This window comes from Phyllostomus discolor, chromosome 5 (genome assembly GCF_004126475.2).
Source record: "Phyllostomus discolor isolate MPI-MPIP mPhyDis1 chromosome 5, mPhyDis1.pri.v3, whole genome shotgun sequence".
Taxonomy (NCBI): domain Eukaryota; kingdom Metazoa; phylum Chordata; class Mammalia; order Chiroptera; family Phyllostomidae; genus Phyllostomus; species Phyllostomus discolor.
The window spans coordinates 102,623,464-102,911,821 of NC_040907.2; the positions used below are offsets into that span (position 1 = coordinate 102,623,464).

Genomic DNA, 288,358 nt, shown 5'->3' on the forward strand with positions numbered 1-288,358 from the left:
TTAAAAAATTATTTATTGTTGTTCAATTACACTTGTCTGCATTTACCTCCCCCCCACTCCCCCAAACCCCAGCCAAGCCCACCTCTCTCCCTTGTTTCCACCAACCTCTTGGTTTTGTCCATGTGCTTTTTCTAGTAGTTCCTGGAAACCCTTCCCCCCACTATCCCCCCAACTCCCCTCTGCTTACTGTAAGATTATTCTTAATTTCAATGTCTCTGGTTATATTTTGCTTGTTTGTTTGTTTTTGTGACTAGGTTCCAGTTAAAGGTGAGATCATATGTTATTTGTTCCTCGCTGCCTGGCTTATTTCACCTAGCATAATGCTCTCCAGTTCCATCCATGCTGTCACAAAGGGTAGGAGCTCCTTCTTTCTCTCTGGTGTGTAACATTCCATTGTGTAAATGTACCCTAGATTTTTGATAAATTCTTTTATTGATGGGCACTTAGGTTGCTTCCAGTACATGGCTATTGTAAATTGTGCTGCTATGAACACTGGGGTACATATGTTCTTTTGGATTGGTGTTTCAGGGTTCTTAGGATATAATCCTAGAAGTGAAATTGCCAAGTCAAAATGCAATTCCATTTTTGGATTTGTGAGAAAATTCTATACTGTGTTCCACAGTAGCTGCACCATTCTGCATTCCTATCAACAGTGCACTAAGGTTCCCTTTTGTCCACATCCTCTCCAATGCTTGTTGTTTCTTGATTTGTTTCTGATGGCCATTCTCACCAGTCTACAGTGGTATTTCACTGTGGTTTTAATTTGTATCTCTCTGATGGCTAGTGATGCTAAGCATCTTTTCATATATCTCTGGGTCCATGTATGTCCTTGGAGAAGTGTCTGTTCAAGACTTTTGCCCATATTTTAGTTGGGTTCTTTGTCTTCCCGGAGTGGAGTTGTGTGAGTTCTTCATATATTTTGGAGATCAAACCCTTGTCTGGAAAACATATTGGCAAATATGTTTTCCAATATAGTTGATTCCCTTTTCATTTTAATGCTGTTTTCTTTAGCCATGCAGAAGCTTTTAATTTAATGAGATCCCATTTGTTTATTCTTTCCAATACGTATCTTGCTTTAGGGGGCATATAGGTGAAGATGTTGCTACATGTAATGTCTGAGATTTTCTTGCTCATGTTTTACTCTATGATTTTTATGGTGTCACAACTTATATTTAAGTCTTTTATCTGCCTTAAATTTATTTTTGTGTGTGGTATAAGTTGGTGATCAGGTGTCAGTTTTTTTGTAAGCAGCCCACAACACCATTTGTTGAAGACACTATTTTTACTCCATTTTATGCTTCTTTCCCCTTTGTCAAATATTAATTGACTGTAGAGACTTGGGTTTATTCCTGGGCTCTCTGTTCTGTTCCATTGGCCTATGGTTCTGTTCTAATGCCAGTACCAGGCTGTTGTGATTACAGTTGCATTTTAATACAGTCTTATGTCAGGTATTGTGATCCTTCCTACTTTGTTCTTCTCTCTCAAAATTGCTGCAGCTATTTGGGGTTGTTTATGGTTCCATGTAAACTTCTTAAATGTTTGTTCTATATCTGTGAAATTTGTCATTAGTACTTTAACAGGAATTGCACTGAAGCTATAAATTGCTTTGGGTAGTATGGACATTTTCATGATGTTAATTCTTGCATTCCAAGAGCATGGTACATGCTTCCATTTGCTTGTGTCTTCCTTTATTTCTTTCTAGAGTGTTGTATAGTTTTCTGAGTACAGGTCTTTCACATCCTTTGTTGGGTATATATTCCTAGGTACTTTATTTTTCTTGTTGCTAATCAAATGGGACTTTTTTCCTGGTTTATGTTTCCAATATTTCATTGTTGGTGTACAAAAAGGCCTTTGATTTCTGAATATTGACTTTGTATCCCATTGTTTTGCTAAATTCATTAATTAGGTCAAGTAGTTTTTCGGTGGAGTCTATAGGATTTTCTATGTACACTGTCATGTCATCTGCAAACAGTGACAGTTTTGCTTCCTCCTTTCCAATTTGGATGCCTTTTATTTATTTTTCTTGTCTGATTGCTGTGGTGAAGACTTCCAATACTGTGTTGAATAGGGAAGGTAAGAGTGGACATCCATGTCTTCTTCCTGACCTTAGTGGGAAAGCTCTAAGTTTTTGCCAATTGAGTATGATGTTGGCTGTAGTTCTCATGTATGTGGTCTTTATTATGTTTAAGAACGTTCCCTCTATTCCCACTTTACTAAGTGTTTTTATCATAAATGAGTTGAACTTTATCAAATGCTTTTTCCACATCTATTGATATGATGATGTGGTTTTTGTCTTTCATTTTGTTTATCTCATGTATTACATTTATTGATTTGCAATTATTTTACCACCCTTCCATCCCTGGGATGAATCCTAGTTGATTATTGTTGGGAGCTGCCCCACCTGGTTTCAGGTACTGTACCATTTTGTCTCAGAGCTACAGCTGAATGAAAAGGCCTTGAAGACATGAGTCACTAAGGAGACAGGACATTACCTCCTGGCAGGAACACATCCCTTGACTAGCTCACTTCCCCCTACTTTGCCCAGACACATGACTAGCCAATATTGGGTAAGATCCCTCAAAGTAAGAGGGACAACATAAGACAGGTATTGTCATGATGGGCCATCAGGGAAGGACTTAAGGGTCTTCAGAGAAGGGGCAGAAGGACCCTCACTCCTCAGCTTTGTCATAGCCTGAGCCCTCAGTCTTTCTGCAAAAGTCTCCTAGTCTCTTTGCTGCTTTGCTCTCACTGCCTGACTCACCTGGGGAACTATGCCAAAGACCTTTTACTAAATCAGTTGGCTCCATGGGGTGAATCTCAACAGAGAAAGAATATACAATGTTTCCTTTGAAACCCTGTTGTGCCCTGGTGCTATAAAATATGCTTGAGCTAAAGCCCACACTGACCAGAGACAATGATTGTGTTTCTTCAACTATTATCTGTAAATGATGTCAGTAGCATTTTGAGCACTGGTTGATGAACTTTATGTGCATACTATGTATCTCTGAGCTGAACCCAATAAAAACACAGGGAAGAAAGTATTCAGGACCTTTCCCCTTTGAGGGACTGGTCACCCTTCCTCCCCAAGCAAATCATGCATTGAGCATTTTTATTTCTTATCTGCGACCACCAGGGAGTTTATGCTGGTGGAGCCTCCCCATCAGATCATGGTGTATGATCTTTTCAACATATTGCTGGGTGCAGTTTGCCAATATTTTGTTGAAGATTTTAGCATTTATGTTCATCAATGGTAATTACCAGACGTTTTCTTTCTTTGTTATGTCTTTATCTGCTTTTGGGATTGGGATGATGTTGGCTTCATACAAAGACTTAGGAAGTCTTCCATCTGGAATTTTTTGGAATAATCTATGAAGGGGTTATCTTATCCTTAAATGCTTTCTAAAATTCTCCTGTTAAAACGTCTGGTCCAGGGTTTTTGTGTATTGGAGTTTTTTTATTACTACTTCAATTTCATCAGCTGTTATTGGTCTGTTCAGGCTTTCTCTTTCTTCATTCACTTTTGGGAGATTATATTTTTCTAGAGATTTGTCCATTTCACCCAGGTTTTCACATTTCCTGACATGTAGTACTCCGTAGTAATTTCTTACAATCCTTTGTATTTCTGTGGCATCAGTTGCTATCCCTCTTCTCTCATTTCCGATTGTGTTTATTTTCATCCTCTCTTTTTCTTCATGAATCTGCTTTAAAGTCTTGTCAATTTTGTTTATATTTTCAAAGAACACTGCTCCTGTGTTTACTGATCCTCAGAATTGTGCTTTTAGACTCTATGTCATTTCATTCATCTCTGATCTTAGTTATGTCCTTCCTTCTACTTCCTCTAGGCTGTCTTTGTTGTCACTCGAGTTCTTGTAGGTATAGAGTTAGGTTGTTTGTTTATTTGAAATGTTTCTATTTTTTTAAGGTAGGCTTATATTGCTATGTACTTCACTTGCAGGACTGCCTTCACTTTGTCCCATAAATTTTGGATTGTTGTGGGTTCACTTTCATTTGTTTCCAGAAACTGATTTCTTCCTTGATCTCATTCTTGACCCATTCATTGTTTAATAGGATGCTATTTAATCTCTGCGAGTTTTAGTGTTTTTGAGTTTTTTCCTTGAGGTTGATTTCTAGTTTCAATTCCTTGTGACAAAATAAAAAATGCTTGATATGATTTCAATTTTCTTAAATTTGGTGGGGGTTGTTTTGTGTCCTATCATGTGGTCTCTCTTTGAAAATGTTGAATGTGCATTTGAAAAGAATGTGTTTTTTTTGCTTCTTTGGGGTGAATATGTATATATATATATATATATATATATATATATATATACACACCCATATGTATATATGTATATGTATGTGTGTGTGTGTATAATCATTTAACTCCATTTGAACTAGGGCATTTTTCTTTTTTTTTTTTCAGCCTAAAGAGAAACTTTCTCTCTTCTTGAAGTGTGTCTCATTTTGGTTGAATGAATGTCCTGACTTCTTTTTTTTTTCTTTTTTAATATATTTTATTGATTATGCTATTACATTTGTCCCATTTCCCCCCTTCTCCCCCTCCACCCTGTACCCCCCTCCCACCCACATTTCCCCCTTTAGTTCATGTCCATGTGTCATACTTATGAGTTCTTTAGTTTCTACATTTCCCGTACTTTTCTTGCCTTCCCCCTATCTATTTTCAACCTACATTCTATGCTACTTATTCTCTATACCTTTTCCCCCTCTCTTCTCCTCCCACCCCCCTGCTGCTAACCCTCCATGTGCCCTCCATTTCTGTGGTTCTGTTCCTGTTCTAATTGTTTATATGTTTCTTTTGGTTTTGCTTTAGGTGTAGTTGTTGATATTTGTGAGTTTGCTGTCCTTTTACTATACATGTCTTTTCTTAATCTTCTTTTCTTAGATAAGTCCCTTTAGCATTTCATAAAATAAGGGCTTGGTGATGATGAACTCCTTTAACTTGACCTTATCTGAGAAGCACTTTATCTGCCCTTCCATTCTAAATGAGAGCTTTGCTGGATAGAGCAATCTGGGATGTAGGTCCTTGTCTTTCATGACTTGGAATATTTCTTTCCAGCCCCTTCTTGCCTGTAAGGTCTCTTTGGAGAAATCAGCTGACAGTCTGATGGGAACTCCTTTGTAGGTGACTGTCCCCTTACCTCTTGCTGCTTCTAGGATGCTCTCCTTCGTTTTTACCTTGGCTAATGTAATGATGATGTGCCTTGGTGTGTTTCTTCTTGGGTCCAACTTCTTTGGGGCTCTCTGAGCTTCTTGGATTTCTTGGAAGACTGTTCCCTTTGCCAGATTGGGAAAGTTCTCCTTTATTATTTGTTCAAATACGTGCTCAATCTGTTGCGTTTCCTCTTCCGATTCTGGTACCCCTATAATTCGGATATTGGAACGTTTAAAGGTGTCTTGGATGCTCTTAATCTTTTCCTCAATTTTTTGAATCCTTATTTCATCATGCTTTCCTGCTTGGTTGATTCTATCTTCCTTCTGGTCCACTGTAGTGTTTTGAGACTCATATTCCTTCCTTTCACTATTGGCTCTCCTCCGCGTGTCTTCCTGCATCTGTTTTATGGTAATCTGCATTCTTTCATCTAAATTTCGTCCAAAATCAACCAGTTCCGTGAGCTTTCTGATCACCAGTGTTTTGAACTGCGCATCTGATAGATTGGCTAATTCTTGGTCGCTCAAAAGGATGAGTCCTGGGGGACTGATCTGCTCTGTTGAAAACATGGTTTTTTTTCCCCCTGTCTCTCCTTTTTTTTTTTTTTCCGGTCTGGTTGCTGATCTAGGGCATTTTTCAATACTGCAATATCTTTATTGATATTTTGTTTGGAAGATCTATCCATTTTTGGCAGTGGGGTGTTAAAATCCTCTACTATAATTATGTTGCTGACAATATCTTTCTTGAAGTCCTCTGAGATTTTCTTTATGTATTTGGGTGTTCCTATGTTGGGTGCGTATATGTTTACAATGTTTATTTCTTCTTGGTGGATTCTCCCCTTGAGTATTATGAAGTGACCTTCTGAGCCTCTTTTTATGGCCATTTTTGTTAAGTCTATTTCGTCTGATATGAGTATTGCTACCCTGGCTTTTTTTCCCCCTGTCCATTTGCTTGGGATATTTGTTTCCAGCTCTTCACTTTCAATAAGTGTAGGTCTACTGCTCTGAGGTGGTTCTCTTGTAGGCACCATATGTGTGGGTAATGATTTCTTATCCATTCTGTTATTCGATGCCTTGATTGGAACATTTAATTCATTTACGTTTAAGGTTATTATTGATAGGTACTTATTTATTGCCATTTTTTGTACCTGTGTTCATCTGTCACTATTTTTCTCCCTGTTCTTAAAGCAGACCCTTTAGCATCTCTTGCAGAGCTTGTTCAGAGGAGGTGTATTCTTTGAGGCTTCTTTCATCTGGGAAACTACTTATTTGACCTTCCATTTTAAATGGAGAACCTTGCTGGATACAGTAGTCTGGGTTGCAGCCATTTGTTTTTCATTAACTGGAATATTCCTTGCCAATCTCTTCTAGCTTAGAGCATTTCCATTGAGAAGTCAGCTTCTAGTCTCACCAGTGCTTTCTTGTATGTTCCTTCCTCTTTCCCCCTTACTGACTTCAAGATTCTCTCTTTGTCTTGCAATTTTGCCATTTTAATTATGATGTGTCTTGAAGTGGGCCTCTTTGGGGTCCTCTTGATTGGGACTGTCTGTGTTTCCTGGATTTGTGTGACTTTTGTCTTATCCTATTAGGGAAGTGTTCCATTGTTACTTTTTCAAATGGGTTTTCTATCCCTTGGTCCTCTTCTTCATTTTCTGGTATTCCTATTATATGGATATTACTCTGCTTCATGTTGTCCTGTGTTTCCCTTAACCCCTCTTCATATTTTTTTCGGTCTTTTTCCTTTTTCTTGATCTTTTTGGGAGTTTTTTTCTAGTTTGTCCTCCAGCTCACTGATTTGATCCTCTGTTTAATTGAATCTGCTTTTGATTCCTTCTTCTGTGTTCTTTTCTTCTTTTTAAGATTTTATTTATTTATTTTTAGAAAAGGAAGGGAGGGAGAAAGAGAGAGATAAACATCAATGTGCAGTTGCTGGGGGTCATGGCCTGCAACCCAGGCATGTACCCTAACTGGGGATCTAGCCTGCAACACTTTGGTTCACAGCCCGCGCTCAATCCATGAGCTACGCCAGTGGGGGTTTCTTCTGTGTTCTTTAATTCAGAAATTGTATTCTTCATTTCCTCTTGGCCTTTATTGATAGTTTCTATTTCCTGTTTCATGTTGATATAGTTTCCAGTGAGTTCACTGTATTTTCCCTATAGTTTTTGGTAATTCTCTGTGAGCTTGTTGATCTTCCTTATAACCATTTCTTTGAACTCAATAACTAATAGTTGACTTCCCTCTGTTTTATTTAGCATTTTTTCTGAGGCTTCCTTCTTTCCTTTCATTTGGAAATTGTTTCTTTGTCTTCCCATTGTTTGTGAAACTCCTCTTATTAGCCTCTTCTTCTTAAATTGTTCTGTTCTGACTCCCTGGGTTTATGGTGTGATCTTTTATGGTAGAAGACCTGTGAGATTCAGTAGTGCAGTCTCCTTGATTTCCTGAGCTCGCTGATCTTGTGCTGTTGTTTATGTTGGTTCTGTGTATGTCTTTGGGGTTTGATTGTTGTTGGGTCTTTCTTTGGTGGTACTTCCCCCAAGCTGGTTAATTGAGAGTCACTCCGCCCACCACATCTTGTATTCTATTGTGCAGGTGTGGGCAGATTGTGTTAAAGCTTGTTCTTCTGTCTGTATGAGGTTTTGAGATTTCTGTCTCACTATTGCTCAGTTGTTTGTTCTCAGTAATTTCTCCACCATTTAGTTATATATCACATAGGTCCTGGGTGGAGGTTAGTGTGCCTTCCACTCCCTCCTTCACCTTTTTCCATTATTATATGTTGGTGGTTCCTTTGCTGGTGTGTTTCCTTTTCCAGTAGGTATACTGGTGTTCACAGGTCCCACCTACTCTTATGTGATAAGTTGGAGAGGGAAGGCAAAATGGATTAAGACAGCAGGACTGTATTCTATGGCATTTAAAGTACTAACCTGTAGGGAACAGATAGTAGATCCTTTGGATATGTATAGTGTTAACTGTGATTTTTCACCCAACCAATGACTTTTTAGAAATTATTGAAATAAGATAAGACTATTGTTATGAAGGTGGGAGTGATGAGGAGAATCCAGAAGCAGAACTCCCCTGGTTATTGCAGATGTGAAATAAAAATACCGAATGTGTAATTTGCTTGGGGAGGAAAGGTGACCAGTCCCTCAAAGGAGAAAGGTCCTGAATACCTTCTTCCCTTCATTTTTATTGGGTTCAGCTCAGATATACATAGTATGCACATAAAATTAATCAACTAATGTCCCAAAAGCTACAGTCATGAAAAACTGACATCATTTACAGATAATAGTTGAAGAAACACAGTCATTGTCTCTGGTTAGTGTTGGCTTTAGCTCAAGTGTCTGTTTCATAGCAACAGGTCAGAGCAGGTCTCAAAAGAAGCAATGTATATTCTTTCTCTGGCCAGATTTACCCACGGGAGCCATCTGATCCAGTACAAAGTCTTTGGCATAGTTCCCAGGCTGAGTCAGGCAGTGAGAGCAAAGCAGCCAAGAGAGTAGGAGACTTTTGCAGAAAAACTAAGGACACAGGCTATGACAAAGCCAAGGGATGAGAGTCTTCCTGCCCCTTCACTGAAGACACCTAAATCCTTCCCTGATGGCCTATCATGACAGTGCCTGTCTTAGGTTGTCCTGCCTTCTTTGAGAGATCTTACCTGTCATTGGTTAACCACTCATCTGCCCTGGCCAAGCAGGGGAAAGTGAGGTAATGTCGTTCCTGCCAGGAGGTAATGTCCTGTCTCCTTAGTGACTCATGTCCCCAAGGCCTCTTCACTCAGCTCTGGCTCTTGGACAAAAGTCTACATTCCCAGAAACCAGGCGGGATGCCTCCCAACAGGAAAGGACTGTGAGTTAATTCTAGAAAGCAGTGAGCTTGTGGGAAGTCAGATTATGAGATAAAGTGAGAGTAAAGATAGAAAATAGGTATAGTGTGTGAAATAGAGTTAACCACAATAGTAGTAAAGTTCCAGAAACAGTGAAGTATGCCAAGATCTGGAAGGGTTGCTGTGTAATATTTACAATTGGATGGAACAGTAATTATTTATAATAGTAATGGAGCAACAGTCACATGACAGAATCTATGTGATCTAAATCACAAGAATAGGAAGTACAGGACCTAGAGTAGTGTACTATTAGAACACAACTGAAATGAAATATGGAATATCAAAAATACACTATGAAATAGAGAACCAGGAAAACTAGTTAAACAATGGAATTTAACAAACAAAGTGAAGAAGGCTAAACAGAAAGAAGAGAAATAAAAATACTAATAAAATAAAAGGTGTATGAATAATTTAAAATAATAAAAATACAAATATACAATAACTTGCAAGTTCTCTGGAATATCTAAGTGAAATTTGTCTCTGTCTCAGTTGTTGGGATGACCCCTCTTTGGGTCTAACCCCAGTCCTTTTACAGCTGCAGGTTTTATTGTCTCATTTGTGGTAATTAAAAAAAAAAAAAGCCTTGTGCTGGCTTTAAATTGGCCAATGGAGTGCTGCTGGTCTTCCAGGCTGCAGCAGGCTGCGGGGGGAGGGGAGGCAGTTGCATTTTGCTTTTCTTCCTTCCTGTGATTTTGTGCTGATAGGGGCCAGGTTTGAGCTGCACTATTCACAGTTGCCCAGACTGCAGCCCAGTTCCTCAGTTCCTTGCCGGGGGCCCCCCGTGCCCTTTTGGGCCAGGCCTATACCTTCAGTCCACCAGTTGTGCTACCCTTGAGGTACACCAGTTAGTGACAGCTCATATATCACCTTCTTACCCTTTGCTGTCCTAGATGCTAGGGACTCTCAGGGTCCCTTTAGGGTAGTTCAGCTCCCCCATTGAGTTAAGTCTTTCAGGGGATTGGTGACTCTCTGAGCACTGCAACTCTCCTCTGCAGGGGTGTCTCCACCTTCCTGTTAGTGAGCCAGTCAGCTGGCAGGGGAGGTGTGCCACTGTGACTGAGGCAGTGGATGTGGGTGCACACCTCCTCTGCTGCTCTGGCCAGTTCAGTGAATTCCAGCGTGCAGTGCCTCTAGGTGGCCAGGTCAGGCACACTTCGCCCCCAGGGCTGCGGGTATGAGTGCTCTGCCTCTGCTGCTGTGGCAGGATCAGCAGCTGCTGGGCCCCATTTTTCTTTACTGTAGACACCTCATATTAAATTTTGGCTTTAATATTCTTAAATATATTCTACCTTTAATAAACTTTATTCAACTCTCATTGCTATTGCCTTTGCCATGGGTTTTCTGCAATTTTGTTCCATTTGCCCATTTTGATCCAGTACCTTTTCAATTTTACTTCAAACCTCATAGTATACACTTCCCTCTTCTTACCCCATTGTTCCCATTGCCCTATCATGTTCTACTTACATTGTAAATTCTGTTCTTTCCCTCATTTATATCTTACCTCTTATCAATTTTATTCCCTCTCACAACACAACAACATTTTCTCCTCTTTTAGTTACCTCATATCCCCATGGTCATATTATATATCCAAAATCCTTCTTCACATTTACTGATCTTAGTTCTATTGTGGTTGAGACAACTGATGTGGTAGGGGAGTTCTTTTTGCTGATGTAGGTTTTGTGGTCCATTTTGATAACCAACAGCATACAAGACAAGGTGGGAGTTGTGAATACCAGTAAACCCACCTGAGGGGGTGACCCACCAACAAAGGAACTAAGGACAGGTAAAGACCAAGCACAACAAGAGAGCCCGCACAAACAGAAGAAAGGGCAATGCCTAGAGCATCCAGACAAGAAGATCAAAGAGGCTGCACCACTGAGTCATTCAGAACCCCTACCTCAGAAGTTCACCCTATGAAGACAGCTGGCAAAGCACAGGATCAGAAATCACAGAAACAAAAGAAAACAAAAAGAGTCACCTAAATTTGGGAAACAAAGAAAAAAAAACACAGTTGAAAGGAATGGAAGACTCCCCAGGAAGAGAGCTAAATGAAACTGAGTCAAGCAAGCAATCTGACATAGAATTCAAAAAAATGATCTAAAGAATGTTCAAGGCACTGACTGACAACCACAAGTAACTGAGTGGGAGCTACAACAGCATGAAAAAAGAAATAAAAACTATAAAGAAAAACCAGGGAGAAATGAAGAATACAATATCAGAAAAAAAATACACTAGAAGGAGTTACAAACAGGCTGGATAAAGCAGAGGACCGAATTAGTGCCCTAGAAGGTAGAAAGATATACACAGGTAGATCAGCTGCAAAAAAAGATTCAAAAAAATATGAAGACAGATTAATGGAACTGAAAGACAACTTGAAATACAACATTCTATTTATAGGAACAACATTAGGAAAAGAAAAGGAGCCAGTGATAAAAACACTCTTTGCAAAAATAACAGAAAATTTACCTTACCTGGAGAGGGGAGAAGCCAGGCAAGTTCAGGAAGCAAACAAAATCACAATCATGTTGAACCCAAAGAGGACTACTCCAAGGCACATGGTAATTAAAATAAATTTTAAATATTAAAGGCACCATGGGAGAAACAAGATGTAATATACAAGTGAGCCCTGATAAGGCTAGAAGATGACTTCTCAACAGAAACACTAAAAGCCAGAAAGGAAAGGCAAGAAATATTCCAAGTAATGAAAAGCAAAGGCCTGCAACCAAGACAACTCTACCAAACAAGGCTCTAATATAAAATGAAAGGTGAAATAAAGAGTTTTCCAGACAAAAGTAGGCTGAAAGAACACATTTTAACCAAACCAGCACAGCAAGATATGCTAAAGGGAATGCTTTAAGAAGAAAAAGAACAGGAGTGTTAGAGAGAGGAACACAGGTACATGCAGGGAAAAATGAATAAGAACCCATCAATAATATCCTTATATGTTAATGGATTAAGTGCTCCAATCAAAAGACATAAGGTAACTGAATGGATAAGAAAATATGACCTTCACATAAGCTACCTACAAGAGACTCAACTCAGAAAAATAGACCTACACAGACTGAAAGTGAAGAGTTGGAAAAAAATATTCCAAGCAAGTGAACACACACAGAAAAAGACATATACTAATATCAGATAAAGTAGACTTCAAAACAAAGGCCATAAAAAGAGACATTTCATAATATCAAGGGATGAATCCATCAAGAAAACATAAACATTATTGATGCAGACCCTGGCTTGTGGAGTCCGTGATATTGTGGATGAGATATGAGAAATTCACATGGAATACCAAGTCCTGTGGAGGAAAAGGGATGGCATGGCTTCTCTCTTAGGAGGAGAAAAAGCCTCAGAGAACCTTAGCCACTCTCTCAAGGGAAGAGTGCCCTGAACCTTGCCTTGACAAGATTTTATTGCTTTTTTGGACACATTGCATGATGGTCCTCGTTTACTATGCACAGGTTCACTTTAGGTGGTTACCTTTTACAGAAAACAAAGGAGAGGATGCCACAAATCACATCACAGAAGAAGGGTATTTGCAAATGCAAAGGGAAAAGTGGTTGAACTAGTTACACTCGTCCTTGGAAGGTTTAGCATAGATTTTAGGAAGTTACTTTAAAGATATGCAGTAAATGTTTGCTGCCTCAATTCAGGGTGAGGGAGTTTTAGCAAAAGCATGTCTCATGGTCTAGGTACAATGCAGGCATAATTGCCCATGGGAGAACCTATCCATGGGTGTGGGTCCTGTGCATCAGACCTTGCTTTCCACTGGAAGCTGAGCCCATGCCGCACAGAACAGTCTCCTATATTCCCCCCCTTGCTTTTAGTTAGGACCACTATAGATCCCACAAATCTTGCTGCTTGCTAGTCTCTCACACAACCCTGTAAAAATAATTTGTAAATGTGTCAAAGTACACAGATAATTATTATAATCAGTAAGTAACCAGCAATTCCAAAGACCCACATTCCCAGAATAAGCCCATAAATCATTGTCAGGCAGTAATGATCAAATACATAACATTCAAAGAACTATGAGGGCCCATTCTGAGTCAGGGTCAGATAGCTAAATGGCCATAAAACTTTGTTGAAACAAACTTATTTCAGGCTTGGAGCCTCATCATTTAAATTGAGGGTATTAGCAAAGTAGGTTTTGTAAGATTTTATGCATTCTTCCTTAGACCTGATTACCCTGGGGAACCTAGCCTTTCCAGTATAGGGCCGCATCCACCACTGGCATTGTTTCAGGCTTAAGTCAGGCAGGGAAAGTAAGGCAACCAAGAGATTTGGAGACTTCTTGTAGAAAGAATGAGGACTCAGGCTATGTCAAAGCTGAGGCGTGAGGGTCCATCACCCCTTTTTCTATAGCCCCCCAAGCCCTTCCCTGGGGACCCCTGTGATCATGCCTGTCTTAGATCATCCCTCCCTTGAGGAATCTTACTCGTCATTGGCTAACTGATCAAGAATTGGGGGCCAGGCAGGGTGAAGTAAAAGGAGCAGAGGCAGTGCCCTTGTCAGGGAGATAAGTTTTGTCTCCTTAGTGGCTTATGGTCCAAAGGTTGCTCATTCAGCCTTAGGAATGGGGGGGGTTACAGCTTCTAAAACCAGGCAGGGCAGTTCCCAACTTATTATAAACACATATACACCCAACATAAGAGTACCCAAATGCATAAGAAAAATTTTGGAGGATTTCAAGAAAGATATAGATAGCAACAAACTCATACTAGGGGATTTTGACACCCACTGTCAAAAATGGATAGATATTCTAAACAAAATATCAACAAGGACATTGTGACATAGAACAATGCCCTAGAGAAATGGACTTAGTTGAATATATATATATATATATATATATATATACCTTTCATCCCAAAGAAGCAAAATATACATTCTTCTCAAATGCACATGGAATATTGCCAAAGATAGGTCACATGATAGGACACAAAATCAGCCTCAAAATATTCAAGAGAAAATAAATCATATCAAGCATTTTCTCTGACCACAGGAGACTGAAACTAGAAACCAACCTCAAGGAAAAAAACACTCAAACTCATGAAAATTCAATAGCATGCTATTAAACAATGAATGGGTCCAGAATGAGATCAAGGAAGAAATCAAAAAGTTTCTGGAAACAAATGAAAATGAACACAACACAGTCAAAAACCTATGGGACACATCTAGGTGGTCCAGAGAGGGAAGCTCATAGAATGACAGACTTACTGAAGAAAGATAGAAACATTTCAAATAAACAACCTAACCTTAGGAAAAATAATAAACAAAGCCCAATGAGTAGAATGAAGGAAATGATAAAGATCAGAGCAGAATTAAATGACATAGACATTAAAAAACAACTCAAAGGATCAATAAACACAAGAGCTGGTTTTTAGAAAACAAACAAATTTGACAAGCCTTTAAGCAGACTCATCAAGAAGAGAAGAAAGAGGACCAAAATAAACAAAATCTGAAATGAAAGAGAAGAGATTATAACTGTTAACACAGAACAAAGGATAGTAAGAACTTACTACAAGCAATATATGCCAAGAAATTTGAAAACCTGGGTGAAATGGACAAATTTCTAGAAAAATGTTACCTTCCAAAAATGAGTGAGGAAGATGCAGAAAGCCTGAAGAAAACTATAACAGCTGGTGAAATTGAAGCACTAATAAAAAAAACTCCTGGCACACAAAAGCCCTGGACTGGACAGTTTCACAGGAGAATTTTACAAAACATTTAAGGAAGAGCTAACCACTATCCTTCATAGACTATTACAATAATTCTAGAAGAAGGAAGACAGCCAAGGTCTTTTTATGATGTTCAAATCATCCTAATCCTAAAACCAGTTAAAGACACAACAGAGAAAGAAAACTACAGGCCAATGTCACTGATGAACATAGGTGCTAAAATCCTCAAAAAAATATTGGCAAACCACTTCTAGCAATTCATTAAAAGGTCATACACCATAATCAAGTGGAATTCATCTCAGGGACACAAGAATGGTACAATATTTGCAAATTAATAAACGTAATATATAAACAAAAGGAAATACAAAAAATCACATAATCATATCAATAGATGAGGAAAAAGTATTTGATAAGGTACAGCACCCATTGATGATAAAAACACTCAGCAAAGGGAGCAGAAGTGGCATTCCTCAACATAATAAAGGCCATATAGGTGAAACCTACAGCCAACATTATATTCAACAGGCCAAAACTAAAAGCTCTCCCACTAAGATTAGGAACAAGACAAGGATGTCAGCTTTCACTACTTCTTTTCAATGTAGTATTGAAAGTCCTAGCCACAGTGATCAGACAAGAAAAATATAAAGGGCATCCAAACTGGAAAGGAGTAAACAAAAGTGTCATAGTGTTCAGATGACATAATAGTGTACATAGAAAACCCCATAGACTCTATCAACAACTACTTGACCTAATAAGTGAATTTGGCAAAACAGTGTAATACAAAGTCAATATTGAGAAATTGAAGGCATTTTTGTATACTAACAGCAAAATATCAGAAACAGAAATCAGGAAAAGAAATCACATTTGATATGACAACAAAAAAGATAAGTACCTAGGAATAAACCTAATCAAGGAGGTAATGGCCTTTCCACAGAAAACTTTAGAACACTGAGGAAAGAAATTAAGGAAGATACAAACAAATGGAGCATATACCATGTTCATGGATTGGAAGAATTAACATAATCAAATGTCCATACTACCCAAAGCAGTTTATAGATTCAACAAAATCCCTATTAAAATACCAATGACATATTTCACAGATATAGAAAAACATTTCAAAATTCATATGGAACCATAAATGACCCTGAATAGCTGCAGAAGTTTGGGGAAAGTAGAAAAAAATTGGAAGGCTCACAACACCTAATAAAAAACCATATTACCAGGCCATGATACTCAAAAGAGTCTGGTACTGGCATAAGAACAGACACATAGATGAGTTGAACAGAATAGAGAGCCCAGAAATAAATGCATCTGTATGATCAATTAATATTGGACAAAGGGAGCAGGAGCATAAAATGGAGTAAAAATAGCCTCTTCAACAAATGGCGCTGGGAGATCTGGACAGCTACATGCAAAAAGATGAAACTCGACCACCAACTTACACCATACACAAAGCAAGCTCAAGGTTGTTAAAAGACTTAAATATAAGTCACAACAACATGAAAGTCCTAGAGAAGAACATAGGCAGGAAAATCTCAGATATTCCATGCAGTAATATTTTCTCTAACATGTCCTCTAGAGCAAGGGACATAAAGGAAAGAATATACAAATGGACTTCATCAAAATAGAAAGCTTGTGCATGGCTAAAGAATACACCAATAAATGAAAAGGGAACCAACAGTATGAGAAAATATATTTGCCAGTGATACCTCAGACATGAGTTTGATCTCCAAAATATATAATGGATTCACACACTATACTCCATGAAGAGAAACAACCCAATTAAAAAATGGGCAAAGGATCTGAACACCTCTCCAAGGAGTACATACAGAGGACCCAGAGACATTCGAAAAGATGCTCAGCATCACTAGCCATCAGAGAGATACAAATTAAAACCACAATGAAATACAGCTTCAAACTAGTCAGAATGGCCATCATAAACAAATCACCAAACAACAAGTGATAGTGAGGTTGCGGAAAAAAGGGAACCCTATTGTTGGTGGGAATGCAGACTCATGTGGACACTGTGGAAAACAGCATGGAATTTCCTCACAAAACTAAAAATGGAACTGCCTTTTGATCTGGTGATTCCACTGCTAGGGTTATACCCTAAGAACCCTAAAACTACAATTTAAAAGAATCTATGCACCCCAATGTTCATAGCAGCACAATTTACAATAGTCATGTGTTGGAAGTACCCTAAATGTCTATCAGTAAATGAGTGGATCAAAAAACTGTGTTACATTTACACAATAGAATGCTACATAATTTATTAAAAGAATAAGGTCCTACCCTTTACCATAACATGGGTGGATCTTATGAGCATTATGTTTAGTGAAATAAGCCAGGTGGTAAAAGATAAATACTATATGATCTCACCTATAAATGGAACTAATCAACAAAACAAGCAAGCAAGGAAAATATAACCAGAGACTTTGAAATATAGAGCAGACTGATAGTAACCATAGGGGAGAGCAGAGGGGATCATAGGGTGGGTGACAAGGGGGATTGTTATCAAGGAACTCGTATAAAGGACACATGGATAAAACCAAATGGGGATAAGGTTGAGAGTAGGAGATGGGGATGTGTGGTGCAGTGGGGAGTAGTGGAGGGAAAGTGGAGACAACTGTACTTGAAAAACAATAAATGGATCTGAGGGAGATCTGGCTATGACATCTATCACCCCATTGATCACCAGGGTTGGAAAACAATAAAAAAGTGAAAATTTAAAAAATGAAATTAAGTTATATAGAATTTTCTGTGAAGGTAATTGTACGTATAAAACAATATGATTTTCCAGGTGAACAAAGGGAATAAGACATTTGCTTCTAGGTTTTCTTAGGGCATTTCCTTGAAAAAAATTGTAAAACTTTTATTTGTCCTTTCTTTTTAAATAATTGTTCAAGTACAGTTTTCTCCCTTTTACTCCCATTCCAGCCCACCCACCCAACCCTCCCCACTTCCCTCCCCTTACCACCTTCCCCCTAGTTTTTGTCCATGTGTCCTTTACATTTGTTCCTGTAAACCCTTCCCATTCTCCCCTGAAATTCCCTCTTCTCTCCCCTCTGGTCACTGTCAGCCTGTCCTCTATTTCAGTGTCTTTGGTTATATTTTGCTTGTTTCTTTGTTTTGTTGTTTAGGTTCCTGTTAAAGGTGAGATCATATGGTATTTGTCTTTCACTGCCTGGCTTATTTGTCCTTTTGATATGTATGTAAAACTTTTTAAAAAGTAGATAAGTCTCTCATTATTTTTATACACCAGGAAAGCTCCTTCATAAGGCCTTTAGCTATGCCTTTCAAATGTAACCAACACAGGTAGCCAGTCACCCTATTTACCTGGTGAATTTAGGATCAACTATGTTTAGCACATGGGTTAAATCCATTGAATGGGATATATACACCTGGCTACTTAAAAGTGTGATACTTCTGTCTTTGCAAACTGATCAGCAGATGTCCTAGGATGCTTACCACAGTCTAGTTTAATTCCTATCAAAAATAGTTTCTTTTTTTCCCCATCTGTGGAGAGGATTTTCTGGTTTGATAAGAAAAATTTTTATTTCCCCAGCACCTTTCGTCCATAAAACTAGTGTGTGTGCGTGTGTGCATGTGTGTACACATATATACAGGGTGAGGCAAAAGTAAGTTTATAGCTGTAAGTACCCAAAACACACAGTTCACACTTATATTATTAGTTATTAATCATTATATTATCTTCTATATGAACAAATGTAAATCGTTTTCCCCCACCCTGAACATATGTACACACATACTTAAATATGTGTACATATTTTCCCTCTATTTGAATTCTATGTTTTAAAATTAATTTTATTAAGAAGTACAAACAGGTAGTCACAGTACAGAGATGTAAAGTGCAGTATAGAAAATGGAGCAGTCAGAGAACTTATATGCATGACCCATGGGCATGAACAATGGTGGGATTGCCTGAGGCAGTAGGGGGTGCTGGGTGGAGGGGGCAAAGGGAGAAAAATCAGGACAACTCTAATAGTATAATCAATAAAATATAATTTAAAATTATTTTATTATGAAAAACAATATTTTCATAATTATTTTGAATGGAAACTCATGTCTACTGCTTGCATGAGTCTAAATTGATGTCAAAAAGTTACTGTCCAGGGAATCAGCACGTATTCAGTATCTCTTCCTTAGTGAAATGAAGTTGAAGAAGTTGAATATTTCTATACCATTAGGATAAAGCTAGAAAAAAAAATCTCAGAAGAATATGCACCTAACATTAAGTGTTTTCCCCCACCTTGGTAAATGGTATTGATGGGGGACTCAAGAATTGGAAAATTTTAGTTTAATGTTGTTGTGGAAAATCCACCCACACTTGGGGAGATAACGAAGCACGAAGCACAAACTTTATTATGCACGGGCTCAAGGGGGGTTAATTCCCAAATCCTGAGCACCAATCTTTACTCTCCCGGGGTTTAAATAGTCCCAGGCTTCCTGCCTACGTGGCGAAGCAAGGTTACAGAAGCTAAATGCAGAAGTTAGGTCTAGCTACCTTATATGGGAGACAAAAGAGAAAAACACAGGAGGAAATTTGCACAAGCTACAGAGCACAGGAGCTTATCATGGGAGTTAGTGTATGACCTTGAGATAACTGGCCGTTGCCTTGGTGATGACTGGTCAGCTTCTACAGTCCTGTGTGAAATTTTGCAAGTGTTATAGTTACAGAGGAACTTTTGGAGTTTTTCTTTTCCTGCCACATTCCCCCCTTTGATGCTATAAGATGTTTTATTCCTTTTAGCATCATTAATACCTGGCTATAAGCCTGAGGTCCTTGGGAGAGTTACAACTGCTGATACTGGTGTTGGTACCACTGGAGGGCTAGCACTGTGGTGGCTCTCCTACAAGTTACTGTAGCCCTAGGTGTTGGACCAAGGTCTGGAGGATGCAGGGTCCCATATGCCTGACACCTCCGGGTCTGGTACTTCATGGTCCTGGATGTTACTCCAGTCTGGTATACCTTCCCTCCCCAAGTGCAGAGGGATTGCTGTGACTGAACGCAACCCAATGGCATGTCAGTGGAGGAGCTGAAAGCTGACCCTGGGAGATAGTAAGAGACCACTCTACCGCCTAAGCATAATCCTATGCCCAGGGGTATTACATTTGCAGGCTGGAGCAAATACCCCTTTGCAGACAGGGGCCGCATTTGTTAAGCAAAGCATACAATAAATTCAAATAAGAGATTAAACAGAGACAAACTATTTCTAGGGTGACCCGCTTTTCGGGGATTCCATTTCTTAGGGGCCACAGTTACTAGTCCAATTGCCAATGCTCCTGCGAAGGTGCCAATTAAAGTCAGGTACCCTGCGGAACAATGGTCTATTTCTCGGTGGCTGGTGGCTATTTTTTACTGGCTGGTGTCCTCCAGTGTCTTAGCATGGGGTTTTTTTAGGCACAGGCCTAGTCCTCAGGTTTTTGGGATCTGCTGCTGTCTTGGCCCGGCTGTAGTAGATCCAAGGGGTGACTCCTACAGCAGTAAGTTTGTCCAGGGCAGTCCAGTTTTCTGGTCTGCATACTCGGCAACTTTCCTGCCCTCAACCATATAGCTGCTTCCATCCATGTAGTGGGTGACATCAACATCAGGTTGGGCCAGGGGCTGGTCCTGGAGGTCTGGCTGGCTGGTGTGGACCTCTTCAGTTACTCTAAGACAGTCATGGTCCAGCTCTCTAAGTTCTGCCGGTAAGTAGGTGGCTGGATTGACTTGTTTCATGGTCTTAACATGCACCCTTGGGTTTCCTTGGAGGATGCCCTGGTATTGAGTTAGTCTGGGGTTCAACAGCCACTTTTGCCCCTGCCCAGCAAGGAGGCTGTTCACTGCATGTGGTACGTGAAGACTGACTTCTTGGCCTAGAGTTCACTTGTCTGCCTTCTGCAAGAGGGTCACAGCAGCAGCGACTGCCCACAAGGTGGCCAGCCAGTGGCGACACGGTCCAACTGCTTAGACAGGTGAGCTACCAGGTGTTGCCATGGTCCAACAGGCTGGGTCAGGACCCAAGGGCTACCTTGTCTCTCTTGTGGGTGTACAGATTAAAAGGCCGCGCCAGCTTTGACAGTCCAAGGGCAGGAACATTACTGAGGCACCTCTTAATATTTTGGAAGGCTTTCTCTTACTGTCTGGACCCTTCAAAGCCTGGTAGTAGGGCCGAGTCCCACAGCCGCAGGGTGCAGGCTGGCTTTTCCTCAGGAGAACGAGCATTTTTCTCAGAAATTAGACAAGGTTCTGGAGGGCGTTGGCAACTCTGCCATTTTCTGTCCGCGCCCTTGTTCACACCGTGAGTACTTCCGGCAAGCCTGGTTGCTGAGCTCTGCACCTGGCGACATTGCCAGAGCCCCAAGGGAGCTTGCAGGCCACTGGGGCAGGCGAACCTGACGGAGCAACGTGAAGGGCCATGACAGAGGACTGCACAGACGGCTGTAGGGGGCACTTCAGCAGCGTGTGCGTTTCCTCCCGGCACCATTCCTGGGATGGGGCCACCGGGAGGAGGTCGTCCATGTACTGCAGAATCGTCAGGTCCGCCCCCCCTTAGCGAGGGGTCTCCTGCTAGGGCTTCCCCAAATAGGGTTGGGGAGTTCTTAAACCCCTGGGGCAGTTTAGTCCAGGTAAACTGAGTCTTGACCGCTGTGTGAGGATTTTTCCATTCAAAGGCAAAAATGGGTTGGCTGGAAGGTGCCACAGGAATGCAGAAGGCATCCTTCAGATCAAGGCAGGTAAACCACGTTGCTGTTGGGGGAAGCTATCTTGGGAGGGTGTACGGGTTCGGGACCATTGAGTGGCAGCTGTCGGTTGCTTCGTAGACAGCCCACAGATCCTGGACAGGCCAGTACCCGCTCCCATCTGGCTGCTATCATGGGTCTGAGCAGGTGTGGCCCCATGTTATGGAGCCAATCTTCTTCAAGCTCCCAACTCAGGTGCTGTAACTCGGGGTCCTGCCTCCCAGTCACATCTTGGGTGCGGGGGGGGGGGGGGGCTTTCTTTATCTCCCTGGCCCAGAGCATGGCCACAGCTATTCAACATACCTAAGTGACCAGCCGAAGGCTATAGGTATGTCAAATGACTATGCCATGGATTAGCTGTAAAGCTGTTGCTGTACAAAACAGCCCTGAATGTTCTTGCTCTGTGTGTCCCTCCCCCAACTCACACCCATGGGGGAAGGGGTGAAGACATCTTAAAATCTCCTGGGTGCCTTGAGTTCTGGACCCCATCCCAAATGCCCATTTGGGGTCCCCCCTCTTGGCTGCACCTTGTAACAATTTTTCATTTGAGATATATACCCACTTTAAATTCTTTTAAGGGACAATGGACAAAGGTCTTATCTTCTTTTAACTATTTCCGGCTGGAAATGGACATTGTCCTACCTACCCGTGGGTCTGGGGTGCCCTGAAAGGGGGTGCAGCATGAAGAGAGTCTTTCCTGTAAGGGGAAGGACCTTACAGAATCCTGGTCAGTTGGCTGTTACCAGAGAGTCGCAGGCTCAGTGTCCAAAGGCTGGCATTACTGGACCATTGGCATCCTGGTCATATTCTGGAGGTGACAGATTTGGAAAGAGTTGGAAGGCACAATTAAATCATAACCATTAAATGACAAAGAGAGGGGCTTAGGTATGGCTTATCTGGAGGAAGGTGTACAAGACATGCTACACCTATCCAAAACTTTTGTGGTCTATTATACTTTACTCAGGCTGAGGGAATATATTATGATTTCCCTCCTTTTAGATATCTAAACCTTTCCTGTTCAAGCCACTAAGACAGAAAAGGGAAAATCAGTTTTAAAGTGAAGCCCACAGATCGCCCAAACTGCTTACTAACCCAGTCACTTAGTTTAGCCAAACCATTGAGCTCCAGGGGGTGATGATGAAAAATGGGCTCCTTAAGTGAGGCCTATATTGCAACCAATCACTCAGGTAATGAAGTCATAGGCATACATCCTATGAAAACAGAAGAACACACAGGTTAATTTACACAATAGTCCCCAAACCAGTCTCCGTGCCTGTGAGACTGTCTTTTGGGAAGGCATTCAGTTGTGCCGTCTTTCCTGCAATGACATTCAGCAATGGCAATTTGACAGGTCCTTCATACCTGTAAATTGTACATTTTGATGATATTACAAAACCAGTTTTAACCTTCAAATGAAAACAAACCTTTAAGACAGTTAGCTGCGTTATTCTGATGTTTAATACTGGGCACAGTGATTTTCCTTGAGTCATAGTTTTTCTCCTTAAGATCACCCTCACCATTATTAAAGGGACTGCTTTGAGTTCTGTTTTTTATTTTGACTGTTCATTTGCATAAACTCACCAAGAGCAGCCTGGATTACTTATGATCTTTAATTTTGCTTTACTGGAACTCACACAGGGAACCTTCAGATTGACTTCTCAGTCCGCCCCTCAGGGCATAGAAGCAGAGCCACACATCCGCCATCTGGCTTCGCCTGTACCAGTTGTTTCACTCAGATCCTTGAGGTTTTCATTGTGCCCACAGGTTCCATTTTGGCCATCTTTCATGAAAGCAACCTTCGTTCCTTCCCTGGAAAGACTGCCATGAACTGCACAACCAACCAAAGCACCAGGCTTTTTCTCGTGGGCTTACGCTAGCTTCACAAGTCAATCCCAGTTCCTCAGGGCTTTCTGGTGATGACCAGAACCCATACATGCCTTCATCAGACGTGACATTCCAGTCAAAGTCTTAGTCAACAAAACCACCATTAACTACTGGTCTTATTGGTCTTATGCAAAGAAACCTTATGTTTTCACTTACTCCTTCAGAATGCCAAATTCTGGAGGGATCAGGTAGGGAGAAAAATACAAAGCCTGAAGGAAAAACTTTTCCCTTCTGATATCCACCGGGCTTTTTAAAACCTTTACTTCTACAGACTTTTGCAACATTTACAACCCTTTTATTTTTTCATACATTTTCTGATATCCACCAAGAGTGTATTTCCATGCCTTATACCTTTTATTATTAACTAACATCACATAATTCAAAACTTTTCTAAAACTTTTACTTTTCTATTTATCTTTACAGTTTCCCACAGACCTTCCTCATTTATATATATAAATATAAATTATTTATTTTTCTACAGAGTTTGAAGTTTTAACCTTCCCTGGAATCCTTAATTTCCTTTTCAGAGCAGATGCAGAGCAAAACCCAAAACACAGAGTTTCCAGAACAGTACACAGGTAGGGGCATTCTCTTGCACAGAGACATGCTCCTTCAGGCCGTCTTTTGACAGAGACATGCTGCTTTGCCTCTGACTGAAGCACTCATCAGCCCCAAATGACCCTTCCTGGGTCCCGAGTGGCAAAGGCATCCTCCCCAACCGGTTACAGGCAACCTTAAACAGATTTTAAGTACAGAGGGTTTTGATCAGAAGCAACACTGCTCTTTTCCCACAAAACCAGAAAACAAATAGTTGAGGTTTCCTTTACTCCAGGTTTAAAACTTTATATTCTTTATACATAATTTTATTTATTCAGATTTAACCATTATTCTTTTAAATTCTGATTCCTTCCCCACTTTGGGAAGGACAGCCAAAAGTCCCTGGCACTGCAGGCTGCAGTTTTCTGAAGCTCAGACCCTGCAAACACTCTACAGACCAGATGTTTTCTTTAAACTTCAGTACATGTCCTTCAGAGCCATTCTTATCAGAACCAGTTACACAGAGAACCAGGTTGATGCAGTCTGGAGAGAGCCCTTAGCCTGGCACCTTGCCCAGTTCCAAGATGGAGGGGCTCTCACGTGACCCATCATTCAAGATGACGACAACCATGCACCTCCACCCTGGGGGGGGCACTCATGTGGCTTGTACTCCACGTTACCCAAAATGGCGGCGCACCCACATACATGCTAGTACTGTGGCAAAACCCCCCCAAACCATGATGAATTCTCCCAACTGATGCAGACAAACAAAGGAAAAGGGGATTTTTCACATGCCTGCCACAGGTGGGGGCCCAATTAGACATTCACACACAGTCACACAGTTCTCCCCCGAGTAGGAGTCCAATGGTCTGGGTCTTGGCCCAGACTCCTGAATTTTCCAGTTGCGGGGTGATCAGCCCCACCCCAGTACTCAGGTTTGGTCTCCGGGGCACTCACTGATTCCTGATTGGCGCCTCCAACAGTTCGTGGTTCGTCTCTCCCCTCCACCCGGGTGTTAGAGCTGCCGGGGATGGTGCATGGGGAGTCTTTGCCCTGGGAAGCCTGGAATCACCAGGGCACGTGCTCCTCCCCTGCAGCAGGGCTCCCCTGCCAACTCCCCCAGTTGCCTGCACCGGAGGCAAAATGCCTGCTCGCGTGAGCAGTTTCCTGGCCAATGCACCAAAATGTTGTGGAGAATCCACCCATACTCTTCGAGATAACGAAGCACGAAGCACAAACTTTATTATGCACGGGCTCAAGGGGGGTTAATTCCCAAACCCTGAGCACCAATCTTTACTCTCCCAGGGTTTAAATAGTCCCAGGCTTCTTGCCTACATGGCGAAGCAAGGTTACAGAAGCTAAATGCGGAAGTTAGGTCTAGCTACCTTATATGGGAGACAAAAGAGGAAAACGCAGGAGGAAATTTGCAGAAGCTACAGGGCACAGGAGCTTATCATGGGAGTTAGTGTATGACCTTGAGATAACTGGCCGTTGCCTTGGTGATGACTGGTCAGCTTCTACAGTCCTGTGTGAAATTTTGCAAGTGTTACAGTTACAGAGGAACTTTTGGAGTTTTTCTTTCCCTGCCACAATGTAACAGTTAGTAAGCCTAGTAGTTAATGCACATAAAAAGCTATTATTTCAGGAACTGTAGGTATGGCCCTTTCTGACACCAGGCACTGCAGCGATCGACTTTGTGCTCTAGAAGAGACCATAAGAAATCAAAGTGGTATCCAAACCATTGTGTTCCAGGGAGAGACAGTCCACCCCCCAGGACATGGATAAAGAAGATGGCCCAGAACACAGGATACAGATAAAGAAAATGACCTGTCAGTGGATGAAAGGATGTTAGGGAAATTGCCAAATTGCAGCTTTTATCTGATAACATCTTTCCTGAATTTCAAATCCCTTACCTATACTTTTGCCCCCATATAAAAAAAGAAAGCTGGTTTGAAAGAAAATGTAAGATGGTCTGTTAGGTACAAACCCACCACCTTCTCAGATGGCTGGCCATCTGAATAAAACATCCATAAAGATTCAATCCCTGTCTCTGCTTTTTGAGTCTGGGAGATGACAGGCATCATGAACACCAGCTTTTCCACTTTCGTACTCTAGCAACTCTGCTGGGACAGCCTTTGGGACTCTCTGGTAAATCTGGGTATGTGGTAACAAGTTCAATGGCTGCCTGGACTGGGAGGCCCTTGGGTGTGGATTTAGAGACTCCCTAGCAGCTGCAAAGCAATTTCACTTGGAGACTCCTCCTCTGACTCTCAGCACTTCTTGTTGTCTTCACTTTTGATGGAATCATTGCACTTTCTGATTCAGGTTACAATCCTGGGTTACAACTTAGATCATCAGTAATTGAGGTGCCTTCTGGTTTACAGACCTCTATCTGGTGAAAAGGTGTCTTCTGGCTTAATTAAGGGGCCTTCTGGTTTTTGTGACATTACGGGGTTCTGTCTGGCAGAATTGGGGGGAAAGCTTTCATTCCGGGAAATAGCCCTTTGGGGCAAGTTTTAGCTAATTGGTGGACCTACACTTATAAACCTATGACTAAAAAGAAAGTGGTTTTTATTGTAATACTGTTTGACTTATGTATTGAATAATATAAACTTGGGGGAGTGCTGGTTGTTGAATGGGTCTTTAAATTACTGTATTATACTCTAAGTAGAGTTGTTTTATCAAAGATCAGGGAAGTGGGACAAAATGCCTTACCTAGAATCTTTCATGTGTTTACACAGTCATGAAGCAGGATTAAGAGGAAATGGATTACTGGTCCAGGGAAAAGGGAATTTGCCTGTGAAAGACAGCAGAAGCTCAGAGGAAAGGGCCCAGGAAAATCTAGATATTATGAGTTCTAGGAGCATGGTCAGCATTCCCATAGACTCTCCAGCCCTAGGGGATCTTCCTCCTTACTCAGCTGAGGAAAATGGGGAAAGTGAGCCCAAACTGGCATAAATTCAGTGGAGGAAAGGGCCTACCAGGGCAGGGCAGTACCCTGTGCTAAAACCCTGTGGGATAATACTCCTGTGGGATAAATAATATCCCTATGGGATATTATTGGGCACATACTTTGTTTTCAACATCAGATCTGTTAAACTGGGAAAACTCTGAAAGGAACAGAATATATCCTTTTGGAATGGATGAAGGAGTACATATATCCTTTCAGAATGGATGAAGGGCCACACCCAAGCTTTTGAGTCCCTGAAGGTACACCTGGCTTCTATACCAGTCTTGGGGCTTCCAACCCTAGTAAAGCACTCTCAGCTATACAGTCATGAAAGACAGGGCATTGCCCTAGGAGTCCTCACCCAAATGTTTAGTGACATTTCACAACCCATCACTTACTTGTCAAAGAAACTAGATTACACTGCCCAGGGGCAGCCAGCCTGCTTGAGAGCTGTGCCAGTCACCTGTGAGCTGTGAAATTCTTACAAGAATCTGAAAATTTTTCTTGGGATAGCCTATCATCATTTATGCACCTCACCAAGTGTTGAACTAGCTGGAGCAAAAGGAAAATTTGTGGCTCACTGCTGAAAGAATGGGCATGTACCAAGCCATTCCTCTTGACAAGTCAAACATCTCCCTCAAAATTATAAGTTAAACCCTTCCTCTCTTCTCCTGGAGCCGGACTTGGCTACACTAATACATGACTGTGCTGATGTAATTGATGAAGTTTATTTTAGCAGAATTGATTTACAGGACCATCCTCTAGAAGAGGCAGACTGGACTCCATAAGCAGGTGGAAGCAGTTATATGGACAAAGGAAACAGAAAGTGTGGGTATGCAGCTGTGATTCCTGAAGGAATAGTAGAGGTTAAGGCCTTACTGCTGGGAACTTCTGCTTAAAAAACTGAACTGGTTGCATTGATGAAGGCACTGGAATTGTGTGAAAAGAAAGTTAATGTGTATATCAACTCAAGGTAAGGTTTCCTAATTTTGCAACCACATCCACCTGGAAGGAAAAAGAACTCTTAACTTCCAATAAAAAGGAGAATAAGCATGCGGCAGAAATTTTAAAATTATTAGAGACTGTTCAGGTACCTTTATAGGTGGCAGTTATGCACTTCCCCAGAAATCAGAAAAAAGGACACTGAAGTGGTTCAAGGAAACAATCTGGCTGAAGGAACATTTATAATGCCTTTGGTACCTGTTCTAGATTTGTCACATTTTGACCCTGAATATTTTACTGCAGACTTGGAGAAAGGTGAGAGCTGGAGTTTTGATGAAAAGGCTGCTGATAGTGGATGGAGAAAGAATAAAAAAGAACTTATATTGCTTCCTGAACATGTAGTAGAGCCAATCATGAAATATTTGCTTGAGGCCACACACTATGGAAGGGACTCATTAACCACATATATTAAATGGTGGCTCACAGGTCCTGGAATGTCAAAAGTCATATAAAAATAGTTGTCAGAAATACCATATGATCTCACATTTAACTGGAACCTAATCAACAAAACAAGTAAGCAAGCAAAATATAACCAGAGACATTGAAATTAAGAACAAACAGACAGTAACCAGAGGGGAGATGGGAGGGGATGATGTGGGGAAAAGGGTGAAGAGTTTTCAGGAACAACTATAAAGGACACATGGACAAAAACAAGGAGGGGTGGAATCAGGGGAGGGAAGTAGGGGTGGATAGGGTGCGGGGGAGAGGTTGAGGGCAAAGGCAGAAAACTACTTGAACAACAATAAAGTTTAAAAGTGTTTTATTAAAAAAAGACAACAGTCAGCACAACAATAGCTAGCTGTCTGGTGTGAATGAATCAAAATTATACCAATTTTTTATAAGACTGGTAAAAAATATATTTTTTGGTGTGCCACAAAAAAATATAGTTGTCAGTTGTGTTTTGTGCCAGAAGAATAATCCCAAGACAGATCCACATCAAAAGAAAGAAAGTAAACAATACAAAGGACAGAGACCATTTGAGGACTGGCAAATAAACTTTACCCAGATGCCAAGGGTCTGAGGGTAGAAATATTCGTTAGTCTTTGTTGACACCTTTTCAGAATTGGTAGAAGCCCATTCTACTAGAACAGAGATATCATCAAAGTAGTGAAAGCCTTAGTGAAAGAAATAATCCCTTGCTTTGGCCTCCCTGGAAGCATCTAGAATGATAATGGACCTGATTTTTTTCCAGTAATCACACAGAAGGTTAGTAAATTTTTAGGAATCAAGTGGAGACTCCACATAGCATGGAGACCTCAGGCTTTTGGAAAGGTAGAGAAGATGAGTTACACCTTGAAGAAAAATATAGCCAAACTGTGTCACGAAATTTATCTCCATTGGGATCAAGCTTTACCTATTGCCCTGCTCAGGATAAGGGTGGCTCCTCAAAGTGGGATTCAGTTGAGTCCTTAGGAAACTGTTTATAGGCAGCAATTTCAGGTTATGATTGGGGCGGAAGATATGTATATAGATCAAGAAGTGAAGGTAAAGAACTATTTATAACATTTAAATCAGAACTTACCTATAACTTATGACCTTTCTTGTATTAGAGACCTCTCTCCCTCAGTATGGCTACATTCCTTTGAAACTGGAGATAAGGTGCACTCAAGACTTGGATGACAGGGTTTCCAGAAAGCCAACTAGAAGAAAAATAGACTAAACCTTGGGATATACTCCTCACCATCCCGCACCATGGTGAAGTTGGCAGAAATAAAACCTTGTATTCATCACACCAGAGTGAAGAAATCACGAGAGGAACAATGGACTGCCGAACCTTAAGAAGTCCTGAAAGCCATCTTTCAAAAACAAATGACTTACATTATTTTCATTATTTATTTTTTAACCCTATGTTATGGAGAACTTGTTCCTTCAAATGAGATAAAAATATTTGGGTATATTTGGCAAAATATTCTAAACACCTCTGAATTTTGTCTTGCAGGAGGAACTTATGTTGAACAAACTTGCACTACATGTCTTATGGTGTTTGTACTCCCCTAGAAAGCCTTTGAAATTATACAGTTTGAGCATATCAACGAGAAAATAACCTACTCATATTTATAATCGGGGACCTGTGGTAACTCCAAAGGACAGGGAAATGTTTTCCTTAAAAACCACCAATGTAGTCCCGAGCTGAAGAGAGTGCAACTTTTGTTGACTGTGCTAAAACTGTTTTGCTTCATCACAGCTTGTTGTTGCATACAAAGTGCCCCTTTATGTGGATCTGCAATTAAATGTATTCCTAAGCCTAAGGGCTAATGCTAAGATACACAGTCAACAACAAAATGAGTACTTTCATATGAAACAGATCCCATAGTTTAACAATGGAGGAATGACAGGGAACTCAAGAGTTGGAAAAGTTTAATTTAATGTAATAGTTAATAAGCCTAGTAGTCAATGCTATGTTTCAGGAATTACAAGTAGGGCCCGCACTGGCTCCAGGAGATCACAACCTATTAACCTTTGTGCTCCAGAAGAGACCATAAGAAATCAAGGTGGTACCCAAGCCATTGTGTTCCAGGGAGAGACAGTCCACTCCCAGGACATGGATAAAGAAAATGACCTGTCAGTGGATAAAAGGATGTTAGGAAAATTGCCAGACTGCAGCTTTTATCTGATTAACCTCTTTCCTGAATTTCTCAAGTCCCTTACCTATACTTCTGCCCCCATAAAAAAAAGACAGCTGGCTTGAAAGGAAATGTAAGATGCTCTGTGAGGGTACAAACCCACCATCTTCTCAGATGGCTGGCCATCTGAATAAAGTACCCATCAAAACTCAATTCCTGTCTCTGCTTATTGGGTCTGGTAGATGACAAGCAGCACCAACACTGGCTTTTCTGGTTTCAGTATGTGTGGCACTAGTATTGATTTTGTTTATACAAAATTTTCTCTATTACATGTTTTTCATATCATTTGAATAACTTCAAAAGCTAGCATTCCTAAGATAAAGTCAGCTGTTACAGGGTTTATTCTTTAAATGGTCTAATTTACTTAGTCTCAAGTACTTTCTTTAACTTATTAATATTCATTGCACCACCACAGGGTAGTTGATTGTGAGTTGCCAGTTCTCTTCAGCTATCAGTATGAGTAAGCAGTGGAAGGACTAGGCTGCCTACAAATGCCAGCAGCAGACACTCAGATCCCTGGAGAAAGCCAACGTCCTTACGTCACATGAAATGAGTTGGCAGCTAGGGGGATGGTAATCCCGGAGCGCGGCGTGGGAAGACTTCTGAGCTACATCAATTCCACCTCCTTTCAGGGGTCGCCATTTTCTCTGTGGCGCCGCAGTGGGGAGAGGACGCGAGGCTTCCAGTTCCGCGGGGGCTACACAGGACAGGGCCTGGACTCTGCGTGGCCGGCCGGTAGTGCAGGCCAAGCCCCCGGCACGTGTGTCAAAGGCCTGTCTGGGGCATCCAGCCCGGGAAGGGGGAGCTTTGTGTCCGCAGCTGCGCGCCGAGTCGGAGAAAGTGGAGCTGCCACCCGCTCTGAGCTTCAGCCTGGCCTCTGAGGGGTACTGAGGAGGGAGCCGGGCTGTGGCTAGCACAAGGCCGGTTAACCGCTTGCCCGTTTCTCCCCGGAAGCCACCTTTCTAGACCTGGAGAAAGGAGCAACCCAAGAGGTCTAGCTGCGGGGAATCGCAGGGACTACTCACTGGAGCGGCTGTCTGTGTCACGTCCCGGAGCCCGGCGTTGTGAAGCTCCAGGGATTTGGGCTCAGATCTGGCGCCTGCCATTAACCAGGCAACAATTAATCTTCGTAGGATTCAGTGACTCATCTGTAAATTGGTAATACTAACCTTTCGGGTTGTTTTCTGTATTAAATAGGGTAGAATACTTAAAGGCACGCTGTTTTATTGTTACAAGGTAGGTAGATGATCCATATTTTTGGCTCATTTAATCATTGTGATGATCATAACCATCCTTTCAATTGGTATTAACCACCTCCATTTAATAAATTTGAATACCAAAACTTGAGAGAGAGAAATTGTTTTACCCAGCATTAGCATATAGGCTTTAAATTCTCTCTTGTTTTATTCTGTAATTCATGCTGTTTCCCACACTAAAATCAAGTCTTGGATTGTATTTAGTACAGTAATTGCTCCAGAACCTAATTGTGAACTGTAGTGAATTAGGGCAAACTGATCTTACCATGTGTGTTTTATTTCCAAAAATTTTTGAAGCTTCCTCCAAATTCTTGTGGCAAAATGTTATACCTGCATTCTCCAATCTCTTTTTATTCTCACAAAATTGTTAAACATGTAAATCAAAACCATAACTTAAGCCCTGACTTTTAAGTTTTACTGGAGAAGCTGGGAATCCATCTTATCCAGGCAAGATGGGAAATGAGACAGACATTTTAAAAAATGAAAACTGCAATTTCAGCCATGCCCCATATTATGAAAGTGATATCATAACACCTATGATTGGCTGGGCTTACTAACTACGCATTTTGTAAGCACCAAGCCAACTAACTAGAAGTGGTTTGTGCTACATGTGGGAAGGATCTAATCATTATGGGCATCCTGGCATCTAGTTAATTTTTGCTACCTGCACAAAGTACATGATATGGGATTATGGCACCAAATTGTTATTTTAGAAGTTACGTTTGTGTTATTGTCAGCAGATTAGATGGCCATGTCAAAATTCATTAAGGCATAATTAAATTTTACCCTAGGCCTAGCCAAAGTTTGGAGGGGACAGTGAATTTCATGGTACTGTCTGGATTTGTGGCACTGGGTCGGGACTTAAAGAATCAGAATAGTGCATGAAGGGTTGTTCAAAATTATCTAATTCTTTCTCATGTTAAAGATAATATTGAAAATAAGACAATCACTACATTTGTTAATAGCAGAGCCTAACATGGAACAGTTCCACTATATTATATTTAAGTCAACACAAGGTTCTTGAAGTGATTTTTGAGAAACTGCAAATTAGAGAGATGAAATATCTTATTTTTGAGAGCTTTGGAGACTCTGAAACTTGTGGGGTTTGTAATAGTAATAAGAAAAAAATGTTATGACTTGTAATTTAAACATTTCTCTTCACTATCCTTTGTAATACCAACATGGTTTCCATACTTTGGATATAATGTGCCTTGCTTAGCTAATCTATTATTGGATGTTTACGTTTTCAATTCTTTTGAGTTATTTAATAAACAGACACATAATTTTCAAAGCAGCCAATAGGAAACAATATTTAGATTCACTCAAAAATATCCCAAAGTCATCAAGATTTTTTCAGAGTCACCAGAGAACAGGTGGCTACTCCTTTATCATGGTCCTTCCTGTTCCTTCTCAGGTCTCAGAAGAATGTTTTTCCAGAGGTTTACCTTTTACTAAACTGTTGTCTGGAAATTTCTCACAGGTGATTCCTGAGGCTGCAAGATAAGGTCTTATGACTTCTGTTTCCAACTTTCCCTGTGCTAGCTTCATAGCATATCCTTTCCCAAGACCAGTAGAAAATGAACAAATTCCAGGTGAGTCGTTTACTTAGTCCTTACTTTTTTCACTGTGTTTGCGTGTGTGTGTGCATGTGTGTGTGTATTTTCAATGAGTTTTATGAAAGAGAGCCCATATTTTAAATTTAAAAATTAAACAGTTAAAAATCACCTTCAGGGAAAATACTGTTTGACTAGCACAGCAGTTCTCAAAATGTGGTCCTCAGGCCCCTGGAAGTCCTAAGACCTTTTCAATGGGTATGTGTCAGAATGAATATTAAGATGCAAATTGCAGTTTATAGTGTTGACATTCACACTGATGGTGTAAAAATGGTGAATAGATTGCTGCCTGTTTGGCATAAATTAAGATAGTGACATCAAAGACATTGCATTCCTATGCAATGTGCTCACCTTAAGGATATCCTTGATAAAATAAAGCCCTGGCTGGCATAGCTCAGTTGATTGAGTGCGGGCTGCAAACCAAAGTGTCAGAGGTTTGATTCCCAGTGAGGGCACATGCCTGGGTTGCAGGCCACAGCAACCGCACACTGACTCTCTCTCTCTTTCCTCCTCCCTTCCCTCTCTAAAAGATAAATAAATAAAATCTTTTAAAAAAATAAAAAAAGGATATCCTTGATAAAATAGTAAAAATTAATTTTATTAAATCTTGACCCTTGGGTACTGATGTGTGGCCAGCAGTGACCATGGAACGCTGTGGATGGCTTGACGATAACACGCGAGAAAAAACATGCACAGAGACAAGACTAGTTTCTGTGGGGAAGTAGGGACGAAATGGCCACCCCTCCTAGTGGGGAGCGCCCCGATTTACCGTCCATACCTGCTTTTATTGGGCTCATTTTGCATAATAATTCAGGTAAAGTACAGTACTTATCAGGGGGAAGTAAGGAACTATAGAAAACAAGGAACTCTGCCGGTCTATTGAATCGGGGTCAAAGAGCTGTAAGACTTTGAGGAACAAACTAACTTCCTCCTTGGACCCCTCTCATTCATCTGAGAGCATTCTAAACAAAGAAGGTTTCACAGTAATTTACATATTCTTTCTTAGGCCTGATCACCCGGGGAACCCGCCCTTTTCAGCACAGAGCTGCACCACCCTGTCATTGTTTCAGGCTTAGGTGGAGCAAGAGAACTAAGGCAACCAAGAGATAAGGAGATTTTCTCCCAGATGATGAGAACTCAGGCTACCTCAAAGCCGAGGAGCAAGGGTCCATCACCCCCTTTTGCTGCAGCCCCCAAGTCCTTTTGGGGGGCCTCCCAAAGTGATCGTGCCTGACTTAGGTCATTTCCCCCTTGGGGAATCTTACCCGTCTTTGGCTAACTGACCAAGCTTTTGGGGGTTCAGTTATGAATAAAGCAGCAGAAGCAGCATTCCTGCCAGGGAGATAAGCTTTTGTCTCCTTGCTGGCTTACGGTTCCAAGGGCGTTCCCTTAGCCTTAGCCTAGGCGGGGGTTTCAGCTTCTGATACCAGTCAGGGCGGTTCCCAACAGGGTACATCTCTTTTTAATATTCAGTGTGACAAAATAGGAAGTTCACACAAAGTACTTTTGCTGCACCCTGAAGTATGATGGCTGGTTGTATTGAAGGAAAAAGGTACTTGTGTGATTGTTTGATTTGTGAGTTCATCTACCCATTCTTTTATGGAATACTATTTTTACTTGAAAGAGCAACTGGCAGACAAACTGGTAATTCAGACTTGGGTATTTAACAAACATTGTCTCAAAAGTCAGTGCAGTGAACCTGTCACTGAAAATAACTGTCATTATTTGTTGCCAATGTTAAAATGTAAGCTTTAAGTGAAAATTAGAATTTTGAGAAACTTGTATCCTTCACTATCAACTTGACAACTTCTCATACAGATTTTTCTGATAAGAGAGATGACAGTATAACAAATGTGACCTTTTGATATATTATATAATGTGTCAACATTTGAGTAATATCTCTTTTTTAAATTATTGTTGTTCAGGAGTAATATATCTGATATGTGTGCTGAGAGACAAACTCTAGCAGTTTATGATAACAGAGAGATACAGTGAAGTGAGGAACAGGGATAAGTTGGTTAGGGAATGCCCATTCTAAAAGGTAATATTTGAGGAAAATTCTGAATTAAATGAGACAGGGAACTAAGTAGAAATAGAGCAGAAGAGCCTTCTAGATAAGAGAAACACCAAGTACAAACATCCTGAGGCATATTCCAGAAACAGTATGTAGGGCATGGAAGCTAGAGAGAAGTGATTTAGGGGAAAGAAAGGTAAGAGGTAAAATCAAAGAGGTAAAAGGAGTTAGAATATGTAGGACCTTGTATGTTGTAGAAAACATTGAATTTTTATTTTATTTATTGGTGCATTAAAAAGGAATGTACATAACATTTATGTATAATTTAGGGAACACTGATTAAGTAAACAACAGTGTATCTCCTCTCTGGCTTAAATACAATTTGCTAGTACCTTTGAAGTCCCTGTGTGACCCTCCTTAATCTCTTACATTATTACTCATAGAAAACGAATTTTATTTCTGTGGCAATCATTTCCTACTTTTTAAATTTAATTTTTAAAACCAAAAGAGCTCATTTGGCAATTAAATGCCCAGCCCTTTGCAAGCACTTGACATAGTCTGTTTTACATAATAATCAAAGTCACCCTTTGAAGTGTTATTATTACCATATCATAAATTTTTGCTGTGGGCATTATCTGTCATTAATTAAAAGTCTTTTAGCATTTAAAAGACTATGGTAGAGAGAAAGAGACTTTAGAAGGAGGGAGAAATGAAGTAGGAGGAAGCTCAAAAAATTAACCTATTCTACAGTTGTATGTCAATCTTGAACATATTTATATCTCTTATATGAAATTCTTATCCAGAATTCATTCAGGGATGACACATGTTATTTTCCTGACCTTATGCTCTGCAATTAACTGCTGAATGGTCATCCTGGTGTTACAGAACACACAAGGGGGGCCTGGGACAATATACTATTATTGAAAGAAGGCCCCAGGTCCGTTATGTCCGCCGCCAGAGGAAAGACGTCTCTCAATACCAGAGATTTGTGAAAAGGAAAGGAAATGTTTATTTAATGCTATACAAACTTAAAGTAGTGACCTAATGTCTTTACCAAAATCCCAAAGTCCCTTAAAGCACCCACAAACAGACACAGTCCTTCCTTCCTTCCCCCTTTGCCCAGTCCAGAGTACCGTATCTCAGGAAAGGAAATAGAAGTCCATGGCTTAGGTAGTCTTCTGGTTCTTCCCAGTTAAAACTCCATCTCGACTGGGAGACCTCCCTGGATTCCTGGCACCCTCAGCTGAGCCACCAGGATCTCTGCTAAAACCAGGTGGTGGTTCCCCCTTCTAAAGCTGTGGGGGTCCCCACTCTGCCAGGCCGCGTGGTTCTCCCCTCAGGGCTGCGCAGGGTTCTCCTCCGGGCTGCACATGGTTCTTCTCTTAAAGTAGCATGGTTCTCTCCTCAGGGCTGCACAAGGTTCTCCTCCTCAAAGCAGCATGGTTCACCTTCCTAAAGCAGCATGGTTCTCCCCCTAAAGCAGCATGGTTCTCCTCCTCGCTCAGGGCTGCTCATGGTTCTCCTCTCAGGGCTGCAGGAGTCTCCCCTCCGTCAGGTCCACGTGGTTCTCCTCTCAATGGCCGCCAAGTCTGGGTTTTTAAATCCCCGCGGCCAATCTTCCTCTGCAGCCTCATTTCCGACTCCTCCCACACTCGGCTTCACATGCCAGAACTTGTATCCTTCTAGCTTTACTGGGCTGCCATCTTGAGTCTGGGCAGGCGTGGCCCCATGTCCTGGAGCCAATCCTCTCTGAGCTCCCACGCAGGCGCTGTAGCTCAGGGGACCCACCCCCCCCATTTACATCTGGGTGGGGAAGTTACTTCTAGGTGGGGAAGTTACTTCCATTCCCCTGGCTTAGAGCTGATCACAGCTACTTAACATATCTATGCAACCAGTCAAAGGTTATAGATATGCCAAACGACCATGCCAGAGCTTAGCTGCAAGGCTGTTGCTATGCTAAGCAGCTCTCAATGGCCCTGCTCCATTTGTCCCTTCCCCCAACCCACACCCTGGGTGGGGGGGGATGGAGACATCTTAAAATCTCCTGGACACCTTAAGTTCTGGACGCCATTTTAAAATGCCTATTTGGGGTCCCCCCTCTTGGCTGCACCCTGTAACACTGGGATGGCAGAAATGACTAGTGAGCCCATTTGTTTTTTAAAGTAATTTTGTGTGCAATCATCACTGCCAACTCTTATAGAAATTTATTTTATGCAGATTTTAGAATTTTTTGTATGTTCATAGTCATTTTGACCAGATTAGAAGATCTCTTATTTCTTTTTGCATTTCTCAAGTCCTATTGACATACATTTCTTGTGATTGAAAACAGCCTTGATAGGTTTTGTTTTTATTTTGTGTGCTTGTTTGTTTTAGTGAGGGTCTGCTGGTAGAAAATTCTCAGTTTTGTTTATCTGAAATATCCATGAACTTTTTCACAGTGTATAGATTTCTTGGTTGATAGTTCTTTTAAAGCATTGAAAAGCATTCACTATCTTCTATTACTAATGCTATTGAAAATTCACCTGCCTATTTTTCAGACAATTAAAGTAAATTTGTTGCCATGGCTGGTGTAGCTCAGTGGATTGAGTACGGGCTGCGAACCAAAGTGTCACAAGTTCGATTCGCAGTCAGGGTACATGCCTGGGTTGCAGGCCATGACCCCTAGCAACCGCACATTGATGTTTCTCTCTCTCTCTCTCTCTCTCTCTCTCTCTCTCTCTCTCTCTCCCTCCCTCCCTTCCCTCTCTAAAAATAAATAAATAAATAATCTTTTTAAAAAATAAATAAATTTGTCTGTTTTGCACTAGCAACTTTTAAAATACATTTTACTCTAAATAAGTGGAACCTAATCAACAAAACAAATAAGCAAACAAATATAACTAGAGACATTGAAATTAAGAACAAATTGACAGTAACCAGAGGGGAGGTGGGAGTAGAAAATGGGAGGGAAAGGGTGAAGGGTGTTTAGGAACAACTATAAAGGACCCATGGACAAAAACAAGGTGGGGTAGAATCAGGGGAGGAAGGTGGGAATGGCTGGGGCTGGGGCAGTGGTGGGGGTAAAAGATAGACCACTGTACTTGAACAACAATAAAAAAGTAGATTTTAGGTTTCCGGCCAAGATGGAGGCATAGGTAGACACACTGTGCCTCCTCGAAGAACCAAAATAAGGACAAGAAAAATTTAGAAACAAAAAAACAACCAGAATTGACAGAAAATTGAACTGTATGGAAGTCCAACAACCAAGGAGTTAAAATAGATACATTCATCCAGAATGCTAGGAGGGACGGAGTCAGGCAGCCGGGGGGAGAGGGATCGCGGCAAAAAAAAGCAATGGCTTGTGGACCCTGGGCTCGGGGTGGCAGCCGGCAGACCCAGCAAGGCTGAGACTGTGCAGCAGGGCACAGTGTGCAAGGTGGCTGGCTGACTCGGCAGTCTTGCATTCGCACACAGATAAACCAGGCAAAATTGGGGAATGAGACAGACTGCACAACCCAGGGTCCCAGCACAGGGAAATAAAGCCTCAAAACACCGACTGAAAATGCCTATGGAGGTTGAGGTGCTGGGACACTCTCCCAGCCTCACAGGAGAGTTTGTTGCAGAAACCCACAGGGTCCCAGAATGTACACAAGTCCACCCACATGGGAATTAGCACCAGAACAGCCCAGTTTGCTTGGCAGAAGCGGCGGAAGGGACTGAAATCTGACAGAGAGTGGAGCAAGAGCTATTGTTCCCTCTCTGATCCCTGCCCCACATACAGCATCACAACCCAGCAATTGGGTTGCCCCGCCCTGGTGAATACCTAACGCTCTGCCCCTCATACATAACAGGTGCGTCGAGACAAAAAACAAGAACAAAAACAAAATGGCCCATTGAAAGAACAGATCAAAGCCCCAGAACAAATACAACTAAGTGACAAAGATAGCCCACCTATCAGATGCACAGTTCAAAGCACTGGTGATCAGGATGCTCACAGAATTGGCTGAATTTCGTCACAGATTAGATGAAAAAATGAAGGCTATGCTAAGTGAAGTAACGGAAAATGTACAGGGAAATAGTAGTGATGGGAAGAAAACTGGGACTCAAATCAATGGAGTGGACCAGAAGGCAGAAAGAAACAACCAAACAGAAAAGAATGATGAAACAAGAATTCAAAAAAATGGGGAGAGGCTTAGGAGCCTCCAGGACATCGTTAAACATTTCAACATCCCAGTTATAGGGGTACCACAAGGAGAAGAGGAAGAGCAACAAGTGGAAAAGTTATTTGAACAAATAATAAAGGAGAACTTCCCAATCCAGCAAAGGAAATAGACTTCCAGGAAGTCCAGGAAGCTTAGAGAGTCCCAAAGAAGCTGGACCCAAGGAGAAACACACCAAGGCACATTATAATTACATTAGCCAAGATTTAAATGAAGGAGATAATCCTAGAAGCAATGATAGATAAGGGCATAGTTACCTACAAAGGAGTTCCCATCAGACTGTGAACTGATTTCTCAAAAGAGACCTACAGGCAAGAAGGGGCTGGAAAGAAGTATTCCAAGTCATGAAAGGCAAGGACCTACATCCAAGATTGTTCTATCCAGCAAAGCTTTCATTTAGAATGGAAGGGCAGATAAAGTACTTCTCAGATAAGGTCAAGTTGAAGGAGTTCATCACCAAGCCCTTATTATATGTAATGTTAAAGGGACTTATCTAAGAAAAAGAATATAAAAACGTGCAGAAAAATGACGGCAAACTCACAATTATTAACAACCACACCTGAAACAAAAACAAATTAAGCAAACAACCAGAACAGGAACAGAACCATAGAAATGGAGGTCACATGGAGGGTTAGCAACAGGGGAGTGAGAGGAGGAGAGAGGGGGAAAAGGTAAAGAGAATAAGTAGCATAGGTGGTAGGTAGAAAATAGACAGGGGAAGGGCAAGAATAGTATAGGAAATGTAGAAGCTAAAGAACTTATGACACATGGACATGAACTAAAGGGGGGCAATGTGGGTGGCAGAGGGTGTGCAGGGTGAATGGGAATGAAGGGAGAAAATGGGACAACTGTAATAGCATAATTAATGAAATATATTTAAAAAGATAGATTTTACTCTAATACATTTTTGTATGGATTCCTCTTTATCCTAATGAGATTTATTGTATTTCCATTGGGTTGAGTATTTGAATCTTTTGAGTATTGTATTGTATCTTCATAGTGACTTTTTGAAATATATTTTGATTATGCTATTACAGTTGTCCCATTCTTTTCTCTCCTTTATTGCCCTCCACCTTGCACCCTCCCCACCAGCATTCCCCCACCTTAGTTCATGTCCATGGTTCATACATATAAGTTCTTTGGCTTCTCCATTTCCCATACTATTCTTAGCCACCCCCTGCCTATTTTGTACGTACCATTTATGCTTTTTATTCTCCCTACCTTTCCCCCATTCTCCTCCCTCCCACTCCCAGTGATAACCCTCCATATGATCTCCATTCCTGTGATTCTCTTCCTGCTCTAGTCGTTTGCTTAGTTTGTTTTTGTTTTTAGGTTCATTTGTTGATACTTGTGAGTTTGTTATCATTCCACTGTTCATATGTTTGATCATCATTTTTTTTCTTAGATAAGTCCCTTTAATATTTTATATAATAAGGGCTTGGCAATGATGAACTCCTTTAATGTGACCTTATCTGGGAAGCATTGTATCTGCCCTCCCATTCTAATTAACAGCTTTGCTGGATAGAGTAATCTTCAATGTAGGTCCTTGCGTTTCACAACTTTGAATACTTCTTCCAGCCCCTTCTTGCCTGCAAGATTTGTTTTAAGAGATGAGCTGATAGTCTTATTGGAACTACTTTGTAGGTAACTAACTGTCTTTTTTATTTCTGCTTTTATGATTCTCCCCTTATCTTTAATCTTGCCTAATGTAATTATGTTGTGCCTTGGTGTGTTCCTCCTTGGGCCCACCTTCTTTGGGACTCTCTGAACTTCCTGTACTTCCTGGAAGTTTTATTTACTTTGCCAGATTGGGGAAGTTCTCCTTCATTATTTTTTCAAATAAGTTTTCAATATCTTGCTTTCCTCTTCTCTTTCTGGCACCCCTATGATTTGGATTTTGGAATGTTTAAAGTTGTCCCAGAGGTCCTTAAGCCTCTCCTCATCTTTTTGAATTCTTATTTCTTCATTCTGTTTTGTTTAAATGTTTATTTCTTCCTTCAGCTCCAAATCATTGATTTGAGTCCCAGTTTCTTTCTCTTCACTTTTGGTTTCCTGTACATTTTCCTTTATTTCGCTTTGTGTAGCCTTCACCTCTTCCTCTATTTTGAGACCATACTCAACCACTTCTGTGATCATACGGATTACCAGTGTTTTGAACTCTGCATCTGATAGGTTAGCTATGTCTTCATTGCTTAGTTCTTTTTCTGGAGTTCTGATCTGTTCTTTCATTTGGGACATATTTCTTTGTCTCAGTGTACCTGTTATGTAGTAAGGAGTGGAGTCTTAGGTATTTACCAGGGCAGGGCAACCCACATTGCTGCCTTGTGGCGCTGTATGTGGGGGAGAGGTCTGAGAGAGAACTATCAATTGCTAGGCTCTTAGCTGGCTTTTGGTCTCTTTTCCCACTACCCACAAGCAAATTGGGCCCTTTCTGTGCTGCCTCCTGGGTCAGTGAGTTTGTCTATGTTCTAGGACCCTGTAGGTAGCTCCATTGAACTCTTCTGTGAGGCTGGGAGTTTCTCCCACTGAAGTAAATCCCCACAGGTTTTTTACAGTCAGAGGTTTTGAGGCTTTATTTCCCCATGCTGGAAGTCTGAGTTGTGTGGTCTGTCTCTCTCCCCAGTTGTTCCTCCCAGTTTATCAGCACACAGACATGGGACCCCTGGTCCACTAGCCACCACCTGATCCACCATCCTTAGCCCCACCTGCCCCAGTCCTCCAGCCACTGCCTTACCGAGAGTCCTCTCTGCCCTGTCTGCCTGTCTCTGCCCCTCCTACAAGTCTGGATGAATTTTTCTTTCATTGTTGGGCTTCCTTCCATACAGTTTGATTTTCTGGCAGTTCTGGTTATGTTTTGTTTGTAAATATGTTGTTATCCTTCTTTTGGTTGTGCAAGGAGGTAAAGTGTATCTATCTATGCCTCTGTCTTGGCTGGAAGTCTTCTTTAATGACTTTTACAGTCTACTTTTTTGTGTTACTTTATTGCTTAGTCTAAAGATTACAATATACACCATTAATTTGTCATAGTATCTTCAAGTATTATACTTATTCATAAATTATGTCATAAACTTTTATCAGTATAATTTTGTTTTCACCATTACCATCCTTGTGGTTCTTGTCATATGTCTCGTTTCTACATATATTTTTAACCATAAATACTTGTAATTTTTGTTTTAAACAGTAATTAGTCTTTTAACAAGATTTAAGTATGTGTATATGTGTATGTGTAAATAAAGTAGTTTTTTGTGTTATTTCTGCTTTGGTGCTTCTTATTCCTTTTTACACACCTTGGATTTTCTCTCTATCTTCCCTTTAAGCTGAGCAACTTATTTTATAATTTCATTGTAGCTCAGGCTGATGGTGACAAATTCATTTGGCTTGTCTTTCAGAAAGTGTATTTATTTCAACATGATTTTTGCTGCATATTTTGCTGGATGGAAAATGCTATCCCAAGAGTTTTCTTTGTTTTGCATTAAGATTTTCATTTACTCTTTAGTATTCCACAGTTACTCTGTGATATACATTCATATATGTTTTGTTTTGCATCATCTTGAAAGATGATAAAAATTTGTGGGTTCTTGCCTTTCATCTTTTTGGAAAATTCTTAAACATTCTTCTCATATTTTCTTTGCCCCATTCCCTTTTTATCTTTGTAAAATTCAAATTACACAAGCTTTGGATTATGTACATATTGTCCCATATGTCTCAGGTACTCTGTTTAATTTGGCAGGGTTTTTATTGCCCTTTAGTTTTCTTTTTTCTGTTGGCCATTTTGTTTAACTTCATGGTTTCCTTCTTTTGCTCTCTCAATTGTCTTAACTCATAAGTTCATAAAATTTACTTCTGATATTGTAACGTTTAATTTTAAAAATTCCCAGTTTTTCTTGTTTTTCATTTGCTGAAATTACACCATCCTTTCATTTATATTGTCTATTTTTTTCACTAGATCATTTAAAATTATTATCATAGTTACTTTAAAGTTCTTAACTGCTAATTCCAATATCTAGGTTATCTGTGGGTCTGCTTCAAAAGGCTTTTTTCCTTTAATGAGTCAAAACTTTCTACTTTTTTGCATGTCCCTTAATTCTTTATCATGTGCTGGACATGATGTGTAAAAGTATAGTAGAGATTGAAATAAATATTCCTCCAGAAAAAGGCACATCCCTTCCTCTGTCTGGTTGCTAAGTCAGTCTAATATGTACATAGTTCAGCTGATTCTGGGCTTTAGTTAGATTCAGCTCACCACTAGTTTCAAATATTATACTTTGATGGCAAGACCCAGGCTTCCCCTTCTGCGGGACTGGGATCTGAGCACTACCAAGGTTCTGTTGATGTGGTTTATAACCTAGTCACCAACTTGTCTTTTGGGTGACTAAGGAGTTCTGGCCCTGCGGAGCTTCTACCAACAGAGACCTTTTCCTCACCTGGTATTCTGCTCCCAGCCCTTGGAAATTTGTTTTCATGTACTCAGGAAAGGCCTATGTGGGGGTAAAAACTGGTGAGTGTTTGTATTTCAGAGTATTTGTATCTGCAACGGAGCTTGCTATTTGGTTCCAGAAACTGCTTCTCCAACTTATGATAAACTGACCACTTTGAGACATTTTTGGGGGAAGTAAAAGACATCCTGCAAATTCTAGGCTTCTTTTTGGAGACCTCATTAATTGAGACCTCCACTAGTGACCAGATAGTATCAAAGGCAGTTGAGTGTTGACTTGATAGGTGATTGGGGCTCTTAGGGATTCTAATACATCACACTGGCCCACAAGAAAACATGCAAAGCTTGTTAAAAGTTGAACTGGTTCTCTCTTTCCCGTACTTGCCCCCAGGAATGAAAGTAATTTGTGGTTTTCCTTCCTCCTCTGAGGTAGTTATCTCTTCTGAACTTTTTTTCTTTATTAATCTTTCGATCGTAAAATCTCTGGTAGATTTTAGAAAACATACAGTTTTGTAAGTTAGTGCCTTATTCTCATTGTTAGGATGAATCAACTTCTCCTTCACCTCTCCACTTTCTATTTAGAACTAGTTTTTCAATCTTATTCTAGAGATATGAGCTCTAGGCTCATTTCTGCTCTGCCTTTTTGCCCTGAAAATCTAAGCAGAGATGTTGGACTCATTCTGTGAGTTTCCCTTTTTATTAAAGACCTTGATTTCTCAAATTTCAGTACCTGTGTTATAGTTGATACTTCTATACAACAATGTTCAGTGTGTTTTGGGGGTTCTGCTTTTTGCTTTTATTGTTTTTAATTGTGGTAAAATACATATAATGAAATTGATTATATTAACCATTTTAAGTGTATAGTACTGTGGCAGTAAGTACATTCACATTGTTATGCAGTTATCACCACCATCCACCTACAAAACTATTTTCATCATCCCAAGCTGAAACTCTGTACCTATAAACACGAATTCCCCATTTTCCCCTTCCTCCATCCCCTGGGAATCACCATTCTACTTTCTGTCTCTATGAATTTGACTACTGTAGGTGCTTTAAATAAGTGAAATCATGCAGTATTTGTTTTTATTTTAAACTGGCATGTTTCACTCTACGTAGTCTTCAACATTTATCTATGTTGTAGCATGTGACAGGATTTCCTTTCCTTCTTTAAAGCCTGATAATATTCCATTGTTTGTATATACCACTTTTTTTTTTTACTCATCTGTCGCTGGACGCTTGGTTGCTTACCCCTTGTGGCTATTGTGAATAATACTGCTGTGAACATTAGTGTACAGATATCTGTTTGAGTCCCTACTTTAAATTCTTTGGGATACATTAAGTAGGAGTGAAATTGCTGAATCATATGATTATTTTATGTTTAATCTTTTGAGGAACTGCCATTCTATTTTCCATAGTTGCTGCACCATTTTACATTCTGAGCAACAGTGCACAAGGGTACCATTTTCACTGCATCCTTGCCAATACTTGGTATTTTTTGTTTTGTTTTGTTTTGTTTTTGAGAATAGCCATTCTAATTAGTTTAAAGTGGTAATTGATTTATACCGTGTATTTTTATTTACTTAATGAACTTGTAGCAAAATATATTCTGGGTGTACATTTCAATGAGTTTTGACATGCATAAAGGCATGTAATCACCAAGATTTACAACAGTTTCATCACCTCAAAATTCCCTTTGTTCCCCCACCACTAATTTCTGTATTTGTTCTTCACCCCTATAATTTTGCTTGATCATGTTGCATGTATCAAGTTTGTTATTGCTAAATAGTATTCAGTTGTGTGTGTGTACACTATTTATTCACTCACCTGTTGAAAAACTTTGTTTGTTTGTTTGTTTGGTATTTTGGCAATTATGAAAATAGCTGTTAAAAATATTTGCATTCTGATTTGCATACACAGATTTTCTTTTTTCTTGGGACAATGACTTCACATGTACTTGCTGAGTCATACTGTAATACAGCTGGTGTTACTTAGCAAGAAACTGCCAAACTGTTTTCTAGAGTAGCTGAACTATTTTTGTACTCTCATAGCAGTTCCACTTGCTTCACATTTTTGTTCTTGGTATTTTCACTTTTTTATATCATGCTGATAGGTGAGTAGTGGTATCACAGTATGGTTTTAAGTTGAATGTTCCTGATATCGAATGATAATGAAAATCTTTTATGTGATTATGATCCATATATCTTCTTTTGTGAGTGTTCAAATCTTTTGTCCATTTTTCAGCTGGGTTGCTTTCTTATTGAATTTTGAGAGTTTTTTGTATGTTCTGGATAATAAAGTACTTGTATGATAAAGTACTTGTATAAGCAAGTTTACACAAATCAGAGAGTTTATTCTTGTATTATTATTTATTAATAATTGTATTATTTTATATATAAACAACTGTGCATTTACTTTTGCCCCACTCTGTATCTGCAATTTTCAAGTATTTTTCTATCTGTGGCTACTCTTTTGACTCAGCTTTCACAAAGCAAATATTGGTGAACCCCCAATTTTTTCTTTTTTACTTTCTTTTGGTGTCATGTCTAAAACCCATGCTTAACTCAAGGTCACATCTTCTATGTTTTAAAATATTTTGTAGTTTTTGAGTTTTATATTTAGGTCTATCTATTTTGAGTAAATTTCGTATAAAGGTATAAGTTATTGGCTGAGGTTTATTTTTTTTGTATAAGGATACTCTTTTTTTTCCAGTATCATTTATTAACAGTATTAGATTAACATATATACAGATAGAGGTATATATACATGAGTCAATACAATACATAGATTTTCTATCTCTGTCTGCTGGCAAGGTGTATAAACACTGACAGCATAGTAGCAATGAATATACTCAGCATACAGATCTAATTTTTAAATATTCTCCAATAAAATGAACGAGAATTCCACAGAGAACTGATTGATTCTAGGATTGAGGCAAGGAAAATACAAAATAAGTACAGGTCATGTTGTAGTATCAGAAAGTAAGGGTGTGCTCAAAAACAAAGTAATGAGGATGTGTTAAATGGCCACAGGAGCCAACTTGAAATGGCTCCTCATGGGAAAAGCTGGAACAATTTGGACAACAAAATAAAGCTATAAAGGTATTGGATTCTAACCCAAAGCATTAATATCTGAGGCCATATTGATGTAAATAAATGGTTGAATATATAAATAAATGAAGACAGGACTCCTCCTTTTTATGAAAAATTCCAAATAATATACATTGATACTGCCTCTTCTTGGAGGTGGGGCTTATTCCCTCCATCCTTTAAAAAAATTATTTACTAATGTAAGGGAGCAGGGGGAAGGGAGAGAGAGAGAAACAGAGACAAAGAGACAGACATCAATTTGTTGTTCCACTCAATTTATGCATTCATTGTTTGCTTCTTGTACGTTCCTTGACTGGAGATTGAACCCACAACCTTGGCATATGGGGACAATGCTCTAACCATCTGAGCTACCTGGCCAAGGCATATTCCCCCCATCCTTGAGTACATACTGTATTAGAAATTTGCTTTCAAAGAATAAAATCTGAAAAAGAAACATACAGTGAAGTGGCAAATACTATCTTAACAGAGTGATCCAGGTTAACATCACCAGTGACAATATATTTTGTACCCCTTACGTATTATGATGAGAAGGGCTTTCTGCTTTCCTCCCCTATAAAATAAAGATTATTTACAATTTAATGTCCACAGGAATCTCCAATTTGGGGTATATTGATGGAGGGGTGGGGTTAGACTTTATTCCATGCAAAAAGCTCAATTATGAAACAAGCTCAACTGTGGAACAGCTAGGATGAGGCTCCCCAGGTAAAGAGATTCCAGTATCATTACAGCTCCTGTGTCACAGTTCTGCTCTGGCAAAACAACTCTATTGTAGTGAGGCAGCTCAGCAAGATGCTCTGCTCCTCTCCAGGGCTACAGCTTCAGCTGGCATTACAGCCCTAGTTCCAGTGTTATAGTTCCCTCTGGGGAAACACAATCTTCAATGGAAACTGAAAATGTGCTATTCTGAGATAGGTGAAGCTGGCCTATATAGAGAATGGTTACTGTGTCCAGTCCCTGATTGGTTTGTTTTCGGGCAAATGAGGACTCTAAATCCCCACAGTCTGATTCATCCAAAAAGCACTGTCCTTATTGGTTGGAATGAACCCACCCTGACTGGTCAGTAAAGATGCACAGGAGGATATAGCTGCGCAGCTCCAATTGGATGGGGAAAGTCTCAGTCCTACTGGCTGAATTTCAAGCCTAGGAGCTCTCTTACAAGAGTTGATTTAGACAGCAGAAACACAGTGCAGGAGGCAGACCACTCAGCCTCTGGCCTTTCCCTGACACATAGCAGGCATGAGGGACCTCTGCAAACAATAGCTCCTGGTTATGAATTTAGACCCAATTAACCACAAAGAGTCCTTCTTAGCAGGTGTATTCTTAGCAGGGTTAACAACACCCCCGCCCCACACCTCCCTGCAAAATGCCTATAATCTCAGTCTAAACAAGAGGGAAAACATTAGACAAACCTAAATGAAAGGACATTTTAAAAAATGTCTGACTAATACTCCTCAATATTGTCAAGGTCATAAAAAAAAGGAACAAATGTCACAGACTAGAAGAGACTAAGTACATATGACAATTAAATGCAATATAATATCTTAAATTAGGTCATGGAATAGAAAAAAGGACATTAAAGGAAAGACTAGTGAAATTCAATTAAAGTCTTTTTAGTTAATAGCAATTTGTTTCATTACTAGTTTTTTAAGACTATCCTTTATCCACTGAATTTTCTTTAAACATCTGTCAGAATTATATGTGTGGTTCTATTACTGGACACTCTGTTTTGTCCCATAAATCTGTGCATTTATCCTTTTGCTAATAACTGTGTCTTAACTACTGTAGCTTTGAATAACTCTTGAAATCAGGTAATGGATTTGCTGATATATTGTTGAGAATTTTTGTATTTGGAACCATGGGAGGTATTGATTGGTAGTCAATATGCCAGTAAATGTTTAATGATCAGATTTTGGGAATTGGGAAAGAAGCCTGATTAGTACTATTTGCCAGTTTCAGTGATATAAATAAACCCTCCTACCATGGCTAATTTTAAGCTACCATTGATGTCAACCAATTCCTAAAAATCTGACAATCAGCACTCCTGATCTGTTACAAAATGGTGCCAGCCATCACCATAGTTTTCTGGTAATGGTTTTGTTAGCTTTGGATATCAGTGTAATGTTAGCCTCATAAAATGAGAATGGCTCTCTCCTCTTTGTTTTATGGAAGAGATTGCATATAATTGCTATTGTTTCTGCCTTAAATGTTTGGTAGAATTTATCAGTGAAAGCATTTAAGTACGCCTTAAGTTTTTTTATTAGAAGTTTTTATTTTTGTTTTTGTTTTAACATTTTATTTATTTTTTAGACATAGAGGAAGGAGAGGAGAAAGAGAGAAAGAGAAACATCAATGTGTGGTTGTCTCTTTGTGTTCCCTATGGAGACCTGGCCCATAGCCCAGGCATGTGGCCTAGAGTGGGATTCTAACCAGCAGCCCTTTGGTTCACAGGCCAGTGCTCAATCCACTGAGCCACACCACCCAGGGCTGTTTTTGTTTTTAATTGAAGTGAAATTCACATAGTATAATATTGGCTTTGTAAAGTGTACAATTGGGTAACATTTAGTACATTTACAATATAGTAGAACCTTTACAATATGTGTTCCAAAGGAAAAGCCCCATAACCCCTAAGCAGTCAGTCCCTATTCCCTTTCCCTCCAGGCCCTGGCAATTACCAATCTGTTTCCTCTCTCTATGAATTTACCTATTATGGATATTTCATATAAGTGAAATTGTATATGTGACCTTTTCTGTCTGACTTCTTTTACTTAGCATAATGTTTTCTAAGTTCATCCACCTTGTATCATGTATCAATTACTACCCTCATTTTTATGGTTAAATAATGTTTCATTGTATGTATATGAGGTCTGTCTTGAACAATTACAGCCATTGTTAACATAATGAGAACAATTTGTGCAGCATCAATGTAACCTGGCAGCCAAAAAGAGTGGACCATAAGCATATGCGTGAACAATGAAAACTTTGCTATACTAGTCAATGATGATGGTACTGAATAGAATAATGAATATACATCAAATTTTGCATTAAGCTTGAACATTCCTCTGTGGAAAATACTTGTATGATTTAGAAGGCCACAGCTATTGGCAAGCGGAAATTGTCAGCTTCATCACAACAACATGCCTGCTTATGCATCACATCTCATGCAATTTTTTGGTTAAACATCAAATCACCCATATGACTCAGCTGTCTTATAACCCAGAGTCAACACCCTGAGACTTCTGGCTTCTCATAAAACTAAAATCACCTTTGAAAGGAAAGAGATTTCAGACTGTCGGTGAGATTCAGGAAAATATGAGGGGAACAGCTGATGGCACTGTGTGAGGTCCCAAGGTGCATACTTCGAAGGGGACAGAGGTGTCACTGTCCTATGCACAGTGTTTCTTGTAACTATTTTTTACACTTTTTAAAATTTTATTGTTGTTCAAGTACAGTTGTCTGCCTTTCCCCCCCAACCCCTCCACCCCACCCTAACCATCCCCACCTCCCTCCTCTGCTTCAATGCCCCCTTGGCTTTGTCCGTGTGTCCTTTATACATGTTCCTGAAAACCCTTCCCCTCCATTACCTTCTGCCACCTCCCCACTGGTTACTGTCAGATTGTTCTTAATTTCAATATCTCTAGCTTTATTTTGCTTACTTATTTGTATTTGTATTATTTTTTTATTAGGTTCCACTTAAAAGTGAGATCATATGGTATTTGTCCCTCACCACCTGGCTTATTTCACTTAGCATAATGCTCTCCAGTCCATCCATGCTGTCACAAAGGGTAGGAGCTCCTTCTTTCTTTCTGCTGCGTAGTATTCCATTGTGTGAATGTACTGTAGTTTTTTCATCCATTCATGTACTGATGGACACTTAGGTTGCTTCCAGCACTTGGCTATTGTAAATTGTGCTGCTATGAACATTGGGATGCATAGGTTCTTTTGAATTGGTGTTTCAGGATTCTTAAGTTATAATCCCAGCAGTCGTATTGGTGGGTGAAAAGGCAGTTCCATTTTTAGTTCTGAGGAAATTCCATAGTGTTTTCCACAGTGGCTAGACCAGTCCACATTCCCACCAACAGTGCACCAGGGTTCCCTTTTCTCCACATCCTCTCCAACACCTGTTGTTTGTTGATTTGTTTATGATGGCCCTTCTGACCAGTCTGAAGTTGTATCTCATTGTGGTTATAATTTGCATCTCTCTGATGGCTAGTGATGCTAAGCATCTTTTCATATGTCTCTGGGCTTTCTGTGTGTCCTCCATTGGATAGTGTCTGTTCAAGTCTTATGCCCATTTTTTAATTGGGTTGTTTGTCTTCCTGGAGTGGAGTTGTATGAATTCCTTTTATATTTTGGAGATCAAACCCTTGTCCAAGCTATCATTGGCAAATATGTTTTACCATATACTTGGTTTTCTGTTCATTTTAATGCTGTTTTCTTTAGTCATGCAGAAGCTTTTTAATTTGATGAGGTCCCATTTGTTTATTCTTTCCTTTATATCCCTTGCTCTAGGGGGCATATTGGTGAAAATATTGCTGTGTGAAATGCCTGAGATTTTCCTGCCTATGTTTTACTCTAGGACATTTTTAAATGATGTCATGACTTATGTTTAAGTATTTTATCCACCTTGAATTTATTTTTGTGTATGGTGTAAGTTAGAGGTATAAGTGTATATGGTGTAAGTATGAAGTTTCATTATTTTGCATGTAGCTGTCCAGATCTCACAACACCATTTGTTGAAGAGGCTATTTTTACTCCATTTTATGCTGCTACCCCCTCGTCAAATACTTAGTTGACCATAGAAATTTGGGTTTATTTCTGGGCCCTCTATTCTGTTCCATTGGTCTATGTGTCTGTTCTTGTGCCAGTACCAGGCTGTTGTGATTACAGTGGCCTTGTAATACAGTTTGATATCAGGTATTGTGATCCCTCCTGCTTTGTTCTTCTTTCTAAAAATTGTTGCAGCTATTCAGGGTTGCTTATGGCTCCATATGAATTTTTGAAATATTTGTTCTAGATCTGTGAAATATGTCATTGGTACTTTAATAGGGGTTGCGTTGAATCTGTAAATTGCTTTGGGTAGTATGGACATTTTGATGATATTAATTCTTCCGATCCATGAGCATGGTACATGCTTCCATTTGTTTGTGTCTTCCTTAATTTCTTTCTTCAGTGTTATGTAGTTTTCTGAGTACAGGTCTTTTACCTAATTGGTTAGGATTATTCCTAGAGACTTCTTTTCTCTTGTCACTATATCAAATGGGTTTTTTTTTCCTGATTTCTGTTTCTGATAGTCTTTGTTGGTGTGCAAAAATGCTTTGATTTCTGAGTGTTGACTTTGTATCTCACTGTTTTACCAAATTTACTTATTAGGTCAAGTAGTTTTTTGGTGGAGTCGGTTGGATTTTCTTTGTACACTATCATGTCATCTGCAAACAATGACAGTTTTGCTTCCTCCTTTCCAATTTGGATGCCTTTTATTTCTTTTTCTTGTCTGATTGCTGTGGTGAAGACTTCTAATACTATGCTGAATGAGGGGGGGTGAGAGTGGACATCCTTGTCTTCTTCCTGATCTTAGTGGGAAAGCTTTTAGGTTTTGTCCATTGAGTATGATGTTGGCTGTAGGTCTCCTGTATATGACCTTTATTGTGTTGAGGAATGCTCCCTCCATTCCCTCTTTGCTGAGTGTTTTTATCATAAATGGGTGCTGTACCTTATCAAATGCTTTTTCTGCATCTATTGATAAGATCATGTAATTTTAGTCTTTGGTTTTGTTATGTGATGTATTACGCTTACTGATTTGTGAATATTATACTATCATTGCATCCCTGGGATGAATCCCACTTGGTCATGGTGAATGATCTTTTGAATGTATTGCTGGGTGTGGTTTGCCTAGATTTTGTTGAGGGTTTTAGTGTCTATGTTCATTAGCAATATTGGCCTGAAGTTTTATTTTCTGTTGTGTCTTTATCTGGTTTTGGAATTAGGCTGCTGCTGGATTCATAAAAAGGGTTTGAGAGTCTTCCATCTTCTTGGATGTTTTTTAATATTCTGTGAAGGATAGAGGTTAGTTCTTCCTTAAATGCTTTGTAAAATTCTCCTGTGAAACCATCCCGCCCGGGGCTTTTGTGTGATGGGAGTTTTTTTATTACAGCTTCAATTTCATCAGCAGTTATTGGTCTGTTCAGGTTTTCTCCTCTTTCTTCCTTCAGTTTTGGGAGATTATATTTTTCTAGAAATTTGTCCATTTCACCTAGGTTTTCACTGTTCTTGGCATATAGTTCTTCACAGTAATTTCTTACAATTCTTTGTATTTCCATGGTATCAGTTGTAATCTTTCCTCTTTCATTTCTGATTGTGTTTATTTGGTCTCTCTCTCTTTTTTTCTTGATGATCCTGCTTAAAGGCTTGTCGATTTTGTGTGTGTTCTTTGAAATGACCAGCTCCTGGACTTACTGATCCTTAGAATTGTGCTTTTAGTCTCTATGTCATTTAATTCTACTCTGATCTTGGTTTTTTCCCTTCCTTCTATTTGCTCTATTTGTCTTTGTTGTTGTTCCTCGAGTTCTTGTAGGAGTAGGATTAGGTTGTTTATTTGAAATGTTTCTATATTTTTTTCGGTAGACCTATATCACTTTAGGTAGACCTGTATTACTCTGAAGTTCCTTTTCAGGACTGCCTTCACTGTGTCCCATATTTGTTGGACTGTTGTGTGTTCATTTTCATTTGCTTCCAGAAACTTTTTGATTTCTTCCTTGATCTCATTCTTGACCCATTCATTGTTTAAAAGCATGCTATTCAATATCCATGAGCTTGAGTGTCTTTTTTGTGTTTTTTCTTTGAGGTTGGTTTCCAGTTTCAGTCTCTTGTGGTCAGAGAAAATGCTTGATATTTCAATTTTCTTGAATTTGTTGAGTCTTGTTTTGTGTCCTATCATGTGATCTATCTTTGAAAATGTTCCATGTGCATTTTTGAAGAATGTGTATTTTGCTTCTTTGGGGTGAAAGGTCATATATATATATATATATGTTCACATATATATATATAAGGTCACATATATATATATATATATATATATATATATGAAATATATATATATTTCAGTTAGTCCATTTGATATAGGACATTGTTCAATGTTGCAATATCTTTGTTGATGTTTTGTTTAGATCTGTCCATTTTTGACAATGGGGTGTTAAAATCCCGTACTTTAATAGTGTTGCTGCCTGTATCTTTCTTGAAGTCCTCCAAGATTTTCCTTATATATTTGGTTGCTCCTATGGTGGGTGCATATATGTTTACAATGTTTGTGTCTTCTTGATGGATTCTTCCCTTGAGTATTATGAAGTGCACTTCTGGGTCTCTTTTTATGGCCCTTCTTTTGAAGTCTATTTTGTCTGATATGAGTATTGCTACTCCAGCTTTTCTTTCCTGTCCATTTGCTTGAAATTTTTCCCAACCCTTCACTTTCATTCTGTATGTCTTTTGTTCTGAAATGCTTCTCGTGCAGGCAGCATATGTGTGGGTCATGTTTCCTTTCTATTCAACTACTCTATTTCTTTTATTGGAGCATTTAAGCCATTAACATTTAAAATTATTATTGATAGATATTTATCATATTTCTCCCTTTGTACCTGTGTTCCTCTGTCTTTCACTCTTTTCCTTTCTCTTCTTATAGTAGTCCTTTTAGTATATCTTGTAGGGCTGGTTTGATGGAAATGTATTCTTTCAGCCTTCTTTTGTCTGGGAATATCCTTATTTCACCTTCCATTTTAATTGATAGCCTCATTGGGTAGAGTAATCTTGGTTGCTGGCCTGTTTTTCATTACTTGGTGTATCTCTTCCCATTCTTTCCTAGATTGGAGTGTTTCTATTTAGAAATCAGCTGCTAGCCTCATCAGAGCCCCCTTGTATGTCACTTCTTGTTTCTCCCTTCTTGCTTTTAAGCTTTTCTCATTGTCTTTAATACTTGGCATTTTAGTTATGATATGTCTTAGAGTTGGCCCCTTTGGGTTCATCTTGATTGGGACTTGGTTCCTCCTGAACTTCCATGGTTTTTTCCATCTCCATGTTCAGAAAGTTTTATTATTTTTTTTAAAGAGGGTTTCTATCCCTTGTTCCTTTTGTTCTCCTGGTATTCCTATAATTTGAATGTTGTTGTATTTCATCTTATCTTGGAGTTCTCTTAAGCTATCTTCATATTTCTTTAGTCTTTTTTCATGCAGCTGCTCTACCTGGGTTTTTCTTCCCATCTTGTCTTCCAGCTTACTAATTCAGTCCTCTGCTTCTTGGGGCCTGTTTGTAATTCCTTCTAGTGTGCTTTTTATTTCCTAAATTTTATTGTTCATTTCTTCCTGGATTTTGTTTATAGTTTCTATTTCCTTTTTCATTATGTTGTTATTCTCACTCAGTTCCTTGTAGTTTCTGTCAGTTCCTTGAGCATCCTTATAACCATCATTTTGAATTCTATATCTGATAGTTTGCTTACCTACATTTCATTTAGCTCTTTTAGTGGGGAGTCTTCCATTACTTTTGATTGCAGGTTCTTTTTTTTTGTCTCCCCACTTTAGGTGACTCTTTTTGTTTGTTTCTGTGATTCCTGATGTTTTGCTTTGCTAGCTGTCCTTGTAGGATGAGCCTGTATGGTAGGAATTTTATGGGATTCAGTGGTGTGGTCTCTTTGATCTCCTTGTCTGGATGCTGTAGGTTTGCCCTTGCTTCAGTTCATGTGGGCTCTCTTGTTGTACTTGGGGTTTTACCTTTTGGTGTTTCTTTTGTTGGTGGTTTCTCTCCTGCAGTGGGTATACTGATGTTCATAGCTCCCACCTATTCTGGTATGTGATCAGTGGCAGCACGTAGGCAAAATGGATTAAGATAGCAGGAGAGTATTCTATAGAATCTAAAGTACCAACAAGTAGAGAAGATATAGGAGATATCTTCTCCTTTGTATAGGTATAGTGTTAACTGTGATATTTCACCCAACTTGCCACTTTTTATGAAAGGTGAAAGAGATATAAGAATCTTGTTAGAGAAGAGGAGGATTGTGAGTTGAATCCACAAAATGAAGCGCTTGTTTAAGGTTAGAGGATGAGATATAGTGAGAGTAAAGGATAGAAAGTAGGCATAGTGTGCAAGAGAATAAGGTTAACCACAACAATAATAAAGCTCAGAAATAAAGTGAAATGGGCTCAGATCAGGGAGGGGTGCTGTGTAGTATTTACAGTTGTATGGAACCACAATTATTTACAACAGTGGTGGAACAACAATAATATGACTAGAAATATATTATTTGGATAACAAGAAAAAAAAGTACCCGAGCAAGAGTAGTGTGTTATTGGAACACAAGTGAAGTGAAAAAAGGAAAATTAAAATACAATATGAAAGAGAGAATAAGGGAAACCAGTCAAACAATGCAATTAAACAGAGGAACAAAACAGAGAACAGTAAACAGAAAGAAGAGAAATTAAAAAAATACTAATAAAATAAGAGAAGTAAATATAATGAAAAATAATAATAATACAAATAAATAATACAATGCCAGTTCTATGGGATAGCAAAGTGAGATTTGTCTCTGTTTGTCAATTTTGGGGGTTAGCCTTGTGCTCCTCATTTGGATCTGTCTCTGGAGCTTTCACAATTCCAGGTCTTATTGTCTCACTTGGGGGAAGTAAAAAAAAAAAGAGACAGAGGAAAGAAAACAAATCACCTTCTTTCTGACTTTAAACCCATTGAGCAAGTTTTCTAGTCTTCCAGGATGCCACAGGAAGAGGGGACTGGGCTTGGGCTTCACTTTTCTCCCTTCCCATGGTTTTGGAAGGATGGGGGCCAGGTCTGGGCTGCAGTATTCATAGCTGCCTTACCTCCAGCATAGGTCCTCCAGTGCAGTCCTTTGTGAGCTGCCAGGACCCCACTGTACATCTGCCCAGGCCTGTGCCTTTAATCCACCAGTTGCAACAAGGTCTGTGCAGTGTGCTTCCTCCTGCTCTTTTTGAGCCTACTGTGGCCAGAGCCAGCTGCCAGGCAAGCAGTGCCAGTCAGCCACCAGGTGCATCATACTACTCAGCCTCTGAGCAAGCAGTGCAAGTCAAGCATGGGCAAGTGGCTCAAATCAGCCACACAGCCTCTGGGCAAGCAGCAATAGTCGAACTCAGGAGTGCACCTCATATCAGCCTGGGGGTATATGTGGTGTCACCAGCAGCCATAGTCAGCTGCAGGGGGAGCTCCTCCTGTCAGCCCCTAGGTAAGTGGAGTGACTCAGCTGCTAGGCTAGCCGCCAGAGTTAAGAGCAGGCAAGCTACTTGAATCAGCCTCAGGGCTAGCAGGACAAATCAGCTGCCTCGCAAGCTGTCAGAATCAAGTGGGGTTGGTTCAATGAATCCACTTGTCCAGCAAGAGGCCTCAGCTAAGCACTGGTGCACAGCTCAAATCATCCTCAGGGTGAGCCAGCCGCTGCAAAATTTCCTTACAAAGTGGCTGCAAGCCTTGTGTGTGTGTGTGTGTGTGTGTGTGTGTGTGTGTGTATAAAAACCTCTTGTTTAAGCCCAAAGGTCTTAACAAGCGCCCAGCTTTTCACACAGCCCAACTTTCTAACCAGACTGGAGACTATCCAGGTCAGGATCTGACATGGCCCAACTCTTCTTCCTTCTACAGGTGTCACCTGACTCCCCAATTTCTCTGGTAATGACCTAGCTGGCATTCACAGCCCCAGTGGGTGTATACCACCTCTGTTTGTCTCCCACTTCATCTCTACTCCTCCCAGCAACTTCAAGCACCCAGGTCCCTCCTGGTGCCAGGCTGCCCTCCCTGCTCTGGTAAGGCAGGCAGCTGCTGATCTAACTCTCCTTAAAGCATCCTGCGGCAGGTGCTGAGAGGGGGGTCACAGCAGCCCAGGGGGGATCCCTGCACAGATCCCAGGGACCATAGCATCCCAATGCAATCTCCTCACCATATATTTTTCAATATCCTCTAAAGTTCTGGGCCTTCAAACTTCATATAAGCTAGGACTCCACTGGCTGTTCACTTTGTCCCTCAAACAATCAGCTAGGTGTTCCAGCTGGGCACAGGGAGAACAGGGCTCCACTCCCACCTACCTCGCCGCCATCTTCAGTCTGCTTCTTATATCTTATATGTTCAATAAATGTCTCTATTTTCCATATTACATGGCAAGATACCTTCTGGACAGGCCCCATATATCACAATTTGTTTATGTATTCATTCACTGATGGAAATTTGGGTGGTTTTTACTTTTTGACTTTTGAATGGTGCTGTTATGAACTTTTGTGTACAAGTATTTGAGTACCTGTTTTCAATTCTTTTGAGTATATTTCTAGAGGTAGAAGTACTAGGTTGTATGGTAGTTCTATGTTTAACTTTTTTAGGAACTTCAAAACTTTTCCATAGCAGCTGTACCATTTTACACTTCCACCAGCAATATATGAAGTTTACAGTTTTTCCACATCCTCATCACCTGCTATTTTCCATTTTTTTAAAAACACTCATCATAGTAAATGTAAAGTGGTATCATCATGGTTTTGATTTGTATTTCCCTAAAGATTAATGATGTTGAGCATCTTTTCATGTGCTTTTTAGAAACTGGTATATATTCTTTGGAGAAATGTCTATTCAAGTACTTTGCTCACTTTCTAATTGGGTTGTCATTTTGTTATTAAATTGTAAGCGTATTTAATGTATTCTGAGTAGTATGTATAAATAGATAATTCATTAGATAGATGATTTCAAATATTTTATTCTATGGGTTGTCTTTTTCCTATTTTGGTAGTGTTATGTGATGCATAAAAGTTCTGAATTTTTATAAAATCCAATTTATTTGTCTTTGTTGCTTGTGCTTTTGGTGTCATATCTGTAACACATAGCCCTTCTGAGCTTCATAGTTATAGCATTTATATTTAGGTCACTGATCTATTTTGAGTTGATTTTTGTATATGGAGTAAGATAGAGGTCCAATTTTATTCTTATACATGGATCTCCAGTTACATCATTTATTGAAGAAATTATTCTTTCCCCATTGAATGGTCAGTCTTCGCTTCTTTGCTAAAATTCAGGTGGCCATAGATGTATATATGGGTTTATTTCTAACTCTCATTTCTGTCACATTGGACAAAATTTCTATCCTTATGCCAATACCATACTGTTTTGATTAGAGTAGCTTTGTAGTAGGATTTGAAATTGGGAAGTGTGAGGTCTCTAACTTGTTCTTCTTTTCCACTGTTGCTTTGACTAATAGGGACTCCTTGCAATTCCACATTAATGAGGATTGGCTTTTCTATTTGTGTGCAAAAGCCATTGGTATTTTGATAGAGATTGTATCCAATCTGTAGATTTCTGTGGGTAGTCTTGTCATGTCACCTGAACTATATTAAGTATTACATCCTGTGAACACAGAATGTAATTTCTTTTATTTGGGTGTTAATACTTTCAGCATTTATTTATTTATTTATTTTGCAGCTTTCAGTGAAGTGTCTTAAACCTCCTTGAGTGAATTTATCACTAGGTGTATTTTTCTTTTTGATGCTACCTTAAATGGAATTCTTTTTTTTTTTAATTTTCATTGCTAGTATATAGAAACACAAGTGATTTTTGTACTTTGAACTTTGACCTTATATTCTGCAACTTACTGAATTTATTAGCGCTGTTAGCTCTGAGTTGTTATGGATTCTTTGGGATATTCTTTTAGGTATATTCATGTAATCTGCAAATAGAGAATCTTATTTTTTCCTTTCCAATTTTGATGCTGTTTTATCTATTTCTTCTCTAATTGTTCTAACTAGAACTTTCAGTGCAATGTTGAAAAGTGGCAAAAGCAAGCATCCTTGTCTTGTTCCTGGTCACAGGGAGAAAATTTTCAGTCTTTCACTATTGAGTATACTATTAGCTTGGGAAGGAGTGGATTAAAACTGTTACTTATCATGTCAAGGAAGTTCCCTTCTATTCCTAGTTCCTTGGGTATTTTTATTATGAAACAATGTTTAAGTTAAATTTTTTCCTGTGTCAATTAAAATGATTATCTATTTTTCCTCACCTGTTTTATTAATATGACTGATTTTCTTTATTTCAGTTAATTTTTATAATATAAATTTACAAGTTTTTTCTTTTTTTTTTTTTTAATTTTAGACAAGGGAAGGGAGGGAGAGAAACATCAATGTGAGAAACATCAACTGGTTGCCTTCTGCAGGTGCCCCAACAGGTGATGGAGCCTGCAACCCAGACATGTGCTCTGACTGGGAATCGAAACAGTGACCTTTCAGCTTGCAGGACAATGTCCAACCAACTGAGTCACACTGGCTGTGCCAAATTTACAATGTTTTATTTCCAGATTTAAAATATCCCAAAGCACATACATAAATACATGGGTAATAAAATATCTTCTCACTGTTAAAACATAACAAAAGCATATGGTAACAATTTATTGAAACAAAAATACAGGATAGTCAGATATCATCTCATCACCATAAATTCCCATTGTTTGTATTAACATATATTTGTTTCTCTCTTAAGTTCTGTGAATATGCATGTTTTAGATGGCTAAGATTATGCAATAAATAGGATTTATGTTCTGATTTTTAAACTTTATTTTGACTTGTAAATGTAGACATGTGAGTTCTCACAAAGATATATAATATTGAATCACATTTCCCCACACATTAAACAAATTGCAGTTTTCAAAATGATAAAACTAGATGTAATCAGACCTATCCCTGAAAATCCAGAGCATTTGATCTCCATGGGTCTGGTGGACTCTGATGGCGGATGAAAGGAGCCTAAAGTCTGTTAATCGTTGGCAAATTGTGGAGTGGGGCTGGCAGCGAGAGAGGAAAAGATGGTCTAGGGTTGCCACCTAACGCTGGAGACTCTTGCCATTTTACCATCCAGCTCATACAGAGTAGGTTACCCCCTGCTCCTGGGCACTCGAAAGAGTTAAAATTGGAGTTGCAATAGGATAAATCCTAATAAGGAATCAAGGAACCAACTGAGAACTGAAAAGAATCTATCCTGATTTCAGGAACCTGTTCTACCTCTAAATAAGGGGCTGCATGGGGAAGAAGCATGAGACCACATACAGGAAAAGGTGATATTCAAAATACTTTGTAAATGGTGTGGTCTTTTACATCAATACAGACATCAGCATTTAAGTGAAAAATTCAAATACATTCCTTTTTTGTTATTTTATTTAACTTTATAATGTATTTTATTTATTTACTTATTTTCTTTTTTATTGAATTTATTGGGGTAACATTAGTGAATAAAATTATATAGGTTTCAGGTGTACAATTCTCTAATACATCATTTGTACATTGTATGTTCACCATCCTAAATCAATTCTCCTTCCATCACCTTTTATTCCTTCTACACCCTCTTCTACCTTACCTCACTCCTTTTCACCCTGGTAATCACGATACTGTTGTCTGTGTCTATGAGTTTTTTTTCTTAATCTCTTCACATTTTTCACACAGCCCCACACCCCCGCTCCCTGACAGCTATCAGTCTGTTACCTATCTATGAGTCAGTTTGTATTTTGTTAGTTTACTTTGTTTATTAGATTCCATGTATGAGTGAAATCATATGGTACTTATCTGTCTCTGACAGGCTTATTTCACTTAGCATAATGCTCTCCACATCCATATGATTGATTTACTTTTTGTATGTTGAACTACCCTGGTATTCCTGGCATATATCATGCAAGGTAATGATTTATAGTCTATTTTTTCTATTTTGCTGGATTTGATTTGCTAGTAATTTGTTAAGGATTTTCACCTCTATGTTCATAAAAGATATTACTCTGCAGTTGTTTTATCCTTTGATGTTTGTGTCAGGCTTTTAAATCAGTGTAATCTTGGCCTAATAAAATGACATACAAAATGTTCCCACCTATATTTTTCTTGTTGATAGATATTTGATTAATAACTCAATCTATTTACTTGTTATAGATCTATTCAGATTTTCCATTTCTTCTTTTGTCAGTTTTCATACCTTATGTCTTTCTAGGAACTTGTCCATTTCATCTAGGACATCTAATTCATTAGTATACAATTATAATACTTTTATTTCTGAAAGACTGATAACAATGTCCCTTCTTTTACTTCTGATTTTAATTATATGTGTATTTTTCTTAGTCATTATAGGTAAAGGTTTGTCAGTTTTCTAGATTATTCAAAGAACTAACTTTTGGTTCTGTTGATCTTTATTGTTTTTCTATTCTCTATGTCACTGATCTTTTCTGCACCTTTTTATTATTTTCTCCCTTTCACAGCTTTGGGTTTAGTTCATTCTTATTTTTCTTCTTCCTTAAAGTTAGGTTATTGATTTGAGATCCACCTTCTTTTTTAAGCAAGGCATTCACTACTAAAAATTTCTCTCTATGGCCTTTATTGTATTCCATTAGTTTGGTATACTTAAAAAAAAAAAAAGACTTTATTGAGTTCTGGCCAAGATGGAGGCATAGGGAGAAATGTTTCTCTTCCTTACACAACCCAAAGAGGGATAACAACCCATTTAAAAGCAAAGAACAACCAGAACTGCCAGAAAATCATTTGCATGGAAGCCCAACAACCTAGAAGTTAAAGAAACATTCATCCAGACTGGAAGGAGGGGCTGAGACAGGCAGTGGGGGCTGAGAGTACACACAGCAAGGCAGCAGCTGCAGATAAGCTGGGAGGAACAACAGAGGGGGAGCAAGACAGACTATAAAACCCAGAGTTTCAGCACAGGAACTAAAGACACAGAACCCCTGGATGTTAAAAATGCAATGGGGTTGTAGTTGTAGGGAGACATCCAGCCTCACGGAAGAGTTCACAATTCACTTGTGGGAAGTGAGAGAAATGACAGACAGCAGAACGAGAGTGGAGTGAGCAGTATTGTTCTCTCTCTGACTCCACCCCCACAGATAGCACCACAACATAGCAAAGATTATTGCTCCACTCTGGCAAATACGTAAGGCTCCACCCATTACCACATAAAATGTGAACCAACAAGGAAATATAGCCCAAATGAAAGAACAGATCATAACTCCAGAAAAAAAAAAAAAAACTAAGCAATGAGAACATAGATAACCTATCTGATGCAGAGTTCAAAACAGTGGTAATCAGGATGTTCACAGAATTGACTGAGCTCAGTCGCAAAATGAAGGAAGAAATGAAGGCTAAACAAAGTGAAATAAAGCAAATTACATAGGGAACCAACAGGGAAAGGAAGGAAACTGGGACTCAGATCAATGATTTGGAACAAATGTAAGAAATAAGCATCCAACCAGAACATAATGAAGAAATAAGAATGCAAAAAAATAAGGAGAGGCTCAAAACCTATGGTACAACTTTAAGCATTCCAATATCTGAATCATGGCGGTGCCATAAGGAGAAGAGGAAGAGCAAGACATTGAAAACTTATTTGAACAAATAATGAAAGAAAACATCCCCAATCTGGTGAAGGAAGCAGACTTCCAGGAAGTCCAGGAAGCCCAGAGAGTCCCAAAGAAATTGGATCCAAGAAGGGACACACCAAGACACATCATAATTGAGTTATCCAAGATTAAAGATAAGGAGATAATCTTAAAAGCAGGAGGAAAGGAGGAAAGGAGAGAGTTACCTACAAAGGAGTTCCCATAAGATTATTAGCTGATTTCTCAAAAGAAACCTTGCAGACAAGATGGGGCTGGAAAGAATTATTCGAAGTCAGAAAGGCAAGGGCCTATATCCTAGATTATTCTATCCAGCAAAGTGATCATTTAGATGGAAGGGCAAAGTGCTTCCCAGATAAGGTCAAGTTAAAGGAGTTCATCATCACCCAGCCCTTGTTATATGAAATGTTAAAGGGACTTATCTAAGAAAAAGAAGATGGTCAAAAATATGAACAGGAGGATGACAACAAACTCACAATATCAACAACTGAAGCTAAAAACAAAAACAAACTAAGCAAACAACTAGTACAGGAAGAGAATCACAGAAATGGAGATCACATAGAGGGATATCAGTGGGGCAGGGGAAGGGGAGAATGAGGGGGAAGGCACTGGGAATAATAGGTAGGCACAAAATAGATAGGGGGAGGCTAAGAATAGTATGGGAAATGGAGAAAAGCAAAGAACTTACATGTACAACCATGGATGTGAACTAAGTGGGGGAGGAAATGCTGGATGGTGGTGAGAGGCTGTGCAGGGAAGGGAAGAGGGTTAAAGGGGAGAAGAAATGGAACAACTGTAATAGTATAATCAATAAAATATACTTTAAAAAGATTTTATTTGATTTTTGTGTGTTTTTTATAATTTTAATCATTGTTCAAATACAGTTTTCTCCTTCTTACTCCCAATCCAGTCCCCATCCCACCCTCCCCACTTCCCTCAAATACCACCCTCCCCTTAGTTTATGACCATGTATCCTTTAAGTTTGTTCCTGTGAACCCTTCCCACTGCCCCCTTAAATTCCCTCTTCTCTCTCCTCTGGTCACCGTCAGCCTGTCCTCTATTTCAGTGTCTTTGGTTATATTTTGCTTGTTTCTTTGTTTTGTTATTTAGGTTCCTGTTAAAGGTGAGGTCATATGGTATTTGTCTTTCACTGCCTGGCTTGTTTCGCTTAGCGTAATGTTTTCCAGCTCCATCCACGCTGTTGCATAGGGTAGGAGCTCCTTCTTTCTTTCTGCTGCATAGAATTCCATTGTGTAAATGTACCATAGTTTTTTGATCCATTCATTTACTGATGGGCATCGTGGTTGCTTCCAGCATCTAGCTATTGTAAATTGTGCTGCTATGAACATTGGGATGCATAGGTTCTTTTGAATTGGTGTTTTAGTATTCTTAGGATAGAGTCCCAGCAGTGGAATCGCAGGGTCAAAAGGCAGATCCATTTTTAGTTTTCCGAGGAAGTTCCATACTGCTTTCCATAGTGGTTGTACCAGTCTGCAGTCCCACCAGCAGTGCACTAGGGTCCCCTTTTCTCCACAGCCTCTCCAACACTTGTTGTTTGTTGCTTTATTATGATGGCCATTCTGACTGGTGTGAAGTGGTATCTCACTGTGGTTTTAATTTGCATCTCTCTGATAGCTAGCGATATTAACATCGTTTAACGATTAACGATTAACATTGTTTCATGTGTCTTTGGATTTTCTGTATGTCCTCCTTGGAGAAGTGTCTGTTCAAGTCCTTTGCCCACTTTTTAATTGGATTCCTTGTCTTCTTAGAGTGCAGTCTTGTAAGTTCTTTATGTATTTTGGAGATTAAACCCTTGTCTGAGGTATCATTGGCAAATATGTTTTCCCATACAGTTGGTTCTCTTTTTATTTTGATACTGTTTTCTTTAGCTGTGTAGAAGCTTTTAATTTTGATGAGGTCCCATTTGTTTATTCTTTCCTTCATGTCCCTTGCTCTAGGGGACACGTGAGTAAAAAAGTTCCTTCGTGAAATATCTGAGATTTTCCTACCTACGTTCTCCTCTAGGACTTTAATGGTGTCATGTTTTATATTTAAGTCTTTTATCTGCCTTGAATTTACTTTTGTATATGGTGTAAGTTGGTGATCAAGTTTCATTTTTTTTGCACGTGGCTGTCCAGTTCTCCCAACACCATTTGTTGAAGAGGCTATTTTTACTCCATTATATGTTGCTGCCTCCTTTGTCAAATATTAATTGACCATAGAGACTTGGGCTTATTTCTGGGCTCTCTGTTCTATTCCATTGGTCTATGTGCCTGTTTTTATGCCAGTACCAGGCTGTTTTGATTACAGTGGACTTGTAGTATAGTTTAGTGTCGGGTGTTGGAATATTTCTTGCCATTCCCTCTGGGGAATGTGTTTCTGTTGAGAAATCACCTGCTAGCCTTATCAGAGCCTTTATATGTTACTTCTTGTTTTCCTCTTTGTACTTTTAAGATACTCTCTTAGTCTTTAAAATTTGGCATTTTAATTATGATATGTTTTGGAATAGGCCTCTTTGGGTTCAACTTGAATGGGACTCACTGTGCCTCCTGAACTTGCATGTTTTTTTCCCCTCTCCCAGTTCAGGAAATTTTCTGTCGTTATTTTTCTAACAGGGTTTCTATCTCTTGCTCCTTTTCTTCTCCTGGTATTACTATAATCCAAATGTTGTTATGTTTCAAGTTGTCGTGAAGTTCCCTTAAGCTATCCTCATGCTTTTTGAGTCTTTTTTAATGCTACTGCTCTAGCTAGGTATTTCTTTCTACCTTATCTTGCAGCTCACTCATTTGGTCTTCTGTTTCATCCTGCTTGCTTGTATATTTTTTTATTTCAGATATTTTATTCTTCATTTCTTCCTGGTTTTTGTTTATAGTTTCTTTTCTAAAAAATACTTTTAAATTTCATTGTTGTTCAAATGTTTATAGTTTCTATTTCCTTTCTCATGCTGTTTTGATTCCCGCTGTTCTTTGTAGTTGTCACTGAGTTCCTTGAACATCCTTATAACCTTTTTTTTAAATTTCTATGTCAGATTTATTGCTTCCCTCAGTTTCATTTACATCTTTTACTGGGGAATTTTTCATTTCTTTCAACTGGGGTGTGTTTCTTTGTCCTCATTTTCAGTCAGCCTTTTTGTCTTTTTCTGTTTTTCAGGGTTCTCTGCTTTGCCTGCCTGTCTTCAGTGGGCGTACTTTTGTGATAGGAGTTCTGTGGGACTCAGTGGTGCTGTCTCTTTGATCCCACCATCTGAATCCTCTAGGGTTTCCCATTCTTCTGTTTGTGTGTGCTCTCTTCTTGTACTTGAGTTTTACTTGTTGGTGGCTCCTTTGTTGATGGATTTTCCCTTCCAGCAGGCTTACTGGTAGTCAAAACTCCAACTTTGTCTTGTATGCTCTTGTACATGTGTTGTTCAATAAAGCAGTATTACCAGAGAACCACACCTACCCCAGCAAAAAGAACCTCCCTACCAAATCAGCAATCTGAATCTTAATTGAGTAAAGGTTAATAACAGGGAAGAGAGATTATGAATATTATAAGATATAACAAAGGGAATATGAGATGACTGAAAGAGGGATAATGTTTTTGAGTGGGAAGAGGTAGGAGAATTGATAAGAATAAGGATAGAACCAAGGTGAAGAAAAGGAGAGAAGGAAATTTAAATCATAAGTAAAACACAGAAGGGTAATGGGAACAATGTGGTAAAAAAAAAAAAAAAAAAGGGAAGAGTATACTATGAGGCCTGAAGTATAATTGACAAAGTATTGGACCAACAGGAGCAAAGTTACAGAAAAAACACAGCAGGGTCAATAGCAATGACAGATGATTGAAGTTTAATAAGTTGAAACTCAAGTAAGAATATTGTACAAAAAAGAAAAGTGAATATGAGATGTCTACAATAAAGAAAAATTATTTTGAGAGGTTGGGGGAGCAAGCTCATAAGAGTAAGGAGTAAAACCCAGATTGAGAGAGGGAAAAAAATGAAATACAATTCCTCACTCAACTGATCAGGGACAGGGGAAGGTGAAACGGAGTGAGAGTGGGGAAAGTAGTCTATGTGATTTAAAGCACAAACAAGTAGGAGTTCCTTTGAAGAAGTACACGATAACTGTGGTATTTTGCCCAACTAGCCACTGCTTATAAAATGTGGAAAGGAAATAATATTCTTGTAAGAGGATAAAAAGAATGTGAGCTAAAGAGCACTTATGCAAGGTTAAATGGAGGAGAGACAGTGAGAGTTAGGGATAGGAACAGGGCATAGTGTGAGAGAAAATAAAGTTTACAACAGTAATAAAGCTCAAGAAGATGGTGAAATGGATTAAGACCAAAGAAGGTTGCTGTGTGGGGTTTGGAGTAACAATCGTATGATGAGATATATATAATTTGAATAAAAAGAATGAAAAATAAAAGACCAAGAATAGTGAATTATTTGGAATATGAGTGAAGTGAAAGAAGAAAATTTAAAATGCAGTATGAAAGGGAGTAAAAACAAACAAAAAATAGACAGAAATAAACAAAAAATAAACAAAAAATGAAAAGAAGAAAGAGAAATGTAAAAAACACTCAAGTTCTTATAAAGAACAACGTGAAGTTTGTCTTAGTTGTTGATGTTCACCTTGGTACTTCTTTCTGGATCTATTCCTGGTTTTCTCTCAGCTCCAGGTTTTACTGTTTTACCCTTAAAAAAAAAAAAGTCTCTCGATGGTTGTTAAGCCTTTGCAGTTCTTCCAGGTTCCTGGAGGTTGTGGGGTGTTGGGTTCAGTTTTCCTTTTCCTTTGTTTCTGCTGAGGAAGGGGGCTCTGTTTGGGCTACAATAATCACATGTGCCCAGTTTCCAGCCCACTTCCCTCCCAGCACCCTGAGTCCCTCACTCTCTACTCTGTGCAGTTACATGGGGCTGGCACCAATAAATCACCTCACTTTGCACCCTTTTGATCAATCCATGAGGTGTGCTGTGGGGTCAAATTGCATCCACAATCTTCCCTCCTTGCTGGCTGGGCAGCTGCATGTACAAGGTTCCTGCCCAGCATGCCTCAGTTCCCCTTTTGAAAAAATCTCTGTGGGTGCCACTACCACTCAGAGCCACTGCCTGGCTTTCCAACACACTCCAACCCTCTAGCACACAGGTGGCAAACACAAGGCCCACTGGCTGAATCCGACCCTCCACCTTGTCCTATATGGCCCTGCACCTTGTTTCTGCCTGGCTGCAGCGCCAAACTCCTTGCCCCTAGTTAAGGAGTAATTACACTTTTACAGTCCTAAAGTTACATTTGGCCCTTTGAAGCAACTGCAAGGCTGATGTGGCCTCTGGTGAAAATGAGTATGACATCCTCACTCTAGCAATTCAAGAGTACATCTCAGTCACAGCCTGTGGCAGCCCACCTCTTATCTAAGCTACAGGCGCTACCAGGATCCCACTCACTCTCTGGCACTCTCCCAGTTGGCCACCACCTGTGTGCATGTGTGCTGCCTCTTTTTCTCTGTTAACTTTTTGCATTCCAGTCTCTCTTGGGGCAGGTCTGTGATTTCCCCAGCCTCGGAGGGCAGGGAGCCACTAGACTGCTATCACTGACCTGGCTGTCCTCAATGTTGTACCTGTGGCAGCCACGGTTTTTGGCATCAGGCCAAGGGACTTTCCCTGTCCTATAAAACCTCCTTACTGTCCATTTTGAACTGTCCTCCGTACATTTTGGCTTCCAAACTTCATATCAGCTAAGATTCTGTTGGCCGTTCACTTTGTTTTTCAGAAAATCAGCTAAGTGTCCCAGTTGAGTACACAAGCAAGTGGGCTCAGCTTCCACCTACTTGCTGACAACTTTTCTCTTGAATTAACACTTTCAATTAATATAAATACTTTTTCCCCAAACAAACACAAAGTAGTGGAAAACACTACTCACCAATATTAAGTAATTTCAAATAGGAAAAAAACCTTAAAAACCAGAGACTGAAGACTCACAGGACAAATAGGAAAACAAGTAAATATAAAATATAGGCATGTTAACTCAGGAAAAAAATAGCAGAACAGAAATTTGTCTCAGATAAAAAGATTAAATTATAGCCCTGGCTGGTGTGCCTCAGTGGATTGAATGCTGACCTGCAAACCAAAGGGTCATCAGTTGGATTCCCAGTCAGAGCACATGCCTGGGTTGCAGGCCAGGTCCCTGGTAGGTGGCACATGAGAGGCAACCACACATTGATGTTTCTCTTCTTCTGCTTCTCTCACCCTTTCCCTCTAAAAATAAATAAATAAAATCGTTTTAAAAGATTAAAAAGGGAGATGCAATATAGTGCATATTATAGTGCATATAGTGCATATAAGGGAGATGCAATATGGACGAAAGTACAATAAATGTCATACAAGACAGAAATGGATAGATAATATAGTGGGGGTGGTGACAAGAATTAACAAGGATGAGGAAGAAAATAATAGAAATGAAGACAGACAAAGTGGAATCTCTAAATAACAAAACTATTAAGTAGTGAAGAGAACTAATATTTAAAACTATGATTCAAGGAAACGTTTCATAAAGAAAACAAAAACTCAGTCTACATACAGAAAACGCTGTCTTTGTTGCAGAGAGAATTGACCCAGAATGGTAAACACCAAGAGAGATTTCAATAAACTAGATGTATTCAAAAGTAAAGGGAAAAAAGTCCTCTGGGTTTCAAGAGAAAAAAGTCTATGTCACTTGTCAAGGAAAGAAAATAAAATTGAGCCCTGGCTGGTGTGTTTCAGTGGATTGAGCACCAGCCTGCAAACCAAAGGGTCACCAGTTTGATTCCCAGTCAGGACACATACCTGGGTTGCAGGCCAAGTCCCGGTGGAGGGCATGCAAAAGGGAGCCACACATTGACGTTCCTCTCCCTCTCTTTCTCCCTTCCTGTCCCTCTGTCTAAAAATAAATAAATAAAATCTTTAAAAAAAATAAAAAAGTTGATGCCATGGTTGTTAGCAACATAAATAAATGAAACAATAGTAGAACTGTGTTTTCAAGAAAAAAAATTATGAAACTAGAATTTATATCCAGTCAATATATTCTTCAATTGAAAATACTACATTTCAGATTCTATGCAATATAAATAAAGCAATTATAAGAGGAAGTTTAATAGCCTTAAATAGTTCTATCAACCAAAATGTAAGAATGAAAATAATTAGCAATATGGCTTTTTAGCCATTACCAAACCATATAGAGACAGTGTGAGTTACCCTTCCCCTTTCTTCCAGTAGTTATTGATTTCCAATTAAAAAGTTGTATTATGTTTCTTTCCCCCATGGCTGCTACTCTGATGTAAATGTTTGTTTACATTTCTCTAAATCTAGCAATCCTCTGATGTTCCATTCTATTTTAGTTTTCTTCTAAACTACTAATCTCCTTTTATAACTCTAGTGCTTACATCTGTCTCTTCAGTGATGCCCTATTATCTGTATTTGCATCTACAAAGTGAAAGAGTGAACATCCCAAAGATGTATAAAATAGTCCACATAGTGTGAAATAGAATATTGACTCATATTTTTCTTTCATATAAATAAAAAACTTGTCAATTTATAATAAAAGACTTATAGGTGTAAATATGTGATATATTCTTGACATTGTGTATGCAAAATATATTTTAATATCCAAAATGACAAAATCAGAATTACTCCATGTTTTGTAACCTGACTTGATTATCACATAACTCATTTGGTTTTACAGCGTGTTCTCATATTAAACTGTCTTATTTGTAGTTTTGTAAAGGCATTTTTGATGCATTTGTGCCTTTGCCAATTGTTTTCTTAATTCCTGAAGTTTGCATAGTAAGTTTGACCACCTAATAAAATTTAACTTAATACAATGTACAAAACTTCTCCCCCATTTGTGAACATCTTATGTCTTATACATACTTCTGTCATAGCACCTGCTATGTGTACTACATTTAAGAATTTACATCCCTGTCAGAATGTAAGCTCCTTGATAATAGTTGTTTTCATTTATCTTTGTATCTCCAGCAGCAATCCAGGCACCGAGTGATATCTTAGTAAATATATACTGAATAAATATTTTATCTATATATAGAGCAGGGTGCAGAGTAGCACTGTATCTTAACTTTTCAGGATAAATTCAATAGTTAGCTCATTAAGACTTAGTTTACACATGTCTCTTCAATGGTACTTTATTCTGCTTACTTCAGTTTGAACTGAAATATGTTGTTACAGGGACCAGTAACATTCAAGGATGTTATTGTGGAATTCACCCAGGAGGAGTGGCAATTACTGGACACTGCTCAGAGGACTCTGTACAGGGAAGTGATGCAGGAGAACTATGGTCACCTAGTCTCAGTGGGTGAGAAAAACTCCCCTCTCTGTAATTCTCAGTAGTTTGCATTTCCTTCCCCAGTTGTGAAATATGTAAGTTTGAATATTTGTTTTGTCTCAGGTGTTAAAATTGATTAGTCCATTTTAGGTACCAGAAAAAAATGTGTCTTCACCCTCCCAACTGAAGAATCTAAATTTGCTAAGCCTACTGGGATCTTCATTGTTCTGCTCTGAAAACTGTACTTTTTGTCTTTCAGAGACCCTAAATTCCAAGCAATTTTTATTTTCCTTTTTTCCATTAATAGGTTATTGTGTGAATAAGCCAAATGCACTTTTCAAGTTGAAGCAAGGAAAGGAGCCATGGATATTAGAAGTAGAATTTCCACATCAGAATTACCCTGGTGAGTGAAAAAGTATAACCCTTATTATTAGATTTGAGGTAGTTCTTGCTATTTGCCTTTTGAAATATTTTTCAGGAGTCTTTTTTTAAATGCCTTATCTGTCTGGAAATGAATGAGGACATTTGATACACATGTGTAAGCAACATAAATTACACCTTCAATTTCCATTCTCTCCATTGGAATTCCACCCCCCCCCCCATGCTCAGTATTTTTATAGGTTTATCTCTCCTCTTATATACCAACCTTGACTTAAACGTTTATTTTGTATTTTTTCTAGAATTTCCAGTTAGTCTCTACCATCAAAGTATGCAACTATAATCCTAAGGTGTTTATAAGTCTGACTTATACATTTTTTCAAATGCCATTTTCCTTCTTTTATTAATAACGAAATGTTTTTATTACTTTCTGTACCAGTTTTAACTTCCTCTTCTCTCTTTAAACTCTGAAATTAGATTATAAGTCATTTATGTTACAGAATGGACCAGGGGAGGCAAAATACTATTACCAAATGGATCCCCCCTTCTTCCCAGGGTCCCCCTGTACTAGGCTCACCTTGCCTACTGCCAGGGAACTATAGCACTCAATGTCAGAGATTGGTGAAAAGGAAAGGAATTATTTATTCAAAAGTTATACAAACTTAAGAGTAATGATTTAATGTCTTCATTAAAATCCCAAAGTCCCTTAAAACACCCATAAACATACACAGTCCTTCCTTCCACTCTTTGCCCAATCTGGGGCACTATATCTCAGGAAAAGAAATGGAAGACCGTGGCTCAGGTAGTCCCCGGTTCTTCCTAGTAAGCTGTGCTCAGCTGGCAGGCCTTCCTTGGTTCCCAGCACCATCAGCTGTGTCACCTCCATGATCTCCAGTTTTTAATCCAAACCCGTGGTGGCACCTTCTCCTGTCGCACCAACAAGAGTCCTTTCAACCCCTTTCTTTCCCTCCAGGTCTCTTCTGCATTCTTCCAAACCACTAAGAGAGAGCTCTGCATCACTGCTACATCTTGCTTTCTGGCTACCTAAACTGTGTAACAAAGGGAGCACCCAAAGCCATGTGGTTCCCCTTCTATCACCAAAGCTGCGTGGGTACCCCCTCCCATGGCTGCCATGCATGGGTTTAAATCCCAGCACCATTTTTCTTCTGCATCCCCGTTTCCGACTCCTCCCACAATCAGCTACACCTGCCAGCATTCCCATATTTCTCCAGCTTTTTTGGGCTGCCATAGTAAGTCCAGGCAGGCATGGCCCTGTGGCATGGAGCCAATCATCTCCAAGCTCTCATGCAGGCACTGTAACCAGGGGGAGTTACCTCCCAGTTATGTCATGAGATGGAAGTCACTCCCATCTCCCTGGCTCAAAGCATGGCCACAGGCATTTATCATATCCATGGAACCAGTTAAAAGTTACGGATATGTTAAATGACTATGCCTGAGGTTAGTTGCAAAACTGTTGCTATGAGAACAACTCTCAAGGGCCCTGCTCCATGTGTCCCATCCCCCAGTTCAGACTTGTGGAGGTGAGGACATCTTATATTTTTAATATTTCCTGGACACCCTGAGTTCTGGACCTTATTACACGTCCCTCTGTGGGAGGCTTCCCTGGCTGCATCCTGTCACAATTATGCCATTCCTCAATTTTATTATTTCAGAGTTGACACTTTCTTCTGGATCCTGTTTGTCTTTTACACAAAGTTCTGGTTATCCTTCCTAAAATAACACTAAGGTAAAAATACAAAAATGAAAAAGTAATCTCACTTTGCTTCCTTAAACGCTTTTCAGATATTTTCTGACTTGTACACTCACATGCAGAAACCATGCCTGGTATATATTGATTGTTCATGAGATATTTGTTGAAAGAGTCAGTTTTCCGTTAACAAGAGACAGACACTTTATATCTTCTGCCCTTTATAGTAAGTTCTACAATGGTTTACATACCTTTTCTAGGCCAAAGTTTCATTTTCTAGGCTGAGAACTCCTAAGATTGACATCTCCAAGCATTTTTACTTTATTTGTATTCTGGTACCATATTTTACCATTTTACAGAATAGTTCTACTGATCTAAATTCCCTCTTTCTCAGGGTCAAAAACTAATTTTTAATTTAAATCCTAGTAGGAGTTGTGCAATGCTGAAAACGTATACTAACTCACTATTACAAAACACAGTTAATTTTCTGACGGGAACTAATCTGGTCCTTGCTTTCCTACTGCATCTCATTTCTTCTTGTGGCCCAAACACATGCTAATCATCACCTCATTGATCTCTTAAGTGTCTTTCATAAATAGAATCATTTCATGCATATTGAAGTTAACCTTGCACAAGTCCATATCAAATAAGTTTTTTGTTTCCCCTAAAAGTGCCATAAACATCCAACCCAAGCCTCTGATCATCATCTTTGACTTTCCTTTAAGCATTTAAACATGAATACATATGAAGGTCAGTAAAGGTTCTAGAATGATGTTGAATAATTAATCTTTAAAGACCATGTACTAAATCGAAGCAGAGATTTGGGAGCTAAGATATGAAAGTAGAATAAGACTATTGTTGAGTCATTGGTAACATTGCTTTGGAGATGCAGTATTTGGTGGTCAGGATTGAGATTCTCAGGTGCTGTAACTGGGAAATTTATCATATTATATGGATTACTTACACTATGCTTTTTAAAACTCTTTCTTTATGGATATATATGTTCCTGGGTCCTTTGTTCCAGTGAAAATTAAGCCAATTACATGTAGAGTGAAAGCCTAAACTACAGGACTATTCCTTTAAACATAAGGGAATTGATGATCTGAAAAAGCCATTTTAGTGTTGACAACTAGATTGTTGTGTATGGGTAAAGAGGAAATAAAGTAGAAGTTTATACTTTGCTAACTACTGGGAATCCTGACACAATAAATTAGGTGTGAGCAGACAAAGACCTATAATTTTAACATTTTAGCTTCTTAATCCAATTTACTCTTTGCCCTGATATTTCTAGTGAACATAGTTGTTTAATAATTTTCTTATCATTCTACTTGCTATTCATTTTCCTTAATAGGCTTGCAGCATTCTCTATGAATCTCACATTCCTGTTCAGCAGCACTTTAAATATTTTTTGTTCTCTGCTCCCAGTTCTTTTTTTTTTTTTTTGTCTTAACTTTCTCCTCCAAGTTTTTAAGGTCATGTTTAGAAAGTATCAGAGGCACTTGGGTTTAGAACCACATTCATTCCCCTTTCTGCTATAACAATTTTTAGTGTTTGGTTTTTTCTCTATACCAATGAAGTAAAGGAAATTTATATTTCAGAGTACCTTAATTTGTGGGCATTGACCTGAAGCCTAAGAATCAATGCAATCCTACAACCATGATAATGTATTAAGATTATATAGTATTAAATTTTGTATTCCTTTGTAGATCTATGGAATATTCATGATCGAGGAGGAAGATACCAAAAAAGCCAAGCTGAGAATTCAAGGCAAGTTCAGAATTCAATTTTAAGATTAGAAGCTGTGTAAGAAAGAGTCTTGATTGAGAGTACTAGAATTGGGAGAGCACTTGTTAATACTAAATATGAAAAATTAGCAATAATCAAATTCCAAACAAAATAGTGCAAATGGGAAAGCCCTTTATCATAATGGATCAGGAGATTCAAATATTGAAGCAGTCTTCTGAGTCTTCAGAGTTATGCAATAAGGGAGAATTCTTTATACAAAGTGTAATTTGGGCAGTTGGGTGAAAGACTGTGAATATAATGCAAGTGAAGGTTCTTTCTACCAAATGTTAAACCACAATATATATCAGAGAGCACTCACAGTGGAGAAACCCTGTGAATCTAATGAATATGGGAAAATCTATAGAAATCAGTTCTTATGTTGGCGGTAAGAATGGCACCAGGTGTTAGACTAGTGGAATCACATTGGACCTTTGTTCAGCAATCTCAGTTGTTGCGTTATGGCTAAGAAAGAATTTAGAGACACAACTCCAACTGAAGAGAATGTTTATTTAGAAAGTCACAGAGAGAGCCCTAAGAGGAAATGGGTCAGGAAACAAGTTACAGAGGCAAAAGAAGGGTACTTGGGGTTTAGGAGAGAAGAAGGTAAAGGTAATGCACTTGGAGAAAATAAGAGGAGTGGAGGGGGAAGGCACAGGCATGCTCCTTAGAGAGAGCCTTGCTAGGTACTCCATCTTGAGGGTATTTTTTGGGAGGATTCCACAGGGGAGGATTCCAATAGAATATTCATCAGCCTTCTAGGTGTGCCCCCTCAGGGTTGTGGGTCTCCACTGATTTGGTCAGCACCAGGGGAGGAAATCATTAGTAAATACATCTGGTCCTGATGTCAAGCCGTGGCATCACTTATCTGGTTTTGCTGCCTTTCTTGGCTTGAAACTGAAACGCTACTGAGGTCTAGGTGTTATTACTGGGGATTAATGCTTAAGGGAGTGATTATACAAGGACCCTATGTGATTTTCATGAGACCATTCTTTGGCTCATAGTTCCTCCTTCAAGGGGGTGCACCACATAACCAGCAATATGCCAGGGGAAGAAAAGCAAGGGGAGGGTTAGAGACACATGACCAGCGATATGAAAAGCCAAGAAGTCTAAACTTCATGACCAGTGATATGCTATGGGAGAAAAGGTAACCCTGGGAGCAAGGTCCTTGTTTCCCCAGCTTTGCCAGTCACTAGATACTCAGGGCTATCTGTCCTGGTGACCTTCTGTAACTGGCCCATCATCCTTGCTCTGCTCATGTCTGTCTAACTGCCCACTACACTTAGAGTTCTTTGGAAAATACAGCAGACAAAAAAAAAATCTTATTCATTAATAAATTTGGAAATTTTTCTGTAGGACTGGAGAACCCATGGATCAGAAAATTCATACCAGAGCAAAAATCTATACATGCAATGAATGTGGGAAGTTCTACTGCCAGAAGTCTGCTCTAATAGTACATCAGCATACCCATTCAAAGGATAAACCCAGTGAGTGTGGGAAATCTGTCTCTAGGAATAGAGATTTCGCAAGACATGAGAAAACTTACACCAGAGAGAAAACCTATGCATGTAAAGAATGTAAGAAAACTTTCTACTACCTGTCATCTCTCAGTAGACATTTGAGGACTCATGCAGGGGAGAAACCCTATGAATGTAATCAGTGTGAGAAGTCTTTCTACCAGAAACCACACCTCATAGAACATCAGAAAACACACACAGGAGAGAAACCGTATAAATGTACTGAATGTGGGAAGTTTTTCTATGTTAAGGCATACCTAATGGTGCATCAGAAAACACACACGGGGGAGAAACCCTATGAATGTAAGGAATGTGGGAAATCCTTTTCTCAGAAATCACACCTTACAGTACATAAAAGAACACATACAGGGGAAAAACCCTATAAATGCAAGGAATGTGGGAAATTCTTTTCTAGAAATTCACACCTCAAAACTCACCAGAGAACTCACACTGGAGAGAAACCCTATGAATGTAGTAAATGTGGGAAATGCTTCTATCAGAAGTCAGCCCTCACAGTACATCAGCGAACTCACACAGGAGAGAAACCTTTTGAATGTAATAAATGTGGAAAAAACTTTTACTATAAATCAGACCTTACTAAACATCAAAGAAAACACACAGGGGAGAAGCCCTATGAATGTCACGATTGTGGTAAATCTTTCTCTGTGAATTCAGTCCTCAGGTTACATCAAAGGACTCACACCGGAGAGAAACCTTATGAATGTAAGGAATGTGGGAAATTCTTTTCTCAGAAGTCACATTTTATTATACATCAGAGAAAACACACAGGGGAGAAACCCTATGAATGTCAAGAGTGTAAGAAAAGTTTTATCCAGAAATCAGAACTCACTGCACATCAGAAGACACACACACAGAGGGAAAGACCTTATAAATAGTATGAATTGGGGAATTTTGTCTGAATGCATCCTTCAGAATAATTAGATAATTCTTGAAAGACAAAAGCTTATGAATATCATCAATGTGGAAAAATTTAGCCACAATCTTTCATCACAGAGAGGATATACACAGAGAAATTCTATAAGGGTAAAATTTTTACCGTATGACAGTGTAGATGGCAGAAACACTACAAATGATAAAGTATGAGGAAAACTTTCAGAAGTCATACTTTATTGTACAATATAGAAATCACACAGGAGAAAAATCCTGTAAGTAAAATAAATGTCAGGAAATTTTCTGCCAGGGCAGCCATGATTAGACATGAAAAAGCTCACATGAATGAGAAACTCCTATTAGTATTCTGATCATTCAAAAGTCTTTCTGCACTAGTTGGACTCACATTAGAACACTCAAAGAGGGTAACTGCAAAGATTGGAACAGATACAGAAGCCTTTATCAGAAATGATGTTTCAGTGAATGTCAGATTATTGCTATTGGGATAGAACCTTTGTGTATGTGAAAGCTTTTTAAAAGAAAATTCAAAGAGAATCTGTACTGAGTCAAATAGTTATTCTAGAAGTCATGTTACAGAGATCTGATTGTGAGGTGTTTTTTTAGAAAACTGCAAATGTTTGGATATGTGGAACTTTTGAAAAGTACAAATAAATTGAATAATTAGTCAACATCGCTAATATGTGGAGACTCCGGTAGTATGTAGGACTTTTGCATGTATGTGACTGTGCTACAGAATACAGATTGTGGATTTTTCATGTGCATGTGGAATCCATCCACAATTATACATAGGGATTATATAACATTAGTTCAGTAACTTTTATGCATATTAAGATATTACATATTAAGCTTCAGCAGTGATTCCTATTGTTAATCTAATGTGTATTTATTGTTTACTTTTTAAAAGATTTTATTTATTTATTTTTAGAGGGGAAGGGAGGGAGGCAGAGGGAGAGAAACATCAATGTGTGGTTGACTCTTGTGCACCCTCCAAACTGGGGACCTGGCCTGCAACCCAGGCATGTACCCTGCCTGAGAATCAAATCAGCAACCCCTTGCTTCACAGGCCAGAACTCAATCCACTGAGCCATACCAGCCATGGCTATAATGTGTATTTAATGTAATATATTTTTAATTATAATGCATCTTTTTATCCTGTTTTCTGTCATTTTAAATGGATATGTATGTTGAACTAATCTTTCAGAAAGAAGTTAAAAATGTTTTTGTAAAGTTTTCAACTATCAGCTAAACTTTACATTAAGGACACATTTATTTATAGGAAAGGCCTGTGTTTATTTTTAAAACAGCTGAAAATAGTCTATAGAATAAAAACAATGCTATTTAAAAATATGTTATCTATCTTACTGCTGATGTTTCAGTAGGGTGCATAGCTGTTTGCATCTGTATTTTGCAAGGTAATCTGAAGTGTTCTCTGCTAACTTTTTTTTCTGGTAGAAGCAACATGATATATGCTCATTACAGGATATGACACAACCTTTCTATGCCTCAGTTTTCTTTTTTAGGAGAAGTGATAATGATATGTTGGGATTGCCTTGAGGTATAAATGAGTTAATTTTAACACACTTATAATGGTGTCTGATACATGAAGAGAGCTATATGTTAGATGTTATCATCATTATAATTTATAATTCTGGAATTGTTGTGCAAAACAAGAAAAAAGATTGGCTGCTGATATTTACCCCCTATGTTATTGCTGTGCTGTTGTTTGATTTGGTTGCACATTTTTCCTTGAATGGGCCCACTGCCCATGTTTGCCTGAAAAACTATTTCTAAATAATTGAAAAAATTAACAAATATTTTGTAATGTGAAAATTATGTTATTCAAATTTCAGTGTCACATTAATAAAGTTTTATTAGAACACTGATGCAAAAAAAAACATTCATTTGTTTTACCCGTAGCTTCTTTCATGCTATAAGAACAGGGTTTAGTACTTCTAGCAGAGACCTTATGACCCACAGAGTCTAAGATAGTTACTATCTGGCATTTTACCAAGTTACACTTTTCTGTTATGTAGGGCTAAAAACATCACAATGACTGTAGAGGTACACTTTTATACTGTTTTTTTTTTAAATTTTCATTGTATTTTTTCCATTACCATTTAGTACTTTTATACTCCCCCCTCCCACTGCAATCACTACTCTGCTGTCCATGTCCATGAGTCCTTTTTCCTTTTTTTGCTCCATATTTGGCATGTGTTTCAGAAATGATGCATACATCAATTTATGGTTGGGTAGTTTTGTGCTGTATATTTCTTTTGTTCAATTTATATGAGAAATGTTTAAGCATTGGAATTTTTTCAAATGAATGTATTTTACTTGATGACTTTTCATAACACTAAGAATTTTCCTTATGTAGTATAGCAATAAATATACAAAATAAACTGTCTAAGTTGAATCATTAATTGATCCCTCTCCACAGTATTAATATTCCAAATCAATGACCAGATTTCCCTGTATCATTTTAAAATTTTTTCATTATCTCATAGTAAAATAACATCTTTAGGTCACATTAACTAATGTAACCTAATAACACACAAAAAATTCAATGCCCAACTCCACCACTTACATTACTAGTAATCTACATTATTAGTATTATATCACTAATAAAACATTTGTTGACTGTACTTCATATAATTGTCAAATGATGCTCCAATCTAAATCCTGCCACCCTACTTCCTCTTGTTACTGAAGATGACTTTTAATGATGTTCAACTTTTTAAGCATGCTTTATTCTGATTTGTCTGATGTTTAACTTTAGTGATCACCTATTATGATGATATTTAGTGATTGCTTGTATCTTAAGAATAAAATATAGTTTATATTTATATAACTTCTGAATATTCTGTGGTTAAATATTGTTACCAATATTCTACTCAGCTCTGACATGAGCATTCCATCTTGATAGAGGTTTAAGAGGAACCTTAATGCCTTTAGTTGTTCTTTGTTTCAACCTGCTGTGAAAGCAAATACATGTATAACTTCCTCAGGCTTCTCAATCAAAAACTAAATAAAAATTAATTAGTACTTTCCATTTATCTATGATTCTGTTTCTATTTGGTGAGGGGAGAGGTTGGGGACTGGATGAAAGATGTGAACAGATTAACCAAAGAACATTTATGCATTACCCATGGACACAGATAACATATGGGAATTGATAGAGGCAAGAGAGAGGGCAGTGTTGGGTGAAGTGAAAAAGGGGAAGAAAATCAAGAAAAATTGTAATAGCATGAAACAGTAAAAAAATAAAATAAGAATATGTTGCTGAAAAAATTAGTACTTTCCAGGGACAGTCCAATAACATCCAATAACTAGAAGATATATTATTAAGCATAAACCCTATAATAAAATACTTTAAAAATAAATGATATGATAGTAATAAAATATTCCTAGTCTTCAAATTTAATAAAGCCTAGGACTGGTTGTTCTTGGACATAACCTCAAACCATGAATTAGTAAGCACTAGAATTGATGGATCAGGAACAACTGATCAGACATTGATAGCAGACAATATTTCATGAGTACGCATGTTTATGATGATCAACCAATTTATGACTTCCACAGTTCTGAAAGCCAATCAACACTGTTCGTTCTGACTATACTAGGCAAAGTCAGCAAGTCAGCTACAGCCTCACTCCAATAACTACACTTTTACAGCAGACAGTCCTCAATACCCCTGCTTTTGAAAGCCCTCCAAATGCTTGAACTCCTCATTTCCCAAAACTATCATTTCTTTCTTTGACTGATTTACAAGTATAGCACTCCTTTGGCTAGTGTGGTGGTCAAAGATAGTCTGAAGAAAAAAAGCTATGGACAAATTCAGTGACAGAAAATAACCTTACACGGTGATCTGATCATAAAATCATAATTGGTCAGGTCATGATGTGCAGTCATGCTCCAGGCATACAATTCCTTTACTAAAAGATTTGTCTTTGCAGTATGCAAGCCCTGTCCATTGTTTTTGGGCATCCAGGTTAACACACCTTTGAAATACCTCTTTTTTTAGATCCCTAGGGATTGTTAATTCCCTTCAAGAGAGCCCATAATCTTGTTAACTATCCTATAATCCAATAATAGAGATTTTTCTGCCTTGTTTTCTCCCAAGATTATGTGATCTTTCTTACATTCCCTCCTTAATTCCAAATGTATAAAAGAGGCTGCAGTGGAGAGGGACAAAATGGTGGCAGAGTAGGAGGATATATTGTGCACCTTCTCCCAGACCCAAATTGGAAATAAAATATGAAAGAGAGGGCTGGATACATGACATATACCAAAAATTACCTGAAAAAGAGACTTAACCAAGAACAGGGAAAAAGAACACCATGACTGGTAGAAAGGGTGAGGTTGTTAAAGGGGCCAGACTCAACCACAAGGGCAGTTGGCTGAGGTGGTGCCATGGCTGTGCAAGTGTCCCCTTGAAAGGAGAGAAGTTGGGACCACAAACCTGGCTTCCAAGCACAAAGCACCAGTTGGCGGGGGGGCGGGGGGGGGGTGCTCCTCCCACAGAGCTCCCCTGTGTCCTCCCAGATGAGAATAAATCTACCAAGACATGATCTGCTTGGGGAGGAAAGTGACCAGTCTCTCAAAGGAGAAAGGCCCCAAACATCTCCTTTCCTGCCTCTTTATTGAGTTCACCTCACACAGAGATACATAGTATGCACATAAAGCTGATCAACCAATGCTCAAAAAGCTACAGTCATGAGCAACTGACATCATTTACAGATAATAGTTGAAGAAACACAGGGATTGTCCCTGGACAGGGCTGGCTTTAGCTCAAGTGTCTGTTTCATAGCAACAGGGCAGAGCAAACCTCAAAGGAAACAATGTATTCTTTCTGGCCAGATTCACCCTGGGAGCAGTCTGTTCCAGTACAAGGTTGCAGCTGTCTCTGGCACTGTTCCCAGGCTGAGTCAGGCAAGGAGAGCAAAGCAGCCAAGAGACTAGGAGACTTTTACAGAAAGACTGAGGAAGCCAAGGGGTGAGGGTCTTTCTGCTCCTTCTCTAAAGACCCCTAAGTCCTTCCCTGATGGCCCATCATGACTGTAGCATCCAGCACACGCGAGAACCAATATCGGAGACTTTCAGGGGTTCAAAGATGTTATTTTATTGGCCAAGTTTAACCTGCGCAGGAGCGAACTCTCAAAGTGTCCAGCGACACTGTGCCCACAAGGAGCTGCAAACGAGAGCCACCGCGAGCGCGTACAACTACTTTCTTATATAGGGGCGGGCAAGCAAGCGTTATACAGAAGCAGACGTGGCAGTTAGCAATTCGCTTACAGAGACCGCGCGCGGATTTCAAACCAAGCATTTTTGCATAAGGCGGGAAGGCAGGCTGTTTGTTCATTAACCTAGTAATCTCCTGGCTCTAGCTAGCTAGTTTTCTATTTTCTCATTAAAAACTACAAAGCACTGCTTATCTAGCCTACTCAGGGGAGAGCGTCTGCTAGACACAGGATGTTTGCTTAACTGCCCTGTGTCTCCCTTATCATTTCCTTTTAGCTACAATGTGGTTCTTGTCTATTAGAGGAAGTTTAGCTCTTAAATTCCTTATTCCCAACACTCTACAGTTACATCCATGCTGCTGTGAAGGGTAGGAGCTCCATCATTTTTTCTCCTGAAAAGTATCCACTATATATATACTATAGTTTTTTGATACACTCATTTACCAATGGGCACTTAGGTTGCTTCCAACACTTGGCTATTGTAAATTGTGCTGCTATGAACATTGGGTTGCATAGGTTCTTCTGAATTGGTGTTTAAGGACACTTAGGGTATAATCCCACCAGTGGAAACATCAGGTCAAAAGGCAGTTCTATTTTTAGTTTTATGTGGAAATTCCATACTGTTTTCCACTGTGGTTGCACCAGTCTGCATTCCCACTAACAGTGTGCTAGGGAACCATTTTCTCCACAACCTCACCAGCAAAAATAAATTCAGAAATAAATTCTGGTTTGTTGATTTCTTTATGATGACCATTCTGACTGGTGTGAAGTGGTATCTCATTGTGGTTTTAATTTGCATCTCTCTGATGGCTAGTGCTGTTAAGCATCCATTCATATGTCTCTGGGCCCTCTGTATATCCTCCATGGAGAAGTGTCTGTTCAGGTCCGTTGCCCATTTTTAATTAGGTTGTTTGTCTTCCTGGAGTGTAGTCATGTGAGTGTTTTATATATTTTGGAGATAAACCTTGTCCCAAGTATCATTTAAAAATATATTTTCCCATATGATTAGTTCCCTATTCATTTTGCTGATATTTTCTTTAGCCAGACAGCAGCTTTTTATTTTGATGAAGTCCTATTTCTTTATACTTTCCTTTTTGCCCCTTACTCCAGGAGACATATCAATGGAAATATTGCTGTGTGGAATATCTGAGATTTTCCTACCTACGTTCTCCTCTAGGGCTTTTATGGTGTTGTGACTTATACTTAAGTTATTTATCCACCTTGGATTTAATTTTGTGTATGGTGCAAGTTGGAGGTGGAGTTTCACTTTTTTTTTTTTTTTTTTTTTTGCATGTAGCTTTCCAGATCTCCCAACATTTGTTAAGGAGACTACGTTTACTCCATTTTATGCTTCTTCCTCCTTTGTCAAATATTAATTGACTACAGATCCTTGGGTTTGTGTCTGGGCTCTCTATTTTGTTCCATTGATCTATGTGTCTGTTCTTATGTCAGTAGCAGCCTATTTGATTACAGTGGCCATGTAATATAGTTTGATATCAGGTATTGTGATCCCTCTTACTTGGTTCCTCTTTCCCAAAATTGCTGCAGCTATTCAGGTCATTTATGGTTCCATATAAATTTTTGAAATGTTTGTTCTATATCTTTGAAATATGTCATTGCTATTTTAACAAAGATTGCATAGAATCTGTAAATTGCTTTGGGCAGAATGGACATTTCGATTATGTTAATTCTTCCAGTTGATGAATACAGTATATGCTTCCATTTATCTGCATCTTCCTTGATTTCTTTCTTCAGTGTGGTATAGTTTTCTGAGTACAGGTCTCTTACCTCCTTGGTTAGGTTTATTCCTAGGTACTTTATTTTTCTTCTTGCTATAGCAAATGGGATTTTTTTTTCCTAGATTCTGTTTCTGATATTTCATTGTTGGTATACAAAAATGCCTTCAATTTCTGAATTGTATCCTGCTGCTATCCAGGCACTTTGTATCCTGCTGCTTTGCCAAATTCACTTATTAAGTTCAGTAGTTTATTGTGGAATCTATAGGATTTTCTATGTACACTGTCATGTCATTTGCAAACAGTGGCAATTTTACTTCCTTCTTTCCAGTTTGGATGCCTTTTATTTCTTTTTCTTATCTGATTGATATTGCTAGGACTTATAACACTGTGTTCAATACATGTGGTGAAAGGGGACCCTGTTGTCTTGCATCTGATCTTAGTAGGAAAGCTTTAAGTTTTGGCTGTTGAGTATGATGTTGGCTGTAGATTTCTTGTACATGGCTTTTTTATTACGTTGACAGATGTTCCCTTTTCTCCCACTTTACTGAGAGTTTTTATCATAAATGTACTTCCCTCTCATGACTGCCTCCACTGTGTCCCATAAGTTTTGGACTATTGTGTGTTCATTTTCATTTGTTTCCAACAGATTTTGATTTATTCCTTAATCTCATTATTAACCTATTGGGAACTGCCCTGTCTGTTTTCAGAAGCTGTAACTCCCCCATGGCTAAGGCTGAGTGAGCGACCTTGGGACCATAACCCACCAAGGAGACAAAGCTTATCTCCCTGGCAGGGGCACTGCCTCTGCTCCTTTTACTTCACCCTGCCTGGCCCCCAATACTTGATTGCTTAGCCAGTGATGGGTAAGACTCCTCAAGGGAGGGATGACCTAAGGCAGGCACAATCACGAGGAGGCCCTCGAGGAAGGACGTGGGAGGCTATAGAAAAAAGGGGGTGATGGACCCTTACCCCTCATCTTTGATATAGCCTGAGTCCTCATTCTGTCTGCAAGAAGTCTCCTAATCTCTTGGCCACTTCACTTCCCCTGCCTGACTTAAGCCTGAAACAATGACTTAAGCCTGAAACAATGCTGGAGGTGGGTGCTGCCCTGTGCTGGAAAGGGTGAGTTCCCTAGGGTGATCAGGCCTAAGAAAGAATGCATAAAATCCTAGGAAACCTACTTTGCTAATACCCTCAATTTAAATAATAAGGGACCAAGCAGGAAGTGAGTGTGTTCCCCAAAGTTTTATGGCCCTTTAACTATCTGACTCAGAATAAGCCCTCAGAGTTCTTTGAATGTTATCTATTGTTTAATCATTTCCTCCTGGCAATGACTGATGAGTTTAATTCCTGTGCAAATTGAACCCAATAAAAGCTTGTGGAGGCAAGGGTCCTGGCACTCTCCCCTTGAGAGAGTGACCGTGCTGTCCTTTTTCCTCCACCAGACTCTGTAGTCCGTGTGAATTTGTCTCATATCTCATCCACAAAGTCGTGGACCTTGGGAGCTGGGATCCAAATCATTAATCCATTCATTGTTTAATGCCATTCTATTCAATCTCCATGAGTTTGACTGTTTTGGGATTTTTTCCCTTGAAGATGGTTCTAGTTTCAGGCCCTTGTTGTCTGAGAAAATGCTTGATGTGATTTCTATTTCTTGAATTTGTTGAGGCTGGTTTTGTGTCCTGTCATGTGATCTATCTTTGAAAATGTTCCATGTACATTTGAAAAGAATGTGTATTTTGCTTCTTTGGGATGAAAGGTTCTAATATACATATCAGTTAAGTCCATTTGATCTAGTGTTTCATTCAGTTCCACAATATCCTTGTTGATATCCTCGTTTGGAAGATGAATCCATTCTTGACACTGAGGTGTTAAAATACCTTACTCTATGTTTGTTGCTATCTATATCTTTCTTGAATTCCTACCAGATTTTCCTTATATGTTTGGGTGTTCCTATGTTTAGTGCATATGTGATTACAATATTTATGTCTTCTTGATGGATTCTTCTGTTGTGTATCATTAGTACCCTTCTAAATCTCTTTTTATGGAGTTTGTTTTGTAGTAACTTTTGTCTAGTATAAGTATGCTACCCCACCTTCTTTTACTTGCCAATTTGCTTGGAATACTTTTTCTTTTCTTTTTGAAGTATATTTTATTGACTGTTCTATTAGAGTTGTCCCCATTTATTCTCCCCTTTAGTACCCTCTGCCCTCCACCACACCTCCCACCAACATTCTCCCACCCTTAGTTCATGTCCATAGGTTGTACATATGTCTATAGGTCGTCCATAGGTTGTCCACATAAGTTCCTTGGCTTCTCCGTTTCCTACAGTATTCTTAACCTCTACCTGCCTATTTGTACTTACCATTTATGCTTATTCTTGTACCTTTTCTCCCATTCTCCCTACTCCGACTCCCCACTGATAACCCTCCATGTGATCTCCCTTTCTGTGATTCTGTCCCTTTTCCAGTTGTTTGGTTAGTTTATTTTTTTTTAGGTTCAGTTGTTGATAGTTGTGAGTTCCTTCTCATTTTACTGTTCATATTTTTGATCTTCTTCTTTTTCTTAGGTAAGTCCCTTTAATATTTCATATAATAAGAGCTGGGTAATGATGAACTCCTTTAACTTGACCTTATCTGGGAAGCACTAAACCTTCCCTTCCATTCTAAATGATAGCTTTGCTGGATAGAATAATCTGGGATATAGGCTCCTGCCTTATATGAATTTGAATATTTTTATCCAGCCCCTTCTTTCAAATAAGGTTTCCTTTGAGAAATCAGCTGATAGTCTTATAGTAACTCCTTTGTAGGTAACTGTCCCCTTTTCTTTTGCTTTTAAGATTCTTTCCTGATCTTTAATCTTGGGTAATGCAATTATGTGCCTTGGTGTGTGTTTCCTTGGGTACAATTTCTCTGAGACTTTCTGAGCTTCCTGGACTTCCTGGAAGTCTATTTCCTTCATGATATTGGGGAAGTTTTCCTTCATTACTTTTTCAAATAAGTTTTCAATTTCTTGTTCTTCCTTTTCTGCTTCTGGCACCCCTTTGATTTGCATGTCAGAGTGTTCAAAGTTATCCCATAGGTTCCTAAGCCCCTCCTCATTTTTTTGAATTCTTGTTTCTTCATTCTGTTCTGGTTGAATGCTTATTTCTTCCTTCTGCTCCAAATCATTGATTTCAGTACTGGTTTCCTTCCCATTACTGTTGTTTCCCTGTACATTTTCCTTTATTTCACTTTGCCTATGCAAAGTCTTCACTATGTCCTAGTCTTCACTTTTTCCTCTATTTTGTGACCATGTGAGCATCCTGATTACCAGTATTTTGAATGCTGCATCTAATAAGTTGGCTACCTCTTCACTACTTAGTTCTGTTTTTGGATCTTTGATCTATTCCTTCATTTAGGCCATATTTCTTTGTCACAGTAAGCCTGTTTTGTTGTAAGGGACAGTGCCTTAGGTATTCAACAGGGCAGGCCAATCCTCTTTGCCCCTTGTGTGGCTGTATTTGGGCAAGTGGTCAGAGAGGTAACAATGCTGCTCGTTAGGCTCTTGGCCAGCTCTCCCTCACTTCCCCTGCTATCCATAAGGAAATCCAGCCCTTCTGGTGTTGATTCCCAGGTGGGCAGGCTTGTTTACCTTTAGGACCCTGTGCATCTCTCCAAGGAGATCTCCTGTGAGGCTAAGAGTTTGTCCCACCACTGCAACCTGAAAGATTTTTACAGCCAGAGGTTTTGAGGCTTTATTTCCCCATGCTGGAACCTTGAGTTGCACTGTCCATCTTACTCTCCAGTTTTTCCTTCTGGTTCATCCACACGCAAATGTCAGAATGCCCTGTCCTAGAGCCGCCACCTTGCCTTACTGGTATACCAGCCACTGCCCTGCCACCCATGGTCACGTCCCCTGCTGCCTATCTCCACCTCTCCTGCCCATCTGAATGAATGTTAGGTCTTTAACTCCTTGGTTGTTGGACTTCCATACAATTCGATTTTCTGGCATTTCTGGTTGTTATTTTTAAATTTGTTGCCCTCCTTTTGGTTGTATGAGGAGGTGAAGTGTATCTACCTATACCTCCATCTTGGCTGAAGTCCTGCTTAGAATATTTTTTTTCCAACCCTTCACTTTTAGTCTGTGTAGGTCTTTTGTTTTGAGGTGGGTCTCTTGTAGGCAGCCTATGTGTGGTCTTGTTGTCTTGTCCATTTAACTACCCTATCTCTTTTGATTGGAGTGTTTAATCCATTTACATTTAAGGCTATTGTTGATAGGTACTTATTCATTGCCATATTTCCCCTTTGTACCCATGTTCCTCTCTCTCTCACACTCTATACATTCATCTTCTATTTATTTATTTATTTATTTATTTATTTATTTTTAGAGAGGGGAGAGAAGGGGAGAGAAAGAGAGAGAGAAACATCAATGTGTGGTTGCTGGGGGCCATGGCCTGCAACCTAGGCATGTGCCCTGACTGGGAATCGAACCTGTGAAGCCTGGTTCGCAGCCCGTGCTCAATCCACTGAGCTACGCCAGTCAGGGAAACATTCATCTTCTTAAAGCAATTTTCTTAGCATATCTGGCAATGCTGCTTTGGTGGAGGTGTATTCTTTTAGTCTACTTTCTGTCTCAAAACTCCTTATGTCATCCCCCATTTTAAATGACAGCCTTGCTGGGCAGAGTAGTCATGGTTGCAGGCCCTTGCTTTTTATTACTTGGAATATTTCTTGCCATTCCCTTCTGGCTTGTAGTGTTTCTGTTGAGAAATAATTACCTAGACTTATGGGAACTCCCTTGTATGTTACTTCCTGTTTCTCCCTCGCTGCCTTTAAGGTTCTCTCTTTGTCTTTAAAATTTGCCATTTTAATAATGATGTTTGTTGGAGTAGGCCTCTTTGAGTTCATTGTAATTGAGACCTTCTGTCCTTTTCAAAATTGTGTGGCTTTTTCCCTCTCCAGGTTAGGGAAGTTTTCTGTTATTTTTTCAAACATTTTCTATCCCTTTCTCCTTTTCTTCTCCTTCTGGTATTCCTATGATTCAAATGTTGTTACATTTCATATTGTCTTGCAGTTCCCTTAAGCTATCTTCATATTAGTTTTAATCTTTTTTCTTGCAGTGGCTCTACCCGGGTATTTCTACCTTCTCTTCCAGCTCACTAATTTGGTCCTCTGCTTCATCCAGCCTGCTTGTAACTCTTCCTAGTGTATTTTTTATTTCAGATATTGTATTCTTCATTTCTTCCTGGTTCTTATTTATAGTTTCTATTTCCTTTTTCATACTAATGTAGTTCCTGCTCAATATCTTGTAGTTGTCAGTGAGTTCCTTGAGCATCCTTATAATCATTCTTTTGAATTTTATGTCTAATAGTTTGCTTGCCTCCATTTCACTTAGCTCTTTTGGTGGGGGTCTTCCATTCCTTTTGGTTGTAGGTTCTTTCTTTGTCTCCCAATTTTAGGTGTCTTTGTTTGTTTCTGCGATTGCAGATACTCTGGCCAGCTGTTTTGACATGGTGAACTTCTGTGGTAGGGTTCTGTGGGACTCAGTGGTGCAGACTCTTTCATCATCTTATCTGTAGGCTCTAAGGTTGACCTTTCTTCCATTTGTGTGGGTTCTCTTGTTGTACTTTGGTATATGTGATGGTGGCTCCTTTGTTGGTAGGTTTTCCTCTCCAGTGGGTTTATTGGTATTCACAGTTCCCACCTGGTCTTGTATTCTGTTGTACAAGTGTTGGTGAACAAAGCAGTATTGCCACAGAGCCAAACCTACTCCAGCAAAGGAACCCCCCTAACACATCAGCAGTCTCAACCACAATTGAACTAAGATTAATAAATATGAAGAGAGATTGTGGATATAATAAGATATGGCAAAGGGAATATGATAACTAAAAAGGGGGGAAATGTTGTGTTATAAGAGGAAGAAGAATTGATAAGATTTGGGATAGAACTGATATGAAGAAAGGGACAGAGCAGAATTTACAATGTAAGTAAAACCTGAAAAGGTGATGAGAACAATGGGGTAAGAATAGAGAAGAGTATACTATGAGGTTGGAAGTAGAATTGAAGAGGTACTGGATCAATGGGAGCAAAATTGCAGAAAAATCACAATGGGTCGATAGCAATGACAGCTGAATAAAATGTAATAAAGGTGGAATGGGAATAAGAATACTATGGAAAAGCAAAAAGTAAATATGAGATGTCTACAGTAAAGAAAAGTGATTTTGAGTGGCTGGGGGAGGCAACCTAATAAGAGTAATGAGTAAAGCTCAGGTTGAAAGTTGGGGAAAAAGAGAAAAAAAGGTAGAAAACATTGAAATAAAATTCCTCACTCAACTGATCGGGGCAGGGCCAAGGCAAAGTGGAGTAAGACAGCAGATCATTCTATGGAATTTAAAGTACAATCAAGTATTGAACAAGTAGGTATTCCTTTGGAGAAGTAGACCAATAACCATGATATTTTACCCACCTGGCCACTATTTATGAAAGATGACAAAGAGTTAAGATTCTCATTAGAAGGGAAAGAGAATGTGAGCTGACTTAAGGAATAAGAGTGCTTACTCAAGGTTATATGGAGGAGAAATTGTGAGAGTAAGGGATAGAAACTTGGTGTAGTGTGAGAGAAAATAAAGTTAACCACAACAGTAATAAAGCTCTGGAAGATGGTGGAATGGATTAAGAGCAGGGAAGGGTGATATGTGGCATTTGGAATAACAACAGTGTGATAAGAAATATATAGTCTAAATAAAAAGAATAAAAAGTAGAAAACCCAGTATAGTGTGTTATTTGGAATATGAGTGAAGTGAAAGAAATAACATGAAAATGCAATATGAATGGGAGAAAAAAACAAATTAAATAAAAAACAAACAAAATTAAATACATGGAAAACGGGAAATAAAAAATAAGCACATTCTGAAGGATAGCAAAGTGATATTTGTCTCAGCTGTTGGTGTTCACCTTCTGATTTCTTTCTGGATCTGTCTCTGGTTTCCCACAGCTCCAGGTCTTATTGTCTTAAACTTGAAAGAAAAAAAGAAGCCTCCTACTGATTTTACACCTTCTAAACTAGTTTTGCTGGTGTTCCTGAATCTTCAAGGCAGAGGGGTCTGGGTTCCTTTTTTTTCCTTTCCTGTGATTCTGTAAGCGGGGAGGGGGTGGTTGGTGGCAAGGCTCACCCTGGGCTACAATAATCACAGGTACCCAGTTTCCAGCCCACACCCTCAGGACACTGTCCACTCTGTGCATTTGGTGCCAGCCAGAGTCGATAATCCACCTTGTTTTACAGCCTTTTGATCAGTCCATGAGGTGCACTGAGTGAGAGTAAGTTGCACCCCCACCCTCCTCCTTCTTTGTTGTCCTGGCCCCTGGGTGAGTGCAAGATCCCTGCAGCGTGGCTCAGTTCCCCTATTGAAAATAATCTCTCTGGGTGCCACTGTTTCTCTGAGCCCCTGCTGCTCCCTTGATCAATCCATGAGCCACCCTGAGTGGGAGCAAATGGTGCCCACACTCCTTTGTCTTCACTGGCCTGGCTGCTGTGTGTGTGGTCCCTGCACAGGGGCTAAGTTCCATTTTGGAGAAAAGTCCCCTTGAGTACCTCCTGCTGCTCCCTACAGGCTCTTGGCTTTCCACACAGGCCAACTCTCTGAACCAGTCCAGAGTCTATCACCATGGCCAGTCACGACCCATCTCTTCTCCCAGCTCCAGGTGTCACCATCTCCCTAATTTCTCTAGTACTGTCCCATCAGGTGATCACCACCCCAGCTGGTGTACACTGCCGGCTGTGCATCACATACTGCCTTTTTATCCCTCCAGTCACTCTACAAGTCCAGGTCTCTCCTGGTGTGGGTTTGGGATGTCCCCACTCTGGGAGGGGAGGGAGCTGCTAGGTGGCTTTCACTGACCTGGCTCTCCTCCAATGCTCCTGCAGTAGTTGTGATCTCTGGTGCACAGCCAGGGGACCTTCCCCTTGGCCTACAAAATCTCCTTACTGCCCACCTTCAAGCATCCTCTGTATACTTTGGCTTCCAAATTTCATTATCAGCTTGGATTCTGTTGGCTGTTCACTCTGTTCTTCAGAAGATTGGTTAGGTGTCTCAGCTGGGTGCATGAGCAAGTGGACTCAACTCCCACCTACATCACTGCTATCTTTCTATCTCCTGGTTTGGATATTTCTTATATGGACACAGGAAAGATCCACCAATAAGTACTAAAATTAGTGGTCAGTCCCCTGACTGGTATGGCTCAGGTGGTTGAGCATCATTCTACAAAATGAAAGGTTGCCATTTGATTTCTGTTCTGGGCACATGCCCAGGTTAAGGTTAAATTTCAGGTTAAGGTCAAGCTTCAGGTTAAGCTTCAGGTTAAGCTCCCAGTCAAGGCATGTACTAGAGGCAACCAATCAATGTTTCCTTGCCTCACTTTCTCCTCCTTCCCCTCTCTCTAAAAATAATGAAATAAAATCTTAAAAAATAATAAAATTAGTGGCCAGAATTTTAAATAAAGAGTAAATTTTCATAGTCTCAAAGCTTCTATCCATAAATTTACTAATAAATGGTGGTTTTAAAATACAACCGCAAATTTAAGATGGAACTTATTTCCTCTTCCCCTGAGTGTGCTTTGTAATCCATTTTGAAGTGTATAGACTGGAAAAGGAAAAATCCTAATTACATAGTGGTGAAACTTTTCAGACACCACCTTAGCCAAGTAACCAAGGTTAATATGACAACTCATGTTGATATCATATGTCCCCATGATATCATGGGAGAGAGTTCGAGAGAGGGAAAGAAAACATTCTCCCTGTGGTATTCCTCCTAAAATTTGTAATCTCAGGTGAATTAGGAAAAAAATCAGACAATCTCAGATACCATTAATTTTGAAAATATCTGATCATTATTCTTCAAACACCTAAAGGTCATGAAAGTCAAGGAAAGAACAAAAAACAGTTACAGGTTGGAGGAAACTAAAACGGCATGGTGACTAAATGTACTGTGATATTTTGCATTGAACCCTGAATCAGTAAAAGGATATTAGTGAAAAAAATGGTGAAATCTCAGTAAACTCTGATGTTGAGTTATGTTAACAGGAAAGGGCACCATACCTCAGCTCAGCAGCCTTGGTAATTGAGTTCTGGCTAAGAAAGAATTCAGAACCAAAACTCATATACAAGCAATAGTTTATTCAGAAAGTCACAGAGGTAGAAGAAGTGATCCATGGAAGGAGTAAGCCAGCTGGGCTACATGGGCTCAGAAAACAAATTACAGAGGCAAGAGTCCTTAGAGCTTAGGAAAAAGAAAGGCAGAGAGAACACTCCTGGAGGAGGGAGAGGAAAGGTGCCGAAATGTTCCAGAGAGAGGAGTGCATGGAATCCTTTGTCTTGAGGGTTTGTATCTGCTCTTCAAAGGCAGGTACATAGGGGTAGTTCCAGGACAAGAGCACAACAGAATGTTCATCAGCATTCCAGGTATGTTCTTTCAGGGTTATAGTCTCCACTGATTGATTGGTGCCAGAGCAGGGGGCATTTGTCATTGCAACTGGTGCTGATGTCAGCCATGGCATCATCCCACTTGGCCTTTCCCCATCTGGCCATGCTTCTTTTCTGGGTCTGGAGCTAAACTCACAACTGAGGCCTGAATGTTATCTCTAGGGCTTAGTGTTTAAGGGAGTGGTCATGCAAAGCTCATATGGGAGTTATTTGAGGCTATTCTCCAGCCCTGTTCCTCCTTTAAGGAGAATCTATCACATGACTAGCACTGCCAAGGAATGAAAGGTGAGGCGAAGGTCCAAACTGCTTGACCCATAATATGCTAGGGGAGGAAAAGGTCACCGTAGGGGTGAGGTCCTTGTTTTCCCAGTTTTGCCTATTGCTATGCACCCAGGGCTTTCTGCCCTGGTGACTTCTGTACCTGGCCCATCCTCTTTTCTCTGTTCATGCCTAACTGCCTTCTACAGTTATAATAATTATTCCTGGATTACTTTCTTAGTTTTGATAAATGTGCCATGGTTATGTAAAATGTTAACATTAGGAGAAGCTAGGTAAAGAACATATGGGAATTAGCTTTGTAACTCTTCTGTAAATCTAGAATTATTAAAAAATAAAAAGTAAAAAAAAATGACATTGGCCAAAAACAGTTGACTATATTTTGTTTCATAGAAAGCTCATCATAAAATATGCCCCTTCTGAAAACAAACAGACAAAAAAACCCTCACAGACACAGACAATAGTATAGTGATTTCCAGAAGGAAAGGGGGGTGGGGAAGTAGAAAAGGGTAAAGGTGGGGAGAGTGATGGAAGGAGACTCAACTTACGGTGGTGAACACACAATACAATATACAGATAATATAGAATTGTACACCTGAAATCTATATAATTTTATTAATTAATATCATCTCAACAAATTCAACAAAAATTCACCCTGGCTGGTACGGCTTAGTGTACTTGTGCTGAGTGCTGGTCTGCGAACAAAAAGATCTAGGATAGATCCCCTGTCAGGACACATGCCTGGGTTGCGGCCATGCTCCAGCAGGGGGCACGCAAGAGGCAATCACATATTGATGTTTTTCTCCCTCTCTTTCTCTCTCCCTTCCCCTTCTCTAAAAATAAATAAGTAAAATAAATACTAAAAAATAATAATATGGTCACATGAACATACTGTGCTAAAAATGTCAGAAGGATGTGCACATAAAAGAATATATGTTTGGTGTCAGGTAAATTTCAGTTGGTCTCGGGAAATGGTGTGTGCCCTTCACTTTATACAGTTTCTTACATATGGGCAATTTTTAGTGTTAATACCAAGTTGCTAGCTTGCTTTTCCCTCATTTTATAGAGTAAGATGGTCACAAATATTAGTTTAGATAAATTTATTTTCCGCTAAGAATTTTATCTAAAGTACAGTGTCAGCTGTTCACATTCAGGCATGAAATTCATGCACACCTTTCCTTTCTCTTGAGAATCCTGGATCCAGACAGCATGTCTCTCGGATAGCCATCTCTCAACTCAGCAAACAAGACAGAAAACTAGCTAGTTTCTAAAGGACCAGGGGTGGTGTATATATTGGGAAAGGTAATCTGGAAAATGTATTTAACAATTTACGTAACACTCATCGTCCTAAGTATTTTCACAATGTAAACACTTTTAATATTCATAAAAACCTTGTTAGCTATGTACCACTATCACCATCCTTTTACAGCTTAGGAGGGAGAACCACTTTTCCTATCAAAGGCGCCATGCACCCACCGCCGCCGTTTCCTCCCTATGCGCATGTGCAACCCCGCCTCCTCCTCTCGGCTAGTCCTTCCGGGCCTCCAGCCCTCAGGGGGAAACAATCCCAGGCCTCCACGTCCACTTTGCCAGGGAGCTGAGGGTGGGAACTCAGGCCGCTGGGGCCCACACAGTTCAAGGGTGAGGTAGTGCCCGTTGATAGGGAGAAGTCCCAAGAACCTCAGCGGTACTACAGGAGTCTGAAGCACTTACAGCTGAAGGGACACCGGGCGGAGGCTTCCCAGTCCAAAACGGTGAGTGTCAGCGTGGGACACGGGCTCTCGGGCTTCAGGGATTCGTGGGCGTCCAGCCCCAGTGCAGAACGGACGGCGTCCTCATGTGGCCGCTGTTAGGGAGTGCGTGTGTGTGACGTGTGCACTGGGGGAGAAGTACGCCTGCGCGCGATAGGTTTTTTGTGAAATGCGGGTATCAGGAGTACTTGATGTATTTTGTTGTTCTGAGCACTTATATTTCGTTAGCTGCTTTATATTTCTTTATGTATATAATACGTGCGACTGGAGCTTGGACAGGTTTTCAGGGCCTCCATTTTTCAGTTAAATCACTGGGGAAATGGAACAGGGAAAGGGCTGGACTAGCTAGCCAAACAAGGCCCTTTCTTGGCTCTAGCATTCTCCAGATTCAGAATTATTATTTGTTATGTTTTCATTTGTTGTTATGTATAATCATGACACAGTATCCTGAAGCCATGGACAGCTGTGTGACGTGGAAAGTCTGGGACAAATTTCAGAAGAGAGAGGTGAGATGGCGCTGAGGGGTGGGTGCATAAGCTACATCATAAATGTCACCCCTTTGGAGAGTTTGTGACCTTATATTCAGGGATGAAACTAAGGAAATTCTGTCATAACTCTTCTCTCGATACCTCGTACTCCCCTCCTTCTTGATTTACTCTTAATTCTTTCCAGAGGTGAGCTGCCCCCAGTGTCCCATTGATTGTTGATGGCATCTAGAGAAGTACTGAGGTTCCCTGCCTCCTGGCTTCATACACACAGAGAGTGGTAGTGCTGTCAGTTCCTTTTTGGATTATCTGGTTTGAACTTATTTGAAAGATTTTTAAAAAATGAGTATGCTAGGATCATGTGATTTGTTAAGTAGTGAAACCAAGATTGAAAGCTAGGTCTGCAGATTCCTAGCTACTATCTGTTTTTCTCACTGTTAGGTCAAATTTAGTTTCTTACTAAAAGATCCTTTTGAAAATTGTAAGCAGGTTAGAACAAACATTAAAAAATTTACCTTGTCTTAAACATCCCCATCCCTTTTTTCAGAGGTTTCTTGGATAATTTGACCTCAAGGGATCAATGGTGTTAGCAGGTAAATAGATAAGCAATATGGCTTGAGGGTTTTTTTTTTCCTCTACATCAGTTTTAACAAATCCATAGTGCTTCCTACTTTAGATTATTATTCTATGTTAAACTTATCTTTTTATGTTTTTAATTTTTGTGTCACAGAACCTAAATTGATAATAAATCAGTAAGAAACAAATGTTTACATTCACTCAGTGAAAAATATGTCTAAGCTCAACATATATCGGAGCTACACATGGACATGTAAGTATCTTGTGTGTGGAGCTGTGTAGGCAGGTGAATGCAGGAACTGCAAGGCAGGACAAGTTCTTCTCACTTCCTTCTTCCTTTTCCCTCAGCACTGCTTTCTCCAAGAACAGAAAATGAACAAATCCCAGGTGAGTTTTTGTTGTTGTTGTTGTTTATTAATCCCCACTTTTTAAAAATGCGTTTTCTAAGATTTTTTAAAGATTAATATTTTTATAATGAAAAAGTAGAAACAGGCATAATTTTACATTAAGGGAAATGTAGAAAGAGTAGGAAATCCAAAGTGGAACAGTTGGTAAAATTAGGTGTAAGATATTTAATTTTACAGTTAACCAAGTTATTGTAGAATTTCTTTGATCTTTATAATAACAGTACTGACATAAATGCATTATATTGCCTATAATCACTGCTTGGTGGAAACAGCACAGTGCTAAGGTAGAACTTAGTACATATAATTTTCAGATTTGAGTTGACAGCCCTCTCACGGTCCTGCTTGATCCAGGAATAAAATGAAGATCTGGTTGAATGAAGAGACTTTATGTTTCCAAAATAATTCCCCATAAATGTTTATATCAGCCTGTTTGTATTTTTACCTTGAGGAATAGATATCTCTGCCTTTCAGTTCTGCATTTGCCATTCACATTTCAACCCAGTGAATGCAGTCTTGGTCCTTCACCACTGCTAACTTGAATCAGTTCTGGAAAAGGCCACCAAATTGTAGTAAAATCCAGTTTTTGTTTTTGTCTTTGTCTTTCTTGACCCCTCTGCAGTATTTGACACTTTGATTGATAGTCTGTTTTGAAAGTCTCCTCTGTTGTCTATGATACTGCCCTCATAGCTATCTTTCTATAACCCTGATAGAATTTCTTTCTAACAGCCCATGAAGTATCTTTTCCTTTTGCTCCAGACATTGCTTTATCTCTGGGTTATTGATTATCCATTGCTTATCTGTGCTTGGCCTATTGTTCTCCCCACCCTGTGTATTTTTCATGAACAGTATTATCTTTTTTAAAATAAAAGCTTTTGAATTGTTAATATATAAATGTGGTTTATTTTTTTAAGATTTTATTTATTTATTTTTAGAGAAAGAAACATCAATATGTGGTTGCCTCTTGAGCGCCCCCTACTGGGGACCTGGTCTGCAACCCAGGCATGTGCCCTGACTGGGAATCAAACCAGTAATTTGGTTCGCAGGCAGGCGCTCACTCCACTGAGCCACACCTAAACGTGGTTTAAAAAGTGATATAGAAGATCATAAGTAAAACCTTACATTTCCATTCTCTCTATACTTGATGCTCCCTCTAAGTACAGATATATTTGTCATATAAACTGAGATACTTTTCACTAAGAGTGGAAGAGGTTCTACAGACAATTATGCTGGGACAACTGGCATATATTGGAATCCCAGACAAACTGGAGTGTTATGACGGCCCTACTAATGATATCGATTATTAATGTTTTTTTTGTTTGTCTTCCAGGTATTTCTTTATTCAGTTAATAGAAAATATGTATGCATGGTCTTGTATGCCCTCTCTCTTTACTTAAACAGAAATGCATTATCCTTAAATGCTTCTCAAGTTTAGATGCAGCTGTACATCACTGGCATTTTGTTAACATGCTGATTTTGATGTAGTAGAGTTGGGTGGGGCCCTGGATTCTATATTTCTAATAAACTCCCAAATTAAGCTGATTCTGCTGTTAAAGGAACCATACTTTGAATAGCAAGTTCACACACTGTTTTCCTTTTTTGTTGGTGCTGTTTTTTTTTCCACTTCTTTTCTTTTATCCAGTCTCAGAGATCTCTTTGTAACAGAACATGGATTGTTGCTTCATTTTATCTTCATTTTATGTTACAACTGTATAGTAAACCAATTATGGATGTTCCATAGTTTATTTAACTAGGTGTTAACTACTAATCTTTTTCTACTACAAGCCATGTTTGAATGAATAACCTTATACATATAGATTTATTCTATCAGATAAATTACCAGAAGTAGGATCACCAGATCAAACAGTAAATACAGTTGATAATCTTGATTAGTTTGGTGTGATTATAATATCATTTTGTATTCCCTTTATACTACATGAGACTGCTTATTTCTCCATAGCTATTCTTTATAGATTATGTGGTTCAACTTTTGGCCACTGATAGGTAAAAAAGTGATATTTTATGTAGTTTGCATCTGCAATATCCTAACTATGAGTGAAGCTGAATATTTTTTCACGTATCTAAAAGTTGTATTAAAGTTTCAGTGAACTGTCTGTTCATACCTTTTGTCTATTTTGCTCATAGGTTTTTGGCTTTTATTTATTTTTTTCCAGTATCTAGTTAGCTCTTTATATATCTTATTAGGGATACTAATGGTTGTTTATTATATGACTAACAATTTTCTGGTATATTATTTGTCTTTTTGATAATTGCCCATGGGATTTCCCCTGCCATGCAGATATTCTGTTTCAGAAGACCACATTTCACTTATTCATTAGATTTCCTTAGGCTACAGATGGCTGTGACACTTTCTCAGACTCTCCTTGTTTTTGATTAACAACAGTTTTGAGGTGTACAGGTCAGGTGTTTTGTAGAATGTCCCTCAATTAGGAGTTGTCTGCTCTTTTTCTCATGTTAGTCTGGGATTATGAGTTTCTTGAAGGAACAGGTTGTGTCATTTGGTAATGTCTAATCAACAGGGAAAGTTCTATCAAGTTGATGTATCAATGCTGATCACCTGGCTGAGGTCTTGTGATCAAGTTTCTCCACTGTAAAGTTACTGTTATTTTCTTTATTTTCATACTGTATTCTTTGGTAGGAAGTGGGTAGTGTTAACTTAAAAAGGCTTTTTGTTATTACTGATTTTAGAGAAAGAGAAAGGATAAGAGAGCAAGAAATAAAATTGATTTGTTGTTCCACTTATTTATGCTTTCATTGGTTGATATTTATGTGTACCCTGATGTGGGATCAAACCCAGAACCTTGGGATATTGGGATGACACTCTTCTGATCTACCCAGCAAGGGCAAAAAGGCCTCACTTTAAAATAAAGTGAGAGGCAGAAAGTATTTATTGAGACCAATAAGAATAACTGCTTTGAGATCATTAATTCAGGCTAGAGTCCAAATACTATTCCAGTTAGGAAACAAAAGCAATGGATATTTATCTGTAAGACAGGGAAGGGAATAATCACATCAATAAAAGGAAGGTATTTCTGTTGGTGCTGATAGCATAATGATGCTAATTCTAAATAATGGTTTGTTTTAATGTCCTATATTTTAAAATTCTATTTATAATTATTATGCTCATTTTATTTATTTTTTAACTACGTTGTATTGATTATGCTATTGCAGTTATCCCATTTTTCCCCCTTTACTCCCCTTCACCCTGTACACCCCCTCCCACCCACATTTCCCCCCTTTAGTTCATATCCATGGGTCGTACATGTAAGTTCTTTGGCTTCTACATTTCCTATATTATTCTTAACCTCCCCCTGTCTATTTTCTACCTACCATTTTTGCTACTTATTCTTTGTACCTATTCCCCCTCTCTCCCCCTCCCACTCCCCTACTGATAACCCTCCATGTGATCTCCATTTCTCTGATTCTGTTCCTGTTCTAGTTGTTTGCTTAGTTTTTTAAAATTTTTGTTTGTAGGTTCAGTTGTCGATAGTTGTGAATTTGTTGTCATTTTACTGTTCGTATTTTTGATCTTCTTCATTTCTAGATTAAGTCCCTTGAACATTTCATGCAGTAAGAGCTTGGTGATGATGAACTCCTTTAACTTGACCTTGTCTGGGAAGCACTTTATCTGCCCTTCCATTCTAAATGATAGCTTCGCTGGATAGAACAATCTTGGATGTAGGTCCTTGCCTTTCCTGACTTGGAATACTTCTTTCCAGCCCCTTCTTGCCTGCAAGGTCTATTGAGAAATCAGCTGATAGTCTTATAGTAACTCCTTTGTAGGTAACTGTTTCCTTGTCTCTTGCTGCTTCTAAGATTCTCTCCTTCTCTTTAATCTTGGCTAATGTAATTATGATGTGCCTTGGTGTGTTCCTCCTTGGGTCCAACTTCTTTGGGACTCTCTGAGCTTCCTGGACTTCCTGGAAGTCTATTTCTTTTGCCAAATTGGGAAAGTTCTCCTTCATTATTTTTTCAAATAAGTTTTCAATGTCTTGCTCTTTCTCTTTCTCTTCTATGATTCAGATGTTGGAATGTTTAAAGATATCCTGGAGGCTCCTAAGCCTCTCCTCATTTCTTTGAATCCTTGTTTCTTCATTCTTTTCTAGTTGAATGTTGCTTTCTTCCTTCTGGTCCACACTGTTAATTTGAGTCCCAGTTTGAGTCCCTTCCCTTCACTGTTGGTTTCCTGCACATTTTCCTTTATTGCACTTAGCATAGCCTTCATTTTTTCATCTAATTTGCGAACATCTTCAACCAATTCTGTGAGCATCCTGATTACCAGTGTTTTGAACAGTGCATCTGATAGGTTAATTATCTCTTCATCACTTAGTTGTATTTTTTGTGGAGCTTTGATCTGTTCTTTCATTTGTGTCATTTTTGTTTGTTTGTTTGTTTTGTGTCTGGGCATGTCTATTATGTAGTAAGGGGCAGAGCCTTAGGTGTTCACCAGGGCGGGGCAACCCAAGTTGCTGCATTGTGACTCTGTATGTGGGGGAGGGGTCCGAGAGGGAACTATGGTGCTTGCTCCACTCTCTGATGGTTTTCAGTCACATCCCCTTCGATGCATAAGCAAACTGGGCCCTTGTGATGCTGATTCCCATGTGGGTGGGCTTGTATATGTTCTAGGACCCTGTGGGTCTCTCCAACAAACTCTCCTGTGAGGCTGGGAGTTTCTCCCCCTGCTGCCTCAACCCCCACCAGTGTTTTCAATCAGATGATTGAGGCTTTATTTCCCCATGCTGGACCCCTCGGTTTTGCAGTCTGTCTTACTCCCCAGTTGCTCCTTCCAGTTTATCTGCATGGGAATGTGGACCACCTGCTCCAACAGCTGCTGCCTCGCAGGGTCTGCCAGCTGCTGCCTTACCATAAGTCCTCTCCTCCCGGCTACCTGTCTCCACCCCTCCTACCAGTCTGGGTGAATGTTTCTTCTTTAACTCCTTGGTTTTCAGACTTCCATACAATTTGATTTTCTGGCAGTTCTGGTTGTTTTTTTGTTTTCAAAACTGTCCTTCTTTTGGTTGTGTGAGGAGGCACATTGTGTCTACCTATGCCTCCATCTTGGCTGTAAGTCAGCAGTTTGTATTTTAAAAAGTCCACTTAAAGAATTTTTTTTCTCTTAGTCTCTGTGGGCAATGTTTAGAATCACAACTTTAAGAGACAGGGACCTGGCTGGCATAGCTCAGTGGATTGAGCTCGGGCTACGAACCAAAGTGTCACAGGTTCGATTCCAGTCAGGGTACATGCCTGGGTTGCAAGCCACAGCCCCCAGCAACTGCACATTGATGTTTCTCTATCTCTGTCTCTATCTCTATCTCTATCTCTATCTCTCTCCTTCCCTTCCCTCTCTAAAAATAAACACAATCTTTAAAAAAAAAAAGAGCCAGGGAAATACTGTAAGTTTTGTTGGCATTATTATTTGGCAATATTTTCCATGTAATTTAATATACCAGGTAAGCCTAATTAGTTTAATTTCATATTTTTGTAAAGAGGGGAAAAAAACTTAGAGGTGTGTCAGGGTTACTTATGAAAAATTTCAAAGTTCTTTAAAATGTCAAAGCCAAAAAAGACTTTATTTTGAATCTTGGGAAATTTGTCAGCATATCTAAAGCTTTAAAACATTTGGTCATTGTGGAACACTTAAGGTATTTATTTAATCAGGGCAATAAAGACTTTGCAGGCAAATACAGATAATTAAATTGTCATAAGCAAAATTTTTGCTTTCCAATATTGAGAAGACTCAGTGTACTTACAAAATTAAAGATTTGATGATAAAAAGCACAGGAAATTATTTAAATAAAATCTTTGTTTTCCTTTTATAATCACTTATTAAAAGCTTACCAATAATACAGACAAATGTTCTTTTTATTAAGTTCTATCTTTACAAAAGTATATCATTGATAGTAAAACTTAATTTTTAAAAAGCCTATATAATAATATTTTAACTTTAGCCAGCTTAATATGTAAGGTAAAATTATTTTTTTCTCTTTCTTCTCTGAAATAACCAGAGAAAATTAATTTTGTTTTTCCTAAGGAAAGCATATCTCCATATTTTATACCATCTTTTATTGAAAATACATATCAAGTTTTTTCATATTTAGAATTTTTAACCATTAGAAACCTTATTTTTATAAGAAGCAAAAGTAAGCATTTAGAAGTTTTTAGATTGGCAAATTTTTGAACATTTCATATTCTCTATAATAATAATTTATAATTTCCAGAAACATGTGTTTTCATATTATAGCATAGACATTTTTATTGAGATGCAAATGTTCAGTTTCTCTTTATTAAGAAGCCAGGAGGCACTTCTGGCCAAGATGGAGGTGTAGGTAAATATTTTTCCCTCTTCACACAACCTCTTCACACAATTTGCTTGGGGTTAGCAAGGGAAGTGACTGAAAGCTGGTGAGAGCTAAATAAGCAGCACTGTTCCCTCTCTGACCACTCCCCACCCCACTCCCTGCATACAGCGCTACAGAGTAGCAAAGAGGGTTGCCTGGCCTTGGCAAATACCTAAGGCTCTGCCACTTACTATGTGACAGGTACATGGAAGCAAAGAAATATGGCCCAAATGAAAGAACAGATCAAAGCTTCAAAAATAGAACTAAGTGATGAAAAGATAGCCAGCTTATCATATGCAGCGTTCAAAACACTGGTAATCAGGCTGATCACAGAAATGGTTGAGCATGGTCATGAAATAGAGGAAAAAGTGAAGGGTGTGGAAAGAGAAATAAAGGAAAATGTACAGGGAACCAACAGTGACGGGAAGGAAACTGGGACTCAAATCAACGATTTGGAACAGAAGGAAGAAAAACATTGAAACAGAACAGAACGAAAAAACAAGAATTCAAAAAAGTGAGGAGAAGCTGAGGAACCTCCAGGACAACTTTACATGTCCCAACATCCAAATTGTAGGGGTACCAGAGGAGAAGAGGAAGAGCAAGTCACTGAAAACTTATTTGAAAAAATAATGAAGGAGAACTTTCCCAATTTGGCAAAAGAAATAGACTTCCAGGAAGTCCAGGAAGCTCAGAGAGTCCCAAAGAAGTTGGACCCAAGGAGGAACACACCAAGGCACATCATAATTACATTAGCCAAGATTAAAGAGAAGGAGAGAATCTTAGAAGCAGCAAGAGACAAGGAAACAGTTACCTACAAAGGAGTTACTATAAGACTATCAGCTGATTTCTCAATAGACCTTGCAGGCAAGAAGGGGCTGGAAAGAAGTATTCCAAGTCAGGAAAGGCAAGGACCTACATCCAAGATTGTTCTATCCAGCGAAGCTATCATTTAGAATGGAAGGGCAGATAAAGTGCTTCCCAGACAAGGTCAAGTTAAAGGAGTTCATCATCACCAAGCTCTTACTGCATGAAATGTTCAAGGGACTTAATCTAGAAATGAAGAAGATCAAAAATACGAACAGTAAAATGACAACAAATTCACAACTATCGACAACTGAACCTACAAACAAAAATTTAAAAAAACTAAGCAAACAACTAGAACAGGAACAGAATCAGAGAAATGGAGATCACATGGAGGGTTATCAGTAGGGGAGTGGGAGGGGGAGAGAGGGGGAATAGGTACAAAGAATAAGTAGCAAAAATGGTAGGTAGAAAATAGACAGGGGGAGGTTAAGAATAATATAGGAAACGTAGAAGCCAAAGAACTTACATGTACGACCCATGGACATGAACTAAAGAGGGGGAATGCAGGTTGGAGAGGGTGTACAGGGTGAAGGGAAATAAAGGGGGGAAATGGGACAATTGTAATAGCATAAACAATAAAATATATTTTAAAAAAAGAAAAATATATGAACAGTAGAAAAGATAAAAACTCACAGGTATCAACAACCTGAACATAAAAAAAAAAAAAGAAAAGGAAAAACAAACAACTAGAACAGGAACAGAATTAGAGAAATGGAGATCACATTGATGGTTATGAGCAGGGAGAGGGAGTGGGGAGAATGGGGGAAAAGGTATAAGGAATGGGAAGCATAAATGCTAGGTACAAAATGGATAGGGGGTTGGTAAGTATAGTATAGGAAATGGAGAAGCCAAAGAACTTATATGTACAACCAATGGACATGAACTAAGGGGTGGGAATGTTGGTGGGGCGAGTGCAGGATGGAGGGGAATAAAGGAGAGAAAAAATGGGGCAAGTGTAATAGCGTAATAAAGTATATTAATCAATTTGAAAAGAAGCCAACAGGTACACCATTCATTTATAAATTAATATTTTTAAAATTTCATTTTATTGCAGCAGATAACATGAACTTATGATTTGTAAACCCAATTAAAATAATTACATTAAATGTTAAAAAATTTAATGAAATGTCTGTTTTAATAAAACCTAAAAACTGAAACCACTATTAATATTAAATAATAATAATTTCTAACATCATGTGATACTGTAAAGCATTTCGGTTACTTTCTGTTGTATTTCTTTATATAAGTACTAAATTTGGGGGGGGCATATCAGATAACTTTTATTATTATTTTCCTTTTAAACAGTAAATGATGGATAAATATTTTCCTTTTTTTTTTCTTGTTTAAGTACAGTTGTCTCCATTTTCACCTCACCATGTCCCTACTCCCCATCCCCACCACCCACCCTCAAACCTGCCCCCTTTGGCTTTGTCCATGTGTCTTTTATACATGTTCCTTGAAGGCCCTTCCCCTATTATTCCCCATTATCCACCATTATCCCTTTACCTCCTCTTCTCTGATTAATGTCAGTTCTTTATTTTAATGTCTTTGGTTGTATTTCCCTTGCTTGTTTGTTTTGTTCATTAGGTTCCATTTATAGGTGAGATCATATGGTATTTGTCTTTAACTGCCTGTCTTACTTCACTTAGCATAATGCTCTCCAGTTCCATCCATGCTGTCGCAAAGAGTAAGAGCTGCTTCTTTCTTTCTGCTGCGTAGCATTCCATTGTGTAAATGTACCATAGTTTTTTCATCCACTTATTTACTGATGGGCTCTTAGGATGCTTCCAACACTTGACTATTGTAAATTATGCTGCTGTGAACATTGGGATGCATAGGTTCTTTTGAATTGGTGTTTCAGGATTCTTAAGTTATAATCCCAGCAGTCGTATTGCTGGGTGAAAAGGCAGTTCCATTTTTAGTTCTGAGGAAATTCCATAGTGTTTTCCACAGTGGATGTACCAGTCTGCATTCCCACCAACAGTGTTCTAGGGTTCCCTTTTCTCCACAACCTCTGCCACACTTGTTTCTTGTTGATTTGTTAATGGCCATTCTGCTGGATATGAGGTGGTGTCTCATTGTGGTTTTAATTTACATCTCTCTGACGGCTACTGTTGCTGAGCATCCTTTCATATGTCTCTGGCCCCTCTGTATGTCCTCCTTGGAAAAGTGTCTTTTAAGATCCTTTGCCCATTTTTTAATTGAGTTGTCTTCCTAGAGTGTAGTCATATGAGTTCTTTATATGTTTTGGAGATTAAACCCTTCTCTGAGGTATCATTTGCAAATATGTTTGCCATATGTTTGGTTCCCTTTTCATTTTGCTGATGTTTTCTTTAGCCATGCAAAAGCTTTTTATTTTGATCAGGTTCCATTTGTTCTTTCATTTATGTCCCTTGCTCTAGACGACATAGCGGTGAAAATGTCGCTGCATGCAATATCAGATTTTCCTGCCTATGTTCTCTTCTAGGACTTTCATGGTGTCATGACTTATATTTAAGTCTTTTATTCACCTTGAATTTATTCTTTTGCATGGTGTAAGTTGGTGATTGAGTTTTATTTTCTTGCATGTAGATGTCCACATCTCCCTATAGTATTTCTTGAAGATGCTGTTTTTCTCCATTTTATGCTTCTGCCTCCTTTGTTGAATGTTAATTGACCATGGAAAGTTGGGCTTATTTCTGGGATCTCTGTTCTGTTCCATTGGTCTATTTGTCTGTTCTTATGCCACCACCATACTGTTTTGATTACAGTTGCCTTGTGATATAGTTTTATATCAAGTATTGTGATCACTCATACTTTGTCCTTTCTCAAAGTTGCCATAGCTATTCAGGGTCAATTATGGTTATATATAAATTTTTGAAATGTTTGTTGTATATCTGTGAAATATATCATTGATATTTCAGTAGGGTTTGCATTCAATCTATAAATTGCTTTGGGTAATATGGGCATTTTCATGATGTTAATTTCTTCCAGTCTATGAACACTGTATATGCCTTCATTTTTTTTCTCTTCCTTAATTTCTTTCTTCAGTGTTGGGTAGTTTCCTGAGTACACCAGGTCTTTTACCTCCTTGATAAGGTTTATTTCTAGGTACTTTATTTTTCCTTTTGTTATAGCAAATAGGATTTTTTTCCTGATTTCTGATTCTGATCTTTTATTATTGGTGTATAAATGTGCTTTTGATTTCTGATATTGACCTTGAACCCTGCTGTTTTGCCAGATTCACTTATAAGGTTGAGTAGTTTTTTGGTGTAGTTTATAGGGTTTTCTATGTTACATGCAAACAATGACAGCTTTATGTCCTCCTTTCTGATTTGGATAACTTTTACTTCTCTTTCTTGTTTGATCGCTGTGGTTAGGACTTCCAATACCATATTGAATAAAAGTGGTGAAAGTGAGCATGCTTTTCTGGTTCCTGATCTTGGTGGGAAAGCTTTTGATTTTTGTCCATGAAGTATGATGTTGGCTGTAGATTTCTCATTTATGGAATTATCATGTTGAAGAATGCTTCCTCTATTCCCACTTTGCTGAGTATTTTTATCAAAATGGGCACTGTACCTTATCGAATAGTTTTTTCACATCTATTGATATAATTATGTGGTGTTTGTCTTTCCTTTTATTTGTGTGATGTAGTACAGTTATTGATTTACAGATACAGTAACATTCTTGCATCCCTGGGATGAATCCCACTTGATCATAGTTTATGATCTTACTATATTGCTGGATGCAGTTTGCCAGTATTTTGTTGAGGATTTTAGCATCTGTCTTCATCAGCAACATGGGCCTGTAGTTTTCTTTCTTTCTTGTGTCTCTGTCTGGTTTTAGGATTAGGATGATGCTGGCTTCATAAAAGAATTTGGAAGTCTTCCCTCTTCTTAGATGTTTTGGAATAGTCTGTGAAGGATAGGGGTTAACCCTTCCTTAAAAATGCTTTTTTAAATTCTCCCGTGAAACCATCTGGTCCAGGGCTTTTGTGTGCTGGGAGATTTTAAATTACTGCTTCAATTTCATCAGCTGTTTTTGGTCTGTTCAGCCTTTCTGCTGCTCCTTCATTCAGTTTTGGAAGATTATGTTTTTCTAGAAATTTGTTCATTTCACCCATGTTTTCAAATTTCTTTGCATATAGTTTGTAGTAATTTGTTACAATCCTTTGTATATTTGTGGTATCAGTTGTAATCTCCTCTTTCATTTCTGATTTTATTCATTTCGGTCTTTTCTCCTTTTTTCTCTGAATCTGCTTAAGGGCTTATCAATTTTGTTTATCTTTTCAAAAAAGCAACTCTTGGATTTATTGATTTTGGATTCTTCCTTTAGTCTCTATGTAGTTTAATTCTGCTGTGATCTTGTCATTTCCTTGTTTCTACTCACTCTGTGCTCTATTTGTTGTTCTTCCAATTCTTGTAGATGTAGGGTTAGGTGTTTTCTGTTTTTGTTTTTTTTTAAATGTTGCTATCTTTTTAGGTAGCCCTGTATTGCTATGAACTTCCCTCTCAGGACTTCTGGGCTGTGTCCTGTAAGTGTTGGACTGCTGTGTGTTCATTTTCATTTATTTCCAGAAACTTTTTGATTTCTTCTTGATGTCATTACTGACCCATTCATTGTTTTTTAGCGTGCTGTTCAGTCTCCATGAGTTTGAGTGTTTTTGAGTTTTTTCTTTGAGGTTGGTTTCTAGTTTCAGGCCCTTGTCATCTGAGAAAATGCTTGATATGATTTCAATTTTCTTGAATTTGTTGAGGCTTGTTTTGTGTCCTGTTATGTAGTCTGTCTTTGAACATGTTCCATGTGCTTTGAAAAGAATGTGTATTTTGCTTCTTTGGAGTGAAAGGTTCTATGTATATCAGTTAAGTCCAGTTGATGTAGGGCATTTTTTTCAATGCCTCAATATCCTTGTTGATATTTTCTTTGGAAGATCTATCCATTTTTGACAGTGGGGTGTTAAAATTCTCTAGTATAAGTGTGTCACTGTCTGTATCTTTCTTGAAGTCCTCCAAGCTTTTCCTTTTATATTTGGTTCTCCTATATTTGGTGCATATATGTTTACAATGTTTGTGTCTTCTTGATGGATTCTTCCCTTGATTATTATGAAGTGTCCTTTGGTTTCTCTGTTTATGACTTTTGTTTGAAGTCTGTTTTGGCTGATATAAGTATTGCTACCTCAGCTTTTTTTTTTTTTTTACTGTGTATTTGCTTGGAATATTTTTTTCCAATCCTTCACTTTCAGTCTGTGGAGGTATTTTTTTCCCTGAGGTGGGTTTCTTGTGGGAAGCATATGTGTGGGTCATGTTTTCTTATCCATTCAGCTACCCTATGTGTTTTGATTGGAGCATTTAAACCATTAACATTTAAGGTTATTATTGATGGATATTACTCATTTTCTCCCCTTTACACCTGTGTTTTTCTCTCTTGCACTCTTTCCCTCCATTTTGTTATAGTAGTCTCGTTAGCATATCGTGCAGTGCTGATTTGGAGGAGGAGTGTTTGTTGCGCGTGGGTCACTGGCCAGCAGTGACCACGGAACGCTGTGGATGGCTCGCCGAAAAAATACGCGAGAAACAAACACACATGCACAGAGACAAGACTAGTTTCTGTGGGGAAGTAGGGACGACATGGCCACCCCCCCAGTGGGGAGGGCCCTGATTTACCGTCCACACTTGCTTTTATTGGGCTCATTTTGCATAATAATTCAGGTAAAGCACAGTACTCATTAGGGGGAAGTAAGGAACTATAGAAAACAAGGAATTCTGCCGGTCTATTGAGTCGGGGTCAAAGAGCTGTAAGACTTTGAGGAACAAACTTCCTCCTAGGACCCCTCTCATTCAACTGAGAGCATTCTAAACAAAGCAGGTTTCACAGTAATTTACATGTTCTTTCTTAGGCCTGATCACCCAGGGAATCCGCCCCTTCTCAGCCCAGAGCTGCACCACCCTGTCATTGTTTCAGGCTTAGCTGGGGACTAAGGCAATAAGCAGATTTTCTCCCAGATGATGAGAACTCAGGCTATGTCGAAGCCGAGGAGTGAGGGTCCGTCACCCTCTTTTGCTACAGCCCCCAAAATCCTTCTTTTGGGGGGCCTCCCAAAGTGATCATGCCTGCCTTAGGTCGTTCCCCACATGGGGAATCTTACCCGTCTTTGGCTAACCGACCAAGCTTTTTGGGGTTCAGTAGCAGAAGCAGCATTCCTGCCAGGAAAACAAGCCCTTGTCTCCTTGCAGGCTTACGGTTCCAAGGGCGTTCCCTTAGCCTTAGCCTAGGCGGGGGTTTCAGCTTCTGATACCAGTCAGGACGGTTCCCAACAAGTGTTCTTTCAGCCTTCTTTGTCTGGAAAACTCCTTCTTTTGTATTCCATTTTAATTGAGAGCCTCGCTGGATAGAGTGGTCTTAGTTGCAGGCCTGTGCTTTTCATTACTTGGTATATTTTTTGCCATTCTCTCCTCACCTGTAGTTGTGTCTGTTGTGAAATCAGCTGCCAGCCTTATTGGATCTTCCTTGTATGTTACTTCTCGTTCCTCCCTTGCTGCTTTTAAGATTCTGTCTTTGTCTTTAAAACTTGGCATTTTAATTATCATGTGTCTTGGAGTAGACCTCTTTGGGTTCATCTTGATTGAAATCCTCTGTGCTTCCTGAACTTGGTGGGTTTTCCCCTCCCTGGATTCAGAAAGTTTTCTTTATTTTTTCTTACAAGGTTTCCATCTTTTACTCCTTTTCTTCTGGTACTCCTATGATTTTTTTTTTTTTTTTTTTTTTTTTTTTGCATTTCATGTTATCTTACAGTTCCCTTAAGCTGTCTTCATATTTTTGGAGTGTTTTTTTTTCATGCATTTGCTCTACCTGGGTATTTCTTTCTACCTTGTCTTCCATCTCACTAATTTGGTCCTCTGCTTTATCCAGTCTGCTTGTAATTCCTTCTAGTGTATTTTATTTCAGAAATTGTATTCCTTACTTCTTCTTGGTTCTTGTTTATAGTTTCTATTTCCTTTTTCATACTGGTGTGGTTCTCACTCAGGTCCTTGTAGTTGCCTGTGAATTCTTTGAGCATCCTTATAACCATTCTTTTGAATTCTATGTCTGATAGTTTGCTTGCCTCAATCATTTAGCTCTTTTAGTGGGAGTCTTCCATTTCTTCCAATTGTAGGGTCTTTCTTTGCTCCCCATTTTGGGTGACTTTGTTTCTGTGATTACCGATTCACTGCTTCACTAGCTGTCTTTGTAGAGTGAACTTCTGTGGTAGGAGTTCTATGGAATTCAGTGGTGTGGTCTCTTCAGTCTCCTTGCCTGGATGATCTAGTTTGCCCCTTCTTCCATTTGTGCGGGCTCTCTTGTTGTACTTGGGTTTTACCTATTTGTGGTTCCTTCATTGGTGGGTTCTCTCCTCCAGCGGGTTTACTGGTGTTCACAACTCCGACCTTATCTTGTGTGTGATCAGTGGCAGGGCAAAGGTGAAATGGAATAAGACAGCAGGAGGGTATTCCATGGGACTTAAAGTACCACCAAGTAGAGAACAGATAGGAGATTCTTTGTAGAAGTACAGGTTAATTGTGATATTTCACCCAACTAATTGCTTTTTATAAAAGGTGAAAAAGAGATACGTAAGACTCTTATTAAAAGGAGAAAGAATGTGAACTGAATCCAGAAAACAGCACTTGTGTGAGGTTAGATGGTGACATATAGTGAGAGTAAGGGATAGAAACTAGGCATAGTATGTGAGTGAATAAACATAGTCAAAACAATAATAAAGCTCAGGAAGACAGTGAATTGAGCCAAGACCAGGATGGGTGGTGTGTAGGGTTTACAATAATATGGAACGATTATTTACAATAATACAGGAACAACAATAATATGACAAGACATCTATGATCTGAATAAAAAGAATAGAAACTAAAAGACCAAGAGTGGTGTGTTACTGGAATACAAGTGAAGAGAAGAAAAATTAAATAATGTGAAAGGGAGAACAAAGAAAACCAGTCAAACAATACAATTAAACAAACTAACAAAATGAAGAAAACTAAACAGAAAGAAATTTAAAAAACAATAATAAAATAAAAATAATGAAGGAAATAATAAAAATAAAAAATAAAATGCAAGTTCTGTAGGAGCAAAATGAAATTTGTCTCATTTCTGAGTTGTTGGAGTTAGCTTCTCATCTATTTCTGGGTCAGTCTTTGGTCCTTTCACAGCTCCAGGTCTTATTGTCTCACACTTTCCTGGGGTGGAGGGGCGGGGGTAGGCAGCAAGGGGGAAGCCTCCTGCTGACTTTAAACCCTGCCAAGTAGTTCTGGTGGTCTTCCTGGAGGCTCCAGGAAAGGGGGGCCTGGGCTTCACTTTTTTCTTTTCTGTGGTTTTGTGAGGATGGGGACTAGGTGTGGGTTGCTATATTCACAGGTGCCCAGCCTCCAGCTTAACCCCCTCAGATCACTGTGCTGCCCCTACTGTCGTATCTTACCCATTTGGGCACCTTTAATCCACCATGTTGTTCTGCCCCCTGAGGTGCACTGATTAGGAGCACCTCGCAACCCTCCTGCTCCCTCTTTGCTTGCCTGGTTGCTGCGTACTTTCAAAATCCCTTCCAGACAGTTAAATTCCCCTATTAAATTAAGGCTCTCTGGGGACTGCTAACAATCTGAGCCCTTGCTGCCCTCCTTTTATCAGTCCATGCAGCACCCCTCTTCTTCTGCCTTCACTGGCCGGGCTACTTTGCAGGAGAGGTGCTTGCATAGTGTCTGTGGCTGCCTTTTTTTTTTTTTTTTTTAAGTAAATTTCCTTGGTTGCCAGCTGCTGTTCTTAACAAGCACCAGGCTTTTCACATAGCCCAACTCTGACCAGCCCTGAGACTCTCTGGATCACAGTCAATCACGGTCCTACTCTTCTCCCATCTCCCGGTGTCTTCCTGCCCCCAGATTTCTCTGTTACTATCTCAGCCATCAACCACAGCCCAAGGTAGGGAGCACCCCCTGCTGTGTGTCTCCCACTGTGTCTTTATTCCCCCAGTGACTTCAAGCATCCAGGTCTCTCCTAGGCTGGCCTGGCTTCCCTGCTCTGGAAAGGGAGGGAGCTGCAAAATTAGAGTCACTGACTGTTCTCTTACAGAGTTCCTAAGGCAACAGGAACTGGGACCAAGGTTGCCATGGTAAGTCCCAGGCACAGGGCCTAGCAACCTTCCCGTCTGCCTACAAAATTTACTTAACATCTGCTTTTTAATGTCCTCTGCAACCTTTGACTTCCACACTTCATATAATCTGGGATTCCATTTGCTCTTCACCCTGTTCTGAAGATTGGCTAGGTGTTTCAGTTGGGTGCACGAGCAAGTGGGTTAAGCTCCTACCTACCTTGCTGCCATCTTTAGGTACTAAACTTCTTTAAGCCAATACACCTTATTTGTATCTTTTACACCAAATTATATCTTTTTATAAACCAATTTTAATAATTTCTTCCAGTAGTAGACAAGCATATACATACACAGACAGATACAAGCAGAGATGTGAAAGGTTTATTTTAAAGTTTTAGCCATAAAACAGGTACACATACAACCCAAATATTAATTTGTAACAATTGGAATAAGTTAAGTTTATTTAGATGGCTGAGACTTTTATTATTTTTATTTGTCCTTGATAAACATTTTTATAAGGAGACCAAGGCCAAGGCCTACCTAAGCAAAGGAACCTTTTCAGCCTCTTGTGCCTTTTAACAAACATTTTTCCGTTTTTTTCCCCCTTTGGTTTAGTCTTAGGCTGTTGTGGGCAGTGTTTACATTTCTGCTATCTGTAGGAATCCTTGGAAGTTACTGAGAGTTATAAAACTGCTACTAACTTATAATTTTGCCTAATTACTGAAATAGAGTTATTAGATTATTTGAAATATCCTCTCAGGTTTTAGCTAGGACAAATGGTAAGAAATTTTAAAGCACATACCTATATAGCTAATGTATTTTTTAGGATTCACTTAGAAATTATTTGTCCTTTAGAAACTTCTGTTTATTAATTGTGCATTCTGTAGGAGTACTCATTAAATGAGTACTTATCCATTTGGAAACAGCCTTCCATGGCTCCTGTGGTGCCATGGAAGAGTAATCCCCAGTTTCTCCCTTCCCTTTGACAATAAGACAAAGACAATTCCAGAGCAAGTTTCTCCCATTCCTCTGCACAGTGGATTTGTGGGTGCATGCAGGGAAAAATCTTTCTTGATTTCAATTAATGCATTTGACCTCTACCAAACAAGGAGGGAGGTCCATGAACCTGTGAGAACTTTACAGTGAAGGAAACTGCAGCCCATGGAAGGTACCATACCTAGTTCCAGGGTATACTGAACAATGAAGGTGAGGCCACTTTAGTTCTCTTAGTAGTCTCTAATATTAACTCCCAAATAATATGGGCTTCCAAAGTGAGAAGCAGTCAAGCCTCTCACTTTGATAATAAGTTGAGATCAATAAGAATAACTCTTTAGGTATCATTAATTCAGGCAGAAGCCTAAATAATGTTCCAATTAGGAGACAAATGCAATGGGTATTTGTGAGAGAGGGAAGGGGGATAATTAACATCAATAGAAGAAAGAAATTTCTATTATGTATATAACATAGTGATGCTAATTCTAAACAATTTATTTAGATTTTTAGATTGGTAGTCATCAGTCTAGTAGTCATATCTGTTTTTGTTGTTACCGTTTTGGCAAACAGTTTTTTGGGGAACAAGGTTGCTTAGGCTCAGTCCAAAGATTATTTTATCTTGTTTTAAACATTCCAAAGATTTGCAGCATTGATGTGGAAGGCAGTTCATTTGGCATGGTGGGTTCAGCTTCATTTTAAAGTGATTTCATTTATAATACTGTTTACAGGAGTTATGGTACACCTCCTTCATGATGGAGTGTTCACATAAATTATTAGGAATTTTGTACATAAGAGTTGTGTCTTTTGTTTATTTTACTCAATTTCTTATGTTAATTTGAACTCATAACTAGGTATTTACTCTTTAGTTATAGAACACTACCTTGTTGATTTTGTTGCTCACATTGTTCCAGCTCAGTTATTGAGACCACTTTCAATTAGTTTCTCTGTCTTTTTGATATACCACATTTTAGTGTTTTTATATTGTACTTCCTTACTTCTCCATGGAGGGCATACAGAGGACCCAGAGACATATGAAAGGATCACTAGCCATCTGAGAGATGCAAATTACAACCACAATAAGATACTACTTCACACTGATCAGAATGGACATCATAACCAAATCAACAAACAACAAGTGTTGGTGAGGTTGTAGAGTCAAGGATACCCTAGAACGCTGTTGGTGGGAATGCAAACTGGTGCAGCCACTGTGGAAAACACTATGGAATTTCCTCAGAACACTAAAAATGGAACTGCCTTTTCACCCAGTAATTCCAGTGCTGGGACTATACTCTGAGAATCCAGAAACACTAATTCAAAAGAACCTATGCGCCCCAATGTTCATAGCAGCACAATGTACTATACCCAAGTGCTGGAAGCAACCTAAGAGCCCATCAGCAAATAAGCCAATCTAGTAAACAAACAAACAAACAAAAAACAGTGGTACATTTACACGGTGGAATACTATGCAGCAGAAAGAAGGAGCTGCTACCCTTTGCGACAGCATGGATGGATCTGGAGAGCATTATGCTAGGCGAAATAAATCAGGTGGTGAAAGACAAATACCATTATGATCTCACCTATAAGTGGAACCTAATCAACAATCCAAACAAGCAAGCAAAATATAACTAGACATATTGAAATAAAGAACAAACTGACAGTACCCAGGGAGGAGGTGGGAGAGAGTAATGAGGCAAAAGAGGGAAGGTACATGTATAAAGGAAACATGGACAAAGCCAAAGAGGGGTTAAGATCAAGTGTGGGAGGTGGGGATGGCTGGGGTGGGTGGCAGTGGTTGGGGGAAAAATGGAGACAACTGTACTTGAAAAAAATTTTTTTAATAAATTTAAAAAAATAAAAAGAAGATATCCCAGTATCATCTTATATATCCCCTGTTCTAGAATTAGCCTTTTCAAAGCTCTGGTTTGTTTTATTGGGACAAGGTATTAGAAACCAAGTTTGGGAGGCTAGGTGTGCTTATTGCTACTGGTGTGTCATTGCTTGTAGACTCTCAGCTGACTGAACAAGGAAGTAAATGTGTATACTAACTCATGTATATACACACACACATATATATGTGTATATATATATATATATATATATATGAATATTTTAGTATGAAATCATCTGTATCTTTATTAAGTATTAGTTCATACTGATGTCTCCTGGTATAATCATTGCTACATGGAGCATTCTATCTAGCTTTTTCCTCTTGCTTGTCTATAGTCTCCTACTTTAACAATGAGAATCTAGCTATCAACATCCAAATTTCATTTACTTAACGATTCCATTTTAGCATATGTGTATAAGTGATTTCAGAGTTGTTAACCCATGGGCTTTTGTTTCTTTCCAATTTTTGGCCATGGCGAATTAAGTTTCTAGAAATATACAGATGTGGGTTTGGGCATGGATATAAATTTTCAAACACCTAGGGTATGAAGTTGCTGGATCATATGTTAAAACTGTTTATCTTTGCAAGTGACTGTCAAACTGTTTTACAAAGGTGCTGTATCCCTTGGCACTCCTACCAACCATGAATCAGAATTCCTCTTGTTCTGCATTTGGAACTGAAATTGATACGGTTACTCTTTTGGATTTAACCATTCTAATGAATGTGTTATGGTGTCTCATTTTTGCATTTCGCTAATGACAGATGATGTTGAGCATCTGTTCATGTGTTTATTTGCTATCCACATATCTTTGGTGACATGATTGTTCAGATCTTTTGCCCATTTTTTAATTAGGTCAGTTGTTTTTCTTACTGAGTTTTATTGTATATTTGTTTTTCTTATTGAGTCTTTTGTGTATTTTGGATGGAACTCCTTTAGTAGATATATTTGTTGCAAATATTTTCTCCTAGGCTGTGAATTGTTTGTTTGTTTGTTTTTCATTTTCTTAGAGGTCAGTTTTTTTAAAAATTATTTTATTGTTGTTCAATCGCAGTTGTCTGCATTTACTCCCTACCCTCCCACTCCAGCCATTCCTACATTCCTCCCCTGCTTCTGCCCCGCAGATTTTGTTTTTAATATAACCCAACCCATGTATTTTTTCATGTAATGTGCTTTTTCTGTTATATATAAAATCTCAGCACCAAATCCAAGATCACATAGATATTTTTTCTGTTATGTTTTATGTTCTATATCTTCTAGAAGTTTTATAGGTTTGCGTGTTATATTCAGGTGTGTTATTCACTTTTACTTAATATTTGTGTAAGTTATAAGGTCTTTGTCTAGGTTCATTTTTTTATTTCCAGTTGATCAGATACCATTTGTTGAAAGACTTTTTTTTTCATTTAATTGTCTTTGTGCCTTTGTCAAAAACCAGTGCAATACATTTTGGTGTGTCTGTTCCTGGACCCACTATTCTGTTTCATTGATCTATGTGCTTTTTTCACTAGGAGCATGCTGTCTTGGTTTCTTGTAGCTTGGTAGTAAGTCTTGAAATCTGATAATGTGAATCCTTTTTTTCCTTCTTCCACATTGTGTTGGCTATTCTAGGTCTTTTACCTTTCTCTCTGAACTTTAGAATCATTTCATCAGTATCTACAAAATAGCTTTTCTAAAAATTTCAACTGTATTGAATTTACAGATTAAGCTGGAAGGACTTGACATCTTAACAGTATTGAGTCTTCTAATTCATGAATATGGAATATATCTCCATTTACTTAGATCTTTGATTTCTTCCATTTGCTTTGTGTTTTCTTTCAAATCCATGTAGATATTCTGTTGGATTTATACTTGAGTACTTTTCTATTTGTGTGATACTATAATTGTTTTTGTTTTTGTTTTTTTTTTCATTTGAAAACATGAAATTCCAGTTGCTTATTCTGATATACCAAGGCATGTCTGGAAAAAGCCTAACTATTGTTAATGTAACAAGAACAGTTTGTGAGAGATTTATGTTACCTGACAGCCAAGGAGATTGGACTAGAATGAGCATGCACATACAGTGATGACTTCACTGTACTAGTCACTGAGGGCAATAGACGCCATTGAGAAAGCATGTGTACTGTGTGGTCATCACATTCAAAATGACTGAGTAGAGCAGTGAATCTGCATCAGTTATTGTATTAAGCTTGAACATTCCTCTGCGAAAACTATTCGGTTGATTCAGAAGGCCACAGCTATGGTCAACTGGTAATTGGCAGCTTCATCACGACCACACACCACCAGCTCATGGGACACGTCTTGTGTAATATTTGGTGAAACATCAAATCACCCAGGTGACTCAGCCCTGTTCCTGCTCAAAGCCAGATTTGGTGCCTTGAGACTTCTAGCTTTTCCCAAGACTAAAATCGCCTTTGAAAGGGGAGAGATTTCAGACCATCAGTGAGGTTCAGGAATATACAACAGGGCAGCTGATAGCTATTGAGAGAACTGTGTGAGGTCCCAAGGTGCCTACACTGAAGGGGACTGAGGTGTCCTTTTCCCTTGTACATTGTTCATTGTACCTTATATCCTCTTCACCAAATGTCTCTATTTTTTATATTACATGGTTGGATACCTTCTGGACAGATCTTGGAAGTAAATAGTTGACTTTTTTATTATATAGTGACCTTTTACCCTATAAAATGTTGCTGTATATGCTTATAACTTGGAGCTGTTTTTTTCCTTTTTGTAGTCGATGGGAATTTTATATCGATAATCATGTTGACTTCAAATAAAGACAGTTTTATCTTTACATGTAAACATTTTATTTGTTTGTTTTTTATCTTACTGTAGTCAGGATTTCCAGTACAAAGTTGAATAGCAATATTGAGACAGGACATCCTTGCCCTGTTTTTTGCTTAGGCAAAAAGTGTCCAGTCCGTTAACATTAAATATGTTTTTGTAGATTGTGTTTATCAAGCTGAAAAGTTCCACTCTTTTCATAGTTTGCTGAGTTGCATAGTTTTTTTTTTTTTATCATGAGTGGATGTAGGATTTTGTCAAATGCTTTTTCTTCATCAGTTAACATGATCATATGATTTTTCTTTGGCCTTGTTGATGTGCTGAATTACATTGGTTGATTTTTTATTTATTTTTATTTTATTTTTTAATTTTATTCTAACTGTTGTTCAAGTACACTCTTCTGTCTTTTACTCCTATCCCAGCCCATCCCCCCAGCCCTCCCCCCTCCCATTTCCACCCCCACCCTAGTTTTTCTCTATATGTCCTTTATACTTGTTCCTATAAACCCTTCCCCTTTCCCCCTGAAATTCCCTCCCCTCTCCCCTCTCATCACTGTTAGCCTATTCTCTATTTCAGTGTCTTTGGTTATATTTTGCTTGTTTCTTTGTTTTCTTGTTTTGCTTCCTGTTAAAGGTGAGATCATATGGTATTTGTCTTTAACTGCCTGGCTTATTTCGCTTAGCATAATGCTCTCCAGTTCCATCCATGCTGTCATAAAGGGTAGGAGTTCCTTCTTTCTTTCTGCTGCATAGAATTCCATTGTGTAAATGTACCATAGTTTTCTGATCCATTGATTTACTGATGGGCACCTAGGTTGCTTCCAACACTTGGCTATTGTAAATTGTGCTGCTATGAACATTGGTGTGCATAGGTTCTTTTGGATTGGTGTTTCAGGGTTTTTAGGGTGTAACCCTAGCAGTAGAATTGCTGGGTCAAAAGGCAGATCCATTTTTAGTTTTCTGAGGAAATTTCATACTGTTTTCCATAGTGGCTGTACCACTCTACAGTCCCACCAATAGTGCACTAGGGTTCCATTTTCTTCACAACCTATCCAATGCTTGTGTTTGTTGCTTTGTTTATGATGGCCATTCTGACTGGTGTGAAGTGGTATCTCATTGTGGTTTTAATTTGCATCTCTCTGATAGCTAGCAATACTGAGCGTCTTTTCACGTGTTTCTTGATCTTCTGTACGTCCTTCTTGGAGAAGTGTCTGTTCAAGTCCTTTGACCATTTTTCAGTTGGGTTGCTTGTCTTCTTAGAGTGGAGTTGTGTAAGTTCTTTATATGTTTTGGAGATTAAACCCTTGTCTGGGGTATCATTGGAAAATATGTTTTCCCATATGGCTGGTTCTCTTTTTATTTTAATACTGTTTTCTTCAGCTGTGCAGAAGCTTTTTATTTTGATGAGATCCCATTTGTTTATTCTTATCTTTATGCCCCTTGCTCTAGGGGACATATCAGTAAAAATGTTGCTGCATGAAATACCTGAGATTTTCCTGCCTATGTTCTCCTCTAGGACTTTAATGGTGTCACGGCTTATATTTAAATCTTTTATCCACCTTGAATTTATTTTTCTGTATGGTGTAAGTTGGTGCTCGAGTTTCATTTTTTTGTTTGTAGCTGTCCAGTTCTCACCATTTGTTGAAGAGGCAATTTTTACTCCATTTTATGTTGCTGCCCCCTTTGTTGAGTATTAATTGACCATAGAGACTTGGGTTTATTTCAGGGCTCTCTGTTCTGTTCCTTTGGTCCATGTGTCTGTTTTTATGCCAGTACCAGGCTGTTTTGAATACAGTGGCCTTATGATACAGTTTGGTATCAGGTTTTGTGATCCCTCCTACTATGCTCTCTTTCTTAAAATTGAAGCAGCTATTTGGGATCATTTATGGTTCCGTATAAATTTTTGAAGTGTTCTATGTCTGAAATATGCCATTGGTACTTTAAAAGGTATTGCATTGAATCTGTAAATTGCTTTGGGTAGTGTGGACATTTTGATGATGTTAATTCTTCCGATCCATGAACATGGTATATGTTTCCATTTGTTTGTGTCTTCCATGATTTTTTCCTTCAGTGTTGTGTACTTTTCTGAGTACAGGTCTTTTACCTCCTTGGTTAGGTTTATTCCTATGTATTTTATTTTTCTTTTTGCTATATCAAATGGGATTTTTTTCTTGATTCCTGCTTCTACTATTTCTTTGTTGGTATACAAAAATGCCTTTGATTTCTGGATATTGACTTCGTATCCCACTGTTTTGCCAAGTTCATTTATTAGGTTGAGCAGTTTTTGCCAGAGTCTATAGGATTTTCTATGTACACTATCTTGTCATCCGCAAACAATGACAGTTTTGTTTCCTCCTTTCCAATTTGGATGCCTTTTATTTCCTTTTTTTTCTTTCTTTTAGCCACAGTCTGATCGCTGTGGCTAAAACTTCCAATACTATATTGAATAGAAGTGGTGAAAGTGGACAACCTTGTCTTATTCCTGACCTTAGTGGAAAAGATTTGAGTTTTTGCCCATTGAGTATGATGTTGGCTGTAGGTCTGTCATATATGACCTTTCTTATGTTGAAGAATGCTCCCTCTACTCCCACTTTGCTGAGTGTTTTTATCATAAATGTGTGCTGTACCTTATTAAATGCTCTTTCGGTATCTATTGATATGATCCTGTGATTTTTGTCTTTGCTTTTGTTTATGTGATATATTACATTTATTGATTGGCCAATATTGTACCATTAATTGCATCCTTGGGATGAATCACACTTGGTCATAACGTATGATCTTTTTAGCGTATTTTTGGATGCCATTTGCCAATATTTTGTTGAGTTTTAGCCATCTATGTTCATCAGCGATATTGGCCTGAAGTTTTCTTTCTTTGTTGTGTCTTTATCTGGTTTTGGGATTAGGATGACGCTGGCTTCATAAAAAGAGTTTGGGACTCTTCCATCATTTTGGATTTTTTGGAATAGTCTATGAAGGATATAGGGGTTAGCTCTTCCTTAAATGCTTTGTAGAATTCTCCTGTCAAACCATCTGGTCCAGAGTTTTTGTGTGTCAGGAGATTTTTGATTACTGCCTCAATTTCATCTGCTGTTATTGGTCTGTTAAGGCTTTCTGCTTCTTCTTCATTGAGTTTTGGAAGATTATATTTTTCTAGAAATTTTTCATTTCACCTAGGTTTTCAAATTTCTTGGCATACAGTTCTTCATAGTAATTTCTTGCAATCCTATGTATTTCTGTGGTATGAGTTGTAATCTGTCCTCTTTCATTTCTGATTGTGTTTTTGGGGTCCTCTCTCTTTTTTTCTTGATTACCCTACTTAAAAGCTTGTCCAGTTTGTTTATCTTTTCAAAGAACCAGCTGCTGAATTCATTGATCCTTAGAATTGTGCTTTTAGTCTCTATGTCATTTAATTCTGCTCTGATCTTGGTTATTTCCTTCCTTCTACTTGCTCTGGGCTGTCTTTGTTGTTGTTTCTGGAGTTGTTGTAGGTGTAAGGTTAGGTTGTTTATTTGAAATGTTTCTATCTTGTTTAGGCAGGCCTGTATCACTATGAACTTCCCTGTCAGGGCTGCCTTCACTGTGCCCCATAAGTTTTGGGTGGTTGTGAGTTCATTTTTGTTTCCAGAAACATTTTTATTCCCTAATTTCATTCTTGACCCATTCCTTGTTTAATAGCATGCTATTCAATCTCCATGATTTTGAGTGTTTGGGGTTTTTTCCCTTGAGGTTGGTGTCTAGTTTCAGTCCCTTGTGGTTGGAGAAAATGCTTGGTATGATTTCAATTTTCTTGAATTTGTTGAGGCTTGTTTTGTGTCCTATCCTGTGGTCTGTCTGTGAAAATGTTCCTTGTGTATTTGAAAAGAATGTGTATTTATCTTGTTTGGGATGAAGGTCTCTCTATATATATCAGTTAAATTCATTTCATCTAGGGCATTGTCAATGCCACAATATCTTTGTTGCTATTTTGTTTGGACGATCTGTCCGTTTTTGATAGTGGGGTGTTAAAATCCCCTACTATAATTGTGTTGTCAATATCTATCTTGAAGTCCTCTAAGGTTTCCTTTATGTATTTGGGTGCTCCTCTGTTGGGTGCATATATATTTACAATGTTTATGTCTTCCTGATGGATTCTTCCTTTGAGTATTATGAAGTGACCTTCTGGGTCTCTCTTTATGGCCCTTTTTCTTTGAAGTTTATTTTGTCTGATATGAGTATTGCTACCCGTCTTTTTTTTTTTTCCTGTCTGTTTGCTTGGAAAATTTGTTTCCAGCCCTTCCCTTTCAGTCTGTGTAGGTCTTTTTTTCTGAGTTGGGTCTCTTGTAGGCAGCCTATGTGTGGATCATGATTTCTTATCCATTCAGCTATTCTGTGTCTCTTGATTGGAACATTAATCCATTTATGTTTAAGGTTATTATTGATAGGTACTTACTCATTGCCATTTTCCTACCTGTGTTCCTCTCTCTCTCTCTCTCTCTCTCTCTCTCTCTCTTTTCCTTCCTTTCCTTAAAGCAATTCCTTTAGCATCTCTTGCAGGGCCGGTTTGGTGGAAGTACAGTCTTTTAGACTTCTTTTGTCTGGGAATCTCCTTATTTGGCATTGTATGTTGATTGAGAGCCTTGCTAGGTAAAGTAGCCTTGGTTGCAGGCCTCTGGTTAGCATTACTTGGAATATTTCTTGCCATTCTCTTCTGGCTTGGAGCGTTTGCATTGAGAAATCAGCTGCTAACCTTATATGTGCTCCCTTGTGTGTTACTTCCTGTTTCTCCCTTGTGCATTTAAGATTCTCGCCTTATCTTGGAATTTTGCCATTTTGATTATGATGTGTCTGGAAGTGGGCCTCTTTGGTTTCCTCATGATTGGGACTCTCTGTGTTTCCTGGATTTCTGTGACTTTTTCTCTGTACAAATTAGGGATGTTTTCCATCATTACTTTTTCAAACAGGTTTTCTATCCCATGCTCTTCTTGTTATCCTTCTGGTATCCCTATTATATGGATACTATTACCTTTCGTATTGTCTTGCATTTCCCTTAATCCCCCTTCTTTCTGAGCCTCTGTTCCTTTTTTTTTTTTGCTCTTTCTGAGGTTTTCTTCCTATTTTGTTCTCCAGCTCACTGATCTCATCTTCTGCTTCATGGGTCCTGCTTTTGAGTCCTTCTGCTGTGTTCTTCAGTTCAGAAATTGTATTCTTCATTTCCTCTTGGCCCTTGTTGGTAGTTTCTAATTTCTTTTTTATGTTGATACAGTTTGCAGTGAGTTCATTGTAGTTTCCTTGTAGTTTCTGGTAATTCACTGTAAACTCATTGAGCTTCCTGATAACCGTTGCTTTGAACTCAGTATCTGATAGTTGAGTTGCCTCTATTTCATTTATCATTCTTTTTGAGGCTTCCTCCTTTCCTTTCATTTGGGGATTGTTTCTTTGTCTTCCCATTGTTTGTGAGACTCTTCTCGTTAGCCTCAGCATCTTAAATTGACCTGTTTTGGTTCCCTGGGTTTATGGTGTGAACTTCTGTGGTAGAATACCTGTGAGATTCAGTGGTGCAGTCTTCTTGATCTCCTGAGCTCACTGGGCTTGGGCTGTCATTTAATTCGGCTCTGTGTTTTTCTTTGGGTTTTGATTGTTGTTGGGTCTTTGGTGGGTCTTTCCCACCAGCTGGTTAACTGAGGGTCACTCTGTCCACCACCTCTTGTATTTTGTTGTGCTGGTGAAGACAGATTGTGTTGAAGTTGGTTCTTCTGTTTGTATAAGGTTTCGATGATTCTCCCCTTCTCTTGTTCAGTTGTTTTTTCTGGGTAATTTCTCCACTATTTAGTTGTATTTCCAGATAGGTCCTGGATTGAGGTTAGTGTGCTTTCCACTACCTCCTTCACATTCTTCTGTTGTTATCTGTTGGTGGTTCCTTTGTTGTTGGGTTTCCTCTTCCAGCATATATGCTGGTGTTCACAGCTTCCACTTACCCTTTTTTGTGATACGTTGGAAGGGGAAGGCAAAATGGTTTACTACAGCAAGAGAGTATTTTATGATATTTACAGTAGCAGCTGGTAGAGAAGAGATAGGAGATCCTTTGTCTATGTATAGTGTTAACTGTGATCTTCCAGCCAACTAACCACTTTTTAGAAAGGATGGAAAGAAGATAAGTCTCTTGTTGGGAAGCAAAAGTTTGTGAGTTGGATCTAGAAGGCAGTGAGATTGTTGGAGGTCAGATTCTGAGGTAAGGTGAGAGTAAAGGATAGTAAATAGGTATAGTGTGTGAGAGAGTAGATTAACCACTGCAGTAATAGAGTTCAGGAAACCATGAAGTGGGCTAAGATCTGAGAGGGGTGTTGTGTGTTCCATACAATTGTATGGAACAGCTGTTATTTACAATAATATTAGAGCAACAATCATATGATAGAATCTATGTGATCTGGATAACAAGAATAGGGAGTATAGGACCTTGAATACTGTGCTAATGGAACACAAGTTAAGCGAAGGACAGTAAATTAGCAATACACTCTGAAAGAGAGAACAGGGGAAACCTGTCAAATGATATAATATAACCAGCCAAGCCAAGGAGACTAAACAGAAAGAAGAGAAATACAAAAATAGTATTAAAATAAAAGATGTACAAATAATGAAAAAATAATAATACAAATATGCAATAACTTGCAGGTTCTTTGTAATAGCAAAGTGAAATTTGTCTCATTCTCTCAGCTGTTGGGATGCCCCCTCTTTGGTTCCAACTGTGGTCTTTTCACAGTTCCAGGGTTTCTTTGTCTCATGTCTGGTTTTTAATGTCTGCTATAATTTTTGGTCTCCTGTTTTCATATATGCTGGGGTATGTTGGCTGTTTCTTTGCTCTGTTACTCTGTAGATCGTCCTGGTTTTTCTTCTGTGTATAGGGGTAAGTGGAATCTGCCCCCTCCTACCACGCTACCATCTTCCTCTATTGATTGATTTTTTTAAAAAAATGTTGACCCAGCTTTCCATAAATGGAATAAATTCTACTTGGTTGTGGTTTACAATTCTTTTTATATATTGTGAAGTTTCATATGCCAATCTGAAGATTTTTGCATCTATGTTAATAAGAGATATTGGTCTTTAGTTTTCTTATATTGTCTTTATCTGGTTTTCTTATCAGGGTAATGTTGGTCTCGTGTAATGAGTACTCAGGTGTTATTTACTGGAGGAGATTATGGGTACTTAGTAATATTTCTGCCTTACATATTTAGTAGAACTTAATAGTGATAACATCTGGGTTTGGAGCTTTCTACTTCAGAAGTATTTTAATTGCTGATTCAATTTTTAAAACAGATTATAGTTCTATTTAGGTTATCTAGTTTTCATTTGGTAGCTGTGTCTTTTAAGCAATATGTCCATTTCATCTAAGCTATCAATTTTTCAGAAATAGAATTGTTCATAACATTTTCATTAAGAGAATACTTTTAATGCCCTTTAGCATCAGGTAGTGTCGACCCGTCTTTCTGAGATTTGTAACTTGTAATTTTTCTCTTTTTCTTGGTGATATTGTCTGGAGGTTTATTAATTTTACTGATCTTTTTGAAGAGGCTGCTTTGGTTTCACTGATTTTTCTCTATTTTTTCATGTTTTTAATTTCATAGATCATCTGATTTTTATTATTTCCTTTGTTTAGCTTGCTTTAGAGTTAATTAGAATTTTTCTCTTGTTTACACTTAGGTTACCAATTTTTAAAATTTATTTTTTAATTATAATTGACAAATAATACATTAGTTTCAGGTGTACAACAGAATTCTTGCACATTTATATACCTTACAAAGTTATTACTACAATAACTCTGGTACCCATCTGGCACTATTCATAGTTATTACAGTATTATTGACTATATTCCCTATCATATACTTTACAACATGTGACTAATTTTATAACTGGTAGTTTGTACTTTTTATTTTATTATATTTTATATTTATTTTATTTTTAATTAATGAGGGTACATTGGTTAATAAGCTCATATGTTTCAAGTGTACATTTCTGTGATACATGATCTCTATATTGCATTGTGTGCCCACCGCCCAAAGTCAAATCACCATATATCAGCAATATTTGGCCCTCTTTACCCTTTACTACATCCCACCTGCATTCCTACTGACAACCACCATACTGTTGTGTATGTCTGTGACATTCAGTTTTATATCTCACACGAGTGAAATCATATTGTTCTTAACTTATCCTAACTGACTTACTTTACTTAGCATAACATTCTCAAGGTCCATCCATGTTGTCACAAATGGTAGTTTTTCATATTTTCTTATGGCTGAGTAATATTACATTGTATGTACGTACTGCATCTTTATACAATTCTGTATCAAAGGACACTCTAGTTGTTTCATGTTCAGGCCACTGTGCTGTGAATAATGATACAATGAACATAGGGGTACATATATCTTTCTAAAATTTGGGGGGTAGATACCCAGGAAAGGCATTGCTGAGTTATATTTTAACTTCATTGTTAATATTTTGAGGAACCTCCATACTATTTTCCATAGTGGCTTTTCCAGTGTACACGTCCTAACAAAAGTTAATGAGGGTTCTTTTTTCTCCACAATCTCTTCAACATTTGTTATTATCTGTCTTGTTGATAATAGCTATTCTAACAGGTGTGGGGGTGGTAACTAATTGTAGTTTTGACTTGCATTTCTTTAATAGCTAATGAAGTTGAGCATTTCTTCATGTATCTATTGGCCATTTATATGTCTTCTTGGGAGAAGTGTTCAAGTTCTCTGCTCATTTTTTAGTTGGATTGTTTGTTTGGTATTGGGTTATATATTCAATTCTTTATATATTCTGATTATTACCTCCTTTTCAGAGCTGCTGCTTGCAAATTCTTTCTCCCCATAGGTTAGTTGCCTTTTTGTGCTGGGCAAAAGGTTTTTGGTTTGATATAGTCCCATTTATTTTTTCCTTATTCTGCATTTTCAAGTCACCTTGATCTCCCCCTGAGGCAATGTGGGCAATGGGGCTCCATATCCTTGAAATCCCAGTGGTATTCCCCAACAACCAGACCCTGTGGCAGTTCATCCTCAGTGTGTAAGTGAACTAGGCTAGGGAACCTACCTGCCTCCTTTTTTGTTTTGCCCTCCTAGCAATGAAGACTAGTAGACCTTAGTGTCATCCTTCCTGTGCCTCCACCTGACCCTGGGATTAGTCATAGAGTGTGCTCTTTCTGTAGTCACAGTTTTCGAGTTTGCAGATAATGTGCTCTGCAGCCTGACATCAGAGACTGAGGAGAAGAGCTCTGGGAGGTTAAGAGTAGGCTGCCAGGGTCCTGGGCTTTGTCGGAATGCTGATTGCCAGACAAGTGTGGCCACACATTTGTACTTCATCTCTGCCCAGGTCACTGGGATCAGCCACAGCTCATGCTGCCCACTGATGAAGTGATGCTCACTAAATCTCTTGACTCCTTTCTGCTGAAGGGAGTGCCAGCCACAACCTGATTTCTCCCCTTTCCTGGCTGGTTCCCACAGTGACCCACAGGCTGCAGGGCTGTGTCCCTGGCTCCTTTGAGCTCTTCTCCTTCTTAACTCCCTGGTTCGTTCCCACTTGGTCTCTGTTAGATGTTTAAATGTGCAGATCTTTCAGATGTATTTGTGTGTTGAAAAGAGAATCCTTTGTTGAATTATAGCTGCTCAAGTTGTTGAAACTTCAAGGGGAGAAATCTAGGGGGATCTCTCACACTGCCATTCCTCTGACATTACAGGTTACTGATTTTAAAGCTTTTATTTCTAACATATTCATTTGATGCTGTGAATTTCCCTTTATACACTCTTTTCACTGCATTCCACACATTTTTGATAAGTGGTATTTTCATTTTAATTTTATTTAAAATATATTAAAATTTCTTTTGAGACTTCTTTGACCTGTAAGTTATTTATAAATCTGTTGCCTAATTTTCAAGTATTTGGGGAATTTTCCAGCTGTCACTTGCTCAGTAATTTATATTTAATTCCATTGTGGTTGGAGAATATATTTTGTATAATTAACTGTTGTTTTAAATTTATTAAGGTGTGTTTTGTGACCTAAACTGTGTTCCATCTTGGTGAATGTTTCATGGGAGCTAGAATAGAAGGATAGAATGTGTATTTTACTATTTTGGATGAAATCAGTTAAATCATATTGATTGACAGTGCTGCTCAGTTCATTTATATACTTACTGATTTTCTGTCTGGTTGATCTCTCAATACTAAGAGAGGAGTGTTGAAGTCTCTAACTATGATTATGACTTGTTCATTTTTCTTTCAGTTCTATCATTTTTGTGGTATTTATTTTCATGCTCTTTTGTTAGATACATACATGTTTCAGATTGTCTCTCCTTTCTATAGTATGATTTTGAACCCATCTAATAAGTTCTTAATTCCAGATACTATATTTTGTAGCTTTAGCATGCCCATTTAATGTATCTGTGAGTGTATATATCACATGTGTGTATGCATACACACATGTATCAAAGGAAATCCAAGAGCATTCTCAGGTTCAGTGATTCACTGGGATGACTCAGCATTTAGTTGTATTTATGGTTATGACTTATTAAAGTGAAAGGTTACAAAGCAAAACCAACAGAAGGGAAGAGGCATATGGGGTCTAAACCAAAGGAAACCAGGCACAAGCTTCTAAAAGTCTTCTCCCAGGACACATTTAGTACTCTAGCAATGAGCTGTGATAACAAACATGAAATGTCTGCTAGAGAAGTTCAGTAGACGGTGCTCAGAGTTTTTATAGAGGCCTGGTCACATAGGTACTCTCTGTTTAACACATAAAATCCCAGAGTCCAGGAGGAATGCACAATATAAGCCATATTGTTTACACAAACAGTTTAGGTTCAGTGAACCCTTCTTATCAGCGAATGATCCTGAAATCCAAGTTTCCAGATACCAGCCAAAGGGCCCCCTCGTGGCAGACCTTCCAAGGGCTGACAGTCTCAGGCCTGCTCTATTAATTCTTTTCTGCACAACACACATACCATGTATCTGTTGAACTCCCACTTTCTCATTTATTTTGTTCATATTTTCATTTGTTTTATTTAAAATATTCATAATTTATTTTGAAATTTTTGCTTATCAATGTAAATATCTGGGTCCCCTGTGAGCCTTCTATTTTTTTTCTTGGTCCTTTGTCTCTTCACAAACCATGAAATATTTTATTGGATGCCAAACATATTTAACAATAAAAAATGGTAGAGGCTCCAGAAAAATTATCTCTTTTAGTAGAGAGTTCATCTTTTTCTCAGGTGGGCAGGCAAAATGCAGGCTGGTCAATTTAATTAATTGTAGGTTGAACTTGGTCAGGGCCTGCACCATATTCATTTTAATCCCACTATTCATTTTAACAACTGACAGTTTCATTTTCTCAGTGAAAGTTAATGTAATATAAAAGATAATATAAAATAACTAACTTTTCTTTGGTAACCCCAATCTACTTTGTGCATACTGCTAGTTCCTACAATGTCTAATTTAATAAATGATAATATATATGTTTCTTTATCAGGTCATAAGCACTTTGAGAACAGAAACTGTATTTATTTTCATCAATAGTATTCGTAGCAGTTAGGACAGTTTCAGGCCCTCAGTGGCAACTGTACATATTTTATCCTATATAATATAACACAAAAGAAGGCATCCTATATAACAATTTTTAGTAAACTCTAAAGAGATTACTTCTGTCACATCTTTTCCTCATGATATAGTTCTGACAGCTTCATATAGAGAAAGAATATACCGTGCCCTGGCTGGTGTGGCTCAGTGGATTGAATGTCGGCCTGTGAATCAACGAGTTGCTGGTTTGATTCCCAGTCAGGACATGTGTCTGGATTGTGAGCCAGGTCTGCAGTAGGGGATGCATGAGAGGCAACCACACATTAATGTTCCTCTCCCTCTCTTTCTCCCTCCCCTCCCTCCTCTCTAAAAATAAATAAAAATCTTAAAAAAAAAAGAAAAAGAATATACCCTTACAGGAACCAGTGTCATTCAAAGATGTATATGTGGACTTCACCAAGGAAGAATGGTATCTTCTGGATCCTGCTCAGAAGATATTATACAGAGACATGATGCTGGAAAATTATAGCCACCTTGTCTCAGTAGGTAAGAATTTTTCCATGTAACAACATGTAGCATGCATTTCTTAGGTGATAAAACATGTGAACTTCCTATAGAATTTTCTGATTTGAAGCTTGAGATTTAATGTTCTGAGATGAACACTCCATTTTGGCCACCATAAAGAATGCTGTTGTCCTACCTCCTCAGGGGTTGGTTCATTTGGGCACCTTTTTGAATAGCTTCTTAAGGTGTAACTTTCTTTCCCATCATCTTTTCAGAGTCCCTAAAACCAGACTGTTTAGATAGTTGTACTTTTTTGTTGTTGTTGTTGTTATCAGGGTATTGCATTACTAAGCCAGAAGTGATCATCAAGATAGAGCAAGGAGAAGAGCCCTGGATACTAAAGCAAGGATTCCCAAGCCAGTGTCACCCAGGTGAGTTCATGAGTTCACAAGCAGATGGAAGCCACAGTAAATGAGATCTTAAGCCATTGGTTTACAGTGTATCACCTTTTAAATACCTTTCAGATGTTTCTTGTTATAGCCCCAGACCTTTGCAAGTGACTAAGGACGGTTGACCCATATCCCTCCATTACAGTATTCACATTTCTCCATGTCACTTTTACTCCTAAATGTTTTCCTCTGTTCATTGACTTTTTATAAGTTATTTACCTATACCCATAATTCAAAGTCAGTTGACTTCATCTTAGATAATTTTTCTTGGTTAGTGTAGCTTTTAGAATTGTTTACCTTCCCTCTGTTGTCTTTGGAAACCTTGTGTTAACTGGTGTGTTTTCATCTAGTACTTCTTTTTATCCATTTAACAAATATATGATGAGCACTTACTATGATCCAGTTATGTTTTTAGGTATTTAAATGAGTAATGTCCTTGCTATCATATGGTGTATATTACAGGGAAGGACATGAAGTATACATGTATATGCGCGCATTTATTTTTTATCCTCACCTGTGGATATGTTTGTTTATTTATTTTTTTAGAGAGAGAAAGGGGTTGGGGAGAGAGAGAAACATAGATGTGAGATAGAAACATCTATCTGTTGCCTATCATACATGCGCCAACCAGGGATCAAACCCACAACCTAGGTATGTGCCCTGACCTGGAATCAAACCCACAACCTTTTTGTTGTATAGGAGAGTGCTCCAACGAACTGAGCCACTTAGCCAAGGGCTTGTGTGTGTGTGTGTGTGTGTGTGTGTGTGTGTGTAGATATGTGTTGGGTGGTGATAGGTACTGTAAAGATTGTTAAAGCAGTGGAAAGGAGGATGGATAATGATGGCATGTATTATACTATTTGGGAAGAAAGTCAGAGAAAATCTTTTTTGATGAGGTCAATGAAGATGAGATTCTAATAAAGTGAAAGTGTGAGCTATGTGGATTCTGAGTATTCTAGGCAGAGGAAACATCAGGTGCTGAATTTCTCAGACAGTTGTATTCTTAGAGTCAAGAATGGAAAGGAGGCCAATATAGCTGGAGTCCAGTGGGCATGGGGAAGATTGATAGGAGATAATGTGATAAGAAGTATCATGGACAAAGTAGATACATTAAAGTTATTTTGAGTACTGTGGGAAATTTGGGGTTTTAGTAAATGGAGATAGATTGAGCCATCAAATCCAATTTTATAGTTTAAAAGAGTCTCTCTGACTTCTCTAAACAGTGAATAAACTTTGGTGAGTGGGGTGGCACTTAGGCATGAGTAAGAAAGGAATACCAGTTGGGAGGGTATTATGTACTCTTAGAGGGGAAAAGAGGGTGGCTAAAAGCTATGTTGGAAGTGCTCAGAAGTGGTAGATTTGTACAGATACATTGAAGGTGAAACTCAGAGGATTTGCGCTTAGATTGTGTAATAGTATGTGAGAGAAAGAGAAGACTCATTCTTGACTCCAATGATTTGTCTCAAGCAGCTGGATAAAGTAAGGTATCATTTACTGAGATAGAGAAAAGTATGGAGGAGAGATTATAGAAGAGTTATTACAAATTTAAATTTGGATTCAAGAAGCTCGAGATAACTGTTCACTTCTAGTCTGTGTGTTGAATAGGAGATTGGATGAAAACAAGTATGGAATATAAAACTAGAAGTATCCATTTGAAAGGCATCAATTTAGGTGACATTAAAAGGCTTGGGGCTACAGGAGATCTACTAAAACAGATGTCAGCAAACTTTTTAAATAAAAGACCAGATGGCAAATATTTTCTGTTCCTGATGCTGTTCCTCCTCCTCCCCCTTTCACCTTTCTTTCTTATTTTTTCTCCTCTTCTTTTTTTCCTCCTTTCTTCTTCATCCTTGCTCCTTCCTACTACCTCTTCTACTTTTTTCCTCTCAAAATGTAAAAACATTCTTAGCTCAAGGACCATTGCCTTGCAGTCATAGTTTGCTAACTCCTTTTCTAGAGAGTGGTTGTCTCAGAGAAGTAGTCTTGGGGACAGTACACTCTTACAAAGCTTGAAACCATTAAATCTCATCATTACAGGAGATTGAGAAGAAACAGTCAGAGTGAAATGAAAACCAGAGAGGCTGTTTCCCAGAGGTCAAATAAGGGACATTCTACCATCCTTTTATTATTTTAAGTGGTAATCATAAGTCACTCTACTAAACCTGCTATTTTCTGTTACTAGTCTATTCAGACTCCTGTTGTTTTCCTTTCAAAACCATATACTGCATCTCATTATTTTCTCACATAACACTGATACAACATAAAACCAGAAATGTCACTGTGTTTTTTTATTTCTGGGGTGAGCCAATTCCTAAATATCTTTTATTTTTTAACCTAAAGTGTCCATGTACTAGCCTGACAAAGTTGCTTCTTATTAATAAATGAAAATTAAGTCTTTTTTCATGACTATTACAATATGGTCCTATTCTACCTTTCTCAATTTCTTTCTTTCTGCTCTCCAGAATTTATATGAAAACCATACTATCTTATATTTTAAACTTCACTTATGAATGTTTTCTCTTATTTAACTTTAAATAATGTTTTGTGTTTCAATTCAATTACATTTGACATACAGTATTATATTAGTGTTTGGTATATTGTATATTATACAACCCAATGATTAGACATTATATAACTTACTAAGTGATCACCCTGGTGAATCTAGTACCCATCTGACATCATACATAGTTATTATAATGTAATTGACTATTCCTTACACTGTATTTTACATTCCCATAACTATGCTGTAACTACAAATCTGTACTTCTTAATCTTTCATCTTTTCTACTCATGTTTCCAATGGCCTCCCATCTGACAACCATCAAAATGTTCTATGTATCTCTGAGTCTGTTTCTGTTCTGCTTGTTTGTTTATTGTGTGTTTTAGATCTGCTTTGTCTAGAGTGAACATTGCTAACCCAGCTTTTGTTTGTTTCCATTTTCATGAAATATCTTTTTCAATCCCTTTACTTACAGTCTCTGTGTGTCTTTCCATCTGAAGTGAGTCTTTTGTAGACAGAACATATAGGAGTGTGTTTTTGTTATGAATTCAGCCTCCATATGACTTTTGATTGAAGCATTTTATACATTTGCATTTAAAGTAATTATTGACAGATAAGTATATTTATTGTAGTTTTATTATTCATATTTTTTATTGTTGCTCAAATACAGTTGTCTCCATTTACACCAACAACTTCCCCTCGCCCTATCATTCCCCAACTCCTACTCTCAATCCTGCATCCCTTTGGCTTTGTCCATGTGTCCTTTATATATGTTCCTTGATGACCATTCTCCTTCCTTCCCCGATAGTCCCATATCCCTTCCCCTCTGGTTACTGGCAGTTTGTTCTTTGTTTCAATGTCTCTGGTTAAATTTTCTTTGCTTGTTTGTTTTGTTGATTGGGTTCTACTTATAGGTGAGATCATATGGTATTTGTTTTTCACCGCCTGGCTTATTTCACTTAGCATAATGCTGTCCAGTTCCATCCATGCTGTCGCAAAGGGTTAGGAGCTCTTTCTTTCTTTTGGCTGCATAGTATTCCATCATGTAAAAGTACTATAGTTTTTTTATCCATTTATTGATGGGCACTTAGGTTGCTTCCAGTACTTGTCTATTGTAAATTGTGCTGCTGTGAACATTGGGATGCATAGGTTCTTTTGAACTGGTAGTTCAGGATTTTTAGTGTGTAATCCCATCAGGGGAATTGTCAGGTCAAAAGGCAATTCAATTTTTAGTTTTCTGAGGAAATTCCATACTGTTTTCCACAATGGCTGCACCAGTCTACATCCCACCAACAGTGTTCTAGGGTTCCCTTTTCTCCACAACTCACCAGGACTTGTTTGTTGATTTCTTTATGATGACCATCCTGACTGATGGCTAGTGGTTCTGAGCATCCTTTTATATGTCTTTAGGCCTCTGTATGTCCTCCTTGGAGAAGTGTCTATTTTAGGTCGTTTGCCCATTTTTTAGTTGGGTTGTTTGTCTTCCCGGAGTGGAATGGTATGAGTTCTTTATATATTTTGGAGAGAAACCCTTGCCCCAGGTATCATTTGCAAATACATTTTTCCATACAGTTGGTTCCCTGTTCAGCCAGGCAGAGGCTGAAGATACCTTTTTATTTTGATGAGATACCATTTGTTTATTCTTTCCTTTATGTCCCTTGCCCTAGGGGACATATTGATGAAAATATTGTTCATGGATTACCTGAGATTTTCCTGCCAATGTTCTCCTCTAAGTCTTTTATGGTGTTGTGATTTATATTTAAGTTTTTTATGCATTTTTAGTTTATTTCGTCTATGGTAAAAGTGGATGGTTGAGTTTCATTTTTTTACATTTAGCTGTCCAGCTCTCCCAGCACCATTTGTTGAAGAGGCTATTTTTACTCCACTTTATGCCTCTGCTGCCCCCTTTGTGCAATATTAATTGACCTTGGAGACATGTGTTTATTTCTGGGCTCTCTGTTCTGTTCCATTGATCTATGTGTCTGTTCTTACACCAGTACCAGACTGTTTTGATTACTGTAGCCTTGTAAAATAGTTCAGTGTCAGGTATTGTGATCCCTCCTACTTTGTTCTTCTTTCTCGATATTGCTGCATCTAGTCGGGGTCCTTTATGGTTTCATGTAAGTTTTTGAAAAGTTTGTTCTATATCTATGAAATATGTCATTGGTAATTTAATAGGGATTGTGTTGAATCTATAAATTGCTTTGGGCAGTATGGACATTTTGATAATGTTAATTCTTCCAGTCCATGAACACAATATATGCTTCTGTTTGTTTTTGTCTTCCTTACTTTCTTTCTTCAGTGTGTGTAGTTTCCTGAGTAAAGGTCTTTTACCTCCTTGGTTAGGTTTATTCCTAGGTACTTTACTTTTCTTGTTACCCTAGCAGATGGGATTTTTTTTCCTGATTTCTGTTTCTGATATCTCGTTGGTGTACAAAAATGCCTTTGATTTCTGAATCTTGACTGTGTCCTGCTGTGCTGTCAAAATCACCTATTAGGTTGAGTAGTTTTCTGGTGGATTATGTAGGGTTCTTTATATACACTATCATGTCATCTGCAAACAATGACAGTTTTGCTTCATCCTTTCCAATATGGATGACCTTTATTTTTTTTTCTTGTCTCACTGCTGTGGCTAGGGCTTCCAACACTATGTTCAATACAGGTGGTGAAAGTGGACACCCTTGTCTTCTGCCTGTGTTTTATTTGAAAGGTTTTAGTTTTTGCCCCTTCGGTCTGATGTTGGCTGTAGATCTCTCGTATATGGCCTTTATCATGTTGAGGTATACTCTCTCTACTCCCACTTTGCAGAGTGTTTTTATCATAAATGGGTGCTGTACCATATCAAATGGTTTTTCTGTTTCTATTGATATGATAATGTGATTTTGTCTTTCCTTTGTTTATGTGATGTATTACGTTTACTGATTTGTGAATGTTGTACCATCTTGCATTCCTGGGATGAATCCCACTTGATCATGGTGTATGATCTTTTTAATGTATTGATGGGTGCAGTTTGCAAATATTTTGTTGAGGATTTTAGCGTGTTTGTTCATCAGAGACATTGACTTGTAGTTTTCTTTATTTGTTGTATCTTTATCTGGTTTTGGGATTATGATGATGCTGGCCTCATGAAAGGAGTTTGGGAGTCTTCCTTCTTCTTAGATAATTAGGAATAGTCTGAGGAGGATAGGGGTTAACTCTTCCTTAAATATTTTGTAAAATTCTCCTTTGAGACCATCCTACCCAGGGCTTTTGTGTGACAAGAGGTTTTGGTTACCGTTTTGATTTCACCAGCTGTCATCAGTCTGTTCAGGTTTTCTGCTGCTTCTTCATTTAGTTTCAGAAGATTATGTTTCTAGAAATTTGTCCATTACACCAAGGTTTTCAAATTTCTTGGCATGTAGTTTATAGTAATTTCTTACAATCCTTTGTATTTCTATGGTATCAGTTGTAATCTCTCCTCTTTCATTTCTGATTGTGTTTTTTGGGGTCCTCTTTTTTTCTCGATGAGTCTGCTTAAAAGCTTGTTCATTTTGTTTATCTTTTCAAAGAAGCATCTCCTGGATTTATTGATCCTTCGAATTGTTCTTTTAGTCTCTGTGTCATGTAATTCTGCTCTGATCTTGGTTATTTCCTTCCTTCTACTCAATCTGGGCTTAGTTGTTACTTCTCCAGTTCTTGTAGGTATAGGGTTAAGTTCTGTATTTCAAGTTTTTCTATCTTTTTAGGTGGGTCTGTATGTCTATGAACTTCCCTCTCAGGACTGCCTTCGCTCTGTCCAGTACATTTTTGCTTTTTGTGTGTTCATTTAAATTTGTTTCCAATACTTTTTTATTTCTTCCTTGATCTGATTATTAACCCATTCATTGTTTACTAGCATGCTATTCAATCTCCATGAATTTGAGTGTTTTTGAATTTTTTCCTTGATGTTGTTTACTAGTTTCAAGCCCTTGTTGTCCAAGAAAATGCTGGATATAATTTCATTGATTTTGACTTTGTTGTGGCTTGTTTTGTGTCCTATCATGTAGTCTCTCTTTGAAAATGTTATATATGCATTTGAAAAGAATCTGTATTTTGCTTCTTTGGGATGAAAGTTTATATATATATAGGAGTTAAGTCCATTTGATGATGATCTAGGGCATTGTTCAGTGCTGCAATATCCTAGTTGATATTTTGTTTTTAAGATCTATACATTTTTGACAGTGGGGTGTTAAAAATCCTCTACTATAATTGTATTACTGTCAGTTTCTTTCTGGAAGTCCTCCATGATTTTCCTTATGTATTTGAAAAATATGTGTGTGTGTGTGTGTGTGTGTGTGTGTACACACACACACATATTTGAAGTATATGTATATACATATATATGTATATGCATATATGTACATGTATATATGCATATATGTACATGTGTGTATATATATGCATATATGCACCCAACACTGTGTATATATGTTTATAATGTTTTTTCTTCTTGATCGATTCTTCCCCTGAGTATTATGAATTGTCCTTCTGTGTCTCTTTTCATTGCCTTTGTTTTGAACATGCGTATTTTGTGTGATACAAGTATTGCTACCCCAGCATTTTTTTTCCCTGGCCATTTGCTTGGAATACTTTTTTCCAAACCTTCACTTTCTGTATGGGTATTTTGTTCTGAGGTGGTTGTCTTGTAGGCAGCATACATGTGTGCCATGTTTCTTAATTATTCACCCACCCCTTTGTCTTTTGTTTGGAGCATTTAATCCATTTATATTTAAGGTTATTATTGGTAGGTACTTATTCATTGCCATTTTCCTATGTTCCTTTCTTTTCCTTCATTGTTTCATAGCAGTACCTTTAGCATGTCTTGCAATTCTGGTTTGGTGGAGTTGTATGTATTCTTACAGCCTTCTTTTGTCTGGAAAACTCTTATTTTGCCTTCCATTTTAAATGAGAAGCTTGTCTGAAGAGTACTCTTGGTTGCAGGCGTTTGTTTTTCATTACTTGGAATATATCTTGCCATTCTCCTCTGGCTTGTAGTGTTTCTGTTGAGAAAGCTGTTAGCCTTATTGGAGCTCCCTTTTATGTTACTATCTGTTTTCTCCCTTGCTGCCTTTAAGGTTCTCTCTTTGTTTTTAAAATTTGGCATTAAATTATGATGTGTCTTGGAGTAAGCCTCTTTGGGTTCATCTTGATTGGGACCCTCTGTGCTTCCTGAGCTAGCATAGCTTTTCCCCTCTCCAGGTTAGGGGAGTTTTATGTCATTTTTTCAGTTATTCTATCTCTTGCTCCTTTTCTTCTCCTCCTGGTATTACTGTTATTCAAATGTTGTTACATTTCATGTTGTCTTGCAGTTCCCTTAAGCTTTCTTCATATTCTTGAGTCTTTTGTCATGCAGCTGCTTTACATGGGTATTTCTTTCTACCTTGTCTTCCAGTTCACTAATTTAGTCCTCTGCTTTATCCAGCGTGATTGTAATTCCTTCTAGTGTATTTTTTATTTCAGATATTATATTCTTCATTTCCTCCTGGTTCTTATTTATAGTTTCTATTTTCTTTTTCATACTGTTGTAGTTCCCACTCAGTTCCTTGTAGTTGCCTGTGAATTCTTTGAGCATCCTTATAACCATTCTTTTGAATTCTGTGTCTGATAGTTTGTTTGCCTCCATTTTATTTATCTCTTCTATGGGGGAATTCTTCCATACTTTTTGACTGTGAGTTCTTTCTTTGTCTCTCCTTTTAGGTAACTCTTTTTGTTTTTTTTCTGCAATCCCGGATGCCCTGCTTTGCCTGTTGTCTTTATGGTATAAATTTCTGTAGTAGGGGTTCTGTGGTGCTCAGTGGTGGGGTCTCTCTGTTCTTTTTGTTTGATTCTGTAGGGTTTCTCTTTCTTCCATTTGTGTGTGCTCTCTTGTTGTAAATGGGCATTACCTGTTGGTGGCTTCTTTGTTAGTTGGTTTTCCCCTTCTATGGGTTTGCTGATAGTCACAAGTTCCCCTTTGTCTCATATAATATTGTACGTGTATTGGTTAACAAAGCAGTATTACCAGACAATCAAACCTACGCCAGGAAAAAAAACCCGCCTACCACATCAGCAATCTCAACTGTAATTTAACTATGGTTAATAAACCTGGAGAGAGATCGTGGATATTATATGTCATAGGAAATATGAGATGACTAAAAGAGGGGAAAATGCTTTTGCATGGTAAGAGAGAGGAGAACTGGTAAGAGTTGGGATAGAACTGAGGCCACAACAGGAAGAGAACAAAATTTAAAATATAAGCAAAACACAAAAGGGTGATGAGAACAATGGGATAAGAACAGGAAGAGTATGCTGTGAGGTTTGTAGTAAAATTGAAATGTCATTGGACCAGTGGGAACAAAATAATGAAAAGTGAATATGAGATGTCTACAGTAAAGAAAACTAATTTTGAGCAGATGAGCGAAGCAACCTAATAATTGTAAGGAGTGAAGCCCAGGTTGAGAGAGGATAAAAAAGAAAAAGAAGGGAGAGTGTAAATAGTGAAATAAAATTCTTCACTCAACTTACCAGGGGCAGAGGGAAGGCGAAACAGAGTAAAACAGAGGTAGAGTATTCTGTGGGATTTAAAGTACAAATAATGAACAAATAGGAGTTCTTTTAGAAAAGTACAGCAATAACCATGGTATTTTACCCAACTAAGCCACTGTTCATAAAAAGTAGAAAAGAAATAAAACTCTATTAGAGGGGGAAAAGAATGTGAGCTGACTTAAGAATGAAGAGTGCTTAAGTTAGGTTAGATTGAGAGCAAATAGTAAGATTAAGGGAGAGAAACTTGACATAGTATCAGAGAAAATAAAGTTTACAACAATGGTAGTAAATAAAACTCAGGAAGATGGGGAAATGGTTTAAGACCAGTGAAGGGTGCTGTGTGGGATTTGGATAAAAAGTAAAAGACCAAGAGTAGTGGGTTATTTGGAATACAAATGAAGTAAAAGAAGAAAAATTCAAATGCCATATGAAAAGGAGAATAAAAAAAAAAACAAAACCAACAACAAAAACAAACAAAAAAACTAAACAGAAAGAAGAAATAAATTTTTAAAAAAGGTGCTCTTTCTGAATGAGGGCAAAGTGAAAATTGTCTCAGCAGCTGTTGGTGTTCCCCTTCTAACTTCTTTCTGAATCTGTGTCTGATTTTCTGTCAGTTCCAAGTCTTACTGTCTTACTCTGAAGAAGAAAAAAAAGCCTGTCCAGCCCAGTTTGCAGATCTTCTAGGTTTCTGCAAGCAGAGATGTTCTGGGCTCTGTTTTTTCCTTTCCTTTGGTCCCAGAAGGATGGGAGCTCAGCCTGGGCTACAATAATCACAGGTGCCCAGTTTCTAGCCCACACGCTCAGAGTACTGTGCGGTTCACACTCCCTACTTGGTGCTTTTGTGCCCAGTCATTTCCAATAAACCACCTCGTTTTGCACCCTTTTGATCAGTCCATGAGGTGCACTAAGTGGGAGTAAATCGTGCCCACACTCCTCCTTCATTGTTGGCCTGGCCGCTGCTCTTATTCTTTATTTCTGACTGGGTCTTTTTCATGTTTTCTAGGTCCATTTTTATTTTTGCTATCCCTTTGTTAAAAGTTCTCACTAACTTCATCTACTCTTCGGCTAAGTTCATTGAGCATCCTTAAATCCAATGTTTGAACTCTGCATCTAATAGAATATGCTTGTCTCCATTTTATTTAGTTTTTTTTTTTCCTGGAGTTTTGTTCTGTTACTTCATTTGGTACATATTTCTTTGTCTCGCTATTTTGACTGTATCCTTGTTTTTTGTTTTTTTTTTCTGTATATTAGGTAGAGCTGCTATGTCTCCTGAGCTTATGAAGTGGCCTTATGTAGGTATCCTGTAGGGTCCAGTGGTATAACCTTCTCAATTATCAGAACTGGACACTCCAGGTGTGTACCTCCTACCCTGTGTAGGCTGTGTATACCCTTCTATTATAGTTGAGCCATGATTGCCATTGGCACCATAGTGGGCTGGATTTACCCCCTGGCCAAATGGCTTCAAGGACTAGCTTGCACCACCATGGAGGATCAGCTCTGCAGGGGCCAACCCCATAGCACAGGACTTACTCAGTGAGCCTGCTGAGTCCACCTCTTGGGTGAGTCCCTTGTGGAAGAGGTTGGGTGGGACTTCAGTGTAGCCTGATGTGCACTGGGTGTGCTGGCTCCTGGAGACTTTCAGGTGGTACAGACCAAGGTCAGTTGATACCTGTGCCCTGCTTAGGGTTACCTAGCATGGCCTATAAAGTGATCTGCAGATGGCTGCTACTTGTACTGGGCTTGGAGTTGCCCGGGAAAGGCCATGCTCTGAAGCCAGATGCTGTTACTTTGAGAGATTTTAGGAAAGTCTGAAGTATGAGCCAAGGGAAGCCATTTGTATGGAAAAGCCATTGGAAACAGCCTGGGTTGGGCCTAAAAGACTGGTGGGGCAGGGTTTCAAGGAATCACCTGAGTGGAGCCAACAGAGTTAGCTGCACTGAAGGAGACTCAGATATGGTGCCTGCCTACAGGCTGTGGGGGAGGTACCAGGAAAGGAACAGTGTCCTCTGCTAGTCCTTCTGTTTGTGAGAAAGCTGCCCCTCCAGCTCTTGCCCAATGCCAGACAACTCTGTTTCCCCCCTTATGTCCCTGGTGCCCCACCACAGAAACTCAGAGTGAGTCCAAGTAAGTTTGTGCACAGGCCCTTTAAGAGGAGCGTCTGAGACTTCTGAAGCCGTCCATCTTACTCAACCACAATCCAAGCTGTGTTTTAGTCCCAGAAATTATGGGAACTTCTCTTCATTGCACTGGAATTGTGGGCAGGGGAGTGCAGTGTAGGGTTGGGTCCCCTTACTCCTCAGGGGAGACCTCTGTAGCTGAGATATCCCTCCTTATTTTTTCTTTTTTTCTTTTTAAAATTGTTTTTCAATTACAGTTGTCCCCATTTCTCTCCCCTGCCCTACCCACCTTCACCTCCTGCATTCAGCCCTCACCACCACCACCCCCGTTGTCTTTGTCCATGAGTCCTTTCTACATTTTCCTTAATGACTCTTCCCCTTCTTTGCCCCATTATCCTCCTCTCCCCCCTCTCTGATTACTTTTGGTTTGTTCTTTATTTCCATGTCTTTGGTTCTGTTTTGCCTGCCTGTTTGTTTTATTGATGAAGTTCCACTTATAGGTGAGATCATATGGTATTTGTCTTTTACCACTTGGCTTATTTCACTTAGCATAATGTTCTCCAGTTCTAGCCATATGGTCATGAAGAGTAGAAGCTCCTTCTTTCTTTCTGCTGTGTAGTATTCTATTGTGTAAATGTACCACAGTTTTTACCCATTGGTAAATGTACCACTCATTTACCCATGGACACTTAGGCTGTTTCCAACACTTGGCTATTGTAAATTGTGCTGCTATGAACATTGGGCTGCATAGGTCTTTTGAATTGGTATTTCAGGATTCTTAGGGCATAATCCCACCAGTGGGAATTGCCGGTTCTGATGGCAGCTCCATTTTCAGTTTTCTGAGGAAATTCCATATTGTTTTCCACAGTGGCTACACCAGTCTACATTCCCAGCAGTGGTGTAGTAGGGTTCACTTTTCTCCACAACCTTGCCAGCACTTGTTTGTTGATTTGTTTATGATGGCCATTCTGACTGGTATGAAGTGGTGTCTCATTGTGGTTTTAATTTCCATCTCTCCAATGGCTAGTGATGCTGAGCATCCTTTCATATGTCTCTGGGCCCTCTGTATGTCCTCCTTGGAGAAGTGTTCAGGTCCTTTGCCCATTTTTTAATTGGGTTGTTTCTCTTCCTGGAGTGTAGTCATGTCAGCTCTTTATATATTTTGGAGCTAAACCCTTGTCCAAAGTGTCATTGGCAAATATATTTTCCTATACGGTTGGTTCCCTTTTCATTTTGCTGATGTTTTCTTTAGCCGTGCAGAAGCTTTTTATTTTGATAAAGTCCCATTTGCTTGTTCTTTCCTTTATGTCCCTTGCTCTGTATACCTCCTGACTTTTTCAGCCACACATGGGTGAGACCTGTCTGTTTCACATCTCCACCCGTCTTACCAGTCTCAATGTAGGCTTCTATATCTCCTTAGTTATAGGACTTTTGTTCAGCTAGATTTCAGGTGGTTTTAAAAGATGGTTGTTCTGTAATTTAGTTGTAGTGTTGAAGTGATTGTGGGAAGATTTGAGTACCTCATTTACTTATGCCACCATCTGGACCAGAATCCTGCAAATGCTGACTCATTTATCTAACTTATATTCTTATTCTCTTGCATTTTCAGACACTTAATATTGTACATATAAAGTGTGTAGATATTGCATGGCACATAGTAATGGCTGTTGTATTTCATTTATTTTAAGTTAGAGCTTAATTTGCTATAACTAATAGTCCATACTTGATGACCCTAACCCACTAGTGGCTGTATCCCCCAAAACTCAAACCTGATCATATGTCTCTTGCTAAGCGGTTTTTTCTTATTTCATTAACTGAAGGCTCTTTCTTACTTTCCCTAATTCTATTATTTTAATAATTATTATGTTGATTAATCCTGAAGTCAAATTTAGAAGAGTTCCTTTTTTATCCATTCATAAAGCATTCAGTAATCCTTTTGTTAAATACACATTCCATATTTTATCCTTCTGTATTATAGTTCATCATGTACAGGTTGAAAAGAAATGCACATTTCTTTTTAATAATTATTAACGTACTGTCTCCTCAATGAAGTCAGAGGGATTTGGTAACACCTGCCACAATCCAGATTGTGGCCATTACAAAGGGCATAACATTGAACAAGAGATTTATTTTATATTAAAGTGAATTATACAGACAGTAACTTCTAAAGGCAGCAAATGGAGTGAAAATGGTAGGAATGTTATCGAGTTTGCTGATTTTGTTCTTTTTTTTATTTTGGTGGTTTGTTGTAGCATTAAAGAAAGTATCATTTTCTGAAGGATGTCCGGGTTCCAAAGAGAACCAGGATCCAGGAGAACCAGAACCTGGAATGCAGCTAGTTAAGTCAAAGGTGTATTGTTGGAAATGAGCAATTTATAAGAGACCCAGTTAGAGCCACAGATATATATTTTTTAAAGATTTTATTTTATTTATTTTTAGAAGGATAGGGAGGGAGAGAAACATCAGTGTATGGTTACCTTTTGCACTCTCCCTACTGGGGACCTAGCCCGCAGCCCAGGCATGTGCCCTAAGACTGGGAATCGAACTGGCGACCCTTTGGTTTGCAGGCCAGCACTCAGTCCACTGAGCCACACCAGCCAGGGTCACAGAGAGATATTTTTAATGGACTTGTGGAATGGTGGCTTGAGTACTAAATGTGAATTAGTACTCACATCTGTGGAAGTTAAGTTAGTTTTTGTTTTGATTTGTTTTTTTCCAGGGTAATAACTATCATTTGGTCCTGCGAGCTGGGCTCAGGACCTTTATAGGTTTTTTAAACATGTTTTTATCATTGTTACATTAGGTAACAACAGTGAAGTGTACCTCCAAATTTTTATGATAATGTCTACTTTAAGATCTCAGAACCATATAGAGAAATGTGATCGTTAAGGGTCTTACAGGTGAATAAAATCCACAGATGATACTAAGTATAAAGGCTATAAACCTAAACATAATAGATATACTCAGAAATAAAAGCAGATTTAAAGAAACAAAATTATTTGGGGAAGTAAGAAACATATGACTTGATGGTTAGAACAATTTTATTAACAGCTGTGAGGAAATAAAATGAACCTAGTCCATTTCCAGAGATGGTCTGTTATTCATCTATGTTGTATTTTCTGTTGAACTTTTGTGTTGTGGTGAATCACAGCTAGGTAGAGAGTTGGAATCTACAGTAAAACAGTGTTCTGTAAAACATAAGGAAATGGATGCTTTCAGAAATTGATTTTGATTTTGATATATCAAATGGTGAGAAAAAGTACATATTAATGAGGAACATACCCTAGTAATCAAGCTGTAAGAAGGTAAGGACATAAACCATGATCTGCCTCTGCCAAACCACATTCTTCTTCTAATATGTTTTTCAGTCTGTTTCCCTTAAAAATAAATAAACCCCACAAAAACAATAACTTCCCTTGTTGAGCTCATCCAGTTTTCTGAGTTTCTTCCTAAATAAACAATGTTCAGAAAACCTCTATGCTCATTCACCATGTCTTGAGTTTATTTCACCTTTACAAATTTGCCTCATAGCATTTTTTTAAGTAATTATTTTTTTGTGAACTAAATTAAGGGAAAATCTAGGTCCTAGATTATAGGACTATTTTTTTGAACCTGAGGAAGTTGTGTTTTCAGAACTTTAGTTTGGTACTGGTGTGTAGAGTAGAGGCATGTATTCTAAAAAACAAATCCTAACTTAGTAATCTGTGTATGAGGGAATTAGGACTAAGTTCTTCTCCCTTTACCAAATGTAGTTCATCCTTTGAAGACCCATGTCTACTAATCTTCACTGTCAGTTTATTCTGTGTTTAATGTCTCTTTTGGGCTCACTCCATTTTCTTGAGTTTATATGTTTCCGAATCAGCCACTCCCCAGTTCCCTGTGCTTTGAATTTTATTTCTATTTTTGTCCAGTTTTGAAGTTTTATCTAAGTGTTAAATATCATTGCTACTTTCCTTTCACTGTTTCCCCTGCAGCATGTAGTTTCCACTCAAAGCAGAAGGTACAGGAAATGTATACTTGGATTTAGTTCATACCAGGAAAATGGGCCTAAAACAAAAAATTGACTATATAATAAGACATTTATGTAAAAGTCCAGTTGCATTAGAAGCAACTGGTACTTTTATTCATATATGTGGTTATTTTTCTCATTTCTAGATATTCATATATGTGGTTATTTTTCTCATTTCTAGAAAACTGGAAAGTTGATTACCTGATAGAGAACAGCCAGGAAAATCAAGATGAACATTTTTGGGAATTTGCTGTCACCACCAACAAAACATTAAGTGGTGATAAAGTAAGGAGAACTTTCAGTCTGGGTACAGACTGTGTTCCTTCAAGAAATATTTCAGAGGAGATATGTGACTCTTGTGAAATGAATTTGAAGAACATCTCAGGCTTAATTATTAGTAGAAAGAACTATTCTGAAACAAAGCCTGATAAATTTAATTTATATGAAAAATTGCTTTTTGATATTAGGCATGAGAAAATTCCTACTGGAGGAAAATCTTATAACTATAATCAAAAAAGGAATATCCTTGGTCATTTCCAGAATCTTACTCAACCAATTATCGACCAGCCTTTTGAGTATACTGACAATGGACAAAGCTTCCAAGAGGAGGCAGCATTTTTCTCAAACAAGAAAGCTCAGATAGGAGGGACACTCTATAAATATAATGAATGTCAAAGAACCTTCATCCAAAGTTTCAAGCTCAATTTATCTCAGAGAACTCATTTGAAAAGAGAACTATATGCATGCAGTATTTGTGGGAATTCCTTCTGTATGGATTTAAGATTGGGACATCAAAAAGCTCTTACAGGAGAGAATCCTTATGAATATAATAAATATGAGCAAATTTTCTATGATAATTCAACTTTCATTATCCATCAGAGAACTTATGCAGGAAAGATTCCCCATGAATATAATGTAAGCCACAAAACAGGGGTAAAATCAGCTCTCTTTAAACATCAGATAGTACATATAGGGGGGAAACGTTATGAGCACAAAGAAAATGGAAATAATTTCAACAAGAAGTCACACCTCACCCAACCTCGGAGAGCTCACTCAGGACAAAGAAATTTTGAATGTGCTGAATGTGGGAAAACATTCTGGGAGAAGTCAAACCTCACTCAACATCAGAGAACACACACAGGAGAGAAACCCTATGAATGTGCTGAATGTGGGAAGTCCTTTTGTCAGAAACCACACCTTACCAACCATCAACGAACTCATACAGGAGAAAAACCTTATGAATGTAAGCAGTGTGGGAAAACATTCTGTGTGAAGTCGAACCTCACAGAACATCACAGAACACATACAGGAGAGAAACCCTATGAATGTAATGCATGTGGAAAGTCCTTCTGCCACAGGTCAGCACTAACTGTACATCAGAGAACACACACAGGAGAGAAACCCTTTATATGCAATGAATGTGGGAAATCCTTCTGTGTGAAGTCAAATCTCATTGTACATCAAAGAACTCACACTGGAGAGAAACCCTATAAATGTAATGAGTGTGGGAAAACCTTCTGTGAGAAATCAGCTCTTACTAAGCATCATAGAACTCACACAGGAGAGAAACCCTATGAGTGTAATGGATGTGGGAAGACCTTTAGTCAGAGGTCAGTGCTCACTAAACATCAGAGAATTCATGCAAGGGTGAAAGCTCTTTCAACATCCTGAATATTCAGAAACCTTCATCCACCCTTTCAAATTCATTATGTAGTTTTTAAAAATGAGATTAATGAAACCCAAAGAACATGGCAAATTACTCAAAAGTTATTGTAATTTAGATAATCAGTATTCAAATAAAACCATATTAATGTTTTAAATATGTAGAAGATTTTAAGAAAAACTAAATTTTTGTCAGAAAATTTTTACTAAGGGAAAATTTATTTAAGTAATATGGTAAAGATCTTCATACAGAATTTATGTTATCTAAGTGTTGTATTGCAAATGATACCAAAATTTTATTATAAGTGTAATGTGCGATATTCAGTTATATTGGTATTCACAGTGTCATTTGAGGCTTAAAAAATGTTGAATAACTAGCATTAAACATTTATGTAAAGAGTCCCTAATGTGTGCAGGCCTTATTTAAGTAGAAGTATTCTGATATAACAGAAATTTGATGTATGCTTAATTTGTACATTAGAGCCCAACATGCTTGTGAAGAGAAAGTATGAACATGAGTTAAACACCTATTGAGGTCTATATTGATATTTCCCACACAAAATAGCACCAGTATCTTTATAGGTTGACATAATTACACTGTGTACATATAAATATATTTAAACACACATACACAAATATAGTGGTGTGCTAGAATAAGATCATACTAGCATGGAAGTACTGCTGATTGTCAAATTTTCAGACATTTTGTGAGCCAATTGTTAAACATAGTCACTGAAAAATTAAATTATATAGAGTTACAATTAAATTATATTAAAAACATAATAAATATTCAACACTCACTACTTCCTAATTATTTTATAACATTTTACTGTTGGTTCTTTATGTTACTTATATTTTTAATCTACATAGAGAAAATACTGTGTAATGGTGTGCTACTGCACAATCTCTTTCTAACTCTACATTCAGTTCCATCATGTTGGTAGCTTGACTTTAGTGGAAGTATTTACACCATGGAATTTGGCAAACTCTACAATTTATGGTTATTTTCTCATAGAACCTATTGTCAAATATTTACCAGCACAATAGGACATAAGAATATATATATTTGGAAAATTTAGGGTACAAACCACATACCCTTTCTCTTCTTTCTTAATATAAATACATGGCCATGGCCGTTATTGCTAAACTGCCTCTTCAATAAATAAGGCAAAATGTGAGGTTTTTAACTACCTCTGCTTCATTTCTATTCTTAATAGTACCTTAGTCTTTTTAAAGTGTGGCCAGTATATGTTATTTTACAACCACATCACCTACCTTCTGAATTTTTTTTTTTTTGCATATATGAATGAGCACAGCCATTATTACTGAACTACTACTTCCATTAAAAAGCCAAACTTTTTTTCTGAGGTTTTTATGCTGCTTCTTGGTCAGTCAGTATTGTAATTGTTAATAATAATGATATTTCCATATATTTCACATAGATTAACAGCAGTTATATACAGTAATACTGTACTATATAAATAAATAGTAGTGGCATGTAATGAAATGCCTCTTTTATACTCTTGCTATTTCATTGCTGTATCTATTTAGGCATGGTATGTGTAACCTGAGTTGTATGTAATCCAGGAACTATGTATTTGTTTTTCATGTAATAGAATATCATATATTCTCTCTGTTGCCTTTGTCCTACTGTTCCCCATGTTTCAGTGCAGCATGTTGATAAGCAGTTCCAAGAGACTGTACTTCTTAATTGCTGGGCTCTATTATGTCTGTTTTGTTCTCCCAGATGATACAAGGGTAAATCCCGACAAGTCTGAGTTAATCATGGATATTCTAAAGATTTTGTTGAGTGGTCATGTGAGCAATGAGATGTTTGGAAAATATTCTGCAGTACTTCTGGGAAAAATCTCATCAATAAAATATTGTTAGGACAGACATGAAAAGACATGTCTCTATTCTACTGGACTTTTTCATGTCTATATGTTATATTATAGTTTGTGGCCCCAAAGGGCAACAGCCTGAAGATAACAGTACAGAAGATGGGAAAACCTTGACTTGGAGGTGACATCCACTGAGATGTGCAACTTCATCTGGATCTTCTCTCTGTGAGGACTTAATGTGATAATAATGGTTTTGTATTTATTCTTAGGGCTATTGCTTAGAGCTGAAGGCATTCCCCCCAACAGAGGTGAATTCTTTTCTAAGTGTTAATGTTCTATACAGTGATTTTTGGGGAAGAATTATTTCTTTTGACAGGTTAATATAGGGAAGGGCCTTCTGTCAGCCGTGGTTCTGGGGAAAAACACAATTCTAGAAGATTTTAATGGCAGACTTGATTTGGTGCGGACCAGAGACAAGGGCCGTTGATACACCTAGAGACTAGCATCATCAGGAAGCCATGGTTACCATTCTAAATCCTAAAGGAGCAAAGGAGGGAAACAAGTGTTACCAGAGCCCAACAAAACTTGGCCTCATGAAGGAGAGGCCACCGTATAGTAGATATTGTCACTACCAGAAATGTGACACCAAATTGCTGGTGCCTCCCTTTGGAGAACCCAAGCAGATGCCATCTGCAGGTAAGCCCAAGTAGGCACAGAGAAGATCTGGTTGGAGCCAGTGGAGAACAAGCAGCACAGTATTTTTTAATTCCTATAAATTCCTATGTAAAGTCTGGGTATTAGAAGTTTATTCTACTAGTTGAAAGTTGTGTTTCTGCTTTGTATTGCTTTGGAGTCCTAAGGAAATTCCTTTTGGAACTGAGCATTGTGGCAGGTGTGTCTTTCTAACATGCCTGAAGCAGATGTGTATATTTGCATTATTCATATATCTGTGGTGTTTTTTGTTACATGTAGTTTGAAGTAAGTGTTTCTATATTCCAAATAAATAGCCAGTTGTCCCTGCACTGTTGATTTATTCGCGCTTTGTCTTGTTGGCTTGATAGGGCATTTTTATCACATCCTTACATTTGGTGTTGTCCAAAACATTGAGATATTTGGTCTATACCTTTCACACCAAGACAAATATCAAAAGGTCTTTGATATTTGGTCTTGTCCAAAACATCCATGGTGACCTTTGGTCCACACCAAAATGTCTTTGGTATTTGGCCCTGTACAAAGCATCCAAGGAGGCATTTGGTCCTGTCTAAAATATCTGCTGAGACAGTTGGTCCATGATTCATTAAATAATACATTTAACTTTGTTAAAATGTTATTTGTTATTATAATTTCTGATGAATTTTGTTTTTCACATTCTTGTTTTTCTTTGTCATGAACTTTGTCGTACATTTACTCTTAAAAGTCAATGACCAATTTCTCTCAAGAATATATCAACCTGATTATTGACTTTATATTTATTATATCTGTTAACAATTTTAGTTATACAGATTTGATTTTGTTGATATCATCGTGAAGTTGGTGACTGTATTTGACTGTGACCACCAAGTACCTGTGTGATAACTTTATTGCTTTGCTGTTTATCTTTTGACACTTCAGTAGATCTCCAAATTGAAGGATAATACTCCACCATCAGTTTTGAAATTTGTTATGCCACCATTTCACTGTGTTGTTTGTCCCTTGATCAGTCTTCAATATTGCCCTGTATAAATTCCAAGTTTCTGGTAGAAGTCTTGAAAGATTCTGGTCTACTGTCTCTGCCACACCTTCCAAGAACATAAATTCCCCCAACATAATCTATTAGGTCATCTAAATTTTCTTGGGCATTCTCTATAATGTATTTAAGTTTTATTTACATCTTCCAAAGGTACAAATTGATGTCTAAACAACATGGATACACTTACATGAGTTACTTTTTATTGTCATTTACTTGCATGTTGATCCCCCCAAAATATTTGTTTACTATAGTGGTTGTGAAATGACTATCCTTTTACTTGCACATTTTCATTTAGTAGTAGTCAAATCATATTTATCATCTTGCAATATCAAAATCCATCATGCACAATAAGGGTTTAATGGATTTCTCCTGTGCAAGTAATATCTGTAAGTGGCCTCCTCATCTTTTATTGTTTGGGGCATTAATCAGTGGCTAGTATAACCCAATACTAAACTATGTATAGTAAATAACTGAACTGTTGTCGATGCTCTCTATTGAGGATGCATCACTGAATAATGTAGTACTGGCCTTAAATATTGAATATTGTCCAAAATTGTATAAATAAAAATTATTACATCATCTCAAGAACCAGAATGTGCATAAGAAGTGGTTCTTCACATCTGATCACTGTTATACTCCTCTAATTTCACTTCATGAAATAAAGTTGAGTTTGATGATTAGTGTCTGTTTTTAATCTTTACACACCTCTTTAATAAGTTTCCTTCCTGGTTGCATTAACAGGATCTCTTTATGATAAATATCTTGGAGAACTCTTTGAAGTACCTGTGATGGTATTACATTTGGCTCTTCTGCATGTTTTAACTCACCCAGGGTTTTCCTTACTCTCCTTTCAGTACCATTTTTCTCTAATGTTTTCCATTCCTGTCTTGAATGTTATTCATATCCTGAATAGTTGTACATCAGGCATTGTAGATTCTCCTGTCTTCACAGTACCGGTACCTTTTAGTACTGTCTTTATAAAAGGAATGGGAATAGCAAAAACTTATAATATGCATTGCCTTTTCTTTATGTGAGTATATTATTTCTGCCATATTATATGGAGATTTTTCAAATAAAGATGTCATTTTGCTAAGGAACAGAAGATTTTTTTCTCCTTTTCTAGCTGACCAATGATTGCTGATTTACTGGAGGAATAATTCTTATTAATGTCTTATGGATTTGACACCTGGTTTGGCCACCCTGGATCAGCCAGTAAGTAGGCCCCAGGCAAGAGTATAATGGTCCCTTGCCGTCATGGTAAGAGTTTACACCTACTAAATCTTCTACAAATAGCAGCAGACTCTTCCTTTCCGTGCAGTCTGTCTGCAGTGCATGCCTTTGTAGGACATTAATTCAAGAAGACAACTCAGACCATTAATCCGGTGGCAAATAGATATTTATTGGGGTTTCTGATGTCCAGTATGTCCCTCTATGACCAGCTGTTATACCTGACTGTTATGTGGTAAGAGAGCCACACCCATTCTTATTCCTGAAAATGCGTTTTTGAATAATTTTTTCCCTTTTATACTCTATGGTATTGCGAAAACAGCCATACCCAACCAAATGCCTAGTGGCATATTAACTGCACCCATGCATCCGAGATCCCATCTGTGGTTTTTAATCCTCTATGATTTCTCTGTGAATCTTCAGTGCACACAGCTTAATTCCAATCCCACTCTTTATTTACAATTCAAAGTCTGATTCCAGGTACCTAACCCCATGTGCCTTTTCCAGCTTCTATACTGAAGCAAGGATTATTGTGAATACAGTGACAACACAATTACCAGTGAAACATGAGAGCATTATTTTCTGGGTATCAGTCCTGTAAACAAAAGTGTAAATCAACATTATAGGCTATTTATTGAATCCACAGATGTTTTCTAAGTGTGAACTTTTTTTACAAGTCCAATATCCAGGACCATTTGGCATGGACCAAATACACCAGGAATGTTTTGATGTGACAGATTTCAAGACCTTTTGCTGTGGACTAAATGTCTCCATGGAGGTTAGGGACTGGACCAAATTCAAAAAACTTTGGGCATGGATCCAAAAGCCTCAATGGACATTTTTAAACAGACACTAAATATCCACTAATTTTATCATGTACAATATGTAGTGGCTATTGCCTTTTGGCTACTCAATGCAAACATTTTTATGTTCTATAGTAACGGTGCAGTCCTTGAGAGCAAATCTTGGCCCCACGTTGGTATTAATCTAGGAATGATTTTTTTTTTTTTTTATTGAGAAGGCACCGTAACTATGTAGTTTAATCCTTGTTGCTACCAGCAATTATATCAGGAAAAATACATCTGTAGGGGGAAAGTATTATCAAAGAAAAATAAAATTAGAAAAAGTCGGCCAAATAGTGTGGAGTGGGAAAGACCTCACTGAGAGCCTGCGTGGAGAGCGAGCTATTTTGGGTATCTGGAAGAACTATGGTGTGTGCAATGTTTATACAGTCAAACCTGAGTCCTTGAAAGTCTTGGTTCTCCAACAACTCTGTTCTCAACCAAGTTGTTCATGGAAAATTGCCTTGGTTGTTGAAAAAATTTGGTTCTTGATTCTTGACCCAACAACCTTCCATGTTTGATGCCTGTCGACTCAGTCATGCATAGCTCAGGTGACAAAGATTTCAGTTTTCAAACAAAAATGCTTCTTGAAGGAATAAGTTTGAGGACCAGTTTCCACTGTACATCTATAACCAACAGTTTTGTATATCTGTGTTTTTGTTTCATGAAACAACACCCAGATTTACACATGGAGAAATTGCATTGTGGGGCTGTTGGGCAAGGGCCATTTCTTTCCTATACCCTGAGCAGTACCACCTTTCTGGTATTGGACTGGCCCCCACTTCCCCAAGGCATCAGCCTGGGGAGTGGCACCAGCTCCTCCTTGGCAGTCCCCTGAGGCCCTTCCCTACCAGGATTGCTCCAGGTGGACAGGTCTTTTTTAGTCTTCCATCATGAGAGTTCACAGTACATCCTCTATTGAGAAGCTCTCAAAGTTTGACCAGGTTTTGTAGTGCCAGAGACACAGGCTGAGTTGTGTGGCTTTCAGAAGATAGACATTTCTTCCCTGTGTGCCTGAATGGCACAACTGTTCCTGTGTTGAGCCCACCCCAACTCCTCAACATATCAGCCTGGAAAGAGGCACTAGCCCCACCACAAACATCCCAGAATCCCCAGGCGGGTAGCAACTGGCCTGGGCATACTCTGAAACTTTTGCTGAGTGACCTCAGAGGCCAGCACAAGTGCTAGACTAGAATCTGTATACACCAAGTGGATATCATTTCCTCTACATGGTAAGTAACTGAGAAACCAGCTTCTCACAAATCACAAACTGCCTGAAACTCAGAGGCTAAGCCTAGTGGGCAGCCAGCAAATAGTGATGGATCTCAGGTTTCCTTGGTGCTCTCATTGACTTGCCCTGGACTAAGTATGGGTGACAGCAAGTCTTGGTGTATGGCTTGGTATGTTCCATAAGAACCCAGTCCTACAAGAACCCAGTCCCACCACAGGCAACTACCACCCACGGATTGCCAAGTACCTCCTAAATGGTAGCCCAAAGCTAGTCACAGGCAGTGTCTGACATTGACACCTACGAGAGTCCATTTCCAAAGGCACCAGAACCAACATACCCAGTAGCTGGCTTCAAACCACATCAGAACACATATTGATTAGCTGCCCCAGGGAAAACATTGGAGAGCTGGGTCAGTAATAGCAATCTAGCAGCCATTTCTGCTCCCAGGGAGGGCAAATCGCAGACCTGTGCAAGGAGAGACTTGAACGTGTGTCACGGGGGAGTGGGCAGAAGGCGGGGGTGGGGGGGGGGGGGAAGGCACGCAGCCAATATGGCAGGGGGACCCAAGCCAGGTGGCAGTTGCTGACCAGAGCAGTGCTAGAGAGCAGGGGTGATCCCAGCGGCACCTGGAGCTGGGAGAAGAGGTGGGTGTCAGTGGGCCATGTCTGAGAGAGACTCTGGACTTGCCCAAGAGTTGGAGTGTGTGGAAAGCTGGGCAGTGCCTCAGAGCAGCAGTGGTGCCCAAAGAGATTTTTCAAAAGCGGAACTAAGGCATACTAGGCAGGGACCTTGTGCACACAGCTGCCAAGCCATCAAGAAGGGAGGATTGTGAGCACAATTTGCCCACACTCAATGCACCTCATGGATTGATCAAAGGGGTATAAATTGAGATGCTTTATCAGTGTCAGTGTGACATAACTGTGCAGAGTGGAGAGTGTGGGCCAACAGTGCTCTGAGGGAATGGGCTGGAAAATGGGTACCTGTAAGTATTGTTATCCAGGCTGAGTCCACTTCCTTGCTGAACCACCAGAAAGGAAAAATGGAGCTCAAACCCTGACTGCCTGCAGGAGCCAGGAAGATGTGCAATACCAGCCGGGCAGGCTTAACAACCAAAAGCAGGGGCTTTTTTTTTTCTTCAAGAGTAAGACAGTAAGACCTGGAGCTGAGACAAACACAGAGACAGATCCAAAAAGTCAGAAGGCAAACACCAACCCCTGAGACAAATTTCATTTTGCTCTTCATCAGCATGTTTTTAAAAATGTATCTTCTTTTTCATTTAAGGAGGTTTTCTGTTTATTTGTTCATATTGTTTTTCTCCCTTTCATATTGCATTTAATTTTTCTTTTTTTTTACTTCACTTATATTCCAAATAACTTGCTACTCAGTCATTTACTTTTTATTCTTATTACCCACCCAGGTTATATATTTTTTATCATAGTTATTCCAAATCCCACATAACACCCTTCCCTTGTGTTAAACCATTTCCCCATCTTCCTGAGCTTTATTACTGTTGTGTTAAACTTTATTTTCTCTCACATTATTCCATGTTCCTATCCCTTACCAATACTATTTCTCCATCTAACCTCACATAAGTGCTCTTCTTCAGTCAGCACACATTCTTTTTCCCCTCTAATTTCTCATTTCTTTTCCTTTTTTTATAAAAAGTGGCTAGTTGGGTGAAATACCATGGTCATTGCTATACTCTAAAGGAACTCCTGTTTGTTCACTGTTTGTACTTTAAATCCCATAGAATATTCTCCCACTGTCTGATTCCATTTCACCTTCCCCCTACCACTGACAAGTTGATTGAGGAGTGTTTCTTTCTTTCTTTCTTTCTTTTCTTTCTTTCTTTCTTTCTTTCTTCTCTTTACTTCTTTCTTTCTTTCTTTCTTTCTTCTTTCTTTCTTTCTTTCTTTCTCTCCTCCTCTCTCCCTCCCTCTCTCTCTCTCTCTCTCTCTCTCTCTCTCTCTCTCTCTCTCTCTCCCTCTCTCTCTCTCTCTCTCTCTTTTTTAACCTTTCTCTAACTGGCCTTTACTCTTTAATCTTATTGGTTTGCTTGCCCCATGCTCTAAAATGATTTATCTTTATGGTAGACATCTCATATTCACGTTTTGCTTTTATACAATATTCTTATTCCACTTCCACCTTTACTAAACTTCATTCAGTTGGTGTTGCATTCTACCCTATGATGGATCTTCTACAATTTTGCTCCCATTCATCCATACCTTTTCAATTTTCCTTTATACCTCATAGTATACTCTTCCCTCTTCTTACTACTTTGCTTGCGTTGCCCTTCCTTGATTTATCTACATTTTAAATGTTGTTATCTCCCTTTCTTTACCTTAGTTCTATAACAACTCTTATTAATTCTCCCATCTCTTACCACTCAATAACATTTTTCCCTCTTTAAATTATCTCATATCCCCTTTGTCATAACATAATCTTGTAACCTTTCATGCCTTTTTGCTAATGTTGCTCAGTTGTGCTTGAGATGCCTGATTGTGGTAGGGCTGTTTTTTTTTGCTGGCATAGGTCTGGTTGTCTGTTAATACAGCTTTGTTAACCAATGCCTGCACAAAAGCATACAGGACAAGGTGGGAGTTCTGACTACCAGTAAGCCCACTGAAGGGGAGAACCCACCAACAAAGAAGCCACCAAGTACAGCCCAAGAACAACAAGAGAGCTAACACAAATGGAAGAAGGGGCAACCCTAAGGCATCCAGACAAGGAGATCAAGGAGACCACAATACTGAGTCCCACAGAATACCTACCACAAAACTTCACCCCATAAAGACATCTGGCAAAGCAGAGCATCTAGAATCACAGAAACAAAAAGAATGAACTAAAATGGGGAGACAGAAGGAGAACTCTCAAGCAAAAGGAATAGCAGAATCCCCAGTAAAAGAGCTTAAAAAATGGAGGCAAGCAAACTATCAGACATAGAATTCAAAAGAATGGTTATAAGGATGCTCAAGGAACTCACTGACAACTACAAGGAACTGAGTGGGAACTACAACAGCATGGAAAAGGAAATAGAAACTATAAACAAGAACCAGGAATAAATGAAAAATATAGTATCTGAAATTAAAAAAAAAAAACACACACACACACACACACTAGAAGGAACTGCAAGGAGGCTGGATGAAGCAGATGACCAAATTAGTGAGCTGGAAGACAAGGCAGAAATAATAGCCCAGGCAGACCACCAGCATGAAAAAGGACTCAAAGGTATGAGGATAGCTTAAAGGAATTTCAGGACAATATGAAATGTAACAACATTCAAGTCATAGGAAAACCAGAAGGAAAAAGAAAAGGGTCAAGGGATAGAAAACATGTTTCAAAAAATAATGACAGAAAACTCCCATAACCTACAGATGGAAAAATTCATGCAAGTTCAGGAAGCACAGAGGGTACCAATCAATTTGAACCCAAACAGGCCCACTCCAAAACACATCATAATTAAAATGCCAAATGTTAAATACAAGGAGAGAATCTTCAAAGAGGCAAGGGAGAAACATAGTAGCATACAATAGAGCTCCATAAGTCTAGGAGCTGACTTATCAACAGAAACACTACAAGCCAGAAGGGAATGGCAAAGAAATATTCCAGGTAATGAAAAGCAAAGGCCTACAACAAATGGAGGATAAAATAATGAGTTTCCCAGGGGGAAAAAATAGGCAAAAAGAATACACCTCCACCAAACCGACATTGCAAGAAATGCTAAAGAGATTGCTTTAAGAAGATGAAGTATAGAGTGAGAGAGCGAGAGAGCAACAGAGGCAGAAAGCAGGAAATGGCAATGAATAAGTACCTACCAATATAACCTTAAATGTAAATGGAATTAAACACTCTAATCAAAAGACATAGGGTAGCTGAATGGACAAGAAAACATCACCATGCATATGCTGCCTAAAAGAGACCCAGCTCAGAACAAAAAAACCCACACAGGCTGAGTAAAGGGTAGGAAAAAATATTCCAAGCAAATGGGCAGGAAAACACAATGGGAATCATACTTATACTAGACAAAATCAACTGCAAGAGTCCATTGTAATAGTCTCAATAAAAAGAGGTGCAGAAGGACACTACATAATACTCAGTGGAGGAATCCATCAAGAAGTCATAAACATTGTAAACATATATGCACCCATCATAGGAGCACCCAAATATATAAGGAAAATCTTGGTGGACCTCAAGAAAGATATAGACAGCAACACACTTTTAAAAGAGAATTTTAACACCCTACTGTCAGAAATGGGTATCTCTTCTAAACAAAATATCAACAAGGATATTGTGGAACTAAAAGGAAGCACTAGATCTAATGGACTTAACAGATTATGTATATATAATATATACAATATATATAAAGTACATAAAATATATATAATATTATATGTATATATATATATAATATATATATATATATATAAAACCTTTCATCCCAAAGAAGCAAAATACAGGGGGGAGGGAGGTGGGGAGGGCTGGGGGTGGGCTGGGATGGGGTTAAAAGGCAGAAAACTGTACTTGAACAACAATTAAAATAAAAAGAATAGATAAATAAATAAAAGAAATACCAATAAAAATAAAACAGATATAATAAGTCAAATAGACATAAAATGGAATACAAAAATAAAGTTGATTCAGCAAAGGACCAGAAAAGGAGAAAAATGAGCAAAGAACATACAAAACATTTAGAAAAAAAACCCAGAAAGATAAAAGAATTAACTATCAAGGTAGGAAATGATACTGTTTGTAGATTTTTCTAAATATCTCTATTAAAATAGATATTTTCAGACTGGATTTTAAGAATCAACTACATTCAATCTACAAGAAATAACAATATAAACAGAGTTTCAAACATCAAGGATAAAAAACATTATGCATATCATGACTTTAAAAAGTTGAAGCATCTATATTAGTATGAGACAAAATGTTCAAGATGAGATTTATTACTAGAGAAAAAGAGTGAATTTTATTATGACAAAGGGGTAAATTAATAAAGAAGACATAGTTCTAACAGGAGTAAGGTGACATGTCACTGTGGTTTTGATTTGCATTTCCCTGAGATTAGTGACATGAGCATCTTTTATGTACCTGTTGTCTTTGCATGTCCTCTTTGGAGAAAGGTCTATTTAGGTCCTTTACTCATTTTTATTATTTTTTGAAAAAACCAAAGGAGGGTAGAATAAAGGGAGGCAGTGGGAAATAGCTAGTGTTGGGGGAGAGTGGTGATGGGAAAATTGAGACAACTCTATTTGAACAATTAAAAATGTGGGGAAAAAACAAAAGAAGCAAAATGCACATTATCTTCAAATGCACATGAAGTGTTTTCAAAATAGACCACATGATAGGACACAAAACAAGCCTCAACAAATTCAAGAAAATTGCAATCATATCAGACATTTTCATAGACCACAATGGCCTGAACTAGAAACCAGCATCAAGAAGAAACTCAAAAACATTCAAATCATGGAAACTGAATAACATGCTATTAAACAATGAATGGGTAATAATGAGATCAAGGAAGAAATGCAAAAAGTTTCTGAAAACAAATGGAAATGACACACAACAGTCCAAAACCTATAGGGCACATCAAAGGTAGTCCTGAGAGGGAAGATCTTAGCAATATAGGCCTACTTAAAGGAAACATTTTGAAATAAAAAACCTAACCCCCACATCTATAAGAACTGGAGGAACAACAGCAATAGATCAGTTCCAGCCAAAATAGAGACATATGTAGAAAACACTTTACTTTCTCACACAACCAAAAGAGGGATAACACACCAATTAAAAAAAAAAACCTCAGAACTTCCAGAAAACCAAACTGCATGAAAGCCTGACAACCAAGGAGTTAAAGAAGAACTATTCATTCAGAATCATAGGAGGAGTGAGAAGCTGGGAAAACTGGGACAGATAGTACACCAAGCAAGGTGACAGCACATGGATGGAGTGTGTCACATTTGCACGTGGAATAAGCTGGAGGTACAACTGGGGAGCAAGATAAACTTTGAAACCCAAGGATCTGGTGCAGTGAAATAAAGCCTCAAAAACCTCTAGCGTAAAAACCTGTGAGGGTTGCGTTGATGGGAGAAACCATCAGTCTCACAGGAGAGTCCACTGGAGAGGCCCACAGATCCTAGAATGTACACAAGCCCATCCACCTGGGAATCAGCATGTGAAAGGGCACAATCCACTTGTGGGAAGCCAAGGGAAGTGACAGAAAGTGTAGCAAGAGCTGAACAAACACCATTGATCCCTCTCTGACCCCTCCGCCACATAAAGCACCACAATGCAGTGAAATTAGTTAGCCCACTGTATCGAATACCTAGGGCTCCACCCAATCTAATACAACAGTTAAGTGGAGGCAAAATAAAAAATACATGTCCAAGTGAAAGATCAAAACTCCAGAAAAAGAACTAAGTTATTAGGATATGGCCAACCTATCAGATACAGAGTCAAAACATGGTGTTCAGGATGCTCACAAAAATGATTGAGCTCAGTTGCAAAATGAAGGAAGAAACAAAAGCTATACACAGTGAAATAAAGGAAAATATACAGGTAACCAACAGTGAAGGGAAGGAAACTGGAACTCAAATCAACAATTTGGAACAAAGGGAAGAAATAAACATTCAACTGGAACAGAATGAAGAAACAAGAATTTTTTAAAAATGAGGAAAGTTTGAGGAACCTCGGGGACAACTTTGAACTTTTCAACATCTGAATTATAGGGGTGCAAGAAAAAAGAGGAAGAGCAAGAAACTGAAAACCTATTTGCAGAATAATGAAGGAGAACTTCCAAAAAAATGGCAAATGAACTAGACATGCAAATCCATGATGCTTAGAGAGTCTGAAGAATTTGGGATCCAAGAAGAAACCCACCAGGACACATCATAATTAAGTTACCCCAAGATTAAAGATAAGGACAGAATCTTAAAAACACCAAGAAAAAGGGAGACAGTTACCTACCAAGGAGTAGCCGTAAGACTATCAGCTGATTTCTCAAAGGGAACTTACAGGCAAGAAGGGGTTGGAAAGAAATATTTGAAGTGATGAAAAACAAAGACCTACATCCAAGATTACGCTTTCCAGCAAAGCTATTGTTTAGAATGGAAAGGCAGATAAAGTGCTTCCCATATAAGGTCAAGTTAAAGGAGTTCATCACCAAGCCCTTATTATATGAAATGTTATAGGGACTTATCTAAGAAAAAGATAAAAAAACTGAACAGTAAAATGAAACAAACTCACAGCTATCAACAACTGATCCTAAAAAATAAAAACAAAAATGAAGCAAACAATTAGAACAGGAAGAGAATCACAGAAATGAAGATCACGTGGAGGGTTATCAGTGGTGAGAGGGAGGGTGAAAATGAGGGGAAAAGTTACAGGGAATAAGAAGCGTAATTGGTAGACATAAAATAGACAGGGGACATTAAGAATAGTATAAGAAAAGGAGAAGCCAAAGAACTTATATGTACAGCCCATGAACATGAACTAAGTTTGGGGGAATGCTGCAGTGGTGTGGTGCATAAAGGGAAGAAAAAACTGAGACAATTGTAAGAGAATAATCAATAAAATATACTTTTAAAAATGCCATGCAAGTAGAAGGAAGGAAATAATCAGGATCAGAGCAGAGTTAATGGCATACACACTATAAGAACAATTCAAGGGATCAATAAATCCAGGAGCTAGTTCTTTGAAAGATAAGCTAAATCAGCAAGCATTTAACCAGACTCATCAAGAAAAGAAAGAGAGGGCCCAAGTAAATAAAATCACCAGAAAGACAAACAATCCAATTAAGAAATGGGTAAAGGACCTGAACAGACACTTCTTCAAGGAGGACATACAGAGGGCCCAGAGACATATGAAAAGATGCTCAGCATCACTTGCCATCAGACAGATGCTAATTAAAACCATTATTAGATACCACTTCACACCAGTCAGAATGGCCATCATAACCAAATCAACAAACAACAAGTACTGGCAAGATTGTGGAGAAAAGGGAACCCTAGTGCACTGTTGGTAGGATGCAGCCTGGTAGAGCCAATGTGGAAGCCAGTATGGAATTTCTTCAGAAAACTAAAAATGGAATTACCTTTTGACCCAGCAATTCCACTGTTGGGATTATACCCTAAGAACCCTGAAACACCAACTCAAAAGAACCTATGTAGCCCAATGTTCATAATAGCACAATTTACAATAGCCAAGTTTAGAAGTAACCTAAGTGCCCAACAGTAAATGCATGGACAAAAAACAAACAAACAAACAAACTATGGTACATTTACACAATGAATACTATGCAGTAGAAAGGAAGAAGTTCCTACCCTTTGCCACAGCATGGATGGATTTGCAGATCATTATGCTAAGTGAAATAAGCCAGTTGGTGAGAGACAAATACCATATGATCTCACCTGTAAGTGGAACCTAATCAACAAAACAAACAAAAAACCAAAACAGAACCAGAGACTTTGAAATAAAGAACAAACTGACAGTGACAGAAGGAAGGGAGGAGTGGGATAATGGGGAAAAATAGGGCAAGGATCAATCAAGAAACATGTATAAAGGACCCGTGAACAAAGCCAAAGAGGGTAGGATTGAGGGTGGGAGGCAGGGATGGGTGGGGCAGAGGGAGTGCGGGGGGGGGGGGGCGAAATTGGAGACAACTGTACTTGAACAACAATAAAAAATAAATTTTGAAAACATTAAAAATTTGATTACAATAATTTTGCATGTTGACCTTATTTATACCCTGGAATTTTGGTGAATTTATTACCTATAGTTGTTTTTGTGGATACTTTGGACTATTTGGGTAAAGAATCATATAATTTATGAATAGACATAGTTTTACTTCCTCTTTTTAATTTGGATGCCTTTTTAAATTGTTTTATTCTTTTTTTTTAAAGATTTTATTCATCCATTTTTAGGGAGGGAAGGGAGGGGGGAAGAGAGAGACAGACAGAGAGACAGACAGAGAGAGAGAGAGAGAGACATCAATGTGCGGTTGCTGGGGGCTATGGCCTGCAACCCAGGAATGTACCCTGGCTGGGAATCGAACCTGGGACACTTTAGTTCCCAGCCCGCGCTCAATCCACTGAGCTACGCCAGCCAGGGCGCAATTGTTTTATTCTTATTGCTCTGGTTAGAACTTTCAGTACACTATTGAATAGCGGTCATGAAAGCAGGCATTCTTGTTTTGTTTCTGATTTTAGGGAAGGATCCAGTAGTCTTGAACCAGTGATATAAGATTAGCCATGGGCTTTTCATAGAAGTCTTTAGGTTGAGTAAATTCCCATCTATTTCTCATTTAAATAGTTTTTTCATCATGAAAGGATTTTGGATTTTGTCAAATGCCTTTTCTCTTTCAGTTGAGATCATAACATTGGTTTTACCTTTTGTTCTATAAAAAATGATGCATTACATTATTTGATTTTCCTATATTAAACTGTTCCTGTAATCCAGCAATAATTCTCACTTGATAATGATGTTCCTGTTAATATGCAGCTAAATTTGGTTTGCTAATATTTTGTTGATGATTTTTAATCTATATTAGTAAAGGAACTTGTTTTTGTTAGATTTCTTTGATGATGATATTTGATTAAATTTATTGGGGCGACATTGGTAATAAAATTATATAGGTTTTAAGTGTACCATTCTATAATATATCCACTGAAATTGCCTAATGTGTTTATTACCTAAATTTAAATATTTCATCACTATATATTTGAACCTCTTTATCATTTACTACCTTTCTCTCTGCCATACTTTCCCTCTGGTGACAACCATACTGTTGTCTGTGTATATGCGTTTTTTCCCTTGTTTGTTCATTTGTTGCTTTCAGTTTTATATCCCACACTATGAGTGAAATCATATGGTTCTTGAATTTTTGGGTCTTACTCTCTTAGCCATGATATTCCTCAGGAATCCATCCATTGTTTTCATAAATAGCAGTATTTTATCTTTCTCATGGCTGGTAGTATTCCATTGCATTATATACACACTTCTTTATTCGATTATCTATCAAAAAATTTTTATTGTTCAGTACAGTTGTCTCCATTTTCACTCCACCATATCCCCCACCCCACCCATCCTCACCTCCCACCCTTGAACCTATCCCCTTTGGCTTTGTCCATGAGTCCTTTATACATTTTCCTAGATGGCCCTTCCCCTGTGATCCCCTATTATCCCTCTCCTGCCTCCCCTCTGGTTACCATCAGTTTGTACTGGAGAGCATTGTGCTAATTGAAATAAGCCAGGAGGTGAGAAAAAAATACCATATGATCTCAACTATAAATGGGCACCCAATCAACAAACAAGCAAGCAAAGTACAACCAGAGACATTGAAATAAAGAACAAAAAACCATTTTGTTGTATGGGTGTCTTTGCCACTGTGAGTAACACTGCAGTGATATACGGGATCATATATGAGTATATCTTTTTGCAAATAAATGTTCGTAAATTTTTCAGGTAGATACTCAGAAGACAGGTTGTTGGGTCTATGGTAATTCTATTGTCATTTTTTTGAGGAACCGCCATTCTGTTACCAGAGCGGCTGTACCAGTTTACATTCCCACCAGAAGTGAATGAGGTTTTGTTTTTTTTCTTCTCTACAATCACTCAATACTTATACTTGTCTTGTTAAGCATAGCCATTTTAACAGATGTGACAGGTATCCCTTTGTGGTTTTGATTTTCATTTCCCTAAAAGATAGTAAAATTGAGCTTCTTTTATATATTGTTGGCCATTTGTATGCCTTCTTGGGAGAAGTGTCTGTTCAGGTCTTTGGTCCATTTTTTAAATTAGTTTGTTTGCTGTTCATTTGTGCGTGTTCTTATATATTTTGGATATTCACCCCTGGCTGGAACTGTCATTTGCAAAATTGACTGCCTTTTGTTAATGGTTCTTTCACTGTGCAGAAGTTTTTAAGTTTGACATAGTTTATTTTGTTTAGTTTTTATTTTACTTTCCTTGGCTTTGGAGTAGCAATTCATAAATCCTGTTAAAGACCAAGGTCCATAAGTTTAGTACGTAGTTTTTCTTATGTAATGTTTGTTTCAGGTCTTATATTTACGTCTTCTGTATATGATGACATCACAGTCTGTTTTCATTCTTTAGCATGTTGCTTTCCTTTTTATTTTAAATCATTTTTATTGTTATTCTATTACAGTTTTTTCTTGCATGTGGCTTTTTGAGTTTTCTGAACACCATTTATTGAAGAGGCTTTATTACATTGTATGCTTTGAGTCTTTTGTCAAAAATGATTTGCCTATATACTTCTGGTTTATTTCTTGGCTCTAAAGTTATTTGCATCAATGTATGTGTCTTTTTATTCCAATAATTGTTTTTTAAATTATTGTTTGCACTGTATTATCATTGGAAGTAAGGGAGTGTGATACCCCTGAAATTGTCCTTTTTTCTAAAGATTGCTTTGGCTATTTCAGGTCTTTCATGGTTCTATACAAATTTTCAGATTTTTTTTGTTTTATATTTAATGCCATTGAGATTTTGATGGATACTCATTTTAACTACGCTATTTCTTCCAATTTATGAACACGAAACATCTTTCACTTATTTGTGCCTTCAATTTTATAAATAATGTGTATTTTAATATAGAGTTTATAACATTTTGTGTTAAGTTTATTCCTACCAATTTTATTTTTTTTGTTGTAATTACAAAGGGAATTTTTATTAGTTCTAAAGTTTTATTGTAAGTAATGTAAGAATGACATGGATTTTTCCTTTAAATCCTTCTCCAAGGACATGTTCACTGATCTTATGGAGAAAGAGAGAGAGAGAGAAGAGAGAGAGAGAGCGAGAGATGAGAGAGAGAGAGAGAGAGAGAGGAGAGAGAGATCACTGTTTGCCTCTCGTATGCATTTCAGTCAGGGATTCAGGGATCAAACCTGCAAACTATTGGTGCATGGGAAAACTGTTCTAACCAACTGAGCCACCAGGTCAGGGCATGACATGCATTTTTTGTACTGCAACTTTGTTTTTGTGTGCTGCAACTTTTCTTTTTTAATGTTTTTAATTGCTCTTGATGGAGTCTTTAGGATTTTCTATATTTAAAAAAATCATGTAAAAATAAAGTAAAAAATCATGTCACCTGCCAAAGAGTGACAATTTTACTTCTTTGTTCTCAATTTAGCTGCCTCTTGGAGTGGAAGATGGCAGCAAGGTAGGTGGGAGTAGAGCCCACTTTCCCCTGTGCACAGGTGGAACACCTAGCTGATATTATGAGGAACAGAGTTAAAAGCCAATGGAATCCCAGCATATGTAAAGGTTGGAGACCAAAACTGTATAGGACATTGAAAAACAGATGGTAAGGAGATTGCTTTGGGACAGTAAGTTCCCTGGAATCAGCTCGGGGACCAGGGCTGCTGCAGTTCCCAGCTCAGTGCCTGCTGGCTCTTGCTGCAGTATCTTTGGACAAGAGCCCAAATCAGCAGCTACCTCCCCTGCCAAACAGGGGGGACCACAGAGGCACCAGGATGAACCTGGATGCTTGAAATTGCTGGGGGGAATAAAGATGAAGTGGGAGATGCACAGAGGCAGTGTTCACCTGCTGGGACTGTGGACACTGTCTGGGTCATTGCCCAGAGAAATTGGAAAGCTGGGGTGACACCTGAAAAAGGGAGAAGAGTTGGGCCATGATGGACCCTGACCCAAATAATCTCTCACTCTGGTTGGAAAATTGGGCTGTGTGAGAGGCTGGGTGCTTATTAAGAGTGGCAGGCTTTAACGGGAGGATTTTTATTCAAAAAAAGGCTTTGGTCACTGCTTGGCAACTCTGCCTCAGCACTGCTGAGGCCATGCCACTACCCCCAATGCAGAAGCCATGGCAGTGCCCCTGCCCCTGCGCAGCTGGGCTGGCTCACTGAAAGGAAGTTAGAGGTGGCCCCCACAGAGGAAAGCAGCAGGGCTCAGGTAGTAGCAAGTCCCCAGAAAGACTTAACTCAGTGGGGGAGATAAACTACCCAAAGGGACTTTGAGAATGCCTAGCATGTAGGACAGGAAAGAGGGAGGAGGTGGTGTGTGATTATCCCTATTAGTGAACCTCAAGGACAGGACAACTGGTGGTTTAAAGCCATAGCCTGGTGCAGGTGGGCAGTGAGGGCCTGGCAAGCATGGAGCAACTGGACTGGAGGCTGGGCAACTGTGAAGATTGCAGCCCCAACCTGTCCCCTGTCCTCACAAAACCATAGGAAGGGAGCAAAGTGAAGCTCAATGCACCTCAGCCTGCTGCATCCAGGAAGACCAGCAGGAACTCACTTGATGGATTGAAAGTCAGCAGGAGGCCTTTTTTTCTCTTCTCTTCTTCTTTTTTTCTTTCCTTTTTTCCCCTAAGTGAGGACAATAAGACCTGGAGTTGTGAAAGGTCCAGAGATGGACCCAAAGAGGGAACACAAAGCTAATCCCAACTGAGTAACTAAGACAGATTTCACTTTGCTGTCCCATAGAACTTACAATTATTGTTTATTTATTTATTATATTTTTTCATTATTTTTACTTCTTTTATTTTATTAGTATTTTTATTTCTCTTCCTTCTGATTAGTTTTCTTCATTTTATTTTTTGTTTAATTGCATTGTTTAACTGGCTTTTCTTGTCCTCTCTTTCATAATGTATTTTAATTTTCCTTCTTTCACTTCACTTGTGTTCCAGTAGCACACTACTCTAGGTGGTGTATTTCCTATTCTTCTTATTCAGATACTAGAGTTCCCATCATATGCTGTTTTTTCCAGTATTATTGTAAATAGTAGTTCTTCCATACAATTATAAATACCACATAGCATCCCTCCTGGATTTTAGCCCATTTCACCATCTTTCAGAGCTGTTTTATTATTGTGGTTAACTCTATTCACTTGCGTAATAGACCTATTTTCTATCCTTACTCTCACTATATCTCAAATCTGACCCACCACAAATACTGTTTGCTGTATTCACCTCACAAGACTTCCCCCCTCTAACAAGAGTCTTATCTATTTTCCACCTGTTATAAAAAGTGGCTAGTTGTGTGAAGTATCAAGGCTAACATACAATATATCCAAAGGACCCTCCTATCTCTTTTCTATGGGTTGGTACTTTAAACACCATAAAATACACTTCCACTGTCTTAATCCATTTTGCCTTGCCCCTACAAACTGATGACATACAAGAGTAGGTGGGAGCTGGGAACACAAATATACCTGCTGGAAGAGAGAACCCATGAACAAAGGAACACCAAGAGAAAATAAAGGAAGGTGGTGCAGGAAAGAGTGGAAGCCACACTCACCTCCACCAGGACCAATCTAGAATTACAACTAAATGGTGGAGAAACTATCTAGAACAAACAACTGAACAATGTGAGAGAGGAAGCCTCATAACCTCAAACAGACAGAAGAACGAATGGTTCAACACAATCTGTCTGAACCTGCACAACTGCATACAAAACATGGTGGGCAGAGTGACCTTCAGTCAGCCAGCTGGAGGGAAGGACCCACCAAAGACCCAACAACAATCACAACACAAATACATCCCAACATCCAATGTAAATGACCAGCACAAAGAGCAGCAAGTTCAGGAGATCAAGGAGACTTCACCTCACAGGTCTCCAACCATAGAAGTTCACACCACAAACCCAGGGAGTCAGAACAGGTCAATTTAAGAAGCAGAAGCTAACAAGAAGAGTCTCACAAACAATGGGAAGACAAAGGAATAAACCCCAAAGAAAGGAAAGGAGGAAGCCTCAGAAAGAATGCTAAATTAAATAGAGGCAAGTCAACTATCAAATATTGAGTTCAAAGCAATGGTTATAAGGAAGCTAAATGAGCTCACTGAGAATTACCAAAAACTACAGGGAAAGTACAATGAACTCACTGCAAACTATATCAACACGAAAAAGGAAACAGAAACTATCAACAAGAGCCAATGAAGAAATGAAGGATACAATTTCTGAATTGAAGAACACAGTAGAAGTCATCAAAAGCAGGTTAGACAAAGCAGAATATCAAATCAGCAAGCTGGAGGACAAGGTAAAAAAAAAATCCCAGAAAGGGCAAGAAAAGGAAAAAGGACTCAGAAAGAAAAAAGAGGTGTTTAAGGCAACTTCAGGACAACATGAAATGTAATAATGTCCATCTAATAGGGATAAGAGAAGAAGAAGAAAGAAGAGGAGGAGGAGGAGAAGGAGGAGGAAGGAGGAGGAGGAGGAAGGGGGAGGAAGGAGGAGAAGAGCAAGGGATAGAAAACCTGTTTCAAAAATTAATGATGGAAACTTCCCTAATTTGTACAGAGGGAAAAAGTCACACAGAGAGTCTCAATCAAGAGGAACCCAAAGAGGCTGACACATCATAATCAAAATGGCAAAATTCCAAGACAAAGAGGGAATCTTAAAGGCAGCAAGGGAGGAAAAACAGGAAGTCACATACAAGGGAGCCCTGATAAGGCTAGCAGTCTGACTTTTCAATGGAAACCCTGAAAGCCAAAAGGAAATGTTAATGATATTCCAATAATGAGAAACAAGGCCTGAAGCCAAGACTGATCTATACTGAAAGGCTTCTCAATTAAATGGAAGGTGAAATAAGGACTTTCCCAGACAAAAGAGGGCTTAAAGAATACACCTCCACCAACCAGCACTGTAAGACATGCTAAAGAGACTACTTTAAGAAAAGGAAGAAAAAGAGTGAGAGAGACGGGGTGGGGGGATACAGATATCAAGGAAGTAACATGCAATGACTAAGTACCTATGAAGTACCTTAAACTTAAATGGATTAAATGCTTCAGTCAAAAGACATAGAATAGCTGAATGGATCAGAAGGCATGACCCACACATATGCTGCCTACAAGAGACCCACCTGAGAACAAAAGACCTGCAAAGACTGAAAATGAAGGGCTGGAAAAAATATTCCAAGCAAACAGACAGGAAAAAACCCAGGGGTATTAATACTCAAATGAGACAAAATAGACTTCAAAACAAGGACCACAAAAAGAGACCCAGAAAGTCACCTCATAATACTGAAAGGAAGAATCCATCAAGAAGACATAGACATTAAAAATATATATGCACCAAACATAGGAGCACCCAAATACATAAGGAAAATCTTGGAGGACTTCAACAAAGATATGACGGCATTATAGTAGATGATTTTAATACCCAAACTGTCAAAAATGGATAGATCTTCCAAACAAAATATTAACAAAGGTAATGCAGCATTGAACAATGTCCTAGATAAATGGACTCAACTGATATAGATAGAACGTTTCATCCCAATGAAGCAAATTATACATTCTTATCAAATGAGCATGGAACATTTTCAAAGATAGACCACATGGTAGGACACAAAACAAGCCTCAAAAAATTTTAGAATTTTGAAATATCAAGCAATATTTCTGACCACAAGGGGCTGAAACTAGAAGCCAACCCTAAGAAAAAACTCAAAAACACTCAAACTCATGGAAATGAAATAACATGCTACTAAACAATGAATGGGTTAAGAATGAGATCAAGGAAGAATTCAAAAAGTTTCTGGAAACAAATGAAAATGAACTCAAAACAACCCAAAACTTATGTGATACTGTGAAGGCAGTCCTGAGAGGGAAGTTCACAGAGATACAAGCCTACCTGAAAAAGATAGAAAACATTTCAAATAAACAACCTACCCCTACACCTACAAGAACTGGAGGAATAACATCAAAGCCAACCTACAACAAGAAGCAGGAAGGAAATAACCAAGATAAAAGAAGAGTTAAATGACATAGAGACTAAAAGAACATTTTTAAGGATCAATAAATCCAGATGGTTCTTTGAAAAGATAGACAAAATTGACAAGCTTTTAAGCATAATCAAGAAAAGACCCAAATAAGCACAATCAGAAAGGAGAGAGGAAAGATTACAACTGATACCGAAGACATACAAGAGGATTATAAGAAATTACTACGAAGAACTACATGCCAAGAAATTTGAAAACCTGGGTGGAATGGACAAATTTCTGGATAATCTTCCAAAACTGAATGAAGAAGAAGCAGAAAGCCAGAACAGATCAATAAGAGCTGATGAAATTGAAGCAGTAATAATAATAATAATAATAATAATAATAATAATAATAATAAACTCCTGGCACACAAATTCCCTGGACCAGACAGTTTAACAGGAGAATTTTACAAAGCATTTAAGGAAGGGCTACCTCTATCCTCTCAGACTATTCCAACATATCCAAGAATATGGAAGACTCACAAACTCTTTATGAAGCCAGCACCACCCTAATCCCCAAAACAGAGAAAGACACAATGAAGAAAGAAAACTTCAGGCCAATATCGCTGATGAACATAGATGCTAAAATCCTCATCAAAATATTGGCAAACTGCATCCAACAATACAGTAAAAAGGTCATACATCATGAAGTGGAATTCTTCCCAGGGATGCAAGGGTGGTACAATATTCACAAATCAATAAATGTAATATATCACATAAACAAAAGCAAAGACAGAATCCACATGATCCTATCTATAGATGCAGAAAAACTATTTGATAAGGTACGGCACCCATTTATGATAAAAACACTCAGCAAAGTGGGAATAGAGGGAGCATTCCTTAACATAATAAAGGCCGTATATGAGAAACCTACAGCCAACATCATACTCAATTAGCAAAAACTAAAAGCTTTCCCACCAAGACCAGGAACCAGACAAAGGTGTCCTCTTTCACTATTTTTATTCAACAAAGTATTGGAAGTCTGAGCCACAGCAGTTAGGCAAGAAAAAGAAATAAAAGGCATCCAAATTGGAAAGGATGAAGCAAAGCTGTCATTGTTTGTAGATGACATGATAGTGTCCATAGAAAGTCCTATACTCCACCAAAAAACTATTTGACCTAATAAGTGAATTTGGCAAAACAGTGGGATACAAAGTCAATATTCAGAAATCAAAGCATTTTTGACAACCAACAATGAAATATCAGAAACAGATATCAGGAAAAAAATCCCACTTCCTATAGCAACAAGAAAAATAAAGTACCTAGGAATAAACCTAACCAAGGATGTAAAACACCTTTACTAAAAAAAACTACACCACACTGAAGAAAGAAATTAAGGAAGACACAAGCAAATGGAAGCATATACTGTGTTCATGGATTGGACGAATTAATCAAAATGTCCATACTACACAAAGCAATTTATGGATTCAATGCAATCCCTATTAGAGTACCAATGGCATATTTCACAGATATAAAGCAAGCATTTCAAAAATTTATTTGGAACCATAAATGACCCTGAATAGCTTCAGCAGTTTTGAGTAAGGAGAACAAGGTAGGAAGGGTCACAATACCTGATACCAAACTGTATTACAAGGTCACTGTAAGCAAAACAGCCTGGTACTGGCATATAAAACAATGGAACAGAATAGAGAGTGTTGCGGACTCCAGCTCATGGGGCCTGCAACATTGTGGATGAGACACAAGACAAATTCACATGGACTCCCGAGTCCTATGGAGAAAAAGGGACAGCACGGCCACTCTCTCAAGAGGAGAGCACCTCGACCCTTGCTTTTGTAAGCTTTTATTGCTTTTCTGGGTACATTACATGATGGTCCTCATTTACTATGCACAGGTTTGCTTTAGGTGGTTACCTTTTATAGAAAACAAAGGAGAGGATGCCTCTAATCACATCACAGAAGGATATTTGCAAATGCAAAGGGAAACGTAGTTGAACTGGTTACAGTCATCCTTGGAAGATTTAGCATGGATTTTAGGAGGTTACTTCAAAGATATGCAGTAATATTGCTGCCTCAATTCAGGGTGAGGGAGTTTTAGCAAAAGCAAGTCTCATAGCAGTCTAGGTACAATGCAGGCCTGATTCCCTGGGAGAATCTATCTGTGGGTGTGGGTCCTGTCTGGGCCCATGCCACGCAGAACTGTCTCCTATAAGAGAGCCCAGAAATAACCCCAAGTCTCTATGGTCAATTAATATTTGACAAAGTGGGAAGAAGCATAAAATGGACGTAAAAGTAACCTCTTCCACAAATGGTGTTGGGAGATATACACAGCTATAAAAAAATATGAAACTTGATCACAAACTTACACCATACACAAAATAAAATCAAAGTGGAATAAAAGACTTAATATAAGTCATGACACCATAAAAATACTAGAGAAGAACATAGGCAGGAAAATCTCAGATATTCCACAGAGCAATATTTTCACCAATATGTCCCCAAGGGACATAAATGAAAGAATAAACAAATGGGATCTCATAAAATAAAAGCTTCTGCACGGCTAAAGAAAATAGCATTAAAATGAACAGAGAACCAACGTATGGGAAAAGATATTTGCCAATAATAGCTTGGACAAGGGTTGAACTCCAAAATATATGAAGAAGTCACATGACTCCACTCCAGAAAGACAAACAACCCAATAAAAAATGGGCAAAATACCTGAAGAGACACTTCTCCAAGGAGGACATACAGAGGGCCAGAGACATGAAAAAATGCTCAGCGTCACAAGCTATCAGAGAGATGCAAATAAAACCACAAAGAGATGCCACTTCACCAGTTAGTGAAATGGCCATTGTAAACAAATCAACAAACAAGTGTTGGAGAGGATGTGGAGAAAAGGGAACCTAGGCACTGTTGGTGCGATTGCACACTCTGCAGCCACTGTGGAAAACAGTATGGAATTTTCTCAGAAAACTTCTTAAATGGAACTTTGTCTTCTTGATCCGGCAATTCCACTGCTGGGATTATGTCTAAGATTTCTAAACAGCAATCCAAAAGAACCCTGATGCATCCTATTATTCAGAGCAGCACAATTTACAATAGCCAGTGCTGGAAGCAATCTAAGTGCCCATCAGTAAATGAATGGACCATTTACATGATGGAATACTATCCAGAAGAAAGAAGGAGGAGCTCCTACCCTTTGCAACAGTATGGATGAAACTGGAGAGCATTGTGCTAGGTGAAATAAGCCAGGGGCTAAAAGCAAAAACCATATGATGTCACCTTTAAGGGAACCTAATCAAGCAAAACAGACAAGCATGAAAAATATAACCAGAGGCATTTGAATAAGAACAAACTGACAGTAACTAGAGGGGCAGGTGGGAGGGGACATTGGAGGGAAAAGGGGGGGAGGGTTGTCAAGAACATGTATGTAGTACATGTGGACAAAACCAAGGGGAGATGGAATCCTTGGGCTGGTGGGGAAGTCAGGGAAAAGTCAGGAAACTGTACTTGAACAACAATAAAAAATTTAAAAATAAAAAAATAAATATAACAAAATAATAATAATAAAAATACAAATTCAAGTTCTACAGGATAGCCAAGTGATATTTGTCTTAGTTGCTGGTATAGCCTTCTGATCTCTATCTGGATCTATGTTTGTTCCTTTCACAGCTCCAGGTCTTACTGTCTCATACTTGAGGGAAAAAACAAAGTCCCCTGCTGGCTTTAAACCTGCCAAGCGGGTTCTGCTGGGCTCTCTTTTTTCCTTCACTGTGGCTTTGTGAGGACGGGGCTTGGTCGGGGCTACAATATTCACAGGTGCCCATTCTACAGCCCATGCAGTCAGACCAGTGCTTGGCCCACACTGTCCATATGTGCCAGGCTAGCACCTTTAGTCCACCTCATTGAGCTACCCTTGATTAGTTCCTGAGGTGTACAAGTGGGTGCAACTCTCATCCTTCCTCCCCTCTCTTTGCAGGCCCGGGCACTGTGCATGTGCAAAGTCACTTCAGGGCATTTTAGTTCCCCTATTAAGTTTTTTCTGGGTGCTGCCACTCTCTGAGTCCCTGATGCTTCTCTTCTGAAACTGGAAAGAAACTGGAAAAGCAACTGGCGTTCGGGCTGCCTGTCGCTACCAAACCCAATAAGCAATGACAGCAATTGAATCTTTATGGGAGCTTTGTTCAGATAGCAGGGATCCGAGAAGACAATGGGTTTGCACCCAAAAGAAACCACCTTGTCTTTTCTTTCCAGGGCCAAGGTTTTTATAGCAGGGAATAATAAAGTGCGGTGAGGGGTTTTGAAGTTCAGGGAGAATTAGGTGAAAGAAGCTGCAACATTCCTGTCCTGGGCAGTTAGCTGTGCCAGGAGTGGGTGGTCATCTGTCTCTCCCTGGAACACAAAGGCCCAGATGCCTCAACTTGTCCCCAGGTGTAATCTTTAATCTTTAGTAGTGCCCCAGGAGGTCAGCTGTTTTCTGAAGAGCCAGAATGGACCTTATCTATCTGTAGTTTCTGAAATAAAATCTTTAACATATACATTACTTGCTAGGCTTATTATTACCTTAAACTAAAATTTTCCAACCTTTGAGTCCCCTATCATTTTGAATCAGTCCATGGGGCACCCTGATTGGAGCAAATCTCGCCCTTCCTCCTCCCTCTTGGCTGGCCTGGCCACTGTTCAACAGGTCTTTGCCCAGTGGCTGCAAGTCTTTTATTGAGCAAATTCCCCTTGGTTGTGGGAGGCCTTCCCTAACAAGTGCCTGGCTTTTCACACAGCCCAGTGTTCCTACCAGTCTCCAGACTATGTGGATCACAGCCTATCATGGCTTTTCTCTTCTCCCACGCTCAGGTGTCACCCCACTCCCCCATTATGCTGCCACTGTCCCAGCCAGCTACCACAGTCCCAGCCAGTAAACACAGCCTTTTATGTCTCCCACTGCATCTTTTTTAAAAAAAACATTTTATTTATTTATTTTTAGACAGAAATGAAGGGAGGGAGAAAGAGAGGGAGAGAAACATTAATGTGTGGTTGCCTCTCATGCACCCCCTACTGGGCATCTGGCATGCAACCCAAGGCATGTGCCCTGACTGGGAATCAAACTGGCAACCTTTTAGTTCACAGGCAGGCACTCAATCCACTGAACCACACCAGCCAGGGCTCCCACTGATCTTTATTCCCCAGTGGACTTCAAGCATCCAGGTCTCTCCTGGTTAGGGACTACCTTCCCCGCTCTGGGAAAGGAGGGAGGTGCAAAGTTACAATCGCTTGACCCCAGCTCTCCTCCAAAGCTCCGAAGGCAGCTACAGTCCCTCATGCAGGGCCCAGGGACCACAGCAGCTTTGGCACAGGGCTGCTGGCACAGTCACAGGGCACAGGCACAGGGCACAGGGACCTTCCCATCAGCCTCTGAAATCTCCTACTGTCCATTTTTAAATGTCCCCTGCAATCTTTGACTTCCAAACTTCAACAAGCTGATATTCTGTTGGCTATTCACTCTGTTCTCCAGAAGATTGGCTATGTGTCCCAATGGATACACGAGCAAGTGGGTTCATCTCCCACCTACCTCGCTGCCATCTTCCATCCCCCTCTTTTTCTTATTTTTCTGATTGGTTGTTTTTATTTTTTCTTATGTTCCAAGTCCTTAACTTGATTCTCAGCTTCATTCACTCTACTGTTATTTCCCTATAGATAGTTCTCTATTTCAATCAGTCCTGATTGTTGCTGTGGTTTTTCTTTTTATGAGATCAACATTTACATAAGTAGATTATGAGTTAAGCAGATTACCCTCCATAATATATGTGGGCTTCATCCAATCAGTTGAAAGTTTTGAAAAGAAATGGCTGATGTCCCCCAAAGAAGGAGGAGTTCTGCCTCCAGAAACTTGAGCTGCATTATCTGGGTTTGCCCTAACGATTTCAGACCTGACAATCCGACCATCACATGAGCCAATGGCCTTAAAAATCTCTCTCTCTCTCTCTCTCTCTCTCTCTCTCAATATATATGCATATCCTCTTGGTTCCATGTCTCCGGAGACTTCTGATATAATATTTATATCCATTTTTGGCCTAACATTAAAAACATCTGTAAGTCCCTGACAAGTTTTAGATACAAATAATCATTTATGTTTATTTTTCTCTGACTTTGGCTTTCTATGAGTATTGTTTAAGAGTTTTGTGGGGTGGCTCCACTGACAGCCCCCCCTCCCACCAGCCACCATGGATGAGAATAAGTCTACCAAAACATGATCTGCTTGGGGAGGAAAGGTTGCCAATCTCAAAGGGGAAGGGCCAAGAGCCTTTTCCTCAATGGGCTTTTATTGGGTTCATTTGCACAGGAATACAGGTAAAGCTCATTAATCATTGTCAGGCAGAGAGGATCAAGCAATAGATAACATACAAAGAACTCTGAGGGCCTAGTTTGAGTCAGGGTCAAATAGCTAAAGAGCCATAAAACTTTGAGGAACAAACTCATTTCTTGCTTGGACCCTTATCACTTATTGAAAGCATTCTAAACAAAGCAGCCTTCATAGGATTTTACATATTCTTTCCTAGGCCTGATCACCTGGGGAACCCACCCTTTCCAGCACAGGGCTGCACCACCCTCTGTCAATGTTTCAGGCTTAAGTCAGGCAGGGGAAGTAAGGCAGCCAAGAGATTAGGAGACTTCCTGCAGACAGAATCAGGATTCAGGCTATGTCAAAGCCAAGGGGCGAGGGTCCATCACCTCCTTTTACTGTAGCCCCCCAAGTCCTTCCCTGGGGCCTCCCTGTGATCGTACCTGTCTTAGGTCGTTCTCCCCTTGGGGAATCTTATCTGTCATTGGCTAACCGATCAAGCACTGGGGACGAGGCAAGGTGAAGAAAAAGGAGCAGAAGCAGTGCCCCTGCAAGGGAGATAAGATTTGTCTCCTTAGTGGCTTATGATCCAAAGGTCACTCACACAGCCTTAGCCATGGTGGGGGGTGGGGTTACAACTTCTGAAACCAGACAGGGCAGTTCCAAACAGAGTTTCATGTTTTCTTTTCCTGTACTGTCTATGTATTGCTGTGTAACTAATTACCTCAATACTTAGTGGCTTATAGCAACACTTTTATCTCAGCATCTATGGGTCAGAATGTGAGCATAGCTTAGGTAGATGCCTCTGGCCCAGGGTCTCTCACAGACTGAAACCTCACCAGTAATAATCTCAAAGCATAACTGGGGAAAGATAATCTTCCAGGTTGTGTGCAGGCTGTCAACCTGAGGGTCTCAGTCTGATACTGAGAGGAACCCTCAGGGGCTATCCTCCATTGCTTGCCATCCTGACCTCCCCACAGGGCAACCTGTTTCATCAAAGTGTGTGAGCTGAGATGGAAATAGAGAGCATACCCACAAAATAGAAATCACAATCATTTAAAACCTAACTATGGAAGTGACATCCCACTACTGCCACTGGATTTCATTCATTAGAAGTGAGTAAAGTAGGAACAGCTCACAGTCAAGGATGAATTCAAAGTTGTGAATACCGTGATGTGGGTATCATTAGGGCCATATCAGAAACTGCCTATCATACTTTCATTTTCAAATCCATTCATTATTTAACAAATAGGTTGAACACTTACTATATGCCAGGCATTGTTCTAGTCACTTTTGACACTTCGGTGAATAAAAAAGACAAAATTTCTCCTGCTGTTAGCAAGGAGAGATAGTCAATTACATGCACATATGTTTCAAGTTAATGCTATACAATATGGCAAAGTAAGAGCACTGGGAGAGCTGGTGGTAAGGTGTGTGAGTCAAGGAAAGACTCATAGGCAACAGTGGAACAAAAGTTTAAAGGAGGTAAGAAAATTGTCTACATGAATATGTGGAGAAAGAGGAACCAATGCAAAGACTACAAAACCTGAGTATACCAATATCTTCAAGGAAGATCAAGGAGGCCAGTGACACTGAAGTGCAGTGAGCAATGGACAGGATAATAGGAGATGAAGGAACTGAGAAGGAAGAGCCAAAATGTGTACTTTGGGGAAGTTATTGTAAGGATATTTGCTATTTCCTGAAATGAAATGGATGTGATGGAAAGGTTTTGAGCAGAAGAATCAAATGATCTTATATGCTTTTGTTGTTTTATAAACCTTTTAAAAATTGAAATAAATATACCATCATAAATCACACAAAATACAAAAATAGCTTGTTAAATATTTATAAACGAGCCATAGCTGGTGTGGCTCAGTTAGTTGGGCATTGTCCTGCAAAGTGAAAGGTCCCAGATTCCATTCCTGGCTAGGACACATGGCTGGGTTGCTGGTTTGTTTGCCAGTCAGGGCATGTGCAAGAGGCAAACAAGCAACATTTCTCTCTCATGTTGATGTTTCTCTCTTTCTCTATTTCCCTCCCTTCCCCTCTCTCTGGAATCGATAGAACAAAAAAATTTAAAAAAAATATTTACAAAGTCAACAATCCATTGAGTTGCCCCAGATGAGGAAAGAGAACATCACTAACACTGCAGAAGCTGTTCACAGGGCTCCTCCCCCCAGGTTATGCATCTCCTTCTCTACAAAAGTACAATCATCTTGACTTCAATTGCCACATTATTTCTACTTCCAAACTTTTTATAAATGAAATCAAACAACACATTCTCCTTTGTGTATGGCTTTTTCTAAACATCATCTATGTTCTTGCTCATAGTTGTTTATTTCCATTGTTAAATATTATTGCACTGTATGAATATATTACAGTTTTACTTATGCTTTTGCTGATGGACTTTTGACATTTTCCCAGTTTGGACAATGCCATGGACTTCTTGTATTAATGCAGGTCTTTCAGTGTATATTTCTGTCAGGGGCTGGCTAATAGGGCAAGCATATACTCACTAATAATGAAAATGCTGCACCATTTTCCAAAGTGTTGATACTAATTTAAATTCCCAAAAGATCAGAAGATGGCAGTGAAGTAGGTGGGAGCCAAACCCACTTGTTCTTGCACCCAACTTGGACACTTAGTTGATCTTCCAAAAAGTAAAGTGAACAGTGAACAGAATCTTAGCTGATATGAAGTTTGGAAGCCAAAGAGTACAGAGGACATTTCAAAATGAACAGTAAAGATGTTTTATAGGTGAAAGGGGAAAGTCCCCAGGTGCGGTGCCAGCAAACAGCTATTGCAGCACCAGCATTTTGGAGAGTCCAGTCAGAGATAGCAACCTAGAGGCTCCCTCCCCTCCCAGTGCAAGGAACCCCCAGATCCACCCAGGAATGACTTGAATATGCAACGTCATGGGGATGAAACAGCCTATACATGCACACAGCTAGCAGCACACCCTAGCTGTAGCAGCAGATGCCAACTGGGATAGTGCCAGAGTGAGAGAGATATTGTCTATACCTGGAGCTGGTGAAAGAAAGAGTGCCACAATTGATCATGACTCAGATAGACTCTTGACCTATTAGAGAGGTGGAGTGTGTGTGTGACGCCGGGCAGTGGCTTGGTGCTGCAGTGGAAGCACCCAGAGAGACTTTTAAAAGGGGAGTGGAGGTGGGCAGGGGAGGGACACTATACACACAGCTGTTTAGCCAATAAGAAGGGAAGATTGTGCGTGCGATGTGCTACCACTCAGTGCTCTTGGGCCAATTATTCAAAGGGGTGAAAAGTGAGGTAGTTCTTTGGCTCTAGCCCAGTGCAGCAGCACAGAGTGGAGAGTGTAGGCCACAGGGGGCTGTGAGGGCAGTGGGTAGGGAACTGTGCACCTGAGATTATTGGAGGCCAGACTGGGCCCCCTTCCTTGGTGAACCTCTGGGAATGGAAGATTGAGACCAATCCCCACCTCCTGCAGGAGTGGGAAAGATGTGCAAAATCATCTGGGCAGGTTTAACAACCTGAAGGGGGCATTTCTGCAAGAGTAAGACAGCAAGACTAATGCCTAAAAGGGCCCATTTTGAACTCCCCATAGGCAGACAAAGTACACTGGGTCCTAGGATGCTATTTCACTGAGGCCATAAAAGCAGGAAGCTCAATAGTGTGCAGCAAGGGGGATTCAGGGTGCCACCCAGCCTTGGCTTACACACAGAACTGCAGTCTACACCAAGCAGGAAAGAGCTGACACTCTTACATAGGTTGCCCCTCTTCCCTATGAAATGGACAGCTATTTAATAAAAAACTACATATAATTGGAAATAAACTGGAACAGACAGGAGTTGGAGGAATGCACCCACAATTTCCCCAGAAGACTGAGCAGTGCCTCCCAGAGGAGACACAGAGGTCTCACCCTCTCAATCGCAATAGAAGTTCCCTCTAGAGGTAGGGGAAGGAGTTACAGGTGGTCTTGCCAGAAGTTGGTCCCCTGAGGCATCCTGGGTCCTTTAGCTGATAAAAAACCAGAGACAGATCCAGAAAGACGTCAGAAGGCAAACTCCAACAGCTGAGATGAATCTCACCTTGCTCTTCCTCAGAACTTACATGTTTTCTTTCTTTATTTCTTCTTTTTTCCCATTCATATAGCCTTTTAATATTTCTCCTTTCATTTTATGTGTATTCCAACTAACTCACTACTCAATCTTTTCTTTTTTATTCTTTTTATTCAGATTAGATATAAACATATACTTATATATTATTCAGATTAAAAATATTTTTATTCAGATTATATATGTATATTTAATATTATTGTTATCCAAAATGCCACCTAGCACCCTTCTACAGTCTTCCTCCATTTATCCATCTTCCTAGCCTGTCTTATTGTTGTTGTAAACTTTATTTTCTCTGACACTATGCCATGTTCCCATTCCTTACTTTTACTGTTTTTCCACCATCTATCCTCACAAAAGAATTGTTCCTTCCTTGAGGAAGCTCACATTCTTTTCCCCCTTATTATAATAGTCTTATTTCCTTTCCACTTTTATACATTGTGTTTAGTTTGGTGAGGATACAATGGTTATTGCTGTTCTTCTCCAATGGAATTGCTATTTGTTCAATATTTCTTTGCACTTTGAATCCCATAGGATACTCTCCCTCTGCCTTACTTCATTTTGCCTCCTGATTGCCCTTTATCAGTTGAGTTAGGAATTTTATTTTACTTTTTTCCCCTTTCTTAGCTTGGGATTTACTCTTACTACTTTTCTCCCCTCATCCTCTGAAAATCATTTTTATTTTCTGTAGACATCTTATATTCACTTTTCTCTTTTGTACAATATTCTTATTCTCTTTCCACCTTTATTAATCTTCACTGTGCTGTCACTGCTATTGACCCTGCTGTGTTTTTTTTTCTGCAGTTTTGTTCCTGTTGGTTCAATACCTTTTTAAACTTTACTTCAACTTCATAGTAGACTCTTCCCTTTTCTTGGTTCTGTTTTGTGATCATGCTTCCACGATTTACTTCTTTTAAATTGTGTTCTCTCCCTTTCTTTGCCTCATTTCCATTCCCTAAATTTTTATTTCTCCTCCCCGTTCCCACTCAAAATCATTTTCCCTCTTTATTTATCTCATATTTCCCTTTTCCTATCTTATAATATCCTTAATCTCTCTTTGCCTTTAATAATCTTTGCTCAATTGCAGTTGATATTGCTGATGTGGTGGAGGGGGGTTTCTGCTGGCATGGATTTGGTTTTTCTAGTACTATTGCTTTGTCAACCAACACCTCTACAGCAACATACAAGATGTGGTAGGAGTTGTGACTACCAGTAAGCCAGTAGGAAGGGAGAGTCCATCAATGATGAGCCAACAACAAGCATGACCCAAACAACAGAGAGCCTACACAAACTGAATAAAGGATAACCCTAGAGCATCCAGATAAAGGGATCAATGAGAATTCACCGAGTTCCACAGAACTCCTAACACAGAAGTCCACTGCACAAAAACAGGAAGGCAAAGCAGAACATCTTGACATGAAGAAACAAACAAAAATTGTCACCTAAAGTGGGGAGAAAAAGGAAGAACCCCAAATCAAAGGTAATGGAGGAAACCCCAGAAAAGGGGGTAATAAAATTCAGGCAAGAAATTTATCTGACACAGAAATTTTAAAAAAATGGTTACAAGGATGCTCAAGGAACTCAGTGAAAACTACAAGGATCTAAGTGGGAAACTACAACAGCATGAGAAAGGAAAATGAAAATATAAAAAAGAACTAGGAGGAAATGAAGAATACAATATCTGAAAAAAATACACTAGAAGGAATTAAATGCAGGATGGATGAGGCAGAGAACCAAATCAGCCAGCTGGAAGATAAGGTAAAAGAAACACACATGCAGAGCAACAAGATGAAAAAAGACTCACAAAGAATGAGGATGACGTAAGGGAACTTAAGGACAACATGAAACATAACAACATTCACATCACAGGAATACCAGAAGGAGAAGAAAAGAAGCAAGGATAAAAAACGTGCTTGAAAAACTAATGATGGAAAACTTCCCTAACTAGGTAAAAGGAAAAGTCATGCAAGTTCAGGAAGCAACCAATCCAGATGAACCCAAAGAGGACTACTCTAAGACATCATAATTAAAATGCCAAAAGTTAATGAACAAAGGGAGAATCTTAGAGGTAGTATGGGAGAAACAATAGCAATATACAAGGGAGCTACATAAGGCTAGCAGCTGATTTCTCAATAGAAACACTACAAGCCAGGAGGAAATGCCAAGAAATATTCTAAGCAACAAAAAGCAAAGACCTGCAGCTAAGACTACTCAACCAAGAAAGGCTATAATTTAAAATGGAAGATGAAATAAGTAATTTCCCAGAAAAATGAAGGCTGAAACAATACACCTCCATCAAACCAGCATTCAAGACATGCTAAAGGGACTGCTTTAAGAGATAGGGGAAAGGGTGACAGAGAGAGGAACTCAGCTATAAAGAGAAAAATGTCAATGAATAATTACCTATCAATAATAACCTTAAATTTAAATGGACTAAATTATCCAATCAAAAGGAATAGGGTAGCTGAATGAATAAGTAAATCTGACCCACACATATGCTTTCTACAAGAGACCTACCTTAGAACAAAAGAACTAAACAGACTGAAAGTGAAGCGTTGTAAGAAAATATTCCAAGAAAATGGGCAGGAAAAGAAAGCCAGGGTAGCAATACTTATATAAGACAAAAATAGACTTGAAAGGAAAGCTCATAAAAAGAGACACAGAAGTCACTTCATATACCTAATGGAGGAATCTATTTACAAGACATAAACAGACACTAAACTCCTCAACAAATATTGGCAAACTGCAGCCAGCAATACATTAAAAAGAACATACACCATGATCAAGAGGGATTCATCCCAGGGATGCAAGGATGGTACAATATTCACAAATCAATAAACCATAATACATCACATAAACAAAAAGAAAGACAAAAATTACATGATCATATCAATAAATGTGGAAAAAGTATTCTATAAAGTACATCTATTTATGATAAAAAACACTCAGCAAAGTGGAAACAGAGGGAGCATACCTCAACATAATAAGGCCATATATGAGAAACCTACAGCCAACATCATACTCAATGGGCAAAAACTAAAAGCTTTCCCCTACTAAGATCAGGAAAAAGACAAGGGGCTTTGCTCTCACTACTTTCTATTCAATATAGTATGGAAGTTCTAGCAACAGTGATTAGACAAGAAAAAGAAATAAAGGCATTCAAATTGGAAAGTAGGAAGCAAAACTGTCATTGTTTTGCAGAAGACATGATGGTGTACAGAGAAAACTGGATATACTCCTCAAAAAACTGCTCAATCTAATTAAGTGTCTTTGGCCAAACAGTGGGATAAAAAGTCAATATTCAGAAATCAAAGCCATTTTGTACACAAACAATGAAATATCAGAAACAGAAATCAGAAAAAAAATCCCATTTGATATAGCAACAAGAAAAATAAAGTGCCTAGGAAAAAATCTAAAAAGTGAGGTAAAAGATATGTATTCAGAAACCCACAAAACACTGTAGAAAGAAATTAAAAAAGACACAAATAAAGACACATATATGGGTGCATATACAGTGTTCATGGATTGGAGGAATTAACATCATCAAAATGTCCACACAACCGAAAGTAATTTATAGATTCAACACAGTCCCTATTAAAATACCAATGACATAATTCATAGAACAAACATTTCAAAAATTTATATGGAACCATAAACCACCCTGAATAGTCTCAGAATTTTGAGAAAGAATGAAACAGAAGGTATCACTATACCTGACATCAAACTATAATACAGGGCCATGGTAATGAAAACAGTGTGGTACCAGCAGAAGAACAAACATATAGAATAATGGAACAGAATGGAGAGCTCAGAAATAAACCTATGTCACTGTGGTCAATTAATATTTGACAAAGAAGGCAAGAACATAAAATGGAGTAAACATAGTCTCTTCAGTGAATGGTGTTGGACATACGGACAGCTACATGCAACAAATGAAATTCGACCACCAAATTACACCATACACAAAATAACTCAAGATGGATAACAGCGTTAAATATAAGTCTTGACAACATAAAAACCCTAGAAGAGAATATAGACAGGAAAATTTCAGATATTCCATGCAGCAATATTTTCAGCAATACTTCACTTCCCCTAGGGCAAGAGACATAAAGAAAGAATAAAGAAATGGAACTACATCAAATGAAAATGCCTCTTCATGGCTTGAGAAAAACATCAACCAAAGGAAAAGGGGACCAATTGTATGGGAAAACATATGCCAATGATATCTTAGACAAGGGTTGATCCAAAAATATATGAAGAACTCACATGACTCCACACCAGAAAGACAAACAATCCAATTAAATATTGGACAAAGGACCTGAACAGACGCTTCTCCAAGGAGAACATACAGATGGCCCAGTGACACATGAAAAAGTGCTCAGCATCACAAGCCATCGGAGAGATGCAAATTAAAACCACAATGAGACACCATTTCACACTGGTCAGAATGGCCATCATAACCAAATCCACAAACAAATGCTGGTGAGGTGGTGGAGAAAAGGGACCCCCGTACACTGTTGGTCAGAATGCAGACTGGTGCAGCCACTGTGGAAAACGGCAAGGAATTTCAGCAAAAAACTAAAGATGGAACTCCCTTTTGATCCAGTCATCCCATGGCTGGGATTATACCCTAAGAATCCTGAAACACCAATTCAAAAGAATGTATGTACCCCAATGCTCAAATCAGCATTATTTACAATAGCCAAGTACTGGAAACAGCCTAAGTGTCCATCAGTAAACGGGTGGATAAAAAAACTGTGGTACATTTATGCAATGGAATACTATGCAGCAGAAAGAAAGAAGGAACTCTTATCCTTTGTGACTGCATGGATGGAACTGTAGAGTATTATACTAAGTGAAGTAAGGCAAGCCATGAAAGGCAAACACCACATGATATCACCTCTGAGTGGAACCTAATGGACAAAACAAAGGGGCTGAATAGAACCAGAGATATGGAACTAAGTTACAAATCACAGTGACTGGAGGGAAGGTGAGGGCGGGACAACAGGGGAAGGAAGAGAAGGGGCAAGTAAGGAACATGTAAAAGGATCATGTAAAGGACACATATAAAGAATCCCTGAGCAGGGACCACAGGGTGCTGATTGACTGTGGGACTGAGGTTTTATGGAATGGTTAGTGTAGGGAGAGGATGTGGAAAAATTTGGGACCACTGTAATTGAACAACAATAAAAAAATAAAATAAATTCCCAATGGTGCCTTATATTTTATCAGGATTGCTCTAGCTACCACATTCTGGAGTGAATATACAAGAGGAAGGATAGAAGCAGGAAGACCAATCAAGATGTTCTGCAGTAATCCATGTGTGATAAGATAGTACTCAGCACAGAATGGTTAAATTGGAGATTGTACTTAGTTGTTGGATTCTCGGTATATTGTAAAGGTAAAGTCACCAGGAATTTCCTGACAGGTTGGATATAAAAAATAGAAAATGAGAGGAGATAAAGATATGCCTGAGGTGTTTGGTTGGCTTAATCAGCTTTAAGGATGGAATGGTCATATATTAAGATAAAAACAGGGCAGTTTGTTTTAAAGGGTGGATCTTGAGCTTCCTCATGGTCATGCTACATTTGAGATGTTTAGTAGGCATCCAAGTGGATATATCAGAGAGGCAGCTGGAGTTCAAGAGCAATGTCTGAGTCTTTGATGTAAATTTTGGAGTTGTTGGCCAATGATGTCATATTGGTCAAGGTACAGTCAGGAAATAGGAACCAGAGAGTAATTTGAACAGGAAAAGTTTATATTAACAATTATTAACTACAACAGAGAATTGGAGCAACAAGGCATGAGCTACAAAAAAAAAACTTCAAAGAATATGATAGAAGATCTAAGGAGTAGCCACTACCCTAGAGCATAGAAAGGGCCCAGGAAGAGTCTCCTCTTCCCTCTACCCAGCAGGGTTCCACACCCCATTGGAGGAGTATGGCCATGGCCTACTGGTGCTGGGAGTCCCTGTGGCACTGTACCACTGGAACTTATTGATAATCTCTCTCTAGGTGTTGGGAAAGGGGAGGTGTTTCAGAAGAGTCACTTCATGACAGGCCTGCTGGAACATGGTGGGGAGAATGAGTAAGGGTGTTGCTGGCCAGCAAGTATTGGAAGCATCAGTCCGGGAGAAGTCGCCCACCTGCAGAAAGCAGAGCAGAGCCAGAAAGAAAATCTGCTTATTCCTGAAAAGTCTCTCCATCTCCCTCTACTGACAAAACTTAACATCATGCTAGAATGAAAGGAAAAATATTTTAAGGGCCCAACTCCATTTTTGCCTAGTGGGCAATGAAGAATGAATTTGTAGCAGAGATATAAAAATTGATAACCAATACAGATGGCATATAAAAATACAAGACAGAATAACATCACCCAAGATAGGGAATAAATATAGACACAGAAGAAAAAAAGAATAAAGTCTTACTTAAATAGGTCAGGTAGGAGTGGAAGTACCAGTAAACGCCACTGAGAGGAAAATAAGTCGGGTTAGTAGGTGGTGTTCTGAGAGCAAAGTGAACCTAAAGCAGTATAGGAGAGGAACCAGAGAACACATCGACAATTCTTGTGAAATTTTGTTACAAGGTAATGTAGAGAAAAGGTGTAGCATCTGGTATAGGAAATAGGGTCAAGAGGAGTTTATTTGTTTTGAAGATGAAAGAAACAACTGCATGCTGTAGGATGATGAGAATAGTAAAAACTGATGATGTTGGGAAAAGAAGAGACTAGCTGGAGAGATGCCCTGGAGATAATAGGATCCAGCATTCAAGTGCAGGATTTGTTTAGGTGGATACAATAAGTTCATCTACTGTAATAAGCAGGGAGCAGAAGAGGGCATTAATAAATATGGTGGCAGAAGTTGGCAGTGGTGAGAGTTTCTACATCCATTTCCATAGTGAAGTTGGATGGGCGGGTAGTGAGGAAGACTAAAGGGAGAAGAGAGGTAAGAAATACTCATATGGAAGAATGGCTTAGACCAAGCAAAGGTTAGCATTATTAAAGTGAGGGCATTCAGCGTGAATCTGGGTTTTCCCCTAGCCATGTTTAGTTGCACTACTGTAGCATAGAGGTGGAGAATTGGGTTTCTCCAGCATTCTCATTTTACTAAGCAGATGTGGTAAGGTGACAGGGAGATGAGGGGGTTAAGAAAATATGCAGCAGACTCCTGATAATGATTGACCATAGAGTATAAGCTAGTTTACTAGGGAGGGAGGGGAAGTCATCAAGGGAGGAAGGTACTACGATGTGGGTTGGAGGTACAGGTAAGGGTACAGGACTTTTGGTTTCTGGGAGTAACCTGGAAAATTAGGAGGTGGTAGTCAGAGTGGGATGTTTCAGGGTTTGCAGACCTTAGACCTAACAAGTTCTGGGGTATGACTATAAGGGCTGTGAGATATGTGGAGCCAAGCAAGCAGATGTTAGAAGGATTATCTGTACACTGAAATCTCCAAGAAGTAAGATGGATAGCATTCAAGTTATAAAACTATAAGCACTTCACAGATGAGGAAAGTGTGCACCCTGGAAGGTAGCCTCTCTAGTATAGCAGAATGTATAGTGACACTCAGTGGGATGCCTGTGACATACAGAGGGAGAAAAAAGGCTTACTGTAAGGGCATGAAGTATGGGGGCGGGTTTTAATGACTAGACTGCACTCAAGTTTTGTGGGGCAGAAGAACTGTGCCCTGTGGGGCAGTGGTAGAATACTGAAAACCTCCAAGATAAGAGGTAGATAGAAACTCTGTAGGCACAAGAGCATCCAGCTCACCCGAGAAAGGGGTTAGATAACATCCAAGGCAGTCCTTCATGTGGGAATGGACAAATTTGTGCCAGAAGAAACCTGCAAGAGGCTGCATTCTTTCATGGAAAGCCCCTTTCCCAGGAACAGAGAAAGGCAGAGGCATTTCATGTTGAGTCAGCTTATTCTTGCCCTCAGAGTCGGTTTGTCCTGGCAAAGGAGGGAATTATAGCATGAATGGAGCCCAAGAAATGTCCATCTCTGTCCCCTTTAAGGTTGACCAAGCAGATAAGTCACAGAGACCCAATTGAGTGGCATTCCACTAGGCCAGTTTGGGGATGGGGACGGTGCCTCTCGGATGAACAGAACAAAATGTTACTCCAGGCTTTATCCTGCACCAAGGAAGAGGTGCCAGGCTGCACTGTCATCATGGCCTCCCTGGTCACTCTGGCGTCTGTAGCACAGTATGCTGGGAATCTCACATCGGACGTATAGTACCATATTTTGCCATGTAAAATGCACTCTCGTGTGTAACCCACACCCACATTTTTGGTCCAAACTTTCAGGAAAATATCTTTCATTTAACTTTTAATTTGATTATTTATTTATTTACTTATATTTGTAAAGATTTTATTTTTACAGAGAGGGGAAGGGAGGGAGAAAAAGGGAGACAAACATCAATGTGTGGTTGCCTCTCACAAGCTCCCTACTGGGGACCAGGCCCGCATCCCAGGCATGTGACCTAACTGGGAATCGAACCTGACACTCTGGGTCACAGGCTGGCACTCAATCCTAACAAATCCACTGAGCTCCATCAACCAGGGCTAATTATTTATATTTGGATACTTATTTTTATATTATAAAGAAATTTTAGCATTCTTTTGAACATATTGTGGTATAAGAAATCCAATGTAACAAAAATATATATAAACACAAAAACAGATACTAGGTATTTACTCATATACAATGCACATCCTTATTTCCCCCCAAAAAATTTTGGGAAAAAATTATTGGCCATTATACACAGCAGAATACGGTAATTGCTGTGGAGGGCGGCCCCAGTGCCCTTTCTTCCGTGGGCAGTCAGGGCGGCTGGGAAGAAACGCTTCGCCCATACGTCACTCGCGGCCAACCATTAGCCAATCATAAGTCTTCCTTGTGGTTCTCCCTGGAAAGTCCTCCCCCACGGGTCTCTTTCTTCTGCCCTCGCCTTGTTTCCTGTCCTCGGTTACAGTACTCGCTTAAGGCGTCCTTCCTTTTCCGGCTGTCCTCCATGCGGGCCTGAGGGAGAGTATCGGTTGTAAACTAGGTAAGTGCCTGTGGCCTGAGGAAGGAGGATGTAATGGGGTCCTCTGGAGTTGGGGCCGCTGGGAGGGTCGCGTGTGGAGCGCCTAAGGTCCTCGTTCAGTCTCTCGGGCGGTCTCCTCCCGACGAGTGACTCAGCGGCAGCTGCGGGGTAAGTGCTCCGAAGTCGTTGAATGAATTTGTATTGAGACCCTAGACTGGGAGAAAAGATGGGAGGGAGGTTGAGTGGTCATTCATGGCGGAATAATACTAGCCGGTGATTTAGACTTGAGCCACATCTCTTTAATTCCAACATGTGTTTTCTCCCCCCTCACCTCCGCCTCCCAAAAGAAGAAAGTCATCAAGTACGTACAAGTTTGAAACCCAAAGTGTAGAGAGAAAAGTAATGGCCTAGAGTCACATACCTATTTAGTTTCAAAGTGCTCCAGGAATCCAGCTCTCCTAACTCCCGAGTAGTATTTCTTGATGTTATGTGGTGTATATCGACTTGCTAAATATTTCCGCTGGCGTGTGTGGAAATCCCACTGACCTACTGTGTAACCTTCTCATGTGGGCCTTACTGCATGGCTCTGAAGACATTAGTTTGAATTTCTCCACTGGTCAGATCTTAGCTGTAGTCATCTCCCGGCACAGTGCTTAGCACATCATAGGCAGACACAGATTTTCTGAACTGAAGTTAATTCAGTAACTCAATTTGATGACGTGATCCCCCGTTCCTCCTTTTGTTAACCATACTGTCTCGCAGCCTGATTTCCTTAAAAAACTAAACCTAGTGGTCCCAATTTATGGGGCATGAATTATTAGGAAGTTCAGAAATCATGAGGGTCTTTAGGCATCATCCACAACCAACCATATCTCACAGAGGTAGTACTGTTTTTTAAATGTGTATGGGTGATTATAATTTAGAAGTTCTACAGAATCAAGAAAAATAATACTGCTATCATGTTGGAGGGTTGTTAAAATGCTTTAATTTTTTAAAATAAAATATCTTAAAAATAGTGTACATTTGGAGCTACTTCTTTAGTCCAATTGATGCTTAGGGCTGAGCCTGTCCAGTATGGTAACTGCTAGCCACATATGAATTGAATTAATTAAAATTTTCAGTTTCTCAGTTTCACTTGGTACAGCATGTGACTAGTGGCTACTGTGTTGAAAAGTATAGCTGTAGATGTTTCCATCATTGTAGAAATGGAACAATGTTGATGTAGAAACTTAAGATGAATAGGTGGTAACCTAAGCAGAGGTAACCGAATTTATAGCATAGCAGAGCATGAATTTGGACATAATATTAAGTAGTGCCTACTGATGTTGGGTGAACAAATACATAACTTTTTAAAGAAAAAAAATGAAATTTACTGTTTTTTCCTGGGTGTTGTCTGGATTATAAAATACTTCCCCCACCCCCATCTCATTCAATGTAGGTTAGAGTTACTTGTGAATTGGTAAAAAAGTCACCATGGAAGCTAAGGACCAGAAGAAACACAGAAAGAAAAACAGTGGGCCCAAACCTGATAAGAAAAAGAAACGACATTTGCAAGATCTCCAACTAGGTGATGAAGAAGACACCCAGAAGAGAAACCCCAAAGCTTTTGCAGTCCAATCTGCTGTACGGATGGCTCGATCCTTTCACAGGTACATTTAGCTGGATTCTAGTGGTTCTTTGATTTTTTTTTCTTTTTAAACAGTAAGAGTTTCTTCAGGTGATTTTTTGATTTATGAGTCTCTTCAGCTCTGATGGACATGGGGATGCATGCCATATTTCTTTTATAAAAATATAAGAAATATTTCCTGTGGAAGCTGCCTTGCCACCAGCATCTGTATACTGATTGGCTTTTTTTTTCCCCAAGAAAAAAAGCTTAGTAGTAGTTTTTCTTTATAGAATTTATATGCCTGTAAACTTTAAAGAATTTCTATGGTAATCAGTGTGCTTATTTTTTTTTCCCCTCTGGGTATGTTTTATATAGTTGTAATGTGTAATATTAAATAGCTTTATTTAATGAATCCTTACTATGTACCAAGAAGTATACTTTAAACATGATTGAATTATATTCTTCTAGTAGGAGAGCCAAATTTTAACTCCATAGTCTCTGTTCTTACTCATTATAATTCACTGTCTCCATGTATGTCCTTTTTCTTTTTAACTACTGTAATCAACTAATAAAACTATACAATATTCTACACTGTTGAAGTGGTTATTTGGGCTGGAGCCAGAAGTTAACAAGTTAATTGTATCTATATATTGTCCACTCTGCTCTCTTTAAAATCTTTACTTATAAGGATAATGCCTTTTATATTTTGAAAATGAATATACTTTTTTTTTACAAATAGGACTCAGGATTTGAAGACAAAAAAGCATCATGTTCCAGTAGTTGATCGAACTCCACTAGAGCCCCCTCCAATAGTGGTGGTGGTGATGGGACCTCCAAAAGTTGGAAAGAGCACTTTGATTCGGTGCCTCATTCGTAACTTCACCAGGCAGAAGCTGACGGAAATCAGAGGCCCTGTAACAATTGTGTCAGGTGGGAGGGTGCTACCCAAGACTAACATGGCAGGTGGTGTTGTCTGAGAAGCATGCTTGTCTTTGTTGAACCTTTTTTTTTTAATCCTCACTTGAGGATACATTTATTGATCTGAGAGAGAGAGAGAGAGATGGGCGGTGGGGATGTTGGGGGGAGAGATATCAATGTGAGAAACATCAGTTAGTTTCCTCCTGTATGCGTCCCAAGCAGGGATCAAACCTACAATGTATGTTCCCTGACTAGGGATGGAATCCTTAACCTTTTGGTGTGTGGGACAATGCTCCAACCAACTGACTCACACAGCCAGGGCTATTGAACAATTTTTTTTAACTGGTAAATACTAAAGTAATACTGTCACTTCATACTACCTCTCTTGTAGTTAGTTACTAAGTTGGCTGTAGCTTCAGAAAAAGATAGATTCCTAGAGATAATAATGATGTACATGTATACCTTATTCTGACTGCAGTGTGGATATGCTAGGTATGCTCCTCTGAAAGGCTTGGCAGTCTGGGCATGCTGGCTTGGTTGTGGGAGCACCTTCACTTAACAGATAGCAGGTACTTCCATTGTGGAAGTAAGGGAATTTTTCTCTTTTTTTTTTTTCCTGTAAGAGTTTATCTGCTTTGGAAGATGGTACCCTGTCTAAATTTGAAGGAAGATGAAACAGATTCTTAAAATGACAGTGGTAGACTCTGACCTTTTTTTTAAATTTATTTATTTTTAGAGAGAAGGGAAGGGAGGGAGAAAGAGAGGGAGAGAAACATCAGTGTGTGGTTGCCTTTTATGTGGCCCTCACTGGGGACCTGGCCTGCAACCCAGGCATGTGCCTTGATTGGGAATTGAACCGGCAACACTTTGGTTCCCAGCCTGTGCTCAATCCACTGAGCTACACCAGCCAGGGCAGAATCTGAAATTTTATTGTAGCTAATGTACAGTTGACCCTGGAACTGCACAGGTCTACTTATGTGTGGATTTGTTTTGATAAATGTACAATTAGCTCTCTGCATTCCTAGGTTTCACGTCTGTGATTCAACCAACCATGGATCAAAAGAGTATTTTTGATCTGCGGTTAGGAGTCTGAATGTGGATGCCAACTGTGTGCATTGTCATATGCCATTTTATGTAAGGCAATTGAGCACCTGTGGATTTTGATATCTATGGGCATTTTGGAACCAATTCCCCATAGATACCAAGGGATGACTGAAGTTTTGGGGGAGTCAAAAGTTATATGTAGATTTTCCACTGCTCAGAGATGTAGTTCTAACCTCCTCATTCAAGAGTCAGCTGTAGTAGGACTGAGGCTTTTCTTTGTTTTTAAGACATTCTATTATGATTTTTTAGCTATAATGGAAACAGGATATTTTGATAGAGATAGAAGTATTAGCCCACTGCAGGACAGCAGGATCAGGGTCATGAAACCTACCTGTTTGCCCATTTTAGTTGGAATTTTACCTGCTTGAGCACTTTATTCATGTGAGTAGGCTTCTGGTAATGTTTTAAAATTAGAGAACATAGCATGAAAACCAAGATTGAATATATTTTATCAGTTTTTGCCTATAAAAATGAACGTTTTGCCTACTCCTTCCTGTAAGTATATATGGTGTTTTACTGGATGCAGTTAAAAAATGTTAGAGTTAATGGGTATATTTTTTCAAGATTTCTTTAAAAGTAAAATTTTTATCTTTTCCACTTACAGGTAAAAAGCGTAGACTCACCATTATTGAATGTGGATGTGACATTAACATGATGATTGACCTGGCTAAAGTAGCAGATTTGGTAAGGTGGTGTAGGCAGTAGAATTTTTGATGGGGACTTAGACCAGTGTAGTCCCATGTTGATTATTTATCCCATGTTGAAGAGAAGAAAGGTTTATAATTACTAGAGAAATGTATTATCAGGGATGTAACAGGTGTTTGAATTGATGATGATGGTCATGATAATTATTTTTATAATAAAAATAGATGGTGCACAATGAATTTTAAAATCTAAAAGCAAATCACAGGACAGAGAAAACCTTTAACCATCATAGCCAATAAAAGCCCATTGAGATACACATACGTGCATACATACATACATAACAAGAGTAAGTACCATTACTTAGTTTCTTACTGGGCACTGTGTTTTCTACAACTTTAGCTTATCAAATCCCCTAGTCTGCCTTAGAGATAAATAGGAATTATCTCCAGTTTACATATAATGAAATCAAGGATCCCAGAAGTTAAATAATTTTTAGGGGGTGGGAGCTCTGCTCTTGGATGATTTCAGAACTTCCTCCATTCTCCTCCATTCTCCATTCTAAAAGACTGTGATAAAATAAATACATGGATTGCCCTTGAGGAGTTGTGAGAGTTTGTAATAAAAAAATGTATACAGTACTCAACATATGGAAATTGTGCAGCTTCAGTTGCATTGTTCATCAATTATTTTTTAAACTAGCAAAAATAAAGCCAAAATGAAAAATAAGTTAAGCCATATAAAGAGTGGGGAAACAAGACATTTTTTCTTATTGTTCAGTTACAGTGTTCCAAAGTTTTCCTTTTGCTTTTCCCTACCCTGCCCCGCCTCAGAGTTAATCCCCACCCTATTGTCCTTGCCTGTGAGTCCTCTGTTCATGTTTCTTGATTTGCCCCGACCCTTACTTTCCCCATTTTCCCCCTCCACCCTCCCTCTGGTTACTCACAGTTCTTTATTTCCATGTCTCTGATTCTATTTTTCTTGCTTGCTTGTTTTGTTGATTAGATTCCTGTTATAGGCGAGATAATATGGTGTTTGTATTTCACCACCTAGCTTTTTTCACTTAGCATAATACTCTCCAATTCCATCCATGCTGTCACTAAGGGTAGGAGTTCTTTCTTTCTGCTCCATAGTATTCCATTGTGTAAATGAACCACAGTATTTTGATCTGCTCATTTACTGATGGACACTTAGGCTGTTTCTAGCACTCAGCTATTGTAAATAATGCTACTGTGAATATTGGGGTACATAGGTTCTCTGGTACAGGTGATTCAGGATTCTTAGGGTATAATCACAGCAGTGGGATCACTGGATCAAAAGGCAGTTCCATCTTGAGTGTTTTGGTGAAATCCCATACTGTTTTCCACAGTGGCTGCACCATTCTGCATTCCGACCAACAGTGTACTAGGGTTCCCTTTTCTCTACCACCTCACCATCCTCAACAACCTCTACCATCACATGTTTGTTGATTTATTAATGATGGCCATTCTACCTGATGTGAAGTGGTATCTCATTGTGGTTTTAATTTGCATCTTTCCAATGGCTAGTGATGTTGGGTACTTTTTCATGTGTCACTGGGCCATCTGCATGTTCTCCTTGGAGAAGTGTCTGTGCAGGTTCTTTGCCCATTTTTTAAATGAATTGTTTGTATTCCTGGAGTGAAGTCATGTGAGTTCTTCATATATTTTAGAGATCAAACCATTGTCTGAGGTATCATTTCCAAATATGTTTTCCCATACAGTTGGTTCCCTTTTCATTGATATTCTTTTTATCATTGCAAAAGCTTTTTAATTTTGCTGTAGTCCCATTTGTTTATTCTTTCTTTTATATCCCTTGCCCTAGAGCAGGAGTATCAAACTCATTTTCACCAGGGGTCACTTCACCCTTGCAGTTTCCTTCAAAGGGCCGAAATAATTTTAGGACTGTATAAATGTAACTACACTTTTAACTGTTAAAGAGTTGAAATTGTATTCGGCCCTTTAGAGGCAACTGTGAAGCTGATGTGGCCCCCGTTAAAATGAGTTTGACACCACTGCCCTAGAGGATGTATCGGTGAAAATGTTGCTGCATGGGATATCTGATTTTTCTGCTTATGTTCTCCTCTGGGACTTTTATGATGTCACTTCCTTTTTAAATTTATATTTATTTATTTATCTTTTATTGTTGCTCAACTACAGTTTTCTGCCTTTTCCCTCCACCCCTCCCCACCACCCCAGCCCTTCCCAGATCCTTCTCCTGTTTCCACCCCCACTTGTTATTATCCATGTGTCCATTTACAGGATTATATAATCCTGTAAACCCTTCACCCTTTGCCCCTATTATTTCCTCCCCTTCCCCCTCTGGTCACTGTCAGCCTGTTCTCAATTGCAGTGTTTTTGGTTATATTTTGCTTGCTTGTTCATTTTGTTGATTAGGTTCCAGTTAAAGGTGAGATCATATGGTATTTGTCTTTCACTGTCTGGCTTATTTCACTTAGCATAATGCTCTCCAGTTCTATCCATGCTGTTGCAAAGGGATAGGAGCTCCTTTTTTTCTCCTGTGTAGAATTCCATTGTGTAAATGTACCATAGCTTTTTGATCCATTCGTTTACTGGTGGGCACCTAGGTTGCTTCCAGCACTTGGCTACTGTAAATTGTGCTCTTATGAACATTGGGGTGCATAGGTTCTTTTGGATTGGTGTGTTAGGGTTCTTAGGATATAATCCTAGCAGTGGAATTGCCGGGTCAAAAGGCAGGTCTATTTTGAGATTTCTAAGGAAATTCCACACTGTTTTCCATAGTGGTTGCACCAGCCTGCAATCCCACCGACAGTGTAGTAGGGTCCCCTTTTCTCACAACCTCTCCAACACTTGTTTGGTGCTTTGTTTATGATGGCCATTCTCACTGATGTGAAATGGTATCTCATTGTGGTTTTAATTTGCATCTCTGATGGCTAGCAATATTGAGCATTTTTTCATATGTCTCTGGATTCTCTGTATGTCTTCCTTGGAGACGTGTATGTTCAAGTCCTTTGCCCATTGTTTAATTGGGTTGCTTGTCTCCTTAAGAGTGGAGTCGCGTGAGTTCTTTGTATGTTTTGGATATCAATCCCATTTCTGATGTATCATTGGCAAATATGTTTTCCCATATAGTTGGTTCTCTTTTCATTTTAATGCTGTTTTCTTTAGCTGTGCAGAAGCTTTTTATCTTGATGGGATCCCATTTGTTTATTCTTTCCTTTATATCCCTTGCTCTAGGGGACATATCAGTGAAAATACTGCTGCGTGGAATATCTGAGATTTTCCTGCCTGTGTTCTCCTTTAGGGCTTTAATGGCATCACAACTTACATTTAGGTCTTTTATCCACCTTGAATTTATTTTTGTGGTGTAAGTTGGTGGTCAAGTTTCATTTTTTTGCGGATAGCTGTCCAGATCTCCCAGCACCATTTGTTGAAGAGGCTATTTTTACTCCATTTTATCTTGCTGCCCCCTTTGTCAAATATTAATTGACCATAGAGACTTGGGCTTATTTCTGGGCTCTCTGTTCTGTTCCATTGTTCCATGTGTCTGTTCTTATGCCAGTACCAGGCTGTTTTGATTACAGTGGCCTTATAATACAGTTTGATATCAGATATTGTGATCCCTCCTACTTTGCTCTCTTTCTCAAAATTGCTGCATCTATTCAGGGTTATTTATGGTTCCATATAAGTTCATGAAGTGTTTGTTCTATATCTGTGAAATATGCCATTGGTAATTTATATAGGTATTGCACTGAATCTATACATTTCTTTGTGTAGTATGGACATTTTGATGATGTTAATTCTTCCAGTACATGAACACGGTATACATTTCCATTTGTTTGTCTTCCTTAATTTCTTTCTTCAGTGTTGTGTAGTTTTCTGAGTATACGTTACTACCTCCTTTGATAGGTTTATTCCTAGGTATTTTATTTTTCTTGTTGCTATAGGAAGTGGGATTATTTTTCCTGATATCTGTTGCTGATATTTCATTGTTGGTGTACAAACATGCCTTTGATTTCGGAATATTGAGTTTGTATCCCTTTGTTTTGCCAAATTCATTTCTTAGGTCAAGCATTTTTTTGGTGGCGTCTAAGGGTTTTCTATGTACACTATCATGTCATCTACAATGACAGTTTTGCTTCCTCCTTTCTAATTAGGATGTCTTTTATTTCTTTTTCTTGTCTGATTGCTGTGACTAAGACTTCCAATACTATGTTGAATAGAGGTGGTGTTAGTGGACATCCTTGTCTTCTTCCTGATCTTAGTGGGAAATCTTTTAGTTTTTGCCCATTGAGTATGATGTTCGCTGTAGGTCTTTAATATATGGCCCTTATTATGTTGAGGAATGCTCCCTCTATTCCCACTTTGTTGAGTGTTTTACTCATAAATGGGTTTCTTACCTCATCAAATGCTTTTTCTGCACCTATTGATATGATCATGTGATTTTTGTGTTTCCTTTTGTTTATGTGATGTATTGCGTTTATTGATTTGTGAATATTTTATCATCCTTGCATCCCTGGGACAAATCCTACTTGCTCATGGTGTATGGTCTTTTTAATGTATTGCTGGACATGGTTGGTCAATGTTTTGTTGAGGATTTTAGCATTATGCTCATCAGTGATATTGGCCTGAAGTTTTCTTTGGTGTGTCTTTATCTGGTTTTGGGATTAGGATGATGTTGGCTTCATAAAAAGAGTTTGGGAGTCTTTCATCTTCTTGGATTTTTGGAATAGTCTGAGGATAGGTATTAGCTCTTCCCTAAGTGTTTTGAAAAATTCTCCTGTGAAACTATGTGGTCTAGTACTTTTGTGTGCTGAGAGTTTTTTGATTAGTTCTTTAATTTCATAAGCTGTTATTGGTCTGTTCAGGCTTTCTGCTTGTTCTTCATTCAGTTTTTTTTAAAAAAGATTATATTTTTCTGGAAATTTGTCCATTCACCTAGGTTTTCAAATTTCTTGGCATGTGGTTCACAGTAATTTCTTACAGTCCTTTGTATTTCTGTGGTATTAATTGTAATCTCTCCTCTTTTATTTCAGATTGTGTTTTCTTGGGTACTCTTTCTTTTTTTTTTTCTTGGTGAGTCCACTTACAGTCTTGTCAATTTTGTTTATCTTTTCAAAGAACTAGCTGCTGGATTTATTGGTCCTTAGAATTGTGCTTTTAGTTTCTATGTTGTTTAATTCTGCTCTGATCTTGGTTATTTCCTTCCTTGTACTTGCTCTGGGATGTCTTTGTTCCTCGGGTTCATGTAGGTGTAGGGGTAGGTTGTTTATTTGAAATGTTTCTATTTTTTTTTTAGTAGGCCACTATCTATGCCTGTGAACTTCCCTCTCACGACTGCCTTCACTGTGTCCCATAAATTTGGGGTTGTAGTGAGTTCATTTTCATTTGTTTCCAGAAACCTTTTTTTTTTTTAAGATTTTATTTATTTGTTTTTAGAGAGGGAAGGGAGGGAGATAGAGAGAGAGAAAGAGAGAGAGAGAGAGAGAGAGAGAGAAAGAAAGAAACATCAATGTGCGGTTGCTGGGGTTTATGGCCTGCAACACAGGCATGTACCCTGGCTGGGAATCGAACCTGCAACACTTTGGTTCACAGCCCGCGCCCAATCCACTGAGCTATGCCAGCCAGGGCTTTGTTTCCAGAAACTTTTTGATTTCTTCCTTGGTCTCATTCTTGACTCATTCATTGTTTAATAGCATGCTATTCAATCTCCATGATTTTGAGTGCTTTGGGTTTTTTTCCCTTGGCATTGGTTTCTAGTTTCAGTCCCTTATAGTCAAAGAAAATGCTTGATATGATTTCAGTTTTCTTGAATTTGTTGAGACTTGTTTTATGTCCTGTCATGTGGTCTGTCTTTGAAAATGTACCTTGTGCATTTGAAAAGAATGTGTATTTTGTTGCTTTTTCAGGAAAGGTTATATATATATATCCTTTAAGTCCATTTGATTTAGGACATTGTTCATTGCTGCAGTATCTTTGTTGATATTTTGTTTGGAAATCTGTCCATTTTTGACAGTGTGGTGTTGAAAACCCCTCCTATAATTGTGTTGTTGTCAATAACTTTCTTGAAGTTCTCTAGATTTTTCTTTATGTTTTGGGGGTGCTCCTATGTTGGGTGTGTATGATATATACAATGTTTATGTCTTCTTGGTGGATTCTTCCCTTGAGTATTATGAAGTGCCTTCTGCATGTCCTTTTTATGTCCCTTTTTAAAATTTTCCTTTGTTTCATGAGTATTTGCTACCATGGCTTTTATTTTTTTCTTGTCCGTTTGCTTGGAATATTTGTTTCCACCCCTTCACTTTCAGTCTGTATAGATCTTTTATTCTGAGGTGGGTCTCTTGTAGACAGCATATGCATGGATCTTGCTTTCTTATCCATTCAGCTATTCTATGTCTTTTGATTGGAGCATTTAATTCATTTACGTTTAAGGTTATTATTGATAGGTACTTAATCATTGCCGTTTTTTCGTACCTGTGCTCCTGTCTCCCTTACTCTTTTCGTTTCTTTTCTTAAAGCAGTCCCTTTAGCATCTCTTGCAGAGCTAGTTTGGTGGAGGTGTATTCTTTTAGACTTGTTTTGTCTGTGAAGCTCCTTATTTGGCCTTTCATTTTAATTGAGAGCCTTGCTGGATAAAATAGTCTTGGTTGCAGGCCTCTGGTTTTTGTTACTTGGAATAATTTGCCGTTCTTTTCTGGCTTGGAGGGTTTCCATTGAGAAGTCAGCTGCTAGCCTTATCTGAGCTCCCTTATATGCTGCTTCCTGTTTCTCCCTTGCTGCCTTTAAGATTCTCTCTTTGTCTTGGAATTTTGCCATTTTGATTATGATGTGTCTGGAAGTGGGCCTCTGGGTTCCTCTGATTGGGCCTCTGTGTTTCCTGTATTTGTGTCACTTTTTCTCTCATCAAATTAGGGAAGTTTTCCATCATTACTTTTTCAAACAGGTTTTCGATCCCTTGCTGTTCTTCTGGTGTCCCTATTATGTGTATATTGTTACATTTCATGTTGTCTTGCAGTTCCCTTACCACCTGCTCTGTCTTTCTGAGTTTCTTTTCCTTTTCTTGTTCTATCTGGGTGTTTTTTCCTACCTTATCCTTCAGCTTACAGATTCGATCCTCTGTTTCATCCAGCCTGCTTGTAATTCCTTCTAATGTGTTTTTTATTTCCGAGATTTTATTGCTCATTTCTTCCTTGTTTTGTTATAGTTTCTATTTCCTTTTTCATGCTGATGTAGTTCTCACTCAGTGTCCTTGCAGTTGTCTGTGAGTTCCTTGAACATCTTCATAACCATTCTTTTGAATTCTATATCTGATAGTTTGGTTACTTCCATGTCATTTAGCTCTTTTAGTGGGGAGTCTTCTATTCCTTTCAATTGCATGTTCTTTTTTTGTCTCCCCATTTTAGATGACTCTTTGTTTTTTTCCGCATTTGCTGATGTTTTGCTTTGCTAGCTGTCTTTGTAGGGTGAACTTGTATGGTGAGAATTTTGTGGGGTTCAGTGGTATGTTCTGTTTGATCTTCTTGTCCCGACCCTCTAAGTTTGCCCTTTCTTCTGTTTGTGTGGGCTCTCTTGTTGTCCTTGGGTTTTCACCTTTTGGTGGTTCCTTTGTTGGTGGTTTTTCTCCTCCAGTTGGTATACTGATGTTCGCAGCTTCCGCCTATTCTTGTATGTGGTCAGTGTCAGGGGGTAGGCAAAATGAATTAAGACAGTGGAAGAGTATTTTATGGGATTTAAAATAGCAGGCAAAGTAGAGAAGAATAGGAGATTCTTTGAATAAGTATAGAGTTAACCGTCATATTTCACCAAACTAGCCACTTTTTTTTAAAGGGTGAAAGAGAGGAAAGGCTCTTGTTTGAGGGGAGGATGATTGTGAGCTGAGTCCAGAAAACAGAGCTCTTGTGCAAGGTTAGATGGTGAGATATAGTGAGATTAAAGGATAGAAAGTAGGTGTAGTGTGAGAGAGAATAGAGTTAACCACAACAGTAGTAATGCTCAGGATTAAAGGAAAGTGGGCTAAGATTATAGAGGGCTGGTGTTAGTATATACAATTATATGGAACAACAATTGTTTACAATAGTACTGGAACAACAGTAATATGACAAGAAATACAAGAGTTGGATAACCAGAATAGAAAGTACCCGATCAACAGTTGTGTGTTATTGGAACTTGAGTGAAGTGAAAGGAGGAAAATTAAAATACAATGAAGAAAGAATAAGGAAATAATGCAATTAAACAGAGAAATAATATGAGCAAAACTAAACATAAGGAAGAGAAATTAAAAAATACTAACGAAAGTGCTAAAAATAGTGAAAAAAATAATATTAATACACAAACAATAAAATGCCAGGTCTGTGGGATAGCAAAATGACATTCGTCTCAGTTTCTCAAGTTTTGGGGTTGATCTTAACCCTCTTCCTTTTGATTTGTCTCTGGACCCTTCATAACTCCATATCTTAGTGTCTCACTTGGGGGGAAGCAAAAAAGAGAAAAAAAAAAGAGGAGGAACCAAAAAGAAAGAAATAATAAACCTCTTGCTGACTTTAAAACTGTTCAGCAAGTTCTGCTGCTCTTCCTAGATGCCACAGGAAGAGGGGGGCTGGGCTTTGCTTTTCTCGTTTCCTATGGTTTTGAGAGAATGGGGACCAGGTGTGGGCCACAAGATTCATGGTTTCCTGGCCTCTGGCCCGTGTCCTCCATGAGCTGCCAGGCTCAAATCAGCCACTTAGCTACGCACAGCATGAGACAAGCCAAGTGGCGGAGTTCCATACTAGGCCACTCAGTCTCTGGGTGTCGGCAACTGAAATCACCCTGGGGCAAGCCAGTCACTGCTGGAGAGTTCCTTCCAAAGCAGCTGCCCCATATTCTTAACAAGTGCAAGGCTTTCCACACATCCCAACTTTCCAACCAGTGTAGAGACTATCCGAGTCAGGGTCCCACACAGCCCAACTCCTCTCTTCTCCAGGTGTCTCCTGGCACCCCCGTTTCTCTGGTGCTGGTGTCCACAGTCCCAGCGGATGTGTAATGCCTCTGTGTGTCTCTCCCACTTCATCGCTATTTTCCCCAGCAACCTCCAGTGTCCAAGTCCCTCCTGGTGCCACGGTGTCATCCCTGCTCTGGTAGGAGAGGCAGCTGGTGATCTAACTCTCCTCCCCATACCCTGCAGCAGGTGCCAGGCCGGTGCCACAGCAGCTCTGGTCCCCTGTGCAGATCCCAGACACCTTACTGTTAGAACACAGCATCTTCACTGTTTTTCAATGTCCTCTGCAAGTTTGGCCTCCAAACTTCATATAAGCTGGGATTCCGTTGGCTGTTTACTCTGTTCCTCAGATAATCTGCTAGGTGTTACGGCTGGGCACAGGGAGAACTTGGCTCCACTCCCACCTACCTTGCCACCTTGGAGAAGCTATTTTCACTCCATTTTATGCTCCTGCCCCCTTTGTCGAATATTAACTGACTCTATTGACATGGGTTTATTTCTGGGCTCTCTGATCCATTGATTTACGTGTCTGTTCTTGTGCAAGTACCAGACTGTTTTGATTATAGTGGCATTATAATTTAGTTTGATATCAGGTGTTATGATCCCACCTACTTTTTTCTTAGAATTACTGATGATATTCAGGGTCATTTATGGTTCCATAGGCATTTTTAAAACATTTGTTCTATATTGGTGAAATATTGTCATTGGTATTTTGATAGGAAGTATATTGATTCTATAGATTTCTTTGGGTAGTATGGGCATTTTAATGTTGTTAAGTCTTCTAATCCATGAACACGGTATATGTTTCCATTATTTGTGTCTTCCTTAATTTCTTCAGTGTTGTATAGTTTTCTGAGTACAGATATTTTATCTCCTTGGTTAAGTTCATTCCTAAATATTTTATTCTTCTTGTTGTTATAGTAAATGGTTTGTTTTTTTCTGATTTCTGTTTCTGATATTTCATTGCTGGTGTAGAAAAATGCCTTCGATTTGTGAATTGTTTTTAAAGATTTATCTATTTTTTTAAAAATATTTTATTTATTTATCTTTAGAGAGGGAAGGGAGGAAGAGAAAGAGGAGAGAGAGAGAGAGAAAGAAACAAACATCAATGCGCAATTGCTGGGGGTTATGGCCTGCAACCCAGGCATGTACCCTGGCTGGGAATCGAACCTGCGGCACTTTGGTTCACAGCACGCGCTCAATCCACTGAGCTATGCCAGCCAGGCAGATTTATCTATTTTTTAGAGAGGGAAGGGAGGGAGAAAGAGAGAGAGAAACATCAATGTGCGGTTGCTGGGGGTCATGGCCTGCAACCCAGGCATGTACTCTGACTGGGAATCGAACCTACAACCCTTTGGTCAATTTGTGAATTTTGACTTTATATCCTGCAGTTTTGCAAAATTTATGTATGGGATTGAGTAGTTTTTTGGGGTAGTCTGTAGGTATTTCTGTGTACACTATCATGTTATCTGCAAACGATAGTTTTGCTTCCTCCTTTTCGATTTGGGTGCCATTTAGCTCTTTTTATTTTTTTAATATATCTTATTGGTTGTGCTAATTATAGTTATCTCATTTTTATCCCCTTTATTCATCTCTGCTCTGCACCTCGCCCTCCCACCTGCATCCCCCTCCTTAGTTCATGTCCATGGGTTGTACATATAATTTCTTTGGCTTCAACATCTCTTTTCTTTTTATTAAAAATAATTTATTTATTTTTAGAGAAAGAGGAAGGGAGGGAGAAAGAGAGGGAGAGAAACACTAGTGTGTGGTTGCCTTTCACACGCCCCCTACTAGGGATCTGGCCTGCAACCCAGGCATGTGCCCTGACTGGGAATCAAACCAGTGACCCTTTGGTTCCCTGGCCTGCTCTTAGTTCACTGAGCTACACCAGCCAGGTGGCTTGTACATTTCTTATACTATTTTTAACCTCCCCATCTATTTTATACCTACCACTTACGCTACTTATTCCGGTGCATTTCCCATCATTCCTCCCTGCCCCCTCCCCTCTGATAACCTTCCAGGTGATCTCCATTTTTGTGATTCTGTTCCTGTTCTAATTGTTTGCTTGCTTTTTTTTTCTTTAAGTTTGGTTGATGTTTATGAATCTGTTGTCATTTTAGTGTTCATATTTTTTTATCTTTTTCTTAGATAAGTCCCTTTAACATTTTATATAATTAAGGGCTTGGTGGTGATGAATTGCTTTAACTAGACCTTATCTGGGAAGCACTTTATCTGCCCTTTCATTCTAAATGATAGATTTGCTGGATAGAATAATCTAGGATGTAAGTCCCTGCCTTTCATGACTTTGAATACTTCTTTCCAGCCCCTTCTTGCCTGTAAGTTTCCTTTAAGAAATCAGCCAGTAGTCTTTTGGAAACTCCTTTGTAAATAGCTGTCTCCTTTCTCTTGCTGCTTTTAAGATTCTCTCCTTACCTTTAATTTTGGATAATGTAATTATGATGTTCCTTGGTTGTGTGCTACCATGGGTCCAACTTCTTTGGGACTCCCTGAGTTTCCTGGATCCTAGAAGTCTATTTCCTTCACCAGATTAGGGAAGTTCTCCTTCACTATTTTTCAAATTAAGTTTTCAATTTTCTTGCTCTTCCTCTTCTCCTTCTGACAACCCTCTGATTTGAATGTTGGAATGTTGAAAGTTGTCCTGGAAGTTCCTAAACCTTTCCTCATTTTTTTGAATTCTTGTTTCTTCATTCTGTTCTGGTTGGATGTTTCTTTCTTCCTTGTGCTCCAAATTCTTGTTTTGAGTCCCAGTTTCCTTCCCATAATTGTTAGTTCCCTGTATATTTTCTTTTATTTCACTTTGTATAGCCTTCATTTCTTCCTTCGTTTGCAACTGAGCTCAATCAATTCTGTGAGCATCATGATTACCAGTGTTTTGAACTCTGCATGTGATAGGTTACCTATCTCTTCATTGCTTAATTGTAGTTTTCCTGGATCTTTGAACTGTTCTTTCATTTTGGCCATATTTCTTTGTCTCAGTGCAGGTCTTACATAGTAAGGGACAGAGCCTTAGGTATTTGCTAGGGTGGGGCAACCCAAGTCACTGTGTTGTGGTGCTATATGTGTGGGTGGGGTCCCACATAGAACAGTGTGGACAGGTCAGCTCTCTGCTGGCTTCCAGTCCCCTCTGCTACTACCCACTAGCAAATTGGGCCCTTCTGGTTCTGATTCCCAGGTGGGTGGATTTGTGTACATTCTAGGACCCTGTGGTCTCTCCAATGAACTCTCCTGTTAGGCTGGGGAGTTTTCTCTTGCTGCCTCAACCCCATAGGTTTTTTCAGCAGAGGCTTTGAGGCTCTATTTCCCTACACTGGATCCCTGGGTTATGTGATTTGTCTCACTGCCCATTTGTTCCTCCCAGTTTATCTGAACACAAATGTGGGACTGTCAGGTCTGCCAACCTCTGCCTCGCCCACTCCAGTCCTCTAGCTGCCACCTTGCTGGAAGTCCTCTCTGCCCAGCTGCCCATCTGCCCATCTCTGTCCCTCCTACTGGTCTAGATGAATCTTTTGTTAACTCCTTGGTTGTCAGACTTACAACAGCTTTATTTTCTGTCAGTTTTGGTTGTTTTTTGCTTTTAAATTTTTGTTGTCCTTCTTTTGGTTGTGCAAGGAAGCATAGTGTATCCACCTACACCTCTATTTTGGCTGGAAGTCTGCTTGTACTTTCTTGTAGATTACCATTTATAGCTTTACTGTCTTCTGACTCAATTCTAAACCAGTTGCCTTCTTTTTTTTAGTTTCTGAGCAATATCGTGTTACAGGTTAATATCTAAGGTAGAGCTTTTCTGCTACACACTTCCTTGCAAAAAAAAAAATTTGTTTTCTGTATTAGATCGAAACAAAAATACTTGGTTTAAAAAATACATTTTTTATATTTTTCATTTATTACCATTATCTCCCATTTTGGGGTGTCAGAGATCTGTTTTTTTGTTTCCCTGTAGAGATGTTATTTAGCTTAGTAACACCTTGCCAAACACTTTCTTTCTTAAAGTAAGAACTTTTCAGGTATGGGCTAAATTAGACCCAGCCTTTTCTGAGTTATTTCTCATACACTGAAATGCTTGAAATAAAAGGGTGTTTTCTTTTTTTTCTATCATGATTATCCCTAACTAATCATTTGATTTAGGTTAGAGCAGGAGTTAGCACTTTTTTCTGTAAGGGGCCAGATAGTAAATATTTTAGGTTTTATGGATCATAATTTCTGTTGCAACAACTTAACTTTGTAGCTGTAGTGTAAAAGCAGATGTAGACAATACATAAATGAATTAACATGGCTGTGTCCCAGTAAAACTTCAGTTAGGAAACAGGTGAAGAGTCAGATTTGGCCGATAGGCCATAGTTTGCTGATGATCTGTTTTGGTAGTTTACTTGAGAAAATGTCTTCTGTTTTTAGGTTCTGATGCTTATAGATGCCAGCTTTGGGTTTGAAATGGAAACATTTGAGTTTCTAAACATCTGTCAAGTACATGGCTTTCCTAAAATTATGGGCGTTCTCACTCACCTAGATTCCTTCAAGTACAGTAAGCAACTAAAGAAGACGAAGAAGCGATTAAAGCACAGATTCTGGACAGAAGTCTATCCAGTATGAAGATAATTAATTATTGAATACTAACACTGTAATCCTTTAAAAATAGACTGGATGAGTATGAGAAATTAACAATATGTCTGTAGATTCACCTCCTGAGTTTCCTTTATATATCTGTTGATAGTCCCTGGCATATTTCCTCAATATAGTCTTTAGTACAGACCCTTTTTAGTGTGTCTTATTTGTCTCTCTTCCCAGTACCAGGCAGTATCTGGCTCTAAGTGTTTTAGATTTGTGAGTTAATAGAGTTTGCCCAGAGTTTCTCATATTGTAGTTATAGAACCAAGAACTATAGTGCACTCATAGTGCTACTCCTTCCCCTCCATACTGATATGGCCCATTGGTTACAGGATGTTTTCTGTGCCCAAGAACCCCACTGCAATACTCCAGACAGATGCCACTGCTTGACTAGAGAGCAGTTTTGAAACTAAGTGTATTTACAGTTTTGCCCTTAGGAAGCCCTGACAAGACGGTTCCCAAAAGAGGCCAGAGAGGTTCTGAAAGCATTGGCACAGTGGTTTCCTAGAAGTCTCCCTTTCTTAGGATTGCTTCTTATTTAGAGGACTTTTATTTAGTGTAGTTCTTGACAAGAATTTAGTTGAAATTTAATTTTTTTTGTTTTTAATGTTTAGGGTGCCAAGCTCTTCTATCTTTCTGGAATGGTACATGGAGAATATCAAAACCAAGAAATTCACAATCTGGGTCGTTTTATTACAGTGATGAAGTTTAGGCCTCTTACATGGCAAACCTCTCATCCTTATATCCTGGCAGACAGGTAAAAAGTTAATGTACATTTCTTTCTCCCTTGCCCAGATATTTCAAAGATAAGGAGGTTAGAAAAAGAATAATAATAATGGAGCTTATTTTTGAATAGTTGGGGGAGAAATGTAGTTTGATGGAAAATACCTACTTTTTTGTATTGCTATGTAAAGATGCTGTGACATTGGGAATAAAGTATGAAATATTTAGAAAAATGTGAGGATTTTGAAGCATTTAGGGCTACAGGATGTGGCTTCACCCATGGTACTCTAGTCACTCAGATGTATATTTTGTTTTCGTTCCTTTATGCTTTTTTTCATATTATTTTCTCAGCCTATAATACTTTTTTCCACCTGCCAGAACCCAAGCCACACTAAAACAAGATAAAACAAAAAAAGAAAAAACCCAGAACAAAGCTTAATCCTCTATCATAAAAGTTTTTTCTGGGTAGGTTCTGTACTCTTTTCTGACCGCAGGGAATACATGTCCCATTTCTTCAGTCGTACTTATAGAACATATATTACGTAGAGCCTTAGAAAGGTTCAGTCATGTGTTTCCTTCTTTTCCTCTGGTTGATGGTGAACTGTGCTTGCTTATTTCTGTATTTTCTTTAATTTCTAACATGTTTTGTGAACTAGTAAATGTGATGAATTATTGACACAAAGGGAGGTACAAGAACTCTGACATTCATGTCTGCCATGTGATTGGGTTTTATTTTTCTAGGATGGAAGATTTGACAAAGCCAGAAGATATCCGAATGAATATCAAATGTGACCGAAAGTTGTCTCTCTATGGTTATTTAAGAGGAGCACACTTGAAAAATAAAAGCCACATTCACGTGCCAGGTATTATTTCACTAGTAACTGTAGAACTTTTGAGATGACTTCATATCTCGGACATACTGAAAAATGACCTCACAAGATAAAGCTCCCTTGCTGGAGATTTTGAGAGTAACTCAGCTCCGTATTGGCCAGCAGACACTGAGTTGACCAGATCTCTCTGCTCTGATGGTGGTGTTTAGCTAGAGAGGCACAATGCCAGTATCAAATGGTGCTGTTGTCCTGGTTGAAGCTTTCTGACTACGGACCATTTTTGCTGACAGTTGATAGATTTGTCAGCTGAAGCCACTTCCTGTCTTTCTTCCAGGTGTAGGGGATTTTGCTGTGAGTGACATCAGTTTCCTACCAGACCCCTGTGCCCTTCCTGAACAACAAAAGAAGCGCTGTTTAAATGAAAAGGAGAAGTTGGTTTATGCACCGCTCTCTGGAGTTGGTGGTGTGCTATATGACAAAGATGCTGTCTATGTCGACCTTGGTGGCAGCCATGGCTTTCAGGAATCGGTGAGAGGAAAGTCACAGGAAGTAGGAAGGAAAGTAGGAAGTCATAGAGGAAATAAAATACCTTTTATTTACTTAAACTTTTAAGTCTGCATTTATATTTATTATAATGCCGTTGTAAATCTGCAGAATATTTAACTCTACCAAGCAGAAAGGAGAAGTCTGTCCTTTGTACCTTCCTTCCGCAAGATCTATAGGAGATCTCACATCTCCCAACATGAGAATTGCAAGCAGTTTGGTGCCTTGTACTTCCACCTCTCTTTATATGAAATGAATGTCTTCTAGCTCTCTTTGGTCTTTCTTTTTTTTCTCTTTAAACATATACACATTTGTTTAGATTATTACATGCTATATGTAAATACTATCATGTGGTATAATACTGTATAGTGTGTGTGTGTGTGTGTGTGAAAAAGAGATAAGTCATATTTGATGAGATCCAGTTTTAAATGCTTGTACAGGTTTTGGGAGCACATAATATGTGATTCTGTTGTTCCCTATTAGTATTTGTAGAGCTGCTTCTATCTCTATACAGTTTTGTACTATTTCGTTGTAGGAATAAACCTAATTTACCATAGCAATCTTTGGAGTGCTAATGGGCTCACCCCATACCCCCTGGTTTGAACAGTGATGTAGTGAGACCTTGCACATGTAGCTTTGCTCACTAGGAGGGATCTTTCTATGCAGCAAATCCCTTGAAGTGAAATATTTGAATTAAAAAGTAGCAATTTTTTTTTAATGGACTCCAGATTTTTATCTCTTTTACTGTTCCTAAATGATGTTTTATTGGGCTAAAATGAGTGCATTCTGCAGCATCAGCACTGAAGGTTTTTCTAGCTAAGTAGGTTATCAGGTTGTATACTTGGTGAACTTTGGAAAAGTTTAATAAAGAAAGAAATCAGATTTAGACTTTGGTGTAAGAATTTTCTTTTGGGGGACAGTAAGAAGGATGTTTTAGATTGTGTTTTGGGTAATTTTGAAAAAGTAATTGAAACAAATGTCTCTTCAGAATCCTTGTGCATTCCTGACTTTCATTTCTTGGTGACCTTGACAGGATGAGACTAGACCCACCCATGAACTGGTTCATAGTCTCATTTCCACCCATTCCACTATTGATGCCAAGATAGCTTCAAGTAGAGTGACACTTTTTTCTGACTCCAAACCGCTGGGGTCAGAGGATATAGATAATCAATGGTAAGTTTTTGTTTTTTTTTTCTTAAAAAAAATTATGCTACAGAAGATTGTGTCCCTCATAACTGCCACCACAACACATTTTGGCGGGATTAATTTGGAATGTTTTATTTTGCTTTGTATGTACATTTGTTTCTGAGGGCTCTTCACTTAGGTGACATTACATGGTGACATTACATGACACCTTTTTTTTACATGACATTTTTTGTATGAATATGGAGAATTCCATTTTTAACAAACCCTGAATATTTCTCTACTGTCACAAAGCCTTCTCTATAGATTGCTCTTTAGGAGATCTGAGGCTGCATGGCTTTCTTTTAGTGATCAAAATAGTGGAACAAGCAGAATCAGGGAGCTGGTTCATGAGGCTGACTAGAAGTCACATATCTTGTCTCTAGAAGTTTTACTTAAATTGTATTGTATCTCCTGTGGGTCAGTTTCCATTAACTGTGTGGCCTAATGTGAGTTACTTTTAGTCTGGGTTGGGGATTTGTATACTTTATACTTAGTAGGTAATTTGTTTTATTGTAGTGATTTATGACGACCAGTAAAAATCAGTCTGAAAATGATTGAGGTTTTCTAGTTTATAACATATTATAAATACGTACAAATGAGGAAATAATCATCTTGTGCCATTTAACTAGCAGACAGTGTAGCATGGTAGTTGAGTGCAATAGGCCTGCTCTTTTGGGAAATTGTCTCTCTGAGCATCTATTTTATATCTTATAGGAGTTGTGATGATTAAATGCAGTAATGTATACATAAACTATTTAGCATGATGCAGATAACAAGTACTCCTTGTCTACGTAGATAATCTTTTTAACAAAGTTACAGTCATAATTTATGTAAAAGTTCTATGCTTATATTGTGAGCATTTCTTCTTTTCTATACAGTTTTCTTATATAGTTATCATTTTGTTATTATTGGTTATGGTAGCCTGTCCATTCTCTTTTAGTACAATTTTTAGTATTTTCCTGATTGGTTTAGGCTACATTAAATAGCTTCATAATTTTTTATTTCATCCTGTGGTTTTAGTATTTTGATGATGATTCTTTATCAAGTATTATATTGGTGATTTCAAATGGCAGTATTCTTAATGTCTGTTTTATTGAACACTATGAAAATGAACATAATGGAAAAGATATTTTATTAAACATTCGTTTCCATTTTAGCAGTTTTTCTCTAAAATTAATCTATTGTTTTAAAGATTTTATTTATTTTTTTAGAGAGAGGGAAAGGGAGGGAGAAAGAGAAGGAGAGAAACATCAGTGTGTGGTTGTCTCTTGTGTACCCCGTACTGGAGACCTGGCCCACAATCCAGGCATGTGCCCTGACTGGGAATTGAACTGGTGACCCTTTGGTTCACAGGCTGGCACTCAATCCACTGAGCCACACCAGTCAGGACTAGTTTATTCTTTTAAGGTTATCTTTTTATTCTCTATAAGTTTATTGGAAAAGTTTTATTAAGGAATTATGCATGAGTTTGCTTATTAACTATTCTGGTATTTATCAGATAATTCCTTTCTGTGCTATATTATTTAAAACCATTCCTTGATATTATTTTCTACTTTGCATAGTTATTGACTTGACATTTCTAGAATAGCAGATTGTTATACAAATTGAATTATTTCGCTTTACTTGGTAATCTAGGCTGCGGATACCAAAAGAGGAAAAGCAGATGGATTTGAAAACTGGTCGATTACGTCGGAAAGCCATTTTTGGAAGTGATGAAGATGTGTCTGGAGTTGGTGATATTGAAGATGATGAAGAAATATCTGAAGGTGACAGGTTGAAAAATAGCTCTAGTGATGAAACAGAAGAGGAAGAAGATGCTGAAATGACTGGTAAAGTGTATATGGTTGATAAGGTTGTCAAATGGCCGAGACTTGAGGAGATGGAAGAAAACATTGAGAGAGATGTACTGGCATTTGCTGACAGTGATGATGACCTTGAGAGGAGCTCAGAAGATGAAGGAGAAGTAGAGGAAGCTGACGAAAGCAGTGAAGAAGAGGGTTCTTCTGCAGAAGGAGAAAAGGCTATTTTAGAACCTAAGTCTATAGAAAAAGGCAGTAAACCAGGTCTTCTACAAAGTAATGGTTTGATTGACAGTTTGAACCTGGAGAAGACAATGAAAAAAGTAACCCTTGCTGTTTCAGATTCAGGTCATTACAGAACTGAAGAGGCATTTGCATCTGAAGAAAGCTCCTCTCTCAGTACAGAGAAAAAGGATACAGAAAATGAAGAGGTTATTAGAAAAAAGTTTCCAAAGCTTTCTCAGGTGGTCAGTGGTCAGAAACTGTGGTCAGAGAATTCAATTGATGAGACCAGTGATATAGATTTACTCAAAGAGGAAGAAGATTACAAGGAGGAAAATATATATTCCATAGAAACATCAGGTATGTAAATTTAATTTAACTGTGTTCATAAATGGCACTAAAATGTTCTGCAACTAGAATGTCTACACTGGGGGGTCTGCTGTTTTGGATATTTTGTTATCTGTTCAAATACTGTACCTCATAAAAGGATTCAGGATGAATGAACAGTGAGCTTGAAGCACAGATGACAGAAAAATAGACTTAATTGATGTTGGTGTTGGTCCATTCAGGTGCCCTCAAGTGGAAGGAGGACCTTTCCAGGAAGGCAGCTGAGGCCTTTCTGAGACAGCAACAAGCAACTCCCAATCTTCAAAAGCTTATTTATGGGACAGGTAAAAGACCTCCAGTTCAGATCTACACACATAGACTCTTAGACTATTTTCTGAAAATGCAGTGAGGAAATTGGTTGGAGGTTTGAGTGGTGCTTGTGACAGCCATAAAATATTTTTGGCTGTCATAGTTGTTTTGGCAGATGTTTTTAATCAGCATTTTATGAGAACCACAAATTGGTCATATGAAATAGATTTATGGGTTTGTCATAAAACTTTGGATGAGAATACTCTCCATTATGTCAATTTGTATCCTCTATACAAAGTCCTGTGTGATAATTTTTTTGTAGAATTTAGTGACATGAAAATATAAAGCAGGGACTTACATTGCAGTCCCCAATTATTACATGATTAGAAAAAGGCTAAAGGATTATGTGTGAGCTAGGAGAATTGAATTAGGAGGTTGGTCTGTACTCATTTCCATTCAGCTTTTGCTTAAGTGCTCTTAGTGACTAGGGACTCAACATTCCTCCAGAGAACCCTTTTATGATAATTGGAAGTTCTGCCTGTAAATTTCCCTTTCCTCCTCCAACTCCTATTTTCTCCCTCCTCAACGGTCTCTTTGCTGCTACATTACAGGAAGGCAGAAGTCTCCCAGACATGGTAAGCAGTAGTTCCTTGACTTTTCTCTGACTGATACGCTCAGGGGCACACCCAAGAGGGATCCTCAGTCCCAAGTCCTCTCTTCCATCGTGTGGTCTCTTTAGTGACAGAGGACGATGAAGAAGAAGAAGAAGGTGATACCAGGGAAGAGCTTGGAGGCTTGTTTCGTGTCACCCAGCCTACCAGAGAGTGTAAGCATAAGGCTGAGGCTTTGGACTGCTCCAAATTTCAATTGGAGGTGCCCCATGATTGGGATTTAGAGGAGGTAAGGCTGAATATAAATGGTATGTTTGATTTTTGAGAGAATTAGAGAATTCTAAAAGAAGATCATGTGATTTTAATACTGCCTACCTATTACTTTATAACAGGATATTTTCCCGGTTGTTGGAGTGGATCTTTTGTGCATCTTAAGCAATAACATGTTCTGAGTTTAGTCAAACCCTGTGCATGTGTTATGGAGAAAAGTAAAATATTCAACTTTTAGCATGGGTAGTACTTGAAGCATTGCACATAAATTTTATACATTTAAAATATTTTGTTTTATAATTAGAATAAATCCAGTGTCCCTGAGTTAATATTTATAATTTATGCTATTTGTAAATACATATATGACACTGGTGGTAAATTTTCCTTGCTCACCACTGTTAGTCACACTGGAATTCAGTCAGTGTTCAAATTTACCAGGCTTAATCCCATCTTATACCTCTTGCCTCTATTTCTTCTAGAATGTTCTGATCTTCCCAAGCTGGCTTCTTTTGATCAATTCAGTTTAGCTTAAATGTCACTCTTCAAAGAGGCGCAGTCTTTATCATATTAGGTATTTTAATTTACTAAACAGCACATAGGTACTTTATGAGATTCTCTGCAACTCTTATGGTAAAATTTAATATAGATTTTAGAAGACCACATAAAACAGTTGTTTAAATTAATGGATTACTAGGTGAGCACCCTCGTAAGCACTGTTTCCATCCTAGTCACAGTCATTTCTGTCCCTACAGAAGGAACCATGACTCTCTGGTAATAATTTTTTTCTTTATAGAGTAATTTCATCCTCCAAGTTTGCATCATTAAACAGCATATCAGTAAACAGCATAGTTTACTTTTACTGGTTTTTTGGGGGTTTGTTTTTCACTGTGCCTTTTAATCTTCAAATAAACAATTTTTTTCTCTGCCCATCTTTCCCCTACCATCTTTACACTTAATATGTTTAAAAAACTAAGTATATGTTGTGTAGTTTCTCATGTTCTGGACTTCATGGATTCCACTGCAGTCCTATGTACAGTTCTTCAGGCATCTCTGTCCTCTGTATTTCCTATAAATTGATACAGAGAAATAGCACTAGAACTCTGTGATGATGGAACTAATCTGTATATGAACTGTCCAATGTGCTTATTTGTGGCTGTTGAGCGCTTTTAATGTCTAATGAGACAGAAGAAATAAATTTTTAATTTTAAGTTTTATTTCATCTTAATTAGAATTTAAATAACCACATGGTTGTAGCTACCTTAAAGACAGCACCACATCTGGAAGTTTGGATTTAGGTTTGATTTTTATTTTCAGCAAGGCTACTTCTTAGGTGGTGGTGTTCTTTCATTAGGAGGCACATAAAGTTATCTATTTTAAAAGCTGTTGACCCTCAGTGCCTCAATCCATTAATTTATAAGGATATAAAATGGTGATATTCTGTTTAAATTTCTCTCTAGTGTTTATTAGCTAGAATACTTCTATAAAGAGAAACTTCCCTTCATCTACTGTTTGGTTGCCCAGTTCCATATAAGCAGGATAAATGCTTGATTCCTCTTAACGGTTTTCAGGATGATTCTCCAAAGGTGACTTTTCTTTTTTTTTTTTTAAGTATCATTTTGAACTCACAAATTTAAATATAGATGAGTGTTTCCTTCCACTGTACTTGTTATCCTTACTGATGCTCAGGTTTATTTCATCTGTGGCCAGCAAGAGTCTTCATGTTGGTCCCTGTGTTCTTTTGACATGATCCTTCTGGTCCTTGAGTGCTTTGTTGCTCTCTGAAATGATAAGGTATTCGTTATCCGTCACATTGTCTTGTTGCTGATGCCACACATGAAGCAGTCAAGAAATGAGCTGATTTATTTCAGTGCAAAATGGTATTTCAGCATCACAATCTAGACATGGGAATATTCATTGCTACAGGTTGGTCATTGTTTCTAGACCATTTCAGTGACCAAATTTAGGAGGATTTATACAGATATTTCCAATTCAGATTCAGAGAACTACAGGGTTTTTATTTAACCTCTTCCATCTGATATTTGTAATTCTGTTTTTCCACTGAAGAAACTATTCCCTGTTTGGTGAAATTAGAAAACTGTATAATTATTCATTTGCTTTATTTGGCACATTATACATACTAGTGTCAGCATATTACACATTACTATTAATATGATTATTAAAACAGTTAAAGTTTTTTTCTCATATGTTCTCCCATTTCTCTTTTTAAAAGTGGCTTCTGATTTTTTCCATGTCCTAGAACTGTTATTATCTGTATTATTATTATTATTATTACCTGATGGGTGTGAGTGGTATCTTAGGGTGGTTTTGATTTGCCTTTCCTTGATGGCTGATAATATCAGGCAACTTCTCATCTGTGCTTGTTGGCCATTTCTATATATTATTTGAAGAAATGTCTATATCATTTGCCTATTTAAAAAATTGGATTATTTATCTTTTTATCACTGAGTTGTAAAAGTAGTTTATATATTCAGGATAGAAGTTCCTTATCAAATATATGATTTACAAATATCTTCTCCCAGTCTGTAGCTTCTCTTGTCTGTGCCCTTTGAAGCATGAAGGTTTAAATTTTAATGAAGTCCCAGTCTATCTGTATTTTTGATGTTGTGTGTTTGGTATCATATTTAAGAAACCATTGCCAAATCCAAGATTATGGAGATTTACTCCTAAGAGTTTTATAATTTAGCTCTTATATTAAGATCTTCAGTTTATTTTGAGTTAATTTTTGTATTTGGTGTGAGATGAACCCAGCTTTATTCTTTTCATGTGGAGCTCCAGTTGTTCTAGCACCGTTTATTGAAAAGACTGTTCCTTCCCCGCTGCCTTGTCTTAGTACCCTGGGCAAAAAATCATTTGAGCATAGAAATATGGGTTTATCTGTGGTCTCTTTAAGTATATTTCATCGATCTATGTGTCTTTATGGCAGCATAATCCTGTTTTGGTTTCCATTGTTTCATAGTAAGTTTTGAAATCACAAATTGTGAATCTTCCAACTTTGTTGTTCTTTTTCAAGATTTTTTTCTTCTATTTTGGATCTCTTGGGTTTTCCATGTTTTAGGACCAGCTTGACCATTTCTGCAAAACAGCCAGCGGGGATTCTGATAGGGATTGTATTAAATCTATAGGTCACTTTGTGTAGTATTGCTGTCTTAACAATACGGTATTGAATGTACCGACCCATTAACATAGGATGCTTTTCTATTTATTTGGATCTGAAATGTCTTTGAAGAATGTTTTATAGTTATCAGAGTAGAAGCTTTGTACTTTTGTTGATTTGCACCTTACTCTTTTGATGCTATTGTAAAAGGGACTATTTTCTCATTTTCATTTTTAGATTGTTCATTGACAATGTATAGAAATGTTTTATTATTCTATATTAATTTAGTATTTTACAACCTTGCTGAATTCATTTATTCTGATAGTTTTTCAGTGGATTTCTTAGGATTTTCTGTTTACCAGATTATATTATCTGTGAATAGAAACGTATTCCTTTTTAAACTGGATGTCTTTAATTTCATTTTCTTGTCTAATTGCCCTGCCTAGAATATCCAGGTGAATGTTAAAAGAGAAGTGAGAGAAGGCATCCTTGTCGTGTTCCTGATCTTAGAGAGAAAGGTCTCAGTCTTTCACCATTAAATGTGATGCTAGCTGTGAGCTTTTAAATGAATGTCCTTTTTTACTTTAAGTTTTCCTCTATTCCTGGCTTATTGAGAGCTTTTAATAGAGGTTCTTTCTTTCTTTATTTTTTTAATTTGTTTGTTCCAATTTGGTTTCCCTAAGTCAATTACTAATCTTAATGAAATAAAGATTACCTGGGAAGAGTTTACCTACAGAACTTCTGGGCATAAAATAGATATGTGCAGTGAATGCTTAGTTAGTGATTGTAGGCATAAAGGAATGAGTACATGAACAAGTTTCCTTTTGCATTCATTGTAATCATGCTAGCCTCGAGGGTACTCTTTGAAAGTGACATTGTGTATGAAAAACATGGTTCATAACCAAAATATAATTCAGGTAAAAATTCAGACCTATGTAATATTTACATAAGTGTGGTTTTGAGGCCTTGTCAGTGAATGTTGTGGACTGTTTTATGTCAGGTTCCCCAGGAAACAGACTCTGAAATGGAGAGTTTATACAAGACTTTATTCTGTATTTGAGAGGTGCACCTGTGTATACTAGATGATCTGGCGTATCTGAGACTTGGAACTTCTTCAGTACGCTTCACAGTTATGCTCATATAAGACATTCTGTTTTTGTCAGAATATTATCATTGGTCAAAGGAATTAAGTTTTCAAACAGCAACAGTATGTCTGGAGTAGCAAATAGTAACATCAAATTTCTAAAAATTCTGTTTAACTGCATTGCTTTAAGAACACTAAAAGACTTTGAAAATCAGTGGAATTAGTAAATAACTGTTTACTTACGAGGTCATTGGCCTGATAGGACGTCCCCCATCCACTTTAATTAAGTGCTGATGTTTCTACATAAGGTTATGAACAGTATCAGAGATTGTTTCGTGACTGGGAAGTGGGAAGAGGATAAAGATGCAGCCAAGATCTTAGCAGAAGATGGTAAGTAAAGGGATATATTCTTCAGAGAAGACTACCTTCTCTTTATTTTCTTCTACATGTTTTTTTTTCCATGTTCATTTTTTCTGATACCCTTTTTACTTTTTTCTTTTTTTAAATATATTTTATTGATTATGCTATTGCAGTTGTCCCGTTTTCCCCCCTTTACTCCCTTCCACCCTGTATACCCTCACCCACCCATATCCCCCCCTTAGTCATGTCCATGTGTCATACTTATAAGTTCTTTAGCTTCTACATTTCCCATACTATTCTTACCCTCCCCCTATCTATTTTCAACCTACAATCTATGCCACTTATTCTCTGTACCTTTTCCCCCCTCTCCTCCTCCCACTCCCCTGTTGCTAACCCTCCATGTGCTCTCCATTTCTGTGGTTCTGTTCCTCTTCTAGTTGTTTGCTTAGTTTCTTTTGGTTTTGCTTTAGGTGTGGTTCTTAATAATTGTGAGTTTGCTGTCCTTTTACTATACATGTTTTTTCTTTATCTTCTTTTCTTAGATAAGTCCCTTTAACATTTCATAAAATAAGAGCTTGGTGATGATGAACACCTTTAACTTGACCTTATCTCAGAAGCGCTTTCTCTGCCCTTCCATTCTAAATGAAAGCTTTGCTGGATAGAGTAATCTGGGATATAGGTCCTTGTCTTTCATGACTTGGAATACTTCTTTCCAGCCCCTTCTTGCCTGGAAGGTCTCTTTTGAGAAATCAGCTGACATTCTGATGGGAACTCCTTTGTAGGTTACTGTCCCCTTATCTCTTGGTGCTTCTAGGATTCTCTCCTTCATTTTTACCTTGAGTAATGTAATTATGATGTGCCTTGGTGTGTTTCTTCTTGGGTCCAACTTCTTTGGGGTTCTCTGAGCTTCCTGGATTTCCTGGAAGTCTATTTCCTTTGCCAGATTGGGGAAGTTCTCCTTTATTATTTGTTCAAATATGTGTTCAATCTGTTGCTTTTCCCCTTCCCCTTTTGGTACCCCTATAATTCGGATGTTGGAACATTTAAAGATGTCCTGGAGGTTCCTAACCTTCTCCTCATTTTTTTGAATTCTTATTTCTTCATTCTTTCCTGTTTGGTTGTTTTTTTCTTCCTTCTGGTCCACTCTATTGTTTTGAGTCCCAGTTTCCTTCCCATCACTATTGTTTCTCCGTGCATCTTCCTTCATCTCTTTTATGGTAACCTGCATTTTTTCATCTAATTTGTGCCCAAAATCAACCAATTCTGTGAGCTTCCTGATCACCAGTGTTTTGAACTATGCATCTGATAGGTTAGCTATCTCTTGGTCACTCAAAAGGATGAGTCCTGGGGCCTTGATCTGTTCTTCTGTTTGAGACATGTCTCTCTCTCTCTCTCTCTCTCTCTCTCTCTTTTTTTTATTTTTTGGTCTGGTTGCCCCATGTTACGGTGAGGGGCGGAGCCTTAGGTGTTCTCTAGGGCTGGGCACCCCAGTCGCTAGATTGTGACGTTGTATGTGGGGGCGGGAGGGAACAGTGGTGGTAGCCCCGTTCTCCTGGAACCTCAGTCCCTTCTCTGGGATCCTGGGTTGTGCACTCTTCCCGGCTCCACAATCGCCGCCTCACTGGGTCCGCCAGCTGCCGCTTGTGTACTCAGGGTCCACCTGCTGCAATCTTGTGCACCCCAGATGCCTTATGCTCTCCCAGTTGCCTTATGCACCCAGTTCTCCCTGTTCTCCACGCAGCACGACCCTCGCCCAGCTGCTCCTCTCCGCCTCTCCTACTGGTCTGGATGAATGGGTCTACTCTTCAACTTATTGGCTGTCCGACTTCCATTCAGATAAATTCTCTGGCAGTTCTGGGTGTTATTCTGCCTCTAAATTGTTGTTGTTCTAATCTTGGTTGTGCATGCAAGTACGGTGTGTCCACCTATGCCTCCATCTTGCCGGAAGTCCTCTTCTACATGTTTAATGGATGAAGAAAATAATTGTAAAATGTTTGGGAGACACTGACAAGTGTTATGGATAATATTTTGGTTCTTTCTTGCATGGTGACCTTATTTTTTCCCCCAGGTTAAATGACTTATTAGATATGGACAGTGAAGAAAACTGGGAAATGTTTCATAAATTGTGTATTTGTTAAAAATAGATTTGTGTGTGTGTGAAAAATGTACTCAAATAATATGTACGTTTTTTCTTTTTAATGATAAGGTAGTATATATTATGAAACACTAGAATAAAAACATAATATCATACCATAATTTGTATCATCTATTAAAAAAACCTTTAATTAACCTTTCGAATCATTTACAAGTGTTATAGAGATATATGTGTGTGTAGATAAATAAATTTTTCTACTTATCATATGTCATACAGTCAAATATTTTTTTGAAGATTGTATTTATGATTGAAGCATTATAATTTAATTCATAGTTTTATTGTTTGTCGTATAAACAATTTACTTTGCCCGTATTCTAAATAATGCTACACAGGACCACCTTGATACAACTCTTGAATCACATTTTTTATTTTCATAAGACAGATTTATTAAAGTGAGAATTGTGACATAGACATTCTTTTTTGTCACATTATTTGGAGCAACCTCTTTTTAATGGCTATATGTTCTGTTGATGGGCCATCACTTAACAGTTAACTGTCATTCAACATTCAGTTTTTTATTTACACATAAAGTCACAGTGAACATTCTTAATAATTTGTGGCAATATCCTGTAGAGCAGATATTTAGAAATGGATTTACTCTCCCAGTCAAGATGGCAGCATAGGTAAACATGACTAACCTCCTTGCACAATCCTCAGAATTACAACTAACATACAGAACAACCATTACCCAGATCCATTAGAAATTGAGTTGAATGGAAGACTGAAAACTATGGAATTAAAGAAACTATATCCACCCAGACTAGTAGGATGGGTGGACACGTGAAATGGGCTGGTCATATATCTATGTGTGATGGATAAAACTTTAGGAGGGATATCCCAGGAGCTAGGAGTCCCAGCCCCACACTAGGACCCGCAGCCCAGGGTTCCAGTGCCATAGGTAAATCCCCCTAAGTCCTGGCTGCAAACACCAGCAAGGATTGAGTCAGTGGAAGAAACCTCTGGAGTTCCAAGCAGTTCCTCTTAAAGAATCCACACATGGACTTACACAGGCTCATTCCCTCTGAGCTCCAGCACTGGGGAGTAGCTTGAAAGGCACCAGAAGCATACAGGGAGGAACTGAAGTGTCTGGCATCAAGGCGAGAGCTGGGGCATGGCTTTCTCCCAGACTGGAAGGCAGACAGAGGCCATTGTCCCCTTTCTGTACCCACCCCCCCCGCCTACAGAGCCACAGAGCCAGCAGGCTGGTACCATATCTGAGACTCCATCACCTCGCTAACACTGTTTGCCCCACCCTGAAGATCTCCAGAGACTCCCTCCTACCCAAATTACCTGCACACGTGAACTGTTAAAGTGACTTTCCATATGAATCCCTGGTCTTGGCTCATGCTTCAGAACACCACAGATCCTCTCAAACAAGCAACAGCCAGCCTCAGTGAGCCCCCAGCCCCTTGTACCTCTCACTAAGTGGCCCCAGGCCTGGCACTACAGCAGGCAGCCTGGATTCACAGCTTAGCCTCACCTGGGAATTTCCCAGCCCAGTATAAGTAGCAACCTTCTGAGACTGCTTCACAGCTCATGCAGGGTGGGCACAGGCAGAAACAGGTGGGGGCTGACCTTGGCTTGCACCGCCCAGGAAACTCCAGAGCCTGCACAACCAGTGGACAGCTACAGACCACGGTGTTGCACCACCTTGCTGGCCCTGCACAGCTGATCCTCCATGGAGAGTGGAGGTTGGAGGGGTCACAGTCAGTTCTTGCAGCTGACTGGCCTGGGTAAGCCCCTCCCATTGACCTGCCAACAACAGCAAAGGCTAGAAGGGCTTGGCAAGAAACATACAAAATCACGAAAAGCAGGGACAAAAAACAATGTATTTTTTGTTTCTGACTAACTCTTTTTTGTTTTTTCCTATTTCCCATAATTTTATTTTTATGGCATTTTTTTGTTGTTATTTAAATACAGTTGTCTCCTTTTCCCCCTCACCACTCCCCCCTTGCCACCTCCATCCCTACTTCACACCCTTAGTCTTACCACTCTTTGGCTTTGTCCATGTGTCCTTTATACATGTTCCTTTATACATGTATCCTTTATATACTATCATGTCATCTGCAAACAATGACAGTTTTGCTTCCTCTTTTGCAATTTGGATGCATTTTATTTCTTGTCTGATTGCTGTGGGTAGGCCTTCTAATACTATGTTGAACAGGAGTGGTGAGAGTGGGCGTCCTGTCTTGTTCCTCATCTTAGTGGGAAAGCTTTTAGTTTTTGTCATTGAGTATGATGTTGGCTGTAGATCTCTCCTATATAGCCTTTGTTATGTTGAGGAGTGCTCCATCTATTCCCACTTTGCTGAGTGTTTTTATCACAAATGGGTGCTATACCTTATCAAAAGTTTTTTCTGCATCTATTGCTATGATCATGCAATTTTTGTCTTTCCTTTTGTTTATGTGATGTATTAACATTTATTGATTTGTGAATATTGTACCATCCTTGCATCCCTGTGATGCATCCCATTTGGTCATGGTGTATGATCTTTTTAATGTATTGCTGGATGTGGTTTGCCAATATTTTGTGGAGGATTTTAGTATCTATGTTCATCAGTAGTATTGGCCTCACGTTTTCTTTCTTTGTTGTGTCTTTAACTGGTTTTGGGATTAGGATGATGCTGGCTTCATAAAAAGAGTTTGGGAGTCTTTTATCTTCTTGGATTTGTAGTCTGTGAAGGATAGGGGTTAGCTCTTCCTTAAATGTTTTGTAAAATTCTCGTGTGAAACCGTCCAGTCCGTGGCTTTTGTGTGCCTGGAGGTTTTTGATTACTGCTTCAATTTTGTCAACTGTTATACAGTTGACATACAGTTTTGGAAGATTATATTTTTCTAGAAATTTGTCCATTTCACCTAGGTTTTCAAATTTCTTGGCATATAGTTCTTCATAATAATATCTTGCAATCCTTTGTATTTCTGTGATATCAGTTGTAATCTGGAGAAGATTTTCAGTGTTTTTGAGTTTTTATCTTGAGGTTGGTTTCTACTTTCAGGTCCTTGTGGTCTGAGAAAAATGCTGGATATGATTTCAGTTTTCTGGAATATGTTGAGGCTTGTTTTGTGTCCCATCGTGTAGTCTATCTCTGAAAATGTTCCATGTGCATTTGAAAGGAATGTGTATTTTGCCTCTTTGGGATGAATGTTTCTATATATCAGTTAAGTCCATTTGATCGGGCATTGTTCAATGATGCAATATCATGTTGATTTTTTTTTTGGAAGATCTATCCATTTTTGATAGTGGGGTGTTAAATTCCCCTTTTAATGGCTCTTTTGTATGCTGTTGAGGTCCTCACTAAGTTCCTTGAGCATCCTTATAACCAGTGTTTTGAACTCTGCATCTGATAGCTTATCTCCCTTTTGTTTAGTTCTTTTTATGAAAATTTTTTAAAATATTTTTTTAATAGTTTTTTTAAAGATTTTATTTATTTTATTTTTAGAGAGGGAAGGGAGGGGGGGAGAGAGAGAGAGAGAGAGAGAGAGGGAGAGAGAGAGAGGGAGGGAGGGAGGGAGGGAGGGAGAGAGAGAGAGAAAAACAGAAACATCAATGTGCGGTTGCTGGGGGTTATGGCCTGCAACCCAGGAATGTACCCTGGCTGGGAATCGAACCTGGGACACTTTGGTTCCCAGCCCGCGCTCAATCCACTGAGCTACGCCAGCCAGGGCTCTTTTTCTGAAATTTTTATCTATTTCATTTGGGTCATGTTTCTTTGTGTCCTCATTTTGGCAGCCTCCCTGTTTTTGTTTCTATGTATTAGGTGGAGATGCCATGACTCCCTTGTCGTGGTAGTTTTGGCTTAATGTAGTAGGTATCTTGTAGGGTCCAGTGGTACAACCTCCCCTATCAGCGAAGTTGCATACTCAGGCTGTGCCTTTTGTGTGGTCTGAGTACACCCTCCTTTTGTAGTTGAGCCTTCATTGTTCTCGACAATTCAATAGAAGGGACTTTCCCAGGCCAGTCAGCTGCAAGAACTGACTGTGACCCCTCCAACCTCCACTCTCCATGGAGGATCAGCTGTGCAGGGCCAGCAAGGTGGTGCAACACCGTGGTCTGTAGCTGTCCACTGGTTGTGCAGGCTCTGGAGTTTCCTGGGCGGTGCAAGCCAAGGTCAGCCCCCACCTGTTTCTGCCTGTGCCCACCCTGCATGAGCTGTGAAGCAGTCTCAGAAGGTTGCTACTTATACTGGGCTGGGAAATTCCCAGGTGAGGCTAAGCTGTGAATCCAGGCTGCCTGCTGTAGTGCCAGGCCTGGGGCCACTTAGTGAGAGGTACAAGGGGCTGGGGGCTCACTGAGGCTGGCTGTTGCTTGTTTGAGAGGATCTGTGGTGTTCTGAAGCATGAGCCAAGACCAGGGATTCATATGGAAAGTCACTTTAACAGTTCACGTGTGCAGGTAATTTGGGTAGGAGGGAGTCTCTGGAGATCTTCAGGGTGGGGCAAACAGTGTTAGCGAGGTGATGGAGTCTCAGATATGGTACCAGCCTGCTGGCTCTGTGGCTCTGTAGGCGGGGGGGTGGGTACAGAAAGGGGACAATGGCCTCTGTCTGCCTTCCAGTCTGGGAGAAAGCCATGCCCCAGCTCTCGCCTTGATGCCAGACACTTCAGTTCCTCCCTGTATGCTTCTGGTGCCTTTCAAGCTACTCCCCAGTGCTGGAGCTCAGAGGGAATGAGCCTGTGTAAGTCCATGTGTGGATTCTTTAAGAGGAACTGCTTGGAACTCCAGAGGTTTCTTCCGCTGACTCAATTCCCACTGGTTTCTGCTTCCACGAACTAGAACCCTGGTCTTGGAGTCCTGATGTGGGGCTGTAACTCCTCACTCCTGAGATAGCCCTCCCAAATTTTTATGTAGCATGTGTGGATGTGAGACCAGCCTATTACATGTTTCTTCCCCTCATAATAGTCTGGATAGATGTATTTTTTTTTTAATTCTGTAGTTATCTGAGTTTCATTCAACTTGATTTCTGATGGTTCTGAGTGATGGTTCTATATTTTAGTTGTGATTTTGAAATGATTATGCAAGGAGCTAATCTATATCTACCTATACTGCCATCTTGACCTGGAGTTCCTAACACCATACTCACAATTTCAAGCTATTTGAGTTTGTTCTGATTTGCTTTATTACCCACATATGTCCTGTCTTTGTAGATGTAAAGTAGATGTATTCTGCTGCTGTTGGGTATAGTGTTCTACATGTATCAGTTTGATTCTGATGGGTTGACTGTTCAGATCTTGCATGTCTTTGCTGCTTTTCTGTCTAGTTTTATCAGTTGCTGAGAGGAGGATGTTGAAGTTGCCAGATGAAATTGTAGATTTACTTCCTTTTCTTTCAGCTCTATCATTTTTTGCTTCAATTATTTGAGGTTTTGTTTGGTGCATACACATTTAGGATTGTTACATCTTACTGGTAGATTTATCCTTTTGCCATTATATATTGTGGTCCCTTTGTATTCAGTCAATTTATGAGGGAGGGATTCCAGCCCTAGTGTAATGGGAATGCCTGAACAGCCAATAGCTGACACTAGACAGATGAAGACAGTTGTGGTTTATTAGTTACGCACACTCACAGCCAGAGGGAAAAAGACACCATTACACTGTGCAGGGATTGCATTTGGGAGGCAGGTTTTGTACTTAAAAGAGCACAGGATAACCATTGTTTTTTCCTTGGGAAGATGGATTAGCTTTTTTCAATAAATTCATGGTCTTTTAGCTTGGGGACTAGATGAGGTGCCACTGGTTCAGCTGATAAAGGAACTAGTAGAGTAGGGATATTTTTTCATACGTAAGGAGCATATCTGTCAGGGACCCTATGAGGCTCAAAGATATCAGGGTAGCACATGGAATTTTAACTCTCTTTGGTAATTTTCTTTGCTCTGAAGTTACTTTATAAGATATAAATAGAGCACTTGAGCTTTTTAAAAAGTTGAATTTGTGTGGTATATCTTTCTTTGTCCTTTAACTTTTAGCCTACTTACATATTCAGTTTGAAGTGAGTCTCTTGTAAACTGTGTGTAGCAGAGTTGTGTTTTTTGTGGCACATTTATGCCATTTACATTTAAGGTATTTATGGGTATGTATCTTAAGCCTGATATTTTCTTATTTTTTATTTATTTTTTCTAATGCTAATTCTTGTTTTATTTTTCCTTTTTCTTCTATTTTGATTTGTTTACAGTGTTTTTAGTGTGTAATATTTTGAAAACTCATGAAGATAGTTTAATGTATCCATATTTTTATGTTTTTTGTTTTATCTTTTTTCCTGATAGTCCTAGGTTTTCCTTTTATGATTTCCCTCCTGCCTAAGAACATTTTTATCCATTTTAAAGGGTAGCTATAGCTGTGCTAATGACAAATTCCTGCAGTTTTCCTTTGTCTAAGAATATCTTTATTTCCCAAAAGTATATGGCCTCACCAGATACAGAACTTGTCGTAGATGACAGTTCTTTTTGTTCAGTACCTCCATAATTTCAGAGAAGATATGCTATTAATGGAATTGGTGTGCCCCTACAAGTAATCTGTCATTTCTTCCTGGCTGCTTTGAAGAATTTGTTTTGTCTTTAGTCTTCAGAAGTTTGATTGATGTGGAGTTTATTGGATTTACTGTTTGAGATTTGCTCAGTGAGTTTATGTCTTTTATTAAATTCAAACATTTTGAGTCATTATGTCTTTCAGCCTCAATCTCCTTGTAAGACTTTAATGATATATTTGTTTCTGTTCCACAGGGCCATGAGGCTCTGATCTTTTTTTTTTTTCCCCCTTCAGTGTTGTTTAGACTGTAACTTCTATTGATTGGGCCTCAAGGTTACTGATTCTATCCTCTGTCACTTCTGTTTATTACAGAGTCATCTGGCTAGTTTTTTTTTCTTCTGTTAATTGTATTTTTAGTTCTGTAATTTCCATTTGGTTCTTCAGTTTTTTTCCTGAGGGTTTCCGTTGGTTTTGCTCTTTTAGTATTCCTGGAGTTGATGGTTATATACATACCTGGGAGAAACAAAGGAAACATGTGTACACCATCTTTTCCAGACCAGAATTTTGGTGGTTATTTTTATTGTAACTGTTAAAGGGAGAATTGGCATCTTAATGATAATTGAGTCTTCATTTCCAAATACATGGCAATCTTTATTTGTTCAGAGGGTAATATTAATAATACCTCCTTCACTGGGTCATGTTGAAAAGTGTAGTTAAGACATGTAAAGTACTTTGAGCAGACCCAGGTATGTAAAGCATATAAAAGTGTTAGCTAGTGTTATTTTGTGTGTCCTTTGGTAGCTTATTAAAGCTTTTATAATACTGAGTTAAAGATTAGCACATTTCTTATTTATTTCTAAATATCTTAATTTTATTTCAATGGAATCGTCCCATCTTTTACATTTCCGTTGGCTCTTTGGTTTTTTCACTCTTTCTTATAGGAAAATGTTTTAATACCCTCCTAAAGTTGCCTCCCAGAGGATTTTTACTTGTCTTATTTCTTTTAAGGGTAAGAATCATAACTGAACTTTGAGCTTCAAAAGTGACTGTATGAATGAATGAGCTCTCCATGCGGGCTCAACACTGGTATGGTGTACTAATTCTTTCTAGGTACTATTTTAGGTACTATTCTTTTGTAATCTAAGATTTTCCCCTAGGTATGTCACACAGTTTTGTCATGTTGAGCTTACTGGTGAGACTCATTTTCACATGTGCTGTTATCTAAGCCATGGCTTTTCAAGCCGCTCTTTGAACTTTAGGTTTTGGGGGTCTCACCTACAGGGCCGTGCATAGTACTTACTGTGCACCTCCGATATGGTGTCTGTTACCTATATTGGAAAAATAGCTCTTGGCTATGTGGGATGTTGAAGTAAAGTATGGAAATATAGGTTGGGTTGTAATAAGAAAAAGAAGCCTATGTGAGGGCAGGATTTTTCTGAGTCATGTAGCAGTAGGAATAGTAAAAATGAAGTTTGGGGTGTAGAACATACTCTCCATCTGGTTCTGAGTGGTACTAGAGTGTCACATGCAGAGCCTATTCACAGAGGAGTTATTCGGTTGTTCTTTTCCCAGAGGAGCTGTATGGTGACTTTGAAGACTTGGAAACAGGGGATGTGCACAAGGGAAAATCAGGCCAGGATACTCAGGTATGAATTTGCCATGGTCAGTGTCAGCTACTGGCCCTTGATCTGTGGTCAGTATATTCCAAGAGAGACCTGTTTTAAGAAATCCTAATCTTATTATCTGTGTAGATTAGAGACTGGATGGATTCCTTTCTGAAAACATGGAGGTTGGGGTCAGATCAAAGGTTACTGGTTTATTTGTTATTGATATTTGGACTAATACCTATTACCCCTTCTTATCATTACCCCTTCTTATGATTCTTCAGTCATTGAAAGTTTTAGCTCTTGGGTCACCTTGTTTGTCTCCATCATTCCTTTTGCCATCATTCTGTTCTTAAATCATATGCAGAATCTAATGAAGAAAATTATCTAACTAACAAAATAGAAATAGACTCATAGAGAACAGACTGACAGCTGTTAAGGGTCAGGGGGTTGTAGGCCTGGGTGAAAAAGACAAAGGGATTAAGAAAAGAAAACCTTCATGGACACAGATAATAAATAGTATGGTGATACAGGAAGGAAAGTGTGTTGGGGGCAGGCAGAAGAGGGAAATAAATGGTGATGAAAGGAGACTTGGGATAGTAAAACATACAACACATATAAAGAGATGATGCATTATAGAATTTTACACTTGAAACGTATATAATTTCCATAACCAGTGTCACCCCCAATAAATTCAATTTTAAGAAATGGAAGAAACTACTTGTATCTAAGCAAAAAAAAAAATTTAGTGCCATTTAGAAAAACTAATTCCCTCTTCTCCCTAAGATTTCTTTAGAACAGTATCTGGGCACATCTGAGATTGGGACATTTGCTATTATTTTTTTCATATTTGGCATTTCCAGACAGATTAAGGAATGGCAGTACATGTTATTTATAGCCGAAGGCTGTGTTTTGTTTTGTTTTCATGATGATCATAACTAGATTTTTGTAGCTCAATAGAAGTTTTTTAATGTTTTTTAAGTCTAAAAAGAAAAAAGATCTTCACAAGCTTTTACAATATTTTCTTTTCTGGAAATTTAAGGTTGACGATGTAGAGAAAGAACTTAAAGAAGAAATTGAACCCAGTGCAGAGGAAAGTGTCAAGAAAAAGCATTTGGATAAGAAGAGAAAATTGAAGGAGTTGTTTGATGCGGAATATGATGAAGGAGAAAACACATACTTTGATGATCTTAAAGGGGAAATGCAGAAACAAACACAGGTAAGAAAGCTAAGATCCTATCAGCCTCATTTCAAGGCTATAATACAGTGTAGTGAATACTTAACTGTCTCTAGCTCTCTGCTCCCTGACCTATTTCTGTGCTTCTCAGTAGGACTCCAAGATCAACGTGCAGATGAGTGTGTTTATTCATTCAGTCATCTGTTTCTCTTAGAAATTCACCAGAAAGATATCAGTACCTATTTTTCACCAAGCGTTAAGTACTGAGGAAACAGAAATGGTGAAACATTACTACTACTTTTGAGGGTCTCACAGTATAGTTATTTGAGGCAGTGAGTTTATTTAAATGGCAGTATTGCCTTAGCATTCATATTACTATTTTCTGCAACCATGATCAAATCATCTGAATAAGGAGGTGATTTGTGGCCTATGTGGCTTATGCACACACCGGTGTTCTTAAGGAAAACTTGGTCGGAGTTCAGGGGATATTTTGAGTTAAGGTCAGATGTGGAGATAAAGAGGGCATGTAAAATGCTGAAAGGGAGATAGTTTAGCCCTGTTACCTGGGGATGTTGAACTCACTCTGAAAGACACACAAAGATGTGTATGGAGTCAGTGTGAGTACTTTGATAAATGGGGTTACCAATAATCTCTGTAAGCTGGAGCGTACCTTAATACACCTTCTGCAAGTTAAATGTATAATTTGTGAAAATGTGATCAACATGTTTTATTCAACCTAGGCCTTCATCTAGTCAAAGAAATACCCGTACTGACTGTTCGTTAACATGATGGTTTCAGGTCTATACTGACTTGACAGAAGTGAATGAGAAATGTAAGGCTAGTTCTGAAGTCTTTGCTTTAGGCATTTACAATTTAAAATCACTTAGAACTTTGTGAGCCATTGTAAAGGACTAACCTTTTTGCTCTAAGTGAAATAGGGGCCCTTCGATCAGAGGAGAAATACTTATGGTATAATTACCTTTGAAAGGATTGCTCTGGCAAGAGTTCAGTAAGATGAAAGAAAGATAACTCACACTGGGGGATGGGGAGGTGTGTGGCAGTGGAAGTGAAAGAAAGTATCAAATCCTGGGTTTATATTTTGTTTTAAAAGTACATCACTAGGATTTCCTGGTGGATTGAATGTGGGGTGTGTGAGAGAAAATAAGGATGATTTACTGGAAGAATTGGGTTTTTCTAAGTAAGACAGAAAAATTTCTAGTTGGTATAGGTTTGGGAAGATGAAGTTTAGATCTGTGAGGTTTGGGTTATCTTTCAGACAGTAGAGTGGCAAGTAGTGAGTGAGGAGTTCTGGAGAGAAGTTGGAGCCAGGGACTTAGATCTAGATGCTGCTTAAAGCCATGAGATGGATAGGATGACATGGAAAGTAAATATAGAGACAGGAGAGGAGAGGACCAGTACTGACACTGGGTAGGTACTCCATTATGAGGTTCTGGGAAGAGAGGAAGCATCATCAATGGGTATTGAGCAGTGTTCAGGAGACATCAGAAATCTAAGAGAATATATGGTATGCTGGAAGCCATTGTAGAAGGAAGTGATAAATTACTTCAAATCTCCTTGATATGTTAACTATAATTAAGACAAAATGACCACTGGATTAGAAATGTTGAGCCCTTTAACTGACTTGGTCAGGCACTTTTATGGAGTGTGGATTAAAGTCCATTTCTAAGGAATTTAAGAGAATGGTTGCAGAAGAAATGGAGACTGAAACTACAGAAAACTTTTGTGACACTTTTCTTCAGAAAGAAGCAGAAAAATGGGAACTACTGAAGGAAGTGGAGTCAAAAGAAGGTTTTAAGATGAGAGAACTAACAGGCAAGATTTGTTGGAATAAAGTCCAAGAGTAAATGATATCTAGTGTGCAAATAAAGTTTGATGTTAAATGGATTGATAAGTAATGTGTAACAGCGCCCCAGTAGAACTTCCTGTGATGAGGGAAGTATGTGTTTGAGCTGCACTGGGTTGCAGCCACTAGCCACAGATTGATACCAATCACTTGAAATGTGACCAAGTAACTGAATTTTTAAGTTTCTATTTAATTTTAATTAATTTCAATTTAAAAAGCCATGTGTGGCTACCATATTGAACAGTGTAGAGCTATAATAAAAGGCTAGATTTGGGTGTAAACACCAGTAGAAGGGTTGGCTGTTGAAGATCTTTAGATTGCTTAGCTTTTGAGTAAATTAGGAAAAGCAGCTAAGAATGAGCATGGCCCTGGCCGGTGCGGCTCAGTGGATTGAGCACCGGGCTGCAAACCAAAAGGTGATGGGTTTGATTCCCAGTCAGTGCACGTCTGGTTTTCAGGCCAAGTCCCCAGTAGGGGCCGTGTGAGAGGCAACCACACATTGATGTTTCTCTCCCTCTCTTTCTCCCTCCCTCCCCCTCTCTCTAAAAATAAATAAATGTTTAAATAAAAATGGGGACGAAGAGATTGATTTTGGGTATTTGAAGAAAGGTGAACAAGTTTGAAATAAACTGGGGAAGTTGAGAGTGTTTGCTGACCAGCATTAAGGGGTCCTTTCTGAGTTGCTCACATTTGCTACACCTTGAAGCAACAGAGAAGAAACTTGCTGGGACATACCCTGAACAAACTATGCAGATATAATTCATATTATTTTTTAAGGATAAGGCCTAAATAGTCCTGTTCGTGGTTCCTTTATTTTCAAATTGTTCATTTTTATGTATTAATCTTACATTTATTAAGATAACAGCATTGTGAAGTTTTTTTTAATTTTTTAAAAATTTTTCCTCCCATGCATAGCTTAACCGGGCAGAATTTGAAGATCAAGATGATGAAGCCAGAGTTCAATATGAGGGTTTTCGACCTGGGATGTATGTTCGAATTGAGATAGAGAACGTCCCCTGTGAATTTGTGCTTAACTTTGACCCCCATTACCCAATTATTTTGGGTGGTTTGGGCAATAGTGAGGGCAGTCTTGGATATGTACAGGTAGGTACCGTTTGCTGTGTGATTGAGAATTGAGGTTTTTTTGGACATACTTTCACTGAATAATCTTATTGAAATCTCTTCTCCTCTCAGATGCGTCTGAAGAAACATCGTTGGTATAAGAAAATCCTCAAGTCTCGAGACCCAGTCATTTTTTCTGTAGGGTGGAGGAGATTTCAGACCATCCCACTGTATTATATTGAAGACCATAATGGAAGACAAAGGCTTTTAAAGTACACCCCACAGCACATGCATTGTGGAGCAACCTTTTGGGGTAAAACGTGATGAAGAATAATTTGCTTATAGGTTAATTTAAACCTTTTAGGCTTTATCATTATAGGTTTGCTTTTTTCCTTTTTTGAGATCTCAATTCATAATATTTTTCTCTTTATTTTTGGATTGAAGTATGTATTTAAAACAGATCCCAAATTTTGTGGTTCACTATATATTTTTTCTGTTTTATTTAAGGTCCTATTACTCCACAAGGAACTGGAGTGTTGGCAATACAGTTTGTCAGTGGTATAACGGTAAATATCTTGGATGTTTTATTTTACATATTGTGTTTGAATTATATCTTGAACATGGAATATGTACATGAAACTAAGTTGAAAATTACTTATTTTTAGTGTGTAGAGTAAATTTCTCTTTGTTTTTAATTTTTCTACTTTTTAAATACGTTGCAGAGTGGAGAAGAGGGAATAGAAGAATTATAATGGTACTGATGACATTTTATATTTTTACGCACTTTTGGGACTTATTTTTTTAAAAATACTGAAGCAGTGGTTACCATGTGCTAAATACTATACGAGGTTCAGGGAATATATCAGATACTAGCTAGATATAAGACCACTTCCCTGTAATTTTTCTTTTAAGATTTTATTTGTTTATTTTTAGAGGGGGAATGAGGGAGAAAGAGAGGGAGAGAAACATCAATGTGTGTTTCCCTCTCTTGTGTCCCCCCCACTGGGGACCCAGCCCACAACCCAGGCATGTGCCCCAACTGGGAATCAACCAGCAACCCCTGCTTTGTAAGCCAGCACTCAGTCCACTGAGCCACGCCAGCCAGGGCAAGACCACCTTCCTGTAATGTTGGTTTAGCAAAGTATGTTCACACAGTCTTCATTTGATCAATCAGAGCAGGTTTTATTGGCACCATTTAACAGAAAAGAAAACAGAATAATGAACAGATGGAACCCAACCTGAAGGTCCAAAGTTTACTTTCTTAAACATTGTAACCAAATTTTCATATTTCTTTACTTTTCAAGTATAACGTTGTTGTGAAATTATGTTACTATGAAATCATACTCAGAAAAATACTGAAGACATCATCATTAATTTATGTGTGTTTTATAGTTTCAGATAGCTTTTGTTAAAATATTGTTTTGCATGTTCAGGTATTCTTATTTTTCCTTAGCTGGTTGTTAATGAAATACACTTTGTTAATTTATTATATTACAAAGAATTGTCATTTTTCTTTTGCTGATACTATTCCTGAATTCAAATTTTGGGGGTTTCCTTTTAGCCTGATTTCCGGATTGCTGCCACAGGAATTGTTCTTGATCTGGATAAATCCATAAAAATTGTGAAAAAATTAAAGCTAACGGGTTTTCCATATAAAATTTTCAAAAATACTTCATTCATTAAGGTCTGTATATCTGTATATTTACATACATATAAATGTAGATACAGGGTGGACAAAAGTAGGTTTATAGTTGTGAATATGCAAAACAGTTTATTCTTTTATTGTAATTTATTAACTACTGAATTTATTTGTATTGTGACTGTATTATTTGTATGAGAAACCTATTTTACCCACCCCTGTATTGTTAAAGGAGGAATGAAATGCTTCTGAAATATAGGTCTGATGTTTCAGGACAGGATTTTAAATCTTTTATAAACTTGATCTGTGATGTTTTTAGTTTACTTGTTTCTGTTGGTCTCTGTGTTACTTAAATATTCTCAGAAATCTTAGGGTGAAGTAAAATAGAGGCATTTAGTAAATGAGACTATTAACTTATTACTACTTCCATGTGATACTGTCATAGAGTATTGAAATGTGTAATCATTCACTGGGCTTTGTTTCCTACCTTTTTGATTTGCCTTGAAAGAAGAGAAAAATCATAAGTTTGTCGAACAGATCAGTAGAAAGTTAGACAAAGCAGTTTTCAAAAGACTTCTTGGCAAGTGTAGACAGAAATGGACACTTACACAATATAATATAGGAGGGTAGTTTGAGTGACCTTTATTGAAAATTTCAGTAGAAGGGGTGTTCCCATTAACACAGAGTTAAGGTGGTATTAAAATGTTCTTTTATGTAGCATTTATCTAGCTTTTTATTATTTTCTGATTGTGCGCACCTTAAGTAATGCTAAATGAGCTACAGTCCAGCCCTGTGAGATTATAGCAAAGGCTGTCTAGTCCAGTTCAGTCCAATAAATACCTTAGGATCTTGTGTTCAACATTATTAGTGATGAGCATGTTAATGAGCCCACAATAAAGTCTTAATTAATATTATTTAGGGGAAGATAAAATAGAGTTGTATTCTTGACCCATTAATTCCTGACTTTTATAGGGAAAATACATTTTATTATTATTTTTATCACCCTTCAGTGTGTTGTTTTATGTTTTATACCCGAGGATGTATTTATGAACTAAAAAGTATCTGATTTTGTGTGTATTTTTTTATATATATATCTATATATATATATATACTGTAGGGAATGTTTAATTCTGCCTTAGAAGTGGCCAAATTTGAAGGTGCTGTGGTTCGAACGGTCAGTGGAATAAGGGGACAGATCAAGAAAGCACTCCGAGCTCCAGAAGGAGCTTTCCGGGCCAGCTTTGAAGATAAGTTGCTGATGAGTGGTAAATATCTTTTGTGGTATATTCATGATAGCATGTTATTATGTGCTGTTGATTTCTAGCTAGTTTGGATTAGAGGTCGTAGTTTAGGTTTTTAGAAAGCTGGAATGATCTTGAGGTCTCCCCAGTTTGGAGCATCTGGCGCAGTGTGCCAAGTCACACTGTATCTGGAGCCATGCAGTCCACATTCAATAAAAGTTTTATGATATTCAAGGGTAGTTCACATGGTAAAATCTGTCTTCAAATACTAGCTGGAGAAGTTTGGGGTGAACATTTTGTTCTTTTGTTTGACAGATTAATATAAATCTTCTGAAAATGTTAAATTTCTCTTTCCAGATATTGTCTTCATGAGAAGTTGGTATCCTGTCTCCATTCCGGCCTTCTATAACCCAGTAACATCTTTGCTGAAACCAGTTGGTGAAAAAGATACCTGGTCAGGAATGCGGACAACTGGTCAACTCCGGCTCACCCATCATGTCAGACTAAAGCCCAACAAGGACTCTCTGTATAAGGTACCATCACTCATGTGCTCTGTAGATGGCTCATCCAGATACTTTGTGTGTAATATTTTCTGTGATTTGATTTTTTAAGTAGAAAGTCTGTCATTAAATTTGAATGAACATATTATATATTCATAGACTATTATAGAAGAACATAGGAAAGGAGTAATGGTAGTTTTCTGTGGTTTGGAAAAGAGACTTCATTGTCTATTCTCTTGGTCTGTTTTTTTCATCATATACATTTATTTTAAAAACAATGTGCTAATTCTTATTCAAGCAGTGTAGGCTTTGGGGAAAGTTTTAATAAACATTTTTATTAAAGTGTAACATACATACAGAAAAGTACACAAATCAGAAGCGTACAAGTCATTGAACTTTAACACGACCATATTGCCACCACCTGGATGACGCAGTAGAATTACTAGCACAACAGAAGCCCCCAATGTGACCTCTCCCAGTCACTAACCTTCTTCTCAACTCCTGATATATAAATTAATTTAGCCTTTTTTTTTGAGTTATATAAAATACAGCACATATTTTGCCTGGCTTCTTTTGATAGTATTATGAAATTCATTCATGTTCTTGTATATAGCAGATACTCAGTTGTTATTGTTGAGTAGAATTCTGTTATATGAAGAAGTTAATTTATCGATGGACTTCAATTCCAATACTTGTCCATTATAAATGCTGCCCTGAACATATATGTAACTTATTGGGTGTGCGTGGGCACATATTTCTGTTGCATAGATCCCCAAGAGTGGAAGTGCCGGGTTACAGAGTAGGCATTTGTTAAACTTCAGTGTATGATGCCTGTAGTATTTTAGAGTCACACCAGGTTAGTTAGACTCCCACTAACCGCTTATCGGAGTTCTGGTTTTTCCATATTCTTGCCAGTAGTTGACCTCATCAGTATTTTTTTCTTTTAAGTTCTCAAGTGCCTTTCTAGCTTCTATTTTCATTTAGATTTTGGTGTCAGAACTTTCATTATTTCTTCACAGGTTAACAATATATTTGAAAATAGTTGTTTGTTTTAATGCAGGACATTTAATTGTTTTGTAATAAGATGGTAGTTCAGGATAGTAGCCTGCCATTCTGCTTGAGACAAAAGTTTCCCTTGCATTACTTTTTCTATAAAATAGTTAATTTTGAATCATGTTACATGAGTGTCACTTAAAATACACTACACTTCAGGACATGGTACCTCTTGTCCAGTCTGAAGTGCTTAATTACTATTCTTGAGAAGGTGATTTCTATGATTTCTTTCATTCTAAGGCATTTTAGTTTTCTAAAACAGAATATTGAATATTATTGTAGATGATGTTTTCAATAATTAATTTAGGGGCATAGCAGAAATATTCTTAGTTGATGTTGACCTTGGTAAAGGCCTGGGGCAAAAGTCTCTACTTGTTAATGAGTTCTGAGGCATCCCAATTTAAGCATAGAATTTAGATTACTTTAAAAATTGAATGTAGAGAGCGCCTTGCCTTCATTTGTTGTTAAATAAATCTCAATATTCTCAGCTGGTTTTCTATTAGAAACAGAATAAAGTTAAACTTCTCAATGAGAATCAAGGATGGAGACACTGGTTCTGATTAGGGGAAGAACTATGTCCTTAAATCAAGAGAGGTTGACAGTCAAGATGAACAGCCAGATTATTCTTGTTAGGTTAGAAAAAAAAATACCTCAGTGCCCTAAAGATAAGGACAGAATTTTCCATTACAAGACATTTTGGATGTATTCAGCTGTTTCATTGAGATTCCCATAGTTCATCCTGTAGAAATGAGGACAGTTGAATTCTTGAATGAATTGTAAATATGTTTTATATATTTCTCTGTTTTGCCTAGAGCTGTGCTTGTCTGTTGAGGCAATCCATATTTGATAGATTATTAAATCCTTGCTTCTGATGGTCAGCATATTCTGGTGTTACTGATCTGGTGGAAAGTTAATCCATTGAGAAGATTTTATGAAAGTTTTAAATGCACACAGATCATAATTTAAATATGTTACAGTCTTTTTTTTTTTTTTTTTTTCAGCTGATTGTGAGACAGAAGAAACATTTTAATTCACTGTACATCCCAAAAGCCTTGCAGAAGGCCCTGCCCTTTAAGACCAAGCCTAAGACCCAGGCAAAAGCAGGCAAGACGCCTAGGGACAGGCTGAGACCCGCGGTCGTTCGGGAGCCTCATGAAAGGAAGGTAATGTCAATAATGGCTTCCTGCGTGCTGCATTTAGATGTGAAAATAATGCTGTCAGTAGCACATTTGGCATTTCTACTGTCTTCTCATTTTTCATCAGGAAAGGATAAGGGCCAGACTTATTCAAGGCATTTAAAATTGGCAGTTAGAGGAAAGGCTAGAGTCTTTTCTCTTTTGTTTAGCCATACCCTGCCTTATGCATTTTAATGGGAAATAACAGGCACACAGCTTATAAATCACTCTGTCTTAATTGGTTGTAAATAGTATCCAAAGGTAGTTTTGTGGTGAAGACCATTATTAAAGTATTTTGCTAAGTAAATAGACTCCAACTTATACCTTTGTTCACATTATAACTTCCTAGTTCAGGATAAATTTTCACTTGGTTAACATTCATTTGCATCATGAGTTAATTCTAGTTTTGATAGCCGAAGTGTATAGGTCCCATTAAACTTCGAAGGAAGGCATGCTGTCACTGCTGAAGCAGTCTGATGTTCACTGAGTTTTGTCCTTGTCAGATCCTGGCTCTGCTGGATGCACTAAGTACAGTGCACGGCCACAAGTTGAAGAAGGCCAAGGAGCAACAGCATCTGCACAACAAAGAACACTTCATACTGAAGCAGAAGGAGCAAGAAGAGAAGCTGAAGCGACAGAAGGATCTCAGGAAGAAGCTCTTTCGAATTCAGGGTCAAAAAGAAAGAAGAAATCAGAAGTCTAGTCTGAAGGGGCCTGAGGAGCAAATGAAGTGAGCTCCAGACAGATAGGCTATCATTTGGGTCAGCACTGGAGCCCCAGAAAGATCTCTTTGTTGAATTTATCACCCAGACTGTGCCTTGGAGAAGAGAAATGGAAATCTACTGATAGGATACCTGTTTATTCTCAACATCTAGGTTATGTCAAGATTTAAGGCAATGTAATTTATGGTTTTGTAGATTCTCTTACATTTATCTGTCTCGGTTTATTTTTGTGTATGTGTGTGAGCACTATAAAAGAATGATTAAAATATTTTCCCCTTAATTTTGGCTTAGTAGTTTTCATTAGGGCTGAATGCTTGATGATTGTGGATAAATACTTATTCTACCCTTCATGGTGAGTCTTCCAGAAAGGGGAGAGATGTTAACTTGAAACCTCAGCTTGAAAGAAAAATTTTAGAGAAGGATGTATGTACAGTGCACAGCCAAGTTTCCTATAGGATACATATTGTACAATAATGCAGCAACTTAACTGCAGATGGGAGAAGCCAGCTTCTTCCATAAGCCAGACTTAAAAAGACTTGCAAAAATGTAAAACAGCGCTACTTTCCTACAGATTGTTTTTGCCTTGGAAAATATTTTTCACAAGAACATGGTATTTATGTTACCATAAAGTAGCCCTTTTTTGGTTCTTTTAAAACTAATTATTAATTGTTTTTTAGCTCTGATTTCTTATATAGTAAAAGTTGATTGCTATGATCCACATGGAGAAAAACTTTTAGGACCTCAGTCATTTGCAAGAGTTTGAAAATCTTAAGGTCCGAATGTTTGGGAACCATTACCCTGAACTACACCCTGCTTACCACCATGCACCTTGAACCTAACTATTGGTGTCAGGTACCTCATATGTGTGCAATAAACGGGTGAGTTAATTAAATACCTGCTATATCACTGACTGTGCTTCAATCTTTCCTTACCTGTGAAGATTCTGTGGTTTGGCACCAAGTGCATAGGAAAACAGGAGCTGTTACTACTACCAAGCTTTCCAACTCCTCCCTGTGACATTCTGAGTGTACCTCATCAGCCCTACATCCCAGGTTGGCTTGCCAGTCCCTGGGTTGAAGGAAAGACATCAGTGTGATAATATGTTTTAAAAACTATAAGTTTTGGCAAACTTAATAACATAAAACCTAAGTAGAAAAGTTGCTATCTAAGTAGAGCTATTTCATCATATTCTTAAATTTCATTTCTCTCGAGGAATCCTGACTGAAGAGAGGGAAGAGAAAACTGGCTCCAGTATACATAGCTGGCTTGACTCAAGGAGATAGCCACCTTACCACACTGCCTTCTGCTGAGGGGACAGCCAGAAAGAACCTCTGCCGCACGGCCTGTGCGATTAGGTTTTCTATCCACCTAACAGAGGTAGAGTGCTAGCACATTAACAAAAGGGAAAAAAAACAGGTGAAATGAATTTTAATATTTTTATTTTTTAAACATATCTAAATATTGCAACACATAATATAAAAACCATTAGTGAGGTATTTGACATTCCTGTTTTTTGTCAACTCTTTGAATTTGGTGTGTATTTTACAGTGCCTCTCAATTTAGATGCTACATTCTGTGGAGGATAATTGATTTATATTTAGATTTTATTTGCAATTGAAAAGTAAAATTTACATTAACCCTAGCTATTTCAAATATAACTGAAACCAGTACCAGTTTTTGAATTGAAATAGAAACTAATTAAAATTAAACAAAATTAAATCTTCAGTTCCTTAGCAGCAGTTGCACATTGCAATTGCTTGATGGCCTGTGTGGCCAGTTGTTATGTTGAGGACAGAGTGGCTGTAGACATAGTATAGGTCAGAGAAGGCTTCCTTAAAGGAAGTAAGTGACCTTTGACCCGTGATCTGAAGAAGCAGTTTAACTTGGCAAAAGGTGGGATTTGGGGAGGGGAAGATAATGTAGTATGTCAGGCAGCAGGAATGTCTGTGCTAAGGTCCTGTGGATAGAGCCAGGATAGGGACACAGCATTGCAGGCAGCTGGAGAAGGAAATGAAAAGGCAGGTAGAAAGACGGGCTATGAAGCTAAATTAAGGTGCTATTGTTATCCCAAGATACTGGGAATCCCTTAGCAGACACTTAGCTGGGACAACATGGTGAGCTTTGCATTTTTGAAAAATTCCCTTTCTCTACTGCTGGGTAGAGAGCAGTTTGGAGGGAGTCTAGGCATAAGTCCTAGAAGGAGGCTGACATAGGAGTGCTGGAAGGTGGTGCAGAGAGGCAGAAGTGGAGAATGCTAGGGTTTTAGCCAGTAACTTTGAAAGTATGAGTATATTGGATATAGGGGTTGTAAGAAGCCAGGGATTTTCAGGGAGGACCCCAGGACTTCCAGGTGTTTAACCTGAACTGGGGGTCTAAGCTAGCTGAGATGTAGGGTAGAATGATAAGCTCATTTTTTAGAGCATGTACCTATTGTGATGGCCATATAGAGACATCAGTGGAGCTAGAAATACCATTTAAAGCTCAGGTTCATGTACTATCTGGGATTACAATACACTTTCTGACAGACATCAGTCCCTACCTGGAAGTGGGTGAAATCATCTAAGGGGTCAAGTTCGAATACAGTGGTTCTCAGTCCAGCATTCTTTCCATTAGCTTGATATCTTCACATAAAAAATTCAAGCCCTGTGTGTAGACTAGTGCCCAAGAAGCCCATGTGATCCTCCTGAGGTTCATCTAAATAGCACTGCACAGAAGCCAGACATGTAAGTGATACCAACAGAGATGAAAGCCTGTCTTTCCAATGTCTTAGACTACTTAATAACCACACAGTTGACTATCCCAGTGTTGAGGTGCATTGAGGGTCTGGTTAGGGGACTCTAGGCTGTGCCACTCTAGGATGTGACTATGGCCAAGTTCCTGAGTAGCTCTGAGTTTCAAGTTTCAGGTCCGTAAGATGGAAATAATAAACCAGTCTTACAGGTTGTAAGGATTTAATGAGACTACATGCAAAGTTATAGTACAGAACAGATTTAAAAATTTTTTAATTCTTGTATCATTTTAAAGAGGTATATAGGTCTATGAATTTTAACATGTATATAGATTCAAGTAACCACCACCACAATTGAGATATTAAATAATCCCATCTCTAAAGCACTCCCTCATTCTACATAGCCAAACCATCTGCCACCTCCAATCCCTGCTAATCACTGATGTGTTTTTTTATCATAACAGCTTTGTCATTTTGAAATGTCGCATAAGTGGAAATATAGAGCATGTAGTCCTTTTTTTAAAGTATATTTTATTGATTACAGTTGACCCAATTTTTTTCTCCCTTTTATTCCCCTCTGCTCTGCACCCCTGCACCCTCCAGCATCCCCACCCACTTTAGTCCATGTCTGTGAGTCGTCCATGCAAATTCTTTGGCTTCTCCATTTCCTATACTATTCTTAACCTCCCCCCATTTTATGCCTACCATTATGCTTCTTATTACCTGTACCCTTCCCCACCCATTTTCCCCCTCACCTTCCCCACTGATAACCTTCCATGTTATCTCCATTTCTGAGATTCTGTTCCTATTCTAGTTGTTTGCTTAGTTTTTTTTTTTTTTTAGGTTCAGTTGTTCATAGTTATGTTTGTTGTCTTTTTACTGTTCAGCCTGTTTATAGTTTTTGATTTTCTTCTATTTCTTAGATAAATCTCTTTAACATTTCATATGATAAGGGTTTGGTATTGAGGAACTCCTTTAACTTGACCTTATCTGAGAAGGACTTTATCTGCCCTTCCATTCTAAATGAAAGCATTGCTGGATAGAGTAACCTTGGGTGTAGGTCCTTGTGTTTCATGACTTGGAATACTTCTTTCCATCCTCTTCTTGCCTGTAAACTTTCCTTTGAGAAATCAGCTGATAGCCTTATGGGCACTCTTTTGTAGGAAACTGTCTCCTTTTCTCTTACTGCTTTTAAGATTCTTCCCTTCTCTTTAATCTTGGGTAATGTAAATATGATGTGCCTTGGTGTGTTCTTCCATGGGTTCTTCCACAGGTCCAATCTTTGCCAGGTTAGGGATGTTCTTCATTATTTTTTCTAATAAGTTTTCAATTTCTTGCTCTTCCTCTTCTGTTTCTGGCACCCCTGTGATTTGGATGTTGGAATGTTTAAAGTTGTCCAAGAAGTTCCTAAGCCTCTCTTCATTTTTTAAAAATTTTTGTTTCTTCATTCTGTTCTGGTTAAATGTTTCTTTCTTCCTTCTGCTCCAAACTGTTGATTTAGTCCTGGTTTCTTCCCTTCACTGTTGGTTTCCTGTATATTTTTTTTTATTTCACTTTGCATAGCCTTCACTTTTTTCTTGATTTTGTGACTATACTCAACCACTTCTGCAAGCATCCTGATTACCAGTGTTTTGAACTCTGCATCTGATAGGTTGTCTGTCTCATCATCACTTAGTTGTTTTTCGGGAGTTTTGATCTGTTCTTTCATTTCAGCTGTGTTTCTTTGTCTTGGCATGCCTGTTACGTTGTAAGGGGTGGAGCCTTAGGTATTTGCCAGGGTGGGGCAGTCTGCATTGCTGCATTGTGGTGCTGTATGTGGGGTAAGGGTCAAAGAGGGAACATTGCCTCTTGCTTGGCTCCCAGCTGGCTTTCAGTCACTTCCCCCACTACCCACAAGCAAATTGGGCCCTCCTGGCACTGATTCCCAGGTGGGTGGGTGGGTTTGTGTACATTCTGGGACCCAGTGGGTCCCTCCAACGAACTCTTCTGTGAGGCTGGGAGTTTCTCCTGCCCCCACAACCCCCACAGATTTTTTACTGTGAGAAGTTTTGATGCTTTCTTTTCCCACGCTGCAACCCTGCGTGGTCTTTCTTGCTACCCATTCGTTCCTTCCAGAGTATCCACACGCAAATGTGGCACTACTAGCCGCAAATGTGGCACTACTAGCCGCTGTCTCACCCTCCTGGTCCTCCAATTGTTACCTTGTTGCAAGTCCTCTGTGCCCTGGCTTCCTGTCTCTGCCCCTCTTACCAGTCTGAATAAATGTTTCTTCTTTAACTCCTTGGTTGTCGGACTTCTGTACAGTTTGATTTTCTGTCAGTTCTGGTTTTTTGTTTTTAAATTTGTTGTTGTCCTTCTTTTTGTTTTGCAAGGAGACAAAGTGTATCTACCTATGCCTCCATCTGTCTAGAAGTCCATTAGAACGTTTTAAATTTCAGACTATCTTATGTGGTTACTTTAGGACTCTACATTTGTAAGGCCATCATGCAGACCTCCCCTGAGTTTATCAGGTTTAATATGTGGCCCCTTTTCATCCACAATCTTAAGTGTATTGTGATAGATTGTTAAATGGTGTTTATTTTGTCTAAGTTGTCAAACTTCGGGGCATAGAATTAGTTTTAGGATTCCCTTACATGCTTTTATTATTTTTGAGACCTGTAGTATCACCTCTTTCATTCTTCATATTGGTAATTTGTATTTTTTCTGCATTTGTTCTTAGTCTTACATGCTTATCAATTTTTAAATTTTTTTTCAAAGAATGAGCTTGATTTTATTGATTTTTCCCAGTGTTTTGGTTTTATTGTTTTCTTCTTTTTATTCTTTTTGTGTTTGTGTCATAATTTTATTCTTTTTCTAATGGATTAAGATTGAAGCTTAGATTAGTAATTTGAGTTTTTCTTTTCTTTTTTCCCCCCTTTTTTTAAGGTTTATTATATTCTCACTATAGAGAAAGAGAAAAGGGTTAAGAGAGAGACAGACAGACATTAATGTGCAAAACATCGATCACTTGCCTCTTTCATGTACCCAGACTGGGGATCTAACCTGCAACCTAGGCATGTGCCCTGCCAGAAGTTGAACCAGCAACCTTTCAGTGTATGATACAACACTCTAGGGTGAGATTTTTCTTTTTTCTAATATAAACGTTTAATGCTGTACATATCCCTGTAATTACTATTTAGCTACAAGTTACAACCAGTCTTCTATTGGTTTTGGTCACAATGTCATTTTCATTTATAAAGCCTTGAAAGTGTTATTTGGATTAGACCCATATATGTGCTGCCTTGTGGTCTGTGTGGGACCTGATCTGTCTCTTAGGTCCATGTTCAAAGATATGTTTTTTTAAATTATGTATTATTGATTATGCTATTACAGTTGTCCTGATTTTTCCCTTTTGTTCACCTCCACCTGGCACCCCCCCACTCCCTCAGGAAAGCCCCCAACTTGTGTTCATGTCCACTGGCCATACATGTAAGTTCTTTGTCTACTCCCTTTCCTATACTGTACTTTACATCACCAGGGCTGTTCTATAACTATTTGTACTTCTTAATCCCCTCACTTCTCACCTGTTCTCCCACATTCCCTATCCCATCTCTTTATCTTTAACCTTTGGTATTTTGATTATGATGTGTCCTGGGGTAGGCCTTTACCATCCATCTTGTTTGGGACTGTGCTTCCTAGACTTGAATGTCTGTTTCCTTTACCATGTCTTTTCATTATTTTTTCAAATAGATTTCCAATTTCTTATTCTTTCTTTTCATCTTCTGGAACCCTATAATGTGAATGTTGGATTGCTTAAAGTTGTTCCACAGGCTGCTTACATTATCCTTGTTTTCTTGGATTCTCCTGTTGTTTTGATGGGTTGTTTTTTGCTTTGTTATATTCCAAATTATTGATTTGATTGTTGGTTTCATCCATTCTACTGTTGTTTCTTTGTAAATTGTTCTTTGTTTCAATTATTGTATCCTTCAGTTCTGACTAGATCTTTTTTATGCTGTTAAGGTCCACACTAAGTTCCTTGAGCATCTTTATAACTGGTGATTTGAATTCTATCTGATAGAATGCTTATCTCCATTTTGTTTAGCTCTTTTTTCTGGAGCTTTGACCTGTTCTTTCATTTGGGCCATGTTTCTTTATCTCCTCATTTTTGCAGCCTCCCTGTGTTTGTTTCTGTGTATTAGGTAGAGCTGCTTTGACTCCGTGTCTTGGTAGTACGGTCTCATGCAGTAGGTGTCCTGTAGGGTCCAGTGGCACAGCCTCCCCTATCACCTAAGCTCAGTACTCCAGGTGTACCCATCTTGTGGACTGAGTACATCTTCCTCTTGTAGTTGAGGTTCTTTGCTGTTGGGAGGTCATTGGGAGGGCCTTATCCAGGCCAGTCGGCTGCAAGGATTGGCTGCAACTACTTACCACCAACCTCCACCCTCTGTGGAGGATCAGCTGTGTACAAACTGGGTAGTGGTACGCCAGTGTGGTCTATAGCTGTCCAGGGGGTGTGCTGGCCCTGGGGTTTCCCTTGTGGTTCAGGTCAGGATCAGCCCCCACCTGTGTTTTGCCCTGGGCCACCCTGCCCAAGGTATAAAGCAATCTGAGATGGCTTAAAAGATTTCCAGGTTAAGCCAAGCTGTGAATCTAGGCTGCTAGTTAGGAGCCTGGGATTCACTGAGGCCCACTGAGGCCAGCTGTTGCTTGTTTGAGAGGATTTAGAAAGTTGTAACACTTGAGCCAAGGTTATTCATTCATATGGAAAAGCAGCTGTGGTGGGCTGCTAGGTTGGGTGGGATGGAGTCTCAGGGGATCGCCAAGGCAAGTCAAACAGTGTTAGCCAGGTTGATGGAATCTTAGATATGGCACTAGTCTGCCAGATCTGTAGGGGGAGGGCCCAGAAAAGGGACAATGGCCTCTGCTCACCTTGATGCCAGGCATGTCAGCCTCCCCCTGCATGCCACTGGTGTTCCTCAAGCTGCTACCCTGGCACTGGGGCCCAGAGGGGGTGAGTCTTTGTAGGTGAGTCTGTATGTGGGTTCTTTAAGAGGAGCTGCTTGGGGCTCCAGAAGTTTCTTCCATTGACTCAATCCCCATTGGTTTTTGCAGCCAGAAGTTGTGGGGACTTACCTTCCTGGCCCTGGAACCCTGGGTTGGGGTCCAGGTGTGGGCCTGGGACTCCTTGCTCCTGAGCTATCCCTCCTGAATTTTTTATCCACCTCATGTAAATGTGGGACCAGCCTGTTTTGCCAACTGTGCCCCTTATACCAATCTGGATGGATGTGGTTTCATTATTTCCATAGTTGTTAAGACTTCCATTCAGCTCCATTCTTGTCAATTCTGAGCGATGATGGTTCTATGTATTTTAGTTGTAATTTTTTTTGTGGTTGTGTGAAGAGGTGAGCCATGTCTGGGTAGGCCACCATCTTGACTGGAAGTCCTCAGGCAATAGCCTACATCATCTGGTATTCCCAGGCAGTGTCCCATTCAAGTACTAACCAGGCCTTACCCTGCTTAGCTTCTGAGAGCAGATGAAATCAGATATGTTCAGGGCGGTGTGGCTGTAGACAAAGATACGCTCTTTAGGGTTGGATTTGTACATGCATTTAGGTCAAGGGGCTGCCCAGAGACTCGTAACATTTGGGGTCAATGTCCTGAAATCCTCCCCCCCCGCTGGCTCTTTTATTTTTCTGATACTTTCCAGTTCCCTGGTGCTCTCCTTTTTAGCCCTCTAGCCAAGAAACAATATCCTTACCAAGACTATGCCAATCCACACCCAGGGCCAAGGCAGTGAAAGAACAGAGAGAGTAAGAAAACAGTGGCCTAAAAAAAAAACAACACCCTACTTGGATCATAGTTCTATCAGAAAAGAGGTACCTGTGGGCTGCAGGGACCTAAGGCATGGAAAAATGGAGTGAAGGAAAAGGTCAAAGCATGAAGGGTGGGAGCTGGGAGAACAATTTCTTACAATCTGTTTCAGAGTTTGGAGACTTTTCTGCTTCCCAGCCTGAATTGAAAGGCTTTCCCGGGCTCTCTGTTTTCACTGATGTCCATCTCCATGGACATCAGGTTAAGGTTGCCTGAGGGTAGTCTGAGATAATGGGGAAGTGAAATGGTAAAACTCCCACTAGCTCCATTTTATTTCAGAATATCTTCTCCTTTCCCAATTCTGCTGTTGTTTGATTTTAAAACACCTCAAGTAGCTTCTCCGTGTGTTCTTTCTAGGTTTTATAGTTGCATTTTGTGGGAGACAGAGTTAAATGTGCTTATTCATTTTCCCCTAAATTGAAATCCCCCCCAGCCTTTTCTTTCTTAAATTTCTATAAGTGAGATCCTGAGGCCATTTTTTAAAGGGCTTTTTATTTTGAAATAATTTAGATTCGCAGGAAGTTTTACCAAAAGAAGGTACAGGGCAAGCTTTCCTCAATGCTAACATCTGGCATAGCTATAATAATATACCAAAATCAGGAAATCACCTTGGGACAATCTACAGAATTTAAATTTCCTGAGGATTCATGTACTCACTTGTGTGTATGTGTATATTGCTCTGTGCAGTATTGTCATTGCATAGTTTTCTATACCTACCACCACAGTCAGGATACAAAGCTACCATAACCACAAAGCTTTCTTATACTACCACTTTATAGCCACACATTCCTCACCACAGCCCTAACCTCTAGCAACTATTAAGTCTGTTTTCCATCTTTGTAAATTGTGTTACTTCACAACTTTATAGAGGAAGAATCATGTAGTTTGTATCCTTTTGAAATTGGCTTATTTCACTCACAGTCATTTCCTTGAGTTTATCCAAGTTGTTGCATGTATCAATAGTGTCTTCTTTTTAAATACTGGACAGTGTTCCATAATATGAATGTACCACAGCTTGTTTAACTGTTCACCACGGGAGGACATTTGAGTAATTTCCCATTTTGGGGCATTATAAATAAAGCTGCTGTGAATATTCATGTGAAGTATTCTGTGTAAAAATAAGTTTTCACTTTTCCAGTATAGAAACCTAAGATTGCATGTTCTGGGTCATATGATAAGTACATTTTTAGTTTTAAGAGAAACTGCCTAACCATTTTTCAGAGAGACTGTACCATTTTATTGTCACCAGCAATGTATGAGTGCTCTGGTTCTCTTCATCCTCACCAGCATTTGGCATTTCACTGTTTTGTTGTTTGTTTGGTTGGTTTTGTTTTTAGCAATTTTAATAGATGTGTAGTCATATCTCATTGTGATTTTAATTTGCACTTCCCTAATAGCTAATGATGTTGAGTACCCTTTCATGTGCTTTTTTTCCAACTGTATATCCTCTTTGCCCGTATATCTCTTCATATCTTTTGCATATTTTCAACTTCACTTATTTAATGTTGAGTTCTGATAGTTCTTTATATATTTTAGACACAAGTTCTTCATTAGATATGTGATTTGTAAATATTTTATCCCAGTCTATAATTTGTCTTTTCATCATAACAGAATCTTTTGCAGAGCAAAATAATTTTAATTTTAATGTGGCCCAATTTATCAATATTTTTATATCACTCTATTTGTGATGTCAAATCTAAGAACCTTTTGTCTAGTCCTTCCCTTTTTATCTCCCCTTCCCCACCCACACTTCTGCCAGTGCTTGATCTTGGACTTCCCAGCCTCCAGAACAGTAAGAAATAAATTTGTTGTTCAAGTTACCCAGTTTATGGTATTTTGTTACAGCAGATGAAATAGACTAAGACCATAGGAGAAGAAAACCTAGGAATTCAGTGCAGTGACACTCATGTCCTGTACTTCCTGGACAGTCTGCCTTCCTCTTTTCACCTTACAGAATCCTGTTAGGATTATCTATTAGATTATTTCCAGTGCATGTAGTCATATTTAGAGGAAAGGAGTAGGGACAGGTGAGTCCACACCATCTTGTCATGAAATTCCCAGGCAATTTTCAAGCATTTGGGATGTGTTACATGATATCTGTCCCCTGAGGAGGGCATAATGATCTGTAGTTCTACTAGTAATATCTGCATGTGTCCATTTTCTTCACCCATGAAAATGTCTAATATATGATTTTTGTTTTTAAATTTTGCTTATGGTTCCTAATAAGGTAGAAATCCAGAAACTATGATGAAAACCCATGAGAAATCCTGGGGAGATACAGAGCAGTGTGGTCCGGATAAGAGATGAGGCATGTTGTAGAGTGGAAGTGGCTCAGCCCACCCAGAGTCAGGCTGGAGGAACTCCTCTCCTACCTGTACCACCCTGGGGTCACTGCCTGCCCAGCACTACTCTTACCAGGAGCTCCTATATCAGACACAGGTGTCTGGGCAATGCCAGAACAGACAGTATAGAATCTACCTGGAGTGAGTACCACACCTAGATAGGTTAGCTGGCTGCCTCATGACACCTTCCTCTACCACAGGACAGTTAACTCTAATGCAGGTTGTTAGCCCAGTGAGGATGAGCACAAAAGGAAGGTTAAACCATATTATCACACCCTGTGCTCTGACCTCAGGAGCATTCTGTCCACCTTCCCTATACTTACATGGATGGTATTGCCTGGGTATAAGGCTTTCTGTCCTTCCTCCCAACTATATTTGACTAACCAAGGTGGCCATAGGGGAAAGATGGGACACATGAGAAGAGTAAACTCCAAGAATGACCACAAACAATACTAGAGGGAGAAGATAAATAGACAAGACAAAGAAAGCATTTGCATGTGCATAATAAATATTCTCAGGAGGATATTGGAAATATGAAGCAATACAATGCAGTTATGAAAAAGACCCAGCTGGGGATATTAAGTATGAACAATATAAGTCCTGAAATAATGAACTTGTTGGAAAGGTTAAAGAACAGAAGAACAAATGAATGGGGATGAGGTTGAGGGTTCTTAGGGAAGAGATGAGGAAGGGGCCAATGAGATGGAGGGTTAAAGAGGGACAGAAATGGAGAAGGAGAAGCTTTCACGTTTACCTGAGTGATCGAAGGATAGAACACAATTAATAGATAAGAGGAAATATTGGGGAAAAAAACCCAGAATTTTCCCAGTTTTTGCCAGTGGTAAATGTGCTCCATGCTTTTAATTTCTTCTGGTCTAATAGACAAGAAATATTTCATTATTGTTTAAATTTGCACTTACATTAGATAACTAAAGGGCTTTAGAATATTTGCAAGTGCTTATTAGCCATTTTTATATCTTCTATGATTTGTACATATCCTTTGTTCACTTTTCTGTTGGGTTGTATACCATATTGATTTTGTAAAAGATTCTTATATTCAGGGTATAAATCTTGTGGCAGGTTGTAAGTCTCATAAATATTTTTCCCTAGTATGACATTTGTCCTTTGACAAGTCCACAATGCCTTTCTTTGTATAGAGCTTAAATGTTCATTCAATGAGAATGTTATTTTCCTTTATGGCTTTGAGGTTTTTATAACCTGTTTGGGTAATCATTTGTACCTCTTTAATTACAAAAATGACTTTCTGTTTTAAATATTCTATTAGAAAAGCTTTTCCACATGTTCTCCAAATCTTTCATTTTTATTCTTTAGCTTAAAATATGTAATTAACAATTATGAAAGTGTTACTTTTCAAATTAATATTGTTATTAATTATTGGTTACATTTATTTACCTTTATTGATTGATTTACATTTTATTTAATAACTTCAAAGTAAACTTTAGTTTGTAAACATTCCACCAAGATAGGGATAGTATAAAAAGGGTATGTTTTCTCTTTAACTTTCCCTCAAACTTCTCATCATACTCTTGTCTCCATTGCTGATTGCTGACCTTTCTAATGTGTGTCTTTCAGATAGAGCTCTTTGTGGGAGACAATCATACATTGTGATTTTTCCTCCGTGCAGTTTCTTTCCAAACCAAACACAAATAGAATTGTTTTATTTGGAAATTGTTTTTAACTATTACAAGTATCTTGGAAGATCTTTCTATATATCACTACAGTGTGTACATATGTGTATATGTGTGATATCCCTGTTAAGCTTGTTAATCTTACAGAAAGAACTGAGGAGCTTCGCATTTTCTCCTGTGACTTGCTAACATCCATTGCAGAAATCCCCTCTTTCTGAAGGCAGAAGGACCCACTGTAACACTTTTTTTACTTGTTTAGTTTGTTCTGTGTTTACTGTTCTTTTCAGTTTTTCTGCCTCCCATTAAGCCATTTTAATTATATATATTCCAAGAAAATCTTTTATTTCATTCAAATAAAACAAAATCAGCCAGAATGAAGCTATACCTACTATTATCTTGTGGTTTAAAACATCTTCATAGCTGTTGTTGTGTCACTTTTTTTTAAGCTAACTTTTCAGATTTATCCCATTTTTTTTCTATTGCTTGACTTCTCAGGGTTTTGCTTATTTTAATGATATTTTGAAAGAATCAGCTTTGGGTTTTGTTTGTCAAGCCTACTTTTATTATGGTTGTTTTAGAATTAAAATAGTTTATGTCTTATTCCTTTTTAAAAAAGATTTAGTTATATCTTACATTTAAGTATATGCATATATACTCAGAGCCGTAAAACTTCCCTTGCATACTTACTTGGACATATCCCACAGGTTTTAATAGGTCATGGTCTTACTGTATTCTGTTTCTGAAGAGTTTTAACTTTAGTTTTTATTTTCTCTTTAACCCAAGTTACCACTAGCTTTCTCCTTTGCCCCTTTTATCCTGTATATTACAAGTCCATTTGATGATACTAATTTTCTTCTAAATACCAATTTTGTTGAACTCTATCATTTTTATATAAATATCTGTTGTCATTGAGTTTCAAACATTTTATAATTTTCATGTAGAAATTAATTTTGCTTCCAAAATGTACTTTTAATATTAATTTATTATTTCTAATTTACTGCAACCTGGTTAAGAGTGAAAGGTATTGAGATATCCTTGCTATTTCAGCACAGTGCCAGTGTTTTCAAATGTTCTGAATGAGCTTGATTAGAACATATATCTTGTTGACGATTTCCTTTTCTGTGAAAAAACTTTTTAGTTTGTAGTCTCATTTACTTTTTTCTTTTGTTTCCCTTGCCTGGGGAGATTTATCTGATAAAAAAATTGCTGTGAGCAATGTCTGAGATTTTTCAGCTTGTGTTTTCTTCTAGGATTTTATGATTTCAAGTCTAACATTTGAGTCTTTGATCGATTTTGAATTTATTGTATATGTTGTAAGAAAGTGGCCTAGTTTCATTTTTCTGCATGTATATGTCCAATTTTCCCAACACAATTTATTGAATAAACTATCTTTAGCCTATTTTGTGTACTTGCTTCCTCTGTCAAATATTGACTGTAAAGGTGTGGGTTTATTTCTGGTCTCTTTTGTTCCATTGATTTATGTGTCTGTTTTTATTACTAAGGACTTACTGTACCATTTGATACTAGATAGCTTGATTCCTCCAACTTTGTTATTCTTGCTCAGGATCACTGTTGCTATGCTGGGTCTTTTGTGGTTCCATATAAATTTTAGAAATACTTGTTCTAGTTCTGTGAAATATGTCATTGGAATCTTGATAGGAATTGCATTAGTTTATAGATTACTTTGGGTAGTATGGACATTTTAATGATGTTATTTCTTCCTGTCTGTAAACACGGTATGTGCTTCCACTTATTTATATCTTCTTTAATTTCTTTCTTCAGTGTCTTGTAATTTTCTGAGTACAGGTCTTTTATATCCTTGGTTAGGTTTATTCCTAGGTATTTTATTCTTTTTGTAGCAGTTATGAATGGGATTATTTTCTTTATGTTCCTTTCTGTTAGTTTGTTATTGGCATATAAAATGCAACTCATTTCTAGATATTAAATTTGTATCCTACTTTGCTGAATTCATTCATCAGTTCTAGTAGTTTCTTGGTGGAATCTTTGGTATTCTTTGTCTACAGACTCATGTCTTCTGTGACTAAAAACTTCCTTCCCAATTTGAAAGCTTTTTATTTCTTCTTCTTGTTCGATTGCTGTGACTGGGACTTCCAGTACTGTGTTGAATAAGAGTGGTGAAAGCAGACACCTCTGTCTTATTCCCAATCTTAAGGGGAATGTTTGTAGTTTTTGTCTATTGAGTATGATGCTGGTAGTGGGTTTGTCATATGTGGACTTTATTGTTTAGATATGTTCCCTCTATTCCCACTTTGCTGAGAGTTTTGATTACAAATGGGTGCTGGATTTTATCAAATGTTTTTTCTGCATCTATTGATATGATCATGTAGTTTATATCCTTCATTTTTTTATATGGTGCACCACATTTATTGATTTGTGAACGTTGTACCAACCTTGCATTCCTGGAATAAATTCCACTTGATCATGGTGCATGATCTTTTTGATACATTGCTGTATTCAACTTGCTACTATTTTGTTGAGGATTTTAGCATCTATGTTCATCACTGATATTGGCCTATAATTTTCTTTCTTTGTAGTGTCTTTATCTGGTTTTGGAATTAAAATAATGCTTGCCTTGTAAAATGAGGCCATCTCTTGAATTTTATGAAATAGTTTGAGAAAGAGAGGTGTTAGTTCTTCTCGGGATGTTTGATTAAATTCACCTATGAAACTATCTAGTCCAGAGCTTTTGTTTATTGGGAATTTTTTTTATTACTGCTTCAGTTTCACTAGGTATAATCTGTCTATTCAGATTCTCTGATTCTTCCTGATTTAATTTTGGAAGGTTGTATGTTTCTAGGAATTTATACATTTCATCCAGGTTGTTAAGTTAGTTGGCATATAGTTGTTCATAATATTTTCTTACAATCCTTTGTAGTTCACAGCCCACAGAATGGGAGAACATATTTGCTGATACATCTGATAAGGGGTTAATATCCAAAATTTACAAAGTACTTACAAAACTCAACATCAAAAAATCAAACAACACAATTTAAAAATGGGCAAAGGACCTGAATACACACTTCTCCAAAGAGGACATATGGATAGATGGCCAATAGACATATGAGAAGATGCTCAACATCACTAATCATCAGAGAAATGCAAATTAAAACCACAACGGTATTATCATCTCACACCTGTCAGAGTAGCTATCACAACAAATCAACAAACAAGTGCTGGCTAAGATGTGGAGAAAGGGGAACCCATTTGCACTGTTGATGGGAATGCAGATTGGTGCAGCCACTTTGAAAAGCAGTATGGAGATACCTCAAAAAATTAAAAATGGATCTGCCTTTTGACTCAGCAATCCCACTTCTATCCAAAGGAACCCAAAACACTAATTTGAAAGAACATAAGCACCCCTGTGTTCTTTGCAGCATTATTTACAATTGCCAAGATGTGAAAGCAGCCCGTGTCCATCAATGGATGAGTGGATAAAACAACTATGGGACACTTACACAATGGAATGCTACTCAGCCATAAAAAAGAAGGAAATTTTACCCTTTGGGTATACCTGGAGAACATTATGCTAAGTGAAATAAGCCAGTCAGTGAAAGACAAATACTGAATGATTTCACTCACATGTGTAATCTAATGAATAAACTGAACTAACAAGGAAAATGCAGACAGACTCAGATGGAAAGCAGAATGATACTATTGTGGGGAAATTGAACAAGAAAGGACTCATGGGCATGGAAAATAGTGTGGTGATAGCTGGGTGGAGTGGGGGTATAAGAGGACTGAAAGATAATGTAAGAAAATACAATAAAGATTAAAAATAAATCTTTAAAAAAATCAGAAATAAAGAGAATGTAAATCCTCTGTTGAGTATGAGTTTAAATCTTTCTATAAAAATGAGTTAGAGATATTACAATCTATTCTGCTTTTTAAAGCTTTATTTGTTTAGTTTGCTCAGATCTTTGTAGCCAGTGAATTTTTTAACATGTCCAGGATGTTTTTGTTTCTTTGTTTATTTAGGCTGAAGGGGTGAGGGAATGAGAAGAAAACAGTTATCTGTTGTCCAAAATTGGTACATATTCATTTGCTCTAGTTGTACTTTGCCCTCCTTGTCTCAGAGGGCCCAGTTAGCACAGTTGGTGGTTGTTGCATGGTGAAGTGGAGTCTACCTCTTATTTTTTCAGCTGAAACAATACCCTCCTCTCTGCTTCCTGATCTCGTTGGTCAGCTTGCTCTCACCTGGTATGGCCTCCTGGCTAGCCCAGTGTGAGGAGATGGGACTAACAGGAATGGAGAAGACTAACAGCCTCCTGCAAGATCACCAACACTCACCTAGCCTCACCCATTACACTCCCACATTACCCCACCCCCGCAGAAGGCCTTACCTGTTCTCCAGCAAGCTTTCCTTCCGGTGGCTCTCAGGACCCCCTCAGCCTGCTGCCCTGTCTCTCTTGCACTACATCTTGCCCAGTTCCTTCACCTCATTTTCTGCTCTCCCATACGGAGGTTTATGGAAGCTGGTTCTGCATGGTGCTATGTTGATATTTGAAAGCAGGGACGCAAACAGATACTTGCACACTCATGTTCACAGCAGCGTTATTCACAATAGCAAAAAAATAGAAGCAACCTAAGTGTCTATCAGTGCATGAGTGGATAAACAACTGATATATCCATCAAATAGAATGTTACTGAGCCTTAAAAAGGGGAGGAAAATCTCACATGCTATGACATGGATTAACCTTAAAGATTTTATGCTAAGTAAAATAAACCAGACACAAAAAGACAAATACTTGTATAACTCCACTTACATAAAGCACCTAGACTAGGCAAATTTATAGAGGCAGAACAGCAGTTGTCAGGTAGTAGGTGGGGAGATGGAGAATGGGGAGTTTTTTAATGGGGTCAAGAGTTTCTGTTTGGGAAGATGAAAAAATTTTGAAGATCAATGATGATGGTTGCACAGCAGTGTGAATGTACTTAATACCATTGAACCATTATACACTTAATAGTTAAAATGGTAAGTTTTATGTTATGTATATTTTACCACAGTTTTTTAAAGGCATGGATTTTGGAACAACTCTGCCTGTTTTAAAGCAGTTTACTAAAATTTGTGCCTCAGTCCTCATCTGTTAAGTAGGAATCCTACTATCAAAAGCATGGGCTTGGGGGTAACACTGTCCAATAGAGTGCTGGGACCATGACTGAGTGATGGCTGTGGCTTCCTTTCTTGGCTGCTTCTGCAGGGATGCAGAGAAGGAAGCTCTGTTCAGCATCTTGTTTATCCCCAGCCTTCTTCCAGGAGGGCTTTGCCAGGCTTCTCCTCTTCAAGCCACAGTTACCCCTCCGTGCCCATCATGTCCTACTTGTTCTGTAACACCTTGTTTTCCTCCTGTAACACTGCTTGTTTTAGAGGCACAACTCTAGAGGTGTTGCCCTGGGGCATGTGTGAACTTGTAACTTCCTAGGGAAACAACCAGGCTTATGCTCCCTAGTTGATTATACTTAATGCCTGATTCCCTTTGCTTCCTTTATTAATATCTAGCTACCTATACTAACACCTCCACCTGCCCTTGACCACGGGCCCTTCCCAGCAGACTGCACAGGTGTCTCTCTCTTAACATTTAATTCTGAGACACCTGATTCCCACCACTTAATGCTGAGGTCCTGGACAAGGTCCTCAATTGTGACTAGCCAGGACTGCTGGAGTACCTTCCCTGATCTGTCTGGCACCACAAGCAGCAGCCAGCCAGCTGAGCCTCATTGCTTCCCTGGTCACAGAACTGACCTCGGTGTCAAGTGCCTTGCTGCCCTAATATGTCGCCCTGGTACCCTGTCAGCAAATGCTGTGGGACTGGATACAGGGTGTCTTCTTTCTGGGCCTCAGTTTCCTCATCTATGATATAAACAAACAGGGTCATCCAGTTCTGATGTTGTGTGCCTTGATGATGGTAAGTTGTGTCAAGCTGCACGTAGTAGGGCCCACACAGGTAAGAGGGAATGTATGTGTTCATGTGTGTGCACGAGTGAGTGTACATTCATGTAAATGTACATGTTTGTGTGTTCAGACAGGACAACCCCAGCTCCCAGCAGTGGGGAGACTTCCTTTAGCGGTCTGGGGGATAAAGGAGGGGTATTCCCCCTGCTTGGTGGTCTGACTTCTGAGACAAGTTGCTGCTGAGCTTACGCCCTGCTCCCAATCAAGAGGGAGTGCTGCAGACAAGCAGATGCTGAGGGACAACAGGAGTCCCTGGGGGCTTCTCAGCCTCATTGGAAGAGAGGAAGCCAACTACCACTGGAATCCATGCCAAAGAGTGACAATGAGTTGAATAATTACCATTCTACAGTTATTGCTAATTTAGCACTTATGCTCCCAGGTACTATGCTGACCATGTAATATGCAATGTCATTTTATTTCCCCAATATTTTGAATCTTTGTTTTTGTAAAGTTATTTTAAAACACCCAGAGGAAAGGTAAAAGTACTAGAGACCTGAGTTCTGCCACTGAGTAGTTGTGTGGCTTTGGATGTAATTTTGAAACTCACGTTCTTCTAAATAATTTTTTTGGCATGACTACCTGTGAATGTGCTCCTCTGCGTGTTTGCATGTATGTGTCTGTGTGTTTGTGCTTGCACATGTGAATTACAGGCTTCTGGGACTAGAATTGAGGAGTGAAGGGAAGATGCCTGGAAGGCAGTTGACACAAGGCACTCCGTGCTGTCACCTGATGGTCATTGGCACTAATTCAGTACCAACAGCATTCCCCAACTTGGGGTGTGGTAAATAAGAAAGCAGTGCAGAACAGCTCAATTTCGATACAGTATAGATGTAAAAACAGTATGGCTGTGGAACAACTCAACAGTGTAATAGCTCAATTATGAAGCAGCACAGTTGTGAGACAGCAGGGCTCTGAAGGCCCTAGGACCTGGCCCCATTCAGATAAGCAGCTCTGCTCTGCTACAGACCTCTTCCGTGTTTCAGCTCCAGCCAGAGAAATGCAGTCTTGGGGCGGAGGCGGGGAAGTGCTCCCTAAGTCAGAGGGGAGCTGGCTTATATGGACAGAAGTCCTTGCCCCTGGTTCCTGATTGGTCCATCCTCATGCAGATGAGGACTCCAAATCCTCACAGTTTTATTGGTCCAGAAGGCATTGTCCTGACTGGTCAGAATTGACCCTGATTGGTCAGTGAGGGTACTGATGGAGATATAGCTATAAAGCTCCAATTGGATGGGGAAAGACTCAGTCCCTTTAACTGAAATAGGAGTCCAAGAACTATATAAGGACTGGCTCAGATGTCAGAAATACAGTGCAGGCAGGCAGTTTATGGCAGAGGTAGATAGCTTAGTGCAGGTTTCTCTTTGAAGTAGTTTATATACTGGGCTGTTTTTCTTAAAAACTTGAGCCCAGGCCTTAGTAGATATCTTCTTTCTCAGGGTCCACAGTGCCCAGGAGAGAAGCCACAGTTCCAGGTGCATCCTGGGGGCCACATTTAGGGGCCATAGGCTTGGGGACTTTGCAGTAAGGAAAGAGGAGTGCTGGGGGTTGGACCAGAGCAGTTCTACACCCTGAGAAGTTGGAGAGAATAATTGAGAAGCAAGTGGAAATTGGAGCTGTCAAGAAAGGCACAGGCTGTCAAGAAGGCATCTTAGTGGGGCTGAGGCTGTTGGGGAGGAGGTTGCTCAGGAGCTGTGCTCATGGAACAGGACAAGAACCCAAAAAGGAAGGCCATGCAGTGTGAACAAGCTGGCAGACAACAGTGGTGGCGCCATTTTAAGGCCCCACTGAAACAGGAGACAGGTGGATTATTCAGTAAGCACGGTTGGGACAACTAATTAATCCACTGAGAAAACGTGAAGTCACTCTACCTCACATTATGCTTTAAAATAAATTCCAGATGGATTAAACCTTTAAATATTAAAAAAAGAAAAAGAAAACAAAGCCTAAGGCCTGTGATCAGGTGGTTAATTTGAACCCAGGAAGCAGGGATGAGAGGAGCAGTGGACAAATCACTAACCATGGGCTTCTGAGGACCGTAGGGAACATCCCTAATGGCTGGGGGTATGGGGGCTTCACCTGCCAATGCCTACCAGGAATTCCTTTTTGGTATGGACACCTCAGACATCCAGGCTCTCTGAGTCAGGAAGGGGAAACGCTGAGGTCAGACACAGCATTTGAAATCACAGGGACCATGGAGACCAACCTAGGTACAAGCAGCACCTGCTGCCACAGATTTAGAAAAGTCATGACCCTCAAGGCTATGGCCTGTGGACCAACTTGAACTTGCTTAGACTCTTTCATGCTTTTTTCAGCCCTGCATCTTTTTCTATAATTGCAATCATGGAAAGGTATACTTCTAAGTAATTTAGACTTACCAGCTTAATTTTAAAACTTGTATCTTTTTTCTGGTGATGCCATTTTTTAGTCCTTATTTTGCCATTGCTCAACTCTACCCTGTGTCTGGACATTCACATTGTTGTCAACATTCTTCTCTTCATGTCGTAAGGGTACTTCCACTGGGCCTCCCTTTGACCAGCTGACATGGACATTCCCAGTGGACCACACCCAGGCTGCATTGCCATCTCCATCTCCACCTTCTTCAACATCTGCACCATTCCTGCCAGCACTGATGCACCATGCCCATTTTCAGGGGCTTTACAGGAATTTCCTCAGCCATTGTACTATAGTAGAGGCATGGTTGTCCCCCTATTTACTGACAAAACACTGGAGCTTGCAAAAATTAAGTGACAAGACCAAAGGTATCACCTGTTTCCATCCTCCTCCTCTCTAGTTTCACCCCAGCCCAGCACTCCCCCCTGTGCACAGTTTCCTTTTGAGCTTAACAGAAATACTACTAAAAGCCTCTTTGGGTCCATTCAGGGAACTCAGGGTGCTCCATTGGCCTAACAGCCCCTAGCCTCCCTGAGATACTGGAGGTGACTGAGCTCTTCTGGCTCTGGGAAAGTGGACTGCTAAGCATGTCTTGCCTTTGGGGTCTCAGCAGAGTCTGGCTTGGAGCCTGGCCCACATTAAGGGAGCCACAAACACTGGCTCTACAGTCACCTTGTACTGACTTTGGTTTAGGATGGATCTTATGACCCTCACAGTGTACTCAGAGCTCCATCCCAGCACACACATACATGAAAGCATGTAGACACACATGCACACACATACCCTCCCACTTGCCATCTTCTCTCTACACCTTGAATTACCCCCTCCCCTGCCTACTTGCTCATCCTTCCAGCCCGCACTCAAACCATCTCAACTGTCTCTGGCCCTCTTTTCTTCCTTTTCTTTAGAAGAAGCAGTGCTCTTCTCAGTCACTAGTATGAAGTGGGTGCCCAGGGTATGCCAGGTCATCCTGTGTCAGGCAGCTGCTGTGATCCATGTGTCAAGCTGGGCTCCTCTGTGATTCCAGGATAAAGTGAACCTCATCGTACAAAGAGATGGAGGCACAGAGAGGCCACGTGACAGAGTCAGGTCTATACTCAGGCTCCTGCTGTGTCCAGATGAGCAGAACAAATGCCCTCTTCCATAACTTAGTTGGGTGAGGTGGACATGTATTCCAGGAGATGCATGACTCCAGGGCTGTGAGAGAAGATAGCAGAAAGCTGTGGGCATCAGGGGAGGATCCCGGAGCACCAGGGCAGGAACCTGTAGGAGAAGAGAAGAGGTATGAAAGAGGCCAGAGGTGGGAAAAGGCAGGACCATGCTAGCCCAGGTGATAGAGGTTCTGCTGGATATGGTGGGAGCTGGAAGTGCTGGAAGAGATGGAGTCCCACAGTGAGTGCCCTCCATTCACAACAACAGGTTTACTGAGTTGCTTTGTGTCATATTTCTGGTGTGTTTCTTTATCCCTGCACTTGTATATTTGTTTGATAAACTGTGTTGAGAAACTCTCATATAATTTTTCTCTCTGTGGTCAGGATATAGGAATATATAGTTAGAAAAGAAACAAGGAGGCATCATTGTAGTACACTGGCCTTGGGTGTATCCCTCAATCTCCTGTGCTTGGGTTAGTAGGAGTTTTGTTGCTAGGGTGCTGGAACTACAAAGTGAAGGGATCAGACTTTGAGATCACCCCCCACCCTGACTCAGCCACTAACTCTGGTAGGAATGGTCCTATCTTGTCTAACAAAATCACTTAGCAACAGCCACTGTCATCTACTGAGTGCTTTTCTTGGGCCAGGCTCTATGTTTAGTGCTTTACATAAATTCTGTTATTTCAAACCTCAGAATAAACTTACGGTATCCCCACTGAGGAATCTGAACTTCAGTGAGGTAAGCAGATCCCCCAAGGTCACCTAGCCAACAGGTGGCAGTGCCTAGATTGGCCCAGCCTGTGTAGCTGATGCTTGCACCCACGGCCCTGCACTGTGCAATCTCTGTGCCACAGTTCTCTGTGGTCCTCACAACAGTCTTGACAAGCAGATGTGATTACTCCTGACTACCGAGGCTCAGAGACTGCTAGACTTAAGAAAATGGAGCTGGAGTAAGTGCTCACTTTCTTCTTCCTCAAAATGCAGAGCTCTCTCCCCCCTCAACAGGGCACCTGCTCTGGTGTGAACAAGAGGGCTTAGATTCACTTCTACCTGCAGTGTACAGCTTTTCTGGATACCCCTGTTTACCTGTCAAACCAGGAGGGCCTGCGACATGGGGCAGAAGTGCAGGTAACTCGGGCCTTCTTGTTCCAGCTGTCTCCACATGTAATCACTGGAAAAGGCTGCCTTCTGGGGCCCAGAAAACAGCATTGCTCACTGACTCTGTGCTTCCCATGAGCCTCAGTGGGGCAGCTTCACTGACTTCCCACCCTGAGTCCTGAGTACAGGATTTCCCTCCTTCCACTCTGTGTGGCCCCGATGGCCCTAATTTTGCCACATGTGAGCAATAGCCCTTCTTGGAAGCCACATCCTTCAGAGAAATTTGATTATGTCCTTGGTAGTGCCACCTCATTAATGCAATCAGTAAGTTCCCTCAAGACTTCGGTTGCTCTGCTGGCTGCTGGGCCTGGCTCTCCAGCCATCCATGCTGCTGGTGGATACAGCTTCTCTCTAGGGTGGAAGGACCTCAGAGACCATCCACCAACTAGGCCAGTGCCCACAGGGAGAGCCAGCCCTGGCCTTATCAGAGTGCCTTATGGTCACCCTCCTCCTTACTTTGTGTGAGGTCCTTGGCTATGATTTTATTGAGTCATTGAGAGCCTTCATTTGTTTAGAAAAAGGACTCAGCAGTGAAGAATCAGCACTTTGGAGAACATTCCAGAAAACAACCATTTTTCATCAAGCTTAAGCTCTTAATGAAAAAGTTTAAGAGGAGAGGAATTTTAGAGACAGTACAGAAATTCTTACTGTAGTAACGCTGTAATCAGAACCAAAGAGTTGTGTTAATTCTCGTGGGCTCTCTCCCTAGGATAGCCCAAAGTATGTCACCAACAGACTGAAAGTCAGGATCAGAGGGAACTGATGAGGTCAAATATTCTTGGCAGTAGATTTGGGGAGCATGAGGAGGGGGTACACCTTGCTCCTTGGTTTTGCTGTGCCCCCACTTCCCCAACCCACTGTGCACCTAGGATTGACCTTAGGGGCACCACAATGTCATACAGTTTAAAAACTTGAGGACCAGTCCTTACAGACAGAGGGATGAGTCCTTACAGACATAGCATGAGCTATGGCCAGGTGCAGGTGGGCAGCAGTTAGGGTCTGGGGTGAGTTGAGAATCTGAGTTTTCCCAGTGAGAAAGAGACTAGAGGTTCATGGTGAGGATGCTGCAGAAGAGCAGGTTTCTCCGGGAGAGCAGGATTCCCAGGCAGTGGCTGAAGAACCACTTCTCCAAGGCCATCCAAGTGGCCAGGCGTGGCACTGAGGGGAGGGCACACAAAGCCTGATTTTCCCCTCATATTTTCACCTGTCCCACATATCCCCACCATGTAAACCTGAAGGAGTTGCCTCTGAGTTGGCTTCAGTGAGACCAGACAGGGCTGGCAAGGCTTTCTCACTCCTGGCACCCTCTGGTAGGCACCCTGTGGTTTCTGTGAGTAGAGAGCTATCAGGAAGGACATGTGAAATGATATTAGCTGTCCCCAGGGGACTTCTGGAAGCCTGGGCTCTGGGTCTGGCTCTGTCCCATAGATGAGGGGTCCCCAGACAGATTTCACTGGCTTTAGCAGAATTCCCCACAAACCCACACACCGAAGCTTCTGGTTGGAGGGAGAACTGTCAGGGCCTTGGACATGGAGGAGTTAATGATGCTGATGAAATGGCCACATCATTAATTTCCTCTGCTGACCACCCCCACCCCCACAAATCACTGTAAGTCCCACCTGTATCTTCCCTCCCCTCCCGACCTGTAGCAAGGTGCATGGGGATGGTTGCTCTCTCTGTGGGTCAAGATGTAACAACCCTGGAAATTAGAAAAAAATAGGATTTCCACATGTTGAGAGCATACTATGTGCCAGAAACTTTATATATCATCAAAATGCTAAAACAATCTTACATTTTATACTCCCTAAAACCTCAGGTGACACAGGAGGACATAGGACTCTAGGAGACTCAGTGACCCACCACAGGTGGCCCACTGCAGGTGACACAGCCATTTCAGAAATAGGGCTGGGATTAGAACCAGGTCTCTCCAGGCACTTGCCCCTCCTCTCCATGGGTCTGAGCTATGAGAGGAAAGGGGTGTCAGTGGAGGGCAAGACCAGCTCATTTTGGAGAGCTGTGTCTCTAGATCCTGCCACCTGGTTTCATGTGGAGAACTCCTGGGGAGAACTTCATGGCCTGGCAGCTCCTCTCCTTCCTGCTGCCTTCCTTGAGACCTCTGGCATTTTCAGGCCAAAGGGTAGTAAAATACTCTGTACCCTAGAAGGAACCAGGATCCTCAAGAAGCATGCATCCACCTACCTCCTGACCCAGAAGCCTAAGAATTAACTTGTTGCTCAGTCATTTCATGTCTCCCTTAATTTGTGTCTGTCTTGGAATAAAAAACAAGGCAGGTCAGGAAACTGGGGGGTAGGGGATGGCCAAGCTCATCCAAAAGTTTCCCCCTCTTTTTACTGAGTTTATTTGGGTGACACTGGTTAACAAAATTATATAGGTTTCAGGTGCCCAATTCTACAACACTTCATCTGTACACTATATTGTGTGTTAACAACCCAAAGTCAAGTCTCCTTCCATCACCATTTTTATCCCCACATACTCCCCCACGTGGCCCACATGAACTGTGGCTCATGTCCATTACTTTTTTTCTTTTTCCTTTCCTTTTTTCCCCAATCCCTCCACACTCTCACTGAGACTCCATACCTCATTCCCCACAATGACAGCTGTCAGTAGGTTCTCTGTCTATGGGTCTGTCTCTATTTTACTTGATAGTTCATTTTGTACATTAGATTCCACATATGAGTGAAGTTATGTGGTACTTGTCTTTCTCTGACTCTCTAATGTCACTTGGCATTATGTGCTCCAGGTCCATCCATGCTATGGCAGAGGATAAGATTTCCTTCTTTATTATGGTCAAGTAATATTTTATCCACTCATCTACCGATGGTCACTTTGGCTGACTCATGATCTTGGCTGTTGTAAATAATGCTGCTATGAACATAGGGGTACATATACTCTTTTCAGTTACTGCTTTTGTTTTCTTAGGCTTTATTCCCGGAAGTGGAATCAATGGGCCATAAGGTAGTTTATTTTTAATTTTTTGAATTAACTCCATATTGCTTTCCATAGTGGCTGCACTAATCTGCATTTCCACCAGTGGTGTACAGTGATTCTCCTTTTTCCACATCCTTGCCAACACATGTTTGTTGAGTTTGTTAATGTTAGCCATTCTGGCAGGTATGAGGTGATATCTCACTGTTGTTTTAATTTACATTTCTCTGATGATCAGTGACATTGAGCATCTTTTCATATTTCTATTGACCATTTGTATGTTCTCTTAGGAGCAGTGTCTTCAGGTCCTCTGCCCTTTTTTTTAATGGGATTGTTTGTTTGTTTGTTTGTTTGTTTATTTTGGTGTTGAGGTTTGTAAGTTCTTTATAAATTTCAGACTTTAGCCCTTTATTAGAGGGTTCATTGGTGAACGTGTACACCCATTCAATGGGTTGTCTTTTGATTTTATTGATGGTTTTCTTTGCTATGCAAAAACTTTTTAGTTTGATGTAGTCCCATTTGTTTATTTTTTCTTTTGTTTCCTTCTCCTGGGGTGATATATCAGAAAAAATATTGCAATGAGAAATGTCTAAGATTTTATTGCCTATGTTTTCTCCAAGGATTTTTATGTTTTTTGAGTCAGAGATTTAAGTCTTCTATCCATTTTCAGTTTACTTTTATGTATGCTGTGAGAAGGTAATCTAGTCTCATTTTTTTCAATGTATCTTTCTAATTTTCCCAGTGGCATTTATTGAATAGACTATCTTTACCCCATTGTATGTTTTTGTCTCCTTTCTCAATTATTAACTATGAAGTCATGGGTTTATTTGTGGGCTCTCTATTTTGTTACATTAATCTATATGTAAGGTGATTTTTTGTTGTACAGGGTTTTATTTTTTATATTTTATTGTATTGTTTATGCTATTTAAATGTTCCCCCCTTGCTACCCTCTACCCAGCCTCTCCTCCTTCCTCAGTCAATCCCCATACTGTTGTCCGTATCCCTGGGTCATGCACATATGTTCTTTGGCTAAGCCCTTCACCTTCTTTCATCCAGTCCCCACACTCTCCTTCAACAGCTGTCAGTCTGTTCCATGTATCTATGCCTATTTTTCTATTTTGTTCACTAGTTAATTTTGTTCATTAGATTCCCCATCTATATGTCTGTTTTTATGCCACTACCATCCTGTTTTGATTACTAGGGCCTTGTGGTATAGTTTGATACCAGGTAGCATGATTTTTCCAACTTTGTTCTTTTTTCCTAAAGACTTCTATTGCTATTTGGAACATGTTGTGGTGTATGTGTGTATGTGTGTGTATATATATATATTTGGATTATTTGTTCTAGTTATGCAAAATATGTCATTGGTAGTTTGATAGGAATTGTGTTGAATATATAGATTTTTTTACTATGGACATTTTAATTATGTTAATTCTCCCTATCCATGAATATGGCAAATCTTCCACTTATTTGTATCTTCTTCAAATGCTTTCTTCAATGTCTTATAATTTTCTGAGTGCAGGTATTTTACGTCCTTGGTTAACTTTATTACTAGTATTTTATTCTCTTTTAAGGAATTGTGAAAGGGATTGTTTTCTTATTCTCTCTTTCTGGTAGTTCATTTTAGGTGTAAAAATGTCACTGGTTTCTGAATGTTAATTTTGTATCCTGCTACTTATTTATCAGTTCGAGTAGATTTTTAATGCAATATTCAGGATCCTTTATATACAGTATCATGTCATCTGTAAATAATGGCAATTTTACTTCTTGCTTTTCAATTTGGATACCTTTTATTTCTTCTTGTCTGATTTCTATGCCTCAAACTTCCAGTACTATGTTGAATAATAGTGGGGAAAGCAGACATCCCTGTCATTCTCAGTCCTAAGGAAAACACTTTTAGTTTTGTCCATTAAGTATGATGTTGGCTATGGATTTGTCATATATGGCCTTTATTATGTTGAAGTAACTTCCCTCTATTCCCACATTGCTAAGAGTTTTTATCATAAATAGATGCTGAATTTTACCAAATGCTTTGTTTGCATCTAGTGATATAATCATGTGGTTTTTATTCTTCAATTTGTGTATGTAATATATCATGCTTATTTTTAAAATATATTTTATTGATTATGCTATTATAATTGTCCTACTTTCCCCCTTTATTTCCCTCCACCCAGCACACCCCCTCTTACCCGCATTCTTGCTCTTTAGTTCATGTTCATGGGTTGTACATATAAGTTCTTTGGCTTCTATATTTCCTATACTATTCTTAACCTCCCCCTGTCTATTTTCTACCTGTCATTTATGCTACTTATTCACTGTACCTTCCCCCCATTTCCCCCTTCGAGTCTCCCATTGATAACCCTCCATCTGATCTCCATTTCTGTGATTGTGTTCCTGTGTTAGTTGTTTGCTTAGTTTCCTTTTTTTTTGGCGGGGGGGAGCAGTGGTTAGGTTTGGTTGTTAATAGCTGTGCGTTTGTTGTCATTTACTGTTCATATTTTATCTTCTTTTTCTTAGATAAGTCCCTTTAACATTTCATGTAATAATGGCTTGGTGGTGATGAACTCCTTTAACTTGACCTTTTCTGGGAAGCACTTTATCTGCCCTTCCATTCTAAGTGATAGCTTTCCTGGATAGAGTAATCTTGGATGTAGGTCCTTGTCTTTCATGACTTGGAATACATCTTTCCAGCCCCTTCTTGCCTGCAAGATTTCTTTTGAGAAATCAACTGACAGTCTAATGGGAACTCCTTTGTAAGTAACTGTCTCCTTTTCTCTTGTTGTTTTTAAGATTCTCTCCTTCTCTTTAATCTTAGCTAATGTAATTATGATGTGCCTTGGTGTGTTCCTCCTTGGGTCTGACTTTTGGGATTCTCTGAGCTTCCCAGACTTCCTGAAAGTCTATTTCCTTTGTCAGAATGGGGAAGTTCTCTTTCATTATTTGTTCAAATAAGTTTTCGATTTCTTGCTCTTCCTTTTCTCCAGGAACCCCTAAGATTTGGATGATGGAACATTTAAAGGTGTCCTGGAGGTTCCTAAGCCTCTCCTCATTTTTTAAAAAATTCTTGTTCCTTCATTCTGTTCTGGTTAAATATTTCTTTCTTACTTCTGCTCCAAACTGTTGATTTGAGTCCTGGTTTCCTTCTCTTCACTGTTGGTTCCCTGTAGATTTTTCTTTATTTCACATAATGCAACCTTCATTGCTGCCTCAGTCTTTTTTTTTTTTTTTTTTATGCTGTGGAAGTACCCATTGAGTTCCTGGAGCATACTGATAACCAGTGTTTTGAACTGTGCATCTGATAGGCTGGCTATCTCTTTGTCACTTAGTTGTATTTTTTTCTGGAGCTTTAAACTGTTCTTTCTTCATTTGGGCCATTTTTTTTTTTTTTTTGTCTTGGCTTGCCTGTTACTAGTAAGGGGTGGAGCCTTAGGGTGTTCACCAGGGTGGAGCAACCCACATCGCTGTGTTGTAAAGCTGTATGTGGTGGAGGGGTCTGAGAGGGAACAGTGCTGCTTGCTCTGCACTCTGCCAGTTTTTCAGTCACTTCCCCCCACTACCCACAATCAAATTGGTCCATTCTGGTGCTGATTCCCTGGTGGGTGTGTTTGTGTCCGTTCTAGGACTCTCCTATGAGGCTGGGAGTTTCTCCCACTGCCGCCTCAACCCACAGAGGTGTTTGCAGTCAGAGGCTTTGAGGCTTTATTTCCTTGTGCTGGACACTGGGTTTGTGCAGTCTATCTTGCTCCCTAGTTGTTCCTCCAGGTTTTTCTATACATGAATGTGGGACTGCCCAGTCCACCAGCTGCCACCTTGCCTGCCATGGTTCTCCAGCCACTGCCTTGCTGGGAGTCCTCTCTACCTGGCTGTCCATCTCCGCCCCTCCTACTGGTTTGGATGACTGTTTCCACTTTAACTCCTTGGTCGTCGCACTTCCATGTAGTTCGATTTTCTGTCAGTTCTGGTTGTTTTGTGTTTTTAAATTTGTTGTTGTCCTTGTTTTGGTTGTGCGAGGAGGCACAGTGTGTCTACCTATACCTCCATCTTGGCCAGAAGTCTCCTCATGTTTATAAATTTGTGGACATTGTACCAACTTTGCATCCACAAAATAAATCTTACTTGATCATGGATGTATAATCTATTAAATGTATTTCTGGATCTGGTTTGATAGTATTTTGTCGAGGATTTTAATCTGTATGTAAATCAAGGATATTGGCCTATAATTGTCTTTCTCTGTAGTGTCTTTATCTGGAATTGGGATAATGCAGGTTCCATGAAAAGAGCTTGGGAGACTTCCTCCTCTTGAATTTTTTTGTATTACTTTGAGAAGAATAAAAGTTATTAATTCTTTTGAATGTCTGGTGAAATTTACCTGAGAACCCATTTGACTCAGAACTTTTGTTTGTTGGTACTTTTTAAATTATTTAATTGCACTAGTTTTAACCTGTATATTCAGATTCTCTGATTCTTCCAGAATCAGTTTTTGAAGGACTGCATGTTTCTAGGAATTTATCTGTTTCATCTTGATTGTCTAATTTGTTGGCATATCATTGTTTATATTTTCTTATAATTCTTTGTATTTTCTTTTTTTATTGCTGCCTCAGTTACAGTTGTCCCATTTTTCCCCACTGCTCTCACCTGCCCCGCCAATCCTGCTCCCAAAGACAATCCTCACCACATTGTCTCATCCATGGGTCCTTTGTACGTGTTCCTTGACTAAACTCTTGTCCTTCTTTCCCCCATAATTTGCCCTCCCCTCTGGGCACTGTCAGTTTGTTCTTTTTTGCTCATTGTTTTTGCTGATTAGGTTCCATTATAGGTGAGATCATGTGGTGTTTGCTGTTCACTTGCCTGGTTTATTTCAATTAGCCTAAGGGCTGAGCTCCCTTTGATAGCTCAGCTGATAGAGCAGAGAACTGTGTGATTTCAATTAGCCTAATGCTCTTCAGTTCCATCCATACTGTTGCAAAGCATAGGAGTCCTTCTTTCTTTCTGTTGTATAGTATTTCATTGTGTAAATGTACCACAGTTTTTTGATCCCACTCATTTCATGATAGGGACTTAGACTGTTTCCAGCACTGTGCTTTTGTAAAAAATGCTGCTATGAACATAGGGGTACACAGGTTCTTTTGAACTTGTGTTTCCAGGATTCTTAGAGTACAATCCCTGCAGTGAAATCACTGGATCAAAAGACAGTTCCATTTTAGTTTTTCATGGAAATCCCATACTGTTTTCCATACTGTACATACTGTGCATACTGTATGAGCAATATTCTGTACATACAGAATTCCATACTATACAGTGGCTGCACCAGTCTGTATTCCCACCAACAGTGTACTAGGGTTCCCCCTTCTCCACAACCTTGGCTGCACTTGTTGTTTGTTGATTTGTTAATGATGGTAGTTCTGACTAGTGTGAAGTGGTATCTCACTGTGGTTTCAATTTGCATCTCTATGATGGTTAGTGATGCTGAGCATCTTTTCATATGACTATGGACTCTCTGTATGTCCTCCTTGGAGAAGTGTCTGTTCAGGTCCTTTGCCTGTTTTGTAATTGGATTGTTCATCTTCCTGGTGTGGAGTCATGTGGATGTCTTTATATATTTTGGAGATCAAACCTTGTCTGAGGTATCCTTGGTAAATATGTTTTCCCATAGACTTGGTTCCCTTTTATTTTGCTGCTGTTTTCTTTAGCCATGCAGAAGCTTTCTGATTTGATGTAGTCCCATTTGTTTATTCTTTCCTTTATATCCCTGGCCTTAGGGGGCATATTGATGAAAATATTGCTGCATGGGGTATCTGAAATTTTCCTGCCTATGTTCTCCTCTAGGACTTTATGGTGTCACAATTTATATTTAAGTCTTTTATCCATCTTGAGTTTACTTTGGTATAATGGTGTCAGTTGGTGGTCTAGTTTCATTTTTTTTGCATGTACCTATCCAGATCTCCCAACATGATTTATTGTAGAGGCTATTGTTACTCCATTTTGTGCTCTTGCCCCCTTTTCAAATATTAATTGACCACAGAGACTTGAATTTATTTCTAGGCTTTCTTTTCTGTTTCATTGATCTATGTGTCTGTTCTATGCTAGTACAGACTCTTTTTATTACAATGTCCTTTAATATGGTTTTATATCAGGTATTGTGATCCTTCCTACTTTGTTCTTTTTTCTCAATATTGCTCAATCTCTTCTGGGTCATTTAGAGTTCCATATAAATTTTTGAATATTTGTTCTATAACTGTGAAATACATCATTGGTGTTTTAAGAGGGATTGTATTGAATCTAAAACATTGCTTTGGGTAGTATGGACATTTTGATGATAATTCTTCTAATCGATGGACATGGTATATTCCTCCATTTATTTGTATCCTCCTTAATTTCTTTTTAAGTATTCTGTAGTTTTCTCAGTACGGATCTTTTACCTTTGTGGTTAAGTTTATTCCTACATACTTTATTTTTCTTGTTGCTATAGTAAATGTGATGTTTTCCTAATTTCTGTTACTGACATTTGGTTTCTGGTGTACAAATATGCCTTCAATTTCTGAATACTGACTTTGTATCCTGCTGTTTTGCTAAATTCATGTATTAGGTCAAGTAGTTTTTTTGGTAGAATCTGTAGGGTTTTCTGTGTACACTTGCATGTCATCTGTAAACAATGACAGTTCTACTTTCTCCTTTCCAATTTAAATGCCTTTTATTTCTTTTTCTTGTCTGATTGCTATGGCTAGGCCTTCCAAAACCATGTTGAATAGAAGTGGTGAAAGTGGACACCTTTGTCTTGTTCCTGATCTCACAGGAAAAGCTTTTAGTTTTGGCCCATTGAGTACTGTGTTAGCTGTAAGTTTCTCATATATGTTCTTTATTATGTTGAGGTATGCTCCCTCTACTCCCACTTTGCTGAATGTTTTTTATCATTAATGGATATTGTACCTTATCAAATGCTTTTTCTGCATCTGTTGATATGATCGTATGATTTTTGTCTTTCCTTTTGTTTATGTGATGTATTACATTTATTGATTTCTATATATTGTACCATCCTTGCATCCTTGGGATGCATCTCACTTGATCATGGTATATGATCTTTTTAATGTATTGCTGGAAGTGGTTTGCCAATATTTGGTTGAGTATTTTTACATCTCTGGTCAGAGATACCAGAGATATTGTCCTGTAGTTTTCTTTCTTTGTTGTGTCTTTACCTGAATTTGGAATTAGGATATTACAGACTTCATAAAATGAGTTTGGACATCTTCCCTCCTCTTCACCTTTTTGGAATAGTTTGACCAGGATAGAAGTTTCTCTTCTCTCTAAATATTTAGTAAAATTCTCTTTTGAAGCCTTCTGTTTCAGGGCTTTTGTGTGCCTGGAGTTTTTGATTACTGCTTAAATTTCACTAGCTGGTGTCAGTCTATTCAGGCTTTCTACTTCTTGATTCAGTTTTGGAAGATTATATTATTTCTGGAAATATGTCCATTTCACCCAGGCTGTCAAATTTCTTGGCATATAGTTGTTTGTAGTAATATCTGACAATCCTTTGTATTTCTGTGGTATCATTTATAATTTCCTATCTTTCATTTCTGATTTTATTTGGGTTTTCTATCTTTTTTCCTTGATGAGTCTCATTAAACATATTTGATTTTGTTTATCTTTTCAAAGTACTAGCTCCTCAATTTATTGATTTTTTGAATTGCTCTTTTAGTCTCCATGTCATTTAATTATGCTTTGATCTTGGATATTTCCTTCCTTCTACTTGCTCTGGGCTTTGTTTGTTGTTTTTTCCTCCAGTTATTTTAGTTGTGGTATTAGGTTGTCTATTAAAATATTTCTGTCGCTTTTAGGTAGACCTGTATTGCTATGAACTTCCTTCTCAGTACTGTCTTTGCTGTGTTCCACAGGTTTCTGGCTGCTATGTGTTCATTTTTATTTTTTTCCAGAAACTTTTTATTTTCTTCCTTGACTTGTGTACCCATTCATTGTTTAATAACATGTTATTTGGGCTCCATGGATTTAATTGTTTTTTTTTTAGTTTTTTCTTTGTGGTTGGTTTCTAGTTTCGAGCCATTGTGATTTGAGAAAATGCTTGATATGATTTCAATTTTCTTGAATTTGTTGAGGCTTGTTTTGTGGCCTATCATGTGGTCCATCTTTGAAAATGTTCTAGGTGCTTTTGAAGAGAATGTATATTTTGCTTGCTTGGGGTGAAATATCCTGTATGTATCAGTTAAGTCCATTTGATTTAGAGTGTTATTCCGTGCCACAGTATCCTTGTTGATTCTTTTTTTTTGGAAGATCTGTCCATTGTTGACTTGGGTGTTACTCTTTGTATTTCTTTGGTATCAGTTGCTACTTTTCCTCTTTCACTTCTGATTTTATTCATTTGGGCCCTCTTTTGTCTATCTTGTTTTTCTTTTTAAAGGACAGGCCATTTGTTTTATTGATCTTTCATGTTGTTTTTCTAGAGTCTATTTTTTTATTCCTTCTCTGATCTTTGTTTCCTTCCTTATACTTATTTTGGGCTGTTTGTTCTTTTTCAAGTGTCTCTAAGAAAATTAGATTGTTTACTGGTGATTATTCTTGTTTCTTGACATCATCTGTAATGCTATGAATTTCCTCATAGTGCTGTAATGCTTTTGGTGTGTTTTGTTCTCATTTTCATTTTTTCAAGGTATCTTTTGATTTCTTCCTAATCTATAGTTAACCCATTTATTGTTCCATAACATCTTATTATACTCCATGTCTTTGTTTTTCATTTATTTTCTTGTGATTGATTTTTAGTTTCTTCCCATTGTGGTCAGAGAAGATGCTTGATATGATCTCAGTCTCCTTAAATGTACTGAAACTTGTTTTGTGTCTTAACATGTGGCCTATTATAGAAAATTTTCTGTGTACACTTAAAAAGAATGCACATTCTGCTGCTCTGGGGTGAGATGCTGTGAAGATATCAATTATATAAATCTAATTTAGTGTGTCTTTCAAGGTCCCTATTTCCTTGATGATTTTCTGTCTGGAAGATCTCTCCATTGGTATTCGTGGGGTATTAAAATCCCCTACTATGACTGTTTTACAGTCAGTCTTTCCCTTTATGTCCAGCAATATTTTCTTTATATACTTAGGTGCTGCTATATTGGGTGCATAAATATTTACAAGGGTTATATCGTCTTGTTCGATTGTCTCCTTCATCATTGTGTAGTATCCTTTTTTTGGTCTTTTACTGTAGCCTTTGTTTTAAAATCTATTTTGTAAGATATAAGTATTGCTTTCCCAGCTTTTTTCCCCCCATTTGCATTAAAATCATTTTTATTTTTTTAAACTTTTAGTCTGGGTATCTTGCATTCTGAAGTGGGTCTCTTGTAGGCAATATATATATATATATATATATATATATATATATATATATATGGGTCTTGTTTTCTTATCCATTCTGCTACCCTGTGTATTTTCATTGGAGCATTTAAGCCATTTACACTTAAATTGATTATCGATAGGCATGTATTTATTGCCATTTTATTCTTTTAACTATGTTTCTTTCTTTTCCTCCTCCTCCTTCTTCAATTGGTTCTTTTTCTTTCTTTCTTTATTTTTAGAGAGAGGGGAAGGGAAGGAGAAAGAGAGGGAGAAAAACATCAATGTGTGATTGCCTCTCATGTGCCCTGCACTGGGGACCTGACCTGCAACCCAGGCCTGTGCCTTGACTACAAATCAAACCAGAGACCCTTTTGTTTACAGGCTCTCCAGCAACCCACTGAACTGCACCATCCAGGGAAGCAGGTTCTTTAACATTTCTTGTAATATTAGTTTTGTGTTAACAACCTTTTATTTTAGCTTTTTCTTGTCTGAGAAATTCTTTATTTTTCTTTCAATTTTAAATGATAACCTTGCTGGGTAAAGTGGTCTTGGTTGTGGGTCCTTGATTTTCATCACTTTGAATATTTCATGACAATCCCTTCTGGCCTGAATTGTTTCTGTTTACAAATCAGCTGACATTCTTATAGGTGCTCTGTTGTGGGTAACTAACTGTCTTCCTTTTACTGCTTTTAAGATTCTCTCTTTGTCTTTTACCTTTGCCATTTTATTTTATTTTTTAAAAGATTTTATTTATTTGTTTTTAGAGAAAGGGGAAGGGAGGGAGAAAGAGAGGGAAAGAAATATCAGTGTGTGGTTGCCTCTCATGTGCCCCCAACTGGGGGCCTGGTCTGCAACCTAGGCATGTGCCCTAACTGGGAATCAAACCAGTGACTCTTTTTTTCACAGGTCAGCACTCAATCCACTGAGTCACACCAGCTAAGGCTACCTTTACCATTTTAATTATGATGTATATTGGTGTGGGCCTCTTTGGGTTCATCTTGTTTGGGATTCTGCAATTCCTGAACTTGCATGTCATTTTCCTTCAACAGGGTAGGGAAGTTTTCAGTCCTTATTCCTTGCTGTCTCCCTTCTTTTCTGGTACCCTTATGATGTAGATATTGTTACTCTTCATGTCCCAGAGCTCTCTTAAACTATCCTCATTGTTTAAATTCTCTTTTTTTCCTCTTCCTGCTCTGATTGGGTGTTTTTTTCTACCTTGCCTTCCAAATCTCTGATTTGATCATCTGCTTCTTTATTTCTTCTAGTGTATACTTTACTTTAGATATTTTATTTTTTATTTCTCATTTGGTTTTTTTATGGTTTCTATATTCCTTTTTATGCTGTTGTAGTCCTCACTAAGTTCTTTGGGCATTCTTATAACCATTTTTTTTAACTCTATATCTGATAAGTTCCTTGCCTCCATTTCATTTAGCTCTTTTTCTGGAGATTTCTCCTGTTCTTTTTATTTGAGGCATATTTATTTGTGTCTCCATTTGGTTGTCCCTTTGTGTTTGTTTCTACATATTAGGTAGACTTACCATGACTCCCAGCCTTGGTAGGGTGGTCTTATGTAGAAGGAAACCTATTGACTCATTGGTGCAATCTCTTTGATCACATAAGTGGAGTGCTCCATGAATGTCCATTGTATGGGTTATGTGCGCTCTTCTGTTGTAATTGAATCTTTTTTAAAAAGATGTTATTTATTTTTATTTTTAGACAGATGGAAAGGGAAGGAGAAAGAGTGATAGAAACATCAATGTGTGGTTGCCTCTAGCTTGCCCCATACAGGGGAACTGACCCCCAACCCAGGCATATGCCCTGACTAGGAATCGAACCAGTATCCCTTTGGCTCACAGGCCAGTGCTCAATCCACTGAGCCACACCAGCCAGGACTATTATAATTGAATCTTGGTTGTTATTGGCCCATTCATGCATGGGGTCAACTTTCAGGCTGGCTGACTTTGAGGATCAACCCTAACCATAGTGTATAAGTTGCTGTGGAGATGCTGGCCATACAAAGTGGAATTCACTTCAGTAGAGTCTGTCATCTGTCAAGATCTCCCTTTGGAGATGCTGCTTGTGAAGCCTATTAGATTCTATTCTGATGTTGTCTGAAGCTGTCTACTGCATGTGTTGGTTCTGGTGCTTCTTGAGGGGGGCTCCGGTGCAGACAAATGTTAACTACTGTATGTGACAGGCCCTGAACAACCTATTTAAAACTATAAAACAATCCATCCTTTGTTGCTGCCTGTGCTAGGCCTAGGTGTGCAGAGGAAGGACCAAGCTGTTTCCATGGCCAGCCTATACCAGCTCCAGCCCCAGGTGCAGGTCAGCACAAGACCCAAGGCACCTGAGATCTGCCTCCACCTGCCCCTGCCTTCCAGCTTCTTGTTAGGCTCAGTCATTGAAAGTGCCTCTGGTATTATTCAAGATGCAAGAGGTAAGTTCTCAATGAGTCACTAGTAGGTGAGTGTTGTGTTCACCAGATTGATATAGGCTCAACCTTGGTCCCAGCGCTCGGTCTGAGGCCACTAAGCAAATGTCACAGGTTATACCAAGTCTAGCTGCCACCCCCTGGGTGCTTGTACACCTTTGTCGTGGGGTAAGGTCTAAGGGAGTTGTCAGGGTGAGGTCAACAGAGTTTATCTGGATCAAACATACCAAGAGTTGGTCCTGTGAAGGGAGGGTTCTGCACAAGTCAGGCATGTGAGGGAACAAACAAACAGCTCCCCATCATGGAGCCACACAACTCAGTCTGTCCCAGATTCTGCCTGGAGGAGACAGCTCAGCAGGTTGGGGTGATAGGCTAGTGGATCTTTCATGAGGGGGAGGTGCTGGTCAGGCTTCAGAGAATGTAGGGAGTGTTGCCTCCATCTTGGAGCCACACTCACTCAGTCTGTTCTAGATTTTGCTTGAGCTTGGCAGGGTAGAACTACTAGCAATCAGGTGGATGGGGTCTCTGGAGCTGGAGCTGGAGCTAGAGCTGGACCCTGGAAGGTGGGACTGCTGGAAGCCTGGAGGAGGGCTCTAGTAGATCTCCCATGAAGGGGAAACATGAATCAGGTTCACATGAAAGTGGAGGAAATGGCTCCCACTTCAAAACCATACAACTCAGGCACTGACATCCCCTGAGTCTGCCCAGACCTCTACCCTTGCCAAGGCAGCTGACTGATTCCTCAGCAGGGCCTAATGATGCAGCTAGGGTGAGTTCAGAGGGTAGGAATATTACTTTTCTTATCTGAATGCTCCATCCAAGAAAGATGGTATCTGTGGTGTAGGAGAATGACTCAGCTCAGAGATTCTGGTGGCTTTTCCTTCAACTCTCTCCCCAAAGCCACAAACCCCAGTCTCTCCTCACATATGACTTAGTTCACTTCACCCTTCCTGTGATGAAGCTCAGGGTGAGTGGTTGCAAATGAGATTTTGTATTGACCCTTTAAGAATGTACCTGTGTCTCTAGCAGACTCTCTTCTCTCCCTGACAGACAGAAACCCCGAGGCTTTTCACAGCCAGATGTTAAGTGGGTGCCTCTACCTGTCTCTTGTGCTCTTGGCCTGAAGTTTAGGCCCCACACTTTTTCCACAGCTAAGATATCCTTCTGGAACCTCAGCTGCTATGTATGGGGGCAAGGCAAGCTTCTTTTTCATCTCCCTTCCTACTAGTTTTGATGTGGCTTCCTCTGAAAATCTTTGGTTATAAGACTTCTCTTCAGCTAGTCTTCAGTTGGTTATTCAGGATGACTGCTTCACAATTTAGTTGTAATTTCAGTTTGGTGTTGGGAGGAGATAAGTGTAGCTTCCCCCTACTCCATTGCTAACTTGAAAGTCCTCCTTTCATCGATTTCTGACAGTATTCATTTGTATTAGTTCAGACAATGACCTACCTTGATTATATTATAGTTTCTCTAGAAATGTGTAAGAGAATTAGAACTTAACATGGCATTTTGATGAGGTTGAGGTGAGATCACTTGAAGAATGTTCTCATTAATCAGGAAAACACTGGAGACCCTGAAATGACTTCAGGACTTTGTCTGGAGTAGGGTTAGAAAAACAGTGGTCTTTCTCAGCAAATGGTTATGACTTTCGTCCTGGATAATGAGCATTAAAACATGTCCTTTTTTTTTTTTTTTTTCCCATCTTGGCTTCTAGGAAGATCAGTGCTAAGTTTTATACTCAACTCCAGATCTACTTTCCTTGGGCTTGTTATTAGGTACAAGTCCTGGTCTCTCTCCTCTTGATTGCTTGAGCTTGTTGTTTAATATTTGTATTGATTTAGTATATTCATACTAAATGAATATATTATTCATTATTGCTGATTGTGGGACATTGCTTCTGGAATGACATAGAGTGAGTAAAAGGAGGTGAGATAAAGTATAAGTAATTATGAGAGGTAGCTGTGTCCTTAAAGGTTTCTCTGCAGAGGATAGTTTAGGCATATGGGCTGGAAAGGAGGAGAGGGAACTGAGGGTTTCAGGAATGACAACCAGGAACCTCATACCTATGGTGACACTATAGCGTGACATGGACACTTTAAATAAACAGAAGTGTTGTAATTGAGCATAAATAAATCTCATATGCACAGTAGGGAAAACCATCCACAGCCTCTTGTTCCACTGTCATTACTTTCATATTTCTTGGCCGTCTTGGCCTGTACCTGAGGTGATGGTAACTAACCTTGTGCCAGAAAGAAGCCTCAGGTTCTACATGAGCCCACCTCTTGCTGAACTCACTTAGATTCTTCCTACTTTTTGTTTTTGTTTTTTTTTTTGATATTTGTGTTTCATTCCTTTAAACTATCTGTTAATACTCATTGCACCTTTATCAATCTTAGACTTAATATTAATTCATTAAAATTTGAGGAAAATGTTTATATATTATAAAATTAGCTAAGGGTAGGCCTGTCATACAAATATTTTTCTAGCCTGTGTTCTTTCTTATTTCAGTTACCCCCCGCCCCCAGAATTTCAGGTTATTTTCTAGTCAAGTCATGGCCCTGATTTTGCTGGTGAAAGAGGGCACTCAGGCAGTTCCCCAACCTGAGTGTAGAGGCCACCCAGGAGTTGCCAAGTCTGACTGTGAATGGTCTCAACAGGTGTTCATTTTAGGCCTTTACCTGGCCCCTGCATTGCACTTTATTTCCACTTGAGCCCCAGAGGCCCAGGAGCTGGGACAAGTTCACACCTGAACAAGGGCTTGGGGCTGCACCATCCTTGGACCTGAAGGACCAAGATGGGTAAGCTCCCAACTCAGGCCTGGGAAGGCAGCTACAACATTCTTTACCTGCCTGTGAGGCTCTCCAAGATGTACCCCCCACCATGAGAAAGGAGGTCTCAAGTACACATCCTTCAGCCGCCAGAAGAGTCACCCTGGGGCGGGGTCATGGTCCCAACAGAAGTTTTTGTGAAGCAGAGTCAGAGACAGCTCTTTCTGTACTACAGACCTCCACACTCAGTTCTTCCTGTATACAGACCTCCACATTCAGCATCTCCCTAGCCTCCTGCCCACTGTGTGTTCTCCTCTTGGGTGCCTTGGTTACCTGTCAGTCACAATGCTCATGTACCATCCCTTCCTCCAGGAGCCTGCCCTTGCTCACTGCTGTGGTCAGCTGCCAGGCCTCTGCACAGCACTTCCTGGTGGTGTATCCCAAAGGACTCCCAGTAGAGGTGTTCCCTGCAGGCACAAACTGGCTATGTGCCTGGACTACAGAAAGGTGTAGTAAATGGTTGTCATACTGAATGTGTGTGTTGGATGGTTAGACCCCAGGCTCTGGCAGGTGAGCGAGTTTTCCCTCTGGTCTCTCTGGGATCCCATTCCTCACTTCAGATGTGAATGTGGTATTTGAGGGTGCTCTGGGTGGGACGGGAGTCTGGGAGGTGCTCTCTTGTTGCCTCATTGTAGAGCCTGGGTACAGCTCAGGAAGGCAGCCAGCTATTTAGCCCCCTTGTCTCCAGCCTCCTTTGTGTGTGAGTCACCATCTGGAAGTCACCTTCATTTGTTTTAATTTAATGGCACTCAGTTCATCCTGGGAGCATTGCCACTGGCTTGTCCTTTCTTCCACTATAGCTTTACACTTTGCAAGGACAGGGGGCTGGGTGCAGAGTACTTTGCAATAAAGCAGTTTCTTCTCATCATGTTTAAAAAATTTTTGCTTTGCAGAAGCAAATGAGAGAAATTTACTGGCCTGTCAGAAAAGCCATTGCTCATCAGACTGGGAAAAGGAAAGGCAGAGGTCATTGATTTATGGGCAGTGTCTCAGGAAGGGATTAAATCATTTAGCAACATGTCCTTAAGAAATCATTGAAGCCTCACACTGCACTTTCTTTTTCTAGACCTTCTCATTAAATACATTTGCCAAATGCAAAGTAATTTCAAAAGTAATGGTCATCTTCCCAGCTGTTCAGAAACTGTATCTGCACTGTTCCCTGTAGAAGACTGGGCAGAGCTATGTGTGGGGGTGTTTGGATAATACAGACACATGTGTCTACATATGCTAACAGATAGATAACCCATGTGACTGCTTACACAAACATACACACAACCATTGTCTAGGTATGATGGTTTTCAGTTTCCTTATGATTGTGTTACATTGTAAGTTGCCACAAATTCATTCAGACAAATAAAGGTATAAATATATCTAAGCCCCTAGCTACAGGATTCCAGAAGGCTTATCAGAGTCCTCTGAGCATGTTTCTGTTATGTACAGGGCCCTGACTGGCATGGTATTGTCAGGTGATCAGGGAACCAGTAGTTGGGAGCTTTGGCTTTGAAGCCAGCTGGACCTGTGTTCAAATTGCAGCTCTTCAATAGAAAGTTGTGTGACTTACCCTCTAAATGATCTCCTCTTAGAGTCACATGAGCCTAGAATGTATGGTGCTGGGACTGGTTGTTAATGTACTTGAAATTCTGACAGCCTGTCTCAGCAGGACAGCAAGTCCACCAAGATACTCAGCAAGCATGAAGCAGAGATTTGTATTTTAATTGGTTGAACTGAGTAAAGCAGATTGCCCTCCACAATGTAAGTGGGATTTATACAATGAGTTGAAGGCCTAAATAGAACAAAAAGTGAAGGGAGGAAGGATGTGTTCCTTTCCTGACTGCTTGCTGGGCTGGAGATTGGTCTCCTGCCCTTGGACTAGGGCTTACCAGGGGTGTCAAACTCATTTTCACCGGGGGCCACATCAGCCTTGCAGTTGCCTTCAAAGGGCCAAATGTAATTTTAGGATTGCATAAATGTAACTACTCCTTAACTAGAGGCAAGGAACTTGGTGCTGCTGCCAGGTAGAAATAAGGTGCTGGGCCAGATAAAACAAGGTGGAGGGCTGGATTTGGCCTGTGGGCCTTGTGTTTGCCACCTGTGGCTTGTGCCATTAGCTCCCTGATTCTAATGGCTTTGGATTCAGACTGGAACAATACCACTTGCTTTCCTAAGTCTCTAGCTTGTACATGATAATTCATAGGACTTCTCAGCCTCCAAAATCACATAAACCAGTTCCTTATAATAAATCTCTCTCTCTCTATATACACACATTTATTTTATATATGTACATATATAAATACATATATAAATAAATATACATATTTATAAATATATATACCTTATACATAGTAAATATATATACCTATATGAATAAGTTTATATATTTATAAATATATATATAATACATATATACATATATAAATAAAACTTCCTACTGGTTCTGTTCCTCTGGAGAGCACTGACAAATACAGATAGGAAATTGTTCAACACAGCCCAGCCACTGAAGGAAAACAAACAAAACAGACAAAATATCTATTTTGGAATTAAACAGGAAGACTTTCTAAGCACTAATCATCCAATTTTATATATCCAACAGAAACTCACTGAGCACCTCCAGTTCCAGGTTTCTGGTCCAGGTATCCAAGTGTGGACCATCTGCCCTCATGGGGCTTTGGTTCTTGAGGGAGACAGGTGGTGAACTGGTAGATGAGTAGAGAAGTGCAGAAGGTGGGCACTATGCACACAACAGCAGAACCATGCAATTGGGAGCTAAGGATAGGTATCCACTGTGCAGAGCACAAAGGCCAGAGTATGATGGGCACAACCTGCTTCCTGGAGATAGAGTCCAGGTGGGAAGGCTGGAGAAGCTCAGCAGGTCTGTAAGTAGCAGGGGTTGGGAGGGCTGCCAGCTGCAACACGAGTGGCCCTGGGCAGTGAACTTGGCTAAACTGACAGACTGCATCTTCAGATTTATTTCCATTTTACAGGGGGCACTGATGCAGAGACTACCCATGGCAGAGCAGGCATACACTGAGGCCCTTGCAGGGCCGGAATCTTTGGCCTGTGAATTCTGAGGGCCTGGGCCATTGTTCTATCTTGTAGTCTCTGAAGCACCTTCCACTTTCCTCTCCACATTACAATATCACATTTCCCACCAGCCTCAGAAGGCCCAGCTTGCATTCCTTCACTTGATGTCTGCAGTGTTACCTGTAGTCTGCCTGCATGCTAGCAGGTGTCAGGAGTGTGGCCGAGGGCCTGGTTAATTAAATATGGCCTTAGCCAATGAGAGTTTCAGAGTACCTCAGCACTGGCATAGTGCTTGGAGAGGAGCCCCTGCAGCCACTTCAGTGGACATCACCTGTGGACTGACCTGCACCCTGGCCCATAGTCACCCCTGGGAGGTTCATGGGCCAGCTCCTGTCTTCACATTCCCACTCCCATGCCTCTGTTACTATTTAAGTGGTGATGGCAGGAAGTATCCCTTGGGCTGCTAGGAATAGTGGTAGATGGGCTTACCACAGGGATAGAAGGCCAATGTCCTTCAGGATGTCCAGAGATATCCTTACATCAGAGATCAATAAGGTCTGGAGTTGTGAGACCATGCTTACTTCCTGCAGAAAACAAGGGGCCCTCTGTGCTGACTACAGGCTCCTTTCAATCCTGTCTTCTGTTGTGGCCAGAGCAAATGGGGGAGGATGAGGCCCCTGCACACCTTTGCTTGACTTCCCTGTGTTGCCTACATCTGCTTCCTGAGATCTATGTCACCAGCTGCTAGCTATTTCCTGAACAGATAGGAGGGCCTTGTATCTGTCTCATACCTATGGACTCAGAACCATCCCTTAAGGGATTGGGACTCCTTCCTGGAGCCTCACCTCTTCCTAGGCTCTAAGGACTCACAGCCCAGGTTGAGCTTCCTCCAAGGGACATCCCAACTCTCCACCCCTATGTAGGTAGATGTGAGTCATACAAATCTGGCACATTCTAATGGTTTCACTTCTCTCAAGAATGACTAGGGACTGAAGTCAGAAAAATACCAAATCCATCTTCCATGCCTGTTAAACAATCTATGACACCTCTCTGTGCCGGCAGGTACCAACCAGATGGGGGGAGCAGAGTTAAAATTTATGATCTCTTCTCCCCAGGAACCAAAGCATATGGGGACAAGGCACTAAGTTTTTGAGCACTGTGGGAGCACACAGAAGCCCTGCCCCATAGTGGAGAGGAAGCCACAGGCTTTCCTAAGTGAGTCCTGGAGCAGGATGAACAGGCCCTGAAGAGAAGAGGGTGATCCAGGCTGAGGCAACAGCTAGCACAAGCACAGTGGTGGGGAATATGATGGGCACAGAGAGACCAGATCATCCCTCTGCCTAGGACTCTTCCAGTTTAACAGTGAAAGTCTCACAAGTCAGGAAAGCACTCAATCCTGCTCAGCTGGGATGGCTGGTCCTCCCTGCTGGAGATAAGATGTAGGTATAAGCACAGTGATCAGGAAAGCAGGCAAGGCTCAGAGGGAGACGAGCATATCTGGGAACTTAGACTTGGCCCTAGCAGGTGGTGTGGAGCCATGGAGAATTTAGATCTAGGAGGCCACAGGATTAGATTGTGCTGTGGAAAGTTCCTGAGGCTGTGATCAAGAATAGTGGCAGGGGCCAGACACCAACTTTCTGTTGACCAAGGGCTGTAGCAGGAGAGAGGAGGAAAGGAGGAGACAATACCAGGGACTTGGGGACACAACAGGTGTTGTGGTGAGGCAAGGGCCCTGCCCAGGGTCATGGCTTGGGTGTCCAGTGACAGGCACATAGAATCCATTCCTTCAGGGAAGCTGACCAGCTCTGTTGAAGCCATGAATCAGGAGGTATCCTTGACTGGGTAGACTGAAGGTTCAGGGAGACCCAGGCTGGAATTACAGCAATTGTTTTCATAAGTGAGTGAATCATTGAGGCAATTATGAAAATGAACCAGTTGAAGTTTGGGAGTGACAAATACACTATACCTGTTAAAGCAGACTGGAAGATTTCACTGAGAGACTGTTCCAACAAGCATCAGAAAAGGAGAAGATGGAAGGCATAGGAGAAAAGTTGAGAGGTGTGGAAGATAGAAAAAGAAGCATCCCCATCCCTCTATTAGGAGTCCTGGAAAGGCAGAAAAAAGAAAATGGGGAGAAAATATTTCAAGAAATGCTGACGGAGAATCTCCAATAATTGAAGAAAAAATAGTACAAAATAGAAGCATTGAAGTGTCAAAAAAAACCCCACCTCCAGCAAAGTGAGAAAAAGTGGTTACTCAGAAACAAGAGTGAGTCCGACCTCAGACCTTTCAAGGTCACATGAGAGGACAAGTCCATTGTAAGGTTAGGATCA

General features: G+C 39.0%; 3 protein-coding genes and 1 pseudogene across 22 annotated transcripts; 3 read left to right on the top strand and 1 right to left on the bottom strand.

Moving 5' to 3' along the window:
* Nucleotides 1–31,002: 31,002 nt before the first annotated feature.
* ZNF25 (zinc finger protein 25) lies at nt 31,003–81,126 on the top strand. 3 transcript variants are annotated; one of them, XM_028512914.2, is made up of 6 exons: nt 31,008–31,698; nt 33,199–33,310; nt 71,683–71,809; nt 72,087–72,182; nt 75,572–75,632; nt 77,004–81,126. In XM_028512914.2, the coding sequence occupies exons 2-6, from the start codon at nt 33,296–33,298 to the stop codon at nt 78,058–78,060; spliced, it is 1,356 nt and encodes a 451-aa protein (XP_028368715.1). In that variant the 5' UTR covers nt 31,008–31,698; nt 33,199–33,295; the 3' UTR covers nt 78,061–81,126. The 3 variants fall into 3 exon arrangements, with proteins under 3 accessions (XP_035882549.1, XP_028368715.1, XP_028368714.1); XM_028512913.2 differs by having other exon boundaries at nt 31,008–31,620; XM_036026656.1 differs by lacking the exon at nt 72,087–72,182 and having other exon boundaries at nt 31,003–31,620; nt 77,004–79,002.
* A 15,165-nt stretch (nt 81,127–96,291) lies between these two features.
* Nucleotides 96,292–153,566, top strand: ZNF248 (zinc finger protein 248). 15 transcript variants are annotated; one of them, XM_036026664.1, is made up of 8 exons: nt 96,293–96,541; nt 96,982–97,616; nt 97,754–97,852; nt 97,948–97,986; nt 118,717–118,749; nt 131,936–132,077; nt 132,371–132,466; nt 147,835–153,566. In XM_036026664.1, exons 4-8 carry the CDS (start codon nt 97,972–97,974, stop codon nt 149,322–149,324), a joined length of 1,776 nt encoding a protein of 591 aa, XP_035882557.1. In that variant the 5' UTR covers nt 96,293–96,541; nt 96,982–97,616; nt 97,754–97,852; nt 97,948–97,971; the 3' UTR covers nt 149,325–153,566. The 15 variants fall into 15 exon arrangements, with proteins under 15 accessions (XP_035882553.1, XP_035882557.1, XP_028367528.1 ...); XM_028511727.2 differs by lacking the exon at nt 118,717–118,749 and having other exon boundaries at nt 96,982–97,044; nt 97,571–97,616; nt 131,930–132,077; XM_036026665.1 differs by having other exon boundaries at nt 96,982–97,044.
* A 38,652-nt stretch (nt 153,567–192,218) lies between these two features.
* BMS1 (BMS1 ribosome biogenesis factor) lies at nt 192,219–243,130 on the top strand. Of its 4 annotated transcripts, none has more exons than XM_028511266.2 (24): nt 192,219–192,341; nt 193,759–193,969; nt 194,666–194,856; nt 196,553–196,632; nt 209,980–210,168; nt 210,804–210,946; nt 211,654–211,775; nt 212,077–212,270; nt 213,319–213,458; nt 215,106–215,851; nt 216,061–216,162; nt 216,739–216,762; nt 216,867–217,027; nt 221,516–221,597; nt 231,756–231,829; nt 232,830–233,006; nt 235,744–235,932; nt 236,023–236,203; nt 236,398–236,456; nt 237,452–237,574; nt 238,647–238,794; nt 239,128–239,303; nt 241,325–241,486; nt 242,002–243,130. In XM_028511266.2, the coding sequence occupies exons 2-24, from the start codon at nt 193,794–193,796 to the stop codon at nt 242,230–242,232; spliced, it is 3,870 nt and encodes a 1,289-aa protein (XP_028367067.1). In that variant the 5' UTR covers nt 192,219–192,341; nt 193,759–193,793; the 3' UTR covers nt 242,233–243,130. The 4 variants fall into 4 exon arrangements, with proteins under 4 accessions (XP_028367067.1, XP_035882560.1, XP_035882562.1 ...); XM_036026667.1 differs by having other exon boundaries at nt 212,077–212,291; nt 242,002–242,500; XM_036026669.1 differs by lacking the exon at nt 216,739–216,762 and having other exon boundaries at nt 212,077–212,291; nt 242,002–242,500.
* Nucleotides 243,131–250,380: 7,250 nt separating this feature from the next.
* LOC114498146 lies at nt 250,381–250,499 on the bottom strand (annotated as a pseudogene).
* Nucleotides 250,500–288,358: the final 37,859 nt, after the last annotated feature.

Excerpts from the sequence above, each read along its gene's own strand:
- ZNF25 (XM_028512914.2), top strand. Across the intron at positions 71,810-72,086 it reads TGGTCACCTAGTCTCAGTGG|GTTATTGTGTGAATAAGCCA; the intron begins GTGAGAAAAACT and ends TTCCATTAATAG. Across the intron at positions 75,633-77,003 it reads AGCCAAGCTGAGAATTCAAG|GACTGGAGAACCCATGGATC; the intron begins GCAAGTTCAGAA and ends ATTTTTCTGTAG.
- BMS1 (XM_036026667.1), top strand. The coding sequence starts at position 193,794 with ATGGAAGCTAAGGACCAGAAGAAACACAGAAAGAAAAACAGTGGGCCC. Across the intron at positions 210,947-211,653 it reads CCTTATATCCTGGCAGACAG|GATGGAAGATTTGACAAAGC; the intron begins GTAAAAAGTTAA and ends TTATTTTTCTAG. Across the intron at positions 236,204-236,397 it reads TTGTGGAGCAACCTTTTGGG|GTCCTATTACTCCACAAGGA; the intron begins GTAAAACGTGAT and ends GTTTTATTTAAG.
- ZNF248 (XM_036026657.1), top strand. The coding sequence starts at position 96,730 with ATGTATTTTGTTGTTCTGAGCACTTATATTTCGTTAGCTGCTTTATAT. Across the intron at positions 97,045-97,947 it reads ACAAATTTCAGAAGAGAGAG|CACTGCTTTCTCCAAGAACA; the intron begins GTGAGATGGCGC and ends CTTTTCCCTCAG. Across the intron at positions 132,467-147,834 it reads CCCAAGCCAGTGTCACCCAG|AAAACTGGAAAGTTGATTAC; the intron begins GTGAGTTCATGA and ends TCTCATTTCTAG.